The 288,358-nt window shown below is 36.3% G+C and overlaps 18 protein-coding genes, 5 long non-coding RNA genes and 1 other non-coding gene across 31 annotated transcripts; 13 read left to right on the top strand and 11 right to left on the bottom strand.

Moving 5' to 3' along the window:
• Window positions 1–5,834: 5,834 nt before the first annotated feature.
• LOC106089221 (uncharacterized) lies at window positions 5,835–20,847 on the bottom strand. Its single transcript, XR_009397338.1, has 3 exons — window positions 20,725–20,847; window positions 6,027–6,211; window positions 5,835–5,924 (listed from the first exon to the last, which is right to left on the bottom strand). It is a non-coding gene; the product is annotated as an uncharacterized LOC106089221 (long non-coding RNA).
• Window positions 20,848–20,977: 130 nt separating this feature from the next.
• On the top strand, window positions 20,978–22,589 carry LOC106089218 (CCA tRNA nucleotidyltransferase 1, mitochondrial). Its single transcript, XM_013255028.2, has 2 exons — window positions 20,978–22,160; window positions 22,222–22,589. Exons 1-2 carry the CDS (start codon window positions 21,090–21,092, stop codon window positions 22,573–22,575), a joined length of 1,425 nt encoding a protein of 474 aa, XP_013110482.2. The 5' UTR covers window positions 20,978–21,089; the 3' UTR covers window positions 22,576–22,589.
• Window positions 22,573–24,683, bottom strand: LOC106089220 (probable RNA methyltransferase CG1239). The gene is made up of 2 exons (XM_013255030.2): window positions 22,854–24,683; window positions 22,573–22,777 (listed from the first exon to the last, which is right to left on the bottom strand). The coding sequence occupies exons 1-2, from the start codon at window positions 23,751–23,753 to the stop codon at window positions 22,613–22,615; spliced, it is 1,065 nt and encodes a 354-aa protein (XP_013110484.2). The 5' UTR covers window positions 23,754–24,683; the 3' UTR covers window positions 22,573–22,612.
• A 360-nt stretch (window positions 24,684–25,043) lies between these two features.
• Window positions 25,044–26,406, top strand: LOC106089219 (glyoxylate reductase/hydroxypyruvate reductase). The gene is made up of 2 exons (XM_013255029.2): window positions 25,044–25,318; window positions 25,390–26,406. The coding sequence occupies exons 1-2, from the start codon at window positions 25,149–25,151 to the stop codon at window positions 26,291–26,293; spliced, it is 1,074 nt and encodes a 357-aa protein (XP_013110483.2). The 5' UTR covers window positions 25,044–25,148; the 3' UTR covers window positions 26,294–26,406.
• LOC106089217 (symplekin) lies at window positions 26,316–30,210 on the bottom strand. The gene is made up of 4 exons (XM_013255027.2): window positions 30,043–30,210; window positions 29,767–29,960; window positions 26,656–29,701; window positions 26,316–26,597 (listed from the first exon to the last, which is right to left on the bottom strand). Exons 1-4 carry the CDS (start codon window positions 30,127–30,129, stop codon window positions 26,406–26,408), a joined length of 3,519 nt encoding a protein of 1,172 aa, XP_013110481.2. The 5' UTR covers window positions 30,130–30,210; the 3' UTR covers window positions 26,316–26,405.
• Window positions 30,211–32,716: 2,506 nt separating this feature from the next.
• Window positions 32,717–44,956, bottom strand: LOC106089222 (nuclear receptor-binding protein homolog). The gene is made up of 2 exons (XM_013255031.2): window positions 43,158–44,956; window positions 32,717–36,254 (listed from the first exon to the last, which is right to left on the bottom strand). Exons 1-2 carry the CDS (start codon window positions 44,277–44,279, stop codon window positions 34,620–34,622), a joined length of 2,757 nt encoding a protein of 918 aa, XP_013110485.2. The 5' UTR covers window positions 44,280–44,956; the 3' UTR covers window positions 32,717–34,619.
• A 4,747-nt stretch (window positions 44,957–49,703) lies between these two features.
• LOC106089212 (exocyst complex component 4) lies at window positions 49,704–119,266 on the bottom strand. Its single transcript, XM_059361774.1, has 20 exons — window positions 118,876–119,266; window positions 76,208–76,258; window positions 75,617–75,680; window positions 72,525–72,642; window positions 72,249–72,459; window positions 72,077–72,148; window positions 67,280–67,392; window positions 66,966–67,128; window positions 62,336–62,550; window positions 57,266–57,353; window positions 56,551–56,888; window positions 55,730–56,483; window positions 55,544–55,668; window positions 55,430–55,462; window positions 54,999–55,292; window positions 54,535–54,936; window positions 50,951–51,380; window positions 50,705–50,881; window positions 50,431–50,637; window positions 49,704–50,369 (listed from the first exon to the last, which is right to left on the bottom strand). The coding sequence occupies exons 1-20, from the start codon at window positions 118,963–118,965 to the stop codon at window positions 50,193–50,195; spliced, it is 4,122 nt and encodes a 1,373-aa protein (XP_059217757.1). The 5' UTR covers window positions 118,966–119,266; the 3' UTR covers window positions 49,704–50,192.
• On the top strand, window positions 100,051–107,449 carry LOC131995029 (uncharacterized). The gene is made up of 2 exons (XM_059362606.1): window positions 100,051–100,616; window positions 106,373–107,449. Exon 2 carries the CDS (start codon window positions 106,374–106,376, stop codon window positions 107,235–107,237), a length of 864 nt encoding a protein of 287 aa, XP_059218589.1. The 5' UTR covers window positions 100,051–100,616; window position 106,373; the 3' UTR covers window positions 107,238–107,449.
• Window positions 119,267–164,186: 44,920 nt separating the features above from the next.
• LOC106089224 (uncharacterized) lies at window positions 164,187–165,971 on the top strand. Its single transcript, XM_013255032.2, has 2 exons — window positions 164,187–164,897; window positions 165,353–165,971. The coding sequence occupies exons 1-2, from the start codon at window positions 164,283–164,285 to the stop codon at window positions 165,542–165,544; spliced, it is 807 nt and encodes a 268-aa protein (XP_013110486.2). The 5' UTR covers window positions 164,187–164,282; the 3' UTR covers window positions 165,545–165,971.
• LOC106089226 (uncharacterized) lies at window positions 165,368–167,269 on the bottom strand. Of its 2 annotated transcripts, XR_001221574.2 has the most exons (4): window positions 167,175–167,269; window positions 166,725–167,101; window positions 166,422–166,649; window positions 165,368–165,509 (listed from the first exon to the last, which is right to left on the bottom strand). It is a non-coding gene; the product is annotated as an uncharacterized LOC106089226 (long non-coding RNA). The 2 variants fall into 2 exon arrangements; XR_001221573.2 differs by having other exon boundaries at window positions 166,422–167,101.
• Trnar-ucg (transfer RNA arginine (anticodon UCG)) lies at window positions 165,580–165,652 on the bottom strand. Its single transcript has one exon. It is a non-coding gene; the product is annotated as a tRNA-Arg (tRNA).
• Window positions 167,270–169,663: 2,394 nt separating the features above from the next.
• Window positions 169,664–178,570, top strand: LOC106096402 (protein jagunal). Its single transcript, XM_013264142.2, has 3 exons — window positions 169,664–169,992; window positions 175,951–176,323; window positions 177,632–178,570. The coding sequence occupies exons 1-3, from the start codon at window positions 169,901–169,903 to the stop codon at window positions 177,758–177,760; spliced, it is 594 nt and encodes a 197-aa protein (XP_013119596.2). The 5' UTR covers window positions 169,664–169,900; the 3' UTR covers window positions 177,761–178,570.
• A 4,255-nt stretch (window positions 178,571–182,825) lies between these two features.
• On the top strand, window positions 182,826–210,302 carry LOC106096399 (katanin p60 ATPase-containing subunit A1). 2 transcript variants are annotated; one of them, XM_013264139.2, is made up of 4 exons: window positions 182,826–183,219; window positions 208,098–208,336; window positions 208,400–209,485; window positions 209,562–210,302. In XM_013264139.2, exons 1-4 carry the CDS (start codon window positions 183,107–183,109, stop codon window positions 209,885–209,887), a joined length of 1,764 nt encoding a protein of 587 aa, XP_013119593.2. In that variant the 5' UTR covers window positions 182,826–183,106; the 3' UTR covers window positions 209,888–210,302. The 2 variants fall into 2 exon arrangements, with proteins under 2 accessions (XP_013119593.2, XP_013119592.2); XM_013264138.2 differs by lacking the exon at window positions 182,826–183,219 and adding an exon at window positions 190,832–191,817.
• Window positions 210,303–222,032: 11,730 nt separating this feature from the next.
• Window positions 222,033–224,073, bottom strand: LOC106096351 (histone acetyltransferase type B catalytic subunit). The gene is made up of 4 exons (XM_059362602.1): window positions 223,778–224,073; window positions 222,997–223,498; window positions 222,579–222,936; window positions 222,033–222,518 (listed from the first exon to the last, which is right to left on the bottom strand). Exons 1-4 carry the CDS (start codon window positions 223,842–223,844, stop codon window positions 222,228–222,230), a joined length of 1,218 nt encoding a protein of 405 aa, XP_059218585.1. The 5' UTR covers window positions 223,845–224,073; the 3' UTR covers window positions 222,033–222,227.
• A 1,620-nt stretch (window positions 224,074–225,693) lies between these two features.
• LOC106096354 (m7GpppX diphosphatase) lies at window positions 225,694–227,165 on the bottom strand. The gene is made up of 3 exons (XM_013264058.2): window positions 226,643–227,165; window positions 226,438–226,583; window positions 225,694–226,370 (listed from the first exon to the last, which is right to left on the bottom strand). The coding sequence occupies exons 1-3, from the start codon at window positions 227,073–227,075 to the stop codon at window positions 225,747–225,749; spliced, it is 1,203 nt and encodes a 400-aa protein (XP_013119512.2). The 5' UTR covers window positions 227,076–227,165; the 3' UTR covers window positions 225,694–225,746.
• A 1,378-nt stretch (window positions 227,166–228,543) lies between these two features.
• LOC106096344 (26S proteasome non-ATPase regulatory subunit 12) lies at window positions 228,544–230,674 on the top strand. The gene is made up of 5 exons (XM_013264045.2): window positions 228,544–228,684; window positions 228,753–229,307; window positions 229,368–229,846; window positions 229,913–230,069; window positions 230,131–230,674. Exons 2-5 carry the CDS (start codon window positions 228,762–228,764, stop codon window positions 230,434–230,436), a joined length of 1,488 nt encoding a protein of 495 aa, XP_013119499.1. The 5' UTR covers window positions 228,544–228,684; window positions 228,753–228,761; the 3' UTR covers window positions 230,437–230,674.
• Window positions 230,675–230,794: 120 nt separating this feature from the next.
• LOC131995030 (uncharacterized) lies at window positions 230,795–232,156 on the top strand. Its single transcript, XR_009397076.1, has 3 exons — window positions 230,795–231,561; window positions 231,655–231,804; window positions 231,869–232,156. It is a non-coding gene; the product is annotated as an uncharacterized LOC131995030 (long non-coding RNA).
• Window positions 232,157–247,146: 14,990 nt separating this feature from the next.
• LOC106096404 (uncharacterized) lies at window positions 247,147–248,303 on the top strand. Its single transcript, XM_013264145.2, has 3 exons — window positions 247,147–247,345; window positions 247,401–247,825; window positions 247,887–248,303. Exons 1-3 carry the CDS (start codon window positions 247,245–247,247, stop codon window positions 248,063–248,065), a joined length of 705 nt encoding a protein of 234 aa, XP_013119599.2. The 5' UTR covers window positions 247,147–247,244; the 3' UTR covers window positions 248,066–248,303.
• On the bottom strand, window positions 248,120–249,653 carry LOC106096403 (histone PARylation factor 1-like). Its single transcript, XM_013264143.2, has one exon. The coding sequence runs from the start codon at window positions 249,461–249,463 to the stop codon at window positions 248,183–248,185; it is 1,281 nt and encodes a 426-aa protein (XP_013119597.2). The 5' UTR covers window positions 249,464–249,653; the 3' UTR covers window positions 248,120–248,182.
• A 1,489-nt stretch (window positions 249,654–251,142) lies between these two features.
• LOC106096343 (another transcription unit protein) lies at window positions 251,143–253,431 on the top strand. The gene is made up of 3 exons (XM_013264044.2): window positions 251,143–251,250; window positions 251,317–251,404; window positions 251,462–253,431. The coding sequence occupies exons 1-3, from the start codon at window positions 251,220–251,222 to the stop codon at window positions 253,365–253,367; spliced, it is 2,025 nt and encodes a 674-aa protein (XP_013119498.2). The 5' UTR covers window positions 251,143–251,219; the 3' UTR covers window positions 253,368–253,431.
• A 7,774-nt stretch (window positions 253,432–261,205) lies between these two features.
• LOC106096365 (CDC42 small effector protein homolog) lies at window positions 261,206–281,730 on the bottom strand. Of its 4 annotated transcripts, none has more exons than XM_013264072.2 (3): window positions 281,512–281,730; window positions 265,678–266,119; window positions 261,206–261,554 (listed from the first exon to the last, which is right to left on the bottom strand). In XM_013264072.2, exons 2-3 carry the CDS (start codon window positions 265,921–265,923, stop codon window positions 261,546–261,548), a joined length of 255 nt encoding a protein of 84 aa, XP_013119526.1. In that variant the 5' UTR covers window positions 265,924–266,119; window positions 281,512–281,730; the 3' UTR covers window positions 261,206–261,545. The 4 variants fall into 4 exon arrangements, with proteins under 4 accessions (XP_013119526.1, XP_013119527.1, XP_059218587.1 ...); XM_013264073.2 differs by lacking the exon at window positions 281,512–281,730 and adding an exon at window positions 266,431–266,519; XM_059362604.1 differs by lacking the exons at window positions 261,206–261,554; window positions 265,678–266,119 and adding an exon at window positions 275,641–276,771.
• Window positions 271,632–272,694, top strand: LOC131995032 (uncharacterized). The gene is made up of 2 exons (XR_009397079.1): window positions 271,632–272,067; window positions 272,185–272,694. It is a non-coding gene; the product is annotated as an uncharacterized LOC131995032 (long non-coding RNA).
• On the top strand, window positions 280,419–281,520 carry LOC131995031 (uncharacterized). Of its 2 annotated transcripts, XR_009397078.1 has the most exons (4): window positions 280,419–280,537; window positions 280,636–280,828; window positions 280,883–280,962; window positions 281,019–281,520. It is a non-coding gene; the product is annotated as an uncharacterized LOC131995031 (long non-coding RNA). The 2 variants fall into 2 exon arrangements; XR_009397077.1 differs by lacking the exon at window positions 281,019–281,520 and having other exon boundaries at window positions 280,883–280,963.
• Window positions 281,731–282,720: 990 nt separating the features above from the next.
• LOC106096362 (DNA repair protein RAD51 homolog 3) lies at window positions 282,721–287,779 on the top strand. Of its 2 annotated transcripts, none has more exons than XM_059362607.1 (6): window positions 282,721–282,945; window positions 283,014–283,120; window positions 286,746–287,053; window positions 287,113–287,301; window positions 287,369–287,430; window positions 287,672–287,779. In XM_059362607.1, exons 1-5 carry the CDS (start codon window positions 282,785–282,787, stop codon window positions 287,414–287,416), a joined length of 813 nt encoding a protein of 270 aa, XP_059218590.1. In that variant the 5' UTR covers window positions 282,721–282,784; the 3' UTR covers window positions 287,417–287,430; window positions 287,672–287,779. The 2 variants fall into 2 exon arrangements, with proteins under 2 accessions (XP_059218590.1, XP_013119520.2); XM_013264066.2 differs by having other exon boundaries at window positions 287,369–287,434.
• Window positions 287,780–288,358: the final 579 nt, after the last annotated feature.

Genomic DNA, 288,358 nt, shown 5'->3' with positions numbered 1-288,358 from the left:
TATATACCGATCCAGGATCTTGACTTCTTGAGCCAATAGAGGGCGCAGTTCTCACCCGATTTAGATGAAATTTTGCATAAAGTTGTTTGTTATGACTTTCAAGAACTGTGCGATCGGTTGAAACCTGATATAGCTGCTATATAAACCGATCTTGGATCTTTACTTCTTGAACCCCTGGAGGGCGCAATTCTTATCCGATTTGGCTGGAAATTTGCATGAAGTATTTTGTAATGACTTTCAACAACTGTGATAATTATGGTTCAAATCAACGACTTCTCCCATGAGAGCTGCCGCATCAGTATACAACACACTGCTACAACAACAACGATATCCCTTGAATTAGTAGTTACATAGACTTCTAGAAAACGTATTTCTGAATACAAAAACCACTCTCGATTGTCGCTAATCTCTCGCCGAGATGGCTGAACAGTTCGAATTTGACCTGTTCTGGGTGCCGGGCCACAGAGATATCCCAGGTAATTGTAAAGTGGACTAGCTTGCGTGACTATTAACTACCTTACACATTCCTGTGAAACTGGAATCTGTGGATATGCCTCTAGCGACATGTAAGCAAAGTTTTCAAAATCAGGCCCGAAGGGCAACAAATGATATATGGTCACAAAAAGAGGGGTCTGGGAGCATTCCAAAACTATGTGGCCTAATCTAGACTTGAAGAAGTCTACTGCTTTGCTGTCACTGGCTAGAACAGACGTCTCAGTCATTGTGTCCGTCATGACAGGTCATTGTCTAATCGGAAAACATGCCGACAGCAACGACTTTTGCAGAAGCTGTAAGAACATCAAAGAAGAAGAGACTATAAAACACCTTCTGTGTGTGTGTTCTGCACTGGCATTTAGAAGGAGTTCCACTTTAGGTTCTCATTTCTTTGAGAACCTGTCTGATTAAGCGGATGTAAAAGAAGAAGAAGCATAAACCCAGCAAATTGTTGTTGGTTTTTTTCTAAAGCATTCATTATAGTTGGGAATGCAAAGCTATAGGTCGGAGTATCAGTGGTGAGAGTAAGAGAAAGAAATGGCGCGAGAGAAAGAGTATCACTATTTATGATAGGTGTGGGTGTGTGGGTGTGGGTGTGTGGGTGTGGGTGTGTGGGTGTGGGTGTGTGGGTGTGGGTGTGTGGGTGTGGGTGTGTGGGTGTGGGTGTGTGGGTGTGGGTGTGTGGGTGTGGGTGTGTGGGTGTGGGTGTGTGGGTGTGGGTGTGGGTGTGGGTGTGTGGGTGTGGGTGTGGGTGTGGCACTACTCGGTATATTCAGCTAATTTCCAAAGATTCGGCTCTGTGTGGTATTTGCAATTTTGTTTTTGTTTGTATTTGTATCTATTGGGAGCCTACACAAAATGATAAACAATTTTGTAATTACGGTACAGGTCGTATGCAGTAGGGTGCCATTTAAACATAGACATGCAAATTAAAAATATAGCCGGTTGTTAATGATTCTGCTTAGTCAATATAACTAACTGTGGGCCTATACTATGTACTCAATGAACGAAATATTTGGTGGATAGATTAAAGAAGTAGTGGAGAGTATGCTGTATTTTGTAATATGTGATGGGCTCATAACTTTATTATGTTAAACAAAAAATTTTTTTTTTTGTTTTTATGTTTATATAGACGACGTAATCTATTTTTTTCTTTTTTTCTTGAAATGTTCGCAGTGTATAGTGTATTCGGTGATGAAAAAAAGGGATATATGCTAGGTCGCTTTTCACGAACATACCCAAAAAGTACATGTCCGCTTTGGGGTTTTTAGAGGTAATGCGACGAAAAGCGTGATCATTGCAATATGGTCTCTCAAATGGAAGGTATAGCGAATCTGACAAAGAAATATGGCGTGATGTGCCTAGGGGTCATCGCAGCCTCTAAAACCAACGATCATTATAAGGTAGAACTCAATGGCGAGGGTTTTAGAATTATGGTATCAACTAAACGTTAAAATATGGATTCATCTTTCAGAGAGCCCTAACCCCAAAAGGGCTTAAGGGCAGTGTACGAATTTAATATCCAACTGTTTGGCCCAAGTTTTTCAAAGGCCGTCAATTTTGGTATCAAATAAAAAGGTTTTGGCGGAGCGTGCCTGGGTTGGCTAGTAGAGTCTAAAGCAAGAAAAACATGCTGATTTCATGCAGTAGAACATTACCTCATTACTTACGATAAAATTTTTAAAAAATTGTAATATTATCATTGATATAAAATGGGATAAAATGGGGTTTCAAAGGTAAAAAAAACGAATATTGTACCAGCTTTAATTGTGGAAATTTTGAAATTTTCTACAGTTCATAATATATAACCCTTATGGTTGTTAACAAAATGGCTGACCCTTTTGCCCCCTTGCGTTCAGTGCAACCACTACTACTTTACAACAGAAATACCAAATTACATTCAAGCAATTGGTCACAAAAATAATGATGGCATGACCATTATGGGGCATTTGCATAAGGGCAAGGGATGTGGGTTGGCGGTAAGAAGTGTGGCCTTTGGTCATGCGCACAAAATAAAACCCCTTTTTGTCTCAATCAACAGTCCACTATGGTAACAACAAAAACAACAACAACAGTGTGTGCTTGAACTCACAGGGTATGCCATATCATTTTTTTCCAAATTAAAAATTCCCTTAATGGGCTATAAGGGATATCCCAGACGGGCATATACTAAACTGGATACATATATACATATTCAGTATATAAGGATGTATGTATGTACATAAGCTTGTATTTCATATTTCTTAGATTACTTAAAATGCAAATCATCATAGTTTCAGGCCGCTGCCATCTCCATCAATGACCAGCCGCCAAACAGTTGATGACGCTGAATTTGCCACGTATCCTTTTTCTTCCCCTTTATCCCACCATATGGCCTTGCCATAAAACAAAGGTTGGACAAAAATAGGATTTCAAATCGCCCATCTAATGTTTAGAGATTTTTTTATGCAAAGCTTTGGTTGAAAATTAATGTTTGTTATGTCCAAACCGGTTTTTTTCTTCTCTGCTACTCATTGTTCTTGACAGATCGCCGCACGGTTAGAGAAAATTTTTCACAGCTATGCTATGTGGATGCTTGAAAGGGTTACTGCCAAGTCCGGTTAAGAGGTTTCCTCCCTTTGTTATGCTAAATAGCTAATAGCGCATAGCTTCTTCCCTTTGTCCATGGGTCTTGCAGTCTTGCAGATAATTTTAAGGAAGATTTCTTCTAAAAATGAAAAAAAAAATGTTGTAAGATCATCTTCTCCAAAAGGGAAAGGAGACAATAAAAGGGTGTTTTGTCTATTTTTGGTTTTGGTGTTTTTTGTCAATGTTTTGGGCAAAGATCCTATAGCAAAAAGCCGTTATTGAGTATGGCATTTTCTCACGCAATGACCAAGGTTTTGTTTTAGAGAAATAAAAATCCTTTTATGGAAATTCTTTCAGCACTACCATATATAAAATTTTAGAATAAAGAAAGATTTTATTTTTAAAAAAAAATTATAACTAAATTTTTTCCAAATACAAGAAGAAGAAAATGTAAAAATTAATGTTTTTCATTTATAACAAGCCCACCCAAGCACGCTCCGCTGTTTCTTCTACAATACGCAGAATAAAAATGAATTGGGTTGCCCAAAAAGTAATTGCGGATTTTTCATATAGTCGGCGTTGACAAATTTTTTCACAGCTTGTGACACTGTAATTGCATTCTTTCTTCTGTCAGTTATCAGCTGTTACTTTTAGCTTGCTTTAGAAAAAAAGTGTAAAAAAGTATATTTGATTAAAGTTCATTCTAAGTTTTATTAAAAATGCATTTACTTTCTTTTAAAAAATCCGCAATTACTTTTTGGGCAACCCAATACTTATATTTATAATCTAAACTTCTAGGTCCAATAAGTGTATCAGGCACTTAGCCCAAAATGTTATATTTTTAGTTTTCATTTATTTTTTGTAGAATTCGTACCCTTCTTTTTTAATTTACGCCCCATATGGGCTGAACAAATATTTACCATACTGCCATATATTCTTTATTTGAATATTATATGGCCATTATTGGGCTAAATGTCAACTAAGGTAGAAGGCGGAGTCTCAGCCACTTGTTGAATGTTACGTTCGTACTCCACTTCTAAAACCCTTTCATTTAGATCCAGATTTTGTTAAATCGGCAACATGTCCTTTCGAGCCCTTTAGATTATTGGCCCTATGTTAAACATCTACTCTATTCTCAAATACCTTGAATTTGAGCACCATATTGTCATAGTAAGGATACATGTCCGTTGATGCATTTTGGGGTAAAACTCTCTGAAAGTTGAATCCATCAAAGTAAGGTTCGCACACTACTTGTAAAACCAACACTGTCATGATATGTGGTTTAAGGATAAAGGATGACCCCCAAACACATGACGTCAGATTTGTTCGGCCTTCCATTTGATATCCCCAAATCGCGCTACCTGCCGTTTTGAATTTGTCCATGCAAGCATATGTACTGCACCCCTTTTTCTTTAGTTGTTTCTCCACCAATTTTCTCGTTCATTTAGTGAATAGTGTGGCCACACAATTAGTAACCCTGAGTCCTTTTAATGTTTACTTCAATGTTTAAAAAGGTGCGCTGCCAACATATTAAACCACAAACGTCATTGTCCATAGCCGCAGCTTAAGCTACTGAATAACCTCCATACCTCTTTTAGCATACTCTCTCTCTCTCTCTCTCTCTCTGGAACATACCAGACACTCTCGCATTCTCACCACTTAAACACCCACCTATATCTTTGTGTTCCCACAAATAATGGATGCTTAAGTGAAAAGCAACAGCAATTTACTGTGTTTCTGCTTCTTCTTTTATTGAAAAGTAATTCCTCAGTTTCAAGGATTTTCTTTTCGGAAAATTTATGTTCATTTATATTCTGCACATCTCTGGAAAAATATCTTTCGACTGATGCCATTCCATTCAAATCCATCCAGCCGTTTGGCCGTAATATGTACCACCAATTAGACCCACACATCACCACACACCCGCACCACAATAGTGACTTCTTTTAGCATACTCTCTCTCTCCCATATACCAAATACCTCTCGCACCCTCACCACTAAAACACCCACCTATATCTTTGTATTTCCACAAATAATGGATGCTTAAGTGAAAAGCAACAACAATTTGCTATGTTTCTGCTTCTTCTTTTATAGAAAAGTAATTCCTCAGTTTCATGGATTTTGTTTTCGGAAAATTAATGTTCATTTATATTCTACACATTTTTGGAAAAATATCTTTCGACTTATGCCAATTTCATTCAAATCCATCTTGCCATTTGGCCGTTATATGAACCACCAACTCGCCTTTATAAAACCCACCTACTGCATATGAATTGTGATTATTAAATTATTTGTTTTGTTGTGCAGCTTCGCAAAAACATATGCATGCAACGAACATGCAAATGCCTCGCACGCCAAAGCCGAGCGTTAAGTAATTAGCTGATCTACATGCCAAGTAGGGCCACAAAATTTTTTGTCTTGTGTGTAGGCTCATAATAGATACAAATACAAACAAAAACAAAATTGCAAATACCCCACAAAGCAGAATCTTTAGAAATTGGCTGACCAACATGCTAAGTAGGGTCACACACATTACACCCCCACAAACCTCTCACCTACTATAAATAATGATACTCTTTCTCTTGCACATCTACCAGCTATTTCTCTTACTCTCACCATTAATACTCCCACCTATGGCTTTGCATTCACACCCACAACGAATGCTTAAAAAAAAACTGTTGTTGGTTTTTATGCTTCTTCTTCTATTATTGCAAATAAATTCCTCATTTTCAGGGCTTTTCTTTTCGTAATATTAATTTTCATATATATTCGTCGCTTCTCTGGAAAAATATCTTACGATTGATGCCCAATTCATTAAAATCCATTCAGCCTTTTGCCCGTAATATGTACCAAAAAATCGCCTTCATAAAAATGTGTATTATACATTATTGAAAATATTTTTTTATAATTAAATTTTATTTAAAATATTTTTTTTATAATTAAATTTTATTACTCTTACTTACCATTAGTGGGCGGTTGGTTAATGTCAACCCTTTTGGCAAAGTCGACGAAGACTTAAGTAAATCCCAAAGAAATTGCAATATCGTCACCCGTCCTATTGTATATACACCAAAATATGTTAATTTTCCCTTTTAACATCTCTGTCTTTGGAATACTCACTAAAAGTGAGTAACTCTAACATGGGCAACTGTAACGAAAATAACAATATTAGCTGTGTTTTATTATTTTAGTACTATGTAGTGCAGTGTGATGAAATTTGTATGACAATGACATCCATCCAGGACAACGAAGCTCTGAATAAATTACCAGTGCAGGCTTATGCAGAACATCGTTCGTCAGGATTGCCATGATATGTTTTTCACAAATAAGTGTGGCCACCTGCAAAAATACCTGAAATACTGCGTTACCACCTCCTGGAAAGCAAATAGACTTGCACTGCAAACATTTTTTGAGTTGTATTTTTAAACCTACCACACCATAGGATGGGGGTCTACAAATCTAGTCATTTCGTTTGTAACATCTCGAAATATTGATCTGCGATCTCTTAAAGTATATATATATTCTGGATTGTCTCGACATTCTGAGTCGATCTAGCCATGTCCGTTCGTGGAAATCGCGATAGCGGTCAAACGCGTAAAGCTAGCCGCTTGAAATTTTGCAAAGATACTTCTTATTGATGTAGTACGTTGGGGGACTGTAAACAAGTCACATAGGTTCAGATGTGGATATAGGTCCCATATCCGATTTGAATTCTTGAGCCCTTAGAAGCCTCAATTTTCATCCGATTTGGCTAAAATTTGGAATGAAGACTTGTGTTATGACTTCCAACATTCGCACCAAATACGATCCTAGTCGGTCTATAAACTGACATAGCCCCCATATAAACCGATCCCCGGATTTGAATTCTTGAGCCCTTAGAAGCCTTTATTTTCATCCAATTTGGCTGAAATTTGAAATGAAGACTGGAGTTATGACTTCCAAAATACTTGCCAAGTATGATCCGAATCGGTCTATAAACAGATATAGCCCCATATAAACCGCTCCCCGGATTAGACTTCTTGAGCCCTTAGAAGGCTCAATTTTCATCAGATTTGGCTAAAATTTGGAACAATGACTTGAGTTATGACTTCCAACATACATGCCGTCCATACGATCTTAGACAGTCTATAAACTGAGATAACCCCCATATAAACCGATCCCCGGGTTAGACTTATTGAGCCCCTAGAAGCCTCAATTTTCATCCGATTTGGCTAAAATTTGGAACAATGACTTGAGTTATGACTTCCAACATCCATGCCGTCCATACGATCTTAGACAGTCTATAAACTGAGATAACCCCCATATAAACCGATCCCCGGATTTGAATTCTTGAGCCCTTAGAAGCCTTTATTTTCATCCGATTTGGCTAAAATTTTAACCAAAGACTTGAGTTATGACTTCAAACATACATGCCGAGTATGCTACGAATCGGTCTATAAAAAGATATAGCCCCATATATACCGATCCCCTGATTTGAATTCTTGAGCACTTAGAAGCCTCAATTTTCATCCGATTTGGCTGGAATTTGGAACAAAGACTTCTGTTTTGACTTTCAACATCCATGCGAAGTATGCTACGAATCGGTCTATAAAAAGATTTAGCCCCCATCTAAACCGATCCCCGGATTTGAATTCTTATGCCCTTAGAAGCCCCAATTTTCATCCGATTTTAACCAAAGACTTGAATTATGACTTCCAACATCCATGCCAAGTATGCTACGAATCGGTCTATAAACAGATATAGCCCCCATCTAAACCGATCCCCGGATTTGAATTCTTGAGCCCTTAGAAGCCCCAATTTTCATCCGATTTTAACCAAAGACTTGAATTATGACTTTCAACATCCATGCCAAGTATGCTACGAATCGGTCTATAAACAGATATAGCCCCCATATAGTCCGATTCCCGGATTTACCTTTTTAGCCCTCAGAAGCCTCAATTTTCACTTCGCACCATACTTGGCTGGATGTTGGGGTTTATAGTAGATGTCACTGTGCAAAATTTCAAAGAATTGTGCCCTATAGGGCTCAAGTAGTAAAATCGGGAGATGGGTTTATATGGGAGCTATATCAGGTTATGAACCGACTCACACCATAATTGGCACGTATTTTGAAGGTCATAGAAAACTGTGCAAAACTGCATCGAAATCCGACAAGAATGGCGCCCTCTAGAGGCTCAAGAAATGAAATCGGGAGATCGGTTTATGTGGGAGCTATAATAGGTTATGCACCGATTCGAGCCATACTTGGAACGTATATTAGAGGACATAAAAAAGTCACTGTTAAAAATTTCAGCCAAGTGGAGGAAAATTACGCCTCTAGAGACTCAAGAAGTATAATCGAAAGATCGGTTTATATGGGAGCTATGTCAGATCATGAACCGATTCAGACAATAGTTCGGTTTATATGACAGCTACATATATAAGGTTATTAACCGATTTGGACCATACTTAGCCCAGTACATATGCACCCTTTAACTAAGTTCTTTTGTGGACATTTGTAATAGAATCCATGGTGGTGGACTTCCTATATTCAACCGGGCCGAACTTGGCAATTTTTATACCTGCTACAACTATTGGGTTGCCCAAAAAATAATTGCGGATTTTTTAAAAGAAAGTAAATGCATTTTTAATAAAACTTAGAACGAACTTTAATCAAATATACTTTTTTTACAGTTTTTTTCTAAAGCAAGCTAAAAGTAACAGCTGATAACTGACAGAAGAAAGAATGCAATTACAGAGTCACAAGCTGTGAAAAAATTTGTCAACGCCGACTATATGAAAAATCCGCAATTACTTTTTGGGCAACCCAATAATTTGTTTCACTACCGCCATTGAACTTTTTCAACTCCTAATAAACTCTTCACATTAATTTCCTCTCATGTACAGGTCTGTCCATCCCATCCTATTAGCTTGAAGCGTGCCAACTATTTAACCCCCTTTATCACAAAATCACACCGACCATTGTCCATACTACTGACTGACTGGCTGATTGACCACCATGAAAATGTGTTTATTTCATTGCTTAACAAATTAACCCCTTTGGATAGCTGTGAAAATGATCAAACCGGATTTTCAACTTGACCAGTGGCCATATTGTCGCGTGCCTTATTTACCCTTTAAATCTTCAAATTTCATGTGTGGTCAGTGTTGGCTGTAAGCCGAGGGGGTAATTGATAATGCAACTAAATATTCAATTAAATTTTATACGAAAAAGAGGATTTTTTTTCAATTCAGATAGATATCAAGCAGTCAGAGGCTCTTGATGTTCTGGGCCTGAAGATTCAATGTGATGTCCGTTGGTCAAAACATGTGTTCGAAGTGTCGAAAGAAGCATTCAAGTGCTTGGACTTTCTTAAGTGGTGTAAGAAATATTTCACTCCCGCTGACCTTCTTAATATCTACACTACGTACATCAGGCCGAAGATGGAATATAACTCGCATATATGGACCGGAGCTCCAAAATCATCCTTGGAGCTGTCCAGAGTCGGGCGTTGGTGTTGATTGGAGATGGTAGGGTATCCAACTCTTAAGTGTCCCTTGAACATCGTCGAAATGTGGGTTCTGTGGCTCGGTTCTATCGATTCTTCCACGGTGTGTGTTCTTCGGAAACCAGTCTTCTGATTCCTGACTTCAGGTTATTTGTCAGAAATACAAGATTTTCCAGAAGCCCGCATCGGTTAGTAATCGACTACCGAGAGAATTCTTTTTTCGCAAGGACGGTTCGTATGTGGAGTCGACTTCCGGCGGAAGTGTTTCCCGTAATGTCAATAAACACTACTCCCTCTTCCCCCCCTCCTATCCATAACTATTTGCTCCAACGCAATGCACTGCATATATAGGGGAGCTCCCCTTGTTTGATAAAAAAAAATGACAAAGTCTTCAAGTATTGGGATGCCCAAAAAGTAATTGCGGATTTTTCATATAGTCGGCGTTGACAAATTTTTTCACAGCTTGTGACTCTGTAATTGCATTCTTTCTTCTATCAGTTATCAGCTGTTACTTTTAGCTTGCTTTAGAAAAAAAGTGTAAAAAAAGTATATTTGATTAAAGTTCATTCTAAGTCTTATTAAAAATGCATTTACTTTCTTTTAAAAAATCCGATCTAGTCGATCTAGCCATGTCCGTCCGTCCGTCTGTCAAAATCACGATTGCGGTCGAACGCGTAAAGCTAGCCACTTGAAATTTTGCACAGATACTTAATATCGATGTAGGTCGTTGGGGATTGCAAATGAGCCATTTCGGTTCAGATTTGGATATATCTCCCATATAAACCGATCTCCCGAGTTGACTTCTTGAGCCCCAGGAAGCCACAATTTTTGTCCGATTTGGCTGAAATCAAGCATGTAGTGTTTTGCTAAGACTTAAAATAACTATGTTGAATACCGTCCGTATCGGTCCATAACCTGATATAGCTCCCATATAAACCGATCTCCCGATTTGACTTCTTGAGCCCTTACAAGCTGCAAGTTTTTGTCCGATTTGGCTGAAATTTTGCATATAGTGCTCTGTTAAGACTTTAAACGACTATGCTAAATACGGTCCGAATCGGTCTAGAATCTGCTCCCAACAACTAAGTACGGTCCAAATCGGTCTATAACCTGATATAGCTCCCGATCTCCCGATTTGACTTCTTGAGCCCTAACAAGTTCCAATTTTTGTCCGATTTGGCTGAAATTTTGCATATAGATTTCTGTTACTACGTCCAACAACTATGCCAAGTACGGTCCGAATCGATCTATAACCTGATATAGGTCCCATATAAACCGATCTCCCGATTTGAATTCTTGAGTCTTTACAATCCGCAATTTTGTCCGATTTGGTTGAAATTTTGCATGCGGTGTTCTGTTACGACTTTCAATAACTTTGTTGAATACAGTCCAAATCGGTCAAGAACCTCATATAGCTCCCACATAAACCGATCTCCCGCAATTTTAGTCCGATTTGGCTGAAATCGAGCATGCGGTATTCTGTTACGACTTTCAACAACTTTGTTAAATACTGTCCAAATCGGTCAAGAACCTGGTATAGCTCCTATATAAACCGATCTCCCGATTTGACTTCTTGAGCCCTTACAAGCCGCAATTTTTGTCCGATTTGGCTGAAATCGAGCATGCGGTGTTCTGTTACGACTTTCAACAACTGTGTCAAGTACAGTCCGAATCGGTCTTTAACCTGATACAGCTCCCATGTAAACCAATCTCCCGATTTGACTTCTTGAGCCCTTACAAGCCGCAATTTTTGTCCGATTTGGCAGAAATTTTGCATACGGTTTTCTGTTACGACTTTCAACAACTGTGTCAAGTACAGTCCAAATCGGTTAATAACCTGATATAGCTCCCATGTAAACCAATCTCCCGATATGACTTCTTTAGCCCTTACAAGACGCAATTTTTGTCTGATTTGGCTGAAAATTTGAATGTGGGGTTCTGTTACGACTTTCAACAACTGTGTCAAGTACAGTCCAAATCGGTTTATAACCTGATATAGCTCCCATGTAAACCGGTCTCACGTTTATCCTTGTTTGGTTCCTAGAAGCTTAAATTTTTGCTGTTTTGGCAGGAGTTTGGTATGTAGCAAAAATTATGCCCTACAACTAAATTAATTTTGTATAAATTTTTAGCAGAATCCATGGTGATGGGTTCCCAAGATTCGCCCCGGCCGAACTTACCACGCATTTACTTGTTTTTTAATAAAAGTTTTTTTACTAAAAAAATTAAAAATTTGGTAATAAAATAAAGTTTTGCTTCAATTTTTTTAAATAAAAATTTTGTAAAAAAATTTTTTAAATTTTGTTATAATTTTTTTTAAATAAAAATTTTGTAAAAAATTTTTTTAAATAAAAATTTTGTAAAAATTTTTTTTAAATAAAAATTTTGTTAAAATTTTTTTAAATAGAAATTTTGTTTAAATTTTTATAAACAAAAATTGGTTTACTTTTTTTTATATTTTTTTACATATTTTTAACTTTTTGGAAAATGTTGTCAAAATTTTAATTTTTTCAAAAAATATTTAAATATCAAAAGTTTAATTTTATTTAAAACGTTGTCAATATTTCCATTAAAAAGTAACTCCAAATCAAATTTTCTTCTATGCAAAATATATGGGTTGCCCAAAAAGTAATTGCGGATTTTTCATATAGTCGGTGTTGACAAATTTTTTCACAGCTTGTGACTCTGTAATTGCATTCTTTCTTCTGTCAGTTGTCAGCTGTTACTTTTAGCTTGCTTTAGAAAAAAAGTGAAAAAAGTGTATTTGATTAAAGTTCATTCTAAGCTTTATTAAAAAAGCATTCACTTTCTTTTAAAAAATCCGCAATTACTTTTTGGGCAACCCAATAATTTCTAAAGAAAATGTTGTCATTTGTTGACAATGTAAAAAACACAAAAACTCTTTCATTTCTATTTTTAATTTTTCTTAAAAACCCAATATAAAAAATTGATAAAATAATACCCAACATTTTTTTTTTAATTTCCCTCAAATTTCCAACCAATAAAACCACCTAAAACCACCTTAAATTGCATAACACAAGTCTTCTTGAACAGGTTTCACATACACCCCTAAACACCAGAATTCCTACACTCTCGTTGGCTAAACAGTTGGAATTTTTAGCAAAAAACATGTTTTTTTGTATAAATATTAGCATTTTGCTGCACCATCATTGGCCACCATCATCATCTACCTTCCCAAAAAGAAAAAAAGAACACAAAAGTCCCACAAAGGAATATTTTTTTCCCAATTGAAAGCAGACCAAAAATACGCAAACCTTTTTATGACATAAAATATAAGGGTTGAAAAAAAAGACCCAAGCAAAAACAAAAACACATTGTCTGGGCAAATTTATAATAAGGAAAAATTGCGTTACGAAAGGGACTTTTTTGATGAGGGCGAAACGACAACGAAACAACAACCCCAGTTTTTGCACACAAAACAAAAGCGAACTCTGGTGCTGTCAGCAAGCAAAGAGAGTAGCAGAGCTCCTACTCTTATGCAAGCAAGGGGGAGGCAGTATTGTGTTTTATTATAAAAGAGAGTGGTTCTTAAGAGAGAGTTCTTAAGAGAATCCGTTTAAACTCTTAGGAGTCTAAAATTCTTAATTCCATATGATCTAACGGTACATGAACTTGCATATCATAACTGTTTTTTTACAAAGTAGTGAGGGACAGTAGAAATTTTATTGGGTTGCCCAAAAAGTAATTGCGGATTGTTTAAGAGAAAGTAAATGCATTTTTAATAAAACTTAGAATGAACTTTAATCAAATATACTTTTTTTACAATTTTTTTCTAAAGCAAGCTAAAAGCAACAGCTGATAACTGACAGAAGAAAGAATGCAATTACAGAGTCACAAGCTGTGAAAAAATTTGTCAACGCCGACTATATGAAAAATCCGAAATTACTTTTTGGGCAACCCAATACATATTTTTACACCCCTCGGCCAAGAAGTGGGATATACTAACTATTGTTGTTGTTGTTGTTATTGTTGTTGTTGTAGTAACAGTGTGTGGTACACTGAGGCGGCAGTCCTTGCCGATGAAGTTATTCATCGGGTCAATCCGGTACATACAACCGGCTGCCATGGGATTGATTGTTGTTGTTGTTGTAGCAGTGCGTTGTTTTCTATCTTTCGTCTGCTTGAATATGAATGAATGTCCAGATCCAGAAACTCTGCGACTAAGATGGTGTACGTCCAGAGGGATCTGTGTCTGTGACGTGACGTGTGTGTTGAGTGGCCTCTGGTCACTATCGAGACATACATCCTGCAAGTCGGCATCAATCCTTGCTCTGTAGGAATGGAGGCTGCTGCATCTTCCGGATCGTAATTGAGCCCGAACTGCTCTGGTTAGGAGGCCACCGACGCTGAATGCCTGGGTTCGAATCCTGGCGAGAACATTAGAGAAAATTGTTAGCGGTAGTTTTCCCCTCCCAATGCTGGCAACATTTGTGAGGTAAAACTTCTCTCCAAAGAGGTGTCTCACTGGGGCAATCCGTTCGGACTTCGGCTATAAGAAGGAGGTCCCTTATATTTGAGCTTAAACTTGAATCGGACTGCACTCATTGATATGTGAGAAGTTTGCCCCTGTTCCTTAGTGGAATGTTCATGGGCAAAATTTGCATTTGCATACTCTGGATTGTTGTGTCAAGGACCACATTCATCCGGTAGCTATTCACCGCATCTGCTAGTGTCTGCATGAATGTTGTCTAGGCCCGCTTGATACGCCGCTTGATTCAGAGGTTCTCTCTTGTAGCGCTAGATCATGTAGATCTACCTTAAAACTTCTGGGCGGTAAATACCTATCCACAATCAACCAACACCCAGGGGATGTCCCCTATATATGCAGTGCATTGCGTTGGAGAGGATAGTAAAGGATAGGATGGCGAAAGAGGGAGTAGGGTTTATTGACACTTGCTTTGAATGTCTTCGCACTGGTAGAATCTTCGTCTCCTGATGTAGGTGGTCCACATAACAACTGAGAAGATAACCCGTCGCAGTTCGAAGTGCGCCATTCTGACGGATCTGAATGTTATTCCACTGCGTGGCGGGACCACAGTGGCACTGCATAACATACCACAGACCGGCCAATTGCTTTGTACATGGCCAACAACGTTTCTTTGTCAGCACCCCCAAATGCTGCCGGCAAGTGACTCGAGGACCTTGTTTCTGCTTTTGACTTTATCGCAAGTTGCTGTGGCATGAGGAGGAGAATTCGCAAGAGCCGTCAAATGTGGCACCAAGTATTTTGGTACACTTGATGGTGGGAATTGTCACTCGGTCGACCATCACTTTCAGCTCCCAACGCACCTCATGCGTGTATGTAGTGATCAATTTGGCTGAAGATTTGGTGGCAGATATCTTCAGATTTCTTGCAGCGAAATATGAGGCAAGTTCGTTGAGGTAGATGTTTAACCTATCGCAGATGTCATCAATGGGTGGGGGGCCTGATGTCATGATCATACAAACGTCTGCATATGATGTGATCTCTATGCCGTTTAGAGGTGTGGAAAAGGAGGATAGGTAGAGGTTTAACAGTGCCGGAGATATCACCCCGCCTTGGGGAATTCCCTGTTTCACTCTACGGCGTGTCGATGTTTTATGTCCGATTTCATGATCGTACAATCGTCTGCATATGATGCGATCTCTATGCCGTCTAGAGGGGTTGAAATGGAGGATAGGTAGAGGTTTAACAGTGCCGGAGATATCTCCCCGCCTTGGGGAATTCCCTGTTTCACTCTACGGCGTGTCTATGTCTTATAGCTAAAATCCACATATGACTGGCGACCATACAGATAATTCGCGACCCAGCGTTTAAGGCCTGGCTGAAGGGAGGTATTGGCGATGTCCTGAAAGAGTTTGGCATGGCTGACCCATTCGAATACCTTCAATAGGTTCAATGCCACTGGGACCATCCTATCACATGGCCTGGGCTAATTGAAGCCACGGCAAATGTGTGCGGTGGTGGCTTGCAGAGCAGTTGTTGCGCTATGCAGTCTTCTAAATGCTTATGCTCGGCGAATGGAAATTCTTCGTCTTTGCCACGGGTTAGAGTAGAGAGATCTGTCCGTACGACTTCCCCAAACTCGAGTCCTTTCCAGGCTTCAGTAGCGGGAACACTCTGCCCATTTTCCAGACATCATGAGCTATAATAGTGTTCAAAGATAGGTTGAGGACAGTAGTAAGGTACTCAACTCCAGGTAAATCCAGATTCTTCAGCATCAGTGAGACGATTCCGACGGCTTTGGCTTTCCTCCTTGCCCTGTCACTCTCGGGATGCACAATAAATTGACTGTTACGTCGCGAATTACTCTACGGCGAATGGCTCTCCTCCTTACCCTGTTACTCTTAGGATGCACAATAAATTGACAGTTGAACAACCTGGCGCATCTCTTCGGATCAGTCACGGTTATGTCGCCAAAAGTGACTGAGGTCCTGTCAACCCATCTACCGGTGTTCGAGATTGACTTAACAGTAGACCACAGCTTGTCTATACCACTGCCTAAGTTACATTGCTCCAAGTGTTCCAGCCACAAATTCCGCCTATGTTCGTTGACTACCCTGTTTATTTCCAGATTCAGCTCAGAGGTTATGAAGTCGGGTGGTCGGTCGATGGTGAGAATTATGGGGAGGTGGTCTGACCCCAAAGAGATGATGGCTTGCCAGGATACGTCACTCGGGAGATCAGGGGACGCAATGGAGATGTCTGGCGAGCTGCTGCACCTCTCGTAATCCTAGTGGGGGCATCCTCATTCACCGCGCAAAACGTGGAGCTTTCAATCTGCTCTGCCAAAGCTATGCCACGTTGGTCGTTACCTAGGGGAGAATGCCGTGAAGTGTGATGCGCATTAAAGTTCCCTAGAACCAGAAGATTATGGCCAGATAGTGAACCGACGACGAGGTCGCAGAAGGCGATGACGAGGTCGCAGAAGGCGACGACGAGGTCGCAGAAGGCGACGACGAGGTCGCAGAAGGCGACGACAAGGTCGCAGAAGGCGACGACGAGGTCGCAGAAAGCGACGATGAGGTCGCAGAAGGCGACGACGAGGTCGCAGAAGGCGACGACGACGACACCTTGCGACATAACCAGTATGACTATACTCCCGTAGTGAAGTGAAGCCAGAGCAAGATCGGAAATGTACCCACTCCATGCACCTGTTATACCTCACCGACACCGACCGATGATAGAGGCTGTTCTGGCAAACCGAACAGAATCAGGGTCCAAGGTTCTTTTCAATCCCGGCACGGACCAGAAGCGTGCGGAGAAGGCTTTCCGGGATGTGCCTCTCCCATGACGAAAAACGACGAAAACGTATACTGAGGCGGCAGCCCTTGCCGGTGGAGGTTCCATCGGGTCAATCCGGTGCGTACAACCGGCTGCCATAGGATTGTTGGACTAAAGATTGTGGTCTTAACCGGCCAATGCAATGGCAGGACTTTCGCATGGCATTGGCCAGATAAAGAGGTAAACTTCTTAGAATTTGTGCGGATGAGACGATAGAGCTCTGATTGTGCCACTATCCTGCAATTTCAGGAAGATGGCACAGGATTATGGTGGCACAGGATTCTATCTGAATTCAGCCACGTTCTTGTGGAGGCTTGATATGGCAGATAAGAGGGAATTAAGCCAGTCTGATTGGCTCTCATTATCTTTATAGGCATTGCATAGCGATTGCGGTTGCTAGAGGCGTGTCATTGAATAAAAAAACATAATTTTAACCACCTTAGGTTATTGTAAGGCGAATTCAAAATTGTGTTGACATTTGTATTTTCATCAGCTGAGCTGATGCGGCCACCTTATTAAATACGCATTAACAGCCACTTTAAAAGTCTAAACAAAATTCACATAAACTAATTGCTAAAAAATTACAGAAATGAATTACAATCAGTAAGTCGCTTAGGTCGCCATACCCATCTCCGAGATCTGGTGTTTTCGAAAATTAGGATAATGGGAAGGTTCAAATAACACCGCAAACAACCGCAACGAAATTCCTATATTTTATTTTTCTTTATTCAAAGGACCGTTAGGTTGTCAGAATAAAGATAAATGCTGTATGATCAATTTTGACCAATCTGCCCTCTACTGGCTGTTTTCTGAATACAATTGAAAACATCCAGTAGATAGCGCTAATTTAAATATAAATGCTACTCGCTTGGAGTGGCTAAACGCCTATAACATTGGTCATCATGTGGTAGGTGTCTATGAAAGACTATATGTTCTGTGCGATGGCGACAGTTCTTAGTAGTAACACTTTAAACCAGACAAAACTTTGAACAAAAAAGTTTTGCCCAGCAGCACATCATTTGGACTTGTCTGGGAAAAGAAGGTCCCTTATCAATGAACACCCTGAACGTCATAATTTTGGGTTATGGCGGCCTGCAATTATTTGTGTCCGCAATCTAAATAAATCACACGGTGACCTGTTAGGTCATTATGATTGATCGATTGTTTTGGGGCGAGGTGTCCGCTAGATATATGAGCAGGATAAAGATATCAGATTAGCAGTCCACAACCTTATACCCTCTCATTGAACCACACATTGTCATGATTGGTTTATACAGCCGTTTGGTGGAGGGCGTCCATAGGAGGATTGTGCACCACACCCCATCTGCCACTTGAGCACTCGAGCATCTGCCACTTGAGCACTGACGCACTTCTCTCAAAAATATCTATCACTTAATCCCCATTGTTTTAATGGGTCAAATAACCTATTGGAGGCAGTCCACAACTTTATACCTTTTATTTGAACCCTACATTGTCGTGATTGGCCGTTTGGTGGACGGCATCCATAGGAGTATTGTGCACCACACTCCATCTGCCACTTGAGCACAAATTTGAATTACCCACTCCACTCAAAAATATCTATCACTTAATCCCCCATTGTTTTAGTGGGCCAAATAACCTATCGGAGGCAGTCCACAACCTTATACCTTTTATTTGAACCCTACATTGTCATGATTGGCCGTTTGGTGGGGGGCGTCCATAGGAGTGTTGTGCACCACACCCCATCTGCCACTTGATCACAAATTTGAATGACGCACTCCACTCAAAAATATCTATCACTTGATGCCCCATTGTTTTGATGGGTCAAACAACCTAATGGAGGCGATTGTGTGATGTGTCATTTAATGTCATATTAGTAGTCGGCTCCCAAATACCATCCATTCGAGTCTCATATAGCTATGATCGAGTAAAATTCCCATTTGGGCGGCTTTTTGGGGGTGGGCTTATAACCCATTCACTTATAACCACACACTTGAACCCAATTTATAATACCATATTCGTATTGGATAGTAGTCCAATATCTTTCATTTGATACCCATATTGTCCCTATCGGTCCACTTTTGATTTTGGCTGAAGTGTTTGGGGTAACGGGGGAGGGTCCGCCCCCTTCCAATATGAACAAATTATATAGCCTATACCTCCTTCCTGACCAAATTCGTAATTTACTCCCGAATACCTTTCATTCGAGCCCCATATTGCCATTATCGTCCAATAAACCTATTTTAGACGTTTTTGAGGTTGGGCGGCCTCCCAGTTACTTGGACCCGACTTTTAATATCAAATTCGTAGTCTACTCTTGAATACCTTTCATTTGAGTCCCACATTATTCCGATCGGTTTACTTTTAGATATTAAAAAATTATTTGGCCTATTGCTCATTCCGGACCACTCCCCACAATCTGTGAAAATTTTAAAGAAATCGGTTCAGCCGTTTTTGAGTCTTTACGAAACAAATTTTATATATAGATTGAGCCCTTTATTTTATAAGTTCGTTTGATGGTAATTCCCCGTTTACATTGCTCATTAAATCCAGATTTAAGGCTCTCGTCAGCTGATTTTATAAACATGAACATTCCACTAAGGAACAGGGGCAAACTTCTCACATATCAATGAGTGCAGTCCGATTCAAGTTTAAGCTCAATGATAAGGGGCCTCCTTTTTATAGCCGAGTCCGAACGGCGTGCCGCAGCGCGACACCTCTTTGGAGAGAAGTTTTACATGGCATAGTACCTCACAAATGTTGCCAGCATTAGGAGGGGAAAACCACCGCTGAAAGTTTTTTCTGATGGTCTCGCCAGGATTCGAACCCAGGCATTCAGCGTCATAGGCGGACATGCTAACCTCTGCGCTACGGGGTTTAACAGCCTGATCGTATTGAATTTTTTCGCACTTTGGCGCTTTACCGTTACATATTTGAACAGCTGATATACCAAGGCTCGTTTGTTGTTATAAATTTTTTTAATGTTGTTGTTGTAATAGATTTGGCTATCCTTGTTCAATATGTAGCCAAATATGTGTTTACAACAAAAAACAACAACTTCAAAGGGCAATATGGGCCTAAAAATTGTTGTTGTTGTAGCCACATATTTGCATGTGGAGGTAGCGAACCTTGTCAAGGTCCATAGGTGAGCCATCTTATTCCAGGCCATATGACCAATCGCTGCGGGTACGTGATGACCATTGGTTTTTTAAAGAGGCCAATAACTATCCTCGTCATATCGAGTATCACAGATACACAGTATCCTACTAAAACACTCCACTCACTCCCGCTGATTGTCCGCGACTGCAGTTGCAGTATACTTACAGAGCACTTCACTATCCACAACCTGTAGGTGCTCCCGTTAACTCTCAGCTGAGCTTGATGATGACGAACACTACACAAATGGGAGCTCAGAGTTCAAGCCCGTGTGGTGCTCATAGTCATCCTCCAGTGCCGGGATATCGTGGTCGATAGATGCAAATCGTCGAATAACAACTGAACAGAAAGGATACGTCCACAATTTGCCGATAGTGGAATGCTCAACGGTAGTAGCTACAACTGCAGTCACGGATAGTCAGCGATTTCCAATGAAGGGTCCCAGTGAGAGACCTTGCGGCACTGGCTTAAATACTGAGTGCCTGTGATGTTCAAGATGCGAATTAACGGCACCTTTAAATAACCAAGGGCCATCATGTGTTCTCAGCGATCGGTCCTATGGACCGGAACGAGCTTGCTAACCTATTGGAGCTTGACACATGCAAATATGTACTCACAAGCAACAACACATGGCGATATTTACCACAAAATTGCAAATTGAATAGTTGGTTGTTCGACAACAACTAAACTTTCCGGCCCTTATAAAATGGTATGCATAAATTAAGAAAATGTTTTAATAAAATTCTTGCTTACCTCCTAGACCACTAAATTTGTATACACTTCAAAAATAAAACACACGCTTATAAAACAACTGAAACAAACAATCTAAATATGAGTTAAAATAAAACTATGAAGCTTTTATATGTGATTTGAAAAAATAAATACAAGTAGCCATTCACTTTAAAGGGTATTTTCATTTGTAGTGTAATCACGACCAAGCTAAAATAAAACATATGATGCAACTTGAAAAATTCGTCATCTGAAATTTTTATGCTATCAATTCACCTGATAAAATTTCAAAACAAAACAAATCCGAACAGGATAGTAGAGAAGAACTCCCAATATATTTTATTTCCACAAAATTCTTCACAAATGTCTGTGTTGCTGGCCTAAAAGTTATGTTTATTAAACCCAACTTGGTGAGCAATTTTAGTCGGCATTTGGTGAGAGTCTGTGTGGTGCAACAACGCCACATGGCACAGCAGCAAACGAAGGAGTTTAAAGCAAAAATTCAAGGCGTTCCGGAAAAAATGCGCGACAATCCAATATTAAAGAAAATCGATTCTCCTGAATTTAAAAGCATATTCTCCGAAGAGCTATTGACACTGGTGGATATCTTCAAGAAGTACAATTATGAGTTACGTATTGCTGGTGGAGCGGTGCGTGATATTTTAATGAATATCAAGCCCAAAGATATTGATTTCGCAACCACAGCTACTCCCGACGAAATGAAGGAAATGTTTACGGCAGAACAGGTACGCATGATCAACCCAAAAGGTGAAAAACATGGCACCATTACTCCGCGCATTGCTAATAAAGAGAATTTTGAAGTAACCACTTTGAGAATAGATGTGCGCACCGATGGCCGGCATGCTGAGGTGCAATTCACTACAGACTGGCAGCTGGATGCCAATCGTCGAGACTTGACCATAAACTCTATGTTTTTGGGCTTTGATGGCACTGTTTACGATTATTTCTTTGGTTATGAGGATCTTCAACAGCGCCGTGTGGTGTTTGTCGGTGATGCTGCTGTTCGCATACAAGAGGATTATCTGAGAATTTTGAGATATTTTCGTTTTTATGGCCGCATAGCACGAGAAGCTAATTGTCATGATGCCCCCACATTGGAAGCAATTCGGGCAAATGTTGAAGGATTGGCCAAAATAAGCGGCGAACGAATATGGTCCGAATTACAAAAGATTGTGGTGGGTAACTTTGCCGAAGAACTTGTATTGGAAATGATAAATTGTGGCATGGCGCCCTATTGTGGTTTACCCCAAGAACCCAACACAGCAGAGTTCAAAAGACTTTGCACAGCTTTAAAGGAGTTCGAGCGGCCCCATCACCCCATTTTGTTGCTGATATCTTTGCTGAATTCTGTAGAGGATGCCATGAGGTTGCACGAACGACTTAAATTATCCGTTTTTGAAAGGGATTTGGCTTTGTTTATAACACAACAAAGGGATAGAGTATGGTTTGCATAGCCGTCGGTTTAAAAATTTGCCATTAATTATTGATTTTCTTTTTTAGGTTGATGTTGATTTTCATACCCTGACAGACTACCAAAAATTGTGCCTGCATCCTTATATTAATAAGGATTACGTGGAACAACTATTGAAATACAAAAATAAAACAGAGTTGTATAAATCGCTGAAGGCCTGGAATATGCCCAGATTTCCCGTCAATGGCAATCATTTAAAAGAACGTGGCTGTCCAAAATCTAAGAAAATGGGCCTTGTAATAGACCAGCTGAAGATTATTTGGGCCGAAAGTAATTTTAAAATTAGTGCTGATGATTTGCTGGATAAGCACTTGCCAAGTATTTTAGAAAGTTTAAATTCTCCCCCCTTGACGCCCAAAAAGAAAATGAAGACCACAGAATAAAACATTAAATTCAATATATTTGTTTTTTTTTTCTATTCTACTCTTTGTAGAATATTTGTATGGGTCTTTTAAATCCTTTTTTACAATGATCAGGTACTCCCATTAGATCAACTTTGGCAAATCCAATCTCTGGGGATAACAAAAATTCCTCAAAATGTTTGGGAAAGAATTTCATGTTTTTGTAATTTGTATGTATTGTCTCCTGCAAAAGGATTCAGAAATAAGACAAAAATTTAATACGGATTTAATACAAGTTATATATACCTATGTATACTTACAGTCATTTTCTTCCGCCTACCATAATTATCAAAGGGTTGAGCCTCCAATACCAAAATACCCTTTGAACGCAATTGAAGAAACATACGTTTGAAAGCCATCTTTAGTCCTTCGTCTCCAAAATTTAAATGTATCCATTTTGTTATTGACAAACATAGTATCACATCAAACTGTGGTCTCTCAATTTCCAATAGTACAGCGTCTCTTAGAACATAATTTCCATGCACAAAAGTCACATTGAATGGAAACTTATTGCTACGCTTCAGTTCACTATTCAAGGGCAAGGCTTTTTTGTGGCGAATTATGGATTTTATGGCCTGATTAATGAGATGTTTGTCAATGTCTAAACCTACTATTGACTTTACCTCAAACTTTTTGGCCACTTCCATGGTTATGAAGCCACTATTACAGCCGATGTCCAAAATTTGTTTCTCTTTAAACAAATCTTTGTACTCTTCAAACATATCCAGTCGTATATCATGGAAATCTTTATCCTTATTTCGATAACCGTAATATTGGTTGTAGTTGCCATAGATGAATTTTTCTTTGCTTTTGTTTTGTTGTTTACCCGAATCTGCAGCAAACTCCAGACGTTTTTTAGGACTCTGAGGGAAAAAACATCCAGAGGTTTTAGAGATTTTATCTGGGCTGGTCTCTGATTTCTTGTTGGGACTGTTAATTTCTGTGTGTGCACTGTGCTCAGCTGGTGTGATTGCTAGCTCCTTTTTGTTGTTAATAGGACTTTGTGGATAATCGGACAACGCCGCCAAAGCAATGATTTCCGGTGAATTTTTGCCATCTCTTGCGATTTTCTTTTTTGGTTGTTCAAAATTATATTCACATTTCCTTTTATTAGGGATTTCTATGTGTTCTTCTCGTTCCTTTAAGTGTGATATTTCCATAATTCTTCTCAAGATTTAGGCAGCAACTTATTTCAAAAGCCGCATTTTTTGTTGTCACATTGGGGCAAGTAAACGTTTTGTTGATAAACATAAATGAACACCTGTTGTTAGGGTTGCCAGTGTTATTTATTTCGCGTTTACGGAAGAAGGCTAGGTCCAATGAACTAAGGAATTGTACCAAGGGGTATTTATAAAGGTGGTTTCGCGCTGTTTACAATCAGCCTGGTTTGACGGTATTAAGATGTTAGATTTTTGTTTGCATTCTCTTTGTTGTCATCTTCTTTTTCGCATATTCTCTGCTCATGTACGCTCACGCACACAAATTTCTTTGTTGGTAAAACGTCGATAAGCTTGATGGCAAGATGGTGGATTGCACCATATTATTTGTGGTTGTTGTACAAATGAGACCATCTTTAATTATTTCACCATGGAATTGTTCGTGGTTCATACGTGTGTAAACTGCTGTTTTTACTTTCGGTATGTTTTTATGCGGTATCCAAATCCCACTAGAACGTCAAATGATTGGCTTGAATTTTAAAATTTTTTCACATTTTAATTATTTAATTTATAATTTACACGTTTATAATCATTAATCTTTTGATCTTGTGGCTGCTGTACATGATAATGCAAATAAAACCTAGAATGTCAATTAGGAAGCGTCCAGAAATTTGACAGCCTTGTGTGAATATGGGCCACCATCCCCACAGGGTTGTATCGTTGATTTCGTTGTTGTTGGACAATTGACTCAACTTTCTTAATTCAACCATGCCACCTCCCAGCCAAGAGAACCCTTGTTGTTAAGAAAGTTTTATAGGTAATCCAAACGAAAACAAATTCTAAACAATACTCCATTTAGAAAACATGGAAAGTTCTTAAAATCCCTTACTGAATTCTACTTTCCGTTACGGTCGACGGACGTTTGGTAAGCGTTTGCATGTGTTTTCATAAGGCAAAACAAAACAGCTGACATATTGCTCTACATTAACGGTACATTTACGAGAGCATTACCTGGACGAACCTGTACCATAACTGGACGATGTTTCTACCTCCACATGCAAATTTGGCTACAACAACAACGTCATTAACCGAATTGTTCGGGCAACAGCGACTGAGAAAGTTTCCTTTAATCTGTGACAACCTTTGAACCTCAATTGATTGGCAGCTTTTCAGCTTTAACATGTTATTGGTGTTTTTGTTACAAATACTCATTAATTTTACATCAATTGTGCACAGATAATAGAACCGCTATAGTAGTCCTATCTCTATATGGCTTCTTCTTGATCTCTATATGGCATTATGAAACAATGGCTACTCTAAAAATATATCAGCTGTGCGGTTAGCAACACACACTCATACACCCGCAACAGGTTTGGTCACTCCAGCTAGCTAAAAAAAATGCTAGTTACACGACATCTGATAAAACTGCAAAGCTGTATACGGCTCAATACCACTGATACTTTTACACATAGATTACGAAAGGCTTATTCCAGCATGGAATCTCCAAAAAGTGTCTATGTAACAAGGCCGGATGTTGCCTCTGTAGGATTGGATTTGTTGAAAAAGGAGTAAATATAACATAGTAATTAAAAAAGGAAAGAAATCTAATAAACTTTCTCTTTATAACACTCTCTTGCAGATGCAATGTAACCCACTGGTCTGAAGCAAAGCCAGTGCCAAGGGAGGAACTGCTTAGAAATGTACAAGGCAAAGATGCTCTATTCTGTGCTTTGACTGATAAAATCGATGCCGAAATCATAGAAAGGGCTGGGCCCCAATTGAAATGCATTGCCACCATATCTGTGGGCTATGAACATATAGATCTTAATGAATGCAAAAAGCGAGGTATACGTGTCGGCTACACTCCTGATGTACTTACAGATGCCACCGCTGAGTTAACGCTGGCTTTAATTCTGGCAACCAATCGACGTTTGATTGAAGCCAACAAGGAGGTGTACAATGGAGGCTGGAAATCATGGGCACCCAGTTGGATGTGTGGTCAGGGACTGAAGGGCTCACGTGTAGGTCTATTTGGATTTGGACGCATAGGCCAGGAAATTGCCAGTCGTTTATTGCCTTTCAAACCGGCTCTTATCACCTACACTACACGCACCGAACGACCGGAGGAGGCCAAAAGGGTTTCCGCCTCCTATGTCTCATTCGATGAGATGCTAGGAGAGTCGGATTTTATTATCGCATGTTGCGCTCTAACACCGGAGACCAAGGAAATTTTCAATAGCTCCGCCTTTGGCAAAATGAAAAGTAATTGCATTTTTGTTAATATATCACGGGGAGGTGTGGTGGAGCAAACTGCCCTCTACAATGCCTTGAAGGAGAAGCGTATAATGGCAGCAGGCTTAGATGTAACTACACCCGAACCCTTGCCCTTGGATGATCCCTTATTGACTTTGGATAACATAGTTATTTTACCTCATATTGGCAGTGCAGAAATTAATACACGCACTGAAATGTCCAGAATCACTGCCATGAATATTTTGGCTGGTTTGAAAGGAACTCAAATGATATCTGAAGTGGAACTATAAAGTGATAGAAACATTAAGCATCTACATAATCTAAGACTACATATATTGTGATTAGAAACAGAAGGGTCTTTTTATAGACTCAAATACAAATTATAAAGACATTAAAAACAAATTATTCCTCCCCGGGAGGCAAAGGTTGGTTGGCGTCAGGAAGCATAGCTGTAGCTGAAGCGGGCGGTTGGGCTACTGGCACTACGGTGCTTATAACGGGTACAGTGGAAACGGTGGAAATTGTCGATATTTCCATGGGCTCCTCGATTTCCTTCTTGATGTTTTCCACGGATATAAAACCACCAGAATCGTCCTATAGGATACAAAAAAAATGTAAAAAAAAAACCTCAACATTTTAGCAAACCACTTACGGTAATAAACACATCCACCGCATTGCCTGTTATTATATCCATAATCTGTGGCGTTACTCCCGACATGGGCTCATCCTCTATGCTTTGGGCATATTCCAAAAGCGGTTGTCTCAGATCGGGACATTGTTCTAGTGCCGAATTCAACTGGGGCGCAGGCAAGTGCAACAACACCGGCAAGGAAGTGGGCTTTAAACGCTGCACACATTTCAAGAAACCCTCCCATATGACTTTATGTCGCCACACCTGTTTGTGTATTAGTCTTTGCAAGAGATTCAATACAAAATTACCCAGGCGAGGGTACAAGGTCAAACTTTGTATAATTGTACGCATCAACAGTGTGGGTATTGGTACTATTTCAACCAATTGTTGCAGCACACCAATCAAAACATCCTGAGTGAAAACCTCCTTTTCTGCCAGACACATTGAGGTGGCTTTGACAATAAACTTTAGGTCACACTCGTTAACATCTATGGTGTGCAGAGCCACCAAGACATCGGCGGGACTAGTTGCCATCATTTGATTGGAAAATTCTGGTCCTATGCCCAGCAAGCGATTAAAAATCTCCTTAACCACCACTTGATTGAGTTTGATTAACTTGGGCAAAGCTTTTATTATCTCCGGCTTGGTGAGGCCGGCCAAAATGGGTATCAAAACACGCACATCTTTAATCTTATTGGCATAAAGTTCGCGTACTCTAAGTACCAATTCCAACTGTGGTACCGGCTGCCTTTCAGTCAATATATAGATAATGCGTATAATCAATGTCTCGCAGCCCTTGGGGCAGTCTTCGATAAGCTTTAAAAGCAGCACATTCTCAGGTCCCAGTGCTTTGATGGCCCCATCTATGGATCTCAACATAGTTCTTTTCAAATCGGCCGATGTGTTGGTATAAATGTGCACAAGCTTGTCCAAGAACAATTCTGGTTTGTGTGGCATCAGGGCCAGCATTACCGTTAGACATATTTTGGCAATCTCTTCTCTCCAGCCGGTCTCTACAACAGGTCTGCCATACTCTTCGCCGAAGATGACGGCTGGAGGTATTTCCTTCTTTAAAAATGTGCACCACTCCAAGGCGAATTCCTCAATGCGTGGTGGTAGTAATTTTTGTGTATTATACAAGTCCACAATATGCTCCAAAGCCTTGTCCCTTATATCGTCTCTCTCATGGACAGAAAAGTGTAGCAAATACCTCAAAGTTTTTGCTTTTCTTGGTGGTCTTAATATGCACAAATCTTTTAGCAATTCCAGACCATGAGCCGCGTAATCCTCCTTCAGCACCTCACTCAATAATATCTTCAATGCCTCATCGGGCAACAAAGGAGCTTCCATAAATACTCTTCTCAATAATATAACTTTGTCGCGAAATTCACATTTGCCTATAATGCCTTCTACTAGTTTGGTCAAGAGTTCATTGTATGCATGATCGGGACGATTTTCGGACTTCACATAGGAATGTCTAGTGAAACCTTGCAGCAAGCAATATTCCTCGTACAGCCAAGAGAAGGCCAAATCTATTCTCTGCTTTATATCCAGCATAATGAAGTCGAATATGAAATATCTCACATTGTCAGGAAAGGTGGCAGCCATAATGGTGAGCAACTTTCTTCTCTTTGCCGAGACGCCACCAGCAATACATTGCCTTTCGGCACTCAGCACCCGTTTGACGGAATCCATAAGGAACTTCTCTTTAGTAGCTCGGGAGAAGGGTTTGGTTACCTCTTGCAGTTTCAAAGCTTTGGCCTTTTGTTTCATGCGTTCAATGAGCTCCTGCTCTCCCTTGACGCGCTCCATATTTTCCCTTAGCTTTTTGGTGGCCTCCTCCTTACGCAATTGTTCTTCATCCACCGAGGCAGGGGTTGCATCGACATCCATGGCCTCTTCGGCTGAGGCTTCTACCACCTTTACTTTCATGGGAGGTTCTTTGGTGAAGGCCGCCGATCCTGGTCCAATCTTCTGCTCGGTCATTTGTTGCCCCAATAAATTGGATATTTTTGAAACCTGTTGTGGTATAGATAGATCTTTAATGGGCACATATTCACTGAGAAATGCTTCGGGGGCGCTTTCCGGCAATTTTGGCAAGAAATCTACCACAAAATTTACAGCAACCTCTGTGGATCTAATATTTTCCGCTATATATTTCTCATTAACTTTGTTTGATTTTTGTCTCTGTTTTTCCAATTCCTCCTCATCGATTACCATTTCTTGTTCCTTAGATTTTTCAGCATCGTCCAAACGGTCGTGCTGCGGCCCTAAACGCATTTTCTTGGACAAATTACTTGTTGCATTCTCCAAAATCCTTTTTTGTCTTCGCAATTGTTCCTGTTTGTCCATCTTGGGTACGGAACGTTGTATTTCCCCCTGCGAAGCTCCCAAATCCAAAAGCATATGTTTAATGGCCGATTGGTATTCATAGGAACCTTTATTCTTCAACAATGCTATCAATTGCATTTTTAAACTTTTCCTCACCGAACTGACTTGCGAATCGGTCAATGTTGGCGGCAAGTTGGAGTTCAGGTGTTTAAAGGCCTCCACCACAGGAGCCATAAGACTAGGACGCATTTTAGCTATGGTGCATAAACTACTGGTGCATGCTATTAAATTAACCGAAGAAATGTGTGTTGCTCCATGAAATCTTAACAAAATATCGAAAATATTTAAAGCCTCCTCTTCCAGTTTTTGTCTTTTAATGATTTTTAATGTTTCTGGTATGTTCTCCAGAGAGAAGTCATTTTCCTTCTTTTGGCTATCCTCATCGGGAAAACTTTGTAGTACAACAACGCCTTCCAAGAACTTAATGGCATTTGTGCGTATGCCGTCATTGTCGTTGTCAATTAAATCCAATATTTGTGCCTTTATCAGGCTAAGGACATTCCAAGCTTTCTCGCCGCTGTCAGTCAATTCTTGTTGTGCACAAATCCATTGTAGGCCATTTTTATAAATGCTGCCACAGGCTTGTATGACACGTTTTATTACTTGTGGTGAACGATCTCTCAACAACATGGATACTAAATTTATGATTTGCGCCAAACACTCCACCTTCACCTTGCTGCAATCAAGGGAAATTTGTTAGATCATTTCTATAATGCTGGGGTATGGGGCTTGGGGATTTACCAGATTTGCTCCATAAATGCCACAACTTGTTTGCGCACTTCCATGTTGGTGTCATGTACCAACGATAGAATAGATTCCAAAAACTCTTCCAACAACTCAACGCAAGATCCAATTATGGTTTCCTGTATCTTCACCAGTAATTCACATTTTACTTGGGCATCACCTGTGGCCATTTCATTAAACCATTCCACAACCTTCATGCATGCGTTAAAAATATTGAAATATTAATTATATTGCGAAAAGTACGGTGGAATACCCTTTAGCCGGGTGACTTACTCTAGCTCTTGCCGCTGCGGTTTTCTCATCCGTAAACAAATTAACAGTTTCGCTTAGGAATTGCGGCCTTCCCAGTATGGAATCCATTTTAGTAATTTTCAAAGAATCGCTTACAACTTAAATTAGGACTACTAAAATTCAACAAATTAAAAACTGTCAGCGATTGTCTCCAATTTGTAAAAAAAACGTTGGGGTCGACTTTTAGAGGGTAAAAAAATCGATTATAAAATGAAGTCATCGACTTTTTTCGATTTCTTTCCCAGATGGTTGCATGACATAATTAACAGCTGAGTACAATTTTTTCTCGCGAAGCGCACTATCTGTCAACAAGTTTTGGTTGTTTGTGGGTATCATAGTTAAGAACCACAACACACACAAACAACGAAAAGTGGCGCGAACTAGTAACATACACAAAATCAGAGTTGCAGTTATCACTGATTTTGACAGATAATGCACTCAATATTTTGTTGTTGGGCAACTGCCACTACCTGCAAATAAAATACTTCATTCCTGTATTATTATGTGGCGCGCACATTTTTGTTTACTTTTGATATTTGACAAACGTCAAAATTTGTCAGTGTTAGAAAAAATGGTCGATTGGCACAGCAAAATTAATTTTTTTTCTCACCATTGTTAAAATAGTTGTTATCTTCAAAGGCCGGAACTACATTCGGGTTTCGCGTTGAAACTCCATAAAAAAACAAACGGAAAAATTTGCCGAAATGTGTTGGTTTCGTCATAAATTGTTTTTTCATATAGGGAAAATTTACATTTTGGGACACCCATTGAGAGCACAACCACAGTCGCTATGCAACAAGCCATTTTCTTACGCAAAATAAACGCGATCGTGTTGCATTGCGGCACGCTGTTCGGATTCGGCTATAAAAAAAACGCCCCTTGAGCTTAAACTTGAATCGGACAGCACTCATTGATATGTGAGAAGTTTGCCACTGTTCCTAAATGGAATGTTCATGGGCAAGTTTGTATTTTTTTTTGTACCCCATAAAATACAGTTTTGCCCATTATTTGAAAAAAAAAAAAAAATTACCCAAAAACGTTTTTTTGAAACAATATATTTTTTTCAACTGTGGAACTCTTGTGTTCTTGTACAGTAACGGTTTTACGTAACGAAACGATCCAGCCATCCCACCTAGATTTATGTACAAATATTATCTTAATAAATTTAAATAAATATACAAGCTTAAAGCTAGCCGCTTGAAATTTTGCACAAATACTTTTTATTAGTGTAGGTTGGTTGGAACTGTAAATGGATCAAATCGGTCCATGTTTTGATATAGCAGCCATATAAACCGATCTTGGGTCTTGATTTCTTGAGCCTCTAGAGGGCGCAATTCTCGCCGATTTGACTGAAATTTTGCACGTTGTATTTTGGTATCACTTCCAACAAATGCGCTAAGTATAGTTCAAATCGGCTCATAACCTGATATAGCTGCCATATAAACCGATCTTGGATCTTGACTTCTTGAGCCAATAGAGCACGCAATTCTCATCCCATTTGGCTAAAATTTTGCATGAGGTGTTTTGTTATGACTTCCAATAACTGCGCTAAGTATGGCGCAAATAGGTACATAACCTGTTATAGCTGGCATATAAACCGATCTGGGATCTTGACTTCTTGAGCCTCTAGATTGTGCAATTCTTATGCGATTTGGCACAAATTTTGTACCACGGCTTCTCTCATGACCTTCAACATACGTGTCTAATATGGTCTGGATCGATCAATAGCTTGATACAGCTCCCATATAAACCGATCTCCCGATTTTGCTTCTTGAGCCCCTACTAGGCGCAATTCTTATCCGAATGAACTGAAATATTACACAAGGACTTCTGCAATGTTCAGCGGTCATTTGTTGTCCGAATCGGACTATAACTTGATATAGCTCCAATAGCATAACAGTTCTTATTCAATATTCTTTGTTTGCCTAAAAAGAGATACTGCGCATAGAACTCGACAAATACGATCCATGGAGGAGCGTATATAAGAATCGGCCCGGCCGAACTTAGCACGCACGATAAATGTATTTTTTCTCAAAACTCATAAAAAATTCTCATTAATGTTATGAAAGTTTTTCATAAATTTTATGATAATTTTTTTTTAAACTATACGTTTGGCTTTCATAAATATTATGACATGTTTCCTTGAAATGAGATTTATGAAACGTTCTCATAAATTTTATAAAAAGTTTCGTTGGGACGTATTTAAACATTATTTTCATAATTGTTATGACAAAAACATAATATCATAAACACTTTTCTTTCGGTGTAGATGGCGGTAGTGGTATAAAAAATACTTTAACGCCAGACTGTCTACTTCGAATGCCCTTTTACGTAAGCATACTGTTTGTGTTTATGCAATTTGACGGGTATCCAACTCCTAAGGATTGTATCCCTTTTACGCTACAGGGTTTTGAGGCTCATTGGTCTGTAAGCCGCTTAACTCACCTTGCCAGTTTGCCGCCTGCCAGGGGTTTAAAGTAAAAGCGACTCCCAGGCACGCTGTGAATAAAACACAATTTTTTTTTTATTTTTTTGGTTTTTTGTCTTCATTATATGAATTTTGTTTTTATTTTTGTAATGAGTTTTTTTTTCTTTCTATGAAATATATGAATTTCGTATTACTCTCTAATTTTTCCCAGTAATACTTTAGTTTAAATATTTTATTGATGACTTTATTTTATGCTACTGCAAAATAGAATTATTATTTTTATTATATATAGTATTTAGAAATGGCGTTTGTTTTTCTTAAAAAAACAAAAAATGTTTTGCTTTTTTTGTCAATATCTTGTGTAAGCATGTTTTTGCTTGATGTATGTATGTATGTTGTCTTGGATATTATGTATGAATTACAATAAATACATTTAAATAAGCTATGATTTGTTTTTGTTTGTTTTTTTTTTAATATTTTGTTGTTGTTGATTTTGTTTTTATCATCATCATCTATTTAGTTTGTTATGTGTGTGTGTGTGTGAGTAGTTTGGGGTTTTGTTTTCATATTATGTTTGTTTTGTGTTTCTTGTTTATAGATCGTTTTATTTTCGAGCAGCAGATCTTTATTTTCTAGCATATTTGCAATCAATCAAGAGCATCATCATCATCATCAACATCATCATCATTATGTTTGATCGAAATGTCGATTAGTTTTTATCTTTGTTTAATTTATCATTATTAAGAGCTTGCTTCTTGTTTGTTTTTTTTTTAATGTAAAGATTTATTTACTGATCATAATCAATAATAATAATAATAATAGTAATAATAATAATAACTTTTAGTAATAATAAAGCGCACAATTGTTTTTCTTTTTTTTTCAATGATGTAGGGGGTAGGGTTATGTGTGGGAAGATGAGGAGAAGGAGGAACAGGCATTGGGGGGCAGGGTGGATCTTCTCTCTCTCTTTATATGTATGTAGTCCAAATGGATTTTATGTGTATGCTTAGAAATGAATAGTATGTTTTAATGTATGTATGCATTGTTTGTATATATGAGTAGTCACAGTCATTTAAATATATTTATATGTATATTTTTTGTTTTTGTTTGAATTTGTTTTTGTTTTTTTTTTGTTTCAAATTTTAGTTTACACAGCGTAAATTGAAAAATGTTAATATTTATTTGGATTTATTTATCAAGCAAATTATGGAGGTTTATGGGGTATTTGGTTTTCTCTTAATGGGTTGTCGTCGTCGTCGTAGTCATTGTTGCCGTCACTGTCCTAGTCATGGTCTTGTCATTGTTTAAATAATGAGATAATGGATTTGCGTTTATTTTTGTTTTTTGTGGTTTTGCTATTTTAAGTTTTAGTTTTCTTCTTTTTGGAAGCCATTTTCTTGTCTTGTGTGTTTTCTTTAATTTCATAGATTTTCTAAAAAGTACCAAAGAGTTACTTTAGTCCGTAGGGGTTTGGTTTTTTTTCTTTATTTTCTAAAAAACTCTCAAAGGATTTTTGGGTTTTTTTTTTTGTTTAAACAAATTTTGTTTTTAACTTTATTTCTTGCATTGTTTTATGTTTTTTTGAATTAATATTAAAGTAAAAATAACATATTTTTAACCAAAAAAAAAAAAAACTAATAAAATTAATAATTATACTCGTTCACAGTCTCTTTTCACATTTTTTGTTTTGTTTTTTCATAATGTTTAGGACTCTCTCCGCTAGGCTATAACAGTGTCTTGGTGTGTGTGTGTGTGTGTATGTGTTCGAATTATAATGTGGGCGCCACTATTAATTAAACCTCTTGCTAAGCTTAATGGTTAGGACAAACAATGGAAGGAGTTGGAGCTAGCAGAGTTGTTGGTGCCTTAAACTGTCTGACTGTAATACTCTCTATACAATCTAGAAGAAGGATTGCTGTTTTCTTACTCTTACAAGAGACGACTAATTGAAATGAGTTAGTTTTTCTTATTACTCTTCTGTGTTGGCCTTTTTCTTTGTGTGTATTTTTTTTGTATAGCAAAAACTTGTAAAAAAAAAAGGTTTGAGGAAGAGGAGAAAGAGAATTGATTTGTTTTTAAAACATTCAGTTTGGGGCATAACTACCTTAAGGTAAATTAAAAATACTATTTATTAATTAATAGTGGTTGAGGGAGACGCATAGGTGACGGCGGTGGTGTTGGTGTTGGCGGCATTCGGCGGTTGAGGGTTAGGATTAACGGAAATGTTGGTAAGATGTGGATACATTGCAGTGTTGCTAGTGTTGCTGCTGCTGGAGACCGGGGCATTGTTGGCACCACTTAGGGGATTCATGTACTGTAGATGGCCAACTCCACCAAGCGTTGTAGCCATGCTCTGATCTGTCACATCCATTGACATCATGGAAGGATCTATGTGTTGTAGTTGCTGCTGCTGCTGCTGTTGCATATGCTGTTGCTGTTGCTGCATCACATGTTGCTGTGGAGGTGACATCTGTTGTGAGGGATGCTGTTGTGGTGCTGGTTGCTGTGTGGGCGGGGGATGCTGATGTTGATGAATTTGCTGCATTTGCTCATGGGGCACATACATGACATGGCCGGCTAGCGGGTCTGAGGCAACCATGGGCACCGTTACTGTGCCCGCTAAGCCCAAGGCTGTTGCTGCAGCTGCATTGGGGGGCAGGGGTGAGGCTATTGCTGAACTCATTTGCGTAGGATTCTGGGCGCGCATCATTAATGAGGCCGCCGCAACAGCATCAGTGTCAGCCACCGACCAATTCCTTTCCATTTGATTTAATGTTGTCATTATATTTGCAGATGGCCCCACCGCTGCTGCTGCTGCCCCAGTTGCCGCTGTTAGGTTGTTTGCTGCTGTGGATGGTAATGTGCTGCTGCTTGCTGCTGCTGTTGGCAATGTCTTTGTTGTCATCATTATGGCATTATTATTGTTGTTGTTGTTATTACCGTTGTTGTTGTTGTTGCTATTGCTAGTATTGCTTGTTGTACCGGATATTGTGGTGGTACTCTGTTGCTCATTAATCGTAGCACTAAATGTTCTCTCCTGTGCCCCATACTCACCAAAGGCCGCTCCCCCCTCTGAGAAGGTGCTGCGTAAGGTCTCCTCCAGCAGGGCCTGTATCTTGTCTTGATCCTCAGTATGTACAAAACCTAAGCGCACTAGTTCTTGGGTTAAATCCGCTGCGGTATCACTTTCAGTGACATCACATGATAATTGTCGATTCATCTTATCGTCCATACGCAATAATATGGTCATCAGAATATCACTGCTGCCCTCCTTTAATTTTTTTACACTACACATCATATTGACAATACGACGTGACTCAATATCTACAGGTTCTGGGGTGGCCGACTTCACAGAATCGGCCCGTTCGGGTGAGGCTGCTCTGGAGCGAAAATGCGGTGGTTTCTTGCCGCTAAAGGCCGTCAAGGGATAAACACCATATTTAACATCTTCTACGAATTTTTCCAGTTTATCAGCCGTGGGTACATCGGCCAGACGATACTCTCTGATATAGGTCTTAGGACCACTGGCCAATTGCTGCTGTTGCGACTCATCTCCGCCCGCTGTTGGCGATTCGACATTCGCTGGACTTGATTCTGGCTGATCTTCTTCACTGACAGCATTTTGAGTAAATTTCACATAGGCCATTATCACCTCGGGCCGATTGTAACGTTGCATCATGCCATCAATGACCGTCTCTGAGAACATTGTACGATTCGAGGAAGAAAATATCAGGCAATGGGCAGTCAGTAGTTTAAGCGAGTGCACCTGTTTATGGTTTTTGTTTTGATTTTGGGGAAAAAAAAAACACGGGAGGAAAACAGACATCAATATTAACATTCATATCTAGAAATGAGCACCTAACAAAAACAATTTCCCTTATGTCAAAGACGACAGAAGGCACGAATTGAGGGATTTAAAAGTGTACATTCATGTGTATCTAACTACTATCATCATGTACAATAAAATGATGATGATGATGATGGTGATTATCTTAAATGCTGGCTGGGACATGTGTAAAACTTTTACAAGCAACCAACCAACAGACCCGCCGCCTTTGAAATTGTCATTTTGCTTTGTGTGTGTCGTTTAATTCAATTACTAATGAAGGTTAAATCAGTTGATTTCTTTGCACACAAAAAGAGGCAGGAGAGTAAGAGATCCAACTATCCGTCCGTCCGTCCATCCATCCATCTACATACAGTTCACATTAGAGGTCGTAATATTAAAAAGTTCAATGGCAAAACTATTTGCCACAAATATGTATGGTAACCACAATATCACACTTGTAAAAATATGTTCCCATGCCACCAACAGTGTGGAAAATTACGATAGGCCCGACCATGCGATAGGCAACATATGAAGAGGTTCATTAAAAAAAAAACAGATATAATAAGAAAATTTCCAAATTATATTTTTATACCCTCCGCCGTAGGATGGGGGTATACGAATTTTTTCATTAAGTTTGTAACACATTGAAATATTGATGTAAGACCCAACAAAGTATATATATTCATGATCGTCTTTACATTCTTAGTGGATTTAGCCATGTGCGCCAGCCCATCTGCCTGTGTGTCGAAAGCGCCCTAACTTTCGAAGGAGCAAAGCAAAGCGCTTGAAATTTTGCATTAATACTACCAATTAATTGGGATTGTAAATGGGGGCCAAATCTATGTTTTGGTATAGCTGCTATATAAACCAATTTCGGATTATAGATTCTAGAGCCGCAATCATTATCCGACTTGCCTGAAATTTAGTATGAAGTGTTTTGTTCTAACTTCTAATAACTGCGCCAGGTATGGTTCAAATCGATTCATAACCTGATATAGCTCCCATATGGACCGATTTTGGATCATGACTTCGTGAGCCTCCAGAGGGCGCTATTATTTTCCGATTTGGATGAAATTTTGCATGAAATATTTTGGTTTGACCATCAACAACTGCGCCAAGTATGGCCAAAATCGGTTCACAACCTGATATAGCTCCAATATAAACCGATCTCCCGATTCTACTTTTTAAACCTCTAAAGGGCAATTATTATCCGATGTGGCTGAAATTTTGCACAACGACTTCTTGTAAAACCTTTAACTTACGTGTTAAATATGACCTGAATCCCAATCGTATTTCTTGACTATATTGGGGGGAGTTCTTATGCGATTTTGCTGAAATTTTGCACAATGAATTCCACTCTGTTTTTGTCCTAATCGGTTCATAAATTGGTATTTCTGAAATGGCATAGGAATTCTTATCCATTATGCTTTGTTTGTCTATAAAGAGACATCGGCTAAAGAACTTGAAAAATGCGATGGAGGGTATATAAGATTCGGCCCGGCCAAACTTAGGATACTTTTACTTGTTGAAATTAAGATTAGATTGGGTTAAACAAGTGAGAACATTCAACTACTCATAGTTCCTAAAAATCACTTTTTTTAACAGACGTTTTAACCTTACGTTAATATGTAGGCGGCAATTGTGATGCCTAAAAACTTCTCTACTCGGGCTAAAATCTATGGAAAATTCAAAAGTTTTGTCCTGAAAACCATGGGTCTATAACAGTGATGGGCAAATACACACATACTGTTCTCCATTATTGTGTAAGTGCATAAAAACATAAGCCAATAGGCTTGTAAATAATATGCACATGGCTTAGTGCGCCCTCTACTGGTCTATAATCAACAAATAAAAGCGTGCAAAGTTCGACCGAAGTTCATAATAAAACAAAGGATAAAAGAAAAGAATTGATTTAATATTGGTGCTATATCAATTGAATTGAATGTTGGACACCATAGTAGTAGTGGAAGTCATTGTGTAAAATTTCAGCCAATTCGAGTAAGAATTGCGGCCGGCTCAGTAGAGTAAAATAGAGAGAGAGGTTTTTATGGGAGCTGTATCTGGCTATAGACCGATTCGGAACACATTTAACACGTATGTTGAAGGTCATAGGAGAGGCCATTGTACAAAATTTCAGCCAAATCGATCAAGAAGTCAAGGTCCCAGATCGGTTTGACACTGTTGTTAGAAGTCATAACAAAACACCTCATGTAAAATTTCAGCCAAATTGGATAAGAATAGTGCCACATAGTGGCTCAAGAAGTCAAGATTCAAGATCGGTTTATATGGCAGCGATATCAGGTTATGAACCGATTTAAAGCATACTTAGCACAGTTGTTGGAAGTCATATCCTAACACCTCGTTCAAAATTTCAGCCAAATCGGAAAGGAATTGCGCCCTATAGACGCTCAAGAATTCAAGACCCCAGATAGGTTTATATGACAGCTATATCGGGTTATAGACCGATTTCAACCATACTCAGCATAGTTTTTTGGAAGACGTAATAAAAATAAAATCAAAGCATGGACCGATATGGCCCATTTACAATCCCAACCGACCTACACTAATTAGAAGTATTTCAAGCGGCTAGCTTTACTCTTTTGAAAGTTAGCGTGATGGACGTGAGGACAGACGGACGGACCTGGCTAAATCGACTTAAAATGTCATGACTATCAAGAATACAAAAACTTTATGGGGTCTTTGACGAATATTTCGAGGAGTTACAAACAAAATGACCAAATAGTATATCCCCATCTTATGGTGGAGGGTATAAAAACTCGGGGTTTTAAAAAAAAAAAAATTTTTAATACAGGACCAAAAACAGAAGTTCTTGTTATGGGGTCTATCTCTCTTCATTGTACGACAGTAGTGATGTTACCCGTTATTTGAATAAGCTCAGTTTTCGAACAGTGTGAAAGTCTGTACACTTGGTAGATTGGTAGGCTGACCTCAATTTTTGATTTTTCAACTTTTTTGGTTTTCCAACTTATAAATATCATGTTTATTACCGCAAAAATCCCCGTGGATACCTCAAAATTATTTCACTTCCTTTAAGTGCACTCGTTAATAGTGCAGAATAAAACCATGAATGTCGGGTGAGTGTTACAAGGGGTCTGACTGCTTCAAATTTCATGAAAAATGTCGAAAGTGACATTGGCTGTAACTGAAACGAGTGTAAAGGGAGATCTTTCAAATTTCGTACATTTGGGTAAAAATGCGGCTTTTGTGCGCTCAGCTGCGTACACATATGGTTTGATCTGATCCCTACTCAGATGTTGAGGCGTCCATGTAACTAACTATAGCGGCGAAAATAGGTAGCAAAAGGGCATTTCTGGGCTCAAACTTAAATCGGGAGATCACTTTTTCCATACTCGGCACGATTGTTCATTGAAATCGAGGCAAAAATAATACTTTTATAATCTCAAAAATTTTCTTCTCGGGAGATCGGTACAAAGGGTTTCATATCAAGATATAGACTATCTTTGAACTTTAGGCTGAAGAGTAACTTCAACAAACAGAGGGACAGGCTATATGTCTAAATCGTCAATATATACACTTTGTTGGGTTGAAAATGTATAATTTTATGTGCTCCAAATAGAATTGCAAAATGGTCAACTCTTCGGTGGTGGGTATTAAAACAGATACCGCATTCTTGGATTGTAGAACATTTGGTAGGTTTTGAACGGGTTTTGGCAGGATTTCTTATAAATGATGGTAGGAATTAAAAATCTTGAGTGGCAGCACTCATCGTGATTTTGGCTATCTGTTGAACGGATGGACGAATATGGGTAGACTAACTTAACCCATTAACGACGAATCGGTAGAAAAATATCCAAGAATAAAATTGTCTCGGAAAAATTCTACCTCGAGTTAGGACAGAGGTAATCCATTGGTTTGGCGTAAAGTGGACGAATGATACTAGTTAAAAAAATGTTTCCCCGTCATATAAGTTCATGTTTTGGGAAAAAAAATGGCTTTGCGATTTTCGGCAATTTTTATAGCTCAAAAAATCAAAAAAAAAAAATTTTTTTTTAATATTAAAGTATATTGGCTTAGAAAATAAAATATATACTTTTTTTATAACCACCACTATAGGATGGGGGCATACTAAGCTAGTCATTCCGTTTGTAACACCTCGAAATATTGATCTGTGGCCTTATAAAGTATATATATATATATATATATATATTTTGGATCGTCTCGACATTCTGATTCGATCTAGCCATGTCCATTCGCCCGTCTGTCGAAATCACTATAGCGGTCGAACGCGTAAAGCTAGCCGCTTAAAATTTTGCACAGATACTTAGTATTGATGTAGTTCATTGGGGATTGCAAATGGGCCATATCGGTTTAGATTTGAATATAGCTGCCATATAAACCGATCCACGATTTGACTTCTTGAGCCCCTTCAAGCCGCAATTTTAAACAGATTTGGCTGAATTTTAGCATGTATTATTCTGTTATGACTTCCAACCGCTGTGCCAAACACGGTCCAAATCGGTCCATAACCTAATATACCTTCCATATAAACCGATGTCCCGATTTGACTTCTTGAGCCCTTGCAACCCACAATTTTTGTAACATTTTGCTACAAATATTGCACATAGTGTATGACATCCATCGGGTCTTTCGACTACACTTGTCGAAGCAAGTATAGTTCCTAGAAGCATTATTTTTTGCTGGTTTGACAGAAGTTTAGTATGTCTTTCAACTAAATTTAGTTTGTATATATTTTTAGAAGAAACCATGGTGATGGGTTCCAAAGATTCGGCTCGGACAAACTTAGCACACTTTTACTTGATACCGCTGATTGTCCGCAACTGCAGTTGTAACTGCTACGTATGCAACATTTTACTATTCGAAAACAACAACAGCACCACGCTCAAAGTTCCAGGCTATATGTTGCTCATAGTTATCCCATGTCACATGTAATGTTTAGATAATACCCAAAATCAATCATTCAGCAATCCTTCCTCCATCGGGTCAATCCGGTCCTTACAATCGGATGCCATGGAATTGATTAGTATAGGTCGGTTTGGATTGCAAATTGGCCAAATCGATCCATGTATAACACACTGCTACAACAACAATATACTTATCAATATCAAATTCAAATTTGCCCACGAACATTCCATTAAGTAACAGGGCGCAAACTTCTTACATATTAATGAGTGCTGTCCGACTTAAGTTAAAGCTCAATGATAAGAGGTCCTCTTTGTTTAGAAGTTTTTACATGGCTGCTATGCCATTTGAACATAGCGAACACAAATGTCGCCGGCATTACAAATACAAACTTTGCCCACTTCACTTTGCGGACATGCTAACATCTGCGCTGCGATGGCTCCTAGTAATAACTATCATGCCTAAATTGGAAATATTTTTTTTTTAAATCGGAGCATAAAAGCAATAAAGAAATGCTATAGAGCTGCTGTCGTGTTTGGATAGGCATCTTATCAAGGACCTTATTATAAACGCCACACCCTTTCCAGGCAATCAGAAGTTAACATTGTTCTGAAAACCAAAGCTTGCTTAGAATTGCTGGGATGATTGAAAAGACATTGCTTTTAATTTATACATTTGTCTTTGTTCTAAAGTTTTTGTAATAAACTGGAACTAGTTTTGGGGTTGACGACCCCTTCTCATCATAACTTTATGAGTAAAATTGATTTGAAATTTGAATCGTCACAAACAGCAGCGCTAAGCACGCAGTTAGTAAATTTGAGAGATGCCAATACCTCTTTAGTTATCAAAACATCAAATCCATGGATAAAATAAGTCTGCACCTCAAGTAAATGAATCAGAGAAAACCCACAAAAAAATAAGTTATGCATGCCAAGTTACTCTATCATGTACTCTAGCACTGTGTACTGTGATATATGCTGCTTTTTATATGCGACAGGCGACAAGAATCTGTTCGATAGCAGCATATTACTGTGTGGCGCTGTGCTGCAGTGTATGAATCACACTTGCCTTGTAAACTATAAGGCAGCGCCACAACACACTTGTAACATACTTTAAGGGATCAATAAAATACGACGTGTAAAGCTTGCTGAAACAATCAATTTATTGCAGATGGATGGATGGGTACATACAAACAAACGAACAAACAAACAAAAAGGTCATTAAATGTTGGCCCTGCCAATAAGAAGTTTCTATAAGCAGTATAATCGTTATAGTATTTGTCTGCAATAAACAAAATTCTGAATAAATTACGGAAATATATTATGCAAATACACATTTCAGGGTCGACGTGGAGTGCGATAGAGAGTATGAATCAGCGAATTAAGCAAGACCTATGTGAAATTTGACAAAACTTCGACAAAGACAATGTATCCACCTATAATGTGATCCTTCAGCTTTAATGTGGATGCCACAGCCTATACATAAATATGTATGTGCGTGTGTGCGTGGTGTGTGTGTGTGGTGTAAGTGTTAATGAACCTAACTTCAATTTTTCTGCAAAGCCTAAAGCTGCACCCCAGCACGGTTGCAATTGTAATTTGGCTATAGTGTTATTAGTCAGCCAGTCCGTCAATGTCCTACTTTAAAAATTTTAGTTTGTATTCAAGCTGGTGTGGTTGTTGTTGTTATAGCTTCTTGTTGTTTAACGCTGTAGCCATAGTCTACGTCTCTTTCTTCGTCACATATGAATGAAGCACAGACAGGGGCACACACAACAACAACATAAAGACACGATCAAAATGCACAAAGCATACCAGCCAACTACTGCAACAACCACATCAGATGCGACAGGCCAATGGCTGGTTGGGCGGAGGGCGGACGGTTGGATGGATAAACGGACAGACAAAATTAAAAAAAAATCGTTAAACAATTACTCACCTCAAATAGTAGTGGATGAAAAAGTAAATCACTGGCTTTGGGTCGTTCGGAACGATTCCTTCGCAAGCATTTATAGATTAAATCACGTTGCAAATCATTTTCCAGACTATTTATGGTCCTTAATATTGTCTTTTCGTGGATGGCTGTATTGGGTTCACTATTTTGTATCTCCAGAGCGGCCATCTCGAGAGCACACATGCCAAAGGCGTAAATATCGACGGCGGCGGTGAGCTGACGAACTTCACCATATTCGGGAGCCATGAAATGTAGGGCACCATGTTCAACGGCTTTGTGCTGTTGCTGTTGGCGAATGCTATGATGGACTGCATCGGGCACAACGGTGCCAATTTTGACAAGACCGTTGTGCTGGATGAAAATGCTATCACAGGTTAGATTGCCATGGATGATGGGCGGTACGCAGGAATGCAAATAGTTAAGCGCTGAAAGAATTTGTGTGCACCAACGACGCCATGCCTCCAAAGGGAGGCGCTTGGAGTTGCGCTTGGTGCGCTTAAGGAACTGTTTTAAAGAACCGGACGACATGTATTCCGTTATAAAAATCACTCGCGGCCGTTCGGGGTTTTGAATGTCTGTCCAATATCGATGGAACTTGACTATATTCTGGTGATCCAGCTGCAGGAGATTATCAAAGACCTGACGCATCTTATCCTCCTGCGATTTAAGTTCCTGTATACTGGTATATTGCAACTCGTTCCAGACGACTTCCACACCCTCTTCCGTGTCCATAGCCAGATGGACACAATCAATACCGGGTATATCACGTTGATCGACCTCCTCCCGTCGCTTCAACCATCTCCCACAAGGAGACTCTTCGAGAATTTCACTTTCATCCTCCGAGTCGTCGCCAGATTCGCGCGGCGATGAATCAGCTGCCATGTTATTTACAGCATCTGCTGATGAACTAGAGGTTGCTGTCGCACCAGCAGCTATTATCTGGGGTGGTGTTGTGTTGTGCTGTGCCTGTGGTATGTTGTGGTGTACATATTGTGAACTGCCTCCACTACTACCAGCACTACCCCCACCGCCGCCGCCACCATTGCCACCACCTCCAGCACCAGCACCGACATTAGTGCCGATCTGAGCTTGATTATTACCGGACATTGACAGCTAAGTGGTTGCGGCAAACGCCTCCACTAGCCTCGGATTTGCGTTCTAAGCCGGTCTCTTCCTCTCCGCTGGATGTGCCTGTGTATGTGTTTGCCTATCTCTCTCTTTTTGTATGTTTGTGTATTTACACCTATTGTTGGTTGGTTGGCTGGCTGGTTAGTTGGTTTGCCTACTTCGTACTTGTTTAAAATTTCAATTAATGTCGGCTAGTTTTGTTTAATTTTCTTTCCGATGGCCTTGATGGAGTCTTTGTTATCTATTTTCGCTTTTTGCCGTCGCCTGATGGCCCGTGTTTATTTTTTATTTGGCTTATATCGTTTTCTATTTGTTTTTCCACAAAAAAGATTCAGATGTCGTTTACTCGATCGGTCGTTTCTTAATCTCTTTCCAAGATGTATGTGAGTGTGCTGTGCTTTTTAAGGCGTATGAATAGTGTTTTTTTTTTTCTCGTACTTTTCACTTGTCGTCGTTGTTTCGTCGTAGTTTTAATGCAAATAATTAATTAGCCATTACACTTGGTTACTGGGTCGTTACACACTTGAATAGTCTTTGCTCATTGGAATCATTAAATTATTTATTAAAATTAATTAACAAATCTTTAAATATTCCCAAATTACAGAAAAGAAAATCTCATTATTAGTTAGTGTATCCGTGCAAAAACTTAGCATTTTGACAGAACTATGACTTATAAACCAAATACTGGCGAACGCGGAACGTTAGACGTGTTGTAACGTACGATAACGAGATTAGTAAAATAGAGGCACACCACCTTATATCCTAGTATTGCCTTCGACTTTTCAAACGAACAACTGTCAAAACGCACTATAAAAAAATGGTGACGGAGATAATGCCAACACATTCGGTACAAGTGTTACTAAGTTCTATGAGCAAAATAGTAGCGACATGTCGCTGCATCAGAATAAATTTCGCGAAATTTCAATTGCAAATGTAATGAAATGGTCACGAAATGGACCAAATCAACTCTGCTTCAATAATTATCTTTCTTCGCTGAGAATGAAGATATCTTTGTTGCGTGTTGTTGTTTGACTTTTGTTTGTGTTCTGACCATGGCGAAACAATCAAAGGTGGTCTCATTTGTACTACAACCACAAGCCACAAATCATATGGTGCAATCTGCCATCTTGTTATCAAGCTGATCGTACTTTTGCCACCACACGCAAAGAAATTTGTGTGCGTACATAAGCAGAGTATATGCGAGAAGAAGATGCCTACAAAGAGAAAGCAAACAAAAATCTGTCATCATATTACCGTCAAACCTGGCCACCTGTTAACGGCTGTTCGCTTGAGACCACCTTTTTAAATCCACCTTGTGTTCTGACAAAGAAAAGAATCCGTCGGATTTCGCAATAATTTAATAGGCATTTTCGCTGAGAATAAGGTCTGTACTAGGCTTTAAGCTTAGTACAATAGCCAATAAATAAATATAAAGTAGAATAAAGTGGTCTTTAAGCCCAGTACTGACTTCGACTTTTCGCCCAAAAAACTGTCATAACGCATATATAAAAATGGTGACAAAGAAAATATTAACACATTCCGCAGAAGTAGTACTGAGTTCTATGAGCAAAATAGTAGCGACATGTCGCTGCGCCAAAGGAAATTTCGCTTCAATTAATTGGAAATGTAATTAAATGCTCACGAAATGAGTCCAATCAACTCTGTTTCCTCATAGTTGCTCTTGTTGGATGACTTTGTTCGACTTTTGTTTGTTATATGTTGTCTAATAGAATGCGGAATATATCTCAACAATTAATAAACAATTTTCGTGCGAGTGAAGTTAGTGCTAGGTTTTAAGTGGATTTTCTTGATTAAGGGTTGGTATTCTATTATGTTCCGTAAGAAGAATTTGACAGTTATGTTTTGTTTTTGTTTTCATACCAAAAGACGTTTCTTATCTGTACTTATTGTTTTATTAATTTTTTTTTTCGCAAATAAAAAAATAACAAAAAGAAAAAACGAACAATTGAAACCAACAAAACAATAATAATGCCGACAATGATGTCAAGCGGCAAGCCACTAAAATTTCTTTCCAGCAATTGTCAAAACAGATTTAAAAAAAATAGTGACGAAAAAACTCGAACACATTCCGTAGAAGTGGCATTGAGTTCTATCAGGATGCACTTATAAGGTATGACCTCACCTCATAAGTGCGAACAGATGAGTACAATTCTTTTGTTTTGATTCTGCAGTAAATCTAAATGTCATAGACTTGATATCCTTCAAATAAATCAGGAATTAAATACTACTCAAAACTTAGTTAATTTGCATTAAATGTGCGACTAATTGAAGCGAAATTTATGCTAAGGTAACGACATGTCGCTACTGTTTTGCTAATAGAACTCGGTACCACTTGTACGGATTCGTGTAGTGATTCGTGTGAAAAGTCGAAGTCAAAACTAGGCTTTAGAACTCTACCGAATGTTTTCGCATTTTCTCTGCCACAATTTTTTAAAACGCGTTTTGATAGTTTTTAAGCCTAGTACTAATTTCATTTGCACGAAAATTGTCTATTAATTAGTTGCGAAATATGCCGCATTCTATTGGACGACAAAACACCAACAAAAGTCATACAAAGCCACACAACAAAAGCAAATGCGTTGAAACGGAGTTACTTGCGATCTAGTTCGTGAGCAATTAATTGTAGCGAAATTTTTATTGGCGCAGCGACATGTCGCTGTTATTTTACTCAAAGAACTCAGTAACACTTCTATGGAATTTGCTCCCACAGGGCGGATTTAATAAGGTGGTGTCACGCGAACGGCAATTAACAGCCGGCCAGGTTGTATTATGATGTCAGATTTTGTTTGCATTCGCTTTGTTGTCATCTTCTTTCTCGCACATTCTCTACTCATGTACGCACACAAACTTCTTTGTGTGTGTTGGCAAACCGTCGATCAGCTTGATGGCAAAATGGCGGATTGCACCATATGACTTGTGGTTGTTGTATAAATGAGACCACCTTTAATTGTTTCGCCATGGTGCTCCCATTTTATTTGTCACATTTTTTAAAGTTCGTTTTGACAGTTGTTCGGGCGAAAAGTCAAAGTCATTACTAGGCTTATTTTTTTTTTTTTTTTTTTTGGACTTTAAACGAAATGGCAGAGTACGACTCTATATGCCAGGTTGTACTTCCGAAGTTGGTGTCCCCACCAACTGTAAATTAAAACACGTGTATTAAAAATACAGAATTAAAACCAATGTACAGTTATAACTGTACTGTGTATAACGATGACTAAGCATCGAATCCCGAAGCGTCCGCTTCAGACGAATTCTAAATGCAAAGTGTTACTAGGCTTAAGGCCAAGTATTTGCGCGAAAGGCAGGTAATGACATTTAGAGCCTAGTTCTGACTTCATTCAAAGGAAAAATGCCTATCTAATTATTGCGAAATCCGAAGGACTCTTCTTTGTCAAAACACAAACAAAAACACACAACAAAGACAACAGTATAGAATCAGAGTTGCTTCGGCCCAAAATGTATTTAACAAAGTGGCCGCATAAGCACAGCTGATGGAACTTGATATGTGAAGTCATTTTTGAATTCGCCTTATATAAAATTTTAAACTTCAAAATAAATATTTTATAAATTGATTTTTGAGTTTTCTGCTGTTTTGATTCCTAAATTAGGTTATAAATGGTGTGTGTATAACAATTTTAATCGCTATCAGCTTCACTTAGGAAACGTAGGTTTATTGCGTCGCCCCCGAAATAAATTCAAAAAGCGCTGAAAAACAAAAACAAAATTTACGGCGGTACAATGTCAGATATTAGAATGAAGAAGATAAGGTGTCAACATGCATGGCAATAATGGGGATCAGACGGGCAGAAAAATTTCCCTCCTATCTGCCATTTCAAGCCCCTATTGCATTAAAAATTGCCAAAGGACTTAGTGCCTGAAAATAATTTAGACAAGAAAAAGTTTTAATATAGCCAAAATCCTGAATCAATTCAGTCAGTGCCACAATAGGTGCACAATCGCCAACCAGCTCGATTTCAAAGTCCTTGCAGTTGCTTGTTAGAAGTCCTATCAGCAGTGAGAGTGATAGTTCCACCCCATCTGGGAGAGATCCCCTAAACATACCAAATTACTTTATATTGGTGGATAGCACCAACTTTATCTTTCGGTGGTTTAAGTCAAGCCTATTGGCCAATCATAACAGCATACGACCACACTCTGAGATGAAAACGTCATCTTCGTAGCCAACAAGCTTTAGTCCCCTCCTTTTCAAATGACCTACAAATCCCACAATTATCCTAGAGCCCCAAAAAGGATTACAAAAACCGTCATTGAGCTCTTGTCACAACATTCCTATTGGAGCCCTTTGCTAGTGGTACGCTAACTAGCAGGACTATGGCTAGATGAACACCATTTTTCCTGTCTAAGTTATTTCCAGAACATAGTCCTCTCGCCACTCTTAAGTGCAATAGGGTTAAAAATGGCAGCTAGGAGGCAACTTTTCCAGCCCGACTGGCTTCCATTATTCTCATGCATGTTGGTTCCTTATTTTCTTTTTTCTAATATCTGGCATTGTACTGTCGTAAATTTTGTCTGTGTTCTTTGGCGCCTTTTGAATCTTTTTCGGGGGCGACACAATGCACCTAGTTCCCTAAGTGAAGCTTCTAGCAATTAAGGTTGTAAGACGCGCACCATTATATAACCTAATTTTAAGAACCATAACAGCAGCAAGCACCAAATTCAATTTAGAGAATATTTATTTTGAAGTCTATATTTTTATAAGGCGAAATCAAAAGTTAAGTTCCATTAGCTGTGCTGATGTGGCCACCTTATTAAATACATCTTGGATTGGTGTAAGCAAATTTGCCGAACATTTCAAATGTCACGGCGAATTGAATTTTCTTCGCTCTGTTTACAAATTTTGAAAAATCAAGTTCCCATGCTTTGTTGTAGCAATTCGCCGATGCGGCCACTTTATAAATACGCCTTGATTCGGCCAAATTACATTTGTGAGCATTTAATTACATTTGTAATTAAATTGGGCGAAATTTATCCTGCTGCAGCAACATGTCGCTACTATTTTGCTCATAAAACTCAGTAAGACTTGTACGGAATGGGTTCGCATTATTTCGTCACAAGTGTTGGCATCATTAAAAGGGACTCTAGAGTTTATCTTTGCGCCACGGTGGCCTCCATCCCCTTTACGTTAGGTTTGCGATATATCTCCTATTGTATATTACCGACAATTACTTTTTGGGCAACCCAATATATGAGAGGAATTCATTGAATTTCATTGGATGACACATAAAGCGCATTTTTTTTAAATTCGTTTAAATTTGGACTAAAGTTATATATCCTAGAATTCGCTTGTCCCCAACATCATGTAGATGGGTAAAAATTTACGTAATAAACCATCATTACTTGTTATAAAAACATTTGTACAAATTGTAAATAAACAAAACAGACACTTTCTTTAATTGATGCTGTCATGCCTCGATTTCTATTCAGTTTTATCTATTGCCAATTCATTACAAGTATTATTTTATTGTTACAATGATATACAGCATTTTCCATTTTATTTCTATAATATATAGTTAATAATAATGAACAATATATAGTTATATGTATATTGTATGTATAGTTAAGCAAATTATTTGAACATCACCTATTGAATTGAACGCTGATACTCGTTTCTAATATGAGTTAAAACCACCAACCAACTCATATGCATGCATTTTCTATTGAACTATTGCAAAAAACTTCAACACAAAAAAGCTCGCAGGAAAACAGTCTTAGAAACTACCAAAAATTAAAAGTGTATGTGTTTTTGGGGAGGCGTTTTTAATATTTCACATTCTAAATGTGAATATGCCAATGAAATGTGTTTGAAGTTAGTGTCTGATTTTAGGTTTATGCCGTTATTATTATCCTGCATTATACGACGATACCAGTTGAAGGCTTAGCTCCCAAAATATCTGATAACTTTTGTTGATAATTTGCCAGGGTATTTGAATCTGTTATGCCTCGTGTTTTACACGACAATTGCAATGCATTCAAATATTGCATTTCTGTGAACTGCAAACCTTGTTCCACAAGGGTTGTGAGTATAACCTGAAAGACACAACAAATCTTGTATTTAATAACATAACAAACTGATTTTTGAATAGTTTACATCAGGTTCCATGCATAATAGTTCATAAAATTGTTTGGCTTGATCAAGAGCCACTTCCCGCGACGCTGTTATATTACTTAGGGTTTGTTGCAGTGCCAAAGCATTGCGACATATGCGTTGCACAGTAATTTGATCAATATTCTCTATATAATTAGAAGCTTGTATCAAAATTAAAGCGGCCAAATGAGCCAGACCTTCAAATATATACTGAAAGATAATTAAAAAGGTCATGTTAGCTTTAAATATAACAATTTTTTAGATGTACAAAACCTACTCTGGTCTTTCTGGGATGTAATGTGGTGCTAAACGCTTCATCCATTTCCGATAAACGTTTGGTTAGAATTTGAACTTGTCTATCTGGCTCCAAAATGTCATCTTTGGAATCTATGTAATTATCAGCTCTGGTCCTTTGTGGCTTTGAGCGTAAATAATGGAAACATTGCACGCGCACCTTTTTTTTTGAAGATAAAAAACGTATTGGCTTAACTTATTTTAATACCTAGCAGTTCCAAGTACTTACCTCCAAGTGTAATACCAGCAAACACGTGTTGGCCAATTCATCAAATTCCAAAGCCAAATTCGTTAATACTTTAATTGTGCCATCTTTAACGGCAACATAGGACGCACAATCGGGTGTTACGGTATTTAAACCATTTACCAAAGGTCTTCTTAATTCATTAGCAAATTCTGAAATTCGCCCCGAAAACCATTCCATACTTTCTTGCAGTATTGCCAACTCTTTGAGTACAGCAACATCACCCAGTATTTCCTGTTGAGATATACCACCCTCACCTAAATTACTGGTCAGCATTTCGGCTTCTCTTATATTGCGCTGTTGCACCTGTAATGGACTTTCTTCTTCGGAGGCATCAAAAGTGTTTTGTTGTAAGCGTTTACCATGTTTTGGGCGTTGACTGGAGTTCTTTAAATCCGTCCAATTAGGTAAGGTCCTAAAGTAAAATGGATATAAATATAAATAATTATAAAAAACTTTTTGAAGCCTTAAAATAGGTTTATTTGACAGTTCAATAAAGGAAATGTGTTAAATAAACCCAAACCCCAAATCTACATAAAGTTTTGTGAATAAAGCCTAGTACTGACTTCGAGTTTTCGTTCGAACAACTGTCAAACGCACTATTAAAAATAGTGACGAATGCTATGCGAACACATGCATTGACATCGAGGGGGCTTTTAACAATGTGCGGACCGACACACTGATCCAATCTTTGGACCAGCATCAAGTGGACCCGGTCCTTAGAGACTGGATAAACCATATGCTAAGGAACAGGTGGATACATTGTGTGTCCCATGACATAAATATAAGGGAGAAAGTGGGGCAAGACTGTATTTTACGGGGTATTTCGCAAAAAATCTGATTTTTTGCATACCCTCTAATTTTAACCACAGGAATCCGAATATGAAGTCCGTTTTTGGGGCCTAGGTTGGACTACTTCCAACCTATTGGTATCAAATGAAAGTAATTGATTACTAGATTACGGATATTCAATCAAATGTCCAAAATTTTGACCCGGGAAGGACCTATGGGGTCCTGAGAATTTTGACTCCTATTTGGAAAATTTACGAAATCGTTATACATAGTTATTTTAAATAAAACTCTTTTTGGGTACCAAAATAAATTTGCCGGCATTTGGCCTAGTTTGAGATTTTCTCTTCCTTCATATGTCCAATAGTGGGAAATAGCAAAAGTATTTAAAATAAAACTATTTGCCTTCCAAAGTTTTTGTAAAAAAAGGGCGATTTTTTTGAAAATTTTATTTTTTTTGTATTTTGGAGTCCTTTTGGAGCTTAATCATATTCATAATCTACTCGTTTATACATTTAATTTGATACCCATATTGCCTAGGTTTAAGAGGGTTCCAAATTCTCAAGAACCTGTAGGTCCTTCCGGGTCAAATTTTTGGACCTTTGTTTGCATATTTGTACAATTCTATTAACCAATACATTTCATTTGATGCCCATATTGCTTAGGTTGGACTACTTCCCACCAATGGGGATTTTTGGCCCCTAGGGACGTCCACGGGCCCGGGCCCCAAAAATGGACTTCATATTCGGATTTCTGGGGTCAAAATTAGGGGGCATACAAAAATTAGACTTTTTGCGAACTACCCCGTAAAATACAGTTCAGCCGAAAGTGGCACAAAGCACGCACAGGGGGGGGGGGGGAGCATTTTATCGCCACTCCTATGAGTGACCACCATAAATGACCTATTATGGATGCTGATTGAGGAGGGATTTGAACCCATCTGCTACGCAGACGATATTATGATACTACTAAGGGGCAAGGATCCGAACCAGCAATGCAACTGGACCGAAAGCGTCTTGCAAACGGCATACGTCTGGTCTAGCCCTAGGGGTCTCAATGTTAACCCAGAGAAAACTAAAATCTGCTTCTTCATGAGGAAGATGAAGGTGGGCAAATTTGACGCACCACGTTTCCTCAATATCTGACAAGTGTGATGACAAATACTTAGGTGTGATCTTAGACAGGAAGCTGAATTGGAAGTGTTACATTCAGGAGCGTACCGAGAAGGCTCATAGATTTTGAGCACTATGTAGAAGTGCCGTAGGCTCGAAATGGGGCCTAAATCGGAAGATAGTCCACTGGCTCTACAGGAGCGTGATTAGACCAATACTTACTTATGCCTCAGTAGTTTGTTGTACTGCTATGGAAAAAAAGTGCAACGTAAGGACAATACCTTAGAACATATTGTCTTGGCATAGGCGGAACGATGAGAGCACCACGCCCACTAGGGTACTAGAGATTGTTCTAGATATCCAATCTATAGACATACAGATTAAGTGCGATGCAGTTACTGCGACTATAAGGCTTAAGGCGATGGGAGAATGGATAGAGGATATGAGCAGCTCGTACCATCGCGGTATAATCGAGGGGACGATAGGAAACCTGGAAGGAATGCATTCCTGAGACGACACTTGAGGTCGAGGCACTGCTGCCAGCGGCACAGTCTTCGATTGACGGAACAGATGACAATACTAGGTCATCTGAAAGATCATGTTACACGGATGGATCAAAACTAGAGGACAGAGTGCGGCTGGGGGTGTACATTGAGAACCCAGGGACTGAGATCTGTTTTAGACTGCCTGACCATAATACGGTCCTGCAGGCGTAGATCCGGGCGATCACGGAATGGGTGAGGTGGTGTAGTATTAACCCGAGGACGGCCCTAAGGGCAATAACAACCAGGAAGGTAAGATCACGAACATTCTTGCCGGGCCATAGCGGAGTAACTGGGATTGAGAAAGCAGACGATTTGGCAGTTAAGACCAGAGAACTGCCGTCAATAAACTTGGTTAACCCGAAGCCTTTCGGGTCGACGCAGCCCGAGTTAAGGGCGTGGACGACGAATTTAACCCTGTGGAGCAGCGTAACGGTCGGTAGGACAGCGAAAATCCTATGGGGAGATCCAGATCATGAGAAGACGAGACTACTACTGAAAGGAAGTAAGAAGGAGGTCAGTATAGCTTTCGGTATAGTAACGGGACATATAGGGCTACGAGCATACTTATGCCCGGCACGGGATAGCTGTGAGCACCACACAGGCTGGAACATTGAGGTCCGATCTGCGTGGTGTTCATTGATGTCACGAGAAGCTTTACTGCGAGCTACCGGGCGCGTCCACAGGTAGCGGATATTGGAATGCTACATACGGAGTAGCTGCAACGGCTGTCGCGGACAATGAGCGGTATCGAGTGGAGAGTCTCAGTGAGAGGTCGGGCAGCAACGGCTCTTGCTCGATGCTCGATGTGACAAGGCGAGTTATTGGCGCCTTTAAATAACCAATGGCCAACTTGTTTCCGCGGCGATCGGTCCTTTGGACCGGAATGATCTTGCTCACCTACAGGAACTTGACGAGGATCGCTACCTCAACATGCAAAGTGGTTACAACAACAATGAACACCACACAAATCGAAGCACAGAGCACCAAACCGCATGGTGCTCATAGTCATCCCATGCTCAACTTTCGTCTCCTGATCTAGCTCCAGACATTTGCAATTTGCAATGCAAGATTTGCATAGCAACCCTGATAACATTGTTGTGTTATGAAAGTTTCTTACACTCACTTTAAAAATCGGCTTATATCTTCGTCATTTAACCATGTCACACTGTAGATACGTCTATCCTCGGCATCTGGCTGCACTATACCCAAATAGGCATCGTTACATATGCCTCGGTAATCCTTTAATACCGCACATACTGTTTTCAACAATTCTTCGGAATAACATGGCAAATCTTGTATTAGGGTTTTAGTCTCTGCCAAACATTGCTCAACGCGAGCGGTCGATTGTAGTATGGGACGTGTTAAATTCAAAGCAGTCATTTCTTCGGGCGTTATAATGGTGCGCCAAACATCTTGATTTTTCGACAATGTTTCGATGGTCAATTTCAAATGAGAATTATGGCCTTTGGATAAGAAGGTGTCCTTGATATAGTTATCAATAAAGTCATGAAGACTGCAGGGTTGTCTGTAAAACAAAAAAAAAACGAAATTTAAAAAGAGAGAAGGGCTTTACTGACGACCACTTACCCTGGTTTGCATTTCATAAAGCTTTCGATTTCCTGAATATAAGACATCAGAGGTAAATAGACTTTCGTTATAACCGTTTGATCTGGTGTGCATATTAAAAGTTTTTCTTTTTGTTTCTCATATGGAAGATTATAGTTGGCAACACCTCCTTTGCCACCACTGGCATTTAAGCTGGCATTTAAATTATCCACCGAGGTATCGGAAATATTGCGGCGATGTTCTTTGGGGCCTTCGGAACTATTCAATGAATTTTTCGTTGCTGACTTGTCAAATTTGAATATAGACTTTTTTGCACTATAAACAGAGGGGGGGATGAAAAAATACTAAATTAATAAATGATTTAAAGACTGGATTTCTGAGGTTATAAAGGGAATGTGCTTAGCGATGGCTATAGTTAGGCAGCAGTAAAAAATGCAATTCTTTATCATTACCACTGTTTATATAAAAACAAACGTTTTCTTTGCCTTCCCCCATTAAAGAAAAATATATTAGTTTGAATTATCTATCTATGATATTCTTTTAGGATGAAACTCCTTCATACACACCTTGGAACTTTGCGCCTAAGGAAATATGCATTTATGTTATTAGTTGGCTCTGAGAATGACGATTTTGAAGCATCATCTGCGGAAGCATTTTGTATATCTAAGTAATCGGTTAGCAATAATTGCAACTACAAAAAGAACAATAAAAAGGTAAGCATAACAAAATGACCAGAAATGTATTTAACTTACCACCGACTGAGCTTGTGACCAGAAGTCAGTTAAACTGTAATGCTGGGGTCCCACAACCTGATATTTCTGCACCACGGCCAAATAGTTTTTCAGTACGGAGGCATGAGTCCGAGCAATGGATTTGAATTGTTTAAAGATTACATCGAGCAGTGTCAGCAGTGGGTAGCTCTCATTACTTATCAAGGGTGAGTCGATTAGCTGACGCGTTGTATTGCGCACAATTTCCAGCAATTCGTTTTGTATGCCCACCCTTAGTTTCTCCACAGAGTCTGGTACTTTGCCCAGCATGCCAAAACATTCCACAATTATGGCAATAAAATAGGTCATGCTCAGTTCAGGATCCAGTAAATCTGCATCCTCAATAATTTCGGTTTTTGTTAAATCCACGCCTTGTGCCATTTCTTGTAGGGCTTTGCGTATGCGAGCATTTGCTTCTATGCGATCGGTAGAACGGCGAGCTGTTATGTTCCTAGAAAAGCCTTGATTCAGGCGATTCGAATTGGAACGCTGAAATGCGGACAAAACACCTTGGGCTGAGTTATGATAGATTTGCGTAACCAACTCCTCATGCAGTCGTTGATATAGATGTTGCCTACGGCTCATTAAGTCACTGCGTATGTCTGCCAAGCCTTCGACCTCTTTGAGAGGTCCATTTATAAGAGTCAAGGCATCAGTTAGTACTTTACTGGCATGCAAATACTGGCGCTTAGATGTATAACTGACAACACTTTGAGGCACTTTGCGCAAATCATTGCTGTGAAATAAAGACATCATTAGACAACTTTGGTAATCCCCATGGCATTCTTATATATTTTACTTACATTTGCTCTAGCATGGCCAGCACATGTTTGTGCTGCACAGCATCCGTCCACATTTTCTTCAGCTCTTCCCTGCGACATTGTAGCAAACGCTTACAGGCGCTTAGATTTTCCTTTACTGTATGGATCTTTTCCCTACTGCTGTTGATCTCGCTGGACACCTTTGTGAAGAGCGGTATAACTTGGGACAATTGTTGATCATGTTTGGATACCAAATCATTGAGACGTTGATCGGATTTTTTAGATTCCTTTTCGATTTTAAGCTTCTCCTTTTGTCGTTCCTCGTTGGTTTCACTTAGACCTAGAGATTTGATGACATTGACAATAAGACCGCAACCAGCCTGGATTGGGATTTAACAAAGAAAAACAAAACATGATTTTTATTAATCACTTGCCAAGCAACGCCCATCAAAGGTAATGTTATTGTTTATACTGTTTAAAATCTCTGCAGATTGAATTTTGTTATTTATAAATACAATATAAATGTATAAAGGGCGGCGTTAGTTGGGGGGTGGTGATAGTGAAAGCTTGACAGCTGTCACCCAAGATAATTCTGTGCAAAATGTCATCATCACTGCTTACAATGACGATGACCACTTTTAGAATCAATTTTCCTACATTTTCACTGGCACCTATGACTATATTTCAATTGTTTCACATTGAGCCGGTATTAATTGACATTATTCACAACTTTGTAATGAAATTCACTTGATTTTACCTCATCTTTTCCATATTTAACGCCTCTTCTTGGTGGTTTAGTTGGTGGTGGTGTCTCCATATCTGGTGTATAATTTATACGGCCAGATCTTATTCAATAACGTAAAACGTCCAAATTGGTTTGTCAATCATTTAGAGATGATAACATAAAATCTCACCATATGGTGTTATCATTCCTATTAGGTAAGGTGAATTATAAAAATAATGAACGTTTAATATTGAATGGGTTTAAAATATATTGGGTTGCCCAAAAAGTAATTGCGGATTTTTCATATAGTCGGTGTTGACAAATTTTTTCACAGCTTGTGACTCTGTAATTGCATTCTTTCTTCTGTCAGTTATCAGCTGTTACTTTTAGCTTGCTTTAGAAAAAAAGTGTAAAAAAGTATATTTGATTAAAGTTCATTCTAAGTATTATTAAAAATGCATTTACTTTCTTTTAAAAAATCCGCAATTACTTTTTGGGCAATCCCACTGGCTATCTTTAACCAATACTTACTTACGTCTGAATACTTTGGTGGACTACGATAGAAAAAAGTACAACATAAGGATAATACAATAGGTTTAGAGAACATTTGTCTTGGCATAGGGAGAGCGATGAGGACCACGCCCACTAGGGCACAGGACACTATTATAATTCTAGATATCCGACCCATTGACATACAGAGTGTGAGGCAGCCACTGCGGCTATGAGACTAAAGACGATGGCAGAATGGTTAGAGGATAGAAGCAGGTCATACCATTGCGGTATAATTTAGGCGACGATAGGAAACTCGATTGGATTAGAAGAGGTTTTCGATCGGATACCTGAGATGACGCTTTTGGTCGAGTGCGAGACATTTGGATTGACGAAATTCTGATATTGCTTTCCGAGAGATCATGCTATACAGATGGATCGAAGCAAGAATAAAGAGTGAGCCTGAGAACCCAAGTACTGAGATCTGTTATCGATCGGACCATAAAACGATCCTGCAGGCAGAGATTCGTGCGGTCAGGAAATACGTGAGTTAATGTGGTGTTCACCCGAGGATGTGAAGTGTGAACATCTTAACGGACAGCAAACTGGCTATCAGGCAAATTACAACTAGGTCGTTAAGGTCACGAACATTCTTGGAGTGTAAGGAGAATTTAGAATTTAATTGATCACTTTGAATATTTTTAGTTCTAGCAGTGCGAAAAATATGTATTTGGTACATTTCTTGTCGAAATGCCCCGCTTCTTTGTTTACATTCTGTTAAAAATCATAATTTTGGTTAATTTCCCATTCGATTTATTTTAATTTTTCGATTTATTTTCATTTCGGGCGATTTTCCGCTTATTTTGAATATTTTTAGTTTTTTTAGTGAGTACCCCTAGTTTTTTTGGGCGAAATTACGAAAATCTCAAAATTCACTAAAATACCAGGCGCCCAGAATTCAGTAGCAAGCAAACTGTAACAACTTGGCCCCCGAAAGTATGCTTTATTTTTTTCTGTGAACACAGGGTGACCCATATGTGCAAAAATAAGTTTCTCAAAATTTATAGCATACTTTTAGGCACTATTTGTTTTTAGCTCGAAGGGAGCTTAGATATATAAAACCAAACTCAGTAAAACAATTTCAAATGGGTTTTAATTAATTTTTATTGATTTTGATAAATGGTTTACAGAAAAAATATCTTAAATTAAATAAATTCTCTTTTCAATATTCCGTTTACTTTGAATGATTAAAAATAGACCATGAAGAATGAAAAGGATACTAAATGATTATTTCTTCCCTATGGGGTACCAAACATTCCTTTGGGTTTTTTCATGAATGAGGCGCAATAACTTTCATCGCTTTAAGATTTGTTTACGATTTTTGCTGGATAGGAGAACAAAAAGGATTCCATTTCTAGCGTTTGGTCTATAAAAAAGGTCCCGAATCAAAGCAGAAAAAATAATAATAATGGGCAAATGATAGACATTTTGCTAAGCCTTAAAAGGAATACTTACTTTTTCTGAAAATGGCACAATTCGCATCGTTTTGTTGCCGGGTCATAGCGAAGCAAGGGGGAATAAAAGAGCAGACGATTTGGCAGTGGAGCCCAGAGGACGGGCTAACCCGAAGCCTTTCGGGTCAACGCAGTCCGAGTTAAGGACGTAGTCGGCGAAAGTGCATGCCGGACAATTGCATAGGTTAGGGAAGTAGGTTGTTCTAACCCATATAAGTGGTGATAAAATGGGGGCATTTGGCACTTACTCCCTTATATTTATAACATGGGAACCACAATTTATCCACCTGTTCCTTAGCATGGGGTTTATACAGTCTCTAAGAATCCGATTCACCCGGTACTGCTGTAAGGAGTGGATCAGTGTGTCGGTTCGCAGTTTGCTGGAAGTCATACTTTTTATCATGGTATCCACAATGCGTTCCAAGGTTTAGAGTAGAAAGGACATAAGGCTTATAGGTCTGTAGGCCTTTTGTGTCGCATAACTTGTTATGCTGGGCTTGGGTATAAATACAAACCCTGCCTCCTGCTACGCTTCCGAAGTATATGCAAGTCCTAGGCACGCTGTGAAAATAATGGCCGGATGGGGTGCCAGATATTTGGCCTCTTCTGTAGGAACGCCGACAATATTCCATCAGATTCGGGGAATTAAATGGTTGGAAGCTCATTAAGGTTTCCTTTTCCATAAATTTTATAATGCCAAGCCTTCGATCAGCCTCATGATTCCAAGATTCCGATGTCTCCGTGAGTCCCGTCGTATCCTGCGGAAAATGAATTTTCATCAAAAGCCTCAGCATGTCCTTCGTTGTCTCTGCTATCACTTCAATATCATAAACTAATGTTTCAGTTTGGACATGAGTTTCTGAGGTTAATTTCTTCATCTTCGCAGCGTCATTAACGCTTCTGATCTGTTCGCCGAAAAGCTTGCAGGAAGTACGTTTTGCCATCTGATGATGTTATTTAAATTATCTTGCCCAAGTCTTCTTCTGATAAGTTTTGCGAATTTTGTCCTGTTGGCTTTCAAATTATTACGGAAGCTCATCGGATTCGTCGCCGTTTTATTCTAAACTTAATGTAGCGATGGTCAGAGAAGGAGTGTTCCATGGAGACTCTCCAATCCTGCACCTCATCGGTTAGATTTCTTGAACATATTGTCAGTCGGCTCCCTGTTCGTTAGGCTGTTACTGCACTGCCGGATGGTTTAGGTCAATCATTTGACTAAGAGCTCAAGAAATCGCAAGTTTTTTGCCTGTTAAGCCTAGTACTGACATCGTTTGTTGGGAAAATGTTGCTAAACATCAATTAAATCTTGTGAAATCGCACAATGTTTCCAACAGTGTTACTAATTTGTTTAATTGTAATTAAACTTTTTATTTGGCGTGTAAAGCGTTGTTTTGGTAGAAAACAGTTGTATGTTGACATCATTGTTTTCATATGACTGTCATTGCAGAGCGGCATTCAAGCGTGTCTAGACAACATTCATGCAGACACGGTGGCAGATGTGGTGAAAAGCTACCTGGTGCATCTAGTCCTTGGAAAGCGACTTCACCTATTGCACCAGAATAAACTTACTCCCCCGGCAAACCAGAGTAGCTTTCTTCAAGTGCGTGCAAAGATCATTAAATTTAACAACTTTTGTTTGTTTCTCTTTTGAGACGAGTTCAATGACCGGAGAGGAAAAGGAAAGCCAGAGATTTTTCTTCTAAGAGATTTTGTTGTTTTTATTGAAATACATACGCTTTGAAAGTACATTGTTGTTGTTGTTCGTAAAGCATTGTTTTCTTTTTTTTAAACATACAAATTCTTGTTATATGTAACTGCTTTGGGTTATCGGCTTTGCACAAATATTTTTATTCTCTTCAAAACTCGATCGTCTTTTTTTAAGTTTAAGAAAACTACATACAAATATTTATGCTTTATTTATTTTTTTTTTTGGTTTTTGTTGTTGTCGTTTTGTATGGTGCATTTGGTTAAAGGTGTTTAAAGCCAACATATAAAATGTGAAGGCATACTAAATTTCATTAAGATTTATGTATTTTTAATTTGTTGATAATGTTGTTTGTTTGGTTTCTTCTTAGTTGTTTTTTTTTTTAATATTCGTAATGTGCTCTTCAAAATAGACAATAAAATTTTATGGCATCCGTCAGAGGGGCGGTGGTTAAGGATTTTGGGGGTTCTTGTTAAAAAATTTAAATTTTATTGTAAACATTTCAAAAAGTTGATGGTGATGATGACCTAAATGGTTTTTTTCTTTCAAAAAATCTTTGGATCAAAAAAATCGTTTTGGTTGTGGCAATTTTGGAATTTTGCTTGGTTTTACTTTTTTTGTTGTTATAAAAATCGGAGGTATTTTTTTTTTTTAATTTCTAATGATTGTTTTCTACGAAATGTTAGAAAATAAATTCAGTTTTGTTTGTATGGTGTGGATGTTGTTTGAATCAGAATAACGGAAGTTAGTTTGCATTAGGAAACGGAAGTACTAGAATTTGATTATGTTTCTTCTCCATATGTTTGTAGGTGGGCTAAATAATTAGTACATGTTCTGTGTGGTGTGATGTGTTATGAGTGTGTGTGGGGTGGCGGGGTGGTGATTTTGGTGTTCTAGTTTTATATATAAAAATTATTATAAATTAATTTAAACAAAATTAATACGATTAATAACAATTATAATAATCATAATAATAATTCTCTAACATTACAATTACTTGCTTGTAGTATGTATGTGATGTGTGTGTGTGTGTCTGTGATTTTTTTTCTCTTTTGTATGCTAGTATGTTTCATACAAATACATATGTATATTGTTGCTAACATTTGTTTTTGTTTATGTTTTTTTTTTTATAATATTAACTTAGTTTTTTTTCTAATATATGTATGTGTGTTAATTTTGTAGTGTTGCTTTTTTGTTGTTGATGCGGTTTTTATCTTGGTATTTAGAATTAGAAACTAATTTCTTTAATATTTGCGTTGTTTAAAATTTGTCTGTTATATATATATATATTTTTTTTTTTTGAGTTTTGTGTTTTGAGGCCAAGCAACAAAAATAACCAAAGCAAGAACCACAACACCTAGCGGTTTTGCTTTGGTTTTTTTTGTTTATTTTTTAATTTCGTTGTTGATGATGCTCAAACGACGAATATTGGGCTTATCATAGTCCTCCATGGAAATCCCTCTGGATAGTTTGCGTGAACCATTGCTGCCATCGAATGAGCCAGAGCTGGTGGAAAAGGCACGACCACGATCAACGCCCGGCATGACCACAGATGTCAATAGACCTTGACCTTTGCAGAACAGCAAAATCGATTGGGCCACCTTAGCCGGCTGAAAAAATAATAAGAAAAATATCAAATCAATAAAACATTTCTTAGTATAATGTTTAGGTTGAAGGTAGGTTCACTTGGAACTTGAGTTAGGGCCATTTGACTCTAGGAATAAAGTGACTGTTGAAAAGAGGGAGCGGCAATAAATCCGACCTTTGTCACTGTGGAGCCTCAAGAAATCAAAAATTTGTTTATGCCCATGGGAAAGGGTACTAAAACTTACCCAAGAAAAAGGGTACTAAAACTACCCCTACCCAAGGGAAAGGGTATTAAAACTATTCTTACCTACGGGAAAGGGTACTTAACTTAACTTTAACCAAGGGAAAGGGTACTAAAATTATCCTTAGCTAAGGGAAGGGGAGCTAAAACTTCCCTAATGCAAGGAAAAGGTACTAAAACTATAATTACCCAAGGGAAACGGCACTAAAAATACCTCTACCCAAGGGCAAGGGTACTAAAGCTAACATTAACCAAGGAAAAGGGTACTAAAACTATCCTTACACAAAGGAAAGGGTACTAAAACTACCCTTACCTAATGGAAAGCGTACTAAAACTAACCTTACCCAAGACAAGGGGTACTAAAACTACCCTTACACAAGGGAAAGGGTACTAAAACTGAACCTTACCCAAGGGAAAGGGTACTAAAATTACCCTTAGCTAAGGAAAAGAGTGCTAAAACTACACTTTTCCAAGGGAAAGGGTACTAAAACTACTCTTACCTAAGGTAAGGGTAGTTTTAGTTTCCCTTGGGCAAGGAAAATAAACCTTCCCAAAGGGAAAGGGAACTAAAACTAACCTTGCCCAAGGTAATGGGGACTTAAACTAACCTTGACCTAGAGAAAGGGTACTAAAACTACCCTTCTCCAAAAGAAAGGGTTAAGTACCCTTACCCAAAGGAAAGGGTACTAAAACTATCCTTACCCAAGGGAAAGGATACTAAAATTTCCCTTACGAAAGAAAACAATGTACTCAAATTACCATTACCCAAGGGAAAGGGTACACAAATTACCAAAGGAAAGAGCACTGAAATTACACTTACCCAAGGGAAAGGATATTAAAATCACTCTAACCCAAGGGAAAGGGTATTAGTGTAACCCATACCCAAGGGAAATGGTACTAAAATTACCCTTACCCAAGGGAAAGGATACTAAAATTACTCTTACCCAAGGCAAAAGCAACTAAAATTACCCTTACCCAAGGGAAAGATATTTAAATTACCCTTACACAAGGGAAATGATACTAAAATTACCCTTACCCAGGGGAAAGGGTACTGAAATTACACTTACCCAATGGAAAGGGTACTAAAATTACCCTAACCCAAGAGAAGAGGTATTAATGCAACCCATATCAAAGGGAAAGGGTACTAAACTCACCCTTACCCAAGGGAAAGGGCACTAAAATTACCCTTACCCAAGGGAAAGGGTAATTAAATTACCCTTATCAACGTGGAAGGGTACTATAACTGCCTTTACCCAAGGGAAAAGGTACTAATATTACCCTTCCCCAAGGGAAAGGGTAATAAATCTACCCTTGACCCAGGGAAGGGGTATTAAAACTATCCTTCCCCAAGGGAAAGGTTATTAAACCTACCCTTGCCCTTGTAAGCTACACATACTCAAGGAAACGGGTACTTAAACTACCCTTACCTGAGGGAAAGGGTACCTAAGCAACCCTTACCCAGGAAAAACGGAACTTAAACTTCCCTTACCCAAGAAAAAGGGTACTAAAACTACCTTACACCAGGGAAAGGATACTAAAACTAACATTCCCCAAGGAAGAGGGTACTAAAACTAACCTTACCTATGGGAAAGGGTACTAAACCTATCCTTATCCAAGGAAAAGGGTACTAAAATTACCCTTACCCAAGGGAAAGGATTCTAAAATTAACATTATTTAAGGGAAAGTTTTCTGAAATTACCCTTACCCAAGAAAAAAGCTACCGAATAACACATCCCCAAGGAAAAGGGTACTAAAACTACCATTACCCAAGGGAAAGGGTGCAACAATTACCCTTACCCAAGGGAAAGGGTACTACATTTATCCTTAACCAAGGGAAAGGGTGCAACAATTACCCTTACCCAAGGGAAAGGGGTACTAAAATTATCCTCACCCAAAGGAAAAGGTACTAATATTACCCTTAACCAAGCGAAAGGGTACTTAAATTACCCTTACCCAAGGAAAAGGGTACTAAAATTACACTTAACCAAGGGAAAGGGTTCTACAATTACCCTTTCCCAAGGGAAAGGGTACTACATTTACCCTTAACCAAGGAAAAGGGTACAACAATTACCCTTAACCAAGGGAAAGGGTACAACAATTACCCTTACACAAGGGAAAAGGTACTAAATTAACCAATACCCATGGAAAAGGGTACTAAAATTATCTTTACCCAAGGGAAGGGAAAGGGTACTAATATTACCCTAAACCAAGCGAAAGGGTACAACAATTACCCTTACCCAAGGAAAAGGGTACTGAAATTAAACTTAACCAAGGGAAAGGGTACTACAATTACCCTTACCCAAGGGAAACATCCCTTACCCAAGGGAAAGGTTACTAAAATTACCCTAACCCATGGAAAGGGTACATAAATTAACATTACCCAAAGGAAATGGTATTAAAACCAGCCTTACCTAAGGGAAAGGGTACTAAAGTGACCCTTCTCCAAGGGAAATGGGTAATAAAATTACCCTTATCCAAGGGAAAGGGTACTAATATTACCTTAATTACCCATACCCAAGGGAAAGGGTACTAAAAATTATACTTAACCAAAGGAAAGGGTACTACAATTACATTTACCCAAGGGAAAGGGTGCTACATTTACCCTTAATTAAGGGAAAGGGTGCAACAATTACCCTTACCCAAGGGAAAGGGGTACTAACCCAAGGGTAAGGGTACTACATATACCCTTAACCAAGGGAAAGGGTACAACAATTACCCTTACCCAAGGAAAAGGATACAACAATTACCCTTACACAAGGGAAAAGGTACTAAATTAACCAATACCCATGGAAAAGGGTACTAAACTTACCTTTAACCAAGGGAAAGGGTACTAAAATTACCCTTACACAAAGGAAGGGGTATTGAAATTACCCTTACCCAAGGGCAAGGGTACTAAAACTACCCTTACCCGAAGCAAAGGGTACTAAAATTACCCTTACCCAAGGCAATGGGTACTCAAATTACCCTTCCCCAAGGGAAGGGGTATTAAAATTACTTTTCCCCAAAGGAAAGGGTGCTAAAATTAGCCTTCCTTAAGGAAAGGGTACTAAAATTACCCTTAACCAAGGGAAAGAGTACTAAAATTAACCTTTACCAAGGGAAAGGGTACTAAAATAAACCTTCCGAACGGGAAAGGGCACTACAATTACCTTTACCCAAGAAAAGGGTACTACAATTAGCCTTACCAAAGAAAAGGGTTCCTAAAACTACCCATACCCAAGGGAAAAGGTACTTAAACTACCCTTACCTATGGGAAAGGGTACTAAAACTAACCTTGCCCAAGAGAAATGGTTCTAAAACTACTTTTTGGTATGGGAAAGGGTGCTAAAACTACCCTTTCTCAAGGAAAAGGGCTCTAAAACTACAACTACCCAAGGTAAAGGGCACTAAAACTAACTTTACCCAAGGGAAAAGATACTGAAACTACGCTTACCCAAGGGAAAGGGTACTAAAGCTCCCCTTCTCCAAGAGAAAGGGTACTTAAACTACGTTTTCCCAATGGAAAGGGTTTTAAAACTAACCTTACCCAATGGAAATCGTTTAAAACTACCCTTAGCTAAGGGAAAGGGTGCCAAAACTACCCTTACTCAAGGAAAAGGGTACTAAAACTACAATTACCCATGGGAAAGGGCATTGAAACTACCTTTACCTAAGTGAAACGAACACTAAAGCTACCCTACCGCAAGGGAAAGTGTATTTAAACTACCCTTAGCTAAGGGAAAGGGTGGTAAAACTGCCTTACTCCTCAAGGAAAGGATGCTAAAAGTGCAATTACCCAAGGGAAAGGGCACTAAAACTACCCTTAACCAAGGGAAAGTGTACTAAAACTATCCTTACCCAAGAAAAAGGGTACTAGAACTACCCTTAGCTAAGGAAAAGGGTACTAAAACTACGCTTGGCTAAGGAAAAGGGTATTAAAGCTACCTCTCTCCAAGGGAGAGGGTACTAAAACTACCCTTACCCAAGGAAAAGGGTACTAAAACTACCCTTGCCCAAGGGAAAGGGTACTAAAGCTACCCTTCTCCAAGGGAAAAATTAAAAATACCCCACTCTGGAAGGTGCAAAGTTTATAGTTGATGAATGTAGTACAAGTGGTTTTCAGTGCATCATAAAGGAAAACCATGACGATTGCCGAGAACACCTTCGGTCTGAATGCTTTATTACTTTTAATTAATATATTAATTAATGAAAACTTACCGCATCAGCTAAAACATCGCCGGCTCTTTCGATTTTCAACATGGTCACCTTTTCCTTTTCAATATCACGATGTAGCTTTTCCACCATTGAGGCATAGGGAGACAACATGCCAGTTATCAGTATAACATCCACCTTACAGCCCTTCAAAGTTAAATCCTTGCGACTGAAATGGCAGGACAGTACAAAATACAACAAGGAAAATCATTTAAAATTCATAAATTCATTTTATTCATGCAGCATATCTGCGTTCTGTTATACGGCTATTTTTTTATTTTTTTTCGGGTAGAGGGTAAAAATTGCCATTCATCACTTACTTCATAAATGCTTTGACATAAAGACCCACATTTTTGCTGTTCAAGGAGCCTCTCAAGCGTTTTTGATATTCCGTAACGATTTTCTCTTTGTCCGGATTATCACCAACCAATTGCTATTCTCGGATAAAAATAGGTGGTTGTTGTTTGGTTTGTGTATAGTCGAAAGTTTTTTTGTTTGTTTTGGTTTCCAGGGAAAGCAGTGGGATTTTCGCAAGACGCCGGGTAGATTGATGGGAGGGTTTTTTTGTGATTAAAAAGGAGAATATAAAAAATTTTTAATTTTTGTTTTTTTTTCTCGTTTTAAAGGATAAAATGGTTTTATATAAAAAACATATTTACATTGAATATATGTGCAGATGTGTTTATGGGCAAACAATTAAATTTTAATACAAAAATAAATTAAAAAAAATCACGTGCTTATCTGAAAAAACTACGTTGTCTGTATAAAAATTTACATGAACTACAAATGTGTGTGGCTTCAAATAAAGAAAGTTTTAGGTTTTCGGAAAATTACTAGACTTTGGAATAAAAAATATTTAAAATGTTCTATTTATGACAGCTGAACCAATCCCATAGACCTACAGGCCATGGAGCGTGCCAGGCTCTACGCCGCGATGTGCAATACCCAGAGTGGAGAGAGTGAGACCCAAACGGATCACACACGGGCCATACGAAAGGAGAATATCGAGGGATGTCTCCTCTCGTAGGTGGATGATGAAAGTCGGGGCAGGTGGATGCGGCGACTCATCCCCGATATACAGATGTGAAGAGATAGGAAACATGGTGATGTTGATGGGCCATGGTTACTTCGGGAAATATCTTCATAGAATGGCAAGTGTATTTATAAGGAGCTAAAAATTGCAAACGATGTAGAGTATACATTCTGACAATCCAGCCCTGGGTCGTAAGGTGCAGGGAACTTCAAACAGCGATTGACAACGTTTCGCCTGGAACAATAGTCCAGAGGATGTTGGAGAACGAGAGGAACTGCAAGAATGTGACGAGATACGCCGAAAAAATACTGCACAAGAAGAAGATGGACTTGGGTGCAGCGGGGTAGAATATGAAAGTGCAGGTCTGAAGGAGATACGCCGAAAAAATACTGCACAAGAAGAAGATGGACTTGGATGTAGCGGAGTAGAATAAGAAAGTGCAGGTCTGAACGCAGACTAATACAGACGAGGTTGATAATCACTAGAAATGGGGTCCACCTCGCAGTAAAGCTAAAGCGGTTCCGACATAGAATTAGTCCCCCGGGGTGAAACAGGGTGTGTTTCTAGCCGGTACTGTTGATAACAACAGAATCCAGTATAATACGAGAGACGTACTCATCGCATGAGTAAAATAATTCAGCGTGAGAGAGAAACAAAGTCAATATCAAATCAACACATTCCTTTGGGATCAGACCACCTCTAAAAAGTACTCACCATTGAGCGTCCACCCTATTTCATAACCTGACAGAGCTGACACCGCCCCCTCAAAAAGGTGATACTTGCTGAGCAAAAATTAAAGCAGCAGTTGAATATCACAAGTGTGGCCCAACTTCCGTGCGCAGGCAGTGGTACTTGCAGACAAGCGTGATGGGATTCGTTACATTGACCCCATTCTAGAAACAGGGAGCTTAAACTGGAAATTAAGAGGACAGTCAACGAACATAAGCAGAATATGTGGCTGGAATACTTGAAGCAATATTCCTTAGGTACTGGTTTAGTAAGCTATTAAGTTACTGTTAAGCCACTCTTGAATCTCGAAAGAAGGGATGACAGGACGTGACTCACTATTAGTGCCGTTACTGTGACTTTCCCAAAGAGATGCGCCAGGTTATTCAAACGTTAATTTATTGGGTATAACGAGAGTAACAGGGTAGGCGGACAGCCATCCGTTGTCTTCTTCACAATTTTCCATGGAAGAAGTTACCAATGTCATCCAAAGCGTCGGGTCCCGAAAGAATCTCTACACTGTTGCTGAAGAATCTGGCACCGGCACGGGATAGCTGTGAGCACCACACAAGCTGGAACATTGAGGTCCGATCTGTGTGGCATTCAATGCTGTCACGAGAAGCTTAGCTGCCTGCTATCGGGCGCGTCCACAGGTTGAGGATAGTGGAATGCTCCATCCGGAGTAGCCTGTAACTGCAGTCGCAGACAATCAGCAGTATCGAGCGGAGAGTCTCAGTGAGAGGTCGGGTTGCAGCAGCTCTTGCACAAATACTGGGTGCCTACAGTGCTCGAAATGAGAAATGAGGCGAGTTATTGGTGCCTTAAAATAAGCAATGGCCACCCTGTTCCCGAAAGGTCCTTTGGACCCGACCGAGCTTTCTCACCTTCAGGAGATTGACGAGGATTCCACCTCCACATGAAAATGTGGCTACGATAACAGTAACAAATACTAGCTCTGAACTCACCTCGTTTGTTTTGAGCATAGGTTAAAGCGCTTTAGTTTTGAATTTAACACACCACCCTTTGAAAATACAAAGCAAAAAAAAAACAAAAAAAACGTTACGGGTTATATACTCTCACCACGAAACCTCTCACCACGACACCTCTCACCACGACACCTCTCACCACGACACCTCTCACCACGACACCTCTCACAACGACACCTCTCACCACGACACCTCTCACCACGACACCTCTCACAACGACACCTCTCACCACGACACATTTTCACCCAAACCCAACAGCACGATTCCTTTTATTTCTGTAATGAGAGAACATAGTTCATGCGAGAGCACATTTAGAGCAAGAGCATAACCCGGACTTTACATTAGACGTAGCTGTGAGAATATTCACCACAAAGGCTTTAAATCAATTTAAACTACTTTATCTTCGTCTATAGTAAAGCTGTTTTTCATGTGAAATGAATATGAATATCTTAAAAATATAAAAATCCATTTTCATTTTTGGTAAGAAGACTTTTCAATATTTATTGCGAAAACGCCTCTATGATATAAATACCACATTACCCACGCTCGATAGCTGTCTCTCTAACTGGTTTTCCCAATGCATGTTTTTGTGTAATGGCAGATATTAGGCCATTAAACACGCTTGACCTTGGCACTTGTAGTCAAAGATTCCGGCCAAAAATACAACTAGCGGAACGAGCTTGTTTACCTTCAGGAGCTTGACGAGGATCGCCACCTCCACATGAAAATGTGGCTACGATAACAGTAACAAATACTAGCTCTGATCTCACCTAGTTGTTTTGAGTATAGGTGAAAGCGCTTTAGTGTTTAATTTTAACACACCACCCTTAGAAAATACAAAAACAACTAAAAAAAACAACGTTACGGTTTACGGATATCTCTCGCCACGACACTTCTCGCCACGACACCTCTCGCCACGACACCTGTCGCCACGACAACTCCTTACACGACAACTTCCACCACGACAACTCTCACCACGACACCTTTCACCACGACACCTCTCACCACGACACCTCTGACCACAACACCTCTCACCACGACACCTTCTCGCCCAAATCCAACAGCACGATTTCTTTTATTTCTGTAATGAGAGAGCATAGTTCATGCGAGAGCACATTTCGAGCGAGAGCATAATCCGAACTCTACATTAGCAATGAGAATTTTCACCATAAAGGCTTTAAGTCAATTACAACTACTTCGTCTACGTTCGCAGTTTTATTATAAATTGCTTTTTGTATGAAATGAATATGAATATCTTAAAAACATAAAAATCCAATAACGGAACTATTTTCTCGATGAATTTGAAATGAAATTAATGACTTATATTTCATTGTAATTACAATAGTGGGGGGGATAATGCATAATAACCTATAGGAATTTTTGACTTGAAATAATTAGAATTTAATAAAAATAGAGGAATGCTGATTGTATGATAATGTAAAAGTATCTATAAAAAATGTTAAATGGATAAAATGTTTTCTATCAAAATAGCGTTGAGGTAAACCAAGGCCAAAATGGAATAAAAAATATTTTAGGAGGAAAAAAATGGAAAACAGGAAACTAAGCATAAGAAATGGTAAACAGGAAAATGCATTACTTTGCTTTTTTGGGGAAAATATTTAAAAAAAATTACAATACCTCCATAACCTGAATGTTGTATTATTATGTGCAGGGATTTGCATATAAAGTTTTTTTTTTTTAATTTTAAAATTTGGATAGTTTTTTGTGTGATATTTTTTTGTGGGGTTAATTGAAAATTATAAAACCCCCAAAACCAATTATAATACAAATTACAAAAAAATAAGAAAGAGATAAAAAAAGAAAAAATAACACAGTTATACACATAGAAAACACACTTAAATAGTTATTCAATATATGTATATGTAAACATAAATCTTTGAAATTAAAGGTTTTTATAAACTTTAAATTTATAAAAAAAATTGTTCAAAATTTTTAAATTAATAAAAAAAAAATATTTAAATAATTAAATTTAAAATTTATAAAAAAGTGATTTTTAAACATAAAATTTTTAAAATATACGATTTATAAATTTTTAATTTATTTCCAAAATTTTTTAAATAATAAAATAAAGTATTTAAAATTTTATAAATATTTGTTCCATCGACACAGCTACTAAAAACAGTATTAACACTTAATAATTTTCATTGTACACGTCTTAGATAAGTTCTTTTTTGTAGGAAATTAAAGTTTAAATTTCTTTGTGTATTTTTGTTTTTTTTGAGATTTTTTTTTTTAACTTGGGTTGACACAATTTACTAAAAACAACATTAAAACACATTTATATTTTCTTTTTGATTTTTTCTCTTTAAATATACCCCCCTTAAGTTAGCCTCCACAAAAATGTTACTTACATGACCAAATTTGTGATACATCAGAAAACTTTCAGCCGATTGGGCGATATCATCATTGTTCCATTGAATAAACTTTAGCCAGAAAAAAAAGAGAAAAAAAAACCCATCAAAAATTTTCTCAATGCAATTTTTTACACAGAAACACAATCACACACACTCAACGACAACTTACCTTCGTTTTGAAGGATTGCAATACTGAGGCCGCACTGCCGGTGGCATTAATCAAAATCAATCCCAATACTCGAGTGGGATGTGCCAAACCGAAACGGGCCAATACATTAGCTCCAGCTCCCTCGCCTAAGCCCATCACATATTTGACATGCAAAAAGTCCAAAACAGTGACAAGATCCTCGCCCAGCATTTGCAATGAAGGAAAGGGGAAGCTAAAGGAGAGCCATGACAAAATTAGACTTTCCTTGAAAGCCTTTTTTGTGAATTATGAACATACTTATCGGCTAAAGCATCCGCATTATCAGCATGTCCTGGCACATCAATGTGTATGAAGCAAGAACGTTCCTTAATTTCAGTCATGCAAGGACTATTGACGAATTCCTGGAAGGAATTATCTGGAAGGAGAAAAAAAACATACAAAATAAATGGAAACAAGTAAGAGTCTGCTAAGTTCGCCTGGGCTGAATCTTGTATTGCCTCCACCATGAATCGCATTTGTCAAATTCTTTGCCTCAAATCTCTTTTTAGGCAAACAAAGGATAATGGATAAGTATTGCTGTGTTATTGGAGCTATATCTTGTATGAAACGATTAGGGCATACTTGGTTTAGATGTTGGAGAGGTAAAATCGGAAAAGCGGTTTTTATGGGCGCTATATCAGGTTTAAGACCGTTTGAGACCATATATTGGATGTCGTAGGAAAACCCATTGTGCAAAATTTCAGCCAAATCGGGTAAGAAGTGCGCTTTCTAGAGGCTGAAGAAGTAAAATCGGATAAGAATTGCGCCCCAAAGAGTCTCAAGAAGTAAAATCGGGAAATGGATTTATATGGAAGCTATATCAGGTTATCAGCCGATTCAGACCATATTTGGCACGTATGTTGATGGTCACAGGAGAAGTCAATGTTCAAAATTTCCGCCAAATCAGATAAGAAGTGCATGCTCTAGAGGCTCAATAAGTAAAATAGGGAAATCGGTTTAAATGGGAGTTATATCAGGTTTTAGACCGAAACCAAACTTGACACATATATTGGAGGTTGTAGGAAACCCATTGCGCCAAATTTTAGCCAAATCGGATAAGAATTGCGCCACAAAAAGTCTCAAGAAGTAAAATCGGGAAATCGGTTAATATGGAAGCTATGTGCGGTTATCAGCCGATTCAGAAAATATTTGGCACGTATGTTGAAGGTCACAGGAGAAGTCATTGTGCAATTTCAGCCAAATCGGATAAGAAGTCTAGAATCTAAAGAAGTAAAATCAGGAAATCAGTTTATATGGGCGCTATTTCAGGTTTTAGACTGATTGAGACCATACTTGGCACTTATGTTGAAAGTCACAGGAAAATCCATTGTGCAAAATTTCGGCCAATGCGATATCGGATTATATGGAAGCTATATCAGGTTTTAGACCGATTGAAACCATACTTGGCACATATGTTGGAGATTGTAGGAGAAGTTATTGTGCAAAATTTCACCCAAACCGCATAAGAATTGCGCCCTAAAGGGGCTCAAGAAGTAAAATCGGGAAATCGGTTTATATGGGAGCTATATCAGGTTTTAGGTGAAAGTGGAGTGGAAAGGTGGAGGTGTGAAAACTCATTGTGCAAATTTTCAGCCAAATCGTATGAGAATTGCGCCCTAAAGAGTCTTAAGAAGTAAAATTGGGAATCAGCCGATTCAGACCGTATTTGGCACGTATGTTGATGGTCACAGGAGAAGTCAATGTTCAAATTTCCGCCAAATCAGATAAGAAGTGCACTTTCTAGAGGCTCAAGAAGTAAAATCGAAAGTTATCGAGCTTTCGACAGAAAAACACATTGACGGACGTTTCTAGATCGGCTTAAAATGTCAAGAATATATATACTTTATGGGGTCTTAAACCAAGATTTCGATGTGTAACAAGAGGAATGACGAATATAGTATGCCCCCATCCTATGGTGGAGGATATAACAATGTAAAATAAGTAAAAACGTGTTAAGTTCGGCCGTGGCGAACTTTGGATACCCACCACCATGGATAAATTAACCATCCTCTTTTATAACAACTCCACTACCACTACCAAAACTTTAATTTAGCCTGGCTGAATATGTTTTTCCATAGGAAAACTTTAATTCAGCCTGGCTGAATATGTTTTTCCATAGGAAAACTTTAATTCAGCCTGGCTGAATATGTTTTTCCATAGGAAAACTTTAATTCAGCCTGGCTGAATATGTTTTTCCATAGGAAAACTTTAATTCAGCCTGGCTGAATATGTTTTTCCATAGGAAAACTTTAATTCAGCCTGGCTGAATATGTTTTTCCATAAGAAAACTTTAATTCAGCCTGGCTGAATAGGGTTTTCCTTAGGAAAAATTTAATTCAGCCTGGCTGAATAAGTTTTTCCACAGGAAAACTTTAATTCAGTTTGGCTAAATTGGGTTTTCCATATTCAGCCATATTCGGCCAAGCTTTAATTCAGTTTGACTGAATCGGGTTTTCCATAGGAAAACTTTAATTCAGCCTGGCTGAATATGTTTTTTCATAAGAAAACTTTAATTCAGCTTGGCTGAATAGGGTTTTCCTTAGGAAAACTTTAATTCAGCCTGGCTGAATAAGTTTTTCCACAGGAAAACTTTAATTCAGTTTGGCTGAATTGGGTTTTCCATATTCAGCCAAATTCAGCCATATTCGGCCAAGCTTTAATTCAGTTTGACTGAATTGGGTTTTCCATAAGAAAACTTTAATTCAGCCTGGCTGAATAGGGGTTTCCATAGGAAAAATTTGATGTAGCCTTGCTGAATAGGATTTTCCATAGGAACTGACTTTTATTTTTAATATTTTTGAATTTCGTTATTCTCTAACTAATGCAAAGTTTCACCTTTAAAATAATTGCATGTAACTCATCTACTATTTGCCTTGGTATTTTGTGTAGTATAGCGTTACAAAAAAAGGGCTGGCTATACATTTCATATTTTATGCTCCTCGACCACAACCAATTTAATGTTAATAACCCTTATGATACTATCCAATAATGGCCACTCTCACTAACACACTCTACCTTTTTCTCTAGCCACCTTCAACAATTAGTCCCTGCAATGTAGAATGCCATGCATTTCAAGTCACGTTTCAGTTTCAGCAAGACACTGAAGGCAGAGTGAGAGAGATAGGGTGGTAGAGAATAAATAATCGAGGCCACCCATCTCTCCCACCCATTATAACTCTCCCATCTATTATATCTCTCCCACTCACAACCATGTTGAAAATAAGGCAAAGAGGTTGAAAGCACCCAATGTTAATAAATTCGCATTTATGTTAAGAACAACAAAGTACGAGTATGATGGTAGATGACACCAAATGTGTATGAAAAATGTATAAGAATTTAAAAATACTCACGATTGCATCCTAAATCATGGACCGTAATGAAAACAGCACGCTTTTCCTGTTGCGTTAAATCGCCCTGTATATTGTGTCATAAGCAAAATGGAGAAGAAAACGAAACAAAGAAAAGAAATAATTTAATGGGGTAATATTTTAATATTTAATATAAATTGCTAAGAGGTAAAAATGGCAACATTATAGAAATTTAATACATAAAGGAAGCATTGCCGATGAAATCGTGGAGAATAAGTAATTAGAATATTCTTATATCATGTAAAATAATTTGATAATGTCAATTTTATAATTAACATGGATGATTTTATAAATGGATGAATATTTTAAAAGTGTTGCCATATCTTCAAAATATATGACAACACTCTAGGAATGTTAAAGTTCATTGCAGATGTTTCTTTGCTCTCTCTCTCAATATGAAAGAGCAAATGTGAAAGTTTAAGATCAACTTTTTTTTCAGATCCATTTGAGTTCAATAAAAATTTCCTAAGTGTTTCAAATTCTCGCCACCTTCATACAATTCTTTGTTACAAATCGACCTTTGCACTCTTATGTACATACCAAACAAAAGAATTTTAATGCATTTCTACATACCTGCACGGTAACGGTAAGCTCTCCACTCTTGTCCGTATTAACGATGTATTTCTGTGAATAAAGAATCGTTACAATAAATAAATGTTGGTGCGTTTGTAAGCCTGATAAATGCTATAAAGGTTCAAAAAGGACGTTACGGCATGGTAGACAAAAAGGTGAGACACACACAGACCCAGCTAAGGGCGGCCATATGGGAGTCATAGCTTATTTGCAAGGATAATAACTTTGAACTTTCAACCAAGCCAAAAGTAAACATAAAATATATGAGAAAATACAATACAATAAAGAAAGACAAAATAAAAATAATATCTAAGAGTATGACACATAAGAGGCTATGAAATGACCAAAGATGTTTTTCTGAATAATTTATAATGCAAAGTTGTTGAGAGTAGTATATTTAGAAAGGACGGCATTCCAATTTGTTTAGGAGTTTATCATAAACTTAGTACAATCAGTAATGGATGGTATGCACCATGGGATAGTAGGCAAAGTTAGACCGTGTGTTGTTGACCAAATAGAATAACTTTAATTCAGCCTGGCTGTATGAGGTTACCTAAGGGAAAAGTGCAATGTAGTCGGGCTTAATAAGGTCTTCCGTAGGAAAACTTTAATTAAGCCTGGCTATGGAAAAACCAATTCAGCCAAACTTAATTAAAGTTTTTCTATGGAAAACCCAATTCAGCAAAACTGAATTATAGTTTTCCTATGGAAAAACCAATTCAGTCAAACTTAATTAAAGTTTTCCTATGGGAAACCCAACCTGGCTGAATTAAGGCTTTCCTATAGGAAACCCAATTCAGCCAGGCTGAATTAAGGCTTTCCTATAGGAAACCCAATTCAGCCAGGCTGAATTAAGGCTTTCCTAGAGGAAACCCAATTCAGCCAGGCTGAATTAAGGCTTTCCTATAGGAAACCCAATTCAGCCAGGCTGAATTAAAGTTTTCCTATGGAAAACCCAATTCAGCCAAACTGAATTAAAGTTTTCCTATGGAAAACCCAATTCAGCCAGGCTGAATTATGGTTTTCCTATGGGAAACCCAATTCAGCCAGGCTGAATTATGGTTTTCCTATGGAAAACCCAATTCAGCCAGGCTGAATTATGGTTTTCCTATGGAAAACCCAATTCAGCCAGGCTGAATTATGGTTTTCCTATGGAAAACCCAATTCAGCCAGGCTGAATTATGGTTTTCCTATGGAAAACCCAATACAGCCAGGCTGAATTAAAGTTTTCCTATGGAAAACCCAATTCAGCCAGGCTGAATTAAAGTTTTCCTATGGAAAACCCAATTCAGCCAGGCTGCATTAAAGTTTTCCTATGGAAAACCCAATTCAGCCAGGCTGAATTAAAGTTTTCCTATGGAAAACCCAATTCAGCCAGGCTGAATTAAAGTTTTCCTATGGAAAACCCAATTCAGCCAGGCTGAATTAAAGTTTTCCTATGGAAAACCCAATTCAGCCAGGCTGAATTAAAGTTTTCCTATGGAAAACCCAATTCAGCCAGGCTGAATTAAAGTTTTCCTATGGAAAACCCAATTCAGCCAGGCTGAATTAAAGTTTTCCTATGGAAAACCCAATTCAACCAGACTGAATTAAAGTTTTCCTGTGGAAAACCCAATTCAGCCAGGCTGAATTAAAGTTTTCCTATGGAAAACCCAATTCAGCCAGGCTGAATTAAAGTTTTCCTATGGAAAACCCAATTCAGCCAGGCTGAATTAAAGTTTCCGTATGGAAAACCCAATTCAGCCAGGCTGAATTAAAGTTTTCCTATGGAAAACCCAATTCAGCCAGGCTGAATTAAAGTTTTCCTATGGAAAACCCTATGGAAAACCCAATTCAGCCAGGCTGAATTAAAGTTTTCCTATGGAAAACCCAATTCAGCCAGGCTGAATTAAAGTTTTCCTATGGAAAACCCAATTCAGCCAGGCTGAATTAAAGTTTTCCTATGGAAAACCCAATTCAGCCAGGCTGAATTAAAGTTTTCCTATGGAAAACCCAATTCAACCAGGGTGAATTAAAGTTTTCCTACGGAAAACCCAATTCAGCCAGGCTGAATTAAAGTTTTCCTATGGAAAACCCAATACAGCCTGGCTGAATTAAAGTTTTTCTATGGAAAACCCAATTCAGCCTGGCTGAATGAAAGTTTTCCTATGGAAAACCCAATTCAGCCTGGCTGAATGAAAGTTTTCATATGGAAAACCCAATTCAGCCTGGCATATATATATATATATTTACCTCAAAATTTAGTTTGTTTTTTGGTATGTCTATTATTTTTCTTCATTAGTTGTATAGCACTTAAACTAAAAGGTTCCTCCCCTTCATATGATATAAGCGTTCAATTATTCTTTGCTGATTTCCCCTTTTTTAAAACTTTTAAAAGCTATCCGATGTAAATGTCAATCCCTTTGTTTTCATTTTTCCCAGCAACACTCATCAAGTCAGTGGAGTAATAACCCAACTCTTCTTCGTTTTACCATTAAAAATTTTCAGCTTTTGTATATACGAGTGTGTACAAAAGTTCCCTTGTATTTGGCTTTCCAAATGATGCTGGTATATACCACCATTACCATTGACCAGTCAGTAAATTGACGAGGACATTATTATTAGTAAGGGGAAGAGGTTTATTTCAATAAATATTTTCATTTCAAGTTTTCAAGTTTTATTTTAGGAATGGTGGATGTTATAAAAATAGTGGGTGTTGTTAAAAAGAGAAAAAAAAATCAAAAATTTGTTGAGCATTCTTCTTGTTTGAGGCTACTTAAGGCAGAATTTATTCGCAGCAAAAATGCCTATTAAATTATTGCGAATGACGGACTTTATTCTTTGCCAGACCATAAACAAAAATTAAACAAGTTTTTTTGTTAGTGGATTGGTGCCCATTTTGTGAGCATTTATTTACATTTGCAATTAATTGAATCGAAATTGATATTGACGCAGCGACATGTCGCTACAATTTTGCTTATAGAACTCAGTACCACTTCTACGGAATGGGTTCGCATTTTCTTCCTCATAATCGATGTTAGTACTAGGCTTTAGATAAAAATCAAACAAAATTTATTTAATATGTATTTGATTACGAAGTCCCCTATAATGCCTAACACAATTTGAATTTGTCTCTCATTATCTAAAATGTCTGAATGTTCATTCAACTCCACCGCCTGGCTAAAGCAAAAACATATCTCTCACTCTTTCTCAACATTTCACTGATTCACTTCGTAAAACAAAAACAACAACTCTCATCTAGGCTCTCCCACTCAATCTACCACGTTCAGTTAATGCACAACACTTTTACACCACATTTGCAGTCATATGTCTACATATACATTTGACAACCATCGTATGCTCACATGCTCATTTCAATCATATGGTCACAGGCTGTCAATCATTGACTCAAATGATGGCATAACATTTGCATTTCATTATTCGACACTTATTAAGCAATCAACTGACCTCCTTGTAGAACATCATTATAAACAGTAAATAAGTATAAGGAGTTTATGCCAAAAATACAAAGAGAGCGAGAGAGAATGTGCTTTGTAACATTACAATTAAAGATCAAAGTTTTCATGGATGGTAGAACATGGTGGTGAACATGGAGGTGAGTATTGTGTTTAGTCATTTTACATGGAGGTCAGTTGAGGTTAAGAGTATGATAAAAGACCATAGTTATCATGGTGTATTACGAAAAGGTGAGTTGTGTGCATAAAGTTTTATGACGGTATTTTACAAGGATTGAAATTTTGAATAATCATGGTGCGATTTTCGTAAAACACACTCCCTTTCCAACTCTCTATTTATGATTTTGCCAGTATACATACACATTAAACCTGCAATAGATATTGTGAAATAGTACAATTTACTTAAAAAGGACGTTCAACTCAAACTTAAAAAATGGTGTGTAAAAGATATCAGGTGATAGCAGTATCAGCTCATGATGCTTTGTTTTTCTCCAAATTTATTATTGGTGTTTCAATCCTAGGCTATGAATTATTTTGGGCCTACCTCGGTACTTTAAGTAAACTGCAGTGATAATTTGAACATTTTTATATTAATATATAGTATTAGTTTTTAGCAATTTCTATGACACTTTGAAACAATTTTTCGGTGCACTCTCATATACTTCAGTGAATGAATTTTCGAATATGCAAAAGTACAAAAACAGACATATATTTCAATTTATGTCACACTGACAGTTTAATCTCCTAAATGTAATGGAAACAATGAACTGCACCACACCATATGTCGTTAAGACAATGACATCCATGCCCGAAGGCACAATGAGCTTCTTTTCCTTTTTGTTCAACCTGAAAGAAAATCGATGTTAAGTTTCTTATGTGCAGAGACAAAAACCATATACATATGTAGGTCGAGTACGAGTATATTTGGGATTATTTTAAGGTTTTTATCTTTAAAAGTATTTTGAAGAGAAACAAGTAAAAGCGTGCTAAGTTCCGCCAGGCGGAATCTTTGGAACCCACCACCATGGATTCTCCTAAAAATGTATACAAAATAAATTTAGTTGATGGGCATAATTTTATTCTACATGCCAAACTTCTATCAAACCAGCAAAAATTAAAGCTTCTAGGAACCGAATAAGAATAATCGAGAGACCGGTTTATATGGAAGCTATATGAGGTTATAGACTGATTTGAACTGTACTTGAAAGTCGTAACAGAACACAATGTGCAAAATTTCAGCCAAATCGGACAAAAATTGCGGCTTGTAATGGCTCAAGAAGTCAAAACAGGAGATTGGTTTATATGGGCGCTATATCAAGTTATAGACCGATTTGGACCGTACTTGACACAGTTGTTGGAAGTCATAACAGAACACCGCATGCAAAATATCAGCTAAATCGGACAAAAACTACGGCTTGTAAGGGCTCAAGAAGTCAAATCGGTAGATCGGTTTCTATGAAACCTATATCAGGTTATAGACCGATTTGGACTGTACTTGGCACAGTTGTTGGAAGTCGTATCCGAACACTACGTACAAAATTTTCGCCAAATCAGATGAAAAGTGTGGCTTCCAGGGGATGAAGAAGTCAAATCGGGAGATCGGTTTCTATGGAAGCTATATCAGGTTATGGATCAATTTGTACCATACTAGGTACAGTTGTTGGAAGTTATAATCATGGAAAATTTCAGTCAGCACAAAAATTGCGGCTTCCAGGGGCTCAAGAAGCCAAATCGGGAGATCGGTTTATATGGGAGCTATATCCAAATCTGAACCGATATGACCCATTCATCCATCCATTTCTTTTCATTCCATTCCATTTTATTTCATTTCATTTTATTTCATTTTATTTCATTTTATTTCATTTTATTTCATTTTATTTCATTTCATTCCATTCCATTTCATTTGTTTTCATTTTATTTCATTTCACTTCATTTCAATTTATTTTATTTTATTTTATTTTATTTTATTTTATTTTATTTTATTTTATTTTATTTTATTTTATTTCATTTTATTTTATTTTGTTTTATTTTATTTTTCCATTTATTTTATTTTATTTTATTTTATTTTATTTTAATTTTATTTCCACTTCTCATTACATTCTGTCAACGCTGCCTCTCATGTGTGACGTCAAAGTTCCCCTACTGATACCAATGTAAGTTTTCTCCCTTTATACTTATTCTCTTCCTTTCTCTCTCTCTCTCTCTCTCTTCCCATTGCATAGTTGACACATAATCAAAGATTAAAATAATATGTGGTCTAGGCCTTCTAATACCAATTTAAGATGCTACCACAACAATAACAACAAATTTAATAGGACCTCCCATATTAAAAGAGAAAGACCAAAAGGATTAGAAGATATGAACAATAAGAAAAAGCAATTAACAACATTCGAATGGATTAATTAAAAAGATGTGGCCTTGAGCTGTGGCCAAATTAAACGAAACCAAAATTAAGAGAGTAGGATAGCCTTAAATATCTGTGGCAAAATTCTAAGGCAGACAATATTACTTTGCCACGGCAGCAAAATACTTTTGTTTTTTGTCCACAATAGTACTTTAAGATTTTACGTAGGCAGACACTTGAAGGTGCTAAACTGGTAGATATCTAATAGTACCTAAATCGAATGACATGGAGGATGATGGGAACCAGCCCAAAAACAAGCAATGTGTGCACTAGCATGCCACAGTTAAGCAATTTCAAATGTGGCTACGTACACTCACACATTCACATAGTCACACACTCTTACAAACACTTAACATTATTGGCATTTCAATTGATTAGTTTTCCGTTATTTGTTCTTTGTCTTTACCTTCCGCATGAGAAGAAGGCGTCAGGAAGGCAGGCAGTCAAGTGGAAGACAATTTTTTTACCTTAAAGGGAAATTTATTGTTAAATTATTGGATGAAATATTTACCATCAATAGAGACAATTTATTTAAAAAGAGAGTGTGTAATAAACAATTAAGTAAAAACACACACACACAACATAAATGTGTGTACCCTACACAGGTGAACACCAACAAGTTACGAAATTAATACTTGAGGGGACATGTCCATGTCCGTCCGTCTGTCGAAATCAAGATAGCGGTCGAACGCGTAGACCAAGTTGCTTGAAATTTTGCACAGATACTTAATATTGATGTAGGTCGTTAGGGATTGTAAATGGGCCATATCGGTTCAGATTTGGATATGGTTCCCATATAAACCGATCTCCCGATTTGACTTCTTAAACCTCTGGAAGTAGCAATTTTCGTCTGATTTGGCTGAAATTTTGCATATGGTGTTCTGTTATCCAAATCGGTCTATAACCTGATATAGCTCCCATATAAACCGATCTCCCGATTTGACTTCTTAAACCTCTGGAAGCACCAATTTTTGTCCGATTTGGCTGAAATTTTGTACAAAGTTTTCCATTACGACTTCCAACAACTGTGCCAAGTACAGTCTAAATCGGTCTATAACCTAATATAGCTCCCATATAAACTGAGCCTCTAAAGCCGCAATTTCTGTCCGATTTGGCCGAAATTTTGCATGCGGTGTTCTGTTACGACTTCTATTAACTGTGCCAAATACGGTTCAAATCAGTCTTCAACCTCATATAGCTCCCATGTAAACCGGTCTCTCGATCATCCTTGTTCGGTTCCTAGATTTTTACTTGTTTGACAGAAGTTTGGTATGTAGAATAAAATTATGCCTTTCAACTAAATTTCGATGGAAATAAAATGATGAAAAAAATCGTTTTAGAAATAAAATTTAATAGAAATAAAATTCTAAAAAATTTTGTATGGAAATTAAATTTTAAACAAAATTTTGTAGAAATATAATTTTTAAATTTTTTTTTCCCAAAATTAAATTTTTTTTTTCATTTTTGGAAAAAAAAAATAAACATAATTTTGTAGAAACGTAATTTTTAAAATTAAATTATACTAAATTAATTAAAAAAATAATTTTAAAATTTTTTTGTAGAAAAAATATTTGGAAAAATTTCTTTGTATATTATTTACTTCTTTGTATTTATTTCTGAATAAAATTTTGATTGAATTTTCTATAAATTCTTCTAAGTTAAATTTCTCCTATGAAATTTTTTTTTAAAGAACTTTCGACTTTCATTTATTTTTGAGGGTATCTTAAATTCACTCCGACCCAACTTGTGCCCTTTTATTTGTTTTGATTTCTTCTGGTAACCTTGTTGTTGGTATGTACACATATGTACATCTGTTTATATGTAAAGCAATGTCATTTCAAAAATACTATAAAATGACCCTCAATTTGTAATGTACAATAGTCATAAAAATATTCTATAAACCATTGAACATTAATTGAGCCGTTGAAAAAGAGATTATTGAGTGAAAAACAAAGCTGTGTTCAACAATAGCAGAGTGGGGAAACGATAAATGATCTGTGAATGATATTAATATGTACCAGCCAACAGAAATATTAACAATTTCCGGAATTTTAAATTTTTTATTTTTTAAAGTAACACAAAATTTAAATTTTTATAAAAAAAAACTTTACCAAATTGCTTTAAAAGAAATTTTGTTGAAATAGTTGATTTTTGATAATGTCAGTTATTGCAATATACGTAACGTAACGCAATTATGCTTTAGCAGAATGTCCAAGTAAGTGAGAGAGAGAGAGTAAGAGAGATAACGTTAGGGTTGGTGTTCTGTTTCTCATTTCATGCAGAAATCGGTCAAACTTCATACAAAAAAGCCATTTTTACGTCAATGACTTAAAAGGGGCACTTAAAAACAATTAATTCAAGTGTAATATTAAGATAAGATTGTGCTATTCCAAAAAAAAAATACATGTCATTAAGTTTAAAATAATTATGTTATTTTGTTTTCGCAACTATTTGAAAAACTGAACAGAATATCCTGTTTTATGCAGAACCAAGTGAAAACGTGCTAAGGTTGGCCAGGTCGAATCTAAGAAACCTACTACCATGGATTTCGCTAAAAACTGACATATGAACTTAGTTGAAGAGCACATGTGGACTTTACGTACCAAATTGCCAATTCTGTCAATTCAGGCAAAAATTTAAACTTTTGGGGACCGAAGAAATCTAATTCGGAGATCAGTTTATGTGAGAGCTACAATATATCAGGTTATAAACAGTATTGCCGTTTTTGGTAGGTTCCTATGAAAATTGATAGGTTTTTATTCTCTTGGTAGGTTGGTAGGCTGACCTCAATTTTTGGTAGGTTTGTTTATTAATAGTGCAGAATAAAACCATGGATGCGAGGGGCCAATTACTGTTATAAGGTGGCTCACTGCTTCTCTGAAATTGGTCTGAAATTGATTGTTTTTGTTGTAGCAGTGTGAACACTGAGGCGGTAACCCTTGCACGGTTGTTCGTTGCCCGATTTCAACGAACAACCGTGCAAGGGTTGTTAAAATTGGAAAATCAGTGCTATATCAATAAATCGGCCATATTTGAGCTTAAGGCTATGGAGTGATTCCAACAAACAGACAGACGGACATATCTACATTTTCTTTGAATATAACGGCGATCTAGTTTATTTACTGCTTTGTAGAGTTGAAGATATTTAATTTGATGTGTTGCAAATAGAATGGCAAAATACCAATTCTTTGGTATAAAAACATATACGGCATTTTTGGTTTGTAGAAAATTTGATAGGTTTTGGTCGAGTTTGGTAGAATTTTTCCTTAATTTTGGTAGGAAATAATTTTCTTGAGTGGCAACACTGGTTATAAACCGATTTGGACTCTACTTAACACGGTTGCTGGAAGTTTTAACGGAACACCATGTGTGTGTTTATATGGGAGATATATCAGGTTATAGGCGGATATACGAGTACAGAACATAACGAGCAAAATTTTAGACAAATCGAACAACAATTGCGGATTCTATTGACTCAAGATGTCAAATCGGGAGATCGGTTTATATGGGTGCTATATCATGTCAATGCCCGATTCGCACAGTACTTGGCACAGTTGTTGGAAGTTATTACAGAACGCAATGTGCAAAATTTCAGCCAAATCGGAAAAAAAATTCGGCTTCCAGGGGCTAAAAATTTCAAATCGTGAGATCGGTTTATATGGGAGCTATATCTAAATCTGAACCGATATGGCCCATTTGCAATCCCCAACGACCTACATCAATATTAAGCAATTGTCCAAAATTTCAAGTGCATAGCTTTACGCGTTCGACCGCTATCGTGATTTCGACAGACGGATGGACATATGTAGATCGATTCAGAACATCGAGACGATCAAGAATATATACACTTTATGTGGTCTTAGGCTTTCGAGGTGTTACAAACGGAATGAATAGATTGGTATGGTGGTGGGTATAAAAACCATAAGGAAAGTTTCCAAGCATTGTTTTTGTATGCCCAGAGGTTTTCAATAAGGTTTAGGTCCCATGACTACGAAAGGCCTTCCAAACTCGGTACAGAAAGCTCTTGGAACAAGAATGCCGCTAATCAGAACGAGTGCTTTAAGTCGTTAACTTATATGAACTGTAACTTAAGGCCATCTATTCCTCGCCAAATGGAAGCATTTTATTCCTTAAAGTATCCTTCTGATGCACAACACACATTTTGTCCCCAATTCGGAAAGTGGGATACGGACCAGATACAGAAAAAAACCCTTAAAACATCAATGAAGCGCCACCATGTATCAAGGCTTTCTAGGGTTGCTCTCATATACTGCAATCCGCCATCAAGCCGATCAAAGTTTTACCAACACACACAAAGAGAATATGTGTGTACGCACACGCGTGGTTATACGTGTGCGTACATGAGCAGAGAATATGAGAGAAAGAAGATAATATCAAAGAGAATGCAAACAAAAATATGACATCTTAATACCGTCAAACATTGCCGCTGTCAAACATTGCTGTTAACAGTTGTTTGCGTGACACCGCCTTTTTAAATCCTCCTTGGGTTGCTCTATTGGAATAAACCATTTGTTTTTCTCTCCTTTTAGATTTTAAGTAACAAGAAGGAGACAAAACATAAGTAACTACAACGTTTTGATAAGTGCTCCTATTATTTTTTTCAATTGAATTTACTGAAAATCACATAACGAGTATCCGTGAATTATATGAGATATAATATCGAATTTAAGTTCACCGTTCAAAGTCCAACATGTCTACGAATATTCAGGTCCAGCCTTATACAGAGGTAATCATGTTTTCTTAGTCTTTTTGTGCAATACTATTTTAAGTTGTGCAATACTATTTTAAGTTGTTTAAGTTGATATGGTTGTCCCTATCATTTTTTCCTCCACTGTATGTATATCAGGTTACAAACACATTTGAACCGTATTTGGCAAGGTTGCTAGAAGCCGTTACATAAGCCGGAGACTTCAATGCTTAATGCGAAACAGAGAGATAACTATGCTCTTTATGTTAATGTTCTTTATGTTCTCACCATCTAATGATGATCGAGAGATTAAAGCTCTTCAACATAATCGATAACAGATTAACTGTTAATCTCTTATCGTTGATAGCAACATATAAATATCTTTTCAATATTATTTCAGCTGTTAATTGTTTCTTTGAAAATTTTCACTTGAAATGGAAAGCTGAAAGAAAAAACTTTCTCATACCTAAACAATAAAGAATATAATTGTTCTACAACATTGTGCTTGTGGTAAATAAAGTTGAAAACTTAGTTTTTAAGTGCCCAGAAAAAACAAAACTAAGAAGGCAAGCAAGCAACAACCATTTCACCATGCATTCTAAGAGTTCTTGTTGTTGTTGTTGTACGACTATTGAGAATGGTAAGCAAATCATTCGATTTGTTTCCATTCGATTCAATTGTTTGTTATTTGTTTACGTGGCCGGTTGGCTGTTTGTTTTTATATTCGATTTTTTTTTTCATTTCAATAAAAGAATTTATATGCGAGTGAATGAAAGTTAAATGATTTTCAATAAAGCAAAGAGACCAGGCATATTGGCTGAAGCATCCCCCAGATAGTAATGAAATACAAAAAAAAAAAAAAATAAAATACGAAAAGTTATCGAATGAATGTCTCTATTTTTGTTGTGTCAATTTAAATGCATTGATATCACAGCAGGGTTAGTTTGGTTTGTTACGTTTTGTTTTGTTTTTTTTTGGGTTTTTTTTTTTTTGAGTGGTCATCGTAACATTGACGTATGAGAGTATGCATGTATTTCCCCTGAAAGAACACGTTTGATGCCTCTAACAAGGTTGTCTTCATGCTGGTGATGGGGGTTATAAACTTTATTTTCTCAATCAAAATTCGATTGAGAACTTGCAAACAAATTTGTTTTCATTCATGTGAATACCAGGCAATAAGTTCACACGTGTGAAGGGTTTGGTATGCATATTGAATAATTTAACTTTAGCAATAAGAAGAGGATTATTGTTTTAAAGGTCTCAAAACTGGATTATTTTTTCAGGAAAATATAAAAAAAAAAACAAAATTAAACTGATACACAAAAATTTATTAAAAATAATTTTTTAAAAAAATTTTCAGCATTTTATTTCTGCAGAAAAACAAAGAAAAAATTCTATAGAAAAATCTTGCTTCTTAAAAAAATTGTAATTTTGTTTTTTTAGAAAACTTTTCTAAGTTATTTTACATAGAACTTTTTTATGATTTTTGTTTTTATTTTTTATAGAAAATTTTGCCAACATTTTTTTTCAATAGCAAAATTTTTCAGAATTTTGGTTTCAAACAATTTTTTAACTTTTATGTCTGTAGAAGAATTTTCAACATTTATCTCTCTTGGCCCCTTTTATGGGGCCAAGACTTTAAATTGAGATATCGGTCTACATGGCAGCTATATCAAAATCTGGACAGATTTTGGTCAAGTTGCAGAAAAATGTCGAAGAGCCTAACACAACGCACTGTCCCAAATTTCGGCGAAATCGGACAATAAATGCTCCTTTTATGGGCCCAAAACCTTAAATCAAGATATCGGTCTATATGGCAGCTATATTCAAATCTGGACAAATCTGGGCCAAATAGAGGAAAGACGTCGAAGAGCCTAACACAACTCACTGGCCCAAATTTCAGCGATTTCGGACAATAAATGCGCCTTTTATGGCTCAAAAACCTATATCGAGAGATCGGTCCATATGGCAGCTATATTCAAATCTGAACTGATCAGGGCAAAATTAAAGAAAGGCGTCGAAGGGTCTAAGACAACTCACTGTCTCAAATTTTAGCGATATTGGACAATAAATGCGCCTTTTATGGCCTCAAAACCTAAAACCGAGAGATCGGTCTATATGACAGCTATATCCAAATCTGAAATGATCTGGGCCAAATTGATGAATGAGGTCGAAGGGCCTAACGCAACTCACTGTCCCAAATTTCAGCATAATCGGATAATAAATATGGCTTTTATGGGCCTAGAACCCTAAATCGGCGGATCGGTCTATATGGGGGCTATATCAAGATATAGTCCGATATAGCCCATCTTCAAACTTATGGACAAAAAAAGAATCTGTGCAAAGTTTCAGCTCAATATCTCTATTTTTAAAGACTGTAGCGTGATTTGAACAGACAGACGGACGGACATGCCTAGATCGTCTTAGATTTTTACGCTGATCAAGAATATATATACTTTATACGGTCGGAAATGGATATTTCGATGTGTTGCAAATGGAATGACAAAATGAATATACCCCCATCCTTCGGTGGTGGGTATAAAAATTATTTAGTGTTTGTTTGTCTGTATGTTTGTTCCTTATAGACTCAAAAACGGAAGAACCGATTTTCATGAAATTTTCACAGATCCTTTGGTGAATATGCACAATGATCCTGTGGTGAATATAGGGTACCATATTTTTTGATATCTGAAGGGGGGCGGACCCTCCCGATCAGAAACGTCAGATCTCGATGATGGTTGGTGCAATTTAAGCGAAATTTTGTGTGCTCTCTTATAGTACCCTAAAAACAATAATTTGGCATCCAAATTTTGGCGAAGGGGGCCGCCCCACCCTAAAACCTACAAAATTTATATTAAGACCAATCACGACAATATGGGACTCAAAGAAAGGTATTTAGAATAAGAAAACGTATCTGATAACCTATTGACGCACCAGGAATTTGGGGGACCACCCCAACCCCCAAAACACCGATAAATCGAACATATTTAACGACCATGGCAATATGGGACTCAAATGAAAGGTATTTGCGAGTAGAATTCGCAAATGTTGAGTGTAGAACACCAACTCTTAAACCCCCCCCCCCCCCCCCCCCTATATTGTCCGATCTTCCGATTTAAACCTAAGGTTCTTAGAAGCCGCATTTATCGCCTAATTGCGCTGAAATTTGGCGCAGTAAATTATCTTAAGACTCTCGACATCCATATGGAATATGGTTCAGATTAGACAACATCTTAACATAGACCGATCTTCCGATTTATCGTCTAAGGCCCATAGAAGCCGCATTTTTTACCCGATTTTGCTGAAATTTGACACAGTAAGTTGTCTTAGGACCCTCGATATGTACATCGAATATGGTTTATATAAGACAATAAATTATATAACCCCTCTATTAACTGATTATCCAATTTATGGTATAAGGCCTATAGATGCCAGATTATTTACCCGATTTTGCTGAAATTTTGCCCAGTCAATTGTCTTAGGTTCCTCGATAGGAATATCGATTATGGTTCAGATTGGACGACATCTTTATATAGCCCCCTTATTGATCAATCTTCCGATTTAAGGTATAAGGCCCATATGGCATATGGTCCAGATCAGACAATATTTTGAGATAGCCCCCATATAGACAGATCTCGCGATTTACAGTCTAAGACCCATAGAAGCCGCAGTGACTGACCGATTTCGCTGCAATTCGGCCCCTTTGAGTTATCTTAGAATCCTCGATAGTCGTTTCGAATATGGTCTAGATCGGACAATATTTTGAGATAGCCCCCATATAGACCCACAGACTCCCGATTTAAGATCTAAGGCACATAGAAGCTGCATTCATTACCCGATTTCGTTGAAATTCAGCACATTGGGTTGTGCTAGGCTCCTCGATCTCCGTACCAAGTATCGGATATCGGACTATAGTTGGGTAGACCTGCCATATACACCGATTTCCAGATTTAGGGTCTATGGCGCATTTATTACCCGACTTCAATGAAATTTTATACAGTAAGTTGTGTTAGGCCCCTCGCCATCTGCACCAAGTATTGTTCAGATCGGACCAAATTTGGATATATCTGCTATGTCTATATAAAAGTTTCTAAATTTTTTTTCTATAAAAAATTTATTCAAAATTTATTAAAATTTTTTTCTATAAAAATTTTTTGAATTTTTTTTCTATAAAAAATTACTGAATTTTTTTTTTAAAAAATTATTAAAAATTTTTACTCCAATTAATAAAATATTGTAAAACAATTTTTATACAGAACTAGCTGGCTCAGTGTGCTTCGCTACACCCTAAAGCGTTTGCGCCACTCTTTGCACATGGTCCAAATTTTAAAATTAATTAAATCGATGCAACCATCTCCAAGTACTGGCGTTTTTTGTAAATTGGGGTTAGGGGGGGAGTCCGCCGCCTCGCGGATATCACAAAATGAAGTACCCTATTTTCACCAGGGAGGCCAAACTCTACCATTTAAGAAAATTTCATGCAAATCGTTTCATCCGTTTTTGAGTCTATTCCAATGAAACAAACAAACACTTTCATTTTTATATAATAGATTTTGTAAACATTTTATTTTTTAAACTTTTTAGTTACCTTAATAAAATTAAATTTTTTAAAGAGTTTTTATAATTTTTTTTTTTATGAAAATTTTTTTATAAATTTGTTTTTTTATGAAAATTTTGTCAAAATTGTATTTTTTGTTAAAATTTTATTTTTACAGAAAATTTTTTTTCATAGAAAAATTTGCAAACTTTAGTTTTTATAGATATCTTTATCAAATTTTTTTTTTATAGAAAATGTCAAATTTTACAGAAAATTATCAAATTATTATTAAAACTAACATCAAAATGTTGTAAAATTTTATTTACTTTATTTCATATATATTTTCTTTCTTTAGAATAGCTCTATTTTTCAATTTACAGCTTTTGACTTATGGCAACTCTGCCTAAAAAGTTTAAGGAACTATACTTTCCCCAAATGCTGTAGCAGGCCTGAATTACTCCCCAAAATGTGAATAGTTTGTTATGTTTTTTTACTCATTCTGACACTCTCCCTTCCTCTTTATAAGCATTATAAATTTCTATAAACACCCACACACTGTACACGAGTTATGTGTATGAGTGTGGGTATGGTGAAGGGGCGAATAGTATGGTAGTTAGCATGTGTGAAATAATGACACCCTTGTTTGAGGCTTCTATTTACTTTGTGCGCAGTTTTGTAGCTTTATGTGGAAAACGTTATGGCTTACCATTTACACAAAAGGCTAATTGTGCCTGGAATCAAGACACACTATTTGTCAGGATATTAACAATGAAATATGATAGTGCTTATGTATGTATGTAGGCTTCAAATGCATCCTTTTGTTATACATATGTGGTTGGAAGATACTTTTTTTAATGGTTTGCTTTGTTATCTAGAAATGCCAAATGTCCTTACAATTAGTTAAGGTTAATTGCTTTCTTTGGGCGGTAGGTTGTTCATGAGAAATTCGAAAAAGTTAATGAACAAATGTTGGAACTTTACCTAATGCATAACAAGAGGGTTTCGTATTTCAAAATATTCGAATACATATTTTCATCAGATAACTATGATGTGGTCTCTAAAAGCTACCTTAAATTCGAATCGAGAATGGCCCAAAGACATTTCATTGTTTTAGAACAGTGACGGGCAAATACACATACACTATTGCACATATTTGTGTACGTGTACAAGAGCTTAAGCCCATGGGCTTGGCAAGATTACGCACACTATGCTGCTTTAAGAATATATCTGCCAATCTAACTCATAAACTTTAAGATTTCTTTACAATCCGATTTCTTTTTTGCTACGTCAATGTTTTACAAATTAAACTTTTCCTCATCAATGCTTCCTTGTTTCCCTTTTTCTTTTCACAATCAAAGTAACAAAAAAGACTAACTAAGATTACTTGTGTCTGTCATAATGAGCACATGTGTGCTTCGACAAGTAGGTTATGGTTGTATTAAAGGGAAACTAAAACCCAAATAACCTCTAACTGAAATTAAAAGTGCTCTCAGACACATATGTGTGCATTGAATCAATATAAACCGTATGTGTGCAGCATGCCCACGTGTATGCAAATGTATGTATGTTTGTATGGTGGTGTTGTCAAGTATTATGAAGTTTGAGATTAAATCTCATCACTATGACAAAATGTTCACAACGCCATGGTAAGATTGAGAAACAGAGAGAGTGGAAGAAGGGTAAAGTGATGTATATAAAGAAATTTTTGTTACTAGAGATGTAGTTAATTAGAGATGCCAACTTAGAAAATAGAAATAAAAGAAATAAAGGTAATAGTTGGAAAGGACAAAGAAATGTCAATTTAAACAAAATAATAAAAAATAAATAAAAATACAAAACATAATTAAAATGGAAAAATAAATGATTAAAAAATAAATAAAAAGCAGAAAAAAACATTTATAAAAATTTTTTATACAGAATGTAGTTACAAGAGATGTAGTTAATTAGAGATGCCAACTTCGAAAATAGAAATAAAGCCTTCGGCAATAGTTAGAAAGGAAAAAGGAATGTCTATTTAATGATAAAATAGAATAAAAAAATAAAATAACAAAAAATCAAAACACATAGACATATTTAAAATAGAAAAAAAAATTATTAAAAAATAAATTTAAAACAGAAAAAAAAAATGAAAAAAATATAAACTGTTTTTACAGAGATGTAGTTAATAAGAGATGCCAAATTAGAAAATAAAAATAAAGCCTTTGGTAATAGTTGAAAAGGACAAAAGAGTGTCTATTTAATGATAAAATAGAATAAAAAAAATAAAATAAAAAAATCAAAACACATAGACATATTTAAAATAGAAAAAATTATTAAAAAATAAATTAAAAACAGAAAACAATAAAAAATATATAAGCTGTTTTTACAGAGATGTAGTTAATTAGAGATGCAAAATTAGAAAATAAAAATAAAGCCTTTGGTAATAGTTGGAAAGGACAAAGGAATATCTATTTAAATGATAAAATAGAATAAAAAAACAAAAATATTAACAAATTAAAACACATAGACATATTTATAATAGAAAAAAATTATTAAAAAATAAATTAAAAACAGAAAACAATAAAAAATGTTTTTACAGAGATGAAGTTAATTAGAGATGCCAAATTAGAAAATAGAAATAAAGTCTTTAGTAATAGTTGGAAAGGACAAAGGAATATCTATTTAAAGTACAAAAATGAATAAATAAAAAATAAATAATAACACCAAAAATATTTTGAATACAAAAAAACCAGACAAAAAAAAATAGGAAGAATATAATAAATAAAAAAAAATTAATAATAACTAAAGCAAAATTAAAGAAATGAGAAAAGAAAATCAAAAAGGAAAACTTAAAAAAGAAACAAATTTAAACCACTAAGGAAAGGCAAAAGTCGGGCGATGCCGACTGTATAATACCCTACACGAACCCTATTAGTACAAAGTAGCAGATATATTCAATTCGGAATCCATTTTTATGGATCTCGGTGCATCTTTTTATATGGGTTGTTAAACAACCCGCATCAAATTTCGAGCAAAGCAAATATGTTCAAACTTTAATAACTACGGTTAACAAATGACAACATTATTGCATATTACCCAAAATCTGACGAATTTATATATGTGGGAGCTACATCTTTATCTGAACCGGTTTTAATCAAACTTCTTAGACATTATTGTAGACATCAAGGAAAGCGTTGTGCACAATTTTGGCAAGATTAGTAAAAAAAAACGCTTGCAGTGGCTCCAGAAGTAAAAATCGAGTGTTATACATACATGACAGCCATATATTAATCTGAACCGATTTTTATGAAATTCACCTGTAATATTAAGAGTCATAAGAAAATCCTCCCTGCCAAATTTCCAAAGAATTGTTAATCGATTCTTTGGAAATTTGGCACTTTTTTGCAATATTTCTCAAAATCGGACGAACATATATATGGGCGCTATATCTAGATCTGAACCGATTTTGAGCAAACTTCTCGGATATTGTGGTAGTTGTCGAGGAAATCATTGTACAAAATTTTGGCAATGTTGGTCAATAAATGGGCTTGCTTTGGCTCCAGGAGTGAAAATCGGCGGTATATATATATATGAGAGCTATATCTAAATCTGAACCGATTTCTATGAAAATCACCAGTAATGTCGAGAGTCGAGAGAAAATCCTTACCGCCAAATTTCGAGAGAATTGGTTAACAAGTAACCATTTTATTGCATTATTACTGCAATATGGACAAACATATTGTATATATATATATCCAAATCTGAACCGATTTTTTCCAATTTCAATAGAAATAAAAACAAATTAAAAATGTAAAAAAATAATAAAGAAAAAGCAAAAAAAAAAAATAGAATATATTAAAAAAATATATAAAAATATTTACTTATTAAAATAAAAATAAATTTACTATATAATAAAATTTCAATTAAGGAGCTAAAGAAGTTATATGTATATGGGGCAAGGCTTATAAGGCAGTTATATCTATTTATGGGTTTATATAAATCGTATTTGGCATATTTCCCCCAACCCAATGTGATGGGTTTTGTAAATAAAAAAATCTCATTACGACATCTCTGTTATGAAATGTTAGAGCATAGCCCTGTTCATAGATTTCGTTTTTCTAGAACAATGTCCTTTACATGAACTTTGTCTATGTAACCTCTGTGCATATTACAAAATAAATCAACAAACTCATATACATGGATACATACATGAACATATACACGCCTACACTTATAAAAGATTTTGCAACATGCATCAGAAAATATGGTTTTGTTTAAAATACAGAATGCATTCATATTTTTGCACGTAGCATATAAAAGCGAAATAGGCATCACGAACCAATGCCTTGCTTCCTTGATAAAGACTATAAGAGAGCATGCAATAACCTAGCATTGAATGTAGTGAACAATGAAATATAAGATGCAATTTTAAAGTGTAAAGCTTTTGGCTTTACTGACCATAGCTATTGTTTATGTTTTGTTTCAACATTGAATAGAAATAACCTTTACCTTACATGGTGTGACTACAAAATAAAACAGCTTAAAGGGCAAAAATATAAACTATGGAACTTGAATATATGAATTTATTTAAACACATTTAACTAAACAACAACAAGCCGATTACTGGCTAAGGTTTATGTCCATAGCGGCATGGGGCGGATTAATATCCGCAACCTATTTTGAACCTAACCTAAGCTATATACATGTATTTACGACCTTGTTTGACATATATATTTCCTTTATATAATTGTCAAATAAACCTATATTAAGGCTTTACAAAGTTTTTTGAATAAGGCTGTTATAATTTTATTTTTTTAATGTCAATATGTATTTAACTTTTTTATATCGGGTCCTTACCACCCAAAACAAGTAAGCGAGAAAGTGGTTGAATTCTTGTTTTTTTACATACCCAACTTCCCTATAAACTCTACACCGATATTGCAAACCGTTATTATTTTATACCACTTGCAAATTTAGCATTTCTTTTGTATTTATGTTAAAGTGAATTTATTAAAAGGCTTCTACTGTAAAGTTTGATTTTCGTTACTTTCCTCTTTTTGGTGGTAAGGATAACGGTTATGTTGATCACACATTTACAGATTTTATGTTAACTTTATTTAGGTTAAATGTTTGCAACGCTGTTAACTTTAGTTGATATGGGACGATAGAGTTCTCCTTACTCCAAATTACTGCTGTTAACATTTTTAAACTCTCTACTACTCTCTCTCTCTACTTTCAATGAAGTCATTATTATTTCAGCAATGTTAAAATACACACACACACACACTTAATCAACAGCGTTGTAACTGTTATTATGATACCCATAACACAGTACTGAAAACCTCTGTTAAGAAGCTCATTTTCTCATCTTACTACATTATAATGCAAACACATAGATCTATGTTATTGATAATGTTAGCGTTAGTCTTCTCAACATGCGAGAGACCATGATGTAATGCTCATGCTCTTTATCTTACACAATACAGTGCTAACAAAGTGTTAACATGCTCTATCTCACTACATTGTACTACAGATACAGTGATATCATATTAATATGTATGTTCTCATCAAGCGAGCGATCATGGTATTGGTGGTTCATTAAGCTGAAAAGCTTAATGTTTTGATGCTTGGTCAGTGGGTATGCTCTGTACTCTTGTTACGGTGGTTAAATAGTGTTGGCCTATCTTATATTTAATAAAAAAGCGCCATTTGCTCTTGCTGTCACTTGAATTTTAACATAAGGCGAACAGTCAGTGATGGCGAGGTTACGTAGATGATATATCGAGTATAAATGCATCACTGGGCTTAGGGTCTATTTAGAAAGAAGAAAAGCGGAACTGACATGTTCTCGGAAATAATTTTTAATATTGTGAGACAAAATCCAAATTTTTAATTTTAATCGAATTTTCACATAAAAATTGGTTTTCATCGAATTTTTATCAAAAATTTGATATATATTTTATATTTTGATATATTTTTGATTTTTATTGATTTTTTGTGGAAAATTTGATTTTCTACCGATTTTCTAAAATATTTTGATTTTTATCTAAAAATTTTGCTATTTTTTTTGTGAAAAATTTGTTGTTCATCTAATTTTCAGAAAAATTTTATATTTAAAGAAAATTTGATATTTATCGAATTTTTATAAAAAATTGGTAATTAGTAAAATATCATAAAAAATTTGATTTTTATCTTTGAAGTAATCGACTGATTTTAATCGAATTTGTGTAGGAAATTGTTTTAATCGAATTTTTGTGGAAAATTTTTACAGAAAATAAAATTGTTATCGAATTTTCACAGAAAACTCGATTTAAATCAATTTTTATAGATTAGCTTTTTATCGAATTTTTATAGCAATTTTTTTTTAACGAATTTTTATAAAAAGTTAGATTTATAGAAAATTTGATTTTATCGAATTTTCATAGACAATTTGATATTTATCGAATTTTCATAGACAATTTGATATTTATCGAATTTTAATAGATAATTTGATATATATCGATTTTCGTAGAAAATTTGATTTTTATCGAATTTTCATAAAAAATTGATATTTATCGAATTTTCATAGACAATTTGATATTTATCGAATTTTCATAAAAAATATGATATATTGGGTTGCCCAAAAAGTAATTGCGGATTTTTTAAAAGAAAGTAAATGCATTTTTAATAAAACTTAGAATGAACTTTAATCAAATATACTTTTTTTACACTTTTTTTCTAAAGCAAGCTAAAAGTAACAGCTGATAACTGACAAAAGAAAGAATGCAATTACAGAGTCACAAGCAGTGAAAAATTTTGTCAACGCCGACTATATGAAAAATCCGCAATTACTTTTTGGGCAACCCAATATATCGATTTTCGTAGAAAATTTGACTTTTATCGAATTTTCGTAAAATTTTGATTTTTATCGAATTTTTTTAGAAAATTTGATATTTATCCAATTTTCATAAAAAATTTGATATATATCGATTTTCGTAGAAAATTTGATTTTATTCGAATTTTTATAAAAAATTTATATTTATCGAATTTTCATAAAAAATTTGATATTTATCAAAGATTTGATATTTATCAAATTTTCATAGAAAATTTGATTTTTTATCGAATTTTCATAGAAAATTTGATATTTATCGAATTTACAGAGAAAAACTGATATTTATCAAATTTTCATAGAAAATTTGTTTTTAATCGAATTTGTATAGAAAATTTGATATTTATCGAATGTTCATACAAAATTCAATATTTATCGAATTTTCATAGAAAATTTGTTATTTACCGAATTTTCATAGAAAATTTGTTATTTACCGAATTTTCATAGAAAATTGACATTTATCGAATTTTCATAGAAAATTTGATATTTGCTGATATATCATAGAAAATTTAATATTTGCTGACTCAATTTTTATAGACAATTACATTTTAGAATTTACATAGAAAATTTGATATTTATCGAATTTTCATAGAAATTTTATATTTATCGAATTTTCATAGAAAATTTGATATTTATCGAATTGTCATAGAAAATTTGATGTTTATCGAATTTTCATAGAAAATTTGATATTTATCGAATTTTCATAGAAAATTATATTTTTATCGAATTTTCAAAGAAAATTAGATTTTTATCAAATTTTCAAAGAAAATTAGATTTTTATCGAATTTTCAAAGAAAATTAGATATTTATTGAAATTCATAGAAAATTTGATATTTATCGAATTTTCATAGTGTTTATGCCGCATACCTTCGCCGTTTAGTGTTAAGTCAAATGAATTTTCATATCCAGATGTCACTTTTCATCTTAGATAAGGCTAAAAAGTAGTTGCGTTAAGTTTACTACTTGTTCTTTGGTATTAGCTCACCGAGTGATTTCTCGTTCATTCAATTTGTTACCATCGAATAATAAAGTTAAAAGTCATCGTCTACTTAACCATAAATTTCTACGTTTTCTTAAAGAGGAACCATTTTGGTAAGGCTAAGCAACCGAACTCTCCCTCGTGGCTTACTGAAACCTGATTTCGTTTGTTTTTCGTATTTCTTTCTGCTTTTTAATTCCATATCACCGACATTGAATGGATATATTTCCGAGATTTAACCAAATCTACCATCTTTTAGGAAATCCAAATTTTTGCCAGTTTCTAATTCCTAAGTTCAGCCAAATATTCTACATGGTCCTTCGAGCCGGATTTGGAAAGCCTAAAAGAAATTTTTCATCCACAATTGCAATTTCGTTTAAGCAGAAATAAAATCGAATCCAGGTATGTTCGGCTAATGAGAAACTATTTTCGTATAAAAGTAGAGGGACAGAAGTTACGTAACGTGTTTTTCCTCACAAAGTTCCTTTTCTGCGGAGACAGGTGTTAAATGGTGCATTTAACATAGAAGTCCAAAAAAGAAAAAAAAAAAAAAAATCTAAATGAGACTACATATGTGCTCTTAGATAGCAACAACATTTATATTCCAATAATTTGGTACAATTGCTCGTACATTGTGTAAGGCGAAAATAAACTTCCAATCTCTTTGTTGGGCATCGATTTAACATACCCAGTGGTGAGAATCCCATTCCTCTTCAATCTATTTGATTCGGCACTTTAATTGGGAATATCAATGCTAATTTTTGCCTGTTTTGTTGACATACGCGTCAATCGTTGGTCAAGATCTGCTACAGCACTGCTCCATAATAGATAGCAACAGCGAATTGATATAGCAGTCGTGAGCAGCGGTAGCACAGTTTCGTTTTTGTTTTGATTCAGCTGACTATTAAAACAGGTTCCCTTCCATAGGGATTTATAACACTCCATTATGGGTACCGTTTATGTATTCATGATAATCAGATCATAAAATTGAAGGAGAAGTAAAATATCAAAAGGGCAGTGTGTTGTCGGAAGCCATATCCACTTACATCGTTTTTATACTGTCATTATTTTGCCTTTGTTCGCCCTATTTGTCATTACTGATATTGTTGATCAAAGCAACGTGTGTGAATTAAATATAGAAAAGTTAGAAAGTGCTACTTGCTACATTTATCGATTTTTGAAACTGCGGACTATAAAGAGTAAATTTCATTGCTGAACGAGATACGTCAGAGGACCTTAGTTTTTGTGTTTATTTTTGGTTGAACACAACATAGAGACAAAAGTATTTTGGCGATATATACTTTGGGAAGAATTCCAAAAGAGGCTGGATCATAAAGACACCATCAGTTAGAAGACGGCATTAAGGGCAGTGAAGAAGCCTTAACCTCTATAATCCTACACCAAGTTCATGGCCCAGAAGGAGAAAAGAACATCAAGGAAGAATACCAAATTTGAACCAAATTCTGGGGATTAATGCAGGTATTTTGTGAGATAATAAAAGTGAAGTCGAGCTAAACTATATTAGATCAGATTCGTGAATGGTCTTTAGTTTTTGTTGTTCCTACGATAATTTTTTTGGATTTCCGATACGAGTTGCATCATTTGTAGACTATTTTTTTCGTTCATTTTTTCTTAAAAATTATTAAATTTACCATTGAATTACCCTGCCATAAACGAAATTTTCCTTCTAGTCCATTGTACGGATACAACTTATGTGAGAATATTCCACATGGCTGCATTTGTGGTCTTCGATTTTCAATCCAATTGCGTTTGCCCACATATGAAATGTTTTTCTAATTGAGGTTAAATTTTGGAGTATATTTTGAATTTTGTTTTTGCTCCAAAAGGGCAGGAAGTTGATTGGATCGAAGTTTTGAATTCATTCGTTTTACATTTAATTTTCTTATACTCTTTTTGAACGGGGTTTACAGATATTTTTCTAATATTGATATATATGTTCGTTGAGATTCTGAGGTTTGGACTATTGTGTGGTCAGAATGTCCGCTTTGACAAGGTTTACGCAAATATCTGACGCTTTGATTATTTTCAACGCCGATATTTGCGGAGAATCTCTCAACAATTCTTCAGTCTACTCTTTGGAGGTACATAAGGAAGAACTGCGAGATATTTGGCAGAGAATGAAACCCACGTATGAGGAAAGTGTTCAGGAACTAATGGCTTCTGCGGACGAGAATAGCAAAGCTGATCTTGAGACTATTCGAGCCCGGTACCACAGCACTTACACTACATATGTCGATTCTGTAGCTAAGATAAGTGCCTGTATAGAATCCAAACGGGCGTCGATATCCAATCCAATTCCGATGAATACATCTTCCGTCCGAGATGAATATCCGTCAGTTCATTTACCACCGTGTGACACAGAGCTCTTTCACGGAGATTATCTAGCTTGGCCGACCTTCCGAGACTTGTTTACGGCCATCTATATAAAGAATTCGAGGCTTTCACCGGTGGAAAAGCTTTTCCATTTGAATAATAAAACGCGAGATGAAGCCAGGGATATTGTCCGCAAAGCCCCATTGACCAATGAGGGCTTTGATATTGCCTGGAAAGCTCTGCAAGTTCGGTATGAAAACAGGAGGTTGCTTATAAATAGCCAACTGAAGGTTTTGTTTAGCCTTCAAAGAATATCTGTCGAATCCGGAGACTCCATAAAGGAGATTCAAAATTCCATCAACAGCATACTATCTGCTCTGAAACTCTACCAGATCGAGATACAAAGTTGGGACCCTATTTTCGTCTACCTATGTAGCACTCGACTTCCCGAAAATACCCTTTCATTATGGGAGCAGTCTGTCAATAACAAGACAGAATGTCCGTCCTGGAAGGACCTTGATTCCTTCCTCACTAGCCGATACCAAACGTTGGAGACGGTTCGAAATTTAAGTGATCAGCCTTCCACTTCTAAATCGAGCGAACCTCCCAAAGTTAATGTCAAACTATCCGGTCAGAAACGGGTTAATTCTTATCAGAACAGCTTAGCTCTTCCTCCTTGTAAACTTTGTCCAGACGTATCACATACAATCCGAGTGTGCCCAAAGTTTATAAGCATGTGCTACAACGACAAGTTGGCTTTTATAAAGAAGATAAAGCTATGCTTGAATTGCTTTTCGAAGGGACATGTGGTAAAAGATTGCAAAAGTGCATTTAATTGTTCGAAATGTCAACGAAGACATAATACCTTGCTTTGCAATACAGGAACTGAATCGGGTAACCAATGTATCACCGCTCCAAATACACCAGTTCTACAGTCCACATCCGAAGATACGCCCCAAATTTCTAGCGGTGTGACAATTCAGTCTTGTGCTGCTACCACATCCAGAAAGGTTCTCCTTGGTACAGCAATTATTCACATCCTTCATAGAGGTGAGATATTTAAAGCAAGGGCTGTATTCGATTCTGGTTCAGAAGCTTCGTTCATTTCTGAACACCTTTTCAACCTTCTTCGACTTAATAGCAAAAGGATATCCGCCCAGATCTCCGGGCTGAATGGGTGTGTGTCCGCATGTTCACAGAAAATATGCGACTTATGTTTAAGTTCACCCATAGACTCCGGAATTTTCATAAATGCTTCCGCAATCGTTCTTCCCCGACTGACATCTTCATTGCCCACCTTTACGGCTGATAGCGACATGTTTTCCCGTTTACCGGACATTCGTCTGGCGGATCCTGATTTCTTTCGAACATCATACATTGATATTCTGATCGGGGCAGACTTAATTCCTCAGGTAATGCTTGGTGGGGTAAGACACAAGGTTTGTGGAACACTGATGGCTCAAGAGACAGTGTTCGGATGGATTTTGACAGGGCCTGTTGCTTCTGATAATATTTCCTCCTTTCGAACAACGGTCTCCTACTTTAACGAGTTAGCGCTCGATGAGAGGATATCCAAATTTTTTGAGATGGAAGATATTCCTAAACGAAAACACATGTCGGATGATGACAAATACTGTGAAGAGTACTTTGCTGAGTCCACGCGAAGGGGCCCAACGGGCCGATATGTTGTATCATTGCCATTCAAGAAAGAGTTTGGAAATACTTTGAGACTAGGTCCGTCGAAGAGGAATGTAACGGCCCAATATTTTCGGAACGAGAATCGTTTGATTAGAACACCAGATCTGAAGGTACAATATGACAAAGTGCTCAAGGAATACTTGGAACTTGGCCATATGAAAGAGGTTCCGTCAAATCCTTCCCAAGATGATTCCAGATATTTCCTTCCACATCATGCTGTGGTTCGCCCTGACAGCGTGACTACGAAGGTCCGCGTCGTCTTCAATGCTTCGAATCCAACTTCGAATGGTGTAAGCTTGAACGACGTCCTTTACTGCGGACCGTCCCTCCAACTTGACCTGACTAGTTTGCTTCTCCAATGGCGCTTTTACAAAATCGTCTTTAACAGCGATATTGAAAAGATGTACCGCCAGATTTCCGTTAATCCTAGCCACACACCCTTCCAGCGTATAATCTTTAGGGATGATCCAAACGACAACCTCCACGAATATGAGCTCCAAACGGTTACGTTTGGATTGAATTGCGCCCCATATCTCGCACTTCGTACAATTCAACAGCTAGCCACTGACATTAAGGATGTTTATCCGCTAGCTAGTCATGTTTTAATGTCGTGTATGTACGTAGATGATGTTATGGCAGGAGGCCATGACGTGTCATCAGCCATTAAGGTCCAGACAGAACTGACTGCTGCCCTGGAATCCGCTGGATTCGCATTGAGGAAATGGACCTCCAATTCATCCGAATTCCTTGCTTCCATTCCTAGGGAACATTTACTCAATGAAGATTTCCTACAGTTTAATGACAATAGCACGGCTAAAACTTTGGGCGTAAGGTGGAACGCCAGATATGATTATTTCTATTTTTCTGCCAAAGCCATCAGGCCTAATGAGAGGCCTACTAAGAGGTTCATTTTATCCGAGATATCTAAACTGTTTGATCCCGCTGGCTGGCTTTGTCCATATATTGTACTAGCCAAACTATTAATGCGAGATATATGGGCCTCCAATACCGACTGGGACAGCCCAGTTCCGACACATTTATTGACTAATTGGTTAGATTTCTTGGCCAATTATTCTGATATAAATGACCTCCGTATTTCCCGTTGGGTACAATACACACCCGACTGCGAGGTGCAACTGCATGGCTTCTGTGACGCCTCCGAGAAGGCATATGCCGCTACCATTTATTCACGCACCATCGATTCCAATGGCAATATAAATACCTATTTACTCGTGGCAAAGTCCAGGGTATCTCCTTTGAAAACCGTTTCGATCCCAAGGCTAGAACTTTGCGCCGCACTTTTACTTGCCGAGACGATTGAGGCATTGATGCAGGTTTTCCCTATTCCGAATACGAAAATCTTTTGCTGGTCGGATTCCATGATTGTCCTAGCATGGTTGAAGAAACCTGCATTCCTTTGGAAAACGTTCATAGCCAATCGGGTTTCCAAAATTTCCGAGATTATCAGTGGGGACAATTGGTCCCATGTGGAATCTAGACACAATCCTGCAGACATTGCCTCTCGGGGTGCTTATCCGAAAGAGCTTTCCGGTAATTGTACATGGTGGTGTGGACCGCCATGGTTGCAACTTCCTCCAAGTTTGTGGCCAATACCAAGTTCGGTCCAGATTGACGAAACTCTAATGGAGGTTCGCCAAGTTCAAAATAATTTCGCGTACTTTCCGAATTTCGAAGACCTTCTTGACCGATTTTCTTGCCTAGGAAGGGCGCTCCGAGTAATGTCATACGTGTACCGATTTATTGCCAGTCTGAAGGGCAGTAGGGCTTCAAATGACAGTATTCATTCTGAGGGAGATGTCATCGAGACGACTAGAAATTCGATAATTAAGTTGGCGCAAATGCACCAATATCCAAACGAATATCGCAAACTTTCTCAGAAGGAGCTAATACCCACCTCTAGTTCACTTTCTAATCTCAATCCCTTTATAGACAAGAATGGTCTCATGCGGGTTTGTAGCCGTATCGCTGGGTCAGAAAGCTTAACTTATGACGAAAAATATCCGATTATACTTCCATACCACAGTACGTTTTCCAGGCTTTTACTACGTTTCATTCATACCATAACATTACATGGCGGAAACAATCTGATGCTTCGTATGCTACGGCTCCAATTCTGGATGCCTAGAGCTAAGAATCTCATCAAATCTACCGTTCACAATTGCAAGATTTGCGTTATTGCTAAGCATAAGTTGCAAAAGCAATTGATGGGAACCCTTCCTCCAGAGCGGACAACACTATCCCGCCCCTTTACGAATACGGGGTTAGACTTTGCAGGCCCCTTCGAGATAAAGGCATATACAGGGCGTTCTTGCAAAACTACAAAGGGATATGTGTGTATCTTTGTCTGCTTCGCCACGAGAGCAATCCATCTCGAGTTCACTACTTCCCTTTCCACTGCAGCATTTCTAGCTTCCTTTCACAGATTCGTGTCACGACGAGGGTGTCCACGTAATCTATATTCAGACAATGGTACCACCTTCGTGGGCGCTTCTAAAGAAATCTCTCAGAATTTTCTTCGCTGTTCCCGCGATTCAATATCCGCAAATTTTTCGTACCAGAGTATAACATGGCACTTTATACCCCCGGGAGCTCCTCACATGGGAGGACTCTGGGAAGCCGGGGTAAAAAGTTTTAAGCTACATTTCCGTAAAATGGCTGGCAATCATAAATTTACTCTGGAAGAGTTCGCTACAATTCTAGCCCGAATTGAAGCCTGCTTAAATTCCAGGCCAATTTCTCCGGTATCTGAGGATCCAAATGACCTATTGGCATTGACGCCTGGTCACTTTCTTACCGGTGGTCCGATCCTCTCCATTGCCGAACCATCGGAGTCCGATGGCAATCTTTCCGTTTTAAACCGTTGGCGTCGAGTAAGGGCTCTATGCCAACAATTTAGCATCCGATGGAAACATGAATATATCAAAGAAATTCATAAACGTATGAAATGGCAAACCCCTCAGAAGAACTTAGAAGTTGGCTCTATGGTCGTTATTCGAGATGATTGTTTACCCCCAAATGAGTGGAGACTGGGTAGAGTTTCTAAAATTTATACTGGGAAAGACCATTTGGTAAGAGTGGCCGATATTGTCACGACAAGGGGTATAATCACTCGTCCGATAGTGAAAATTGTTCTCCTCCCTCCTTGCTAAATTTTATTACAATATATCCTTATTTAATTTCAGTATGCCTTCGATAAAATGTAAAGTGTCCAAAGGACGTCGCACCAAGTTCAGCTTTAATTGCAGATTGTGTAAGGGCAACCATGGGCTGCGAAAATGCCAGAAATTTCTCTGCATGACCGTCGATAAACGTTTGCATGCAGTTATAGCTAATAACTACTGTCCCAATTGCTTGGCCCATACGCATTCATCCGGAAAATGTTTTTCTAGCTTAGGATGCAAACATTGTGGAGGCAGTCATCATTCCTATTTGCATATCCACTCCGAGAAACACGACAACCAAAAAACAGAAGCCAAGGATAACTATCAAAAACCCAAACGTTCAACAACAACCCAACATAAACGTCCAACAACAACAACCATATCTCAAGCCGTGAGCCTTGAAACACTTACCAGTCCCCATACAACTAATCTTTTCCCAACGGCCGTGGTAGATGTACTCCATGGCAAGAAAAAGCACTCGGTCAGAGCCGTAATAGATCCATGCACATCTATTAGCAAAATTTCACAGCGATTGATAGAGAAAATTGGGCTAACTACTACTACTCTTGGCAGCGAAACTATCTGCCCTGTCGCGATCCATTCCAAATGTATCACCAACAGGTTATTAGAAACCATGATGACTGTGAACCATCGCATATCTATGGACACCCCAAAAAGATCAATTCCAGCAACAACTGCAGACAAGTTCCCAAACATGAAGTTGGCGGATCCCCATTTTTATCAAAGTGGACCATTCGACATCGTTTTTGGATCCGACTTATACGCCAAGATAATTCTACCAGGTCTTCTACCAAGCAATGCCGGGCTTCCCGTTGCAACTAATACTATATTTGGATGGGTTTTGTCTGGATCGTGCTCAGCTTAGTAGCCTATTTTATTATAAACATTTGAAATATCAAATATGAATTATACAATTTATTATGAATTCCTTTAGAAAATAAGGCAACTTTTTAATATTTGCATTACTGCAAGAGGGGCCGGAATGTTTATGCCGCATACCTTCGCCGTTTAGTGTTAAGTCAAATGAATTTTCATATCCAGATGTCACTTTTCATCTTAGATAAGGCTAAAAAGTAGTTGCGTTAAGTTTACTACTTGTTCTTTGGTATTAGCTCACCGAGTGATTTCTCGTTCATTCAATTTGTTACCATCGAATAATAAAGTTAAAAGTCATCGTCTACTTAACCATAAATTTCTACGTTTTCTTAAAGAGGAACCATTTTGGTAAGGCTAAGCAACCGAACTCTCCCTCGTGGCTTACTGAAACCTGATTTCGTTTGTTTTTCGTATTTCTTTCTGCTTTTTAATTCCATATCACCGACATTGAATGGATATATTTCCGAGATTTAACCAAATCTACCATCTTTTAGGAAATCCAAATTTTTGCCAGTTTCTAATTCCTAAGTTCAGCCAAAAATTCTACACATAGAAATTTTGATTATTATCGAGTTTTTAAAGCAAATTTTTGTTTGATATTTATCGAATTTTCAGAGAAAATTTGATTTTTATGGAATTTTCAAATTGTCATAGAAAATTTGATAATTTTGTATGAACACTTTTTTTGAAGTTTCTTGTAACACGGTGGTGTTGTTGTTGTAGCCACATTTTCATGTGGAGGTTATTTAAAGGTGCCAATAACTAGCCTTGTCATATCAAGCATCATAGGATCTCAGTAATTGTGCAAGAGCCGGTGCCGCCCGGCCTCTCACTGAGACTCTCCGCTCGATATCGCTGATTGTCCGCGTCTGCCGTTGCAGCTATCCCTTATAAAATTTAAACTCCTCAAAACTCCCTACGAACAACTTTTACAAGTTTTGCTATTTTTAAGTGTTTTCTCTTAAATTCACTCAAATTTAAAATTCGATCCATAAATCATAATACCTATATTAAATACAATTAAGAAGCAAACATACTGACTAAAAAAACTATTTAAACGCTAGCAGGAGGAAACCTGCTGCTGGCTAAAATCCCGTAATGAACTGGCCCATTTGTACTCATTACACACAGCTTTGAAAAGTAAAACTTTTGTACTTGCCACATTCAACGATAAATGGGAAAGAAACATTATACTCGCACTACTGACAACAAAAACAACAACAACAAAACACCCCCTTCCAACCAACCAACAATGAGGTCAGTCGCATAAGAGTGGCAGCATAATTTTTAATACACTGTGCAGCAGTGAAGGCATGAATGAAGCGCAACGACCGAGCGAACAAACAAACAAAAAAAATGAATGATGGAATTTATGTATGACCACATAGATGAGAGTGTGGGAGAGGGAGAGCCAGAGTAAGTAAAAAAAGGCTGCCGCCAACGTCATTGTTGGCAAGAACGTTATCAACCGCATTTTCTAGAGCACTAGAGCGGCAAGGCAAAAAAAAACAACAACACAATCTTTCAAAAGTACTCTACGGCTCTTCTTAATACTGTGCTCAACCCAAAAACCCCATAATCGAAGAAGAAGAAGAGTAACAAAAAATGCACAACTACAACCAACATGGTGTTGTGCGCGGGTGGGTGTTAAGACGACAACGACATTGTGACCAATTTTTTGCAGGCTCAACGACAGTGACAGCGACAGCGACATAATCACCAACAGAAACAGCATCGTCATCATCACATCATTATCCTTGCCTGTGGCGGCATCACCTAAACCAATAAAATACAAAATAAAGGCAGATTCAATGGCCAAAAAAGGAACGAGGACAAAGTTTTGTGGCATTAACTGTAAACATTTCTCGGTTAAAGAGAATTTAGAATTTTTGTGGAGTTTTAATTTTGTAAAGTATTTGCTTGAAATCCTCTTCAGGTGGATACCATGGGCAAATTGGGGTTACATGGGATGTAAAGAATAAAAAGATGACAGATAAAAGTTAATGAATTATGAAAAAGAAGGCAAAAGTAGTAGAAACCTCAACCTAAAAATATTTATTTGATATACATGGAGAAACGGGAATGGCAAATTTTCTGTGAAGGCTCGATTACATGACAATTTTCAATAAAATAAAATAAAAATTATGAAAATTCTAATAACATTTTCAAGAAAATTCGACAAAAATCTAAATTTTTATGAAAATTCGATAAAGAATTATTTTTTTGAAGAAAATTCCGATAAAAATCAAAATTTCTATGAAAATTGGATAACAATAAAATTGTCCATGAAAATTCAATATAAATCATATTTGTTAGGAAAATTCCATAAAAATTAAACTTTTACGATATTTTATAGAAAAATCGATAAAAATTAAACTTGAAATTAAAACTCGATGAAAATTAAATTTTTTATGAACATTCGATAAACATCGTATTTCATAAAAATGAATTTTTTACGATATTTTATAGAAAATTTATTAAAACTTGATGAAAATCAAATATTTTATTAGAATTCAATAAAATTCAAATTTGCTATGAAAATTCGATAAAAAAACCATTTTTGCTTTGAAAATTCTATAAAAATCAAATTTTAACGATATTTTAGAGAAATCGATAAAAAAAAAAAACAAATTTTCTATAAACATTCGATACAAATCAAAATTTCTTTGAACATTCGATAAAAATCAGAATTTCTAACCAAATTTTCTATAAAAATTCTGTAAAGATCAATATTTCTATAAAAACTTAATAAAAATCTCATTTTCTATGAAACTTCGATGAAAAACAAATTGTCCACGAAAATTCGATTAAAACCAATCAATGAGGTCCCTCATCATTGAGCTTAAAATTGAATCGGACAGCACTCATTGATTTGTGAGAAGTTTCCCCCAGTTCCTTAATGGGAAAATTTGCAATTTGCATACGATACAAGATTAACATGAAATTTTCAGTGAAAATTGGTTTAAAATCAAATGAGCCATGAAAATTCGATTAAAATAAAATTTTCTATGAAAATTTGAAAAAAATTAAAATTTTAATACAAATAGAATTTTCTACAAAAGTCTTTAGATCTAAGTTCCGTAAATAAAAAATTCCTTTTTATTTCATTTGTTGAGACAAATTTAATAAAATCAATTTATCAAAAAATTCGTTTAGAGTTTTATTCTCTATTAATCTATAAAATTTCGATAAAAATCTAATTTTCTGAAAAAATTCAATAGAAATATTATTTTCTTCAAAAATTCGATTACAATTAAATTTTCTATGAAAATTCGATTCGATTAAAAATCGATTAAAATAATAAACGATAAAAAAACATTTTGTATGAAATATCGATACGAATTTAGATTTTTTATAAAAATTCGATAAAAGAGAAATTCTTTAAAAAATAATCGATACAAATCAAATTTTCTATGAAAATTCCACAAACATTAATTTCTTATGAAAGTTGGATAAAATTAAAATTTTATTGCTAGAGATCAATAAAAAATCAAATTTTCTTAAAAACTTGATAAATACCAAATTTTCTTTTAAAATTCGATAAACACCAAATTTTCTTAAAAAATTCGATAGAAATAAATTTTTTTAATCGATTTTTTCTAAATTCGATAAATACCAAAGTTTTTTTAAAAATCCATAAGAAAATCAATTCGTCCTTAAAACTTCGTTTAAAAGCAAATTTTCTATAAAAATTCCATAAAAAATCAATTTTTTAAAATTCGATAAATACCAAATTTTCTTTAAAAATCCGATAGCAAACCAATTCTTCCTTAAAACTTCGTTAAAATACAATTTTCTACAAAAATTTGATAAAAATCATATTTGCTATGACAATTCGATTAAAATCGAATTAATGTATCTATAAATAAAAGCCAAATTTTAATTTTCATTGGAAATTCCACAAAAATTGATTTTTTTATGAAATTTTGATAAAATTTAAATTTTATTAAAGTTCGATAAAAATCGTTTTCTTTTTTAATTCGATAAATACGAAATTTTTTAAAAAATTCGATGGAAAACAAATTCTCTATAAAACTTCGTTAAAAATAAAATTTTCAACAAAAATTCGATAAAATCATATTTTCTATGAAAATTCGATTAAAGTCGAATTTATTTGTTTATGAGTAATAGACAAAAAGCTTAATTTTCCATTAAAATTCCACAAAAATTGATATTTTACGAATATTTGATTAAACTAAAGTCATATTGTTAAATTTCGATAAAAAAAATCGATTTTTATACCCTCCACCATAAGATGGGGGGTATACTAATTTCGTCATTCTGTTTGTAACTACTCGAAATATTCGTCTGAGACCCCATAAAGTATATATATTCTTGATCGTCGTGACATTTTATGTCGATCTAGCCATGTCCGTCCGTCTGTCCGTCCGTAAGTCCGTCTGTCTGTCGAAAGCACGCTAACTTCCGAAGGAGTAAAGCTAGCCGCTTGAAATTTTGCACAAATACTTCTTATTAGTGTAGGTCGGTTGGTATTGTAAATGGGCCATATCGGTCCATGTTTTGATATAGCTGTCATATAAACCGATCTTGGGTCTTGACGTCTTGAGCCTCTAGAGGGCGCAATTCTTATCCGATTTGAATGAATTTTGGCACGACGTGTTTTGTTATAATATCCAACAACTGTGCCAAGTATGGTTCAAATCGGTTCATAACCTGATATAGCTGCCATATAAACCGATTTTGGGTCTTGACTTCTTGAGCCTCTGGAGGGCGCAATTCTTATCCGATTTGAATGAATTTTGGCCCGACGTGTTTTGTTATGATATCCAACAACTGCGCCAAGTATGGTTCAAATCGGTCCATAACCTTATATAGCTGACATATAAACTGATCTTGGGTCTTGACTTCTTGAGCCTCTAGAGTGCGCAATTCTTAAACGATTTGAATGAAATTTCGCACGACGTATTTTGCCATGATATCCAACATCTGTGCCAAGAATGGTTTAAATCGGTTCATAACCTGATATAGCTGTCATATAAACCGATCTGGGATCTTGACCTATAGAGGTCGCAATTATTATACGATTTGCCTGAAATATTGTACGACGGATTCTCTCATGACCGTCAACATACGTGTTTATTATGGTCTGAATCGGTCTATAGCCCGATACAGCTCCCATATAAATCGATCTCTCTATTTTACTTCTTGAGCCCCCAAAGGGCGCAATTCTTATTCGAATTGACTGACATTTTACACAGGTCTCCAACATATAATTTAATTGTGGTCCAAACCGGACCATTTCTTGATATCGCTCTAATAGCAAAGCAAATCTTTTCTTATATCCTTTTTTGCCTAAGAAGAGATGCCGTGAAAAGAACTCGACAAATGCGATCCATGGTGGAGGGTATATAAGATTCGGCCCGGCCGAACTTAGCACGCTTTTACTTGTTTTTAGTTCGATAAATACCAAATTTTCTTTAAAATCCGATAGAAAACAATTCGTCCTTAAAACTTCGTTTAAAATCAAAATTTCTACAAAAAAATTTTATGAAAATTTGATCAAATTAAAATTTTATTGTTAAAGTTCGATAAATAAGAAATTTTTTTAATTCGATAAATACGAAATTTTTTTTAATTCGATAAATACGAATTTTTTTTAATTCGATAAATACGAAATTTTTTTAAAAAATTCAATGGAAAAAAATTCTCCATAAAACTTACAATTTTTTACCAAAATTCAATAAAATCATATTTTCTATGAAAATTCGATAAATCATATTTTCTATGAAAATTCGATAAATCATATTTTCTATGAAAATTCGATAAATCACATTTTCTATGAAAATTCGATAAAATCATATTTTCTATGAAAATTAAAAAGAAATCATATTTTCTATGAAAATTAAAAAAAAATAATATTTTCTATGAAAATTTTAAAAATTTTTAAACTATATAAAAAATTCGATTAAAATCGAATTTATATTGAAATTCAATTTAATCAGCTGAAAACATTTTTTTAAACGACTAAAATATTTTTATTTTAATTTTTCTTATTTTGTTACTTTTCGCTCATGTTAACCTTTGCAGTATTTTTATCCTTCCAAGAATTTCCTTTATTAACTGAGCTATTTGACACACATATTTTTATTCATAACGAAATTCCAAGCTATTTGAATTTCCTTTTAAAGTATTATAGTCTTGCTGCTCTGACTTTGTGACACTTTGAGGCGAAACTTTATGCTTATATGAATTTATTGAACCAACATACCACCATTGGCTGTCTGCAAAAGTCCTGACAAGTTAGGTCAGGTTCATATTTGCATACAGTTGGGCAAACATTGAATTCATGAAAAATTCATATGAAGCAAGCGAAAACTTTGTAGCATAAGGAACAAACAACAATGTCTTGCTTTTGCTATTCGATAGAAATGTAGCCAGGGGAGCAGTACAGGATATGGAGCCATTCAGTTGTTTTATCATATTTCTTGACTTGTTTCCCTTTCTTTGTTGTTTTTGGTAGCATTTTCCGCCGGTTTTTTTTTTGCTTCAAAAGTTACTAGGAAAAAAACTTTTGCGTAAGTTCTCTTGTTTTGTAACTTTTTATGTTTTTAGATGCCGAAAACAAGTAAATGATGAACAAGAAGATGAAGGGTTCTTTGCTACATTTTGTTATTTGGCAAACAAACAATAAATTATACCCCTAGGATATGTGAAGGATAAAATACGCATTCGTCTCTTGAAAGGCAATCTTTAATTAAATTGCCCAACAATTGTTGAAAGGCCAATGCAAGCCACTAAGCCCCCACACTCCTCTAGGCTGACTCTTTCGTGGCGGTTGCTGGCTCAATTCCCTCTTTTTCCTAAGGCATGTGTCAAAATCAAGTCAAGCAAATCTGAGCAGCATAAAATGCCCGCTCATAAACTGGAAATGGAAATTGAAACTTTGGGGAAATAAAGAACATTTTCTTAGTGTGTGTGTGTGTGTGTGGGCCACATGTTTTCAGCAATAAGGCCACTGAGGCAGGAAAACAAAACATCTAAAAGTTCTTGGGTAAGTACCGCTGGAATTTATTCCAAGTTAGACAAAGTGTTAATAGCATCAACAATCCTTGATTGGGATATATGGTTAAGCAAAATTTTATTTTATTTTCCATGTTGGCCTCTAACTGCAAATGACAATGCCAATGGCTATGACGGTAATGGATTTGGTCTTTTGGAAACATTTTTTTAAGGGAAATAATGTAACATTTTTTCCGGCATCTGTATAGAATTAGGATTACTGCTTAATAATCAACATGTATGTACTATTGTACATGTTACTGTTATACATTCAAATGCTTGGCCATGGATGCGTATGAACAACATTTTTAAATAATAATGCCCATACGCCTAGTGGAACATTGAAGCTATTCGCTAGGTTAGGTTGGTTTAACTTTTGTACATGTACATCGTAGAATGAAGAGGTTCACAAAAAGGGGTTTGGTGAAGAAACACTATGTTTAAAAAAGTTATTGAAAATAAAATATTTTATTAAATTAAATTAAATATAAATTAATAATAAATGCGCTTGCTGTGACTCCAGAAATTAAAATCGGGCGATATATATATATATGAGAGCTATATCTAAAACTGAACCGATTTCCATGAAATTCACCAGTAATGTCGAGAGTCAAAAGAAACTCCTTAATGCCAAATTTTGAAAGAATCGGTTAACAAAAGACCATTATATTGCAATATTACTGCAAATCGGACGAACATATATATGGGAGCTATATTTAAATCTGAACTGATTTCGAGCAAACTTCTCACATACTGTGACAGTCGTCGAGCAAAGCGTTGTACGAAGTTTAAGGAAGATTGGTCAATAAATGCGCTTGCAGTGGCTCTAGGATTGAAAATCGGGCGATATATGCATATGAGAGCTATATCGAAATCTGAACCGATTTCCATGAAATTCACCAGTAATGTCGAGAGTCATAAAAAAATCCTTCCTGTCAAATTTCGAGAGAATCGGTTAACAAATGACCATTTTATTGCATTATTACCGCAAATCGGACGAACACATATATGGAAGCTAGATCCAAATCTGAACCGATTTTTTCCAATTTCAATAGGCTTCGTCTCTAGGTCGAAAAACATGCCTGTACCAAATTTTAAGACGATCGGATGAAAACTGCGACCTGTACTTTGTGCACAAATAAACATGGACAGACGGACAGACAGACAGACAAACAAACAGACAGGCAGACATAGCTAAATCGAATCAGAAAGTGATTCAACTTATCAATGGGTATACTTATCAATGGGTCTATCTCACTTCCTTCTGGGTGTTGCAAACAATTAATCGATTTTAATCAAAAATTTGATTCCAATCGAATTCCTCTGGAAAATTAGATTGTAAAAGATTTTTTTTATAGAAAACTTGATTGTAATCGAATTAACATAATTTTCATAGAAAAAATTGATTATGATTATTACTTTCCAAATTTAGTTATTAGCCAACCTTCATAAAAAAAATTGATTGTAATCGAATTTTCATAAAAAACAAATCTAATTTTAATCGAATTTTCATAAAAAGTTGATTTTAATTGAATTTTCATAAAAATTGTAATGGAATCGAATTTTTATAGAATATGTGATTGTAAGATTGAGTTTTCAATTTTATTTAATTTCCATTGATTTGTTATCGATAATTTTATTGTTATCGATAATTTTATTGTTATCAATCATTTTTATTGTTATCGATAATTTTAATGTTATCGAAATTTTAAAAATGAATGACTATTATTTCAAAGTTCATAAAAATCTTCTAAGATTTTTCTCGGAGATAACATTTTCCAAATTTCTTTAGAAATACATTTTGTCTAAATTATCTATTGGAGAAAAATTTCTAAAAATAAAAAAAATATTAAAAAAGTAACATTAGATTGATTTGGAAGCACACTTCAACAAAGGTGAGTTCACTCAGAGGCTTATCTCCAAGATTTTTCTTGGAGATAACATTTTCCAAATTTCTTTAGAAATACATTTTGTCTAATTTATATATTGGAGAAAATTTTCTAAAAAAAAATATTAAAAAAGTAAGATTAGATTGAGTTGGAAGCACACTTCAACCAAGGTGAGTTCACTCAGAGGCCAGTCTGACCCATTGTGATCCACAAGTGAGAAAAATAAGATAGGGGAAAAGAAATAAACCATTAATTACAATTATTTGACAAAATTTTCTCAAGACATAAAATTTTGAATAATTTCTATAGAAAGAAAAATTTGACTAAATTTTACATATAAATAAAATTTTAAGGAATTGTTCTATACCACCCAAACTTTTGACATTTCTTTAGAGAAATAATGTTTGCAAAAGCAAATCTGCCCGTGAACATTCCATTAAGGAACAGGGGCAAACTTCTCTCAAAAATGTTAAGTGCAAATTAAATTTTAACAATATTTTTACAGACATAAAAATTAGAAAAAAATTTTATAAAATTAAATTTTGAAAAAAAAAAATTATAACATTAAATATTCTCAAAATTTCTACAGAACTAAAATTTTGTCTATTTCTATGGAAATAAAACGTGGAATTTTTTCTATAAAAATAAGATTTTGTCCAAATTTAGATAGATAGAAATTAAATTTTGAGAAATTTTTTTATATCAACCCAAAGTTTTTACAAATTTTCTATAGGCAAATTTTAGGAATTTTTTTTAAAGTTTTAAAAAAACTTTCTCAAGAAATAAGAATAACAAAACTTTCCATAGGAATACAAATTTGACAGCACTTTCTAAAGAAAAATAATTTTGACAAAATTTTCAATAAAAAAAAAATAGAAAAAATGTTCCATAGCAATGAAGTGTTGAAAAAAAAATAATCTTTTGAAATTAATTGGTTTACAAAAAATAGAAAAGAAATATTTAATTTCTTATTATTCTTCAGAAATAATGATAAAATCATAAAAAATAACTCTTAGTTGATTTTTTTAATTAATCCAAAATTTTGTTGAACTTTTGAAGATTTGTCAAAGGTTGCGTATGAGTAGCAATAATGAAATAATAATGCTTATACGCACAGTGGAACATTATTATTCAACTATTGTTACTCATACGCAACCTTTGACAAAAGTTCAACAAAATTTTGGATTAATAAAAAAATCAACTTCAGAGTTATTTTTTTATAAATTTTCTATTGAAATAAAATTTTTACAACATTTTCTTTTGAAATAAAATTTTGAAAATATTAAAAAAATTAAAAGTTTTTCTTAGAAATAAAATTTGGACAATATTAAAAATATTAAAAGTTTTGTTTAGAAATAAAAATAAAATAATATTCTCTTTTAAAATAAAATAAAAAAAAAAAACAGAAATAAAATTTTTAAATAAAATGTTTAAAAATTGCATGTTAGCAAAATTTACTTCTAGAATAAAACTGGATAGTGAAACTGGAAACTGATTTTTTTTTAACATTTGAAGATTTATCCAAGGTTACGTATGTACAACAATAATTAAATGATAATGCTCATACGCACAATGGGACATACAAATTACACCCAAAATAACTTTTTGTGAATGAATTAACCGAATATTATTTCGAATTTGCAAACAATTTAAATAAAAGATTGTAGTCGAATTTTGAGAATTTTGACGTTGTCCCATTTGTGTAAAAATGTTTTATTATTAAAATTTTCAAAAAAAAATGATTTTCATAAACTATAGAAAAATTATCATTATTATTTGTTATTTGCCTTTTTACGACTCATTTATCTCCTAAAATATATTTTTCTTCCATTTTATAAAAAAAAATCTTTGAATTAGTTTTAAATTCAACATTTAAAAAATTCAAAATTTGCTACAGTTTTTAAGAATTCTGCTCCCTAAATGTATTTCTATGTAAACTTCCCAGAATCCATAATTAGCATTTCCCTGAATTCACACTTAATTAAGAAAAGTACTTTACGACTGAAAGACCCCTTTGGAATAATAAGATATAAATTTTATCTGCACTCAACCTTAGCTGGCGTCAAAAGTTGGTGATGAGGGTAAATATGAAAAACTTTGAACAAAGGCTATAAATAGACGGGTTTCCAAGCATCACACACTATTGAATAAATGAAAAATTGGCTTGACAGGTACATAATGGGAAAAATGGAACATTTCAATGGCACTTAACAGCGTAAACAATTTAAATTTTTAAGCAATAATGAAAAGTTAAAATATAACAAGCTTTTGGATATTCACATATTTTTATTGCCAATACTTTGTTTGAAAATAAAAACCCCCCCAAAAAAAGGTCAACATTTATGAATGTTGGTATATTCCAAGTCCCTAGACCTTTGTTAGAGCAGCTTTGATTAACTGTACTTTCAATATGATGATGATGGTGGTGGTGGTGATGGTGATGTGCAAAAGGGCATTACAAATATTTTGAAATGCCTAGAATATCTTTGTGTATCTCCTACTTCTGCTTAGGCAAAACAAAACACCCGCACTGTTACTCACATGAACAAATGCACACACTAGCACACCCACTCTTCAAAACGAGAGTGCCAATAATGATGATGCCTTTATAGTTTAATGGCCTCTGTGTGTGTCGTCTGTCTTATGGTCCGAGCGAGCCTTTTTGCCCATATAGAGAAAAGAACAGCAGCAAATTGCGCCTTAAAATACTGAACTTACATTTGTCTTATCATGGGCATTGGGACTGGATGCAGTCACCGGAGTCTGGTTGGGAGTTGGGGATTTACTTCCTTGTTCTTGATTCTCCATAACGGTTAATTCGAATTCGAATCCAATTAAATTTTCAAACTTTTTTTTTTTTAAACAAAACTCTCAATTTTGTTGAAAGTCAAACTTCTTTAGTTCTATCCGTATATTCACACAAGAAACACTACTTGATGTTGCTGCTGTTGGAAATAGTAATTCGATGGTGTTGATAATACTATGAACGACGACGTCTAACGAGTAACTGACACCGTTTGTCGAATGGTTATGTTTTTCCCTTGCATAGAATAGGACCCCAAAAAGTATGGAGAAGCATCGCAGTAGCAAAATGCGAAAAACTGTGCCACAAAACAAAAACAAACATTCACTTCAAAACACAAACACACACGCTCACTCACTTGCCTAGAAATGGCCATTCGGCACTTATACCCATACCTCAGTGTTAAGGTAGCAGCGACAGAGGCTGTCACAGCAATAGCAACAACAGCAGCAGCAGCACAGCATGAGAAGAATCAAAACGAATTCTACCGCACTCCATTGGGTTAACATGAAAACATTAACTTTTGCCTTCTATGTTTTGTTTCCGCTTTTCGCATTTGCAAAATAAAAACAACAACACAGAGAGTGAGTTAGAGAGAGAGAGAGAGAAAGAGAGAGGAGCAATGAGAGCTTTGGCTTCGCTTTGCCAAAGCCAAAGTTTAGGAGAGAAGAGCTTTAGCAAATGTTGTTGCGCTTACAGTTAACAGTAAAGGGTTGCCAAACAGACAAAAAAATATATATATAAAAAAGGGAAAAATAAAATAAAAAATATATTTAACCTTTAAATCAAATTCTTACAACATTTGATTCTAATCGATTTTTCATAAAAAATTTTATGTAAATCGAATTTTTTATAAAAAAATTTAGACTCATTGTGAATATTTTCACAAAAAAATAGATTTTTATTTAATTTTTATGAAAAATATGAGTCTTCGAATTTCCATAGAAAATTTGATTCCAATGGAATTTTTTATTAATAATTTTGTTGTTATCGAATTTTCAAAAAAGGGGGACTAATAATATTTTATTTCATACACCATCCATTTTAGAGTATATTTAATAAAACCTCGATTGAAATCGAATTTTAATATAAAATTTGGTTGTAATTGGATTTTTATAGAAATTTGATTGCAATCGATTATTTATAAACAATTTTATTTCACCGAATTTTAATTTAATTTCCGACACGGGATAGCTATGTGCACCACACAGGCTAGAACAATGAGGTTCGGTCTGTGTGGTGTTCACTGTTGTCACGAGAAGCTTAGCAGCGAGTCCACAGGTTGCGGATAGTGGAATGCTTCATATGGAGTAGCTGCAATGGCAGTCGGGAACAATCAGCGGTATCGAGCGGAGAGTCTCAGTGAAAGCCCGGGCGGCACCGGCTCTTCCACAAATACTGAGTGCCTATGATGCTCGATATGACAAGGCGAGTTATTTGCGACTTTAAATAACCAATGGCCAACCTGTTCCCGCAGCGATTGGTCCTTTGGACCGGAACAAGCTTGCTCACCTACAGGATCTTGACAAGGATCGCCATCACCACATGAAAATGTGGCTACGACAACAACCAAACTTTAATTAAAAATTTCATTACAATAGAAATTTTTTATTAAAATTTTCATAAAACAAAAAATGATTATAATAGATTGTTATAGAAAAATTTATTCTTATCGCATGTTCAGAAATTTCATAATGCAATTTGATTTTAAAAGAATTTTCATAGAAAATTTCATTGCATCTCCTTTTTATAGAAATGTTTATTGTCATCGAATTTAGATAAAAGATTTGATTGCAATCGTATTGTGATTATTATCGAATTTTCATAGAAAGTTTGATGCTAATCAGATTTTTTTATAAAAGTTTTACTGCATTCGAACTTTTAGGAAAATTTTACTGTAATCGAATTTTTATAAACATTTTACTGTAATCGAAATTTTACAAAAATTTTACAGAAATGGAATTTTTATAAAATTTTTAATGCAAACAAAATTTTGATAAAAAATTTAATAGCAATCCAATTTTCAAAGAAAATTTAGTTGCTATCGAAATTTTATAGAAAATTTAATAGTAATCGAATTTTCGTAGAAAATTCAATGAAAAATTAATTTTCATCGAAAATGGATTGTCGAACATTATTCAAAAATTGGTTTTAATCTATACCTATTACTACAAAAAATTTTATTGTTATTGAAATTCCATAAAAAATGATTGTTATCGAAATTTCATAAAATATAATTGTTATCAAAATTTCATAAAATATGATTGTTATTAAAATGTCATAAAATATGATTGTTAACGAAATTCCATAAAATATAATTATTATCGAAATTTAATAAAATATGATTGTTATCGAAATTTCATAAAATATTATCAAATTTCGAAAAAAATATATAAATATTGTTACCGAATTTTATAAATATTATTCTTATCGAATCTTCATAAAAATTTAATTGTTGTCGAATTTTCATAAAAATTGGATTGTTATCGAATTTTCATAAAAATTGGATTGTTATTGAATTTTCATACAAATTGGATTGTTATCGAATTTTCATAAAAATTGGATTGTTATCGAATTGTTAGAGAATTTTGTTTAATCGAATTTTCATGCAAAATTTGACCGCAATCGAATTTTCATTAAAAAGTTTATGATAACCGAATTAGCATAGCAGATTTTGCTATAATCGAATCTGTATGAATCTGTAATAGAATTTTTATAAAAAATTTAGGCAAACAAATAAAGGGTGATTTTTTTGAGGTTAGGATTTTCATGCATTAGTATTTGACAGATCACGTGGGATTTCAGACATGGTGTCAAAGAGAAAGATGCTCAGTATGCTTTGACATTTCATCATGAATAGACTTACTAACGAGCAACGCTTGCAAATCATTGAATTTTATTACCAAAATCAGTGTTCGGTTCGAAATGTGTTCATTCACCGTAACGTTGCGTCCAACAGCATCTTTGAAAAAATACGGTCCAATGATTCCACCAGCGTACAAACCACACCAAACAGTGCATTTTTCGGGATGCATGGGCAGTTCTTGAACGGCTTCTGGTTGCTCTTCACTCCAAATGCGGCAATTTTGCTTATTTACGTAGCCATTCAACCAGAAATGAGCCTCATCGCTGAACGGTGAATGAACACATTTCGAACCGAACACTGATTTTGGTAATAAAATTCAATGATTTGCAAGCGTTGCTCGTTAGTAAGTCTATTCGTGATGAAATGTCAAAGCATACTGAGCATCTTTCTCTTTGACACCATGTCTGAAATCCCACGTGATCTGTCAAATACTAATGCATGAAAATCCTAACCTCAAAAAAATCACCCTTTATTTATAGAACATGTTTATGTAATCAAACTTTCATAGAAAATAAAAGTGTAAACGAATTTTCATAGGAAATTTTACTGTTAATGCAAAATTAGATTGTAATTGATTTTTCATAGAAGAATTTTCCGAAAAAATTTGATTGCAAGCAAATTTTCAAAAAAAAAATTAATTGTAATCGAATTTTCATGAAAAATTTTATTGTTTTATTGTTATCGAATTTCCATTAAAAAAATTATTTTAACCGAATTTTCGTTAAGAAATTTATTCTTACCGATTTTTTTGGATATTTATCAAATTTTCACAAAAAATTTGATTTTTATCGAATTTTTACAGAAAATTGGATTTTTATATAATTTTCACAGAAATGTAGTGTAATAAAAAAGTACGCAACACTGACGCAGAGGTTAGTATGTCCGTCTATGACGCCGAACGCTTGGGTTGAAATCTCGGCGTGTACATCAGAAACATTTTCAGCGTCGGTTATACCCTTATTAATGCTGCCTACATTTGTGTAGTATCCGCCATTTTAAAAAAAATGAGGCCCTTATCATTATTTTATATATTATTTTTGGTTCGGCTTGAGCTCACTTAAAAAACAAGAGGTCAACTGTACCCCAAAAACAAATTAAAATGTTTCTATAGAAAAAAAATATTGTTAATATTGAAATTTTCAGCCTATGGCAACTCTTTTTTTAACTAATATTGAAGCTTTCAAACGACTAACATTGCCATGAATGCTATACTTTTATATACGCCTTTGCCATAACCACATTTTATTAACATTGGAAAAAAGCTTTTTTAAGTTTGGCTTTCATTCTCAAAACATCTGCATTTTAATGAGTATGAGTTAATAGATTCTCTCACTTCCTCTCTCGTCCGGCGTAGTTTATGGTTTTGAATGTTTATTTATGCTAAAGTATATACTTGATGCTAAGTCTCATTGTCCCCTTTTACTCTCACTGTCGCTGACTTTCATATTATTAGTATCTCTTACCTACTCTCTATCTCTTTCTCTTGCATTGTTTTCATCATAGCAGTGCAACGACATCTATGTACGTCGTAATTATGCTCTGGCCATATCCATAGGTTGTTTAGAATGAGATGAAGCAAAATAGGAATAAGAAGCAGCAAAATACTGTTACACATTATAAAAGCCAGTGCCCTAGGTCAGAGATAACGCCGTTATTACAGTTTTTTCGGGAGATTTGTTTATACCAAAGAGTAAGAGAGAGAGAGAGAGCAATCAACAAAAACACAGAGGATGTTGTGGGGTTATCGAAGAATTTGCGTAGTTAAATTCCCTAACAAAAAAACCTAAGGGAAGAAGAAAATACAACAGATTTTTCTTAAACGAACTCAAGCTTATAAATTATTAACGAATGATTAAACCAAAATTTGCAAGAATGTGTAAACATGACATGCTCAAAAAAATGTTGTTTTCTATGTCACCAAATGACAGCGGATGGTGTTTAACACAGTGAATGGTATCTATAAATTATGTAGTTGTTGTATATTTAAGGGGGAAGGGAAGCATTTTGCATGCTTAAAGACTTTAAGAAGTTTGAGTTGAATAATTTTGCCACAACTTTCTTCAAACGAATATAACGTTCAATAAATTTTTAAATTTTAAGCAAGCAGGGTTATCGTTTTGAAGTTCTTTTTTATGAATTAAACAATGGGAGCATGTTTTTGGTAAAAGAAAATTAAATAAAAAACTAATTAAAAATCCTAACGTTTTAGTTAAAATTGTTGCAAATGCAATTTTAACCATCAACATTTCATTAAGGGACAGGGTCAACTTCTGACATATCAATGAGTGCTGTCCGATTCAAATTAAGGCTCAATGATAAGGATCCTCCCTTTTTTTGACGAGTACGAACTGCGCGCCACAGGTCGAAACCTCTTTGGGTAGAAGTTTTTATATGGCTGCCATACCAAATGGTACAGTTCCTCACAAATGTCGCAAGCATTAGGAGGAGAAAATAACCACCCCTGAAAGTTTGTTCTGATGTTCTCGCCAGAATTCGAAGCCAGATGTTCTGCGTAATAGGCGTACATGCTAACATCTGGGTTACAGTGGACTTAAATCATTAGTCTTATAAAATTTTGGTTTTAATTTCTGTTATAACAAACATTTTATTGTTATCGAAAATTCATGAAAATATAACTTTTATTGAATTTTCATAAAAATTTTGAATTTGATCGAATTTTTATAAAAAATTTAATTCTCGAATTTTTAAATAATTTGATTGTTATCGAATTTTTATAAAAGAATGTAATTCTTATCAAATTTTCATTGAAAAATTTTGGTTTTTTATCGAACTTTTTTATAAATTTATTTTATATTGAATTTTTATAAAAGTTTTATTGTTATCGAATTTTCATAAGAAATTTTGTTGTTATCGAATTTTTATTAAAAATATATTTTTAATTTCTGTTATTACAAAAATTTTATTATTATCGAAAGTTCATGAAAATATAATTGTTATCGAATTTTTATAAAAATTTTGAATTTGATCGAATTTTTATAAAAATTTTGAATTTGATCGAATTTTTATAAAACAATTTAATTTTAATCGCATTTTTAAATAATATGATAGTTAACGAGTTTTTATAAAAAAATATATATTTTTATCAAATTTTCATAAAAAAATTTTGGTTTTTTTATCGATTTTTTTTTAAATTTATTTGTTATCGAAATTTTATTGTTATCGAATTTTCATAAGAAATTTTGTTGTTATCGAATTTTTATTAAAAATATATTTTTAATTTCTGTTATTACAAAAATTTTATTATTATCGAAAGTTCCTGAAAATATAATTGTTATCGAATTATTATAAAAATTTTGAATTTGATCGAATTTTTAAAAAAAATTTAATTTTTAATCAAATTTTTAAATAATTTGATTGTTATCGAATTTTCATAAGAAATTTTATTGTTATCAAATTTTCATAAGAAATTTTATTGTTATCGAATTTTCATAGAAAATTTTGGTTTTTTATCAAATTTTCATTGACATTTATGGAATTTTCATTAATATTTTATTATATTGAATTTTCATAGAATATTGGATTGATGGATTCGAAGCCTGATGTTCAACGTCATAGGTGGACATGCCAACCTCTGGGCTACGTTGGACTTAAATCATTAGTCTTATAAAATCTTGGTTTTAAATTCTGTTATTACAAAAATTTTATTGTTATCGAAAGTTCATGAAAATATAATTGTTATCGAATTTTCATAAAAATGTTGAATTTGATCGAATTTTTACAAAAAATTTAATTCTTATCGAATTGTTAAAAATTTGATTGTTATCGAATTTTCATAAAAAGTATATTTTTATTGATTTTTTTGTTAAATTTATTTGTTGTCGAATTTTTGATAAAAATTTAATTGTTATAGAATTTTCATTAAAATTTTTATTGTTATAGAATTTTTATATTTTTATCGAATTTTCTTAGAAAATTTTGGTTTTTTTTTATCAAATTTTCATTGAAATTTACGGAATTTTCATTAATATTTTATTTTATTGAATTTTCATAGCATATTGGATTGATGGATTCGAAGGATGGATTCAAAGGTGGACCTGCTAATCTCTGGGCTACGGTGGACTTAAATGTTAGTCTTCTAAAATTTTGCGTTGTACGAATCCCTTCCCAATGGCAACACTGTTGCAAATTTAAAGATCTGTATTTAAGAATTTATATAACTATACAACAGTAACCGTAAAATAATTCCACTTTACATTTTCTCTCTCCCTCTCTTTCTATGCGATTAAATAGAATCCTGTATGTTTTGCAGTTTGCCATATGTTGCCATTTTTTTTGTGCGATTAAATAGAATCCTGTATGTTTTGCAGTTTGCCATATGTTGCCATTTTTTTTGTGCGAAAATAATAATACCCAGAAAAATGGGGTAATTGCACTTGCATTTTATTTTCTGGCATTAACATCATCTCCTGTGTTTCGAGGGTGTGTGGGTGTCTGCTAAGCTTTGGTTTAAACTCATTTGAGATGACAATGGGACAATTTACTCTACTCTATCTCTCTCTCTCTCTCTCTTTCACACTCTTCATCTCATTCCATGATAATGCAATAGTGAAGTCTCTATTATTTTACCTGGAGAAATGAAACAAACCACATGCCAAATGAAAATGTTATAGTGGCATATGTGAATTGCTTGTCTAATAGCATCCACTATTAGTGGCGTTGTGAGATTGCAAGATAAAGAAAAACTGTAGTTTTTTTGTATAAAGAACTTGGCAGCGAATTCAACTCGAATGGAAAAGTTGAAACTAAGTCAAAGAAGCAATAAATTATAAATTGTAGAATTTTATTTGTAAGCCAAGATAGGTTAAAAGAAACATGGAAATGTAAATGTTGAGAAAATTTTATTACTAAATTTCCCATGAACATTCCACTAAGGAACAGGGGATACTTATCTGATATCGACGAGTGCTGTCCGATTCAAATTTAAGTTCAATGATTAGGGACTCCTTTTGTATGCTAAGTCTGTGCAAATTTTCAAGCATCTAGCTTCACTCCTTCAAAAGTTAGCGTGCTTTCGTCATGACAATTTGGAATATTTATACTTTATGGGGTCTTAGACGCATATTTCGAGGTGTTACAAGCAGAATAATGAAATTGGTACACCTCCATCCTCAAGAAGTAAAACTGGTAGATCGGTTTATATGGGGGCTATATCAGGTTATCGACCGATTTGAACCGTACTTGACACAGTTGATGGAAGTCATAAGAGAACACTATGTGCAAAATTTTAGCCAAATCGGACTAAATTTATGGCTTCCAGGGGCTCAAGAAGTCAAACCGAGAGATCGGTTAACATGGGAGCTATATATAAATCTGAACTGATATGGCTCATTTGCAATTCCCAACGACCTACATCAATATTAAGTATCTGTGCAAAATTTCAAGCGGCTAATTTTACGCGTTCGAACGCTATTGAGATTTCGACAGACGGACGGAGGGACATGGCTAGATCGATTCACAATGTCGAGACGATACAAAATATATATACTTTATGGGGTCGCAGATCAATATTTCGAAGTGTTACAAACGGAATGACGGAACGGAATGGTTAGTATATCCCCATCCTATGGTGGTGGGTATAAAAATTTCGTTTTTTAATATAAAAGTCTAAAATTACCCAATAAAGTCACTCGCCGTTAACTTTGACAGGGGTCATTACTCTCATTATGTTAAATGCTTTCCCTAGATTTAAGATTTCATTCATTCCCCTTGTTGTTTTACCTGTTACTTCTAATCATTGCTAATTTATGCTCTCTCTCTCACTCTCTCTCTCTTTTTTTCACTCACTCACTCTCTCAGAAAGTCCCACCTTAGTCGGGCAACATATCATGCCAAAAGACCCAGCTCATCAATTGCTTAATTTAGTCATTAGGACAAAACAAAACAAAATTTCAAACAATCAAAATGTAGACGAAAAAATAAATGAAGGACTTTAATGAAGCCAAGAAAAAGAGAAACAAAACCTGATAAACCCTACATCAGACACAGCAATGACTGTGATTTGTTCATGTTGGCTGAATTCTGTTGATTTGGTTATGAGAGGAATGTTGTTGTCACTCATGTCAGGCTCCATAAAGTCTAAATTGAATTTAAAGAAGAAAGCTAAAAGGAAACCAAATAAACGTTTTTTTTTGTTTCGGTTAGAAGGTGTATAACAATAACTACTACAATCAGCTTACAAAAGACATAATGGAACTGATGGCTTTTTAAGGGTCTTTGCGTTTGCTCGGTCAGCCGGTGGACCCTTTAGTGGCCTATAAATTAATGCCATCAGCATTTGAATTTGAATCATTTGTTTGTAATTTTCTTTGGCATTGCCACAGACAGGCAGGGAAGAAAACAAAAAACGAATTTCTTAAAAAAAACTGTTTTGCTTTTCATCAGGGTGCAGAAGGTTGGCTGGCCTTAATGTACTCTCATATTAAAGTGATGACGAGAAATTTTAGAGCTAAAATTGTAGCACAGTTTTAGGGGAGAAATGGTAAATATTTAACAAGTATGGCAGAATAACTACGAAGACCTAACAAAATTTGCATAGCCACCACCATAGGATGGGGGCATACTAATCAAGTCATTCCGTTTGTAACACCTCGAAATATTCCTCTAAGACCCCATAAAGTATATATATATAGTCTTGACCGACTCGACGTTCTGAGTCATACTAGCCATGCCCGTCTGTCCGTCCGTCCGTCTGTCGAAATCATGAGAACGGTCGAACGCGTAAAGTTAGCCGCTTGAAATTTTGCACAGATACTAAATATTGATGTTAGTTGTTGTTGTTGTAGCAGTGTGTTAAACACTGAGGAGGCAGCCCTTGCCGATGAAGAAATCCATCGGGTCAATCCGGTACGTACAACCGGCTGCCATGGGATTTATTGATGTTAGTCGTTGGGGATTGCAAATAAGTCATATTGGTTCAAATTTGAATATAGCTCTCATATAAACCGATCTCCCGATTTGACTTCTTGAGCCCCTGGAAGCCACAATTTTTGTTCGATTTGGCCGAAATTTTGTACATAGTGTTCTATTATGACTTCCAATAACTGTGACAAGTACGGTCCAAATCGGTCTTTAACATGATATAGCTCCCATATTAACCGATCTCGCTATTTGATTTCTTGAGCCCTTACAAGCCGCAATTTTTGTCCGATTTGGTTGAAATTTTGCAGATATAGTTCTGTTATGACTCTAAGTAACTGTTCCAATAACTGTGACAAGTACGGTCCGAATCGGTCTATAACCTGATATAGCTCCCATATAAACCGATCTCCCGATTTGACTTCTTGAGCCCTAAAAGCCGCAATTTTTGTCTGATTTGGCTGAAATTTTTCACTTTGTGTTCTTATATGACTTTCAACAACTGTGCCAAGTACGGTCCAAATCGTTCTATAACCTGATATAGCTCCCATATAAACCGATCTTCCGATTCGGCTTCTTGAGCCCTTACAAGCCGCAATTTTTGCCCGATTTGGCTGCATAGTGTTCCGTTATGACTTCCAACAACTGTGCTAAGTACCATCCAAATCGGTCTATCACTAGATATAGCTCCCATATAAACCGATCTCCCGATTTGACTTCTTGAGCCCTTGGAAGCCACAATTTTTGTCCGACTTGGCTGAAATGTTCTGCTGTAACTTCCATAAGCTCCCATGTAAACCAGCCTCTCGATCATCGATGTTCGGTTCCTAGAAGCTTAATTTTTACTGGTTTGACAGAAGTTTGGTATGTAGAATAAAGTAATGCCCTACAACTAAGTTTATTTTGTATAAATTTATAGCAGAATCCATGGTGGTGGGTTTCCAAGATTCGGCCCGGCCGAACTTAGCACGCTTTACTTTTTAAGCTTTCGTTATATAGATAACTAACTTTGTGACCTTTTAGAACTTTTTTAAACTATTTTTGGGTATTTAACAAATTTAAGTCTACTACCAATTTAAGAATATCAAATTGTCTTTTGCCTACTTCTGCTTTCGATGTTTACTATCTTAGAGCAAATAATCAAACAATAAGTACAAACAGGCATGTTAGCACAGTTGGTGGACAATAATATTGTATGTTTGCTATGTGTGTACACAAACATTTATACAGTGAACAAAAATTTGCAATATCTTGAAGGCTTTAAGTACTATAATACCTACCTCAAATTTTGATAAGTAAAAATGTTGTTGTGTTCGTGCGTGTGTGTGAACTTTGAATACCCACCACCATGGTAGTCATTACTATGTTTACCCTTATACAAGGTAGCTAAGGTGAATAAAAGCTACTCTCAGTTATGGTGATTTTTAGGGAACTCCTAAAACGTTAGGCAGGAGTGTGGTGTGATTAAAACCAAATTCTCACACACTTTGAATATCCACCACGATGACTACCATTACTAAGCTAACGGTATACAAGGTAGCTAAGGCGAATAACAGCTGCTCTCTCAGTTATGGTGATTTTTAAAAAACTACTAAAACGTTAAGAAAGAGTATGGTGTGATTAAATCAAAATTCTCACACACTTTAAATACCCACCACCTTGACTACCATTACTAGGCTAATGGTATACAAGGTAGCTAAGGTGAATAACAGCTACTCTCAGTTATGGTGATTTTTAGAAAACTCCTAAAACGTTGGGCAAGAGTGTGGTGTAATTTAATCAAAATTCCCTCACACTTTGAATACCCACCACTATGACTACCATTACTAGGCTTTCCCTTATACAAGATAGCTAAGGCGAATAACAGTTACTCTCAGTTATGGTGATTTTTAAAGAACTCCTAAAATCGTTAGACAAGAGTGTGGTGCGATTAAATCAAATTTCACACACTTTAAATACTCACCACCATTACTACCATTACCAGGCTAACGGTGTACAAGGTAGCTAAGGTGAATAGCAGCTACTCTCTCAGTTATGGTGATTTTTAAAAAACTGTTAAAACGTTAAGCAAGAGTGTTGTGTGATTAAATCAAAATTCTCACACACATTACTCACTACTCATAGGTTGTAGAGCACATTAATCCATTTGACAAGTCTGATGGAAATTTTCGTGACAAAGAAGAAATCGCGATACAAGTAGCTTTAACAACAGCACACTTTTCCCTAACTTTAAAGAGCTCTAAACTTCGAATTTTCTGAAATTCCATAAAATGGGTACCAAAAATATCTCCAAGTGTAGCAAAAAGATGCTATAATGGACTATTTCAATACATATATAATTTTTTAATCATTTCTATGCTTCAGTTGTATGCAGTAATCTTTGCCAGACGTTTGCTAGTAAATCATGATGTTTTAATTTTTGGCACTTTTAAGTGCAAATGCATGAATTTATTTTCATTTTAAAAACAAAACACAAAAAAAAAATTTAATTTATTTATCTTGATTCCGTTTCGAATAAATAAAAAAATCTATTTGTTCGTCTGGGCGGTAAACAAAATTGGTATTATATCGTTTCTGCTTCTGTTGCTTTATATGTGCGTTGTTTTTTTTTTTTAATTTTCATTTGTTGTGTATGTCATTCACACTCCATTATTTTTGCGTACTTTTTTTTGGTAATTGAAACGTTTTAGGGCAAATAATTTTTACATAGACGAAGGAACTGTGAGAAAATTTATGTTTTAGCTTTATAATCTAGATTTTAGAAAGAACTTTTTTTTTATAGCTAGAAAACCTTGAACATTTTTCCGAAAGAATTGAAATTTATAAAACAAAAATTTTACAAACAAATCAAATTTTGACAAAATTTTGTAATGAAAAGAATTTTGAAAAAAATATCCAAAGATATTAAATTTTTAGAAAATTATCCAAAAATGAAATTTTAACAAAATTTCCCAAGAAATGAAATTTTGACAAGATGTCGTATAGAAATGAAATTTTTTGTCAAATTTCCCATAAAATGGAATTTTGTGAAAAAATTTCCATGGAATGCAATTTTGAGAAAGTTTCTCGGACATAAATTAATTTTTAAGAGAATAAATTCCAAAAGAAATTTTGAAAAAATCCCCTAAACAGTAAATTTAGAAAAACATTTCCTATGAAAAAAAAATAGAAATGAAATTTTAAAAAAGTTTTTTTATAGAATTTTGACAAAATGTGACCAAAGAAAACAAATTAAAAAATTCCCATAGAAAGGCGATTTAAAAAAAATCCCTAGAAAGGATATTTTGAAACAAATTTTGCATAGAAAGGAAATAAAAAATCGATTTCTATGCGATTTTTTTTTTAATATCTTTTTTATGGGATTTTTTTCTTAAATTACCATTCTATGTGACTTTTTTTCCATTGGCAATTTATGCAACTTTTTTTTTATATATCATTTCCATCGGAAATGTTGTCCAAATTTCATTTTTATTGGATAAATTTGTCAAAATTTCATATCTATAGGAAATTTTTATCAAAATTTAATTTTTTTATTTTTTTTTAAATTTTTTTTAAAAATTCCCTTGGAAAGAAAATTTTGGCAAAATTCTCTTCATAAGGAAAATTTTAAGAAATTAATGTCATGTAAGTTGTAACACAATTCTTTTGTGGGACATGTAAAAGTAATTTATTTTTGTTTATCTGAAATTTTGCCAAAAAATCTCTTGTCTTAAAAAAACACTCTTAATAATGATATAATATATGTTGTCTGAAAAGCAAATGACAAAAGGCAAAAAAAAAACAAAAATAAAATGCGTTTTGCTGTCTGCATTCTCATTATATATAAGTCGCCATATGTCAATAGACTGAAAAAGTAATATTTGCAAATAATTTTTTCACTCGTATGTATATGCGAAATAGTATACAAATAGACATAAATATATGAAAGGGGGTAAAAGGAATTATAACTATGGGATATTTTGTTAAAATTTCTTAATTAAATTTTGTCAAAATTCCTAAATTATGGGAAATTTTGTCAAAATTCCTAAATTATGGGAAATTTTGTCAAAAATTTTTAATTATGGGAAATTTTTTCAAAATTTCATAATTATGGGAAATTTTGTCAAAATTTCTTAATTATGGAAATTTTGTCAAAATTTCTTAATTATGGGAAATTTTATCAAAATTTCTTAATTATGGGAAATTTTGTCAAAATTTCTTAATTATGGGAAATTTTCTGAAATGTTTCTTAATAGTGGAAATTTTGTCAAACTTTCCTAATTATGGGAATTTGTGTTAAGTTTTGTCAAAATTCCTTAATTATGGGAAGTTTTGTCAAAATTTCTTAATTATGGGAAATTTCGTCAAAATTTCTTAATTATGGAAATTTTGTCAAAATTTCTTAATTATGGGAAATTTTGTCAAAATTTCTTAATTATGGGAAATTTTGTCAAAATTTCTTAATTATGGGAAATTTTGTCAAAATTTCTTAATTATGGGAAATTTTGTCAAAAATCTTAATTATGGTATGTTTTGTCATAATTGACTTAATTATAGCAAATTTTCTGAAATGTATCTTTATAGTAGAAATTTTGTCAAACTTTCCTAATAACAGGAATTTTTGTTAAAATTTCTTAATTATGGGAAATTGTGTCAAAATTTCTTAATAGGGGAAATTTTGTCAATATTTCTTAATTTTGGGAAATTTTGTGAAAATTTCTTAATTATGGGAAATTTTGTAAAAATACCTTAATTATGGGAAATATTGTCAAAATACCTTAATAAGGGGAAATTTGTCAAAATTCCTTAATTATGGGAAATTTTGTCAAAAAATCTTAATAATGGGAAATATTGTCAAAATTGCTTATTATGGGAAATTTTGTCAAAAAATCTTAATTATGAGAAATTTTCTGCAATGTTTCTTGATAGTGGAAATTTTGTCAAACTTTCCTAATTATGGGAATTTTTGTTAAGGAGTTTTGTCAAAATTCCTTAATTATGGGAAATTTTGTCAAAATTTCTTATTTATGGGAAATTTTGTCAAAATTTTTTACTTATGGGAAATTTTGTCAAAATTACTTAATTATAAGAAATTTTTTAAAAATTTTTAACTGTGGGAAATTTGGTTAAAGTGTTTGTATTAAAAAAGTTTTCTCATCAAATTGTTTTAATTTTTGACATTTTTTTCAAAATTTTCTTTAATATTTCCCAATTATAGCAAATTTTGACAAAATGTCTTAATCATGGAAAATTTTAATAATACGTTATAATTTATAGCAAGTGTCGGTTGAGCAAAGCCCAAATACATTTCAACATTTTTATTTTAATTTTATGACTCAGTCAGACCAGTGGTCACATTCCACCCCATTGTGCCATAGATTACAAAAATGCGTTGAACAAAAATTTACAAAAATTGCCTTTATTTACTTTACTTTCGTTTTCTGGCTGGGTAATAAAAAATGAATTATGCTAAAAATAGAAACGTTCTAAAAGAGCACATCTGCGACAATAATCGCTCCATTAACAATGAAATAAATGCGTCTTTAAAAATAATCGCAACAGAATATTCCATTGAGTAGATAGACAGACGGACCGACAGACTGATGGTCGAGTGGATGGAGGAATGGACAGACAAATAGATGTGTTTTTAAGCACTCAACACTAGGCGTTGAAATGAAGCAAAAAAAAATCAGAGAGCGAAAAAATACCAACAAAACAGAAACCTTTAGAATAATTATCAATTAAACGCATAAAAATGCATGCCATACTGCTGGGTTCGCTCTTCCAAGACAAACGGCCGGCAGGCAATGTGGTTGGTTCGTTAAGCTCTGTGTGTTTGTAATGCAATGCATTCAATTTTAATTTATGGTGCCATATCTAAACGCGCTACGCTGCGCTTTTAGCGTCAGACGAAAATAATTGAACAAAATAAACAAGTGGTTGTTTGGTTGGTTGCTTGGTTGGTTGTTTGGTCATCATCGTTTGTTTGTTCAGTTCAGTTCGAGACCACTTGTTGTCCTCCCCCAGCAAAATTGTGTAAAGAGAGGAGATTGTGTAGATCAATGTTAAGTTACCTTTAATGGTAACGGCTAAATAATACAATTTTTGATTATTTTTAATCGGGAAAGTAAAATGTTATTAAAAAGATTTTATATTGACTTAGAATGACTTCATTCACCACACTTGTCTGGCTGTATAATACATACAAGAAATTTCGTCGTATTTTAATATTATACCCTCCACCATAGGATGGATTACACGATTTACATGAAAATTTGGAGGTGGTGTTTTTCTATGACTGGTGTTTTTCTATTTGAAAAGTCATTCCAAGAACTTGACAAATGCGATCCATGGTGAAAGCTATATAGGATTCGCCGAACCCGAACTTACACAATTTTACTTGTCTTTTTATTTTTCTGTTTTATATTATTTCGTCTTTTTCTGCTTTAATTTTTTTTATCAATGAATTTATTTATTTTAATTCTTTTATTATCTAATTTGGATTCTTTTGTTATTTATTTACTTATCTTATTATATTTTTTTATTTTGCTTTACCTCATTTCATTCCAATCCATTTTTTTTATGTTAACTCATTTCATTCCAATCCATTTTATTTTATTTTATTTTATTTTATTTTATTTTATTTTATTTTATTATATTTTATTTTATTTTAATTTATATTATTTTATTTTATTTTTATTTGATTTTATTTCATTTTATTTTTAATTTTATTTTTTTTTTTTTTGTACTTCAATCCTGCTTTATTTATTTTTAAATTATTATTGTTTTTTTTTTGTTTAAAATAATTAAAAATACTCAATCTTCGCACTATTGCTAGTTTTGCTGCAGTATAACCAAACAGTCAAACATACTCACACTATCACACACCCTACGGCAAAATGCGAATTACATTCACAAAGCTATGTTACGACTATGCAAAACGCAATAATCGCCAGCACACATACCCACATACATATGTATTACCAATGGAGAAGACAGCATTTCATTAAAATCCACTTTTAGTGGACACGCACGCACACGGTATGCAATCGCTCTTTACACCCACATACATACATACAGACATGAAGGTAACGAATGTAAGCGCAGTTGATTGTCCTATTTCTGTTCTCTGTCACATTATGCGAGTTAAAAATAAACCAACGATGTGGTCCATGCATATTTTTGTTCTCTTTAACGATTAACAAAAGCAGCAACAATTTTGTACATTCCAATAAAACACACACCCACTTTACTTTATCAAATAAACTAAAACAAGTAAAAGCATGTTAAGTTCGGCCGGGCCGAATCTTTGGTACCCACCACCATGGATTCCGCTAAAAATTTACCTTATTAAATGAGTTTGTATTTGATTTATTTTGGTCTCAAGAAGTCATATCGGGATATTGTTACTTAGGGGAGGCCTATGTCACCATATGACTGATTCGGATAAAACTCGACATGGAGGTTGTAAGTCTTAAGATATGTTTTAGGGCCAAGTATCAGCCAAATCAGGTGAAAATTCTTAAGGCTGAAGAAGTCAAATTCTGGGAATCGGGTTATATAGGGGTTACATCTGTTGATAGACCGAATCGGATGATACTTGGCATGGATGTTGGAAGTTATAACTGAAGTCTTTGGTCCAAATCGCTTTGAGGATGACAGCCAATTTGGATGACAATTGAGGCTTCTAAAGGCTCAAGAAATCAAATCTGGGGATCGATTTATATGGGGGCTATATCTGTTTATATACCGATTCGGATCATATTTGTCACGAATATTGGAAGTCAGAAGACAGAACACGTATTTTACAAAATTTTTTTCTTGCTATTTTTCACAAAATTTTCAATTTTCTACACAAATGCGAAATTCTAATATTTTCAGTGTACCAAAAAAATTATTCGTTATGACATCTCTGTGTAAAACAACTCTTAACATAGTAAAGATTTTATTAAAAAAATTCAAATTCTAATAAAAATTCTCTCATTTTTTCTTGCAAATTTTTTTCACAAAATTCAAAAATATTTACACAAATACGAAATTCCAATATTTTCAGTGTACCAAAAAAATGTATTCGTTATGACATCTCTGTGCAAAACAACTCTTAAGACAATAAGAAAACAAAAATGTATCAATTTTCGCAAATACACTGACAAACCACACCCCAACAAAAAGTAACCATAAATATTAATAGAAAATAATATCTTATCGACGACCCCTCAATGAACTTGACCTCCACCACTAACTGTTGCGAGCTTATATACAAGTGAGTGTTTGCATGTCTGTACAAAAACAAAAACCCCATCTAACATTGATAACCACGCTACAGCACCCACATTGGGTATCATATTTATGGTGGTTGTATTATTTTCTTCTTACTTGACGAGAGGGGCAGAGAGAAGTAGAAAGAGAGAGAGAGCGATTAAAATTTATTCATGAAAAATTGTTGCATTGAGTATGGTCGCTTTGGGTGCTGTCAATACACACAAATGATTAAATGATTTGTTATTGTTTTTCAATGATATTTGTTGTAGCATCTACTTGTCGTTCTCTAGCACACCTCATCTCTTCTCTATACCAAAACCAACAAAAAAAAAAACGAAAACAATTACTTAATGCAGTTATAGTACTAGCTGTAGTAGATGTAGTACTCCTATAAATTGGCAACACTCAAGTGCATTGCACTGCATTTGTACTCTACAACTTGACGTCAACGTTGCCATAGTTAAAGTTGTTTTGTTTTCTTTTTTGTCGCCGTTGCCGCTCCATTTTTTTGTTACCCCTTTCATTAATTTAAGAAAACAACACATAAACTGAAAGTAATTGTGTAGTAGAGTACTTAAGAAAAATACAAAAACAAAAACAACAAAATGAACGAGTTGAATTCTTATTAAGGTTTATGGGTTCAATTAATTAAGTTTGAATTGAATGGGAGAGAGCACAATCAACAACAAGTTAGGCAAGACTAAGGCAATGTAGACATTTCACCACACAAAGTAAAGCAGAGAATATTTCAGCATTTTGATAAAATCGTCTATAGATTTAAAATTTTGACAAAATTTTCTATAGAAATAAAATTTTTGCAAAATTTTCTGTAGAAATAAAATTTTGACAAAATTTTCTATAGAAATAAAATTTTGACAAAATTTTCTATAGAAATAAAATTTTGACAAAATTTTCTATAGAAATAAAATTTTGACAAAATTTTCTACAGAAATAAAATTTTTACAAAATTTTCTGTAGAAATAAAATTTTGACAAAATTTTCTATAGAAATAAAATTTTGACAAAATTTTCTATAGAAATAAAATTTTGACAAAATTTTCTATAGAAATAAAATTTTGACAAAATTTTCTATAGAAATAAAATTTTGACAAAATTTTCTATAGAAATAAAATTTTGACAAAATTTTCTATAGAAATAAAATTTTGACAAAATTTTCTATAGAAATAAAATTTTGACAAAATTTTCTATAGAAATAAAATTTTGACAAAATTTTCTATAGAAATAAAATTTTGACAAAATTTTCTATAGAAATAAAATTTTGACAAAATTTTCTATAGAAATAAAATTTTGACAAAATTTTCTATAGAAATAAAATTTTGACAAAATTTTCTATAGAAATAAAATTTTGACAAAATTTTCTATAGAAATAAAATTTTGACAAAATTTTCTATAGAAATAAAATTTTGACAAAATTTTCTATAGAAATAAAATTTTGACAAAATTTTCTATAGAAATAAAATTTTGACAAAATTTTCTATAGAAATAAAATTTTGACAAAATTTTCTATAGAAATAAAATTTTGACAAAATTTTCTATAGAAATAAAATTTTGACAAAATTTTCTATAGAAATAAAATTTTGACAAAATTTTCTATAGAAATAAAATTTTGACAAAATTTTCTATAGAAATAAAATTTTGACAAAATTTTCTATAAAAATAAAATTTTGACAAAATTTTCTATAAAAATAAAATTTTGACAAAATTTTCTATAGAAATAAAATTTTGACAAAATTTTCTATAGAAATAAAATTTTGACAAAATTTTCTATAGAAATAAAATTTTGATAAAATTTTCTATAGAAATAAAATTTTGACAAAATTTTCTATAGAAATAAAATTTTGACAAAATTTTCTATAGATAATAAATTTTGACAAAATTTTTTATAGAAATAAAATTTTGACAAAATTTTCTATAGAAATAAAATTTTTGCAAAATTTTCTGTAGAAATAAAATTTTGACAAAATTTTTTATAGATAATAAATGTTGACAAAATTTTCTATAGATAATAAATTTAGACAAAATTTTCTATAGATAATAAATTTTGACAAAATTTTCTATAGATAATAAATTTTCTTGTAATTTTGTTGTATTGTATCGGCTATAGGTCCATTAAAACACAAATATTTAAGGTTTTTTTCTTTTATTTTTCTCCAATATTTCGGTAGACTCCGTCTACCATTTTCAAGGCTAGTTGTATTTAAATAAAAAAACAGAAAAACACAAATTTTAGTAAAAACGAATCACACAATAAAAACAGAAAAACAATAATTTTTAAGAAACTTTAATTCCTATTACATTTAATGAGTTGTTACACGAACTATTGTCTGTTGGCAACTAAATGTTCTCTTCTGCTGTGCTTGTTGACTGTGTGGCGGTATACCTTCGCGCAGCTTTCTATATCTTTCTTGAAATTCATTCTCTCGTCAGGCGGTAAGTCGATGATATGCAACATCTCGAGAGTGAATCTTCGTCTGTAATTGTTCTCTTGAGCTAAGATGTCCACATCGTTGAGGTTTGGCTTATGACCAGTCAATGCACAGTGGGCTGCTAGTGCAGTTTTCTGCTCGATTGGTCTATTATTGGCTTTTTGGTCAGATTTATGTGCAGATAACCTAGTTTTCAATTTCGTCATGGTAGTGCCAATATATGCCATCGGGCATATATTGGACTTGTCGCCGTTACATCTAATTTTATATACCACGTTTGATTTCTCCTCATTTTTAATTTTACATTTTGTCTTGCTGAATAATTCATTCACAGTTTTGCCTGTTTTTAATGCGAGATGGTATTTGTCCTTGTCGTATAGATTTGATTTGCCAAATCTTTCGGAGAATCCTTGTATGTATGTTAGCGATTTATAAATTTTTCCTTTTGTAGGCTGCTCTCCGTCTATGATTTTTCCAAGACGTTCCTTGGCCTTGCCTAATAGTGAATTAATTGTCCAATTAGGGAAGTCGTTGGCTCTAAGAATTGCCTTTATTTTCCTCTCATTGTCAGGATGAAAGTCTGGATCACTAATGCTAAATACTCTTCTTATAAAATTCGTTGCTGTGTTTGTTATTACTCTCTTGTGGTGTTTAGACACCACAACGATGTGGACATCTTAGCTCAAGAGAACAATTACAGACGAAGATTCACTCTCGAGATGTTGCATATCATCGACTTACCGCCTGACGAGAGAATGAATTTCAAGAAAGATATAGAAAGCTGCGCGAAGGTATACCGCCACACAGTCAACAAGCACAGCAGAAGAGAACATTTAGTTGCCAACAGACAATAGTTCGTGTAACAACTCATTAAATGTAATAGGAATTAAAGTTTCTTAAAAATTATTGTTTTTCTGTTTTTATTGTGTGATTCGTTTTTACTAAAATTTGTGTTTTTCTGTTTTTTTATTTAAATACAACTAGCCTTGAAAATGGTAGACGGAGTCTACCGAAATATTGGAGAAAAATAAAAGAAAAAAACCTTAAATATTTGTGTTTTAATGGACCTATAGCCGATACAATACAACAAAATTACAAGAATTTTAAACCAGGTCAACAATACCCTAACAGATAATAAATTTTGACAAAATTTTCTATAGAAATAAAATTTTGACAAAATTTTCTATAGAAATAAAATTTTGACAAAATTTTCTATAGAAATAAAATTTTGACAAAATTTTCTATAGAAATAAAATTTTGACAAAATTTTCTATAGAAATAAAATTTTGACAAAATTTTCTATAGAAATAAAATTTTGAAAAAATTTTCTTTAGAAAATGTTCTAAATTAACAAAAAATTAAAAAAAAATCTGAAGAGTAATTATTTATGAAACCCAGTTAATGGTCACCTTCAACATTTCCTCTCTGCTATTTCTTTAATAGCTCTATTTCAACAAGTTGTTTTGTATATTATGCAAATTATGAGTGTGCATATGTGATTTCATTGGAATGAACTTACTCTGACTGATTCAATCGAGCAGCAACTGAATAGAAACCAAAAAACAAAACATTTCTAGAATTTGGAAAGCAAAACAGCCCAAAATGAAAGACAACAAAAAAAATCAAAAGAGATTCAACTATGTGTTGTGATTGCCAAATTAAAGCAACATCGTACTGGAGGAGAGTAACAAGAAGCTGCATAATTAGGCCAATACGTTTCATGTTGTTGTTGTTGGTAGCAAACAAACTAAACTTTGCATTCGTTTTTTTGTGTGGAGATAATATAAGAAAAACTTGGTCATTTGATACCTCATAGATGGTGTTCATTATTCTCACCCTCTCCACAAGGCTTTCGGCTCGGCGGGCAAATGAGGCACGTCTGGCTTCAGCGGATGACATGATGGTGTTTTCGTGAGTGTTTTGTTTAATTTTATTTATCAATTTTTATATTAAACAAAAATTCTGAAAATAAAACAAAAAAAAAATACGCAATTAAAACATTTGTCTTTAAATAAAATAAAAAAATGTTTTTAAAAATAAGATAATAAAATGTTCACAGAAAATTAAATTTTTAAATATATATATATATATGTATGTATACGAGTATATATAGATTTAAGTTTGGCAAATATTACGCAAAAATAAAAAACACACAAAATGATGGCAGGAAACCAGATGCAAATATTTGAAAAGTCAATGAATTTAACTTTTCTTAAAAAAAATTATTTTACCAGAGAAATTCGTTGGTAATCTAAAAATTTATATTTATGTAGATACAAAATAAAACCAGTAAAAGAGTGCTAAGTGCTTATTAACGGAGTTTGTATTTGAATTATTTTGGTCTCAAGAAGTCATATCGGTAATTAGGGGGCCTATATCACCAAATTGACCGATTCGAATAAAACTTGGCACTGATGTAAGTCATAAGATAGGGGTTTGGGTCAAATTTCAGCCATATCGGATGAAAATTGAGGCTTCTAAGGGCCCAAAAAGTCAAATCCAGGGAACGGTTTGTATGGGGGCTATATCTGTGTAAAGACCGATTCGGATCATACTTGGCATGGATGTTGAAAGCCATAACACAAGTCTTCATTCCAAATTTCAACCAAATCAGATAAAAATTCAGGCTTGTAAGGGCTGGAGAAGTCAAATCCGGGGATCGGTTTATATGGGTGCTATTTCTGTTTATAGACCGATTCGGATTATACTTGGCGTAAATGTTGAAAGTCATACCACAAGTCATTGTTCCAAATTTCAGCCAAATCGGATGAAAATTGTGGCTTCTAAGTGCCGAAGAAGTCAAATCCGAGGATCGGTTTATATGGGCGCTACATCTGTTTATACATCGATTCGTATTATACATGGCATGAAAGTTGAAAGTCATAACTCAACTCTTTTTTCCAAATTTTAGCCAAATCGGATGAAAATTAAGGCTTCTAAGAGCTCAAGAAGTTAAATCCGGGTATCGAATTATATGGGAGCTATATCTGTTTATACACCGAATCAGATCATACTTGACATGGATGTTGGAAGTCATAACTCAAGTCTTTGTTCCAAATTTCAGCCAAATCGGATGAAAATTGAGGCTTCAAAGAGCTCAAGAAGTCAAATCCGGGGATCGCTTTATATGGAGGCTACATCTGTTTTTTGACCGATTCGGATCATACTTGGCAAGGATGTTGAAAATTTCAAGCGGCTAGCTTTGTGCGTTCGACCGCTCTCGTAATTTCAACAGACAGACGGACGGACATGGCTAGATCGACTCAGAGTATCGAGACGATCAAGAATATTTATGGGGTCTTAGATCAATATTTCGAGAGACAACGGAATGACTAGATAAGTATACCCCCATTCTATGGTGGTAGGTATTGCTGGCATCACTAGTTTCAACCTAGAATACATTTTTTTTTTTGACAAATCCTGATGTCGAGTTTGGTGGTACCAAACGAAATCGCGATCTAGAAAACCAGTCAAATGCTTATACAAAGCAAAAACACATTTTGTGCCTTACTTTAAAAAAGGGGTGTTTTGTACTTCTATTTGTAATAGAAACAGATTTCTCTACTGTCTGCAGCCGGAATATATCCGATTGTATGACAAATATTTTTGGTTGAAAATATGTAATGGTATTCCATCTACATTTCGCTTAAGGAATTATCATCCAAAAACAAAATTACGAAATTGGGACTAGCACTACAAAGTAGATGGGGACAGTATGAATCGCAAAAGTTCTAACACATTACAAGAAATGATTTTAACTTAAATAAACACTCAATAAATACAAAAGCAACAAGTACCACATGCGTCATAGTCTAACATATGACCGAACCTTAACAAAAGCTAACATACATGTCAAGTAGATTCAAGCACATCACACCCTCACTCTCTTTCTGTCCCACATCTATCAGTCAACTCTTTCACTCTCACCACTAATACTCCCAACACTAATACTCTCACCGCTAATACTCTCACCACTAATACTCTCACCTATGGCTTTGCTTTCACACAAATAACGGATGCTTAAGAAAAAACCAACAACAATTTGCTGTGTTTCTGATTATTCTTCATTTATTGAAAATAAATTCCTGATTTTCAAGGCATTTCTTTTCGAAAAATTAATTTCAATGCATATTCTTCACATCTCTAGAAAAATATATTTCAATTGATGGCAATTTTATTAAAATCCTTTCAGTCTCCTGGCAGTAATATTTACCACAAACTCGCCTTTATAAAACCCTTGACCGTTTAAACTTGAATAATATTTATTTCTCTCGAAAATAATGTTAGAATTTATTTTTCTGGAAATTTTTTTTCTCTTCATAACTTTGCCCAAATTTTATTTCTCTTAAAAAACTTGTCAAAATTTTACTCCCATAGAAAATTTTATCGAAATTTAATTTCAACTTTTTCAAAATTTAATATATGTATATTTTGTTTTGCACTTCATTTTCTTTGGGTCTTAAAATAGTTTCATGATTTGTCGTTTCTTGATTTAGTTGATATCTGATTGATTTAAATTACTTATCTGATTGATTAATTTATGGTTTTCATTTGTTTTGTTCAATAAATCCAAGTAAATGACGTTCCATTCCAATAAATCTTTGTGCAATGGTAAATTTCCGATACTTCAAAGTCAAGTGGATCTACTTCTCTGATACAGTCAATGTCTTGGTCATTGACAGCGCAGAAAAAACTGCAACTTGCGGAGATTGCATTATCTTCTAAAATATCATGTCTATTATTATTATTGACAAAATGCGATAAGTTATATTTAAAGGAAATAAATTTTTGATTTTACACACCATTGTCACTAATGTTCGATAAACAGTTATCAATAATAAAAAAAAAATAAATATTCTAGAAATAAATTAAACTAAAAATAAAAACATGGAAAAACAAAAATTTTTAATATCATATCATCATCATATAAATTATTAAACGGGTTTGTATAGGCGATTTTGTGGTACATATTAGGGCCAAACGGTTGGCTGGATTTTAATGAATTTGGCATCAATCGAAAGATAATTTCTCAGAGAAGCGAAAAATATATACGAAAATTGATTTAGCTAAAATAAAAACCTTGAAGGAGGAATTAAATTTCAATAAACGAAGAAGAAGCATAAACACAGCAAGTTGTTGTTGTTTTTTTTTTCTAAAGCACTCGTAATGGGTGTGAGTGCATAGCTATAGGTGGGAGTATTAGTGGTGAGAGTAAGAGAAGCTATGGGTGCGAGAGGAAGAGTATCACTATTTAGGTGAGGGTGTTGTGGGGTTGCGATGTGCGTGGCCCGACTTGGCTTTTAGGTGAGCCAATTCCTTAAAGCACGGCTTTGGAGTGCGAGGCATTTGCATTTTTGTTGTTTGTATATATTTTGCGAGGAGGAATTAAATTTCAATAAACGAAGAAGAAGCATAAACACAGCAAGTTGTTGTTGGTTTTTTTCTAAAGCACTCGTAATGGGTGTGAGTGCATAGCTATAGGTGGGAGTATTAGTGGTGAGAGTAAGAGAAGCTATTGGTGCGAGAGAAAGAGTATCACTATGTAGGTGAAGGTGTTGTGGGGTTGCGATGTGCATGGCCCTACTTGGCATTAAGGTGAGCTAATTCCTTAAGGTTCGGCTTTGGCGTGCAAGGCATGAATCAAAAGAAATTTTTTGCAATATTTTTGCAAGTCTACACAATAAGATAAATAATTTTATAACAGCAGGTCATATGCAGTAGATGGGTTTTATAAAAGCGAGTTTGTGGTACATATTACGGCCAAATGAATTTTAAAGAAATTTACATTAATCGAAATATATTTTTCCAGAGATTTGAATATATATATTATAAAACGGAAGATATTTTGCCAAATATAGGCAGAATGTATATGAAAGTTAATATTCTGAAAGAAAATCCATAAAAATGAGGAATGAATTTTCAATAAGAAAGGAAGACAGACACACAGCAAATTGTTGTTGCTTTTTACTTAAGCATCCTTTATTTGTGTGAGTGCAAAGCCATATGTGGGAGTTTTAGTTGTGAGAGTGCGAATGGTGACTGGTGTGTGTGAGAGAAAAGGTATGCCAAAAGAGGCCACTATTGAGTTGCCGGTGTGTGGTGGTGTGATGCGTATGGCCCTACCTGGTGTTCATTCGCATCAAGGTCAGTCAGTAGCTCAAGCTGCGGCTATGGACAATGACAATTGCGGTTTAATATGTTGGCAGTGGTTAAATAAAACCTTGGCAACGCACTTATTTAAAAAAAGAAGTAAACATTAAAAAAGTGCAAGCAACTAATTGCACTAATTGGCTATGCACTATGCACTTAATGAATAAAACAGTTGGCGGAGAGTTAAAACAAGTAAAGGAAAAAGTTTGCAGTATTTTTGATTACACTATAAGGTGGCTCTTATACGTTTTAAGGTAAAAAATCAATATATTTTTGTATGTTTCAATGTTCGTATAGACTTAGATTTACTTACAATATTCAGATATTTTAAAATGATCATGTGAAGAAAATAGTCCACTTTATATGCTAATATCAGAAGGGGGTTTTGTGAGAGACTGCCCTGCCACTGAACAACCCGAAACCAACGTGTAGTGCGATCTGGTAATATGGGGGTTAAGAAAAGGCGAAAGTCGGACGGAGCCGACTATATATTACCCTACACCTACCCTATAATTATAAATTCGTGCAATAGATATATGTATATTAGAGCTATAACTAAATTCGAACCGATTTTTTTTCGTTTCCGTCTTTTTCGTTTAACCTTTGTTGTTACTACGCCCACATAAGTGCAAATCGGGCGATACATATATATGGGAGCTATATCTAAATCTGGACCAATATTGATGAAATCACGCAGATATATTAAGATCAGTAACAAAACAATCCGTGCCAAGTTTTGTGCAGATCGGTTGAAAATTTTAGTTAGTACGGCCATTTGAGTGGAAATCGGACGATACATATATTTGGGAGCTATATCCAAATCTGAACCGATTTTTAACAAAATCAATAGCTTTCGTCCTTGAACCAAAAAAGTGATATGTGCAAAATTCCGTTACGATTAGACAACAAATACGACCTATACCTTGATTACAAGAATACATGGAGTCACAGACGGACATGGCTAAATCGAATCAGAAAGTGATTTCGAGTCGATCCGTATGCTTATCAATGGGTCTAACTCTCCTCTTTCTTAGCGTTGCAAACAAATGCACAAACTTATAATACCATGTACCACAGTGGTGGTGTACGGAGTAAAAATGACATCAAATGTTTGGGGGTACTCTTTTTTTTACCCACCACCACTATTCATTCCGTTTGTAACACCTCGAAATATTCTTCTAAGATCCCAAAAAGTATATTTATTCTTGACCGTCTCGTCATTCTGAATAGATCTAGCCATTTCCGTCCGTCTGTTAAAAACACGATAGAGGTCGGACGCGTAAAGCTAGCCGCTTGAAATTTTACACAGTTACTTAATATTTATGTAGAACGTTGGGGATTGCAAATGGACCATATAGGTTCAGATTCAGATATAGCTCCCATATAGACCGATCTCCAGATTTGACTGCTTGAGCCCCTGGAAGCCGCAATTTTCATCCGATTTGGCTGAAATTTTGACCGTTATAACTTCCAACAACTGTGCTAAGTACGGTCCAAATCGGTCTATAACCTGATATAGCTCCCATATAAACCGATCTTCTGATTTTACTTCTTGAGCCCCTGGGAAGCCGCAATTTTTGTCCGATTTGGCTGAAATTTTGTATGTATATTCCGTTATGACTTCCAACAACTGTTTTAAGTACGGTCTCTCGATCATCCTTGATCGGTTCCCAGAAGCTTCACAATCTTAACTTTTTGAAATATTCACTGGGGCCGAATTATCGCATACGTGATCGATTGCTTTTTCGTATCGAATGAAATTTCATTTCGAATTTAATGGATGTTATACCACTTGTATACCCACTGTAACATTGAATTTTTTATTAACTAGCATCGATTAAAACATTTGCATTCTTACATTTCAAAAACTAACGTTCAATAAAGAAATGCATAATTCACAATAGAGAGATTTCGAACGATTCCTACTATAGTTACCAAACATTACCACTGACGCTGGATGAACTGAGATTGGGTTAGTGAACAAATCGTCAAATAACTGACGTCCCAACAACAATTCATAATGTTGTTGTTGTAGCAGTGTGTTGTATACTGAGGCGGCAGCCCTTGCCGATGAAGGGCTTCGTCGGGTCAATCCGTGGGATCATAATGTGTTAGTATATTAATAAGAGAAACCCGTTATGCCACCGAGTTACAATGCTGAGATAAGTCGGAAGAAGAGAGAATGAGGGAGAGATTGTGAAAGAGAGTGAGCGATTTCAGTAAACCGTACAGACCGTATGTAAACTCGAGAACGCTTTTAAGAGTAACAATTCAATTACAACAGAAAATCAGAATATATGTAACACATACAATGTAAGTGAGATATAGCCAGCCACACTTGGATGAGTTAAAATGAGAGTAGATTAAAAGATCTCAAGCATGGTGAGGGGAAGGTTTTTTGATATATGACAGGGAAGAAAAGTGAAGTGTTTAGACTTTCATTGTTGTATTTTTTTTAGGGAAGTTTAATGCTTTAACATGAGGTTTATATTGTGTGAGAGAGGGGGTCGTGTGGCATATGAAATGCCGATTGGTGATAAATAGTGTCTCCCTGAGATTAACAGTTTAGGTCTTTATTTCTAGCTTATTACATTACAAAGTGAAAATAATGCGTTTGTGGCAAACGATGTATATTTGTATGTATGTAGGAGTTATGAGTTAGTATAACGCACACAATGAAGTTGGTAAAACGGAAAGGATAGTTTAATCAAATTTATCAACTGTTATAGCAAATATAAAGAGGAACACCAATCGTTTAAAAAGAAAGTGAGTGTCATGCTTTTTCAGCGAACAGAGAAGAAAACACGTAGGCAAGAAGCAAAATGTGAGTTTACATTTTGTAGATTATAAGTGGCACTCGAATTTCGCGTGCTATGATTTACTAGTTATTATTAAATACTAAATGTTAATATCAACAAATTTCCTCCTATATTTTTGACCCAGTAACAACATTGGCCTTATTTTCAGAATGTGCGATTATTGCCATTTCGTTTCGAGACTAAATAAACAATCGCAGTCTGTGGTATATTTTGGATTTCATTTCTCCCGGCATGAGCCAAATGCGCTCATTAATTTCCAAATTTAATTTCATTGTTGCAAGTGTTTCGAGGCTAAACTAAAAACCAAAAACATGAAAATAAAAGTGCATTGAAGCAATGCCAATGAACACATACAATATAATAATATAAATATAGTTTTGTTCTTGATTTTAGTTCTAAAATAAAAATGAAAAACAACATCATTTCAAAAAAAAAAAATATCCCAAATATAAGTTTTTCCACCATTCATTCCATTGCCGGACATACTATATCTTTATTATTAATTGTTGCTGTTATTCATACATTTTATTAGAATTTTTAAAGCAGTTCATAGATTCTTAAATCTCATTGTATATGGCAAAGCTTATAATAAATTGTAAAAATAATTACCTAAAATATAAAATTGTAGTTCCTGTTTATAAAACTTGTGGTTTATGCATGGATATGGATAGTAACATTAAGAAGACCAAATAGTTGTAACGGAAAAAATATTTTTTTATGTACAAAATGTAGTTTTTGTTTCGAAAAAATTGCAACAAAATTTTATTACTGTTGTAAATAGCAAATAAATACTTATAGATTTAACTCGTTTTGAAATACTCATATGTATGTTAACATAGTAGGCTTTGCCCATAGCATGCTTTGTTTATATTCATCATAGTAGCCTTTGCTTATAAGTAACATAGTAGCCTTTGCTTTTAAGTAACATAGAAGCCTTTGCTTTGATGTGTTTGTATTCTGTTGCGAGGAATATTTGAATTTTGTCTTCTCATTTTAGTCTTAATAAAACTTTCATTCTATTCACATTAAACATTTGTGCGTGCACATTATTTTGGAAGGCTATCAATTTCTCACAGGTTATGGGCCCAGCACGCTTCCACTGCGCGAATTAAAAAGTTAAAAACTAAATAGTGTGCAAAAATGAGTTATACGAATGTGAAAATCGAGCCTCTTGGAAAAGACAATTTTGATACGTGGAAAATTCAGATTGAGGCATTGCTAATAAAGAATAATGCATGGAAATATGTGGATGGAAGTTTTCCGAAGCCAACGGAACCAGCAGACAAAGTAGCTGAATGGGTAGCTGAGGACAGCAAGGCAAAATCGGATTTGATTTTGTCGATAGCTCCAGCGGAATTGAAGCAGATCAAAAACTGCAAGACATCCAAAGATGTTTGGGATAAATTACATGGAATTTATCAATCAAAAGGTCCGGCTCGTAAGGCAATGTTGCTGAAATCTTTAATTTTGTTGAAAATGAAGAATGGAGAGGACGTCAGGGACCACATAAGAAAGTTTTTCGATATTGTGGACAAAATTAATGAAATGGAGCTGAATATTATCGACGACTTGCTGACAATTTTGCTTTTGTACAGCATACCGGATGAATATGAAACATTCAGGATAGCCATTGAGACTCAAAATAATCTGCCAGATCCAGAAACGTTAAAGGTAAAACTTCTGGAAGAATTCGAGGCCCGGAAAATGAACGAAAACGAAGAGCAGACAGACGCAATGTTTGTGAAGAAACCGGCGAAGAATTTGAAGAAGAAAAATGAAAGTACAAGGCCAAAAGGTGAGACGTTTAAATTTTCCTGTTATTCGTGTGGAAAAGTTGGACACATGGCCAAAGATTGCAAGCGGAAGAATGGAAATAAGAATGCCAATGGAGAAGGTAAGAAACATGAATCATCCAACAGTGCTCAAGTGGCGATGCTTGCAAGGAGTGGGAGAACCCAATGGTGTTTGGATTCGGGCGCATCATCACATATGTGCTCTGACGAAGATAAATTTGCGAAAATTTATAAATCAACAAATAACACCGTACATCTAGCCAACAACGAGTCTACGAGAATTGAAGGAAGCGGCAATGTTATCATGAAGTCCAAAGGTGGTTGCACTGCAAGATTGGAAGAGACCTTGTATGTTCCTGATTTACGTTCGAATTTGTTGTCCGTGGCAAAAATGACGGACCATGGATTTGAAGTAAAGTTTTCGAAGAATGCAGCTGTGGTTATAGATCCAAAGACGAATGTGCAATACATGAAAGCGAAAAGGGACAAAAATTTATATTACGTCGAAGAATTATGCGAAGAAAATTGCCGTAGTGCTGAAGCAAATAATCTGTTGGAATGGCATGAACGTTTTGGTCACCTTAACGAAAATGACTTGAAGGAAATCATCAGAAAGGAAAAGGTAATTGGCACAAATTGGAAAAATGCCATGAAGTGTGAGTATCAAGCACTTCGAAAGAATAAAACTTGGACAGTGGTAGATCTCCCGAAAGGACAGAAAGTAGTCGATTGCAAATGGGTATTGAGAAAGAAGTACACGGCAGAAGGAAATGTTGAGCGCTATAAAGCTAGACTGGTAGCTAAAGGTTTTACTCAAATGCCAGGTGTGGATTTTAACGAAACATTCGCACCCGTTGCTAGAATTGGGTCCATCCGTTTAATAATGGCCTTAGCTGCAGAATTGAAGCTCGACATATACCAACTTGATTTTGTAACGGCGTATCTTAATGGTGAAATCGAAGAGACCATTTACATGAAGCTGCCAGAAGAACTCACATATATTCTGTGCGAGAAAGAAATGCACGAGTATAGAGGTGAAAAAGTGTGTTTGTTACGAAAAGCACTTTATGGTCTAAAGCAATCTGGCCGACAGTGGTACAAGAAACTGGATGAGAAACTTCGGAATCTGAACTTGAAACCATTGGACTGTGATCCGTGTGTCTATATATCAAAGCAAGGGGAAGACATCACTCTTGTAGCAATTTATGTAGACGACTTGATAATTGCAACCAATAGCGAAAGGAAATGGATTCATATGAAATCGGAATTAGCAAAATCTTTTGAAATGAAGGACTTGGGTAGACTGAACATGTGTTTGGGAATAGAATTTCGCCAAAATCCAGAAACCAAAGAAATAACAATGTCACAAAAGAAATTTGTTCAGACTGTGCTGAAAAGATTCAACATGATGAATTCCAACCCAGTTAGTACTCCTTTAAATAGTAGTTTAAAACTATCCAAAGACATGTGCCCTAAAACCGAAGAAGAGAAAGCTGAAGTGAAAAATTTGCCATACCAAAATCTAGTTGGATCACTAATGTATCTCGCAACGTCAACAAGACCGGATATTGCACATGCAGTAAGTGTTTTAAGTCAATACAACACGAATTATGGTAAACAGCATTGGATAGCTGCGAAACGGGTACTACGCTATTTAAAAGGAACTGAGAATTGCGGCTTAGTATTCAAGAAGACCGGGAAGCCACTAATAGGATTTGCCGATGCAGATTGGGGTTCAAATATTGATGACCGAAGATCATATACAGGTTATGCATTCAAGTTGGCAAATACAGCTATTTGTTGGGAATCCAGAAAGCAAAGAACTGTCGCAATGTCAAGTACTGAAGCCGAATACATGTCAATTGCGGATTCAACAAAAGAAGCAATTTATCTCCGCATGTTTCTGAAAGAAGTAATGGGTCAACAAGATACCATAACAATTCACAACGACAATCAAGGTGCAAGATTGTTGAGCAAAAATCCAATTTTTCACAACAGAACGAAACATATGGACGTTCGTCACCATTTCGTGAGAGAAAACGTCAAGGGAAAGATAATAAGAATTGAGTATCTCCCAACCACAGAGATGCCAGCAGATGTTTTAACGAAGAGTTTGTCTAAGTTAAATCACGATAAATGTATTAGAAATTTAGGTTTATTTAACATTAATAATTAAATCTATGTAGTATTTTTTGAGGGGAAGTGTTGTAAATAGCAAATAAATACTTATAGATTTAACTCGTTTTGAAATACTCATATGTATGTTAACATAGTAGGCTTTGCCCATAGCATGCTTTGTTTATATTCATCATAGTAGCCTTTGCTTATAAGTAACATAGTAGCCTTTGCTTTTAAGTAACATAGAAGCCTTTGCTTTGATGTGTTTGTATTCTGTTGCGAGGAATATTTGAATTTTGTCTTCTCATTTTAGTCTTAATAAAACTTTCATTCTATTCACATTAAACATTTGTGCGTGCACATTATTTTGGAAGGCTATCAATTTCTCACAATTACTATGCGAAATTATTGTCGAAATTTGTTTCTTTTAGAAAATGTTATCAAAATTTTATTTCTGTCAAAGACTTTTTAAAATTTTTATTTAAAAATTCTGTTGAAATGTCAAAATTTTATTTCTATGGAAATTTTTTTCAAAATTTTATTTTCATATATATTTTTATGGAAAATTTTTTGCTTTTCTATTTGAAATAAAGGGTGATTTTTTAGCTATTATCTTTTTAGCAACACTGGCTTAAACAGCTCACGCACATTACGTGTTTTGTTTCACTGTCAAACGTCTTCAGTTTGGTCCATAATTTAAACACAAACCGTCTTACAAACGAGCAACGCTTCCAAATTATTGAATTTTATTATGAAAATGCGTGCTCTGTTAAGAGTTTTTGACTCAATGGGTACGTACATTAGCAGAATTGTCGATTTTTGGGTGAAGATCAACCAGAAGCATTGCAAGAGTTACCAGTGACAGTTTGGAGCGATTTATGGGCTGGAGGCATAATTGGACCGTACTTCCTCAAAGATGATGCGAATCGTAACGTAACTGTGAATGGTGAGCGCTACCTCTAGATGATATCCAACTTTCTTTTTTTATCCAAAATGCAATAGATTGACTTGCATGACATGCGATTGCAACAAGACGATGCCACACAGCTCGCATAACAATGGACTTATTGAGAGGCGAGTTCGGTGAACACCTTATTTCATGTTCGGGACCGGCCAATTGGCCGCCTAGATAGTGCGATTTAACGCCTTTGGACTATTTTTTGTGGGAGTATGTTGAAGCTCATGACTATATAGACAAGCCCGCTTCAATTGATGCATTGGAAGACATCATTGAAGCATTTATTCGTGAGATACCGGCCGAAATGTTGGAAAGAATATGCCAATATTGGATTAAGCGGATAGACCATTTAAGGCGCATTGACAGTCAACATTTGCATGAAATAATCTACAAACTTCAAACATTTGACGGTACGATCGATTCAAATAAGGATTTCATACATTTTTCTGAATGTTAAGGGTTTTTTATAGTTCTTAAAAAATCACCCTATATATAATAAAAAAAAATTATTTCTATAAATTTATTTTTTGTAGTATATGTGGTTTACCCTATTCAAATGCTCTTCAGTTTTCTATTTTGTTACAGATTTAGTTTCAATTGTGTTTTGAAATTATTACTTCCATAATTATAGGTGTATAACGGTTTATGTAAGGCGTTTAATAAATACAATAAAATATTCACAATGACGTATTGTGGTTTTGCAATTCACAACCAGCATTTTGCACACTCGCACACACATGCAGGGAGGCGTAAAAACCTCAACGCGTGTTTAAATCAAAAAGGGAAAATTGAGATGCCTCTATGTATGGTAATCAAATAAATATTGGAGACACATATTTTTCCATTTGCTATATTATGCCCCCACCAAGTTGTCTCCCTTCCGAAACTCATCATTCTAAGCATCCTCCCCTTGTGTCTAATGAGGGCCATTGTTAATAAAATTCCCATATTCAAAATTTTATGTGAAATTTCCCTTTCAGTTTTGTTTTTTGTATCAAAAGTCTATGGACCCAAAATAAACCCCTTGGTCTCTTTTAGGTCATTTACATTGAGCTTTTTTGGTGGGGGAGCAAAAAATTGAAAATTCCTAACGAAAATAGCGTCATTTTTGTGTTGTTGTTGTTTTTTTGAGGAAACCACACATAAAAATAGATACATGGGCAGCAGACTAAGAAACTTAGGCCTGTTGTCGACACAATGCATTTTTTATATTTTAGATATGTTTTTCTTCTAATTTTTGTCATATTACCACATCACATTGGTGATGATGGTGGTGGTGGTGGTGGTGGTGGTGGTGGGGAGACGGTTCGGTGACAAAAATCCACCATCTAAACAACGTCTAAGAGACCAATAGCCATGGTAGCCTGCTTGGCATGGCATAGGTGTTGTGTCTTCCTATACCCCACTATGGGGGATGGATGTCGGTCATTCAGTTTGTGTGTCCATATTTATGGATGTATTTGCATACATAGAAATGCACACACATAAACATATCCACAAAAATGTATATATGTATAAACAAATGTTTACATATACAAAGTATGTTTCAACACATGTTTGCTTTTATTGTTAAAAAATTTAAAATATGATTAGGGCATTGGACATGGGGGATTTTTAAACACACTTTAGCGGATTTTTTTTCGTTTATAAGCTGCAAAACCATTTGTTGCAATTTATTTTTTTTTGCTAATTTTTACGTAAACTGAATTTTTTACTGAATAGAAAAAATACATAAGACACTTTCTGAGATTTTTTTTGATTTTATTTATTTTTTTTATTTATAGGTGTCTAAGCGATAAACAGCAATATGAGCCATACTTTTAAACCAGCTGTTGAAAGTATCAAGAAATGCTCTATTGTGAATAGTTTCTGAACAGCTGTTATGGTGTGTGAGTATAGAGTTTATAGTGAGTATAGAGTATATAGTATAGCTGTTTTATTTTAGTAATTTGTATGAAAATGACGGTAGGATGGAGATATACTAACCTAGTCATTACGTTTGTAACGCCTCGTTCTACAACCTGATATAGCTCCCATGTAAACCGATTTCCCAATTTGACTTCTTGAGCCCCTGGAATTTTCAACCGATTTGGATGAAATTTTGCACATATAGTTCTTTTATGACTTCCAACAACTGTGCCAGGTACGGTCCAAATCGGTCAAGAACCTGATATAGCTCCCAAATAAACCGATCTCCCGACTTGACATCTTGAGCCCTTACAAGCCGCAATTTTTGTCCGATCGGGCTGAAATTTTCCATGTGGTGTTCTGTTATGACTTTTAACAAACGTGCCAAGTACAGTCCAAATCGGTCTATAACCTGATATAGCTCCCATATCTTTTACCAATTTCGGAACAGCTGTTTTGTGTGTGACAATAAGTGTATTTGTGTACACAAAAATTTGTGAAATTTTACACAAATTGTTACTGGATGTCATTTTTTATTTGTCAGCAGAAGAGAGCGGGAGAGTGCTTGAGAGCAAGCACAATTTTGAGAGTTTGGTAAATGAGAGCTTGCAAATTTCTGCTGGGAGTTTTTTCCCTGCAGAAATTTGCAGCATCGAACGGCTTCTTAATGAAAACCAACTGTTTAATTCAAATGAATTGCAAAAGAGAGTAAAGGCTGTGCTTACTCTCCTGCAAATGTTTACTGGAAAGATACGGGAACAGACTTTATAGCTTGTTTTAACACCCATGCATTGCCCATACATGCGAGTTGCATTCCATCTTCAGCCTGATGTAGGTAGTATAGATATTAAGATTAGATGAACTGAAGTTTAGTATGCACCGCTTAAGAAAGCTCAAGCACTTGGACGTCTCCTTCGATACTTCGAAGACATGTTGTGCCCAGCGGGCAACACATTGTATTCTCATACCCAGAACGTCAGGGGCTTTTGATTGCCCATCATCTACGGGGTCAGTGAATATCTGATCATCTTTGACGAGAGTCGGGATAGCCGATGAGTTGCCCTTAACTCTTTTCACAAATGACCAAAAGCTCTTGCTTCCCCTTGGAGAAGCAATAAGTCTGATACTTTGACGTTGTTGGTGAAGACATTTCTCGCGTCTAAGTACCCCGGCACACGAAATTTTTGCCTGTTTGCCCAGCAGTTCAGTATTGGCATTCTTATTCGAAGGCCAATTTCTGAGTCACCTCTTTGGATCTGACAGCATTTCTGCATGTCTGGTTAAACCTAGTTTTGTCGTTAGACTTAAGACTTAGACCGATATCATCTAAGTAGGAATAAATGCCTTTTTTAAAAAACTCGTTATAAGTAGATAGGAACAGTAGGAATTTTTGCAAAAACTAGAGTCCAATTTTTAGTAATTGTTTATTTAATTTGAGTAGATAGGAACAAGAGGAATGACATCATACTTTATCATTTTTTTTTTAAATTATTTAGAATCTACTTTTTTAGGATAATTGTTTATCACCATAGAGTTACTAATAATATATTAAAGTTATATTATTTAAACTGCTCTATTGCTGGTTATTTAGACAATTTAGAAAATAGTCGAAAGCTAAACAATTTTAACATTTTTACAACTGCTACATTTTTCATATTAATTTGTTTTATTTTCTAAGCTTCTCACACACAATAAAAATGGTTTAGAACAACAGAAACAAAACTTTAAACTGAACTAGTGGTCACAAAACGCCCAATACTGCACGTACTCCCAATTAGCCTATGCAACAATTTTGTTTTTTTTTTTCAGTTTGACCACCAAACCTTCTAATGGCCATACACTAACAATTATTACACACACGAGTAAACAGCACCGTCTTAACTTTCTTCGACACAAAAATGCAACGAAGTAGCACTGATTGTTGTATAACCTTGGCATAATAATTTTAGCCCACTGACCGTTACTACGAGTATGGTTGTATTTAAATAAGTCATAAATAAGCTAATGGCTTTAAACAGTAATTTTTGAAAAATAATCAAATCAAATAAATTAAAAAAAAAAAACATTTTTATGGAATATTTTAGTAAAATATTTAAGTGTTAATATTCCTACTGTCCCTTACTACTTGATGCTTAAGGGAGTCTACAAATTCTAGACACAATTTTTATTTTATTTTGTCAAAATTTTATTTTTATATAAAATTTTATCAAAATTTTATAGAAAATATTGTCAAAATTTTATTTCTATAGAAAATTTTGTCAAAATTTTATTTCTATAGAAAATTTTGTCAAAATTTTATTTCTATAGAAAATTTTGTCAAAATTTTATTTTTATAGAAAATTTTGTCAAAATTTTATTTCTATAGAAAATTTTGTCAAAATTTTATTTCTATAGAAAATTTTGTCAAAATTTTATTTCTATAGAAAATTTTGTCAAAATTTTATTTCTATAGAAAATTTTGTCAAAATTTTATTTCTATAGAAAATTTTGTCAAAATTTTATTTCTATAGAAAATTTTGTCAAAATTTTATTTCTATAGAAAATTTTGTCAAAATTTTATTTCTGTAGAAAATTTTGTCAAAATTTTATTTCTATAGTAAATTTTGTCAAAATTTTTTTCTATAAAAAATTTTGTCAAAATTTTATTTCTATAGAAAATTTTGTCAAAATTTTATTTCTATAGAAAATTTTGTCAAAATTTTATTTCTATAGAAAATTTTGTCAAAATTTTATTTCTATAGAAAATTTTGTCAAAATTTTATTTCTATAGAAAATTTTGTCAAAATTTTATTTCTATAGAAAATTTTGTCAAAATTTTATTTCTATAAAAAATTTTGTCAAAATTTTATTTCTATAGAAAATTTTGTCAAAATTTTATTTCTATAGTAAATTTTGTCAAAATTTTATTTCTATAAAAAATTTTTTCAAAATTTTATTTTTATAGAAAATTTTGTCAAAATTTTATTTCTATAGAAAATTTTGTCAAAATTTTATTTCTATAGAAAATTTTGTCAAAATTTTATTTCTATAGAAAATTTTGTCAAAATTTTATTTCTGTAGAAAATTTTGTCAAAATTTTATTTCTATAGTAAATTTTGTCAAAATTTTTTTCTATAAAAAATTTTGTCAAAATTTTATTTCTATAGAAAATTTTGTCAAAATTTTATTTCTATAGAAAATTTTGTCAAAATTTTATTTCTATAGAAAATTTTGTCAAAATTTTATTTCTATAGAAAATTTTGTCAAAATTTTATTTCTATAGAAAATTTTGTCAAAATTTTATTTCTATAGAAAATTTTGTCAAAATTTTATTTCTATAGAAAACTTTGTCAAAATTTTATTTCTATAGAAAATTTTGTCAAAATTTTATTTCTATAGAAAATTTTGTCAAAATTTTATTTCTATAGAAAACTTTGTCAACATTTTATTTCTATAGAAAATTTTGTCAAAATTTTATTTCTATAGAAAACTTTGTCAAAATTTTATTTCTATAGAAAATTTTGTCAAAATTTTATTTCTATAGAAAATTTTCTCAAAATTTTATTTCTATAGAAAATTTTCTCAAAATTTTATTTCTATAGAAAATTTTCTCAAAATTTTATTTCTATAGAAAATTTTGTCAAAATTTTATTTCTATAGAAAATTTTGTCAAAATTTTATTTCTATAGAAAATTTTGTCAAAATTTTATTTCTATAAAAAATTTTGTCAAAATTTTATTTCTATAGAAAATTTTGTCAAAATTTTATTTCTATAGTAAATTTTGTCAAAATTTTATTTCTATAAAAAATTTTTTCAAAATTTTATTTCTATAGAAAATTTTGTCAACATTTTATTTCCATAGAAAATTTTGTCAACATTTTATTTCCATAAAAAATTTGTCAGAATTTTTTTTCCATAGAGAATTTTATCAAAAAAAATTTTTTTTCAGTGGAAAAAATTTGTTGCTGTGGAAAATTTTGGCCAATAATGTAGCACACTTCATTAAAAAAAAATCTCTTAGCAGCTAGGGACGGTAGCAATCGCCTCTGCTACACATCAAATCTTACAAAATTATGCTTCACATTTTTTCCAAACCATTTGGACTTTATGTAGGGGATTCTAATGCAGCAACCCACCACCACCACACCGCTGCAAGGCCTAACACCCCAAAAGATGTTCACACACTCAAATATTCTTGCCATGTGTGTGAGTGTTTGTGTTATAGGTCTGCTGCTGCAGGCCTGTTGTGTGATGATATTTGGTCGGTCAGTGTAGATATTTATTTTTGAAAAATAGACGACACCAGAAATTATTTGTTGTCAACAAAAGAACATGTGAAGGCAAACAAACACAAAAGAAGAAACAACAGCAATAAGATTTTTTTCTTTAAATTTAATTAATTTACACTTTGATTTTTTATATTCATTTTTTAGTCACTGCTTTCGTTTTTTCTTACTTTGCTTTCTTTTGAAGAAATCAAAGAAACACTAGCAGCACTTGACTATGGTACCAAAGTAAATGCTTGATATGTTGTTGTCGTTTTTGTTTTTTTTTTTGTTATTCTATAAGCTAAAAATACATATATAAATGCATTTAATTAAACTCTTGTCTCTTGCCATAGACTTATGTATATATAGAGCTTTGTTATTATATGCTTTAACTTAAATATTCCCATTGCTCTCTACTACTAACCTTGCTGGCGAAATTTCTTAATTTTTTTATATTTTTTTGATATGTTTTTTTAAATTTATTTTTTGTATCCTTTTTTAAATTCCTATTTAAATATTTTTGGCCCGTTACGTTCTATTTACTTTCGTTTTTTTTACTAAAAGTAAATCGTTTTTCTTTTCGTTTTTATGCACAACACGATTATATTCAAAATTCAGTTTTATTTCAACGATCACCGCGCGCTACTCTGAGAGACTAAAAACACTTTCCACTGACAAACCAAACCTGCTACGTTGCGCTGTTTTGTATTTGCCAACGGGTAAGAGGAAGAGACGTGCGTTCATAAACCATATGTTCTTAAGTCGTCAATGAGTAAACACCCAGTAGGAACAAATACTAAGGAAGTAAAAATATATTCTTGCTAGGAAATTTCAAAAAATTGATAAAATATTTTTTGTATAGAAAATTTAATCAATTTTTTATATAAATAAAATTGTAAACAAATTTTCTTTAAAAACAAATTTAAAAATAATCTTTTTTAAAAAAATCTAAAAAATTGAATTTTGACAAAATTTTCTTAAGAAATAAAATTTTGACAAAATTTTCTTAAGAAATAAAATTTTGACAAAATTTTCGTAAGAAATTAAATTTTGACGAAATTTTCTTAAGAATTTTCAGTTAATTTCATTTAAAACTAAAATTTTCTATAAAACCAATTTTTTATAAAACTAAAATTTTCTATGAAAATAAAACTTTCTTTAAAAAAAATTTGTACAAAATTTTCTTAAAAAAATAAAATTTTTACAAAATTTTCTTCAAAAATAACATTTTTACAAATTTTTCAGAAAACTTTGTTCCGTATAGACTCAAAAACGGCTGAACCGATTATCTTAAAATTTTCACAGATTGTGTAGGTTGGTCTGGAAGGAAGCATAGGCTATATAATTTTTTGATATCGCGAGGGGGGCGGACCCTCCCCCCTACCCCAAAAGGACCATCCAAAAATAAAAGTGGACCTATCGAGACAATATGGGACTTAAATGAAAGGTGTTCAAGAGTAGAGTACGAATTTCATATTAAAAATTGAGTCCAAGTATTTGGGGGCCGCCTCGAACCCAAAACCCCCCAAAATAGGTTTATTGGACGATAATCGCAATATGGGGCTCGAATGAAAGGTATTCGGGAGTAGATTACGGATATGGTCAGGAATTTTTCATAATTTAATGATATTGGGAGGGGCGGACCCTCCCCCTTTACTCCAAAAACACCACCCAAAATCAAAAGTAGACAGATGAAGACAATATAGGTATCAAATGAAAAGTATGCGGGAGTAAAAAACGAATCTGACATACAAATTCAAAACGAAGTATAGGGGGTCACCCCACCCCGCCAAAAACGCTCCACATGGGCACATTAGCCAACACGGCTATAAGGGACTCGGCTTGTTTGTTTGTTCCGTATAGACTCCAAAATTGTGTAGGTTGGTCCGGAAGGTAACATAAGCTGTATAATTCTTCGATACCGGAAGGGGGCGCATTCTCGCCCTTACCCCAAAAACACCACCCATAATCAAAAATTGACCGATCGGGATAATATAAGTATCAAATGAAAGGTATTGAAGAGTAGAACACGAATATGGCATTAAAAATTGGGTCTAAGTACCCATCGGGCCGCCCAAACGCCCGAAAGAAATTTGGAAGTAGATTAGGAAAATGAAATTAAAATTAATTTTAAAGTACCTTGGTGGCGCTTAACCTCCTCAAAACACCTCAAATATTTTATATGACCCATCATGACAAGATGGGTCTCAAATGAAAGCTATTTGAGAGTAGAATAGGAATCTAGTTTTGAGGCCAAGTGGTTGTGGGTAGGCCCAAAACTGAACTTATTTCCCTAACATATCAATATGTGGTTCAAATGGAAGGTTTTTGAGAGTAAAGAACGAATTTGATAGTTATTTTTAGGGCAAAGTGCCCAGGCACCAGCCCCAAAACACCCTACAAACCGTACATATTTCTCGACCATGGCAATTTTGGTCTTAAATGAAAGGTATTTTGGAGTAGAGCGCGAATTTGACATCCATATTTGGGCAAAATGTCAGAAGTATCGTTTCAACCCCAAAAAGCACTCCCCGTCGAATCAATATAACGACCAATAACGACAATAACTCAAATAAAACAGGACTTATTTACCTAAAATAAAAAAGGACTTATTGACTATGGTTGTTGTTGTTGCCACCAGCCTCTCACTGAGACTCTCCACTCGATACTGCTGATTGTCCGCGACTTCCGTTCCATATTCGGGGCGAAACGTCCCCATCTAAAAACTCTACTAAAACAGGACTTATATATCGACCATTGCAATTTAGAGCTTAAGTAAAAGGTATAGGAGCGTTAAAGAAGAAGCTGCAGAGCGGACCCGGTTCGGCTAGTTTTATATAAAAAAAAAACATTTTAATAAAATTTTCTAAATTTAAAACAAATTTTGTGAAAATTTATTTTAAAATAAAATTTTAACATATGTTTCTACACAGCATTTATAGAAAATTGTCAAAACTTTAAAGATTTATAGAAATCTTTGTCAAAATTTTATTTTTATAAACATTTTTGTTAAAATTTTATTTTTATATAAATTTTTGTCAAAATTTTATTTTTATAGAAATTTTTGTCAAAATTTTATTTTTGTAGAAATTTTTGTCAAAATTTTATTTTTATTGAAATTTTTTCACACTATATTTTTATTGAAAGTTTTTTAAAGTTTTATTTTTATAAAAAATTTTGTCAAAATTTTATTCTTATAAAAAATTTTGTAAAAGTTTTATTTCTATAGAAAATTTTGTAGTTTTAGCACCTTTTTCCATAAAAAAGTGTGCTTAAACTACCCTTTCCCAACGAAAAAGCCAATTAAAATACATTTCCCAGGGAAAAGGGTACAAAAACTACCTCTTCCCAAGGAAAAGAGTTCTAAAACTACCCTTTCCCAAGGATAAGGGTACTAAAACTACCTTTTCCCAGGGAAAAGTGTACTAAAATCAGTCTTTCTCACTGAGAATGGCACTAAAACAACCCCTTCCCAAGGAAGAGGTTACTAAAACTATCCTTTCCCAAAGATAAGAGTGCTAAAACTACTATTTCTCAAGGATAAGGGTACTAAAATTACCCTCTCCTAAGGATAAGTGTACTAAAATTGACTTTCCCAAGGATAAAGTTACTAAAACTACTCTTTTGTAAGGAAAAGGGTACTAAAACTACACTTTTCAAAGAATAAGGATACTAAAACTAAACTTTCCCAAGAAAAAGGTTACTAAAAATACCCTCTTTCAAGGATAAGGTACTAACACTACACTTTTCAAAGAATAAGGATACTAAAGCTAACCTTTCCCAAGAAAAAGGTCACTAAAACTATCCTTTCCCAAGGATAAGGGTACTAAAACAACCATTTCCCAAGGTTAAGGCTACTAAAACTACCCTTTCCCAAGGATAAGTGTACTAAAACTACTTTTCCCAAGGATAAGGGTACTAAAACTACCCTTTTCCAAAGATAAGTTTACTTAAACTTCCTTTTCCCGACGATAAGTGTGGTAAAAATACCCTCTCTAAAGGATAAGGGTACTAAAATTACTCTTTCCCAAAAATAAGGGTGCCTAAGCTACCCTTTCCCAAGGAAAAGGGTACTAAAACCACACTTTCCCAAGGATATGGGTACTAAAGCTACCATTTCCCAAGGTTAAGGCTACTAAAACTACTATTTCCCAAGGATAAGTGTACTAAAACTACTTTTCCCAAGGATAAGGGTACTAAAACTACCCTTTTCCAAGGATAAGTTTACTACAACTAGCCTTTCCCAAGGAAAAGGATACTAAAACTAAACTTTCCCAAGGAAGGATGATCTTTCTTAATGAAAAGGGTACTAAAACTATCCTTTCCCAAGGAAAGGGGTATTAAAACTACACTTTTCCTTGGGAAGGGATAGTTTAAGTAGCCTTTCCTAAAGAAAAGTGTACTTCAACTATCTTTTCTTAAAGAAAATGGCACTAAAACTACCCTTTGATAAAGAAAATGGTACTAAAGCTACCGTTTCCTAAGAAGAAGGATACCAAAACTTTTCTTTCCCAAGGAAAAGGAAACTAATACTACTCTTTGCAAAAAAAAAAAAAAGATTTTTAATTTACCTTTCCCAAGGCATCATAATAAAAAATTTTACTTTTTGAAAATTTTGTCCATATTTTATTTTTAAAGAAACTCCAAATTTCGACTTGGGCCCTGCCGCATATTTACTTGTTGAAATTCTCTTATGTCACTGAAAGCGATATGTTTGATAGCTTTTTTGTTATCAAAATAATACGACCTTATCTAATGTCAAACAGCTAAATTGGCGCTATGCCAAACACGATCAGATGTTTTCGTTGGCTTAAGCACTTGAAACTTGACACAGCGATAAAAAGAATAAAAAAACACCAACGATTTAGTTTCAGTCTATAACAGAAAACCATCAACACAATGGCCACAACTCAACCATGGTGTGGCAAAAACTTTAAGCCTCGAGTATTTGAAAAACATCCTCCCACCTTGTGCTATGATAAACCCGCAGCGGCTCAAGTAGCCAAATCACAATATGATGATATGCGTTATCAGGCCATAATGGGTGAGATGATTGAATCCGTGGTGGTGCCCAAACGTTCAGCTCGTACTTGGACCATGCAAGAGGGCGATTTGTGCCGTATAACCGTCTGTGAAGGTTCCCAGGTGGGTGATTTGAATTTTTGGAATTTGGAAAATACCCAAGAACGCTTCTATTCGGGCAAAACACGTCAACTACACAGTACCCATCTGAGAGTGTATGATCGTCTATGGAGTTGTATGCCCTATCTTAGGCCCATGGCCACATTTGTTTTTGATTCATTGGCTGCCTATGGCATAGATGAGGATGGAGGGGCTTTACATGATGTCATAGGGACACGATGTGATGATTATACCTATAAACTGATAACCGGAAAAGATCGCATTGGTAGCTGTCACAGTAGCTTGGTGCAAGCTGTGGTCAATGAGCGTGCAATGTGTGAGGCTGATGTTCATGATGTGTGGAATATTTTCATGTGCACTGGTTTTACCAGAGTAAGTATGAAGTCTTATAGGAAGAAGAAAGAAAGCCAGTTTAGTTTTAAGATTGAATCCTATCCCTGAAAACCACAAACGGCTCTGACTCTGCAATTCTGGCCTGGCTGGAGGGAACTGTTGACGAAGTCCCCAATGAGTTTGGCATGGCTGACCGTGTCGAATGCTTTCGACAGTTTCAGTGGCAAGAGGACCGTCCTATAATATGGCCTGGAATGATCTAAGCCATGGCGAATATGTGCGGCCTTGGCATGTTAAGCACTTGTTGTGCTATGCAGTGGTCGAAATCCATGCCGTTGCTTGACGAATGGAACTTCATCCCAAAGAATTTTCGACCCTAAAAAAGCCGTTGGGAGTTGGCTGTAAAAACACTGTATTCTCATTTTATGCCTCTTAATGAAAAATGTTCAATTAATTATTTTACTTTCAATTGTTGCTTTTTTTTATTGCCATAGGATACTCACCAATATTTCTGCAAACCAAGTCCGGCCCGTAAAGGTGATTACATTGAGTTTATAGCTGACATGAATCTATTGGTTGCTCTAAGTGCTTGTCCCCAAGGTGATGTCTCCATACCAGTTGGCCAAGAAGTTCCCGATGCGAAATGTCATCCTTTAAAAGTGGAAATATTTAGAAAGAAAAATTAAGAAAAAAAAAAAAAAAACAAAAAAAAATTTTTCTTCGACCGTGACAGGACTCGAACCTGCAATCTTCGGATTCGAAGTCCGACGCCTTATCCATTAGGCCACACGGTCATGTTGTAAACCCTTAGATATAAATGAATGTAAACGACACAAAATATCCTTGTTCAAGGACATTACAGCACAAAGCAAAGCCTTTAAGGGTGGTTTTTCTGCCCGTGGTTTGTTATTTCTTTAGTCATACGGGGATGGTATAACACAACACGTTCGCATTATTGTAGCATGTTATCAAAATAGATATAAGCTAAAAGTGTTATATAGTATATGTTTACATGTAAGTAAGAATACATTTATATTGCGAGTATTTATAAGGCTTGGATAAAACCGGTTCGATGGGAATATTGTAAAATATATTAAAATTTGCCATTTACAATTTGATTTTAGAGGGAGAAAACTGCTTAATAAGCGAAAACTGACAAGTCGTTCAAAATCTTAATGGCTATGGTCTTTACTGTTAAATATGTAGATTGGTGAAACTTATATAAATCACTCACAAAAAGGATAAAAATGTGATTTGGCTACCACAGCTCTGGAAGATATATAGCGGAGCTGTATATGGGAATACTCGGTTGCACTTGGTAACGGTATGTCGTTGGGATTGTCGGAGAAGTGGTTGGTCTTTTAGGCAGAGAATCTACCACTCTCAAATCTCGAGATCAATGTGAATAACGTCCTCATTCAAAGTCTGGAACTCAAGGACAATGAAAAAGAAGTGACTGATACAATATGAAGAAACCCCAAATAAAGTATAGACCCCTAGTTTTTAAGAATTGAGGGGTTACATATGTCGAAAATTAGTCAAGTCAAAACTACTCTGGCTTACCGGGGGAGGTTAACTTCTTCAGCTGCATTGGGCAGCGGATGGTCTCGCTCAGCTGCTAAGTTGTTGCTTTTGCTGTAGAAGTGTGTTATACACTGAGGCGACAGCCCTTGCCCGACGAAGGACTCCATAGGATCAATCCGGTACGTATAGACCTCTGCCATGGAAATGGTAAATTGTTGTTGTAGTAGCCACATATTTGCTTGTGGAAATGGCTTTATTTTTAAGTTTCTAAAGGTGAGCAAGTTCATTCAGGTCCCCAGAAATTTGATGGTCATTCATTATTTAGAGGTGCCTATGACTCACCTTGTCATATCGAGTATTATAGGCACTCGACTCTACTACACAGCTGAATGTCCGCGACTGCAGTTGCAATAGCCACGATGTTGTAGTAGCCACATATTTGCTTGTGGAAATAGTTTTTTTTTCGAGTTCCTAAAGATGAAAGGTGCCTATAACTCTCGTTGTCATATCGAGTATTATAGGCGCTCGACTCTATGCCGCTGAATGCCCGCTACTGCACTTGCAGTTACCCTTATGGAGAATTCCACTATCCGCAACCGTTGGACGCACCGATAGCTCACAGCTGAGCTTGTGAGATTTTAATGAGAACGATGTACACCACATAAATCAGAACTCAAAGTTCGGAATTTGATGCCTGTCCTATAGTTGCGAACGAATCGCTGTGGAAAATAACAAAGACTCTCATTTTTGCATAGAAAAAAAGGTAAAACCTTTTCACACATCCATACTTACATTGGCGTATTACTTTACAACATAGTTTTCTGTTTGTGTGAAATAAATTTTCCCGCAAATATTATTTTTTGTCATTTTTGAACAACAGCAAGATAGATAATTAGTTTTAGCTGTAACGTTAGGTACAAAATTAAAGCACTTATCGATTATCGCATGTTATCGATACATTGTAACCAACGATAAACTAGGTGTAATATATAGCATAGTTTTAGGCAGTACTTTGGTACAATAAGAATGTTAAGTCATAAGCCTAGCTAATCAAATTTTCCAATTGCAGAGTGGTATTGAAATACCACTAGAACGTCAAATGCTTTGGTTGGATTTTGAAGGTTTTTTACTTTTTGTTTCTTTTTCATATTTTTATCGTTTGAATTTAGAATTTACACGTTATAACTCTTTTGATCTTGTGGCTGCTACACTTATCATTAAAGATATAAAATCTGCCCATTGAAAATGTGATCAAATAGGAGAAAACTTAAACAAAGAATGAATGTAAAAAGAGAACAAGTTAACATACTCAATGCCAAGTACTGCCAAATATTAAAAAAAGGCATGTCGGTTGATCGCTTGGCTTAACCTAAGGGTTGGTTGTTGTAGCAGTTTATTGTGTTCTATCTTTCGTCTGCTTGATTCTGTTGAGTGTCAAGACCCAGGAACTCTGCGAAGATGGAGTGCGTCCACAAAGATCTAGGTCTGAGTCGAGTGGGTCTGGCTGGGCAGTTAAACAGGTGACGTGTATCGTGCAGTCCCTGGTTACAATCAGGACATAAATCGTGCACATCGGCATCAATCCTTGCTCTGTAGGAGTTGATGAGGATGCATCTGCCAGAACTACTCTGGTTTGCTGGGGGGTGTCAATTTCTTAAGGTGCAATGGGAGACAGTCGTTCTCCAAGGACTACATTCACCCGGTAGCCATTTACCGCATCTGCTACCGTGTCTGCATGAATGTTGTCTAGACCTGCTTGATATGCCGCTTGATCTAGAGGTTCTCTCTTGTAGCGCTGAACCTCAGGCTCTACATCATGTGATGATTTTTGATCCACAAGATGGTTATTTGGATGGTCTCTGCGATAGCAGCCCTAAGGGTATTGCTTAGACAGCATTTAGTTATGTTTATGGTCCACATGAGAACTGAGGAGACAGCCTGTCACAGTTCGGAGTGCGGTATTGTGACATATCTGAATATTATTCCACTGCGTGTCACAAAGTTGACGAGACCACATTGGCGCTGCATAATTTTACCACGGCCGTCCAATTGCTTTGTAAATGGTCAACAAGGTTTCTTTGTCTGCACCCTAAGTGCTGCCAGCAAGTGACTTGAGGACCTTGTTTCTACTTTTGACTTTATCGCAAATTGCAGTGGCATGTGGGGAGAATGTGTAAGAGCTGCCAAATATGACGCTAAGTATTTTGGCAAACTTGATGGTCGGAATAATTTTTCCATCGACCATCACAATCAGCTTTGTATTCACCACACGCGTACTTGTAATGAACAATGTGGCTGATTTGGTGGCAGATATCTTCAAATTTCTTGCATCGAAATATGAGGCAAGTTCGTTGAGGTAGACGTTCATCCTATCGCAGATGTCAACAATGGGTGGGGCCTGATGCCATGATCGTACAATCGTCGGCATATGATACGATCTCTATGCCGCCTGAGGTGGGGGGAATGGATGGTAGGTAGAAGTTAAACAGTGCCGATGATATCACCCCACCTTGGGTAACTCCCTGTTTCACTTGACTTCTTATCCCTAAATTCCACAAATGACTGGCGACCACACAGATAATTCGCGACCCAGCGTTTCAGGCCTGGCTGGAGGGACGTGTTGGCGATGTCCTCAAATAATTTGGCATGGCTGACCGTGTCGAATGCCTTCGATAGGTCCAGTGCCATGAGGACCGTCCTATCACATGGCCTGGGCTGATTGAAGCCACGGCAAATGTGTGCGGTGATGGTATGCAAAGCTGTGCAATGCAGTCTTCGAAATCCATGTTAATGCTCGGCGAATGAAAATTCTCCTACGAGGCTCGGGAGGAGTAATGCCTCAAGCGTCTTTGCTTGATGTAGAGATTCCGTCGGGGCCCAACGCCTTAGATGATTTGGCGCCACGGATAACATTCGTAACTTGACTTATCCCCATCTATAACAGCTTCATCATGGCTTAACAAACTGCTTTCAGGCAAACACCAAATATCCAAGTTTTGTTTTGTTTGATTTTTTAACAGAGGTAATCACGGATAATCGAGGCAATTAAATAATACTAAAATATTTTTTCTATCCCAAATAATGGAGCTTACCGAATAATCCATTCCAGATAATCGAGATTCGACTGGAATATCATTTTAGGTTCACAATTTATAATCTTCTGTTGCGAAGGGCCCTTTAGATTTAAAAACTGCTCCACTTATGACAGACGCTCTATGATTTCATTTAGTTGTTTGCCTCACTGAAAGCAAATGTTGACAATGTCAACGTCACTTCTCATTTTTTTGACGTTTTGAGTTTTTGTATAACCACTACACCACCGATATACGCGAACTATTTATAAATTTTTATTTTGTACGAATTCGACCGTTTCTTTTATTTTCTAAGTGCAATGTTTAAAAACTTTTGAATCATATATATAACGAAAAAGCAGAGTGCTAAACAAGATTTGGTGGTTTGGTAAAGGAACCCAAAAATAAAAATAGGAAACGATTCCCCAAATTCCATAAAAGAAAGAAATGGCAACGCGTGGCGGAGGTCCGACGGTAACAGGCACCGATGGCAATGATTTCGAATATAGACAACGAGTGGCTGCACCACATCAAATTAGGTTAATATATACATTTAGTGTAGATATATGCTTATGTTAAAAGTATTTAATAATGTATTATTTTTTTACTAACTTTGTATTCACATATGTTTTTGTTCTGCTGCCCAACTGTTGGTCTTATTTATAGTTTTGCATAATTGTCTCATACCGCCCGCCACATCAGCAGCAACGGCAGCGAGCGCATACCTTTGCGGGTCCAAAGTAATCCCCGAAAATCCATACAATTCGTCCGTCACCGGGAGACAGATGACAATCCATTTTGATGTTGTTTTATTATTTTGTTGTAGGGCTCGATTTTTTCGCTTGTGCTTTTATTTTTTGAGCTGTTTGTGTTTTGATTTTTTTTTTCTCCCTCTCTCTCTCTCACACTTAGGCAAATTGTTGTTGCTCTGGGCAATGTGCCAGATTTGTTTACATTTGTTTTTATAGTTATTTTGCTTTTTGCCTTGTATGTTATGTTTTCCCCATTATTTTATTACTGCAAAAGGAGGTGGCTGCTATCTGGCCTGGCAGTGTGCCTGCTTGCTGACGGCTGCCTGTTTGTTGTGGTGGGTGACATTTTTCGCCCAATAAATTTTGGTTTATTGAACTAATGCATTTTTATCCTTAGTACATAACTCTTGATGTGCCAGTTTTAGATCTTAGATGTTCGCTTTTTAGTGACCAACCCCAAGAGCTATCAAAAAAAGAGTTTCAGGAAATAGGTGATGGGTAGAGGCTAAACAATATCTAAGATATCACCATTTTGGGAAATTCCCAGTTTTAGTTTACTCGCCTTGGACATTACTATCCCTACTATCCCATACTACTGGAAGACGGTTGTGCGTGCCGGATTGTCTCGATGAAGTCCCTCATCGGCAAGTGCTGCTGCCTCAGTGTATAATACACTGCCTATACAACAAAAACTGTTGCCGTTTCGACAACTCGTTTGTTCTAAATCAAGATAGAAGTCCTGCAATGTTGTTTACGAAAGGAATGCTCATGGCCGCCAATTTAAATATTTCCAAAAAAAAAACTTCAGTAGGGGTTGTGACTTGGCTATTGGCGTGAACGGAAAAATAGCCGTATATGATTCATTCAAAGATCAGGTGGCCCAATAAAGATATTTGATGTGCTGCTACCACCACCTGGACTATGTGGCTACTCCCTTGAGATATGTGCATAAGCACGTCCTTACAACGAATTTAGGCGTGCCACTGCCGAGAAATTCGTCAATTGCAATGGTTTGTGACAAAAAGTTGGGCAAATTGTGGGCTTTGTGAGTCGGAAGAATGTAATGGTCGCGAAAACCACTTGCACAGTTGTCACGGCTACACTGTGCTGCGAAAGGATCAAACATGAAGAAATGAGGCCTGGCTTACTTGTTACATCATATTGTGGATTATTGACATATCTCGCCTGCGCTTGACGTTAGTCATCCCTGCATGGAATGTATGGGGTAGTAGTTGCTGTTGTAGCCACATATTTGCATGTGGAGGTAGCGATCCTCATCAACTTCCATAGGTGAGCAATCTTGCTCCGGTCCATAGAAAAGATCGCCGCTGTATGGCCATCGGTTAATTAAAGGTGGCATACGCCTAATAATATAGAGTATCGGAGACACTAAGTATTTAAGCAAGTTCCGATGATCGTCCGCGACTGCAGTTGCAGCTTCTGCGTAAACTGAGAAGTCTACTATCCGCTACCGGGCATGCCCCTTAATTCGAAACTGAGATTATCTTCATGGCAATGAACACAACAATCCCATGGTAGACGGTTATACGTACCGGATTGACTCGATGGAGTCCCTCATCGACAAGGGCTGCCGTCTCAGTGTACAACACACTGCTACGGGTTCGGAACTCAGAGTCCGAACCCGTGTGGTCCTTACAGTTATCGCGTAGCAGTCTAGCCGATATAAAGTTGAACAACTTGTTTATAACACAGGTTGGTTGTTGTGCCCCGGGTTATATGCCTCACTATGAGTTAGACTGTGCTAACGGCAGCAAAGAGATGGATCTCTTCAAGTATTGCTTGACAAACAAAGCATTAAAGTCGTAGTCTCTGTTTTGTCATTTTTGCATGTGGTGGTAACGATGCTAGTCAAGCTCTTATGGGTGAGTAAGCTCGTTCCGGTCCATAGGACATATTGTCGCAGGACTGGTTATTTAAAGCCGCCAATAACATGTTTTGTCATATTGAGCATCATAAGCACTCAGTATTTATGAATGAGTCGTTGTCACCCGTCTTCTCATTGAGACACTTCTCGATATCGCTGATTGCCCGTAACTGCAAAAATACCTACTCCGTATGAAGCATTCTACTATCCGCAACCTGTGGATGCGCCCTGTAGCTCCCAAAGTTCCAACCCATAGTTATCCCGTGAACTTCAAATCCAAAATTTTGGAAAGGGCAAGCAAGGCAACTCTTGCCCTATACACCTACAAGAGGGCCATTGGCAAAAGTTGTGGGTTTAGTCCGCGTGTCATGCAGTTGTCAGACCTATAATGCTATATGGTTTTTGTTGTAGCAGTGTGTTGTATACTGAGGCGGCAGCCCTTGCCGATGGAGAACTCCATCGGGTCAATCCGGTACGTACAACCGGCTGCTATGGGATTGATGCTATATGGTGTTGTGGTCTGGTGGACGGCGCTTCCAAAGTAAACCTATTGCTCTATACTTAACCGGATTCAAAGGATGGCTTGTTTGTGCATCATAGCCGCACTGAGGACGACACCATCTGATGCACTGAATTTAATGCTACATCTTATGCCTCTGGACATTGTGGCTACTCAAATTGCAGCGACCACTGTCGTGAGATTAAGGGAGCTTTCTCATTGTACATGTGTCGGCTACGGACACTGTGTTATCCTTGATACAATACCCGATGTTCCAGGCAGTGTGGATTACACCCTACCTGAGCCGCTTTTTGATAGAAAGTACTGTACCACTATTCCCGATAGGACCGATTAGAACTACGATATTCCTAGTAACAGAAGTTACTAAACGACCAGATGGGCTTTGGGTTGTACTCTAAAGATCTAGAACTGGTCATATCAAAAAGGTCACCCGATCACTGCAGTGTTTATCAAGTGGAGATCCTTGCAATAAAGGAATTAGTGGAATAGCTAAAATATAATGTCATTACGACGATTGGCATTAATATCTTCCCAGGCAGCCATTAAATCCCTGGAAAACATATTTCTGAACACAAAAACCTCCCTCGACTGTCGCAGATCTCTCAACGAGATGGCTGAACATTTCAAAATTCACCTGTTTTGGGTGCCGGGCCACAGAGATATTCCTATCCCTACCCTAGTCTCGCAAGCTCAGCATCCAGGGATGCTGGAATCTGTGGGTATGCCTCTAGCGACATGTAAGCTAAGTTTTCAGGACCAGGCCCGAAGGACAACGAATGATAGATGGTCACAAAGAGGGGGCTGTGAGCATTCCAAAACCATGTGGCCGAATCTAGACTCCATCAGCTAGAACAGACGTCTCAGTCATTGTGTCCATCATGACAGGTCACTGTCTAATCGGAAAACACACTGACTGACTAAAGGTTGCCTGCCACGACTTTTGCAGAAGCTGTGAGGACATCGAAGAAGAAGAGGCAATAGAACAACTTCTGTGTGTGTGTCCCGCACTAGCAGTCAGGAGTTCCTCTTAAGGTTCACATTTCTTTGAAAACCTGTCTGATTTAGTGGATGTGAACATTCGCAAGTTATTGGGCTTGTTAAAACAATCTGGACGATTCACCGGAAGGAACTAGAAGACATCTTCCTTCTTCTGTTCCTGTGGTATCACATTGGACGAAAACGTCTAAGTTAGTCCGATGGCAGACTGCCACCTGAACCTAATCTAAACTATCCCGTGTCGGGATATGCAATGACATAATTATCTTCCTTGTTGATTTGCATCTTATTTCGCTGCATGAAATTTGAAGATACATGTCACCAATTGTTAGGGCGAGAGCTGAAATACTTGATATCACATTTGAGACCATTAACAGGTTCTCTGCGCATGCTTATGTGGAATGCTACGGAGTATATGTAACGGCAGTCGCGGACAATCAGCGATATCGAGCGGGGATTCTCAGTGAGAGGCCGGGGGGCACCGGGTCTTGCACAAATACTGAGTGCCTATGATGCTCGATATGACAAGGTGATTTTTTGGCGCCTTTAAATAACCAATGGCCACACTGTTCCTGCGGCGATCGGTCCTTTGAACCGAAACGAGCTTGCTCACCTACACGCATAAAATGTGGATACAACAACAAAGATCTATAAATATCGCATCAGCCCTCGAAATCCTCTGGATAGACAAACACCTCTCGGAGGCGTTAGTTTGGTTCTTCAGGGCCGCAAAAAAACTTCTAGAGCACAAAAGATTATGATCCGATTTGAATCATACTTAGCACAGTTGTTGGAAATGATAACACGACGTGCAAAATTTCAGTCAAATCGGACAAGAATTGCGCCCTCTAGAGGGTCAAGATGTCAAGACCCTAGATCGGGATATATGTGGCAGCTATATCAAAACATAGACCGATTTGGCCCATTTACAATCCCAACCGACCCACATATAATAAATGGTATTTGTGCAAAATTTCAAGCGCATAGCTTTATTCCTTCGAAATTTGGCGTGCTTTCGGCAGACAGACGGACGGAATGGCTAGATCGACTTAAAATAACATGACAATCAAGAATATATGTACTTTATGGGGTCTTAGACGCATATTTCGAGGTATTACAAACAGAATGACGAAATTAGTAGACCCCTATCCTATGGTGGAGGCTATAAAAATAATGTGTGGTTGTGCATAGGATGTGCGTGGATGCATTTGCCGATTACAGATTTTATAAATCCAGATGATGTTCATGGGGCCTATACACTTTATGTTTACGCAAGTAACCTACCCATATAAAGAGTGACTTTTTAGCTATTATCTTTTTGATAACACTGGTTTAAACAACCCACGCACGTTTCGTGTTTTGTTTCACTACCAAACATATTCAGTTTGGTTTATAATTTAACCATGAATCGTCTTACAAACGAACAACGATTTCAAGTTATTTAATTTTGTTATCAAAATGCGTGCCCTGTTAAGAAAGTTCATAGCGCGCTTCTTCCATTTTACGATGAAGTTCATTTTTGCCTCAATGGGTACGTAAATAAGCAGAATTGTCGATTTTGGAGTGAAGATCAGTCAGAAGCATTGCAAGAGCTACCAATGCATACAGAAACAGTCACAGTTTGGTGCGGTTTATGGGCTGGTGTCATCATTGGGCCGTACTTCTCCAAAGGCGATGCAAATCGTAACGTAACTGTGAATAGTGAGCACTACCGTAAGATGATATCCAACTTTTTTGCCCAAAATGCAAGAGCTCGACTTGCAAGACGATGCTACATGCCACACAACACGCGTAACAATGGACTTATTGAAAGGCGAGTTCAGTGAACATTTTATTTTACGTTCGGGACCGTTCAGCTGTCCGCCTAGATCGTGGGATTTAACACCTTTTGATAATTTTTTTTTGGGATTATGTTAAAGCTCATGTCTATACAAACAAGCCTGCTTCAATTAACGCATTGGAAGACAACATTGAAGCATTTATTCGGTACCGGCCGAAATGTTGGAAAGAGTATGCCAAAATTGGATTAAGCGGATGGACCATTTGAGGTGAAATAATATGAAATAATCTTCAAACATTGAATTATATAGACCGTACTATCGATTCAAATAAAGATTTCATGAATTTTATGTGTATTTTTTGAAAAACTTTCCTATAATTTTAAAAAATCCCACTTTATTAGTAGATGGTGGGTAAATGACAACAAAAATGAAATTTTGTAAAAATTTCCATGAAACTCGTCTAAATTTCTACAGATTTTTCTATGGAACTTATATTTTGACCGTTTAACTACTATCAACAATTTTTTTTATCAATAATTATTCTTCTATTTATTTCTTTGCAGCTTGCTAAACAAATCTCGACTGAAATACTGCATTTTCTTCCATGCCCTGCTATTTTTTGTTATGTTAGCCAAGCTAACCTCAGACATATTGGATCGTTTGGATATCTTTGTATTGGAAATTGAAGAGCTCGAGGTGCCAGCACCGCTATGGTGGGAATACATATGGTTGGCATCATTGCTGACATCATTTGTGGGCCTATCGGCGGCACGTGGCAATAGAATACGTGATATGCAAAAATATATGATTGTGCTGGGACTGTTTGGTGTGCTGCCCCTGATGTATTGTTTTATCTATTACATTGGTGATGTAATTGAATATTTGACGCTGGACGATGAAACGGATTTGGAGGATACCGATATATTCCTATGGAGAGTGAGTTAATAAATAATGTTGAGAGATTAACCATATTTTTATGCTCTCCACCATAGGATGGGGCTATACTAATTTCGTCATTTTGTTTGTAACACCTCGAAATATGCGTCTGAGACCCCATAGAGTATATATATTCTTGGTCGTCATGCCATTTTAAGTCGATCTAGCCATGTCCGTCCGTCTGTCTGTCGAAAGCACGCTAACTTTCGAAGGAGTAAAGCTAAACGCGTTCAACAGATACCGGTACTTAAGTGGAGACACAATATCAGACATGAACCAACTTAGGGAAATGGTATTGAAAACAATTAAGGATTTTGTAAGTAGCACGGAATTCCTAACTTACAAATTTCTTTTTAGAGGTTACTTTATGGTTTTTAGAGCGCATAACAAGCCGATTACTGGCTTAGGTGCGGATTAGTATCTGCCCCCTTTTTTTCAACCTGACCTAAAGCTAGCTGTTTGAAATTTTGCACAAATACTTTTTATTAGTGTAGGTCGGTTAAGATTGTAAATGGGCCAAATCATTCCATGTTTTGATATAGCTGCCATATAAACCGATCTTGGGTCTGGACTTCTTGAGCCTCTAGAGGGCACGATTCTCGTCCGATTTGACTGAAATTTTGCACGTAGTGTTCTGGTTTCACTTCCAACAACTGAGCTAAGTATGATTAAATTGGTTCATAATATGGTATAGCTGTCATATAAACCGATCTTGGATCTTGACTTCTTGAGCCAATGGAGCGCGCAATTCTCATCAGATTTGGCTGAAATTTTGCATGAGGTATTTTGTTATGACTTCCAATAACTGTGCTAAATTATAGCACAAATCGGTACATAACCTGATATAGCTGCCATATAAACCGGTCTGGTATCTTTACTTCTCTAGAGCCTATAGAGGGCGCAATTCTTATCCGATTTGGCAGAAATTTTGTACAACGGCTTCTCTCATGACCTTCAACATACGTGTCTTATGTGGTCTGAATCGATCAATAGCTTGATACAGCTCCCATATAGACCTATCTCCCAAGTTTGCTTCTTGAGTCCCCACAAGGCGCAATTATTATCCGAATGAACTGAAATATTACACAATGACTTCTACAATGTTCAGCATTCATTTATAGTCCGAATCGGACTATAACTTGATATAGCTCCTATAGCATAACAGTTCTTATTCAATATTCTTTGTTTGCCTAAAGAGAGATACCGCGCATAGAACTCGACAAATGCGATCCATGGTGGAGGGTATGTAAGATTCGGCCCGGCCGAACTTAGCACGATTTTACTTGTTTTTAAATCTCTTTCTTTCAGGGTCTACCCTATGGTCTGTTGTGGCATGCCTTCTGTTTTGTGGGTTTCCAAATACATGGTTTCACTTTGTATTTCTCCTATAATTTGATTAAGGCCTGGAAGGCACGCTCTGCCAGAAAATATCAATAGATTTCTAGCTTCAAGTCTTACTTTGTTACTATTGAAAAAAAAACTCTTGTTGTAAAAAAATGAAACGAAACGAAAAGCATGAAGAGGAAATAACAACAAACAAACATGAATGACCTGGTTAAACTATTTTTGATGTTTCTATATACCTACAAACAAAAAAAAATTGTATAAATACTATAGAGTTAGAACAAAATATCAAAGTTAGCATTGACTTGAATTAGTCCAAATAAAAAAGGCATGTGTACGCTGTACATGTTGTAAATTATATATATAAAAAAATGGTCATAAACTGCACATTTATCATTGCAAGCACAAAAATGGATGTTTTTTTAAAATCATTTTAACAAAAGCAGAAAGAATTTGAATTATGCATATGGGTATATCAATAAAATTGAAAATTTTAAAATACTCTAATACTTGATACTCCTCCATAAATAAACACAAAAAACACTTGCAATACCGTTTCCTAGATGTTTGTGCGTGATGTTTGTTAAAAGTCAATTTATAGTTAAAACAAAAAGTTGTACGAATATACATACATACATATATATTTTTAAGTACTTAAACGGGTACTCTATTATGTTTTATAAGCTGTGCCTAAGTCTATGATTCTTGACATGACAAAAAAATAATGAAAGTCCTTTATGGGAAAAAGGAGAAAGATAGATATGTTAACTAATTATTTCAACTGCCTTTTATGATTTCAAACAACTGTTGGTGTCTTTGTTTAAACTCCCTTTTAGCATTATTGTCTTTTTTAGTTTTATTTATCTACCAAAAATGAAAGAAGCGGTATCCTATAAAACAATATTTTAAGAAATTTGCCTTGTGATCTTTTTCATTTTATGTGAAATTTTCACTCATTTTGTTTTCTCAATTAGTCAACAAAATAACACTCACATAAAATTTTTTTTATCAATAGCAAATGGAAATTATTTAAATGTTAATAAATTATTGCGCTCTCAGTGGTTTAGAAATGCATTGCGTTTTTTTTTTCTATTAGCTAGATTAGGTGATAACCAAGATATATTAATTTACTGGTAGTAGCAGTTGCCCAAAAACAAAATATTGAGTGCAAAATCTGTCTGAATTTGTGTTTATTTCTCGTTCCCGCCGTTTTCGTTGTTTGTATGTATTAGGTTCTTAACTATAATGCACACACACACAACGAGAACATGTTGACAGATAATGCACTTGTACTCAGCTGTACACTACCTGTGTAAATATATCTTGGTGATAACCAGTGTTGCCGTTGTTAGTAGGTTCCTACTAAAATTGGTAGGCTTTCTTTCTCTTGGTTGGTTGGTAGGCTGACCTCAAATTTTTGTAGGTTTTTCCAATATGTCAATACCAAGTTAATTATTGAAAAAATGCAACTGCAGAGACAAAGAAGGAAATCTGGTAACTGACACAGATAACATGCTGAGGATATGGAAATAACATTTGACCAAACTGCTAGTGTCCGACGTTGGCGGCGAAGAGGATACCGCAGAACCAATTAATGATGATGGTATAGAATGTTTACCTCATAGTCAGAATGAGGTCCAGGTAGCAGTGACCCGACTGAAGAACAACGAGGCAGCAGGAGCCGACGGATTACCCTCTGAACTATTTAAGACTGGAGACGACACGACGATAAGACGGATGCATCACCTTATCTGCGCAATCTGGCTAGAAGAAAGCATACCCCATGATTGGAACCTTAGCATACTATGTCCCCTACACAATAAAGGAGACAAGACGGAATATGCCAACTACATAGGAATACAGATTAAGTGTGAGGCAGCCACTGCGACTATGAGACTTAAGGCGATGGGAGAACAGATTGAGGATGGAAGCAGCTCATATCATCGCGGTATAATCGAGGCGACGATAGAAAACCTGGAAGGAAGGGAAGAGGTTTCCGATCGGATACCAGAGATGAACCTTGAGTGCGAGGCACTGTTGCCATCGGCACAGTCTTGGATTGACGGAACCCTAGTACTGCCATTTGGATGGATCAAAGCTAGAGGACAGAGTGGGCCTGGGGGTTTACATTGAGAACCCAGGGACTGAGATCTGTTTTAGACTGACTGACCATAATACGGTCCTGCAGGCGGAGCTTCGGGCGATCACGGAATGCGTGAAGTGGTGTGGTGCTAACGCGAGGACGTCGAGTGTGAACATCTTTACCGGCAGTAAAATTGCCATAAGCGCAATAACAACCAGGACAGTAAGGTCACGAGCAGTGTTGGAATGTAAGAAGGAGATTAACGCCTTCTCTGACGATGGCAGGATCCGCATCGTAAGGGTGCCGAGCCATAGCGGAGTAAGTGGGAATGAGAAAGCAGACGACTTAGCAGTGAAGGCCAGAGAACAGCCGTCAATAAACTTGATTAACCCGAAACCTTTCCGGTCAACGCAGTCCCTGTGAAACAGCGAAACGGTTGGCAGGACGGCGAAAATCGTGTGGGGAGATCCAGATCGTGAGAAGACGTGGCTATTTTTGAAAGAAAGTAATAAGGAGGCCAGTATGTAAAACTTATGTAAAATCGATGTGGCAAATGATAGCATATGTAGGGCATGCGGGGAAGATGATGAGACGTTGGAGCATTTCCTATTTCATTGCACGGCTTTCGCGTTTTACAGATACCGGCACTTAGGAGGGGACACAATACCAGACATGAACCAACTTAGGGCCGTGGCATGGAAACAATTAAGGATTTGGTAAGTAGCACGGAATTCCTAACTTAGATTTTCTTTTTCGAGTTTATTTTTTTTAGTATTTAGAGCGCACAACAAGCCGATTACTGGCTTAGGTGTATGTCCATAGTGGCATGGCGGGGATTAATATCTGCACCCTCTTTTCACCCGAACCTAAATCCAGCTGAGTACGAACAGTACGTGATTGTTGAAATGCCGTCCACCAAACTACAATACCATACATAGCGTTATAGATTTTCTGGAACCCTAAGACCAAGCAGTTCTGCCCTTCAGACCAGACAAAAACTTTGGATCACAAATAATTTGTTCGGTCGGCAATCGCTAGTTTTGACACCAACCCCAGTAAGATTGTGCCAAACTAACGAATAGCTTTCAATTTCTATCCATCTCATAACCGACATAAATTAGTTAGCATTTTCTTGCCATCAACGCAGCGCATGTGTAATTAATACATTATAATATATGTATGACAAATTCTAAAGTTTGTCATGTTTACACGTAGACCACCTAATGTTTGAACATATGGACAGCAAAACAAATACGCCCCCACATTTCTACCTGTTTTGGCAAGCTATCGACATTTAACATCTCACTTTTTATAAGCGAATCCGTTGAAACAACCCCTAACAAAACTAAGAGCTGCAGCAGCAACAAAAACAATAAATCTAAAAAAAATGCCGCATTAGGAAATTGACCGCAATACCTGTGTGTGGGAAACTAGGGTGGATCAGTCGAAATGAGAAAGCAGCAATCTAGCAGTGAATCGGTATTTGGTCTCACATGTATAGAGAAAGAATCGCCGATAGTGAGACTTTCCCACCTAATGTGGTCACCATAACAGATCAGATCAGGCGGCTGTGAGTTGGAAATTATGGTGTTGTCTCATGTGGTAGCCCAAGAAGAAACAATTTAAGGTATTCTCATTTGTACAACAATCACAAATCATATTTTGCAATCAGCAATCTCATCATTAAGATGTCATTTCAAAAACGACATTGTTCTCAACACAACCCAAGAAACTTCTGCTCGTGTGTGTGCGTGTGCAGCTAAAATCAGAGAAAGAGAAACACAAACTAAGAGAACATGCAAAAAATTAATACTGTCAAACTGGCCGGCTGTTTGCGTGAGATCAACTTGGTGATAGCCATTAGTTTTTTTTTTTGGAAGAAGGTACGCCAGGAATATCAGAGCTACTAAAGCACAGAACAAACCCGCGAAAATACACGGGGATTGTAAGTGTAAATAATTCGAGGAAGGGAGATATAAAATCAATGGATTTGTGCAAATAGGACCATGAACATTCCACTAAGGAAAGGGGACAAACTTCTCAATGAGTGCTGTCCAATTCAAGTTAAAGCTCAATGATGGTGGACCTTTTTTTATAGCCGAGACCGAACGGCGTGTCGCAGTGCGACACCTCTTTGGGTACAGTACCGCACAAACGTCGCCAGCATTAGGAGGGTAAACAAACACTGAAAAATTTTTTTCTGATGTTCTCGCTACACCCACAGAAAGAATCAAGCCTGGCGTTGACAAAGTGACCACATTCGTTCATAAAAGTGATTCAACACACAGATGTTATTAGATCAACCACAAATATTCATAAACCAAAAACAGTTGTGTTGAAAGAAATGTTCACAGCCGTTCACGTTCTGACAAGCTCTAGGGCGCAGTTTTTTTGGAATTGAGTACCTCATAACTGACCTCAACCTGTCTTTAAACACTCTTATAGTAGCCGATGTTTTGGAAAATGGACAAGCGTGATCCCGCTACTGAAGCCTGGTAAGGATCTGAATAAGGGGGAATCGTACAGACCGATCTCTCTACTCTCACCAGTAGCCAAGACGCTTGAGGAACTAGGAAATCCAATCAGAAAGTGATTGTGAGTTGATCGGTATGCTCATCAATGGGTCTATCATCTTCTTCCTTCTGGGTGTTACAAACAAATTCGCTAAGTTATAATACCCTGAACCACAGTAGTGGTGTAGGGTATAAAAATGACAAGACAGCCATGTAAAAACTGTTCCCCAAAGGATACTCTTATCATTGAGCTTAAGCTTGAATTGGACAGCACTCAATGATATGTGAGAAGTATTCCCCTGTTCTGACTTGAACCCGACTGTAGAAAATAATTCTGAAAAACATTTGCAAAATTCAATTCTTATTAAATTACTGCCCTATTTATGTTAATCCACCCTAATATACCGCAGACAATTCTAATGGTCAGACTTCAACTACGACAACAATAGACACACGACACATGACACCGCCAGCAACGACCGACCATATGGAGAACAATGCAAAAATATCCTTGGTTGAATGCAGTTGTGTAATAAAACTTGCACTTTTTTCCAATTTCAATAATTAACTAAAAAATAAATAAAAATAAACCAAAAATATTTTAAAAGAGAAATCTGAAACCTGCGCATTAGCAAAGCTTAAAAAAGCATCCCTTCCACAGCATTATACACAGCATCCAAGTGCTGCTAAGACGCCATGACAAGGAATCTCAAACAAAAAATTACAGTCCAAATATTAACCGTAAGAAAGCGGATGTAAAACAAAAGTCACAGTGAAAACAAATTTTTTGGAAAATCAAAAACATTTATATTTGACCCGGGTGTTTTTTAAAACGTTTCGAAAATGCGTCAGGAGGAAACATTTCGTCGCGTTACACGTGAAAAGTTGGTTGTACGGGGCAATACCACCATAAGGACATTGGATTCTACCACCTCATATTTGCCAATAATGCCTGGGTAAGTGAAGTGAATGGCAAAAAGGAAAAAATGCGCCGCGTTTGCTTTGGCTTCAAGTGCCCATAGCATAAATTTCTGCGAAAAATCGATGCCAGTTGTCTAAAATTTTTCTCAAAAAGAAGTCCCTGATAAGGGTTAGAGTGTAATGAATTTTTATGTTTTCCCCCCTTTTTCTATGTCTCAGGGTTTTTTGTAATGACCTTGTATTTTGTAGTTTAAATATAAAGATTTAAAGGTCATTTTCAGAGCCGCTACTTAAATGACTGACAACACGTGTTATCATGCCATTAAAGAAATGCTCTAGGGATATCACATTTTTAAATATTCAATTAACTACAATACATATGTATGTATGTATGTTTGTGAGGGTGTATTTTGCCTATGCTGCGAGAGCTTTCATCTCATACAGGTGAGTGAGGCCTAAGTCCCTAATGACAACACTCTCTCTCTCTTTTTTAACTACTCTCAATTCAACATTCTACAAGTGGACCAACACATAAGAAATACTCATTCGCAAAAGTACGAGTATGACACTTACTGTCATAATAACATGGGCCTTTAAATTGAAGATGAGAAAATTTAAATTTATACATTTTTGTGTGCTTCTCATTCGAGAAGAGCTCAATGATCGGACAAAAAAACACATGCATTGGGAAAAGTACCGTTAACAGACAGTGAAGAAAAGTGGGCGATCATTCAGTGTGCAGAGATGGGAGCCACCAAATGCAGAATAGGTTTTTTTGTTGTTATTGGAAGTTATTATTTCTCAATAGAGAGAAATTATAACGTCGTTGCAGCAGTTGCCAAAAATGATAAGACAAAAAAACAATAGCCGTAGGTAGGAATTCAGCGTTATAAATTTTATTCAAAGGAGTGAAGACCAGAAAACAGAAGAGATGTCAACTTTTCGTGGTTGTGCCAGAAGTGAAGTAAAATACCTTCACATATGAAAGGGAGATCTTTAAGAACTTAAAACATAAGTGCTTATTCTATTACCACTTAGCATATGTGGAAGGGAAATTCAAGCAAATCTTTTAGTTAATTCACAACAAGAGACGTTGGGAAATTTAGTTAATGTAAATATTGTAGTTAAGGACAAAACTTAAATTTTCCAGATCGGGTATAAGTACAACATGCTAAAGTACGGTTATTGAAGCCTTTACACTTTATATGGCCGATGAGTTATTCTAACCAAATGACGAAACGCGTCCCATAGTGGTTGGTTTGTGTTGCGATCTTTGGCTTTCCTTTTCTATTTGCAAAGAAAATCTCCGATCATTGAGCTCGTCTCGAAAGTGAAACAAAAAAAAATTAAAATTAAATTATCTCCGCCCTAAAGCTTAGTACAGGGGCAGAGTTACCGCATACGTGAACGAGTAAAATCGTTCGAAATCTCTCTATTGTGAATGATGTATCTCTTTATTGATAGGGAATATTTGAAATGAACGCGAATGTTTAAATCTAGATTTCTTTATAAAAATTTATATGTGGTATATGACCCATTAAATACAAGATTAAATTTCATTCGATAGGAAAGCGCACTCGATCACGTATGCGGGTATTCGGCCCCTGACTTTGACTTTTCACACAAAAAACTGTCAAATCGCACTTTAAAAAATTGGTGACGAAAGTAATAATAATCAAAATAGTAGCAGTAAATAATATTAATAGGAATGAGATCGTTCATTCCGTCTAAGAATTTATTGGTTAAATCAAAGGATAAAATTTGGTTTAACCGGGCAAGCAGAGATGCTGTCAGATCAAAAGAGGATGTATTGAGGACTTGGCGTCTGAACAAAAATGTCAATACCGAAATGCTGCGCAAACAGGCAAGAACTTCGTGTGCCAGAGTACTAAAGACACGAAAAGTTTCTTTACGAACAGCGTCTTCGTGCCAAAGTTATTGCTTCTCCAAGGGGAAACAAGAGCTTTTGGTCATTCGTAAAAAGAGTAAAGGGCAACCCATCAGGTATTCACTGACTCGGTTGATAAGGCTAATCTACTGGCTGAAATGTTTGCAGGAAATTCTTCTTTGTCGTTTACCAATCAACCACTCCCCGTGATTGGTAGTGTACCTAGTCCGATGTCACAGAAATTCTTTCGAACACGTGGAGTTAAAAGGGTCCTTGCGGATCTCGACTTTAATAAATCTCCGGGCCCGAAAGGTATATCAACACTTGTCCTTTGCTCTTCGACGCTTTCCCGGGAGTTTTCACGGCACGTTGGAAGGTTGCGAACATCCCCGTCCCCATCCCCAAAAAGGGTGAGGCGGACAACCCTGCGAATTACCGGCCAATTGCGATATGCTCCGCGCTCTCCAAGGTTATGGAGAGTATGGTTAACCACCATCTTGTAAGATACTTAGAGTCCAATGGCCTTCTTAGCGACAGACAGTATGGGTTCCGCAGAAATCGCTCTACGGGAGACCTAATGCCATTTTTGTCGGAACGATGGAGTCGCTCTATCCACCAGTTTGATGAGAGTAAGGTCGTGGCTCTGGATATCTCCAAGACATTTGATAGAGTCTGGCACGGTGCACTTTTATCAAGTATTTGAATCTCGACGATATGATGGGTCAACCATATCAACAGCTGGACGGTCAAAAGAAAAACATTCAGTGGGGACCCCATTATTTTGTGCCAATTTGTTCACTTGTTGTGATTTACTCGCCAGGCTTCGAACTCAGGCTTTCAGTGTCAAAGGCGGATACGGTGGCCTCCTTAGGATGGGGGTATACTAATATTGTCATTCCGTTCGTTTGTAACACATCGAAATATTGGTCTTAGATCCCATAAAGTATGTATGTTTATTCTGGAGTCGAGCTAGACATAACCGTCCGTCTATCTGTCTGTAGAAAGCACGCTTACTGTCGATGGAGTAATGCTAGGCGCTTGATAATTATGCACAAATACTTCCTATTAGTGTAGGTCGGCTGGGATTGTAAATGGGTCATATCGGTCCATGTTTAGATGTAGCTGCCATATAAACCAATCTTGGATCCTGACTTCTTCAGCCTCTAGAGAGCGCAATTCTTATCCGATTTGGCTGAAATCTTGTACTATGACGTTTCTATGACAATTAACAGATGTGCCAAGTATGGTCCGAATCGTTCGAAACCTTGATATAGCTCCCATATAATAACCGATCTACCGATTATACTTTTTTATCCTCTAGAAGGTATAATTCTTATCCGATTTGGCTGAAATTATGCACGGTGACTTTTTCTATGACCCCTAACATACGTGCCAAGTATGGCTTGTATCGGCCTAAAACCTAATATAGCTCCCATATAAACTTATCTCCCGCTTGCGCTTCTTTAGCCCCTAGAGGGCGCAGTTAACAGATGTACCAAGTATGGTCCAAATCGGTCTAAAACTTGATATAGCTCGCATATAACTCGATGTCCCGATTATATTTCTTGAGCCTCTAGAGGGTTATGAAGTTTTCTACGTCATTTAACAGATGTACCAAATATGGTTCGAATCGTCCAAAACCTTGATATAGCTCCCATATAACCTGATCTCTCGATCATATATTTTGATTCTCTAGAGGATGTAATTCTTATCCGATTTGACTGAAATTATGCATGATGACTATTTCTATGACCCCTAACATACGTGTCAAGTGTGGCTTGAATCGGCCTAAAACCTAATATAGCTCCTATATAAACTTATCTCCCGCTTGCACTTCGTTAGCCCCTAGAGGGCGCAGTTCTTCTCCTTCAATATACGTGCTAAGTATGGTCGAAATTGGTCCATAACTTGATATAGCTACCATATAAACCAATCTCCCGAATGAATGACTTGACTGAAATTTTGCACAAAGGCTTTTTATGAATTCCAACATATCTGCCATGTTTAGTCCGAATCGGTCTAAAAACTGATATAGCTCCCATATATATACCGATCCTCCGATTATACTTCAAGAGCCTATAGAGAAATTTTGCACAATGGAATCTACTATGATCTCCAATATCCAAGCCAAGTACCGCCCCAACCCGATTCATAATCCGGTATAGCACCAATTAGAGATGTGCGTGTGAGTGATTTTCCACTCACATGAACGCATGCTCACGAGTAAAAATTTTACTCACGCACGACTTTTTAATGTTGACTTACGTTCACGCACGCTCGCGAGACGAAAATTTTACTCGCACACGACTTACGAGAGACATTTACGACTCACGAGAGACATTCACGACTCATGAGAAAATCACGACTCACGAGGCATTCACGACTAGAGGTGTGCGCGTAAGTAGTCCTGTCACGCGTGATTGCATTAAATTTCTTCGTGTGTGAGTTTGAGTGAAAAATCACTAACGTGCACGTCTCTACTCACGTGACACGTACGAGACGCTCACGGCTCTCGAGGCACTCACGAAAAAATCACGACTCGCGAGAAAATCACGACTCACGAGACACTTACGACACGAAAAATGTTTTTTTTCATGCGTCTCAAATCATACAGCATTTGAACGTACGAAAATTAACATATAAATGTATCAGCTCCGCATAACCAGTTATTTGATCTTTCTATCTTTAGCATCTGTGATCAGATTCGTACATTAAAATACCGTATAATCTGAGGATATACAAAAAAATAGTTTTTCGTTATTTTTTTAAACTGTAGTTGTGATTTTCTCTTGAGTCGTGAGTGTCTCGTGAGTCGTGGGTGTCTCGTGAGTCATGAGTGTCTCGTGGGTATCGCATGAGTGTCTCGTGAGTCGTGAGTATCTCGTGACTTGTGAGTGTCTTGTGAGTCGTGAGTGTCTCGCGATTCGTTATTTTCTGGTGAGTCGTGATTAGTGTCGCGAGCATGATTTCACTCACTCACGCTCACGAACGAAGAATTTTAACACAATCATAGTCAAGCATGATCACGTGATTGGATTTGGATTTCACTCATGAATCACGTGACTCACGTGTAACACGACAACTCACCACTCACTTGCACATCTCTAGCACCAATAGCTAGCAATTTTTATTCATTATCCTTTTTTGCCTATAAGGAGATGTCGGCTAAAGAATTTGACAAATGCGATCCAAGGTGGAGGGTATATAAGATTCGGCGTGGCTGAACTTAGCACGCTTTTACTTGTCTTTTCTTTTAATTTTCAAATGAAATGAATTTTCGACTAAATTTCAATGGCACTATTGGCTATAATAAAATTTTTTAGAAATTTTGTTTAAAATTTTTGTTTTAAAAATTAAAATTTAAAAAAAAATTCTATGCCAGCTAAAATTTAGCAATGCTTTATTTAAGTTTCAAAAACAAAAGTTGTGTCCTGATTTCTTCTGCCACTTACGAATAAGGCATTTAATTTATTGTCGATTATTGGTTATGGTGGTAAGTGCACCACATAAAGTGCGGTTCGTTTATTGTCATTACCCTCAATTTATTTGGTTAAATAAAAAGACGTTGTGTTATAACAATCGATTTATGCTTAAGATGGCGTGCCATGCCATGCGTTCGTTTAACCAAAACCCACAAAAATAAAAATTCGTTTCACGAAACTTAGGCTTCAGGAGAAAAACCAGCAAGCCATAAGGAACAATTGGCCTTGTCAGGGTGAATAACGAATTGAAAATGAGCTACAAAAACAAATAAATAAGAAATATATTTCTTTTAAAACAAATTTGTTTTTCAAAAATGTAAGTTCAAATGGTTTATTTAAGATTTTTCACTAGAAGTAGTAGGGGACAGTAGGAATCAACACATTGCTTAACCAAAAGGTACACAGTGAAAAGCCAAGGTGAACAATGAATTTAGTTAAGCTACATAAACATAAATGTAAGAAATCATTTGGTTTTTTTTTAAGTTTTTGAAAACTTTAAAAATTTTATAGTTGGATATTTTTCACCGTGATAGCAGTAGCAGGCAGTAGGAATCAACACCTTATTTTTTATGTTATTTATGAAATGTTACCTTCATAAACAAGTGACAAATTTACCTATCACCCTATAATATTGGCTATTTGAAAAAAAAAAACAAAATATAAAAAAATGGTATGATGAAAAAAATCCCCGGCATGCCACTTCAAATTGCCATGTGTAATAGGAGCACAATACGAAACCAACTTCCTTTAACCTCATTTCATATTAATGATGATGAAGAACAAGAACAACAACACCACGCAAGTAGCCAGCCAACTACAAAACAATCAAATGAAAACAAGTGGTTTGTCTCAAACTAAAATACCTGACCGCCACAGCAAACAATCGGCGGGGTTGCCATCGTTTACAATTTTTACATAGATGAAAATTGGCAGAAAAAAAATGTTTTCGAAAATTTCTAAAAGAATCAAATATTATCAAATGTATAATAAAAATCAACATTTGATGTAATTTTCCAAAAAATTTTATATCGAAAAAATTTTCGTTGAAATTCAAGTTTACAGGAAATGTTCTTTATGTGTGACAATGAAATTTGAAAGAGTGAAAACCAAACATTAATTTCTATAAAAATCATATTTTCAAGACATTTTTCAGAAATATATTAAATTTTTAGGAATTTTTCAATAAAAATACAATTTCCATAAAACTTTCTATGAGAATCAAATATTTGGAAAATTTCTATAAAAATTTCTAAAAAAATAAAAAAAATCCAAACTCCAGGAGTTTTTCCGTCAAAACATAATTTTTGAAAAATGTTCCATATAAATCGAAATACCAAAAAATTAAAAAAACGTTGAATTTTGATAAATTTTTTCAAAAAAAATATTATATCTATGATTTTATTTTTATGATCATAAAATTAAAATAAAAAAACTGCATATGGCCAATGATTTTCTTTACATTGTTCTTATATTTGCTATAAGTTTAATTTCATAATAAATAAAAAAAAAATCAAAACTTGACTAAATTTTTTAAAAAAATCTATTTTTCGAAAAATTTGTATGCAATTTTCTATAAAATCCAATTTGAAGGCATTTTTCTAAAAATCAAATTTTCATAAAACTTGATTTCTCGTGAGTCATGAGCGAAATCAAAAAATGAAAGATTGGATAACATTCAAAAAGTATTAAAAAAAACATTTTGAAAATTTTGCAAATATTTTTTTAAACAAATTTGAAGTTTTTTAAAGAAAATAATAAGTTTCGAAAATTTGTTTGCTAAATTAAAATTTTACAAAGTTTTTGTAAAATTTTAAAAAAGTTCAAAATTTTTAGAAATTTCATTTTAGAAAATCAATTTCTTTTCTAAATATTTTAACTCGATGGCAACACTGACACGCCGTTGACCCGTATTTAAATAGAGCTCTAGATTAAGGACGCAAACGTCGCCTTCGATGTAATTTTTCACAAACTGATGAAAGACACAAATATCGATAAAGGAAGGGCCTCCCCTTCCACAATTTTCTCAAATTTTTAAGATATATTTTCTTAAAATCAAATTTTGAAGAATTTTCTCTGAAAATCTAACTTTAATGAAATTTTCTTTGAAATATAAAGTTTTATGAACTTTTCCTTTAGAATCAATTTTTCAAATTTTTTTTTCATTTTAAAGTTCAAATTTTCATAAAAATAAAACAAAACATTTTTTCAAAATTAATTTTATTTATTTTTTTTTTTTTTGAGAAAATAAATTTTTTTCTCTTGATGGCAACACTGACACCCAGGATTTCATTCATTCCCTTGTTCCAAAAACGCCGTTGACCAGGTCCTAAACAGAGCGCTTGCCTGCAGCAGCAAGCTATCGTGCATGTTCCAAATGATGGACGCGAACGTCGTCTTCGATGTCGTTATTCAAAAGCTGATGACCGCCACCAACGGGGAGGACATAGAAAACCATAGCGATAAAACGTATGGGGCCGCCCCATCCACCATACACAAACAGCCGGCATTGGTGTTCTAAGCGAGCAGTAAGTAATAAAAAACCGCCTCAAAACAAAATAACAAGAAGAAAAAAAAAAACAAGTGGAAACAGAAACTACGAAAAAATATAAATCCTAGACACTTATGCGTTTGCCCGAATCGTCATCGGTGGTCAGTTGTGAAACAACCCTTAATAGTAACGGACGCTTATATTCAATTCGAGAATGGACTGCAATGAGGTGTAACTCAAACAAAAGAATTAAAAATAAAAAAAGCAAATAATTATTGAAAAACATATAAAAGTGATGGTGATAGTTTTTAAAATTTTTTTTTCATAGAAATATTTTGAAAAGAAAAATGTTCAATGCCAATGCCCAAAATTGGTTCGGCCTAAATCACCACGACAGCGCGCTGATTAATCATGGCTCAAATATGAATACTACAACAACTACAACCACCGCAGCCATTAATCCCAATAATTTACATCAACTGAATGGCAATCACGCTCATGCTCTCCCCCACCACCACTATCAACTCCATCCACATCATCAGCAGCAGCAGCCGCTGAGTACAAATCACAATGGTCCTTCAGCGGCAGCTAACGCAGCGGCAAATATGTTTTTACGCAAACGCTCGGTTTCGAATTCAAATCCTGCCTTGGATCGAGCTGCTCCTCCCCCAAACAATGCTGCATCCGATATACACGTGGAGTATGAGGTGGCCGTGCCTTTGGTCTCGGCATATCGGCATACCCCTTATCACTCATTGTGGGATTTACATGAATGGTAAGGTAATTAGCGTGTGAAGTCAGCATTATACAATACATTTTTATTACACTTGGAGGGAAATTGGCGGCCCCCATCTACTCTCCATAAAAAAAACCCGCATTCTTTTGCCATAGCTATAGATGTTAGTTTGTATGTTGATAACTACTTCGACATTGCCTTGAGCCACCATGCCATTACTTCTTGAAGAAATCCAAAGGTAAATTTACAAATGGAGGTATATTTTTTTTCTTATTTGAGCTTTGTATTATAAATAATGCACAGCTCCCCCTCCCCCCTCTCTCTCACTCTCGTTTCCGAAGAACAATACTTTCATTCGTAATGTTGCCTATAGACAAAGAGAATCAAACAAAGTTGGGGGAAAAACAGTTATAAAAGGGAACGCCTTCCAGTTGATCAACATGGATAAGTGCACTCAGACTTTACAATGACTTGTAGAACAAATTCTTAATAAACCCCTTCCCATAACACAAATAATGCAGTCATATGTCAAAAAAATACTACAAATTTTGCGAAATAAGTTATGAAAATTTTTCCTAGTGTTTTGTTAGTTTCCAAGGTTTTCTAACAAACTCAAAAAATTATGTAAAAATTAAATTTCATTTAGTTTGTAGATAAGATTCCGTTTGGTTTAAGACCAGGATTCACTTATTGAAGATTAAAACGCTTGCGAAAACACAAAGTGGATAGGCCCCATGTACATTATAAAGATTGTCGAAATCTGCCTATTGTGAATGTTTACAAATGTCGGTTAAAGTGGTTTTTCTCTGACAAAATGCACGCAGGCATTATTTTATCTTTTTATTTCAAAACAAGTTAAAGGAAGCTAAGTTCTGTCGGGCCGAATCTTGGGTACCCACCACCATGGATTCCGCTTAAAATGTGCCCTTATTTACTGAGTTTGCATTTGAATTATGTTGGTCTCAAGAATTCTTATAGGGATATCGATACATAGGAGGGCCTATATCACCATATTGACCGATTCGGATAAAACTTTCAGCCAAACCGGATAAAAGTTGAGGCTTCTAAGGGCTCAAGAAATCAAATCCGGAGATCGGTTTATATGGGTATATACCGATTCGGATCATACTTGTCATGTGTATTAAAAGTCATAATACAAGTCTTCATTTTAAATTTCAGCCCAATCCGATGAAAATTGAGGTTTGTAGGGGCTCAAGAAGTCAAATCCGGAGATCGGTATATATGGGGACTATATCTATTTATAAACCGACTAAGATCATACTTGGCATGAATATTGTCATAACCCAAGTTTTTGTTCTAAATTTCAGCCAAATAGGATGCAAATTGAGGCTTCTAGGGCTCGAGAAGTCAACTCGGGAGTTCGGTTTTAATGGAGGCTATATCCAAATCTGAACCGATATGGCCCATTTGCAATCCTCAATGAAGTATCTGTGCAAAATGTCAAGCGGCTAGCTTTGCGCGTTCGACCGCTATAGTGATTTCGACAGACGGACATTGCTAGATCGAAGCAGAATGTCGAGAGGATAAAAAATATATATACTTTATTATGAGGTGGTGAGTCATAGCGAAACTATTAAAGGTGGTCTCATTTGTACAACAACCACAAATCATATGGTGCAATCCGCCATCTTGCCATCAAGCTGATCGACGTTTTGACAACACACACAAAGAAATTTGTGTGCGTGTGTGTATACGTTTGCGTACATGAGCCAAGAATATGCAAGAGAGATGACAATAAAGATAATGCGTCAAACCTGGCCGGCCTTTTTAAATTCGCCTTGGTGGTGGTTATAAAAATACTGACGTTTGTTAACATTCACAATAGGCCAATTTCGACAATCCTAATAATGTTTATGGAGCCTATCCACTTTATGTTTTCACAAGTGATTTAACCTTCTATAAGTGAATCCTTTTTGACAATATTAAAGACGAAAATTCTTTCTTCTCTGATCGCTTAGGGTAACCTTGTTAGGTGAATCCTGGCTTAATAGTACTTAGCTTATCCAAAACAACTTTGATCCTAACTTTAAACTAACTAATTATTATATTATACTGGTCTTTATGGGAGCTATTTCCAAATATACACCGATCCAAGCCATATATGGCACGGATTTCGAAAAGTCTTACATAGGTACTATGTAAAATTTCAGCGAAATCGGATAATACATGAGCCTATTTTGGGCTCAAGGCCTTAAATCGGATGATAGGTCTCTATAGCAGCTATATCAAAATATCGACCGATGTTGGCAATATTTAACGCGGATGTCGAAGAGCCTAACACATCTCACTATGCAAAATTTTAGCGAAATAGGATAATAAACGCTGCTTTTATGGCCCAAATCGGGAGATCGGTTTACATGGCAGCTACGTCCAAATATGAGCCGATCGGAACCATATAGGGCACGGATGTCGGGAAGCCTAACATAGCGAACTGTGTGAAAATTCAGCGAAATCGGATAATAAATGCGTCTTTTATGAGCAAAAGACCACAAATCGGCATATCGGACAGCTATGTTCAAATAAGGAAAGATCTGTGGAGGAGGAGCCATACATGTCCAATATGGCACAGATTGGCTAAAATTTTGCACGAAGAGTTTTGTAATGATTATAACGTGATATACCTCCCATATAAACCGATCTAGAGTCTTGACTTCTTGAGCCTCTACAGGATGCAATTCCTATCTGTTTTGGCTGAAATGTTGCATAACTTTTTTCGCTATGAAAGTATGGTGCAAATCGGTCCATAAAATTATATAGCTGCCATATAACACGATCTTGAATCTTGACTTGTTGAGCCACTAGAGGATGCAATTCTTATCCTATTTAGCTGAAATTTTGCATGAAATGTTTTGTTTCGACTTCCAACAACTTTGCTAAGTATGGTTTAAATCGGTTCATAACCTAATATAGCTGCCAGATAAACTCATCTTGGATCTTGACTTCCTGAGCCACAAGAGGGCGCAGTTCTCATCCGATTTGGCTGATATATTGCATGAAATGTTTTGTTACGACCTCCAACAACTGTGCTAAGTATGGTTCAAATCGGTTCATAGCCAGATATTGCTGCCATATAAACCGATCTTGGATCTTGACTTCTCGAGGCACTAGAGGGCGCAGTTCTCATCTGATTTGGATGAAATTTTGTACAACGGCTTCTCCCATGGTCTTCAGGATACGTGTCAAATATGGTCTGATTCGGTTTATTGCCTGATAAAGCTCCTCTATAAACCGATCCCTTGATTTTATTTCTTGAGCCCCTAAAGGGCCCAATTCTTATTCGATTTGCCTGAAATTTTACACAATGACTTCTACTTTGGTTTCAAACATTTTATTTAATTGTGTCCATAACTCTACACATAACTTGATATAGCTCCAATAGCATATCCATTTTTTTTTCTTTTTTCCTTTGTTTGTCTAAAAAGAGATACCTGCAAAAGAACTCGACGAGCGCGATCCATGGCCCGAACTTACCATGGTTTTACTTGTTTATTATTTTTATCATGCAAAATATGTGTTTGCCGGCATTTATGCGAATTCACACAAATATAACAGCTGTAAAGAAACAATTCACAATAGATTATTTCGTAATACATTGAACAGTTGTACCGAGTTACCGCATACGTGAACGAGTAAAATCGTTCAAAATCCCTCTTTTGTGAATTATGAATTTCTTTATTAAACCAAAAACATTTGAAATTTAGGAACGCGAATGCATTCAAAATCCATTACAGCAAATAAGCAAACAAATTACTGCTGTCCCATTTTCGGCAGACTCTCCGCTGTTTCAGCAAACATCTTTGCTGTTTTTACTAACAAATTTCAATGAGTGCACTTGATCACTTATCCGGTAATTCGGCCGCTGAATTAAGTATAGCACATCTTGCAGTTGCGACGTTTAAACAACCGTTTCAAAAAAATCCCATAGATCAACCTTAAAACTATAAATTGTCCACGCACGTTGAGGGTACATAAGATTGGACACAGCCAAAACTAACGCTAAAAATTGTTTTGTTTAAAAGAATACAGTTTATTAATGAATAATTTTTTTATATTTTTCTTGTTCTTCTTTTAACCATTATTTTGGTTGAAGATTCAATTTGGAACTTTCAAGTTTTATATATAAAACTTAAACCACGTACATTTTATTTATTCTTTATAATTTTCTTGTATTATTTTAATAATTTCCCCCCTCCATGGCATACCTATATGGGTTTAACCCACTGATACTATTGCACACACACTTAATATCTATGCCATTCGTTTGCTAAGAGACATCCTTTTGAGGCAAAACCCATTCGAGTTGAACAAAAAAAAAAAAATGCATACGTATGCCTTTCTATCTATTATTGCAATTTATATACATGTATGTACACGGGTATGTGTACATGCATACTTATGAATAAACCCCCTATTCACAGGAAGGATGTTATTGTTCTTTATATGCTGTCATTGTTGCTGTTGTTGATATGTTGGCTGTAGCTGCTTCTCTGCTATATTTCTGTGCAGAGGTTTATGGCATGTATCGTCGATTATTATAGAAAAAGTAGAGTATTCGTACATTCTTGCACATTGTGCTAAGAATAAATTAAAGTCAAGTCTAGAAAACAAAAACCGCCTTAAGTAGGAGACGAACATACAAAATAATAACACCATCCAATGTAGGACACATTGAATGATGAACTAGATTCAAGTTGTTATAAATCACTATTCTTGGGTACTTTAATTTTTTATAATAGAGAGTATAGGCAAACAAGAAATGTGACCAAGGCATACTGGTAAGTGAACAAATGCAGGCTAGATACCCAAAAGCTGATGATGATGGCGACCATGAAACCGAAAAATTTTGGAGTGCCCACCAATTGACTAATTAACCCAAATGAAAGGTACAATTTCGATTTTGATGAGGAAAAAACCAAGGCTATGCATTTATTTACCATTGAAATGCCAGATAGGAGGAGGGTATAAAGATATGTACATTAAAGTGGTTAACATTTTTGATAAATACCAAACGAAGTTTTTATGCCCTCCACCATAGGATGGGGGTATACTAATTTCGTCATTCCGTTTGTAACACCTCAAAATACTCGTCTAAGACTCCATAAATTATATATATATTGTTGATCGTCATGACATTTTAAGTGGATCTAGCCGTGTCCGTCCGTCTGTCTGTCAAAAGCACGCTAGCTTTCGAAGGAGTAAAGCTAGGCACTTGAAATATGGCGCAAATACTTCTCGTTAGTGTAGGTCGGTTGGGATTGCAAATTGACCATATCGGTCAATGTTTTGATATATTTATATATAAACCGAGCTTGGGTCTTGACTTCTTGAGCCATTAGAAATATGCCTTTAGAAATATATCGGGCAAAGAACTTGACAAATACGATCCATGATCCATAAGATTCGACCCTGCCGAACTTAGCTCGCTTTTATTTGTTACTATCAAATTTACTGTAAAAATTCAACAAAAAATTAATTTTTCTTTTCAAAAAAAAAAATAACAATCCTTATTAAAATACTTCAAAAATAAGTTTAAAATCTACATATTGACGAAAAATTGGAATATTTTTTTATATACTAACACCCCTGTTCACAAAACTTAAAACAGCTCTATGGTATGTTTATTTGACAGTTTTATAAAGAAAATCTGTCAAATAAGCCTACTACATATTCCTACATAAATATTCCATTAGAAATCTAATGCTTTCATACATTTGAATGGGGTTGCGTATACGTAATGTTTGGTTTAATTATAATTTTCAACACTTATACGCAATGGAGGGCAATGTACTCTATTGACTTAAATAATCTAGAGGTTGTTTGTCTTTCAACGAGTTCATTTTGTGCTTTTTTTTATTTTTTTTAATACTTACAATATTTTTATCAATATTTAAAGCATTTTTATTGCCACATATAATTCCCAACTGACTTATACCGTTTTTAAGACCCACGCTATGTTAATATCGTGTTAAGCATGATTGAACTCTAATTTTTGTAGGTGCAACAATCGCAATGCCCTTTCGACCTTGATTGGCTTAACATTGACCTACATACATAAGTATTTGTTTATAGTTTGGGATAAAAACCAATTACTCATTGCATACCAAATAAAGTCAATGTCATATATAAAGGTGAAGGACAAAGATTAAGCATTCAAAATAACCTACTCGATTCATATAATTTTTATACCCTCCACCATAAGATGGGGGGTATACTAATTTCGTCATTCTGTTTGTAACTACTCGAAATATTCGTCTGAGACCCCATAAAGTATATATATTCTTGATCGTCGTGAAATTTTATGTCGATCTAGCCATGTCCGTCCGTCTGTCCGTCCGTCCGTCCGTCTGTCTGTCGAAAGCACGCTAACTTCCGAAGGAGTAAAGCTAGCCGCTTGAAATTTTGCACAAATACTTCTTATTAGTGTAGGTCGGTTGGTATTGTAAATGGGCCATATCGGTCCATGTTTTGATATAGCTGCCATATAAACCGATCTTGGGTCTTGACTTCTTGAGCCTCTAGAGTGCGCAATTCTTATCCGATTGGAATGAAATTTTGCATGACGTGTTTTCTTATGATATCCAACAACTTTCTCAAGTATGGTTGAAATCGGTCCATAACCTGATATAGCTGCCATATAAACCGATCTTGGGTCTTGACTTCTTGAGCCTCTAGAGTGCGCAATTCTTATCCGATTGGAATGAAATTTATCATGACGTGGTTTCTTATGATATCCAATAACTGTGCCAAGTATGGTTCAAATCGGTTTATAACCTGATATAGCTGTCATATAAACCGATCTTGGGTCTTGACTTCTTGAGCCTCTAGCGTGCGCAATTCTTATCCGATTGGGATGCAATTTTGCACGACGTGTTTTCTTATGATATCCAACAACTGTGCCAAGTATGGTTGAAATCGGTCCATAACCTGATATAGCTGCCATATAAACCGATCTTGGGTCTTGACTTCTTGAGCCTCTAGAGTGCGCAATTCTTATCCGATTTGGCTGAAAATGTGCACGACGTGTTTTTTTATTATATCCAACAAATGTGCCAAGTATGGTTCAAATCGGTCCATAACCTGATATAGCTGCCATATAAACCGATCTGGGATCTTGACTTCTTCAGCCTCTAGAGGGCGCAATTCCTATCCAATTTGAATAAATTTTGGCACGACGTGTTTTGTTATGATATCCAACAACTGTGCCAAGTATGGTTCAAATCGGTTCATAACCTGATATAGCTGCCATATAAACCGATCTGGGATCTTGACTTCTTGAGCCTCTAGAGGTCGCAATTATTATCCGATTTGCCTGAAATTTTGTACGACGGATTCTCTCATGACCATTAACATACGTGTTTATTATGGTCTGAATCGGTATATAGCCCGATACAGCTCCCATATAAATCGATCTCTCTATTTTACTTCTTGAGCTCACAAAGGGCGCAATTCTTATTCGAATTGGCTGACATTTTACACAGGTCTCCAACATATAATTTAATTGTGGTCCAAACCGGACCATATCTTGATATCGCTCTAATAGCAGAGCAAATCTTTTCTTATATCCTTTTTTGCCTAAGAAGAGATGCCGGGAAAAGAACTCGACAAATGCGATCCATGGTGGAGGGTATATAAGATTCGGCCCGGCCGAACTTAGCACGCTTTTACTTGTTTTTATAAAAATATTATTAAAATTATTTAGGACATTATTCAAAATTCCAACATTCACAAGAAAACTTATTGAAATAGAATTTTCATGGAAATAAAATTCGATAAAACCAAAATAAAAATTCGATAAATATATTTTTATGAAAATTCGATAAACATAAAATTTTCTATGAAAATTCAATAAAATCAAAATTTCTATGTAACTTCAACAAAAATCTAAATTTATATGAAAATTGGTTAAAAAACAAATTTTCTATGAAAATTCGATAAAAAATCTAATATCCTCATTTTCTATGAAAATTCGATTAAATCTATTTTTCTATGAAAATACGATAAAAATCAATTTTTCTATGAAAATTCGATAAAAATCAAATTTTCTATGAAAATTCGATAAAAATCAAACATTATATGAAAATTCGATAAAAATCAAACTTTATATGAAAATTCGATAAAAATCAAATTTTCTATAAAAATTCGATAAAAATCAATTTTTTTATGGGAATTGTATAAAAGTCAAATTAAATCAAAAAATCAAAGATTCGATAAAAATCAAAATTTCCGTGAAAATTCGATAAAAATCAAATTCTCTATAAAAATTTAATCCAAATCAAACTTTATATGAAAATTCGATAAAAATCTAATTTTCTATTCAAATTCGATACAAAATCTATTTTTCTATTATAATTCGGTAAATAATCAAATTTTCTATGAAAGTTCGATAAAAATTAAATTTTCTATGAAAATTCGATAAAAATCAAATTTTCTATAAAAATTCAATCCAAATCAAACTTTATATGAAAATTTGATCAAAAAAATATTTTCCATTAAAATTGGATGAAAATCGAATTTTCTATGAGAATTGAATAAAAATCAAAATTTGATAAAAATCAAATTTTCTATGAAAATTTGATAAATATCAAATTTTCTATGAAAATTAGATAAATATCAAATTTTCTATGAAAATTAGATAAATATCAAATTTTCTATGAAAATTCGATAAATATCAAATTTTCTATGAAAATCCGAAAAAAATCTAACTTCCTATGAAAATTCAATAAAAATCATATTTGATGATTCGATAAATTTCAAATTGTCTATAAAAATTCGATATATATTAAATTTTTTATGAAATTTCGATAAAAACCAATTTTCTACGAAGATTCGATAAATATCAAAATGTCTATAAAAATTTGATGTATCGAATTTTCTATGAGAATTGGATAAAAATCCAATTTTCTATGAGAATTCGATAAAAATCAAATTTTTTATGAGAATTCGATAAAAAACTAAAATTTCTATAAAAATTTGATAAAAATCAAATTTTTTATAAAAATTCGTTGAAAATCAAATTTTCTATAAAAAATTGATAAAAATAAAATTTTACATGAAAATTCGATAAAAGCGAAATTAAAAAGTAAAAAATAGAATTATCTCTGAAAATTCGGTTAATCAAATTTTCAATGACAATTCGGTATAATCAAATTTCGGTGAAAATTTGGTATATCAAATTTTCAATAAAAATTTGGTATAATCAAATTTCGAAAAAATGCGCTATAATCAAATCAAATTTTCTATAAAAATTCAATAAACATCAATTTTTTTCAAAAATTCTATAAAAACAAAATTTTCATAGAAATTCTATGAAAACAAAATTTCTATAGAAATTCGATAAAATTGCAATTTCTCTATAAAAGAAATGGTAGCTGGGGCGGCCACCGGCACTTTGCCCTGAAACTAGATATCAAATTCATTCTTTACTCCCAAATACAGTTGATTTGAGCTCCATATTGCTATAGTCGGAAATGAAGTTAAGTTTAGGGGGTGATTTAGGGCATACCGCCAAACACTTGGCTCCAAAATTGGATATCAAATTTGTTTTCTACTCTCAAATACCTTTCATTTGAGTCAAATTTTAATATGATATTCGCTTACAAGTCTCCAATACCTTTTATTTCATACCCATAATGTGTCCATCGGTCAACTTTTGGTTTTTGGTGGCATGTTTGGTGTAAGGGAGAGGGTCCGCCCCCTTCGATATCTAAAAATTTCCTTCCAGAAAAACCTACGCAATCTGTGAAAATTTTAAGAAAATCGGTTCAGTCGTTTTAGATTCTACGGAACAAGTAAACAAACCGAGTCCCATTTAGTCATGATGGGCCATGTGCCCGATAAACAAACAAACAAACACAAATTGATTCAATATCAAAAACCTGACGCACTTTGATACGAAATTATTGTGAATTTTGAAAATCATGTGAGGTTTTTTTATCGAATCGCCCTATATGTAAGATTTTATCTAATCATAAATAAAAACTAATCAAAACATAATACAGCGAAACGAGGATGTATAAAAGTCAACCTCGTTTCACATGCATATTGAAAATGTCGAAACTCATGTAGGGATATAAAGGGTGATTTTTAACTATTATCTTTTTGGCAACAATGGTTTAAACTTCTCACGCACGTTTCGTGTTTTATTTCGCAGTTAAACGATTTCCGTTTGGAAATTATTCAATTTTGTTTGCAAATTATTCAATTTTGTTATCAAAATGTGTGCTCTGTTAAGAAAGTTCATCGCGCGCTTCTTCCATTTTATGGACGAAGCTCATTTTTGGCTCAATGGGTACGTAAATAAGCAGAATTGCCGATCTTGGAGTGAAAATTAGCCAGAAGCATTGCAAGAGCTACTAACGCATCCAGAGAAAGTCTCAGTTTGGTGCGGTTTATGGACTGTTGGCATCATTGGACCATATATTCTTGAAAGATGTTGCGTATCGTAGTGTTACTGTGAATGGTGAGTGCTACCATGAGATGATATCCAACTTTTTTTTTGCCCAAAATGCAAGAGATTGACTTGCATGACATGTGGTTTCAACAAGACGGTGCCACATGCCACACAGAACGCGTAACAATTGACTTATCGAGAGGCGAGTTCGATGAACATTTTATTTCACGTTCGTAACGCCTTTAGACTATTTTTTGTGGGGCTATGTTAAAGCTCATGTCTTTACAGACAAGCCCTCTTCAATTGACGCATTGGAAGACAAAATGTTGGAAAGAGTCTGCCAAAATTGGACTAAGCGGATTCACCGTTTGAGGCACAGTCACGGTCAACATTTCCACGAAATAGCCTTCGAACATTATACATATGAATCGATAGTACAGTTAACATAAATAACCGTACTATCGATTCAAATAAAGATTTCATGCATTTTTCTGAATTTTAAAGGTTTTTTTTAAATTTTCTTATGGCACTTAAAAACTCACCCTTTATAAAGGTCAATTTTATACAGCGGATTTTTTTGCGTTTCTTAAGAAATAGCTGTTTTTTATTCCATTAACTTGCCCTGGTTTTTTAAAGACTCGTTTTTCGAGCAGTTTGTTAGCCGCTTCTAGGAAAACCCCAGTTTATAGATCATCTTAGTAAGAAGCCGAATGTTTCTATTGAACAGGGGTTGCGTATACGTTATATTTTGGGTTAATTATAATTCCCAACACTCATACGCAATGTAGGTCAAATGTGCTCTATTGACTTAAAATGCCTGAAGGTTGTTTGCCCTTCCGTTGGCTCTTTAAATAAATTTATTTCGTGATTTTCATTAATACAAACGTTATTTTTGTCAAGGTTTAATAAAATTGTACTTTCATTTATAACTACGAGCACAGAGTTAACTAAAAATTATGCAAATATTGAATAAACTCTGAAGGAGACTACATAGAGTATATTTTGTTATGATTCCCATTGCTAAAACTTATGAGCTCTAAGGGCATCAAATCAAAGTTCTGTAATCTCATAAAAACAAAAACCATTTTCTTTACTATACACGCATTGGTTTGATAATAAATTACGCATTTCTAATGGTAGCTCATTAAAAGCTAATGGAGAGTATTTAAACCCTTCCCCGAGAATTAAGAAATGAAAATCAATGACCATGCATTATAAATCAATTACAAAAAAAAAACTTCATTACACCACCTTTATCAGCAAATGGTTAGTTGATAATTTCATAAACTTAATAAATTTACTAAGCCACAACGGTAATGTAACCCCTGCCAGCAGTTCATTGAACCTGTGTACAAAGCGGCCATAATTGCCAACATGTTTTTCAATAAAGCAAAATACAAACAGCTAAAATAAATTTAAAAACAAAAATGAAGTTCATACAATTTCAATTAATGTGTATACACACACTGGCATACAACATTTGAAAGCTATACACACACGTATACGTACATGCATGTGTACATGCATATGCATATGCATAGAGTTGGGAGTTCATTGTATATTTCACTCATATTTCATCGACATAGAAGGTGGCCTTTTCGTGTCGTGATGTCGTTGGCTTTGACTTTGTCTGTTAGGAAGTTGATTTTTTTTTTGTTTTCTTCTGGTTTTGTTAGGTCTTGTCTGCCTGCTCCACACACTGAACTGTGAACGGCAATAGGGCTATTTAGTATGATATTATTAGAAGATTGCAATAGGAGAAGTTGGAGTAGACTCCTGGGGGTGCCTGCCATATGCATATAATTTTTGCTTTTTTGTTTTTGTTGTCTGCTGAAATGATTTCTCTACATGCCACCAGCTGTCATGTAAAATGCCATAAGTTACAATTATTATTACTATGTGAAATTAAACACACAATCTTTATATCGATAAAAAAAAGAACGAGAATTAAGAGATTAATCAGCTAATGATTTTTAAAACAAATAGGAAAATATGTTTTCATAAAATATTGGTGTTTTGGGAAATTGTCTATGAAAAAGATGATTTTTTAATAAATTTCTCAACATGTCAATGAAATTTTATCTAAAGACAAAATGTCTTTTTTGCAAAAGACGTGGGAGCTTTATCAGGTTATATACTGGTTTGGACCGCATATGGCACAACCCCCTCCCACCCCCCCCACCCCAAAAAAAAAACGCCCCAAATGGACATATTAACCAATTATGACTATATGGGACTCGGTTTTCGTTGTCCGTAGTCTCAAAAACGGCTGAACCGATTTCTTAAAATTTTCACAGATTCTGTAGCTTGGTCTGGAAGGAAACATAGGCTATATTATTTTTTGATATCGGCTGAGGGCGGACCCTCCCCCTTACACCAAAAATACCATCCAAAATCAAAAGTGGACCGATAGGTATCAAATTAAAGATATTTAAGACTAGAAAACGAATATCGTATTAAAATTCGGGTTCAAATACCCAGCGGGCCGTCCCAACCCCAACACTCCTCTAAACAGATATAATCGACGTTCATTTCAATATGGAACTCAAATGAAAAATCTTCGGCAGTAGATTTCGAATATAGCATAAAAAATTTGTTCCAAGTAATGGGAGGACGCCCCACCTCCAAATACCCCCAAATGGTCGTATTAGCCGACCATGCCACATTCAGGACAAAGTATACTCACCTTAAAAAGATATAAGAGAGTTAAAGAAGGCGCAGCGGAGCGGGCCCGGTTCGGCTAGTTTTCTATAAAAATAACATTTCAATAAACTTCTCTCTAAAGACAAAATTTAAATTAAATTTTCTCTATGAAAAAATTTCAAAAAAAAATTTCCCTGCAGACAAAATTTTAATAAATTTCCCCAAAAAAAAAAAACAATTAAATAAATTTTCCCTTAAATTAAATATTTAATATAATTTTCCCCAAAGACAAAATTTACATGAAATTTCCTCTAGAGACAAAATATTAATGAAATTTTCCTAAAGACAAAATTTGAATAACCTTCTTCAGACTTACAGGCTTTCCATCTTGGGAAGGTTGTTTTTTCTTATTTGAATGATATTGAACGCGATGATATCCTGTAGGTATACGTAGACGCATAGGTCTACTAGTTGACACGCATCAAGTTTACACTTTGGTGAGTTTGGTATTTCTCCGATAAATGCACACATATAAGAATGTGACGGAGAGGTAATTGTTTCCTTCACTCTTCTTTTACCTTTTCATTCACTTATCGCACCTCTTGGCCTGATTTTGGACTCACACCTTGTTATTTATTTATCGCTAGGCTATGTGAATGACCATGTCTCCCAATGAACTCAATTTTATGGTAGGTAGGCTACCCATTTTTCATAAGCCAACCTAATATTCAAACCAAATTTTATTAGAAACAAGTAAAAGTTAAGTTTGGCCGGACCGAATCTTTTGTCATAATCCTGTGAAAAATGTATAATATATGCCCTCATAGCAGCTATATTGAAATAAGGTCCAGTTTGGACCACATTCGGCACGGACATTGAGTGGTCTAATAAGTACAAGTCATTGTTCAATTTTGTAGAACAAAATATTGATCTTTTTGGTAGCTATATCCAATATAGACCGATCTGAACCATATACGACGTGGATGTCGAAAAGTCTAACATAAGTCACTGTATCAAATTTCAGCGAAATCGGATAATAAATACACATTTTATGGGGCCAAGACTTTAAATCGAGACATCGGTCTATAATACAGCTATATCAAAATCTGAAGCGATCTGAGCCAAATTGAAGCGGGAAGTTGAAGGGAGTAACACAACTCACTGTCCCAAATTTCGGCGATATCGGACAATATATGCGTCTTTTTAGGGACCAAGACCTTAAACAGAGAGATAGGTCTATATGTCTAACACTACTCACTGTGCCAAATTTAAGGCAAATCGGGTTATAAATGGGCTTTTTATGGGCCCAAGACCTTAAATCGGCGGATGGGTCTTTATGGGGGTTATATCAAGATAAAGTTCAATATAGCCCATCTTCGAACCTGCCCATGGACAAAAAAAGAATCTGTGCAAAATTTCAGCTCAATATCTCTATTTTTAAAGACTGTAACGTGATTTCAACAGACAGTCGGACGGACATGGCTATATCGTCTTAGATTTTTACGACGATCAGGAATCGGAAGTAGATATTTCGATGCGTTGCAAACGGAATGACAAAATGAATATACTCTCATCCTTCGGTGGTGGGTATAAAATTTTTTTTATCGAATTTTCATAGACAATTTAATTTATTCCAATTTTCAGATACTTTGATATTTATCGATCCCGTTAGGATCATAGACCGATATAGACCCTTCCTATAAATCGACTTCTTGAGTGCCATAAAACGTTTTTTTTTAAAACTTTGGGTAATTTTGGTTTTTTTTTTCTTGTGTGTATTATTCCCTTATATTAACACAACTCGTTTTTTTGCTTCTTCAAGCACATTGACCTATCAATTGAAAAATTGTTATTTTCTCCCCACTTTCTAGTAAATATGTGTTCAGATGTTGAGGTCGTTAAAATTGTTCACATCACCCATTTGGCCGGCAGTGGTCATTACTTGAAGTTCGTGTTATAAAGTTCTTTGCTTATCTGATAATTTGTATAAAGCAATTTGTTTTTTTTTTTTCCTACCTAAAAGTCCTTTTGTATGTAGCACGGCCATATGCTAACAAGTTGGCATGCAATGTTACAAAAAAAAATGGTTCGAAATGGCTTTTCTGCTGGTCATTTATCCTAGCAAAGAATGGCAATGTAAAATGTCAACAAATGAGAATCCTGGAATTGTAAGACGAACTCTATTGTAGAGGTAGAGGGGTAGGGTCTTAGATCAATATTTCGAGGAGTAATTACAAAATGGCTTTGCTTCTCGAATATAGACATACAGGGTGGCTGATGAATATTGCTACAATGATGAATATTGCTACATTTTTTTTTCGGTGTATGGAATACATTTTTCTTTTATTCATGTTAAATTAAATTATTAAATTAATTATTAAATTATTATTAATTAAATTAATTAATTAATTAATTAAATTAATTATTAAATTATTATTATTAAATAGAAAAAAAGTTATTACATTTTTTTTTGGTAGCGGCTTTCATCAGCACATTCGTATTCTACTCCCTAATACCTTTAGTTTGAGTCCCATATTTGCCCCGTTCGGTGTACATGTCCATTTGTTGCATAGTGCATAATTTTCGGGTGGGGCGGCCCGCCTACGAATAGATCCCAAACTTTTATATAAGTTTTGTATTCCGTTTCGTATAGTTTCGTATTTCGTCCCGATCTGCCTTCATGTCAGTTTGGGGGTGATTTTTGGGTGGGGCGGTCCCCCTGGGAGTTTACTCCAAATTTCTATGTGAAATTCGTATTCTACTTCTAATTACCTTTAATTTGATACCCATATTTCACTAATCGGTAAACTTGTAATTTTTGGGCGGTTTTGGGGGGTGGGGCGGGCCCCGGCACTTGGGATCAAATTGTTATATGAAGTTCGTACTCTACTCTTAAATACCTTTCATTTGATACCCATATTGTCCCAATCGGCAAACAAGTCCGTTTGGGTGGGATTTGGGGTAGGGCATCCCCCACCCCAAAGTTTTATACCAATTATGTGTTTTTGGGTTACCGTAAGGTGCCACGCAAAATTTTATTGAAATCGATTCACCCATCTCTGAGATCTGGCTTTTTTGTAAAATATGGTAAGGGGGAGGGTCCGCCCCCTAGCGGATATCACCAAATTATGTACCCTATTTTTACCGGGGATCAAAATTCTGCCATTTGTGAAGTTTTCATGAAAATCGTTTGAGCCGTTTCTGAGTCTATTCCGAACAAACAAACAAAGCGCAACACTTTCATGCTTCTTACCTTCTTTTTCAGCGCCTCATCGGCACCGCCCACAGGTCTTTCACACATGGCACGCATGATGGACTCATTGATATTGGATCAATATCCTCCATTTGCCTTTACAAAAATCACCACCACACATAGGCCGACAAAAACGGGCAACATCAAGAAGACCGAAACAACGCGGACAACTTCAATGGGCGGTCTGGTGCCATCACAGTCCTCCACGAGTATTGGAGCGGTGCGTTTAAAGAGTCGCATACCAACACAAGGTAAAAAACAGGCAAACATCAAAAAAAGTAAAAAATTTGAAAAAAAAATCCTTTTGCTTTCAGAAGTTTCCCCACAGCCCAGACCGACTACAAACTTGCCACCGGCAGGTGGCAGCAATACCCATCCATTGCAACATGCAAATTCCGCCACTACATTCAACACACACAATGACAATAGATGGATTTCTTCTCTGAGGCGTCGAGATCCCGAGTTGCAGCCCACTTTGCCCTCAATAAATCTCAGCCATCATGGCAGCTCACACAATGTGGCCACAGCTGGCAGTGGTCTGACCGATCGCTCGGACAAAAGAAACTCCCGATCGCTAAAGACCTCCACAATGCCAAATCGCAAAAGTCGTTCCATGGAACGGGTAAGGGCACGTAAAATGGTCATCAGCTCTCAGATGAAGCCACCCAAGGATAAGGTCAAAAAGAATTCTATAGATGAAAATTCCAATTCCGATGATCAAGAAGCTACCTCATTAGAAGAGAACTCCACATCACAGAGTACTCCCAAGAATTCACCGAAAACTTCCACAAAATCGAAAACATTCTCACCTGCCGGCTTTGAGCCGCATCTGGTGGAGACCCTGGAAAAGGACATATTGCAAAAGAATCCTGGAGTCAAATGGACAGATGTTGCCGGTTTGAATGAGGCTAAATCTATACTTCAGGAGGCAGTGGTGCTGCCCATTATAATGCCGGACTTTTTCAAAGGTATACGAAGACCGTGGCGTGGGGTCTTAATGGTAGGGCCGCCTGGAACTGGCAAAACCATGTTGGCCAAGGCTGTGGCCACCGAATGTGGCACGACTTTCTTTAATGTCTCATCCTCCACCTTGACTTCCAAGTACAGGGGAGAAAGTGAAAAGCTGGTGCGTTTGCTATTCGAAATGGCCCGTTTTTATGCACCCAGCACCATATTCATTGATGAAATAGATGCTCTATGCTCGGCCAGGCGCAGTGATTCAGAGCATGAGGCCAGTAGGCGTTTTAAAGCTGAGCTGCTTATACAAATGGATGGTCTGAATGTCACCATGCAAGATGATAAAATCATTATGGTATTGGCGGCCACAAATCATCCCTGGGATATAGATGAAGCCTTCCGCAGGCGTTTTGAGAAGCGTATATACATAGCATTACCTAATGGTAAGATACGGACAACAACAGCCACCTTAAACCACTAACCTTATTAATGAATTTCCATGCCTTCTCCCATTTGCAGAGGACACCCGTTCGGCTCTATTGAAACTTTGCCTCAAAGATGTAAATCTCTGCACCTCTCTGGACACCAATGCCATCGGTGACCAAATGAAGGGATATTCCGGTTTTGACATTAGCAATGTATGTCGCGATGCCGCCATGATGCCCATGCGACGACAAATATTTGGCCGCAGTCCCGAAGAGATACGACAGATACGTCGTGAAGATGTCGATTTGCCCATAACGCTGCAAGATTTTCAAGATGCCATGCAGCGTACCAAGAAATCGGTATCCATCGATGATGTTAAGCGTTTCGAAAAGTGGATGGAGGAATATGGGTCTTGCTAGAAATAAATTATTTGTGTACATGTATGTGTATAAATGTATGTATATGTATGTGTACATGAGTACAAAAGCCCCCACAACACAAGGACCATTTTGAATTTGGAAATGACAAAATTTTTTAGGGAGGTATTGTTAGGAACAAAAATGGAAATATGAGATAGAACATGGCCCTGGCATGACCTTAGAGCATTCGCTGTTTATCGCACAATATATTAGATAATAATAATGATAAAGGGGGAGGATATATTCGCAACAGATTCCTTAGGATTTTCTACAATTATGGTTGAATTTTGTTTCAACTATTTTTACTAAATTTGTAGAGAAAAGGTTTTCCAACTTTTTTTTTACGGAAAATGTTGTCAACATTTTTCAACATTTTATTTCAACATTTTATTATTTCAACATTTTTTTATAGATAGTTTCGTCAACTTTTTTTTTGTAGAAAATTTTGTCAAAATTTTTTATAGAAAGTTTTGTCAACTTTTATTTTGTAGAAAATTTTGTCAAAATTTTTTTTTTACTAAAAATTTTGTTAAAATTATTTTAAAAAAAAATTCTCAAAATCTTTTTAAAGAAAATTTTGTCAAAATCTTTTTAAAGAAAATTTTGTCAACATTTTTTTATAGAAAATTTTGTCAAAAATTTTTATAAAGAAATTTTTTATAGAAAATTTGTTACATTTTTTTTAGAAAATGTTGACAAAATTTTATTTAAAAAAAAAAATTTATACAAAATTTTCTTGTAGAAAATTTATACAAAGTTTTCTTGTAGAAAATTTTGTCAACATTTTTTTATAGAAATTTTTTTTATACAAAATTTTTATAATTTTTTTGATGGAAATTTTTTAAAAAAAATTTTATTGAAAATTTTGTCAAAATTTTTTTATAGAAAATTTTGTTCAAATTTGTATAAAAAATTTTCTCAAAATTTCATTTTTATAGAAAATTTTTTCAAAAAATGTTTTCAACATTTTTTTATACAAAATTTTTTCAACTTTTTTTATAGAAAATTTTGTCAAAATTTAATTTTTATAGAAAATTTTGTCAAAATTTAATTATTACAAAAATTTTGTCTAAATTTAATTTTTATAGAAAATTTTTTCAATTTTTTTTTTAGAAAATTTTGTCAAAAATTTTTTTATAGAAAATTTTGTCAATATTTTTTATAGAAAATTTTGTCAACATTTTTTAATGGAAAATTTTGTGAAATTTTTTTTTAGAAAATTTTGTCAACATTTTTTTTATAGAAAATTTTGTCAACATATTATTTTTATAGAAAATTTTGTCAAAATTTTATTGTTCTAGAAAACTAACAACTATACCATGTACGCTTCAAATCGGTCGAGACCCTTAAAAGCCCCGATTTTTTTCTGATTTGGCTGAAATTTTGCTTATAGTGTTCTGTTACGACTCTCAACAACTGCGCCAAGTACGGTCCAATTCGGTCTATAACTAGATAAAGCTCCCATATTTTAGCAGAATCCATTGTGGTGGTTCCCAAGATTCGGCCCGGCCGAACTTAGCACGCTTTTACTTGTTTTACATTCATTCTTTGTTTACGTTTTCTCTCATTTGTGTTATTTTCAAACGTGCTATTTTGACATCCCTAATGTTCATGGTGCCTTTTCACTTTTTGTTTGCGGCAAGTGACTTAACCTTCTATTATTCAGCCATGCGCTGAACCTCTCGGCTCTAGGTCCAACCTGATGTCTCTGGACGGTGGTTGCCTATCCATATGAGAGCTGAGAAAACATCCCGTTGCAGTCACTGGAGAGCAACTTCCACCCTCTAAGATCAGCGTTTACATTTTCTTCAAATAACTTCAAGTACATGACATAAGGCTGACTTAAGAATCTGGACACGACTATATACAAGGAAATGAGAAAGCGGAGAATAAGCTTGATAGGGATCGTTCGCGGGTAATGAAGCACACGACCAAGTTTGCATACGTGCAAATTGTTGAATTACTGGCGCTCGTTGACGCTATGGGCGGTGTAAAGACGGGATGATCAAGGATGGAATCTACACATAAATCTCAGATTGTCTTAATCTCAAGCTGTCTTAATGAGTATAAGGATCGGCGAAAAATTCGACAACTTCTTTTGTCATAACCTAAACTACAGGAATGTGATTCTTTGTAGAGGCGGCTCTTCTATCCTACCCCGTACCTCTTGGTGGTCGCCTTAAATACATGGACAAAACAAAGGTTCCGACAGGGAACACTATTAAAATCCTCTTTGCATGCGCTCAGGGATTTTGGTTTTCACAAACACGTAGATACGCGTACAGGTGTATGCAGTTATGCTTGTAACCCCTGCTGTATTTTCTTCTGTCTTGATCTATGGATATACTTTATATAGATACTTTACCTTTTCTATCCATGCCCTCTTTACTTGTCTTTTGATCTATGATCTAGCAAATTAACTTAGTACACTAATTCATAGTACATTCATCCCTAGTATTTAAAATGTTATACCTCTTTTCTAGTACCCTTATCTACATATGATCTAGAGACTCCACCCTTTCTTTTTATAAACTCCTCTTCTTACCCATTTATCCTTATAACTTTTTCTCTTCATAACTTTTTTACTCAATATGTACAACTTTTCTTACCCAAAACCCAAGGCAGATTTAAAAAGGTGGTCTCACGCGAACAGCTGTTAACAGCCAGCCGGGTTTGATGGTATTAAAGGCGCTATTACACGGTATGTAGATGTCTTATGACATGTCACTTTTTGTATGCACATGTAATTGAAAATTACATTTTCGTTATCAAACCTGTATGTTATTTTCGTATGACATTACCTAAAAATTTTAACAAAAGCTCATTTTTTATGCGTAAAATTTTTTAAAGTTGGGAAAAAACTGGTTAAATCACAAATTTGTGAAAACAATTTAATTTGAGGCTGCTTTCATTCGACTGACAACAAAAACAGCTGATTTCTTTATGTTTTTGTCAGAATGAATAGAGAACGCTCTAATCGAAAAAAAATTATATACGCTATTTTGAAAAGTGATTTTCATATGTTAGTTTCGTTTGTATCACACAACATGTACAACGCTGCATGTGCTAAATTTAACATTTCATAAGACTACTAAATGTCGCGTAATAGAGCCTTAAGATGCCAGATTTTTGCTTAAATTCTCTTTGTTGTTATGTTCTTTCTCTAATATTCTCTGCTCATGTACGCACACATATACGCACCCGCACACAAATTTGTTTGCGTGTGTTGGCAAAACGGCGATCAGCTTGATGACGGATTGCACCATATGATTTGCGGTTGTTGTATAAATGAGACCACCTTTAATTGTTTCACCATGCCCTAAACAATAGATGGACAGCATACACATCCGCACATAAATTTTCTATTGCCGCGGGCATAGGAAAAACGAATAGAAACCCGCTGACAGTGTAAACAACTTCGTGTAAGTTCGTGCGGCTGCCTCTTTTCATAGTTGTTTCACTTGGTAGATGTTCAAAAGACAAACATAGTTTGGTCTTTTGAACAGTGTCAGTGTGCCCATCACTGCCCTAAACATTCGAGGCTCTAACTGAAGTGCCTCAATATGCCTCCGAGTGTACTCACTTTATCGGCTACCCATTTAACAATACCTATGCTAAAACGAAACTTTGTTACACCCTACAGGTTGGTCCACGATCCACGGTGCAAGTATGCAAACGATAGATGACCCATTTTTAAATAACCCTTCGACACCCTATATATATATATTCTTGATCGTCATGACATTTTAAGTCGATCTAGCCATGTCCGTCCGTCTGTCCGTCCTTCAGTCTGTCTGTCGAGAGCACACTAACTTTTGAAGGAGTAAAGCTAGCCGCTTGAAATTTTGCACAAATACTTCTTATTAGTGTAGGTCGGTTGGGAATGTAAATGGGCGATATCGGTCCATGTTTTGATACAGCTGCCATATAAACCGATCTTGGTTCTAGACTTCTTGAGCCACTAGAAGGCGCAATTCTTATCTGATTTGACTGAGATTTTACATGACGTGTTTTGTTATGACTTCCAACATCTGTGTTAAGAATGGTTCAAATCGGTCCATAACCTGATATAACTGCCATATAAACCGATCTGGGATTTGGACTTATTGAGCTACTATAGGGCGTAATTAAAGCTGATTTAGCTGAAATTTTGCATAAGGTGTTTTGTTATATTGGGTTGCCCAAAAAGTAATTGCGGATTTTTCATATAGTCAGCGTTGGCAAATTTTTTCACAGCTTGTGACTCTGTAATTGCATTCTTTCTTCTGTCAGTTATCAGCTGTAACTTTTAGCTTGCTTTAGAAAAAAAGTGTTAAAAAAACTATATTTGATTAAAGTTCATTCTAAGTTTTATTAAAAATGCATTTACTTTCTTTTAAAAAATCCGCAATTACTTTTTGGGCAACCCAATAACTTTCAACAACTGTGCTAAGTATGGTTCAAATCGGTCCATAACCTGATATAGCTGCCAAATAAACCGATATAGGATCCTGACTTCTTGATACTCTAAAGGGCGCATTATTATTATCCGATTTTGCTGAAATTTTACACAGTGACTTCTATTATGGTCGCCAATATTCAGTTCAATTATGGTCCGAAATGAACCACAACTTTATATTGTTCCAATAACATAGCAATTCTTTTCTTGTATCCTTTGTTTGCCTAAAGAGAGATATCGGGAAAAGAGCTCGACAAATGCGATCCATGGTGGAGGGTATAAAAGATTTGGCCCGGCTGAACTAAGCACGCTTTTACTTGTTTTATTTTATTTTTGTTACATTTTTTCTGTAGAAAATGTTGCCTTGGGTTATTTTAATAATATAAAGCAATGGTGGGCACACTAACCCATAATTTCCAAGCCCGCGGGATTGTGTGGTTTTGCCCACACATTTTTGTCATTTCCAAATTTCTGATGCTTTGTAGAACACATCCAAACAAGTAAAATTGCTCATATAAGTTAATTACACTCTCACTTAGTATCATTCTGCTCCCACTTGGTGTTTATTCTGCTTATGCTCTCTCATTCAAAATATGACAGCAGTGTAAATATGTGGTGGTGAATGTCCCCGCCTTGCAAAAATTATCTAAGAGAATATTTGTCTTCGGCTACACTACCTACCACATACATACACATTGTTGTTGCTCAACATAGCAGTAGCACTGCATTTCAAATTAACCGTTATAAATATGAAACACACAACTCGATATTTGCATTGCTCTCATTTTTTGAATAGCAGAGTATGAGTATAAATAAAAACAGAAATGGGAAAATAATAGTAATTGGGAGTGCCATTTTAACTTATACATAGAAAACTGGTCGCATGCGTATGTGTATCCAAAGAAATATGGTCGCATGCGTACATATGTATGTATATCACAAAACATATAGAAGAAAGTAGCTCTTTAACTTCTACTAGTTTTATACTTTTGATTTTAAGTCTCCTGTATATTTAAAATCAACTAAAGAGTACACTACAAACACGGCCCTCTTAAGCATAAAAAAAGAAAACCAAAATCACATTTTTCTTCGTTTTGATTTCATCTTCTAATACTACACACTTCAACACAAAATTTCTAATATAAGACTTCCATAGTGTTGTAAATCATGATAGTCTCTTTAGAAATTTACATACAAAAACAGAAATTTATATATATTTTGCACTTCATTTTATGATACTTTTTCAGACATATTCTGGATTTCAAAATCTACGCACTTTGATATTTCCTTATTTTGTTTGGTTCAATACGTAATGGTTGAGTTCAGTGTTAAATTAAGAGAGGGAGAGAGTAAGAGAGCGTTTAAGAAACAGAATTTGAAGTCCCGAATAGGTATATGGGTAAATATCAGCGTGAAATTCCTTTAATAATTGTAGTTGTAACAACAGCCTTTAATAAATAAAGCAAAATTATTTTATAATAAAAAACCCAAAATATATATCGTTTTATTGGTATATGCTGAAATGATTATTATAATACTTCAATCCCAAGGCAGCCGGATTGACCCGATGAACTCCTTCATCGATAAGGGTTGCCACCTCAGTGTGGAACACACTGCTACAACAACAACATTATAATACTCATAGAAAAATAATAAACAACCTTGTCGATCCACTCTGCAGTCAGGTTTACTTGCCGGAATCGATCCAGGACCAATCCTGGTCAATTACTGAAATACTGCTATCTCTTCGCAAATATGCGGCTATAACAATCCTCTCATATCATCCATGCTACCGAGGTTGCCTTCTGTTAATTCACTCTCGAATCCCGGTGAAAGAAATGATACGAGCTCGATCACTTTTGGTGGCTTGAGCATGGCGAGAGTGATAGGGCAAGGAGAGCCAAATTAACATGGGTAAATTTACAGACCTCACACGCAGGGTTTCCAAGTAACAAGTAAAAGCGTACTAAGTTCGTCCGGGTCGAATCTCGGGAACCCACCCTACAAACTAAATTAGTTGAAAGATATAATTTTATTCTACATCCCAAACTTCTGTCAAACCAGTAAAAATTAGAGCTTTCAAAAACCGAACAAGGATAATCGGGAGACGGAAAGCCAAATCGGGAGATCGGTTTATATGGGATCTGTATCTGGTTACAGACCGATTTGGACCGAAAACACTATGTCCACAATTTAAACCAAATCGGATGAAAATTGTGGCTTCCAGGGGCTAAGAAGCCAAATCGGAAGACCGGTTTATATGGGAGCTATATCAGGTTATAGACCGATTTGGACCGTACTTGGTTCAGATGTTGGAGCTCATAACAGAATACTATGTGCAAAATTTTAGTTGAATCGGATGAAAATTGTGACTTTCAGGAGCTCAAGAAGTCAAATCGGAAAATCGGTTTATATAAGAGCTATGCCAGGTTATAGATCGATTTGGACCTTACTTGACTCAGATGTTGGAGGTCATCACAGAATACAATGTGCAAAATTTAAGCCAAATCGGATGAGAATTTTGGTTTCCAGGGGTTCAAGAAGTCAAATCGGGAGATCGATTTATATGTGAGCTATATGCAAAACTGAACCGATACGGCCCATTTGCAATCGCTAACGACCTACATCAATGGGAAATGGGAAAATGTTTTAAACAATGAAATGCATAGCAAAGCAACATAACCTTAAATTCGCACAGAACTTAATAGGACTCCTGTGCCAATCCCATGGCAGCCGGTTGTACGTACAGGATTGACCCGATGGAGTCCTTCATTGGCAAGGGTTGCCACCTCAGTGTACAACACACTGCTATTCTCTTTGCATTTTCTTCGATGTTATCTTCTTTTTCGTATATTCTCTGCACTACACACACGCACACAAATTTCTTTGTTTATGTTGGTAAAATGTCGATCAGCTTGATAACATGATGGTGATTCCGCCATATGGCTCTTAAGTTGTTGTACAAATGAGACAACCTTTATAAAATCGGTCATGATATTGTACCATGGCGAAACAATTAAAGGTGGTCTCATATGTACAACAAACACAAATCATATGGTGCGATCCGCCATCTTGTCATCAAGCTGATCGATGTTTTGCCAACACGCACAAAGAAATTGGTGTGCGTGTGTGTATACGTGTGCGTGCATCGGCGGAGAATATGTGAGAAAAAGATAACAACAAAGAGAATGCAAACAACAATCTGACATCTTTATACTATCAAATCTGGCCGGCTGTCAACAGCTGCTCGCGTGAGACCACCTTATTAAATCCGCCTTGATACTTTACGATAAAAAGACTATTCGGATTAAACAGGGGATACTTCTCTCATATTAAAGAGTGCAGTCCGATTAAAGTTAAAGCTTAATTATTAGGGGCCTCCTTTTTCTTATACCGTCCGAACAGCCTGCGGCATGGCGAAACCGACACCATTTGGTACAAAAACTATATCATGGCAGTATACCTTGCATATGTAGCCAGCATTAGTAAGGGGATAACCACCGCAGAATATTTTGCTAATGTCCACGGCAGGATTTGAACCAGGCATGACCTGCGATGGAAAATATACCATATTATGAATATATTCCGATTTTGCCGTTGTTGTTGTAGCCACTTTTTCATGTGGAGGTGGCGATCATCGTCAACCTCTTGTAGGTGAGCAAGCTCGTTCAGGTCCAAAGAACCGATCGCCGCGGGAACAGTAGGCCATTTGTTATTTAAAGGCGCCAATAAATCGCCTTGTCATATCGAGCATCATAGGCACTCATTACTTGGGCAAGAGCCGGAGCTGGAGCCGCCCAGCCTCTCACTGAGTGTCTTCGCTAGATACCGCTGCAACCTGTGGAAGCGCCCGGTAGCTCGCAGCTAAGCTTTTCGTGACAGCAATGAACACCACACAATTCGGACTTTAATGATCCAGCCTATGTGTAGAGATGGGCGATGGGTCAATACCCAAAAGGTAAATTGGGTAAATACCCGGGTATTTACCCATTTATACCCAAAAGCTGGGTATTTATAATTTTGCAGATATCTTGGGTATAAAAACATATTGTATTCTTTATATATAAACCTGATCTTCTGATCTCATAAAATTGGATATTAGTTATACATAGCCGCTATATAGACCGATCTCCAGACTTAAAGTCTTGAGGCAATAAATTTGTCATTTTTAATCCGATTTCGATGAAATTTGGCAGTGAGTCTGGTACAACCCTACCCATTCCTGTGAAATGTGGTCCAGATTGGACCATATTTGGATATAGCTGCCATATAGACCGATCTCCGATATAGAATAATGAGCCAATAAAAAGAGCATTTTTCATCCTATTTCAATGAAATTTGGCACAGCGAGTTCTAGAACCCCTCTTAACCCTCTTTTTGAATATCCTCCAGATCGGACCATATTGAGATATAGCTGCCATATAGACCGATCTCCCGATATAGAGTATTGAGCCCATAAAATAAGCATTTTCCATCCGATTTTGATGGAATTTAAAGCAGTGCGTTGGGTATTTACCCGGTAGAAACTCTAACTACATGCTGCTCCCAGCTATCCCGTGCCAGGCCGATTTTGCCATGTTTGACATGAGTTTGGAGAGTATGATTCAAATACGCCTTTTAAAAGACTAAGATGTTTAATTGGAAGATCGGTTTATATGAGAGCTATGGAAATTTATGTGGATATACTCTGGATTGTAAAAAAACATCTGCGCCAATTTTCAGCTCAACATCTTCAATGCCGGGTTCAAATCCCTTCGTGAAAATCTGGATTTTCCCCATACTAATGCTGGCTACATGTTAAAACTTCTCTACCAAATGGTGTCGTTTTTCGGCACGCCGTTCGGACTTGGCAAAAAAAGAGGGCCCCTTATCATTGAGCTTTAACATTACTCGGACTGCACTCACTGATATGAGAGAAGTATCTCCTGTTCTTTAATGCAATGTTCATGGGAAATTTAGGGGTCGATTATGGATAGCAACCCAATTCAGTTGCGTTGCCAACGGGCAACTTTGTAATATTTTCCATTTCTGTTTTGAAGTGCATACTTTTTTACAATTTACTTAATAGCTGAATGTCCAAAACACTGTTATTGACTGCATTTAACAAAAACTTCCAAAGTTATACTAATTTTTATATCAACATTTTATCTCCTGGCCTGTGTTCTAATACTGGCGAGAACACCAGAAAAATTTTTTCAGGTGCAATGTAAAGACTTCTCCCCAAGAGGGGAGAAGTCTTTACGGCATCACGCCGTTCGAATTCAGCTATAAAAAGGAGGCCCCTATCATTGAGCTTAAATTGGAATCGGACAGCACGCATTTGCATTAATATGTGAAAAGCTTGCCCCCGTTCCTTAATGGAATGTTCATGGGCAAACTTGCTTTTGTTAAAAAGGAAATGCATTTTTTAAATTATCGACAAATCGTAATTTTGGAGTAAAAATTGGCAAATCGATACTTTGCTATTTTTGAAGCAAAAAAATCGGCAACTCTGGCAGCGCTGTTCACACGCATTAACGCACTCAACTCATTTGAAGATGCTTAAACAACTCTGGAGGTGATTAAACCACTCCCAGAAGCTTTTCTAAGCCTATGGTTATACGCAGCGGCATAATTTCGCCATAATCCGGTGAAAAATGCATAATTTATAGCCCCATGAAGCTTAATCGAAATATGGTCCGATTTGGACCGACACGGACATTGAGAGATCTAATAAGTATAAGTCATTGTTCAATTTTGTGGAACAAAATATTTGTCTTTTTGGTAGCCATATCTTAATATAGAGCGATTTGAACCATACACGACACGGAAACCAAAAAGCCTAACATAAGTCAATATGTCAAATTTCAGCGAAATCGGACCCAAAACCTTAAATCGAGATATCGGTCTATATGGCAGCTATATTCAAATCTGGACCGATCTAAGCCAAATTGAAGAAGAATGTTAAAGGGCCTAACACAACTCGCTGTTCCAAATTACGTCGGAATCGGACAATAAAAGCGCCTTTTATGGGCCCAAAACCTTAAATCGAGAGATCAGTCTATATGGCAGCTATATCCAAAGCTGGACCGATCTGAGCCATATTGCAGAAAGATGTCAAGGGTCCTAACTTAACTCACTGTCCCAAGTTTCGGCGACATCGGACAATAAATGCGCCTTTTATGGGCCCAAAACCTTAAATCGAGAGATCGGTCTATATGGCAGCTATATCCAAATCTGGACCGATCTGGGCCAAATTGAAGAAGCATGTCGAAGGGCCTAAAAAATTCACTGTCTCAAATTTTGGTAAAAACGGACAATAACGGCGCATTTTATGTGCCCAAGACATTAAATCGAAAGATCGGTCTATATGGCAGCTATATCCAAATCTGGACCGATCAGGGCCAATTTGAAGAAGAAAGTCGACGGTCCAAACACAACTCATTGTCGCAAGTCTCAGAAAATTCGGATAATAAATGTGGCTTTTATGGGCCTAAGACCCTAAATCGGCGGATCGGTCTATATGTCGGTCTTCGAACTTAACCTGATAATGAACAAAAAAAAAGAATCTGTGCAAAGATTCTGCTCAATATCTCTATTTTTAAAGACTGCCGCGTGATTTCCACATGCAGGCGGACGGACATGGCTAGATCATCTTTGATTTTGACAACGATCAAGAATTAGATACTTTACAGGGTCGAAAATGGATATTTCGATGTGTTGCAATCGGAATGACAAAATGAATATACCCCCATCCTTCGGTGGTGGGTATGAAAATGGGAAAAGTAATCACACTACTGGAACCAGGAAAGGAAGGAACCAAGGGAAAATAGTTCAGATTGTTTTTTTTTTCTCGGCAGCTGCTTGAGACACTACTCCCAAGCCTAGTTGGAGAGGTTTGCAGTCCATAATCGTGCATATTGGCAGAGGGTTTAACCAGTATCAAAATGTGTAGCCTGACCTATTAAAAGCTTGTGATATGGTCAGTCAAACTTTTTGAGGCCTTTGCCAATGCTCCCACAGCCGGATAGGGATTGATAGCACATGAAATATTTTTCCTGCATGATATAACGGACCACAAACACAACAAATCTGCTTGACAGTCCCGTACGTGTACGTACCGGAGTGACTCGATAGTCCTTCATCGGCAAGGGCTGCCGCCTCAGTGTACAATACACTGCTACAACAACGACAACACATCTGCTCAACCTCTCTGACAACCTCACTCGGCCTCCTCAGAACACTTTAGATACATCCTTACCATATATGTATATAACTTTTGGTGTGAAGACTCTTGTTGCAGGTCTATAGCATACAGTGGATACAAAGTGGACATTCCACACAATACGATTGCCAAAAGAGCGGCAATCCCATGGCAGCCGGTTGTACGTACCGGATTGACCCGATGAATTCCTTCATCGGCAAGGCCTCAGTGTAACACACACTGCTACTACAACAACAACAAAAAGAGCGTTTCATCAATATGATGGAAAGAAAATACTTACTTTGTTGATTCTCACCAAACGGATTCCAATGCAACTCCTACGATACGTTGTTACCATTTAATTCATTCATCAATGGATTAGAGGATGCCAACCAGTTTCTACAAAAGCAATAAGCGTTGAGGCATTTTGGAGTAAAGTTAAAAAAAAACTTTGTATGCACTTACGATGTTTAAATTTTTGCAGTTTCATGCACCAAGTCCTTTTCTCTTATAAGGTCTTATAATTGGATTTTGATATACAGACATTATTTGAGTTTAGCTAAAAGCCTACTCACTCACTCATCACCCTAAAGTAATGGTGATAATTTTAATTTTTTATTAAATAATTTATGAAAATAAGGAAAACAATAAAAATAGAAAATAAAACACAAATACATTTTAGAAACTATAGCATAACGTACGTAATAATACCAAGACAATTAAACATCACGCAGCTTTTGAATAATTTGTTTATAGTCTTTCTCCACCTGCTCGTACTCCTCTTGGAGTTGCTCAATTCTTTGTTTTAGATTTGGAAGACGTGCTCTTAGCCATTCCGTATCCATCTTGGCCTTTTCCATTTTCTTAATATCGCTCAACTGCTTATGGTAGACAGCATTTAAGCGTTTCTTAACATCCAAACGATAGGCAGTGTAGTCATCCTTATCGTGAATGTTGGTATGATAAAGTCGCAAAATTTCGTAAACCTTACGACATTGTCTTGGATTAAGCTATCAACAAAAAATTAACTATAAGAAATATAAAAAATATATACATTTCTTAACACTTGCCTTGTAGGTTTCCCTGGCCTCTTTTATCATTTCCTTATTGAAACCCTTTTTAATTTCATCCCTTTGGAAAGACTTAAGCTTCATGCAAAGCCGGGAATCAACAAAATTTCGCATTCGCTGAAAGTCATCGGAGGGGTCTTCTACCGTAATATCGATTACATTCTTTTGTGAATGATAGAACTTATAGATATTCTCCACCATTTTCGTGCCAATTCCCAGCTTTTGAAAAGGTGGCAATATCAACATTTGACTTATGCGTGGACGTATATGTTGGGGATAGGCATAATACTCATAGATGGTGGTATAACCTACAGTAGCAAAGAGCTCTTCACCATTTTCATTTTTGTACTTCTCATAGCTAAAGATATAGAAAGTAATTTTTAGAATTTTGCGATAATTTAGCATGCCCTCAACTCACCATATAAAGTATGACCATTGGGGATCATCCACATCTATGTAGGAGGCGGCATCGACAAACCACAGAACAAAGGTTTGCAAACGAGAAAAGAACTTTAAAAAGGAGGGATATTTGTAGTTGCAGTGATAAATTTCAAAATGTCTTTCATTGCCCTCGTCGTCGGTGTGTTTGCTTTCAGCCAGCTTTTCTCCAAATGGCTGGAATTTATCGGCTTTATCCAAAGTCTTAAGAAACTCATCCATATTGACGAAATAACAACCATCCGGCAGCTTTTCGGCAATGGTAGCCACAACATCATCAGCCTTAATTTCGCCCTTAGACAATTCATCGACTTTTCGATCATAATTCACACCCAAATATATGTGCAACGGTCCGGCCGTATACAATATGCTAACTTTAAGACCCTGATAGCCAAAAATACTTTCCGACTCACCAAATATCTGATGGGCCATCAACGGATGGAAGGCCAACTCCTCTTTTTCCAAGTCTGACTTGGAACGAACTGTAAAAACAAAAAAAGAGACAAAAGATAACCTCTTTAATATAATTTGCGAAATACGGGTTCTGTTTTTTATATCGACACATTAAAACCAATGGCATTATTAACAATACAAATAATAAGGTTGGAAACTTAAATGTGAGGCATAGGAGAAAAGCTTACGCCACATTTACAAAGTCAATATGCAGTGGAAATACACTCTGCTGCTATACAGAGATTGGACAAACATAATTCATATGAAAATGTTTATAAAGCAAAATGTTGTCTTGCTTTTATACTCACTTAGTTTAAATTCCACCACTTCTACTGCGTCCAGCACCAAATCCTGATATTCCTGAATATGAGCCATTGCTTCCCGCTTCAAGCTTTCTACAATGCCTTCTTGGCGCGCAAAATTTTGTTGTCTTTTGAAAAGCTTTAAATTGATGTTGCAGCCAGGTAATTTTTATATCTCTTGGATTGAGATGAGTGTTATTTCTTAACAAAAATATTCAACAGTTATAATTTGTTTATAAGACAACAATGTTTCAAGATTAATTTTATTACTAAAATTCGCGACAACAAATGAACTAATTTTTGCTTACATCAGTTCCAGTGAATGCCAGATTTATGTCAAAGTAGATCTGTGCAAGGTAAAATCCAAGGTAGATCTAGAGAAGGTATTAAGTAGCATACAGTTTGTACTGTCAAACTATCGATAATCGCAAGATTCGATATTTTCAATAGTTCTAATAATAAATATCGATAGTATCGAGACTATCCATTGCGAAACAATTAAAGGTGGTCTCATTTGTACAACAAACACAAATCATATGGTGCAATCCGCCATCTTGTCATCAAGCTGATCGACGTTTTGCCAACACCCAGAAACTAATTTGTGTGCGTGTGTATATACGTGTGTGTACATGAGCAGAGAATATGCGAGAAAGAAGATAACATAAATCTGACATCTTAATACTGTCAAATCTGGCCGGCTGTTAACAACTGCTCGCGTGAGACCACCTTTTTAAATACGCCTTGGAAAACTAACAAAGTAGGTCATTTTTATTTTAAATTAATGTTTCTCGGAGTTCATAAATGTGATTTTATTAAAATCCTAAGCAATTTTGCCACTTCAGAACGTTTAATCAGTGAATAAATATGTTGCGTTCTTGCTCTTGGGCAGTTACCCAACAACAAAATATTGAGTGCACTGTCGGCCTAAATCAGTGATTAGTCCAACTCTGATTTTGTGTATGTTACTAGTTCGCACCATTTTTCTTTGTTTGTGTGTGTGTGGTTCTTAACTGTAATAAACACACACAACCAAAACTCGTTGACAGATAGTGCACTTCGCGAGAAAAAAACATGCAACATTGTGGAACAGCGAAACGGTCGGTAGGACGGCGAAAATCCTATGGGGGGATCCAGATCGTAAGAAGACGAGACTATTACTGAAAGTAAGTAGGACTACGAGCTCAATTATGTAAAATCAGTGCGGCAAGTGATAGCATGTGTAGGGCATGCGGGGCAGATGATGAGACGTTGGAGCATTTCCTTTGTCATTGCCCCGGCTTTTGCGTTTAACAGATACCGGCACTTAGGTGGAGACACAATACCAGGCATGAACCAAATTAGGGGAGTGGTATTGAAAACAATTAAGGATTTTGTAAGTAGCACGGAATTTCAAACTTAAAATTTTCTTTTTAGAGGTTACTTTATAGTTTTTCAATCCGGTACGTACAACCGGCTGCCATGGGATTGAGCTCCGATTTGTGTACCTATGATGCTTGATATGGCAAGGCGAATTATTGGGACTTTTAAATAACCAACAGCCATAACGTTCTTGAGGCGATCGGTTCTGTGGACCGGAAAGAGCTTGCTCATCTATAGAGATTGACAAGGATCGCTACATCCAAATGCAAAAATCGCTGCAACAACAAAAATAAATAAAAAACGACATTTTTGAACAACTTGAGTTATACCCATTTTACATAAAGACGTCATTATATAAAAATCTATGTAGACCATTACAAATGCTTCCCATTGCTATGTACACATACCTGCTGAGTACATAATCGTCACTTTTAGGAGCAAAATGGTACTTCGCCACATCCAAACAAGAGCTGACTAAATCAAATTTACCTGAATGATAAGGCCGTAATTTTAATTTCCGAGTCCGTACTGAAACTCTCTATGAGAAAAAGTTAGAGAAATCATTTCTAGTATAATATAGCGAACTCTGTTTTATTAAAAAAAAAAAACATATCATTTATAATTCTCTAACAGCCTGTGATTCAGTGGACTCCTCAGGAACAATATTCACATTGTCACAATCATCCAGTATCATTTTTTCAGCCTTAGGTTCGACATCGTCTTCCGTTAATAAACGTTTCGCTGCTTTTCGCAGTACATTTTTACTCTCGTAAAGCTCAAGCAGTTTATTACCGTCATAAAGTACAAAAGGCAGCGAAGCCTTCTCATAATAGTCTGGCAAAAGTTCCAAATTATTGATAACCGTATCTAGCATATGAGATTTCTCACAATATATTCCTGGTGCATCATTACGCAAAGGATTAATGTGTACATGAAGATGGTAGAACGATGGTTGATAGTGGAAGTACATACGTAGCTGTGATGCCGTTAAACCATAACGTTTTTCAATTGCCTCTGCAGCCTTTGTACGTATATTATGTAGCAAAGGTAAATGGGATGAGTTGAGATCACGCAATGATTTTAAGCCATGCTTGTGAGTTATTACTAAAACGTATAAATTCTGCAAATTGTGACCATCCCATTTTAGATCTGGCAATAAAATAAAACCATTATCCGGATCGGGATCTTCAAAAATTATTCTCTCTGTTTCCTGTTTGTGTTCCAGAATATTATATACCCACTAAAAGTAAAAAAGGCCATAACAATTGAATATCTGGAAACTAAGCTTATTGCTTTTATATGAATACCTCCAATGAGAATTGCGATGATGTTATATAAGGTAATGTAATGTCTTTGTAATATTCTGGAGTTTCATTAATGACATACTTTTGGCAAATGGAATATTTTTCAACATGTTTGTCGGTGGCAGGATACACCACGGTAGCCTTTACACCTGCAGAAAATAGAGAGCAAATAGGTAAGTTAACTTTTATGGATTTACCCCGCACTTACCGTTTAGCTCGGATGGTGGTGAACAGCGATAATTGCCATAAATATTGTTAATAAACTCAGTTTGAACTTTCAAATCATTATTGAAGTAGGAAGCTGCTGCTAGATTAACAACTACATCTTCCTTTGCAACACCGTTGCTGTTGTCACTACTTGTAGCAACATCACTTTCCTGGAATGACTGCTTTTCCAAAACAATGATAGCTTGGTCGTTTTCTGACACATCTGGGAACCTACCTAGCAGGGCTATGCTTTTATTTCGTGTGTTATTATTTAGTATTCTGTGAAGTCGGAACTTGTTTAGATCATAGCTTGCCGTTGCTTGCTTCGTTGGGGTCTTCTCTTCAATGGAAGTTGTAATTTCCGAGTTTTCATTGCATTGTTTTTCTTCCAGCTTGCCATTTTTAGCAGTAGTTTGTTCGCTTATTTCGGACATTACAATTAATTAATAAATTTTTGCCGGATGCAGGAGGAACGTTTTTTCTTTGTGTATTGCCAACTTTTTTTCATTTGGAAATAAATGCTAATGGGAAGTTCACATTTAAAGATTTTTATACAGGTTTCAATGATACACTCAGGGTTTACTAAACAAGGCTAGGTCACTTGCCCAGCTGATGGATTTTTTTGACACTTTCTAATTGACATTATTGTTTTTATTTGCATTATTGTAAGAGTGTTCGTGTACTCAAAACTGTATTACTGGAACTCGGTCGCGTATTTAATTTTCCAGGATTCACTAAAAGAAGGTTATGTCACTTACCAACACATAAAGTTGATAGGCCCCATGAACATCATTAAGGAAGTCAAATCTACCGGTTGAAAATTTCAGCAATAGAAGAAAACGAAGACAACGAATGAATGTTAAAAGAGAACAATTTGAGATTTTCAATGCCAAGTACTGCCAAAAATTAAAAAAAAAAATTGTATGTCGGCTGATCGCTTGGCTTAACCTTATTCAGTGAATCCTGTTAATTTTCCAGCAGAAGGGTGGGGGAGAGTGCGTGAGAGCGAGCAAAGTTTGGAGAGTTTGGTTATTGAGAGCTTCAACAGAAACAGCTGTTAATAGCCGGCCAGGTTTAACGGTATTAAGAGGACTGATTTTTGGTTTTGTTATCTTCTTTCTCGCATATTCTCTGCTCATGTACGCAAACACCCAAAAATTTCTTTGTGTGTGTTAACAAAACATCGATCAGCTTGATGGCAAGATGATTTGTGATTGTTGTACAAATGAGACCACCTTTAATTGTCTCGCCATGCGTGTAAATCAAAGCGGATTTAATAGGGTGGTCTCATGCGAACAACTGTTAACAGCCGGCCGGGTTTGACGGTATTAAGGTTTCAGATTATACTTTGCATTCTCTTTGTTGTCATATTCTTTCTCGCATATTATGTGTTCATGTACGCACACGTTGGCAAAACATCGATCAACTTGATGACAAGTTGGCGGATTGCACCATATGATTTGTGGTTTTTGTACAAATGAGACCACCTTTAATTGTTTCGCCATGCGTGTAAATTATATATTAAAACAATTAAAATTTGATAAATGAAACAGAATCTTGACTTTGTAGTATATGAAATTGTGAAACAATGTTTAAATCCAAAAATAGCTTTTGACGTTCTAGTGGGATTTGGATACAACTCTGAAATTGGAAAATTTCATCAGCTGGACAAGTGGCATAGTCTTATTTTGTGAACCCTGGTTACAATGTAGAAGCACATTACTCAACAATAAGCTTGTCTCACGCGAATAGATTGTATCATCCGGCCAAATTTTTCGATATTAATATGTCACACATTTGCTTACGTTCTATTTGTCTTCTTCTTTAAGCAGCCATTAACAAAATCTGACAGAAATGATTGTTGCGCGTCACAAAGAAAGTAGCATATTTAATTACTGCTAAAATATACAACCGTGGCATGATTAAAGCAAAATTTGCTCGGAATAAACTCAAACGCCGCATTTGCAATTAAATAAATTAACAAAAATCATTGTTATTTAATAAAATTGGAGTGTTTTTAGTAAAAGTATATATTAGAAAAAGGTTTGCGTTCTTAATTTTCATGAAATAAAGTTTCGAATAGTTAAATTTTTTCCTGGAATATTTTACAGCCTACAATAATGGACACATACTTATTTGATGGTGGTCGTATCCAAAAAATGGAAGTAGATTATGCTCCAGCTTGCGATGAGAAAATACCAGTTGCTAAGGAGCTGGCAAAGAAAAATCCCGATTCATTTCACGAGGCCATTGAAATGCTTTTGTCCTTGGAGAAGCAAACGCGTTTGGGTGCAGATATGGTCTCATGCTCTCGTGTATTGGTGGCCATTTGCCAAGTATGCTTTGATGCTGGCAATTGGAATGCCCTAAATGAATATGTTACTTTATTGGTTCGTCGTCGTTCTCAGTTAAAACAAGCTGTTTCGAAAATGATACAAGAATGCTGCAGTTATGTCGATAAGACTCCGGATAAGGAGACCAAGCTTAAGTTAATTGACACACTGAGAGCAGTAACAGAGGGAAAGATCTATGTGGAAATCGAAAGAGCCAGACTGACAAAAATATTGGCTGATATAAAAGAGGCTGATGGCGATATTCCCGGTGCGGCAGCTGTAATGGAAGAACTGCAGGTAGAAACCTATGGTTCTATGGACAAAAGAGAGAAGGTAAGTTGGGTGTTCTCTTTAGTAGTTTCAAGCATAATTTGCTTTCGTTTTCCAACTTAGGTGGAGCTTATTCTGGAACAAATGCGTCTATGTCTATTAAAAGAAGATTTTGTTTCCACACAAATCATTGCTAAGAAAATTAGTATTAAATTCTTTGATGATCCCTTACAACATGACCTCAAATTAAAGTTCTACAATTTAATGATAAGTTTGGATCGTGATACCTCGTATTTGAAGACATCGCGGCATTATCAGGCCATAGCAGAACCTCCAAAACCAGTGGAACCTAAGCCAGAACCTATGGACGAGGACAAAAAGAAGGGTGACGAGGATAAAAAGAAGAAGGAAAAGGAGGAGGAAACAAAGAAACCAGAACCTCCAACCCCTGTCGAGCTAACACCAGAACAGGAAAAGGAGCTTAAAGATAAACTCATCTGCGCTGTGCTATATTGTATTTTGGCTCCCTACGACAATGAGCAGAGTGATATGATGGCCCATTTGTCTAAAAACAAAAAACTAGAAGATATACCTGTATACAAGTAAGATTGTTACCGAGAATGTAGTCTGGGATAGGATTAACTGAATTCGTTCACATATCTTTTCAGGGAAATATTACGCTTGTTCATGTCCAAGGAATTAATTAATTTCGATACCTTCAACAACGATTTTGGCACAGTCTTGGCCGAGAATGAGATGTTCCAGGAGAACACCAAACATGGTAAAAAATGCATAACTGAATTGAAAGATCGTTTAATAGAACATGTGAGTAACTTATTTACTATGGCCCAATGGTTTTTTTAATTCATTAAATTCATAATTTTAGAATATTCGTATTATTGCCATGTATTACTCCCGTTTGCATTTGACCCGCATGAGCGAATTACTAAATTTGCCCACAAATCGTTGTGAGGAATATTTATCGAAATTGGCAAACAGTGATACTATACGTGTTAAAATTGATCGTCCTGCCGAAATAATTTATTTCACCGTCAAGAAGAGTCCTTCGGATATCTTAAACGCCTGGTCAAATGATGTCAGCCAATTAATGTCACTGGTGAACAAGACCTGCCATTTGATAAACAAAGAAGAATGCATTCATTCCGTCAAGGGAATAACTGTGGAAGATTAAGTTTTATGTTGCATATTTCATCGATATTAGCATGCAAACCAAACTTTCACAACTGCTCCTAACGCTTAAGTAAACTTTAGTTCATATAACATACATACAACATACAAACAACAATTCTAGGTTTGAAAACTAACTAAAAATTGTAACTACCCATTTTTATTAAAACACGTTGCAATTGTCTACTTTTTGTATTCATTGAATGATATACAGTAGTAAAGTAACAACATTTTAAAATATATGAATGAAAAGGAAGTTTTCTTTATAATCAGTTATATGTAGTGTTAAAGAATAGAAAATAGAAATGACATGCGGTAAAGTCAATCTCACATTTGAGTCTGAAATAAAGTATCATGTCGTGGACCCCGGAGGGTCCGAACTGTCTCAGCGGAGAAAGGGGACATAGTGTGCTGGCGAGCGCTGGCTGTTGGCGTTAGAGCTCCGGCTGTGGCTCAGTCTGGGGCGCGGTTCTTGCCAACACACCATGTCCAGAGACAGGTGACCAAAAATTCAAATTTCAAACCAGCTCTGGATGGAAATGAAAAACACAGGGTCCCACTTATGTTAAGGCAGGCATGTCTTTCGCCTTCTTACTCGCACCTTCCGCTATGGATTCGCTCTTCAGGGGGCACTGAGACATCCTACAGTGCCCTGGACGGCCCACCCCAACCATGGTATCCGTTGTCCAACAGTTTTGGATACCCCAGAATCGGTCTCCCTTATCCCCCCTTACAGCTTGGTGCACTACCCCCTTCTTACCTTAAATAACTACTCCTCCATTGTGAAATGAAAACTAGGCAAAGGCGAATTTCATTTCAAACGTTATAAACGGTATGTATTTATTAAGCCAAATCAAAAATTCATTGCCAGACAAAGTTCAATCAAACGAAAAAGCAAAGAAAACAAAACAAGGAATTGCATAGTGGCAATTAAAAAAACTTCAATTATATAGACTCCTCTCCTTCAAAGAGAAAAATAGTAATAAAATTCTCCTTCCTCCACAGGTGTATTGGGTCTTCTCTTGGTGTCTGGCCTTCCTTCAGGGTCGTCTCTCCTAACTGGAGTCAGTGCTGGGGCGGCTGAGCAGTGCCCACGCTTTCCTCTTGTCTGTCCGTCCGTCTGGTTGTGGTAAGTATGTGTATTCCGGCTGTATTGTATTTCCCGTAAATAAAAGCTTTGGCTTTTTTTTTTTATGTCTTACATGTTTATTCCTTTTTAAAGGCCTAAGTTCGCAAAGCGAACACCAACAGCAGTAAGGGCTCCTTTCCGCCCCAAAGGTCTAGAATCTTTACCCCCTGGCCCTAGGTTGAGCTCGACCTAACAGCTGAGGACAGCGCCTATTTATTCTAGCGCTGTGTTACTTATAGAAAGGTAAGTGTCTGGTGTTTGCCTGCCTAGCCGCTTTATTAACAAATAACCTTCTTTTTATTCGTAGGAAATATGTGTGTCAAGGTCCTGTCCGTCCGTCTAAGTTCACGTATACGTCCCGCAATAGTGTTTGTGAGGAAAAGGGTACCTGCAGCACTGTCGGCTGACCAGTGCTTTTGATATAGAGCTTCCCACGATGGACAGAGGAGGTGGAGGTGTAGCTTTATGTTTTCGCGTTTGGCTTTTTGTTATTTTGTGATCAACTTTAGTGGTGTCTATTGTCTTTGATTTTCAAGTTTAGGATTTTTAACTATTGACTTTGATTTGGTTTTTAGTTTTTTTTTCTTTTCAGGTCTTTTATCTAGGTGAGATGATCGTTAATTATGCATTCAATGATGAGTGCTAATAGTAATAACAGGAGTTCCAGAGATAATTTGCATGCCATGATTAGAGTTTTGGCTAAAATGAAAAATGGTATGAATATAATACATTTGAATGCCCAGAGCCTACTAAAGAAGATTGATGAATTTCGCTTTATTTTTGTCGGATCCAATGTTGATTTTATATGCGTGACCGAGACATGGTTCAGAAGCGACATGCCTGACGAATTGGCTAAGCTTGATGGTTACTATTTATACCGGGTTGATAGACAAGGACATGCAGGGGGTGTGGCCATATATGTTAGGAATGGTATTGCTTCTAGGATACGACTTGTTTCAGACCCGCAGGATAATATGGAATATATATTTATTTCAGTCGGAAGAGACAATAAAACGCTTTTGATCGGTAATGTCTATAGGCCGAATAAATTGGTTCGCACGGATGAACTGATGGAGAAAATACATGAGGTTTCTATGTCGTTCAATGAAATTATCATCACAGGTGATTTCAACTCGAATTTGCTTTTAGATAATAACTTGATTAGTGACTTTAATACATATGGCTTACATTCTGTTAATTCGGATACTCCAACTCATTATACAAATACATCTGAGACTCTATTGGATCTTTTTCTTGTTGGGTCAGTGGATAAGGTGCTGCTTTATGACCAACTTTCTGCTAGTTGTTTCTCCAGGCATGACATTATTTTCTTAAATTATAATTTTACTATGGAATACGAGGATAAAACTATTTGGTATAGAGACTTTAGACATGTAGACAACGAGAACTTACTGACGGATCTGCTCTCAGTGGAATGGAGTGCGATATACCACTACGTGGATGTGAACGAGAAAGTAAGATTTCTTGAAGAGAATGTGATCCGCCTCTACGAGAGATACGTGCCTTTGAAACGTAGGGTTGTCAAATCAAGGCAGCAGCCCTGGATAACCGGACGAGTGACTGAATTGATTTCTAAAAGAAATCGGGCTTACAGTAGGTGGAAGAGGTTCAGGACTGAAAGACTCCATGACGAATATAGAACACTCAGGAATCAGGTTGTAAAGGAGATCCGGGAGAACAAGATGTCGTTCTATGGTGAAAGGTACAACTCTGCTGTCACTTGCAGGCAAAAATGGGGCGTGATCAGAGACATTGGTATCGGAATTGGAAAGAAGACTGGCGAAGATGCGAATCTTTCCAAACCCGAACTTGATGATATGAACCGGCAATTTTTGGCCATTAATGTACCGTTTGCGCAAGGTAATGTTTACTTGGGCGGATTGCAGACTGACGTGAATGGCATTGACGAGCAATTCAGATTTCGACTTGTTGATCAATGTGACGTTCTGGAGTCAATTTTGAGGATAAAATCCAATGCCACAGGTGTCGATGGTATTGACCCTAACTTTCTGAAACCAATATTACCGAATCTTTTACCATTTATTACACATATATTTAACTATATACTTCTGTCATCGATCTTTCCCAGTGGCTGGAAGAGGGCAAAGGTTATTCCGGTACCTAAGTCCAATAATGATTTTAGACCAATTGCGATCTTGCCATTCTTGTCTAAGGCATTTGAGAATATTGTGTATGATCAGATAAATACATTTTTAAACAGGAATTTCCTTTTATCAGATAGGCAATCTGGGTTTCGTAAACGCCGTAGTTGTACGACTGCACTTATTGATGTAGTCGAAAATATTAGACGCAATATTAATGATAACCACGTAAGCTTTCTTGTCCTATTAGACCACTCTAAGGCATTCGATTCCGTGGATCACACGATATTGGCATCTAAACTTACAACCTTGTTTAATTTTGACGACACAGCAGTTCGGTTTATTGCATCATATCTGGACAGGCGCACACAGGCTGTTTACTCTAACGGTATGATGTCTGATTTCTTGGAGCTTACTCGTGGTATTCCTCAGGGTTCTGTGCTGGGACCACTATTATTTTCATTATATGTCAATGATATTGCAAGCATACCTGATGGATATGACATGCACATATACGCTGATGATGTGCAATTGTGTTTCTCTTGCAGGACGAGTGATACAAGGTCATATGTGGCGTGGATTAATTTGCAGTTAATTGCCATCAGTGATTGGGCAACCAAGAATGGCTTGAAGTTGAATCCTGATAAGACGAAGTGCATTGTTATCTCGAGAAAGTCTATAGATACATTGTCTTTGCCTAGGCTTGCCTTAGGTGACAAGACCATAGAGTATGTGCAGACTGCAAGGAATTTAGGGGTATTATTTGACAATACTCTGTCCTGGAATAGGCATATTGAGTTGGCTATAGGACAGATTTATGGTATGTTACGGACTCTTTGGTCTATTCACCAATATATTCCATTCAGTGTGCGTCACGCAATTGCTCATGCCTATTTACTACCTAAACTTTTGTATTGTTGTGAGATATACGCAGAATGTGACTACGTCCATAAGCGTAAATTAAAAGTAGTTTCGAATGACATTACACGATTTGTTTATAGTATCAGACGTGCGGATAGTATATCATCGGCTTCTAGACAGTTTTATGGGATGGAATTTGAAAATTTTTTGAAATTTCGTGCACTGACTTTCATGCATCGCTTAATTTATACACATGAACCCAAATATCTTTACGACCGGTTAGAAATCTCACGATCTTCTCGAACCAATTGCATGGTTCCACTGCAAAGTAACTACTTGGTATGTGACAGACAATTTTTTGTTTACACCATTCGTCTCTGGAACGCCCTCCCAATCAATTTAAGAAATAGTCCTAATGAAAAGAACTTTAAACTTAAGCTAAAACATCATCTCACTTAGGAAGTAATTTAATTTTGACCCTTTAAATATTAGCTCACATTTATTAATATATACATCAAATTACACTAATAATTATTTATCTTCTGTATAATTCTTTAATCATTAATTTCTTTGTTTATACTTAAATACCTATGTAATAGTATTATTTTTGTGAAACTATTAGTTATTGACATATATCGGATAGTACTGTAATTTATAAGTAATGCTTGTTGTACTATCATTACATTTTTATCAAATAAATAAAAAAAAAAAAAAAATTATTACATTGGTATTTTCCTTTTTTTTCAGGTTCTTTGGCTTTGTTTCTAAACTTTTCCCTTTTCAGGTTCCTTTTTATTTAATTTGATAACATTTCTTTTTTTTTTTCCAGAGTTTTCATAGATTTTCTTTTTCAGCTTTTAATAACTTTCAGTTCGATTTATTTTAATCACCTTTTTTTTCATAATCTTCTTTTTCAGCTCTTTAGTTTTTTAATTTGTATTTATTTTCATTTATTTTGTTACAGCTTTTAAAACTTCTCAATAATTTATAGTTAATTTTTTTTCCTCTTTCAGCAAATGTGCTGAAAGTTCAATAAATCACTTTAAAACTTTGAATTTGGTCTTTTTCTTCGTTGTTGGGTAAAAGCCAGTTCCGCCTCCTTTTCTCTGCCGAATCCAAAACCAAAAAAAAGCCTTCTCTCTTTTTGAAAACACCACTTTCTACACTCCTGATGACACCACCTCTTACTGCTTGCACGGCTCCATCCAAAAAGACCTCGTCATCTTCCCTTTACTGTCCATCATGGTTCCCCCAAGCCATCATGTCCACCGAGGAACCATCATAAAATTTTGTTTTCCAAAATAGCAAAAACAAACAACATATGGTTTCCTCGATTTTCATTGTAGTAGTTACCTTTGTATGTGGAGGTAACATATGCTGGTATCGCAGGGTTGCATTCACCAGCTGCCATAAAAAAAACAGACTGTTCAAACCCAGATGTCGCTCTTCTCTAATCAGACATAGGGTGACACGCTACAAACCCAATCATCCTTTAGACGTCACCGTCATAGGATGGGAGGGAAAAACAAATTTTTGTCATGTATATAATAACATAACGTGTGAACGTAGCATTAGTCAAACCTATCTCAGTGGGTGTAGCCTCCTTAAGAAAAAGTAATTCTTCTCCAATAAATGTACCTTGGGCTATAAGTATACCTTGAGTCGAGTAGTACCTATCCGGTACTCGACTAACCAGTTATACCTTCCTTAGACATACCTTGATCAAATTAATTATATCACTAAAGCGGACGGACGGAAAAAATATGCTGAATAAGCATTTAAATTAAAAGGTAAGTAAAAGTGGTAAAAATAAATATTGTGAAATAAAAACGAAAAAAAAATAAAATAAAATAAGCATATAAAAATGCTTTGAATAAAAAAAATTACAAGGTGCGTCCAAAAAAAACCAAAAAAAGTGCGGTAAACTTTACGTGTGTGCGTGTGTGTGTGTATAGAAATGAATGGACGAGTAACTACGCCAAAAAAACTTAATAAAAAAACTCTACTTGCCTAACAAAACGCAATAAAAATGAAATGTAAATAAACAAAAGTGTAATGTATAGAAAATTATATGCCGGCCGTGGAGGAATTCCCATGAAAAAGTGAATTATAAGATAAAAATTGTTATACGGTGCTGTGTGTGTGTGAATGGAACCAAACGGCAGTAAACTAAAATAACAGGCACCGGCCAGTAAATAATGCCGGACAAAGAATTAATAGAAAAAAAAAAGGTAAAAACCTAAATTTTTAATAACCAACAGTGAAAATTGGCAGAAAAATAAATTTAAGTGGTTATGTACAAATCATATGTGGTTTGCAAAACGTAACCTACAAAAAAAACTAACTAAAAAAAATTCAACCAAAAAAAAAACGGTTTAATTTGATGTGCAAGTGTGTGTGACTTTAAGTGCGTATTACTTTACGGTATCCCTACCATCATCTGTAAACCACTCAAATCATGAATGGAGGTGGGGGTGCTAAACCCAAACTGAGTGCCAAGACAAATTACTCCGCACAAAGTGAAGTGTGAGAAACCAACAAAAACAATTGCGGAAAATGTGTGTGTGTCATGTGCCTAATGTAATGCAAACATAGAACAGGTGTTAACACTCTCTTCTTCTTGTGATTTAAACAGATCGAAAGAAACAGAACGATAATGAAATGCTGTGAATCATTTATAAGTTCAATGAACGCAAAGTGAAAGTGTTGTGAGAAAGTTAAAGTAAAATCAAGGTAAAATCTCAACTTGGAAAACGGGAAAAAAAAATAAAAGAAAATTTATAAAAATTGTGTAAACACAAAAAAATTAAAGGAAATGGAAAATTAGAAATTTTCGAAATAAAAATAAAAAAACTCTACCAAAGAAAATTTTCGGAACCAAAGCTAAAATGTTTGAATGAAATTAATGTGAAACAAAAGAATTATTTCAGTGAAAATACATACACCAAAGTTAAAAATGTTAAAAAAAACAATATAAACAAAATTAAAGTCTATTTTCATTTGGTCAAATAAGTGAAAATAACAAGCCGCTAATTTAAATCAGAAAAATTTTAAATGACAAAAAAAAACAAGAATCTAAAAAAAACTACGAAGCTCCCAAAGATAAAAATACAATGAGATTCAAAAGCAAAAATTCCTCAAAATTCTAAATTTCAAAAAAAATAAAAACAAAAATTCCTCTAAAAAATTAAAAATATCAAACCAAAGGAAAATCTTAAAATAATAAATAATTTTAGAAAAAAAATTGCATTTTGACTAAACAAACTTTCTTCTTGGTTCTCTTTCCAGATGCTGCAACGACACCAAACTCGCATCGGCCGCTTCGCTTGAGAGCACGGACCATACCAGACGTGGACCAGCGACATAATGTGCCCAGGGCAGATGAACTGGTAATTGTCAAATAAATAATACGCCACGGCGTATTCTTTATTACTCCTCTCAGCCCCCTACTTGCACTCACCACGGCATCCCTCGCCCCATGTCCAAGATGCCATAGCGATAGAAAGACGGGTCGGCCCGACATACACCGAGGTCGTCAAGAGGCTCTACCGTGGTTGAGTGATCTCCTGGGGCCGGCATCGAAAGATGACAATCTCTCGTCCGGACAAAACGCCTTCCGCCGCAACTCGCGCTCCATGTCCAAGATGCCATAGTGATAGAAAGACGGGTCACCCACTGCGAGGTTGACAGCGAGCTCTCCGGCGGTCGAGGCACCCCAGATAGGCAGAGAGAAATGGCACTACCTCGTTCTAACCCCTGTGCACATTACACCACTGGAACACTCCTGGCGGCCCCGCACTCGCGACTGCGTAAGACCACGAGTTTCGTCGCTCTCAGTTCCCGACGGATAATTCAGGTAAGTATAAGGTAAGTATAAAGTTCCAATCCTCTAGGTCCATTTACTCATCGTACACACACACACGTCCTTCACCGCCTGTTGACCATGGGATGTAACTTGCAAGGAATTTTATGGAAGCAATTCAAATGACCATCTATAGACGGTTTCGCCTAAACTGCCGCCCAAGGCGAACAAAAAAAAAAAATCTAAGTTTAACCCAGAAACTGCGTGCCTGCCAAAACTAAAGCTAAGTATCCTTAAATCTAAAATTAAAAGATAATTCAAATTCTAATTCATTTCAATACTTATCCTACAGCCTACTATTCTATTGCCTTACATCTACTATCCTTGGATTCCTAAGGAGGATTTGGAAAGTACCATAAACCAGGTAAGTGATTGCTACTTCCTCATCAAAGGTGTCGCCGTAGTATAGCGATCTATCATCGTTATGCCTATTGCTTAAGATCCTTCGCGTGGTATACCCCTATTGTCCTGCCTTTCAAGTCTTCAATCTCGTAAAGACATCTTCCCACCGGGCGTACAATCCGACATCTCAAATACTTTTTGTTGAGTTTGGCATTAACGCCCTTACTAAAATCGCTCAATTGGTGATTTCGACGGTATACCTCTTGACCCGGGAAGAATCGAACCGCTCTAGCCCTTATATTATACTTAACGGCCCTGCCTGTATAGGCCTTCGATATGTTCTTTCGAAGCCGTTCCCTTACGAGTTCCAATTGGGTAGCCTTAGGCAAAGCGGCATACTCCGGGTCCTTCATGACATCTAACTGGCGAGCCAACCTGTACACGCTTCCATGAGTTACCATATTTGTTCCAAATAGAGCAAAATATGGTGTCATACCCGTGGAAGCATGTACCGAAGATCGCAGGGCACATTCGATGGCCGAGATATTCTGGTCCCACTCCTTCTGATCTTCCTGCAAATAGGACCTTATTGCTGCCAGTATAGATTGGTTCACTCGCTCCGAAGCGTTAGCCTGGGGCGAGTAAAGACCTGTCCTGAAATGGGTGACCCCATAGGCTTCGAGGAAAGCAGTAAAATCCTTGCTCGTGAACTGCTTACCGTTATCAGACATCAGGGTCTCAGGCACGCCAAACTTATGGAAAACCTCTGTCGTCAAGAACCGGATTACGTTGCGCGATGTGGCCCTTCCCATGGGTTTGAGCAAAACAAACTTGGTGAGGTGGTCCAGAACGATAAATATGAACGAATTTCCGGTCTTCGACCGAACATAAGGCCCCAGAAAATCTACATAGACTTTTTGGAACGGCCTATCGATCTGGACTTCCTCACCCATGGGCTGCTGCATATTCTGGAAATTAGGCTTCGACTCCTTACATGTCTGGCATCTCTGCACGTAAGCTCGCACTTGAGCACCCATATTCGGCCAGTAAAACATCTCCTTCAAACGCCTCAAGGTCTTGTGAAAGCCTGAGTGGGCGGCCGTTGGTGGGTTATGTGCCTTGGCGATAGCCTCCGAGGTTACCTCCTCTGGTACCCATAGCTTCCAGGCGAACTCTTCGCTGGGTATATCTGTGGTCACCGGAACCGTCCTTTTATAGAGGCGACCATCCTTAACGCGAAGATCAGGCAACCTTTCTCCATTCTCCTCGACCACCCTTACCTTCTCGAGGTAGTTTTCGGCCCTGAACTCCGGTGCGTCCATGTCCAACAAGCGCCAGAAACCAAGCTCATCCATATTATACCGTGAGAGAGCGTCAGGCACCACATTCTGGCTTCCTCGCCGATGCTCAATCTCAAAGCTATACCCTTGAAGCAATAAGCTCCACCGGGCCAATCGTCCGCTTAACTCCTTGTTGGACATTAGCCATTTTAGGGACGAATGGTCGGTGATTACCGTGAAGGGCATAAGCTCAATATATGGCCTGAATTTCTTGAGTGCCACGACTACCGCCAGACACTCTCGCTCTGTTACGGAATAATTTTTCTGAGCTGCCGTTAACTTCTTTGAAACGTAGGCTATTGGGTGCTCTCCGCCGTCATCGTCCTTTTGAAAAAGAACTCCTCCCACACCCACATCCGAAGCGTCGCATTGGACATAAAAATGTCTTTCAAAATCGGGGTGCCTCAGGACGGGACTCCTCGTAAGAGCCTCTTTTAACTTTTCAAAAGCAGATTTCGCTGCCTCTCCAAATTCGAAGGTCTTCCCCTTTCTCAATGTATTAAAAATGGGCTCGGCAATTGTGGCATAATCTGCTATAAACCGGCGGTACCACCCAGTCATTCCCGTGAAGCTTCGTACTTGCTTCGCACTTTTGGGGAAGGCAAAATCCATTATGGCCGATACCTTACCAGGGTCTGGCTTCAACCGGCCTCCACCGACGATGTACCCCAGATAGCGCAATTCTCGGAAACAAAATTTTGACTTGGCCACATTAATTGTGAGGCCGGCCTGCGTGAGCAGAACAGCCACTTGTCTCAGCAGCTCTAGGTGCGTCCCGAAATCTGGAGCCACGATTAGCAAGTCGTCCAGGTAGACGAACACCCTCTCACGCAGATGTGCAGGGATGACTTTATCCATTAACCTACATAACCTTTGGGCCGCGTTACACAGCCCAAAAGGCATAACGGTAAAATGGTATAAAGGCCTCCCTGGAACGGTAAAAGCGGTCTTCTCCCGGCTTTTCATATCGAGCGGGATTTGCCAGAAAGCATCTTTCAAATCCACACTCGAAATGAAATGCGTATCTCCAAGCCGGCTGAGCAGGCCCTCTATGTTTGGGAGCGGATAAGCATCCTTAACCGTAAGGGCATTGAGCTTCCGGGCGTCCAGGCATAGTCGGTTTTTTTGTGCCCTTTCGGACTAAAGTCACCGGGTTATTCCATGGGCTTTGGCTTGGCTCAATGACCTTCATGTCAAGCATTCTGTCCAGCTCGGCAAACATTAAGCGCTGCACAGCTGGAGAGACGGGATAGTGCCTTTGTTTTACCGGTTCCGCATCTGCAGTGTCGATAATGTGCATCTCTAGAGAGGTCTTGCCCAAACCTCGATGCTCAAAGGATGGATAACGCTCAATTACCGTGGCCAATCTTCTCTCCTCATCTTCGTTTAAGGCGTGACGGGATGGGTCAACTGGTTCTTCATCCTCTTCAGCCCCCAGGGACAAACTCTCGACGCTGGCCACCAACTTAAAAGCCTTCATAAAATCGATGCCCAGGTATAGGGCCTTGCTCAAGGCTGGGACCAAAAAGAACTCAATCTGTTTCTCAAGTTTCTTAACTTTTACCTTCACTCGGATGCGGCCTACGACCTCTAGGGGTGTCTCGTCCGCTGTATGAACTACGGCTCTATATGCAAATATGGGAATCCTGGCCTTTTCGACCCTTTCAATGCAATCCTGGCCAAGGCAACTCACCGTGGCGCCACTGTCCAACAGTCCCTCGACCTCTTCCTCACCAATCTTTATCCGCATGTAAAGCCGGGAATCTTCACCCTCATACAATTTCGCAGAGGCTATTTCTTTTCTAAGGTCTTTCCTTTTCTTGTACCTGAGCCTGGCTTTCTCAATTCTTGTCTTATTCACCTTGAGGTTACCTTCGCTAAAAATTCTGTTTCTAACCTCTTGGTACTTCGCCCTCCTTATGGTCCAAGGCGTTATTTCCTTTAATCTCAATTCAGAATTTAATTCATTCTCCAATTCATTCTTAATCCTATCCTTATTCTCTAAAATAGTTACTCCAGCGGAGTCCTGCTCCACATGATCGGCTACTACTGGGGGTGCATCGGTTTCGGGCGCGTTTCCCCCTCTCTCGGGCCCGCTTGTCGGTTTCCCTGACACCGCGGACATTTGGGTTTCACCACGTTCTCCATCCCGCACCCATAGCAAAACAGTTTCCTTGTGGTGGATGGGCAGTCCACAAAACCGTGGCCCTTCTCCCGGCAGTTCCAACAGATATAATTGGACTGCCTACTGATGGCTTCTATTTCCAGTTCCGGCTCCTCTTGGTCATATTCCAGCTCATTTACTCTAGGGGCAAATTGCTGGCGGTGTGCCTGAGCGAACTGCCTTTGATTTGCTAGCAGCAACTCCGCCTTCCTACACTCCTCTCTGAAGTGCTGCAACCCATACATTCTTATCGGAAAGACCAGCGCCGCCATTGCCTGTTTGAGATTGCCTTTCATCATCTCCACCATCATCTCCTCCCTCATGGGCTCCCGTTGCTGGTGGCGAAGGCGCAGCATAGCGTTACAGAAGTCCTCGAACGACTCGTGGGACCCTTGCCTTCGGTCCATCATCCTCCTCTGTATATCGAAGTCGCTCTCGAACTTCCGAAACTGCGCCAGGAATGCCTGTTTCAATTCCGGATAACTGCGAATGTACCCCAACCTCCTCTGCATCCAGTACCACTCCTCCGCCGGTCCCTCCAGCAGCTGTGGGAACTACACCAGCACCTCATCCCACTCACACCGATAATCCTCCCGAAGCTGTTCTATACGGAACATAAAATCCTCGGCGCTCATCGACTTCGTGGTGCCATCAAACTTCACCCGCCATTTCTCCACATCTATTCTTCTAATGGCCTGACGATTCGGAATAGGCGAAACTTGCGGGTAATGTGGCGCCGGCGCGTTTACAGCATTCGGAAGATATGTGTTTCTGTCACCCAGGTGGTACTGCTCCGGTGGTGGATGAGGGGATGGCCACCCATCCGGTGGTCTCTGCGGGGCGTCTACGGCTGGAAAGGTTTGGTACTGATTCATTGTTGGCTCTCGGTACTCGCTGCCTCTCGGAATTCGATTCGATGGTGGTATCTGCTGGCCTACGGCCGTGTGTGGCTGCGCTGGTTGTGCGGTCGCTGTCTGTGGGACGCCTGTGCCCATCGGAACATTTAAGTGGGCCAAGCTCTGCTGTACAAGCTGGGGTACCAGCTGCCTCAACTTCTCATCGAGTAACCTGATGAGCTCTAACTGTCCCACACCAATGGCCGAATCTATGACCGCGTTTAGGGAACCTCCTTCTCGTGGAGCTTGGTAAAGCGCCTGGCGTGCAGCATTCGTCTCCCGGTTCTCTCTACGTTCTCTCTGGACCGTCTGAGCTGTCAAGCTGCTGAACTCCGGCGTGTCCGGAGTTATACGTACGTCCGACATATCCGATACCGACAAGGCTGGACTGGAAACCGCGGACGTGACCATCATGGGGGTGACTGTTGCTGTTGTTGTGGCCATTGCCATTGCCGAGGCTGCTGCTGTGGTCGTAATGGCTGTCGCCATGTTGGTTACTGTGGTTGTTGTTGTTGCCATAGCCGATGTGGTCGGATCAGGAACCTCACTAGTGTAACTATTTGCTCTGGTATTGACCATTAAACCTACTCCAACCTATAACCTATACTACTAATTAAACTTGATGACAATTCCAAATTACCAAATTCAGCCAACTCAAACTCTAAATACACTAATTATGTCTTCTTCTTTAAACGCAGATATGAAAACCAAAATTCACAAACAAGGTAGAAAGTGTAGTGCATATATCCTACTATAAGGTGGGGAACAAGTGAGAGAAGAGCAAATCTAAGCGGATAAGCGAAGCATTCTAAGTTTCCAAATAGGACTTCTCCAAACGTATCCGGAAACTGCTTTCTCTGCCGTAATGTATTGTATGACCCTGAGATGCTGTAGTATATTGGTATTACGTTTGCTACCTACGGACATAACCACACGGCTGTTGTTGAAAACATAAAGATAAACCCAACAACGTCTCATGTGCTTTGGCTCATGGGTATGATTGTATTAAGCGGACGGACAGGTAAGCAAAAGTAATTTGGGCTATTGCAGTTAACTATTGTATATAATGGCATCTCCTTCTCTCCTCAGGCCCGTCGCAAACGAAATGCGGATACCAAAATCCTTAAACTTCGTGACTTACGGGAGTTAAAGATTAGTAAAACACCGTGCCACATCCTGCATCTAACCAGCTTCCAGTCACCACCAGTTTGGCACGCGATCCAAGCTTTTGAAAACTTACGATCGGGACTCAATCCGGTAACCGAAATCCGATCAGTTGCTGGCTGTGGCGATAAAATGATGCGGTCAACCCGATAACTCGGGCCCCATGTTGCGGGCGCCATTCTTGTCGTGGACCCCGGAGGGTCCGAACTGTCTCAGCGGAGAAAGGGGACATAGTGTGCTGGCGAGCGCTGGCTGTTGGCGTTAGAGCTCCGGCTGTGGCTCAGTCTGGGGCGCGGTTCTTGCCAACACACCATGTCCAGAGACAGGTGACCAAAAATTCAAATTTCAAACCAGCTCTGGATGGAAATGAAAAACACAGGGTCCCACTTATGTTAAGGCAGGCATGTCTTTCGCCTTCTTACTCGCACCTTCCGCTATGGATTCGCTCTTCAGGGGGCACTGAGACATCCTACAGTGCCCTGGACGGCCCACCCCAACCATGGTATCCGTTGTCCAACAGTTTTGGATACCCCAGAATCGGTCTCCCTTATCCCCCCTTACAGCTTGGTGCACTACCCCCTTCTTACCTTAAATAACTACTCCTCCATTGTGAAATGAAAACTAGGCAAAGGCGAATTTCATTTCAAACGTTATAAACGGTATGTATTTATTAAGCCAAATCAAAAATTCATTGCCAGACAAAGTTCAATCAAACGAAAAAGCAAAGAAAACAAAACAAGGAATTGCATAGTGGCAATTAAAAAAACTTCAATTATATAGACTCCTCTCCTTCAAAGAGAAAAATAGTAATAAAATTCTCCTTCCTCCACAGGTGTATTGGGTCTTCTCTTGGTGTCTGGCCTTCCTTCAGGGTCGTCTCTCCTAACTGGAGTCAGTGCTGGGGCGGCTGAGCAGTGCCCACGCTTTCCTCTTGTCTGTCCGTCCGTCTGGTTGTGGTAAGTATGTGTATTCCGGCTGTATTGTATTTCCCGTAAATAAAAGCTTTGGCTTTTTTTTTTATGTCTTACATGTTTATTCCTTTTTAAAGGCCTAAGTTCGCAAAGCGAACACCAACAGCAGTAAGGGCTCCTTTCCGCCCCAAAGGTCTAGAATCTTTACCCCCTGGCCCTAGGTTGAGCTCGACCTAACAGCTGAGGACAGCGCCTATTTATTCTAGCGCTGTGTTACTTATAGAAAGGTAAGTGTCTGGTGTTTGCCTGCCTAGCCGCTTTATTAACAAATAACCTTCTTTTTATTCGTAGGAAATATGTGTGTCAAGGTCCTGTCCGTCCGTCTAAGTTCACGTATACGTCCCGCAATAGTGTTTGTGAGGAAAAGGGTACCTGCAGCACTGTCGGCTGACCAGTGCTTTTGATATAGAGCTTCCCACGATGGACAGAGGAGGTGGAGGTGTAGCTTTATGTTTTCGCGTTTGGCTTTTTGTTATTTTGTGATCAACTTTAGTGGTGTCTATTGTCTTTGATTTTCAAGTTTAGGATTTTTAACTATTGACTTTGATTTGGTTTTTAGTTTTTTTTTCTTTTCAGGTCTTTTATTATTACATTGGTATTTTCCTTTTTTTTCAGGTTCTTTGGCTTTGTTTCTAAACTTTTCCCTTTTCAGGTTCCTTTTTATTTAATTTGATAACATTTCTTTTTTTTTTTCCAGAGTTTTCATAGATTTTCTTTTTCAGCTTTTAATAACTTTCAGTTCGATTTATTTTAATCACCTTTTTTTTCATAATCTTCTTTTTCAGCTCTTTAGTTTTTTAATTTGTATTTATTTTCATTTATTTTGTTACAGCTTTTAAAACTTCTCAATAATTTATAGTTAATTTTTTTTCCTCTTTCAGCAAATGTGCTGAAAGTTCAATAAATCACTTTAAAACTTTGAATTTGGTCTTTTTCTTCGTTGTTGGGTAAAAGCCAGTTCCGCCTCCTTTTCTCTGCCGAATCCAAAACCAAAAAAAAGCCTTCTCTCTTTTTGAAAACACCACTTTCTACACTCCTGATGACACCACCTCTTACTGCTTGCACGGCTCCATCCAAAAAGACCTCGTCATCTTCCCTTTACTGTCCATCATGGTTCCCCCAAGCCATCATGTCCACCGAGGAACCATCATAAAATTTTGTTTTCCAAAATAGCAAAAACAAACAACATATGGTTTCCTCGATTTTCATTGTAGTAGTTACCTTTGTATGTGGAGGTAACATATGCTGGTATCGCAGGGTTGCATTCACCAGCTGCCATAAAAAAAACAGACTGTTCAAACCCAGATGTCGCTCTTCTCTAATCAGACATAGGGTGACACGCTACAATCACAACCAAAAGGTTGTGAGATAGGCTTTACATACAATAATGGGTCGATTATTGATTGAAACTTAACTATAGTTGATTTTCCCTAGAATGAAACGATGAAATAAAAATGAAGAAATTGTTGTCAGTTACAATCAATATCAGTGTTTTGAAGATTCAGCTACTGATAGCCTGTTTGTCCATATAGACGTATATAGATCGGAAAAGAATCCCAGACGAACGAAAAACAAGCGTTCGACATCGACAAACGGGCTATAAGTAAATTGTAAAAAACATGAATTTAATACAGAAATGGAAATTTCATAAAAAATTAGCTTTTAGGCACGCAATTGAAGTTGATCTGCAATCCATAATTATTTATTTAATTAACGCAGCAATATGGCCCAAAATTTGCTTTATATGGACGGCTGTCTAACAACTCCGTTTGCAGCGTTGATTGCTTATGTTTACGTTACTTGGGTCACTAACTAGCCAAATTAATAATTTAGTCAGCTGTTGACTAATGAGAAATGACTTGTGGTTTTATTTATATTTGCTCTCACTTTAGTATTAGGCTTAGCGGGTCAGTCAGTTTTACCATTCAGGTTTTTATTTGATTAACATTTTTTCACTGAAATGGGCTGTCCTATGGGTTTTGGAGAATTAAACATTCCCTCTTCAAGAGCTTTTTGGGATGACTGTGATGAGGATGAATGCCCCAAGACTGAAGCAGAAAAGTAAGGTAACTGGTTAAGACAAATCACAAATTCTAACGTCTTCATATTAACATAGGCTGCAATTGAAATATGAAAGCTGCCCCGATGGCGCTGATTGGAAAAATTGTAAACTCATGTTTGTACTTGAGGGTCCTAATATTGCAGATTTTGGCCAAGGCACATTGCTAATGAATGATAGTATAAAGATAGCCACAATACCTAGCAAGAAATCCACTTTGCATTTTTCTCCCAAAAAGCAAATGTTAATTGCCATAATAGACGAAGACTTGAACACAAGTGGTGAGATATGTGACCTCTTACTGGCACTATGTAAACCCCAGGAAGTAATCACATTGACAATAAAACCAAAAGTTGACTATAAAAGTGAAAACATAGCAGCTGTTAGAGAAGAGATAACATTTCTAAGATCCATGGAGGGAGAGTTGAAAGATATTGCGCCACTAGAAGCACCTAACTTTATAGCTGGTGTGGCAGCGGGAGGTTAGTATTGTCGTATGTTCTCTTAAGTCAAGCTAAAACATTTTTTACCGTTATTTTCTAGTATGTTCTTGGCGCAGCAATGAGAACTTGAAGAACCAAACCTATATAGCATACACCGATAATATAGCCTTAGACCCATTGGCCGCAAAACCCATATGGAAGCTTTTAAATGATTTAAACATTGAATGTTGCAGCTCATACAAACCTAAGAAGCGTGATGATTCCCATTTATACATGTAATTCGTCGCAAAGCCACATTGGTAATTTCAAAATAATTAAAATTTAACTTCAGGGTTACGGTACAATTTCTGGTATTTTATAAAAAAATTCAATTTTATTAAAAATAACAAAAACAGTTTATTTATCTAAATCAAAAATACTCAAATTTAGTCCCTTAGACCTTTGTTCCAAATGTGCTTTTAATATGGCAATAAACTGAGGGCGATGCAGCAAAGAGTAAGCCTGCACCAGCAATGTACTTAGCAACTTGTGCAATTGCGTATAGCCACTACAAAATAAATCAATGCCCAGTTCTAAAGCCGTTCCAAAATCGCACTCATCTACTGCTATACTGGCTGCTGTAGCTATAGGTTGCAATTTTTCCATAACTGCATTTTTAACGTCATCATTTGGATCATCCGCAGACGAACCACCCGCTTTAAACAAATCCAATATTTTTTTTAATTCTGCATCGCTTATTAAGAGTGGCCTATAACCCAACTCGGTTTTAGATTCATAGGGCACTACTATGCCACCACGATGGAACGTTTTGCAATTAACTTTAAGACTGCGACTTCGGCGTACCTTTTCCAGGGCTTCCAGCTGAAATTCACTTGTTTCAATAAACTTTTGCAAGGATTTTTTGGTGCTTGCCACTGCTGCAGCTGTGAAAGGAGATCCTTTGAAGTCTTTTTCCAAAAAGTGTAAAAAGCAATCAAAAGCATTGGCAGCTACAAATTCAAATTCACAGCTCTTGGTCGAGTCATTGCGAGCCAGCAACAAAGAATCTTTATCATGTGGATCATCACGCCAATAGCCATAGTGCACCCCAGTCCCCTTAAGCACAAAGACTGTTTGAAATTCTGGAGGATCGTAGTAGAATCGCCAGTGCCTCAGGTAATCACCAGGCTCATGAAGCTTTGCTTTGTTGAAACGTCCGGCCAAAAATTCAAATGGTCCAACGGCTAGAAGGTGGAAGGTTTTCTCAAGATACTCTAAAATCTCCACGCCCTTTAGATTGGGCTTTAGTTGCTCTAAAAACTTCCAAAAGGCATAGAAATCTGGCGGCATTTCCACCAAGAACTTATGGCGTATAAACTCGTGGCTCTTAAGTAAATTGTCATATTCTTGTTGTTCTGATAGCTTAATGCGTTTTTGCAAGATAGCCATATAATCCTTACCGCTGATATTTGCCAGCGCTTCTTTTCTCAGCTCCTCGGTTTCATATTTATCCTTTTCAGCCTGCTGTTCTTTATCCTGCGTTGGCGTAGTGGCCCTCTCCATTTCTGAAGATCTGCGTTTAGGTGGTCCATCTAGTTTTTGTGGTGATTTCTTATTCTCCGGATGATTATATTTTTGTAAATGCTGTTCATTTCTCTGATAGCACTTATCCCAATATTTGCAATCTTCCTTCGGCATAATGAGCTTTCTAGTAGATGATTTGTTTGGCTTGGTTTGGATAATGGGGATAATAATGGATGTATCGATGTTATTGCGAAATTTCCCGCTGACAGACGATTTCTAGTTTTGGGGGGCTTCTCAAGGTACATCTGTCGAGCTTCTCAAATAGAGCTAACAACGAAGGCGTCTGTCAAATAACGACATGTACGTGCAAGGCGGATTTAAAAAGGTTGTCTCACGCGGACAGCTGTTAAGAACCGGCTGGGTTTGACGGTATTAAGATGTCAAATTTTTGTTTGCATTCTCTTTTGTTATCTCCTTTCTCACATATGCTCCGCTCATGCACACACACACAGGATTCAAAAATAGAAGGTTAGGTCACATGCGAAAACACAAAGTGGATAGACCCCATGAACATAATTAAGGATGTCAAATCTGCCGACAAGGCGGATTTAAAAAGGAGGTCTCACGCGAATAGCCGGTCAGGCAAGACGGTATTAAGATGGCAGATTTTTGTTTGCATTCTCTTTATTGTTATCTTCTTTCTCGCGTATTCTCTGTCTGCCGATAGAAAATCTAATCATATAGGAGAAAACGTAAACAAAGAATCAATGTAAAAAGAGAACAAGTTGACATCCTCAATGCCAAGTACTGCCAAAAATTAAAAAAAAATTATGTTTGCTGATCGCTTGGCTTAACCTTATTGCAAGTGCACATGCATATACATACACGCACACAAATTTGTTTGCGTGTGTTGGCAAAACGATGATCAGTTTAATGCAAGATGGCGGCCATGATGTACGTGTTGGTTGAATCCTCGTAAAAGTTAAAAAGGTAAGTCACTAACCCAACATCAACGAAATCAATTAAACAATCCTGTTAGAATGCCTGAATGACATTCTAGTTTTTATTTGCATTAACATGTAGCAGCTACAGGATTAAAAGATTTATCATTATTAATGTTTAAATTATAAATTAGAACAATTAAAATGTAAAAAAGTACAAAATGTGAAAAAAATTTTCAATCCAAACAAAGCATTTGAAGTTCTAGTAGAATGTGCACACAACTCTGAAATTGGAAACTTCATCAGCTGGGCTAATGATTTATCTGTATAAATTTGCCTAATGTTAAATGCAGTAAATCAGCCATATTAATCATAGCTGTCCACGTTTTGATAAAAAGTTTTTATTTTATTTTTTTTATTTATTAATATTAATACAACAATATATTGTACTCCCAAATAAACGTCCAAAAATAAAGATATATAGCACATTGCACGTTTTATGAGCTGGTGTTAACTAAATCCAAAAAACAAATCGTGCCAGTTTACACTGAATTTTGCAAGCGTACATGCGTATACATGAATGTGCATGTAACACACATCCATACACAATACTTAAAAATAGTTGCTTATTTTGGTACTTTTATCTATTATTCAGCCACAATATCGGCTTTATTTGGGATTTAAAAATAAAACCTACAAAAATGGGAATTCTTTTTTATGGTAAAACCTACAAAAAACACAGGATTCAACACTTAAATCTCGAAAAGGCCATAAATCCGGATTTAGTGGCCAATGTAAACGTACTTTTAACAATAGCCTCTGGGCGACTGCGGTAAATTCGTTATTCGATATACGTTATGCGATACTCTATAATTGTGAAGTAATCTCGCTAGTCTTTGTGTTACGTTTGTATAACTAATATTGATTTAATTGACATTTTGTTGAGTGTTCGATATTATTTTCCGTATAATTGAGATATTATTGGGATAATGGGCTATAACAACGCAGAAAACGATAGCGGTAGGTGTTTAAACTTACAGAGTAGCGGATTAATAACATAGTAACATCTGTGTAATATTTTTTTAGGGTCTGGATCAGACTCAGACTCTAGTAGCAGTCGCAGTCGTAGCCGTAGTCGCAGCAATACACCAAATGCAAAAACTAGCAATGCCGAGTGAGTTTTTTTAAGATTGCTTTAAGTCCGTGCCATTAACGTTGTGTGCATTTTTAGGTCACCCGCCTCTCGTAAATCTCGTAGTGGCAGTGATAGATCTCGATCTGGCACTCCTGCCGGTTCGGCATCGGGTCGTTCACGTACTCCTTCAAGATCTAGGTCTCGATCACGCTCTCGTTCCAAATCTAGATCACGTTCTCGTTCTGGTAGCGCCAATAGTGGTCATAAGTCACGTTCACCAACTAGATCTCGTTCTGGCACACCACACAGTAAACGTTCCAATTCGGCAGGGAGCCATCATTCTAAAACTTCCAAACGCTCTCATAGGAGTCGTACACACAGTGGCTCTCCACGTCCCAGCAAAGATGCAACCAATGCAGAAAATGAAGAGGAATCCCGATCCCAGTCTCCCAATCTTCAAATTGATGACAGGCAATCGCGTAGTAGATCTCAAACCCCACGCTCTCGCAGTGGTTCCCGTAGTAGGTCCAGAACTCCACGAAGATCTCGTAGTGGCTCAGAGTCTGGCAGCGATTTTGGTGGCGATAAAATTAAAAAAAAGCGAAAAGCTGTATCAAGTGACTCAGAAGCAGAGAATGATGGCAAGGAGTCTCCTTCAAAGAATAAGAAATCTCGCATAATTGATTCCGATGACAGCGACAACGAAGATGATGCAAAAAAAATTGATGCCCAAGATATTTTCGGCGATGCTGATGATATAAGTATGTCTGAAGATGAGGAAGAGAAAGCAAAATCTGATAGTGGCTCTGAGAAAGGATCACGTAAATCAAGATCCAGATCAAGGTCAGGGTCCAGATCGTCCTCCAGAGGTTCCAGAGGTACCCGGTCAAGAACCAAATCTCGTTCCAGATCTCGTACCCCGCGTTCACGTTCTGGATCTCGTGCTAGATCACGATCCGCAGAACGAGTTGCCCAAACACAAAGAGAAGATGAACCCGAGCCCATACCTGAAACACGTATTGATGTTGAAATTCCACGCATAGTAACAGATTTAGGTCGGGAAATCCACTTTGTGAAATTGCCAAATTTCTTGTCTGTTGACACAAGGCCCTTTGATCCCGAAACATATGAGGATGAAATTGACGAAGAAGAAACCATGGATGAGGAAGGTCGTCAACGTATCAAATTGAAAGTTAGTAACACCATCAGATGGCGTGAGTATATGAACAATAATGGCGATATGGTTAAAGAATCGAATGCACGTTTTGTGCGTTGGTCCGACGGCAGTATGTCTCTTCATTTGGGCAATGAAATATTTGATGTCTATCGTCAACCATTGCATGGCGACCACAATCACATGTTTATTCGTCAGGGTACAGGTCTTCAGGGACAGGCAGTTTTTCGCACAAAACTGACATTCCGACCACATTCAACCGAATCGTTTACTCACAAAAAGATGACCATGTCATTGGCTGATCGATCACAAAAAGTATCTGGCATCAAGATACTCACGCAAGTTGGCAAAGATCCAACACAAGATCGTTTGTATAATCTAAAGAAAGAAGAGGAGAAATTGCGACAAGCTATGCGCACTCAGAATAAACCCCCACCGAAGAATAAAAAGAAAGGACAAGATGCTCATGGTGCTCCCGGCGGTGGTGGCTATCACCAAGATGAAGGCAGTGATGATGAAAATGTCATTTCTCTAAGTGCCATCAAGAACAAGTACAATAAGAAAACTAATCCGGCTGCTTCTTCTGGTCCTGGGGCCGACCAAAAGGCCTCCGCCATATATTCATCCGATGATGATGAAGGCTCAGACTTTGAGGGTAGGCGTAGCAAGAAGGTGGATAAAACAAAAGTTGTTAAGGCATTGCGTGATTCGGATAGTGAGTCCGATGTTGAACGTGGCAGTGAACATAGCGACAGTGGCGACGATGATGCTGGAAGTAAGAGTGGACGTTCGGGAAGCGGAAGTGGCAGCGGTAGCGGAAGTGAATAAAATTTATAGTAAATAGTATGGTCCCATAAATAGTTTCTAAATAAAAAATATTAAATGACATCTATATTTGTGTCTTTATCTACTAATAGTTAGATAAGGTTGTGTATAAAACCCAGATATAGAAACTGTAACTATGGTGGGTGGGTCCAAAGTGAACTGTTCGAAGTAAAGAAAGATTAGTTGGACAAACGAACAGGTGAGTTGTGTCGTGAGATTACTGCTTACTGGCAGGTTGCATGGTGACGTCAATTCTAGGCAGCGGATTCCTATATACTGAATGTATAAAACACCTGATGCAGATGCTTCACATGACAACTGAGGTGCTACCGGGTGAATGTAGGCCTTGGAGAATGACCGCCTCCCATTGCACCTGAAGAAACTGACCTCCCCCGAAACTCCTCAACTCCCACAGAGCAAGGATTGATGCCGACGTGCAAGATGTATGTCCCGATTGTACCGATGGTAGCTATAGACTTAACTATGGAACACAAGTCACCAATACCGGTCTCCTAGATTGATCAATTAGTTGTTGTTGTTGTTGTTGTAGCAGTGTGTTGTACACTGAGGCGGCAGCCCTTGCCGATGAAGGACTTCATCGGCTCAATCCGGTACGTACAACCGGCTGCCATGGGATTGTTGACCAATTAGTGGTTTCTATATGCATTACCAGCTGGCACGAGATAACTATCAGGTTGCGGATAGTGGAATGATCCATACGGAGTAGCTTGAATTGCAGTCGCGGAGAATCAGCGGTATGGAGCGGAGAGTCACAGTGATAGGCCGGGTGGCGCCGGCTCTTGCATAAATAATAAGTACCTATGATGCTCGATATGACAAGGCGAGTTGATGGCGCCTTTAAATTACCAATGGGCATTATGTTCGCGTAAACCATTTCCGCCTTTGCCTCTGATCTTACTCCAGTTTGAATATGGGTTTTTGACAGAAACTTTTCTATAGGCCTGTTTGCAGTAAAGCTTTCAGGAGGTACGTCCATCTTTTGATGGGGAGCGTCGCCTTTGTGAGCTGGGGGATGCCCATCTTTCTCACCTAGTCGAGTATTGCGCACTCCCAGGTAATGGGTATCCATTAAACTTTTTGAGAATATCAATACATTGTGCTGTCACGAACAGCAGCTTCAAGATGTCCCCGCTATACTCGCAGCTCATAATTTATAAGAGTGGACTCTCTCCAAGGTTCAACACATGTTCCAACATTCGCTGATTAACCACATCCTCCACTGATGATCTGGTGGACTGATGATCCGGTGGAAACTTACAAGATGCACCGCTACAACAACTTTTGTTGTTGCTGTAGCCTGCTTCTGCATGTGCACGTAGCTTTCCTTGTCAAGCTCCTATAGGTGACAAGTTCGTTCCGGTCCATAGGACCGATCGACTCAAAAATATGATGGCAATTGAATACTTAAAGGCGCCAATAACTAGCCTTTTTATATCGAATATAATAGGCAGTCAGTTTATAAGCAAGAGAATTTCCTTTGTCATTGCCCGGCTTTCGGTCTAACACCGGCACTTAGGTGGGGACACTATACCAGACATGAACCAATCTTGGGGAGTGGCATGGAAAACAATTAAGGATTTTGTAAATAGCACAGAATCCCTAATTTAGATTTTCTTTTTCGAGGTTACTTTTTTTGTATTAAGAGCGCAAAACAAGCCGATTACTGACTTAGGTGTTTGTCCATAGTGACATGGGGCGGATTAATATCTGCACCCTCTTTTCAACCTAACCTATAAGCAAGAGCCGATGCCACCCGTCCTCTCACTGAGACTCTCCACTCGATACCGCTGATTGTCCGCTGCTGCAGTTGCAGCTACAGCGTCTGCAGAATTTCACTATCCGCAATCTGTGGACGCACCCGATAGCTCCCAGCTAAGCTACTCGTGATAACGATTAACATCACACAGATCGGAACTGAAGGTTCCAGCCTCCCAGCTAAGCTACTCGTGATAACGATTAACATCACACAGATCGGAACTGAAGGTTCCAGCCTGTGTGGTTTTCATAGTTATCCCGTGCTGATATCGGTAACTGCATATGGCAGATCGTCTCTGTTGTGTCTCCTGGCTACTTTGCGTAAAAAGGCGACTCTTTGCCTTTATCAGCAACCATCTTATCCTTCTCAAATGGTTGTGGGGTAATTTTGGAAACCATAGTTATCCATGAAGACTAAGGGGTGCGCGATTCTTCACATCCCCCGGATGGCTGGCAATTTCTTTTAAGTAATCAACAAAAATCCTCCATTTCTTGTGATGTTCATGCCTTGGTTCAATTAGATCTTTCAACCTTTTCTGGATACTGTTTGGAGACTTCATAGAGCAAGGACCGACTTGGTCTTCCCAGAGTATTTGATAGCGGCGAGATCCTTTTCTTTTTCAGTGGTTTTGCAGTGTTTTGCTCTTGGGAGATCTGATGATCTATCCTGATTACAGATAGAGTTTCACCAAAGATCGGTGCAACACAGTATAATGAAAAAGAGGAGAAAGCTAGATGGACTGGAATAAAACCCTCATCGCACTGTGGTCGGACTTGCATGGAAAGAGCGGCAAAGAATACATAAAAGCCGCGTTTGTTACCCGATTTCGATGAAACTTGAAATAGTTACTTGCACTATGCATACCGATGTCCGAACCGAATTAGGACCAAATCGGACTTTATTTCCATATAGTTGCCATACAGACCGATCTGCCAATTTTGATTGCAGCATTTATTACCCAATTTCGCTGAAATTTGGTGAGTTGCAGGAGGCTCTCCCATATCTGAGTTGAAGATGGTTCATATCTGACCATATTTAGATATAGCTTCCATATAGACCGATCTCCCAAATTGACCTTTTATTAAGTTCCTGAAGGGCACAAATTTTATAGAATTTGGCAGTATTTTTCTACACAGTGTTTTGCTATGACCTCTAAACATATATGGGAAGTATGATCTAAAACGGACTATAAATTAATATAGCTTCCATATAAACGTATCTGCGGATTTAACTTTTAACAGAAGTTATTTATCGACCGTGGCAGTATAGGGCGCAAGTAAAAGGTATTAGAGAGTGAAAGGATACGCGGCGGAGCGTGACCGGCTCAGCTCTAGTAGCGTATATCACGGATACAAACGACTTCAAAAAAAGGATAAATGTACCATTAGTCTTTTTGGTCATAACTTCGAAGGTTGCAAAAAGTTGCAGCTGAAATTGTACATGCAGCATCTTAATACCGTCATTGAAGTAGAATATCAATGTGGAGTTCAAAGGGAACATAACTAAAACCTTACTTGAAGCTCAATTATACTGGCGAGATAACATTGTAAAATATAAACAAATAAAACACAAATTTTAAATAACCTACAGTTTAACATACACAAACCTACATAAAAATTAAGTTAATACCTTTCTTTTCAATATTCATTATAGATTTTGTCAATATAAATTTGAGTTTTCTTTTACTAATATGTTTTCACTTCACTTTTGCACTCCACTCACGTCTGAGACCAAGTATTGTACTTCTCTCTCTCTTGTTGATATACTTCAAGAATACCGTTAGAATGAATTAAACACATGTATACATTTTGATATGCTTAACCTCTTAAGAGTTTATGTAAACATATTTGGTACCAAACATTAGACTTTCAATTTTTGAATTTTGGCCAATGGCAGTCAGTCTATCAGGCATTATTTAAGCATTAAAGTTGTTTGTAAACTAAATTTTTGGTTTGAAGGAAAATTTGGACTAATTAAATCTAATGTTTAAGATGTGCTTTTAATGATTTTTTTTTTAATTTCTCGTTTTGTATCTATAAGCTTTTAATAAGGAAACACAGTTTTTTTTAATAATTTAAACTTTTATTTAAATTTATTTTCTATAAAGTCTATTTTTGTTATTGTTTAATTTTAACACTAACATTTATATTAAACATACTTTTTTAAGTGTTACATTTCGATTTCTTTTGATCTCACTTGAATTAGATGTATTAATGGGTGTACATATAACTTAAATTCAATCGTAATTGATAGAATAAAAAAAATATATATATTTTTTTATCATGGAAAAGAGTTTTGCACAGATGGGAAAATATGAATTTAATATGTACATATACGTATATGATGTTCTTTATTTCTATTAAAATTGAAAAATACCGGGCATTACTTTTGGCTTTAAATTTTTTTTTAAAAGACTTTTTTTACTTATACAGTGCTCGTCTGTATAAGCAGTTGTTGGGTAAAAAGAAAACAAATTCATTAAAAAAGGTTATTGAATTATTTTCTTAAGCCTAATTAGTTTTAAGATATAAATTATGCAATTGCTTTTCCGTTAGTTTTGTTAGATCAATTTTAACGCTTTTTATTTATTTAAACTTCATCAGACTATTTAAATTAAATGTATTGATTGTGCACGTTGATTAGTTGCTTGTTTTTATATTAAATGCAACAAAAAAAGTTATATTAAGTAAAAAAGTTCAGACTATGGTGTTGGTATGTACGTACATTCGGTTCAAAACATTTTGGGTTTTAAAAGAAAAAATCGATTTTAGATCTTAAATTGACATGTTGGTTTTTAATAGCACCTTTCAGATTCATAAAGAGAGACTTAAAAATTAAGTTTAAAATATTTGATCGAAAAGTAAAAAAAAAAATGAATTGCGGCTACATAATTACCAGGTAGTGTACCGTAAACAGCTGAGTAAAATTTTTTCTCGCGAAGTACACTATCTTTCAACGAGTTTTGGTTGTGTACGTGTATTATATTTAAGAACCATAAAATACACAAACAACGAAAAATGGCGCGAACTGGTAACATACTCAAAATCAGAGTTGTACTAATCACTGATTTTGACAGATAGTGCACTTTTGTTGTTGGGCAACTGCCACTACCTGTAAATGAATATATCATGCCTGCGTGCTATTTTCATGTGACATAATCTAAAAATTTGAGTAAAAGCTGATTTTTTACAAGTAAAAATGGTTAAAGTTTTGAGTCAGGTGGTTAAAGCATAAATTTGCGAAAACAATTTAATTTGGGATTACTTACATTCGACTGACAACAAAACAGCTGATTTCTTTATATTTTTGCCAGAAGGAATAGAGCACGCTCTAATCGAAAAAATTACATGTGCTATTTTGAAAAGTGATTTTCATATGCTAGTTTCGTTTGTATCACATCACATGTACAACTCTACACGTGATAATTTTGACATGTCATAAGACAACTAGATGCCGGGTAATAGAGCCTTTACAGTGTATATTTTACACAGATTTTCGCTTCTTATGTCTGATGTAAGGATTTTTGTTGGAAATACAACAAAGGGAGGATAATTCTTTTTTTGTCTTTACAGATCGAGGACTCATTGATATGAAGTATCGCACTGCGGCAATCCGTTCGGACTCGGCTAAAAAAAGGAGGTCTCATATCATTGAGTTTAAACTTGAATCGTACAGCACTCAACAATTTTATAGCTCGGATGTGAAAACGACTTCCAACTAATATCATTCCCGGCAATATATAAAATACATGTTTACAACCACTTCTTCCTCTTTGCTCCACTTATACATATCTAGCTACTCGCTAACACAAAGCACTACACACAAGGGAACATTTCATTCGCGTACAACACACTGCTACAACAACAACCTTCGTGTTTATTAAATGAAAAGAAGGCTTAGAGAAATTTACTTTGTTTGGTCATGGATTCATTGACAAACAATTGCCAGTAGTGACTTTATATAGAATTAAATACCAAATACTTTAAGAATTTTGGCCCTAAACTAACAAAAGATGAATTTTTTCATAAAAAAAAGGAATTCAATATTTAACTAGTAAAAAGGCGTTAAGTTCGGTAGTGCCAAACTCTGGGTACCCACCACCTCTTTTCGTCATAAAATGCATAATTTATGCCCCCTTAGGAGCTTTATCGAAATATGGTCCGATTTGGACCAAATTCGACACGGATATTGAGTGGTCTAATAAGTATAAGTCATTGTTCAATTTTGTAGGACAAAATATTGGTCTTTTTGGAAGCCATATCCAAATATTGACCGATCTGAACCATATACGACACGGATGTCGAAAAGCCTAACACAAGTAACAGTGTCAAATTTCAGCGAAATCGGATTATAAATGCGCCTTTTATGGGGCCAAGACTTTTAATCGAGAGATCGGTCTATATGGCAGCTGTATCAAAATCTGAAACCTAACACAAATCGCTGTCTCAATTTTCGGCGAAATTGGACAACAAATACGCTTTTTATGGGCCCAAAACCTTATATCGAGAGATCGGTCTATATGGCAGGTGTATCCAAATATGGACCGATTTAAGCCAAATTGAAGAAGAGTATCGAAGGGCGTAAGGCATTTCTCTGTCCCAAATTTCGGCGAAATCGGACAATAACTACGCCTTTTATGGACCTAAAACCTTAAATCGAGCGATCGGTCTATATGGCAGCTATATCCAAATCTGAACTGATCTGTACCATATTGCAGAAGGATGTCACTGTCCCAAATTTCGGCGACATCGGACAATAAATGCGCCTTTTATGGACCTAAAACCTTAAATCAAGCGATCGGTCTATATGGCAGCTATATTCAAATCTAGACAGATCTGGGCCAAATTGAAGAAGGATGTCGACTGGCCTAACACAACTCACTGTCCAAAATTTTAGCAACATCGGATAATAAATGTGGTTTTTATAGGCCTAAGACCCTAAATCGGCGAATCGGTTTATATGGGGGCTATATTAAGATATAGTCCGATATAGCCCATCTTCGAACGTAACCTGCTTATGGACAAAAAAAAAAGAGAATCTGTGCAAAGTTTCAGCTCAATATCTCTATTTTTAAAGAGAGTAGCGTGATTTCAACAGACAGGCGGACGGACATGGCTAGATTTTTTACGCTGATCAAGAATATAACACTTTCACAAAACTTAATGAAGTCTTAAAATAGGTTTATTTGGTATTTCTCTGAAGGAAATCTGTCAAATAAACCTATTTCAAATCTACATTAAGTACCTATTGTGAATACCGGTGTACATAAAACATATGTTTAATAGGATTGTAAATTGTTGCAAAAATTTACCGTTAAAATTGGTAGCATTTAATACAGAATTTCTCTTATTGAGTTAAACTTGAATCGGAGAGCACTCATTTATATGAAAGATGCTTTTATGTTCATCAAAGGAATGCTCGTGGGCTCATTTTCGGTTAGCTCTCTCTCTCTCTCTCTCTTTCTTTTCAGATTTCTTCGGCTGGCAGCTATGTTAAGGTACGGTTAGCTCTCTCTCTTTCTCCCTATGTTTTCTGTTTTCTTCTGCTGGCAACTATGTTAAGGTATGCAAGAATTTATACTAAAAACAGGTTTTAGTTCCAAATTTGAAAAATTTTACTTTTTTAAATTTTTAAACTTTTGAACAATAGTTGCTTCGTGTAAATTTAAACATTTTTAGTGACTTCCTTAAGAAGTCTCTCTAGAAAATACAAACTTTAGTGTTGCGCTATTCATTCATTGCCTAAATATTTGCTTTAAGGTAGATGTCTTGAACCTTGCATTGAACGTGGTTTTGTTGTTGCTATTATGTATAAAATGTGAAATTATTTTATTTAAGTCATACCTTACAAAATTGTTATTCTTTTTTTAATAATATTCTTTTCATTTTTCTTTAAGTATAATAATTTGTTTTGTTATTATTAATATTGACTAAAGCTATAAAGAAAATGTTTAAAACATTTTAATTTAGATTTTTAAATAAAGGCCAAATTGCTTTTCTTCCAATTTCTTTTTGTTTTCTATTTCTATTTTCAACACAACACTTTTGTTATTCATATATATATATATATATATATATAATAAACAATGTATAGGAGTATACATTTACTTACAAACACATACATACACACATATATATGTATGTTTATATATATTGATAGTATTTTTGCGCTAAAAGTAACTAAAAAAAAGTGTGCTGGTTTTATATTATTACCTAAAGATCAATCTTACACACAAGTATGGAGAGGGCGGGCAGGGCGGGCTCCTTAACAAGTACATAAAAAGCGAGAGATTGCACTGCAGAGCGAGTTGTTGAAAATTTTATTCGATAGAAATGCTCTGCGCTAATTAAACTTTAGGTCAACAGTCCAAATATGGGTGCATAAACTTAAATTATGATAAACTATCAGCAGGCCTGAAAAGAAAAGAAGGATATCGATGTACAAATTTATTTTATACAGTGCAATGTTTAAGAAACTTTAGTTTGTTTTTGGTTTTTTTTGTTCAGCTGAAACCAATAGGTTTAGTTTCTATTTAGAATAGAAAACAATATAAAAACTCTTTTAAAAGTTAATGCAAAATGTGGTGTGCTATAAATGCATTAGGCAGGCTTCAGAGATCGCGATTTCGAAACCGATCAAGGTTTCATCACAACCCCAAAAACAAAACCTATTAGTTTCAGAGAGACAAAGAAATCCAACAACTAAAATAAAAAGAAGCGCAAAGACATTTGAAATTTAAATGGTTTGATAAACAAAATCTATTGCTTGCGTTAATGATGCTGCCATCTACTAAATTTCCCATTTTTCTAATGATCGCGCCAGGATTTTAACTCAGGCACTTGGCGTCATAGGCGGACATGCTAACCTCTGCGCTACGGTGGCATTCACGGTAGAGCTGGCAAAATATCGACGGTACTATCGATATTTAAATCTTTTTGGCTAAATATCGATTGTTGTTTTCTTCTATCGGTATTTTGACAAAGTTCCGCCATTTGCAAAATAAAACACAAAATCAAAGCTGACAAAAGAACTTCAACAGGAAAACAGTGAACAACAACAAAAAAATTGTGCTTTTCAATTTTAATTTCAATTAAAAGACTTAAAAAAAATTTAAAAAAAAGTAAAAAGGCTTCAAGTTCGTCCGAGCCGAACTTTGGATACCCACCACCTCGGATACATACGTAAACCACCTTTCGTCAAAATCCGGTAAAAAATGCATACCTTATGCCCCATAGCAGCTATATCGAAATATGTTCCGATTTGGACCAACTACTAATAAGTACAAGTCTTTGCTCAATTATGTATAACAAAATATTGGTTTTTATAGTAGCTATATCTAAAAATAAACCAATCTGAACCATATACGACACCGATGTCGAAAAGGGGATTGGGATTGTAAATGGGCTATACCGGTCCATGTGTTGATACAGCTGCCATATAAACCGATTCTGGATCTTGACTTCTTGAGCCACTAGTTGCACAATCCTTATCAGATTTGGATGAAAATTTGCATGATCTATTTCCAAAAACTGTGCTAAATATGGTTAAAATCGGTCTATAACCTTATATAGCTGCCATATAAACCGATCTTGGATCTTGACTTCTTGAGCCACTAGAGGGCGCAATTCTCATCCGATTTGGCTGCAACTTTGCACATATCATTTTGGTATGACACCCAACAACTGCGCCAAGTATGGTTGAAATCATTCTATAACCTGAAATAGCTGCCATATAAACCGATCCTGGATCTTGAGCATCTGAAGGGCGCAATTCTTATCAGATTTGTCTAAAACTTTGCACATATCGTTTTGGTATGACTTCCAACAACTGTTTCAAGTATGGTCTAAATCAGTCCATATCCTAATATAGCTGCCATATAAACCGATCTCCCGATTAGAATTCTTGAGCCTCTAGAGTGAGCGATTGTTGCTTAGAAATTTTGTACATGTCGTTTTAGTAATACTTTCAAAAACTGTGCCAAATATCGTCTAAATCAGCCAATAACCTGATATAGTCGCCATATAAATCGATCACCTGATTTGACTTATTGGGTCCTAGACGGCGCAATTCTTATCCAATTTGGCTGAAATTGTGCTTATGTCGTTTTGGTTTGACTTCCAACAACTGTTCTAAGTATGGTCTAAATCGGTATACAACCTGATATAGCTGCCATATAAAAGTCAAACTGAGAGACTTTTCGCAATTATTACTCGATTTGCCTGAAATTTTAGAGGTGGTGTTTTTCTATGACCGGTGTTTTCCTATTTGAAATTCAAAGAACTTGACAAATGCGATCCATGGTGGAGGGTTTATAAGATTCGGCCCGGCCGAACTTACCACGTTTTTACGATACTTAAATTAACGATAGTATCGATAGTTATCGATATTTTTTTTGAAAAATATAAAAAATATCGAATGTTGCGAATATTTATATATTGCCAGCTCTACTTCACGGTGGCTGTCATCTACTTTTGCTTTACTCATTCGAGGGATCTACTTAGAAAGAAAGTTAGATGGGCCACAGTGAATGGACATGCCATAAATATTCCAAAAAGACAAACCTAGTAATATTCACCAGAGGTCGTAAGTTTGTCGATTTCAAAGGATGAGTCCTGGACAAATACCTAGGGTACGTTCTTAAGGAAAGATAGACGTGAAAAAGTAATATAGAGCAGAGAGTCAGAAAGGGCTTGCACGTACTCTACTCCTTTAGTAGCTTTATAGGGACTTAGTTCGGGAACTATATTTTCGATATGAGGATCAAGTTTTGCGGTTTTCAAAATATTAATATTGGCCAAAAATCGAGCTTTTGGTTTTACGAAAGATTCGTGGGCAAAGAAGGAGATTTACGCCTTCTTTGAGGATGGCAAAATCCGCATCGTTTGGGTGCCGGGCCATAACGGAGTAAGGAGGAATGAAAAGGCAGATGATTTGGCGGTGAAGGCCAGAGGACTGCCGTCAATAAGGTTGGTCAACCCCAAGCCTTTCGGGTCGACGCAGTCCGAGTTAAGGGCGTGGATGACGAATTCGCATGCAACACTGTGGAACAGCAAAACGGTCGGTAGGACGGCGAAAATCTTTTGGGGGGATGCAGATCGTGAGAAGATTATTACTGAAAGGAAGTAAGAAGGAGATCTGTATAGCTATTGGTATCATAACGGGATACTTAGGACTACGAGGTCACTTATGTAAAATCGGTGCGGCATGTGATAGCATGTGTAGGGCATGCGGGGAAGATGATGAGATGTTAGAGCGTTACCTTTGTCATTGCCCTGCTTTCGCGTCTAACAGATCTAAACGGCACTTAGATGGGGAGACTATACCAGACATGAACCAACTTAGGGGAGTGGCATGGAAAACAATTAAGGAATTTGTAAGTAAGGCGGAATTCCTAATTTCAAATTTTCTTTTTAGAAGTTACTTTATAGTTTTTAGAGCGCACAACAAGCCGATTACTGACTTAGTTGTATGTCCATAGTGACATGGGGCGGATTAATATCTGCACCCTCTTTTCAACCTAACCTAATGTGAATTACTAGCAATTGTATAGCGCATAACAGATCTCACCTTTTTGCCACCCGGAATAGATTGTAAGACTATTGTGAATCATTTGTTGTAAACTCTTTAGTACTTCAGCTTTCTTGCCTTTTCTCGAATATTTAAAAACTTACTTACTCTACAACCGCAGCAAGATGAGCACACACTTCTCTTCTCTCATAATAAAACCTTTGTACACATCACAACCAGTGTTGCCACTCAAGAAAATTAGAACCCACCAAAGTTCTTCAAGCCAAAATTGGGGTATAAGTTTTTATACCCACCAAGAAGTGGCCATTTGCAACACAATAAATTACACATTTTAACCCTACAACATATACATCATGACATAATTACCAGGTACTGTAAACAGTTGAGGATAATTTTTTTCTCACGAAGTGCACTATTTGTCAACGAGTTTTGGCTGTGTGTGTGTGTGTATTATACAATAGTTAAAAACCATACACGCAAACAACGAAAAATTGCGCGATCTGGTAACATGCTCAAAATCAGAGCTGGACAAATCACGATTTTTTACAGATAAAACTCTCAATATTTTGTTGTTGGGCAACTGCCACTACCTGCAAATGAATATATCACGGTTATATTCATAGACGATTTAGACATGTCAGTCTGTCTGTTTCTTGAAATATGGCCTATATCTTGATATAGCATCCTTTATTCGTTTCTCCCGGTAAAACTCGTATTTTCCCGATTTCAATGAACGACCGTGTCGAGTTTGGATAAAGCGAGCCCACGATTTAAGGGTTTGTGCCCAGAAATGCGCTTTTACAAGCCATTTTCGCCTTTACAGTGAGTACGGACCAGATCTGACCAAATTTTTCTGCAGCTGCTTTATAGACCTGTTTTTCAATTCACTATATGCTCAGTTTTGTAAACTTGTTCTATCTAGAAAAAGTACAAAGGGCATATGATCTCCTCAAGAAGCGGTTAGAAACCGCGTTGAGTAACCTCAAACATTCTATAAGAACATCTTACCTGAAGTTGTATTGAATTCATTTCATAGCCCCCTTTACTTTGCATTTGTGTTTGTATTGCATTTAAATGATTGGTAGATAGTTCCACATCAGCCGAACCAATATGACCGGTGTGTACAAAATTTGTGGGATTTCCTATCATGGAACGATCTATATGCAATCGTTGATGTCTCCGTCTTGAGGGTGATTGAGGTTGATGAAAACAGCAGGAAAACCATTGTAACCATATATCGCCGGTATTGGCCATTTTGTTTCGTCTATTCGATTTACTTGTGTTCGCCACGGTTACAAATTATGATACCAACGGTGTTCGAGAGGTAAATTTCCAAATGATTATGTTAGGTTAGTTATATTGGATAAGGTAGGTATGTATTTAGGTGATATTTATTGTCTTCGATGGAGGGAGAATGGATGTGTATTTGCTTCATACACAGCAATTGGCACTAAAAAGAAGAAAATAAATTTTATTAAAATATTTGTTAAAGCTTCAAAAAATGCATAGAATTAATGTAAAACAAAGTTATATCGATGATGAAAGTTATTTGAAAATAGAACTCTGAATAAAACACCGAGTATCTAGTTTTGATACAAAATAAGTTCTTTAATATGTAAATCTTGCCTACAGCCTTCAGAGTGGCCTACATATGTAGATGTATGACGATTGCCCTATTCAAGAGAATGCATAGACAAACAGTTAGGCAAATTGCTCCTCATTCATTATGTTTTTAGCAACCTATTAATAAACTTTGCTCACCTTAACCCCAAAGATTTTGTATTTTTATGTGAGATAAATATAAGAGGTAAAAATAGCAATGTTTATTACAGTGATAACAAGCAAACTGTTTACTCGATCAACTGCATGGCTAACATTCACAGCATCAACGACTGAAAGTCGCTTTTGTATTTTTCAAAGACGAAGAAATAATCATGGGGTCTGTAGTAAAACCATTCAATGTTGGTTTTTTTGCATTCGGGAACAGTAGCGAACAAAATTATAATATCAATAGCCAGCAAAGACGAGTCGAAAGCATTGTTAATATTGGAAAAAATATAGCTACAATGACACAAATACTTCTTATTACGGTAGGTCGGTTGGGATTGTAAATAGTCCAAATTGGACCATGTTTAGATATAAAGGGTGATTTTTTTGAGGTTAGGATTTTCATGCATTAGTATTTGACAGATCACGTGGGATTTCAGACATGGTGTCAAAGAGAAAGATGCTCAGTATGCTTTGACATTTCATCATGAATAGACTTACTAACGAGCAACGCTTGCAAATCATTGAATTTTATTACCAAAATCAGTGTTCGGTTCGAAATGTGTTCAAATTTTGACAAATTTTGTTCAGCGATGAGGCTCATTTCTGGTTGAATGGCTACGTAAATAAGCAAAATTGCCGCATTTGGAGTGAAGAGCAACCAGAAGCCGTTCAAGAACTGCCCATGCATCCCGAAAAATGCACTGTTTGGTGTGGTTTGTACGCTGGTGGAATCATTGGACCGTATTTTTTCAAAGATGCTGTTGGACGCAACCTTACGGTGAATGAACACATTTCGAACCGAACACTGATTTTGGTAATAAAATTCAATGATTTGCAAGCGTTGCTCGTTAGTAAGTCTATTGATGATGAAATGTCAAAGCATACTGAGCATCTTTCTCTTTGACACCATGTCTGAAATCCCACGTGATCTGTCAAATACTAATGCATCACCCTTTACATATCTTCCATCATCCGCGTCCACAGGATGCGGATGGTGGAAATCTCAGTTTTTATGCGGAATAGCTGCAAATGCGGCCGCGAGTCAGCGATTTTCGAGAAGAGAGTCTCAGTGAGGAGTCAGGTGGCACAGGCTCTTAATTAAATACTGAGTGCCAATGATACTCCAGATGACAAGGTGAGTTATCGGCGTCTGTTCCCACGTTAGGGGCGGCTGGAGGCGTCGGATCTCGGAGCAAGCGGCTCGCCACAACGAGAGATACATACATGTGCAATCCTACAAAACCAATGCGGTTTGGGCGCTGGGCCAAAGGAATAGTAAAAACGGGCCCCACAACGTTGACGACCCACGCAAACAAAAAAAGGACCATGATTTGCGGAACTGCACCTGAAATGTCCGCACTCTTTATAGAGAAGATGCTGTATACGCTTTGGCGGATGTATTAGAGAAGTACAATGCAGATATTACCGCCTTATAGGAAATGCGATGGACTGGGAATGGCGTCACTACAACACCAAACGGTGACGAACTATAATATAGCTGCCATAACACGAGGCATGAATTTGGCTGTGGGTTTGTGGTTAGTCGTAGTCTGAAACACCTTGTCTTCAGCTTTACTCCGGTGGATGAGAGACTAGCCACAATTACCATAAAAGGCAAATTCTTCAACATTAGCCTTATGGGCACAAATAATGCCCCGACGGAAGACAAGGACGAGCAGACCAAGGGTATTTTCTATAAGCGCCTAGAGAAAGAATATGACAATGCTTTTGACGAAATGGATGAAGGCAAACGATGTTACACGACGAATCATTCAAACGAACAAACATTCAAAGTGCAAATGAGTGTCATGACTTTTTTCATATACCTCATGAGAGTGTATAGAGGGCTGTTGCTCAGTTGATTTCAGTTTACGTTATGTGTTGACATCCATTTTTTTTAGACTACAACGCAAAACAAAAAAATTACACCGCTTGCAGTTCTCTGATCTTGACCATAGTAGAGAGATGGATGCAAACGGATAGGATTGGAATGCGAACGATTTGTCTTAAGATGTGAACGAATCCCATTAATATGCGAACGGATCGTGTTACAGACATTATCTTATAAAACCCCGAGGAGAGTGGGTAAGATAGGGTATTTTAAGAGTCGTTAGTACTCGGATAGTTCCTCCATTTTAAGACATATTAAACTAGATCTAGTTCCGAGCTAATAGTTGCTAGGAGTGAATAGGTGATTGGTGGAACTGAAACCTATTTTGAGGACATAGAAACTTTATTGATCAATAAGGTAAAGTTTTGCCTAAAAATATTATTTATTAGTTATTCTACGGATGTTTGGCTACTATTTGATCAATAGTAGCAGAAGTGTAGAAGCACGCTCATTTGTCTATTAGTTTTCGCTACCTTAATTTTGACTTTCCTTACGTGTTTTCAATTATATTCGAGAAAACTTTTTTTCTTTCTCAATGGCAAGAAAATCTTTGTTCGCCAACGGTTACGTTTAGCGAAAATTTCTATCTTTTCGACCACAGCTGTTAGAATGTGTATTTTTCGTTATTTCTTTTGTATCAAACTTTGCATTGTCAACATGGTTTCTTTATTTAAATATCGTATTGTAAATTGTTTCTTTTTTTCAAACTTTGTATAAATAAACACTTCATGACAATGATGGCTTGGCTATTGGTTTTATTATTGTAATCGCTTTTAATAACAAAAAAAGGGGAAGGAACCTTCCATCGTTCATCACCACCATCTATCTGTATTATGACACATTTGTGGAAAAAGTTCTTGAATATGTTAATAAAGTGGTCTAACTACTTTCATTTTTATTTTCATCTTACACTGCCATTTTAAGGTGTTGCAAACAAAAGAAGAAATGGTTTCATTATGCCAAATAATAAACCCACATAAAAAACTATGTACATATGTTTATGTGTGTGTGTGCGCGCGTAATAAATAAACAACCAATTTGCAACTGGAGCAGAATTATTTGGCACGAATGTGGTTGCGTGCTCTAATGACAAGGCGACTACTCAAAACAATTAAATATCACTCAGTAAATGACAAACTGGAGATGTTTAGAAGATTTATTGTGGACAAATTAAAAGACTAATAAATAGGTGGCTACCGAAGCATTTCGATATACCTACGCCAATAATGTGAATAAATTTTGTGGTTGTGTTATTTGATAGCAAAATACATCCGAAGAGAGGGAGAACAAGTTCGAAAGTTCAAACTGCTCTCATTTTTTTTTTCATTTAAACAAACAGTTAAAAAAGCATTGAAAACCCAAACTATTGATTGGCAAGTTCAAAAAAAATGTATTTTTGAAATGTTAAAAAAGGCATTATTTTATTTAAGTTTTTTTTTTTTAATTTCAAAAAGTACCTACAGCGGTCAAAAAAAGTATTCATCATTCAATGTTTTTTTTTTAATAAGTCTACAAAAGACAATTGGAATAAAAACATATTAAACTAATGATGCAGTAGTGCTTGTGTGATATATATGTACACAATTTCATTGTTTTTAAAGAAAAAAATAGTATTTATTGGAACAAAAAGGGCCATTTTACAGCTGAACACAAAAAATTAAACAAAAAAAGTATTCATCATTGCAAAAAAACAAAAAAATAAATAACATAATTTAAAAAAATTAATACTTTGTTATTCGACCACCGCGTCTTATAACTTCTTTTAAACGGTTTGACATCGATTGGACTAATTTAGCGGTTATATTTTGGTCTATATTAGTCCATTCCTCCATTATCACCTGTTGCATTTGACTCTTGCTCGAAAAATTGCGCGTTCTCAATTTGCGTTCGAGATGTTCCCAAAGATGTTCAATTGGGTTCAAGTCGGGACTTTGAGGAGGAGTTTTAATGACTTTGGGGCAGTTATACAGCATCCACATCTTGGTATTTAAAGCAGAATGTTTGGGGTCATTATATTGATAATATTGAAAGTTATTACCAAGCCCAAGTTTTACAGCACTATCTTTTAAATTCCTCTTTAAAATGTCAATGTAATACTTATGATCCATTACTCCATTAATAATTTCAAGATTTCCCGCTCCTGAAGCCGCCATACACCCCCAAACCATTAAACCACCTCCACCATGTTTTACAGTAGCAACTGTGATTCGTTCTTCAAGCTCTCTATTTGGTTTTCTGTACACTATGACCTTTCCATCGCACCCAAAAAGATTAAACTTGCTCTCGTCTGCAAAAATGACTGTTTTCCAAAATGATTCGGGCTGTTTTACATACATTTTTGCGAAGTTTAGCCTTTTCACTCGGTTTATTTTATTTATAAAGGGCTTCTTACGTGCAGTTCTTCCTCTGTAACTATGCCTTTTGAGTGTATTTCGAATTGTTTGTGTAGTAACTTCCTTCCCTAAATATTCCATAGTGTTTTTACGAAGAATGGTCGCATTTGTCTTCGGAGTTTTCTGAACTTGCCGCACTAGCCAACGCACATCTCCAACTGAAAGTGCTTTTGGTCGACCAGATCTTGGTTTATTGTCAACAGTTTTCGTTTCTGTCCACTTTCTGGTGATGGATTGTATAGTAGATCGTGGTCTATTTAATATTTCACTGATAGTTTTTTGAGTTAAACCATTCCTGTGGTGTTTTATTATCAAAACTTTTACCTCATCAGAAACCTCGTTTTGCTTACGACCCATTTTGACAAAAACTATATTTTCAATGAAATTAAATATTTGCTGTCAAGGGCAAAGCCTCCTTTACTAAATAAAACAGAAAAGGGGGATTCCCAAATAATATTTGAATTTGACTTTGATGATAGCACATCAATGATGAATACTTTTTTTGTTCTGTTTTTGGTGTTATTATATAAAATTGCATTTTTTGCGCTAATTAAATTTATTTTTTGAATTTATTTTAAAACATATTACGAAAAATAAACTATTGCATAAAACTGCATTATTTGTTTACTTTAAATTTTCTTCAATTACCCAAAATAAGTGAATTTATTATCAATTTTGCTAATGATGAATACTTTTTTTGACCGCTGTATATTATTTTTGCAATTCCCTTGTTGTTGTCTTAAGTTGAGTACCAATAGGGACACCTGATTGTAGAAAATGCCCTCAAATGTCCACAGACTTAACACTGGTAGACCTTTGGATCGTTGTTGAGGTTTCTGAGTTTTCATAATTAAATGTAGTATAATTACAAATAAATAATACATATTATTTATTATAGTGTTCGAAATATAATCAGTTACTTCTTTCTTAATGATTTCCCTTGGAATTTATGTCTAAACACGTCCCTGACATTACACCATGTTTTAGATGCGCTCTGTAATTATCACGTTCATTTTTTCGTATTGCCGCAATTAGTGCTCTATTATCCATGGAGGAATATGCTGATTGGTCATACAAGTGCATTTGCATCCATTGATCGACATGGCACGCAATCGCTTCACACTTTACATATGAACTCGCAGTGTGTAATTTCATACTTGGAGTATTGGAGATACAAGCTGCACATACATACACTCTCATACAAACATAGTATAAACAATAATGTATGCAAAGCTGCGTCTTTGAAACGTTTAACCTCATATTATTACTAAATTGTACCTTATTGTGGTTGATTACTGTAGCTTTAACCCTAATATCGAATTGAAGTGAATGGGGGGTTTTAATGTTAGTATAAATAGCATAGACTAAGTCATAGAGTAATTAAATAAAAATTATGTAAACCTCAAAGCTGGCATAGAAGGAATTATTGAACTAAATTTTTTACTAAACTTTATGTTGCAGATATAATGTTGGTGAGAATGCAGCTGAGTACAATTTTTTTCGCGAAGTGCACTATCTGTCGACGAGTTTTGGTTGTGTGCGTATTATAGTAATAACTATAAATTTGTATATTATAGTGTATATACACATTCCCTTATAAGAACCATAGCACACAAACAACGAAAAATGCCGCGAACTAGTAACATACACAAAAGCTGTGTTCGGGAATTCAAAAATTTTTGCAAATTTGCACAAATTTTTACTGGAAGTCGTTCGCGTACTTTATTTGTCAGGAGAAGAGAGCACGAGAGAGAGCAAATTTTGACAGTTAGAAAATAGAGATACTGCAAATTTCTACTGGGACTTTATTTGCCAGCAGAAATTTGCATCTTTGAACAGATGTTTTGTAAAGGTCAGCTGTTTTATGAAAAGTAGCAGTTACATGAAAATACAAAAGCTAACGGAAAAATGGATCAAAAAGGCAGAGATAAGAAAAAAATATAAATATTATCTATTGGTAATTACAAAATATGTTTCATTTTTATTTACTTTTAATGAAAATTCATGGCAGCAGCTAGTCAGTTAAGTTATAGAAAACTCGCCGAAACAAGTTGTAATTTTCCTCAAGTCGGTTGTTCTACCTAAGAAGATAAGTCAAAAATTTACGGAATTATTTGGAAAATCTTGAAAAATTGCAACCTTCCAAACACCAAGAAAAGAGCAGTTATCGGTTTTTTAAGTGTTTTGATGGAATCATCCTTCATCGGAGCGCTGCGATGAAACCAACACTGTTCCTTTGAATTTGTTAAGGAGGGAAGATGCTGCCTGGGATTGAGTGGGTCTGGCTGGGCAGTTAAACAAGTGACGCAGAGTGGGATTAGAAAAAATAGTGTAAATTAGTCTGACAATTGTGAACGAGTACAGATATCTGCAATGATAACAAAGTGTCCGTAGCCGCCACATGATCAAATAGAAAGCTCCCTTAGTCTCACATCCGTGGTCGTAGCAATTTATCTAGCCACAATGTCCAAAAGCATTAGATGGTTAGTCCAAGGTATCTTTGTCAGCACAACAAGTGTACTTTTGTATACGGTGATGCCATGTAAAGCAATTGTAGTCCTATGCAGCCTTCGAAATGCATACGGATGCTTGGAGAATTGAAATTGTCCAACAAGAGGAACGGGAGGAGTAGTCCTACTGGCTACTGATAAGAGAAGGGAGATGGGTCTGTACGACTCCCCCTTGCTCGTTTCCTTTTTAGGTTTCAGTAGCGGAATCAGACTGCCCATCTTCCAAATATCTGGTACTATAATAATGTTCAGATAGGATGAGGACAGTTGTAAGGTAATCGTTTCCAGGCAGATCCAGATTATTCAGCATCAGGGTAGAGATTCTTGTTGTTGTTGTTGTAACCACATTTTCATGTGGAGGTGGCGATCCGGTCCAAAGGACCGCGGGAAAAGGTGGCATTGGTTATTTAAAGGCGCCAATAACTTGCCTTGTCAGCATCACAGGCACTCAGTATTTGTGCAAGAGCCGGTGCCGCCCGGCCTCTTACTGAGACTCTCCACTCGCTACCGCTGATTGTCCGCAATTGCCGTTGCAATTACTCCATACAGAGCATTCCACTATCCGCAACCTGTGGACGCGCCCGGTAGCTCGCAGCTAAGCTTCTAGTGACAGCAATGAATCCCACACAGATTGGACCTCAATTTTCAAGACTGCGTGGTGCTCACAGCTATCCCGTGTAGAGATTCTGTCTGGGACCAGCGACTTGGCGTCACGGATAACATTCGTAGATTCGTGCACGGTTATTGAAGCAGTGTGTTGTACACTGAGGCGGTAGCCCTTTCCGATAAGAGACTCCATCGGGCCAATGCGGTACGTACAACCTGCTGCCATGGGATTGCAGGGTAATTTGTGATGGCTCTCCAGCGGCACGAAGATCACGCATACGACACATGGCTCCCCCTTCTAGCCTTGTCACTCTCGGGCTTATAAATTGACATTAATCAAAGGAAAATACCTCGCAAGTATCAATAGCATTTTTTATTTAAAAACAATTGTTTTCCTAAACAAGCAAATAAAAAACCAACCAAAACAAAAATCAGCTGTTTTTGTGCAAATTTTCACTGGAATTCGTCCGGGTACTTTTGCTTGCAATTTTTTTAAAGAAAATAAAATGACTTTTACTCTAATGCAAATTTTTACTGGAAAAGTACGCGAACAGACCTAGGATCTGTTCATATTTGTCATTTGCATTGCGTACTCAAAAATTTGTGCAAATTTGCAAAAATTGTTACTGAAAGCCGTTCGCGTACTTTATTTGCCAGCAGAAGAGAGCGGGAGAGTGCGTGAGAGCGTGCACAATTTTGAGTATTTGCTAATTGAGAGCTTGCAAATTTCTACTGGAGGTTTTTTTCCCCCAACAGAAACTTGCAGCATCGAACAGCTGTTTTATGAAGTTCAGCTGTTTTTAATTCGAACAAATGGCAAAAGAGAGTAAAGGCTGTTCTGACGGTCCTGCAAATTTTTACTGCAAAAGTAAGTGAACATACCTATAAACTAACAACCAACGGGTTTCTGTTACCAATACTAGAGAATACTTGAGCTTAGCTGCTAAAGCATTTCGACATTTTTTTATTTCATAAAAAAAAGTCTTTCATACAAATTTGTAACAATCAATTTGCATGTACTCGCATGCACAAGCAGCCTTCATTCCATTTTAGGCAATTCAAATGAACGATGTGATATTGCAAATTTCAAATGTTACATGAAATACAGATTCCATAACTCAGGTTGAACACTTGTTGGAATAAACAATAACAAAATTGGCCTATAATACAGCTAACGAACAGGGTGTGCTGTGATTATTAAACGCTAAAACCAAGAAAAGATGCAGGCAGAAATTGTCAGCGGTGGCGGTGGAGGCGGTGTTGATGATGAATCAGGAAGGCCAGACGGCCACAGTGAATTTCCTATAGATATTCGAAATAAGAAATAAATAAGAAGAGGCAAAAGAAAAAAATACACAATTTGTAAACAAGACCTGCATATTTAATTCCTTACACACTACATATGAATGGAAACTAAGCAGAAATGTCTGTCTGTCTGTTTGTTTGTCTGCACTTTAGACCAAAGATGGCGCGCAAACACAGCAGAGATAACTTTAAAATATAACAATACCACATACATATGGTCATATATAGAAAAAACAGTTTACGTGTCTTTTTATGAGTATTTACACATACATACATATGTATGTATATCTTACAAAACGGAAGTAATCAAATTACATTGAAAAAAAGTAGTCATAATAATAATAATAAGAAAGAAAAAATTAAATATTAAAAATCAACCATCAACACACTTTGAAGAAGTGAAGTGATGCCGAACCCAAGTGATAACAATGTCTGCAGTCGTGGACCACCATCATCATCATCACCAGTAGCCACTATAAAGTGTAAACAACAATAATAATAATGTCAGATTTGTTTTTGCTTTTTTTATTTAAAAACAATACAAAATTGCTCAAGTTTTATTGTTCTGATGTTTTGTTGATTGTTTTGTTATGGGAAAACAAACAAAAAAGACAAATTATGAAATGTTTCAGATTTTTTTCTGTTTTCTTTGCGGTTGCTGGCTGGTGTTTTCGTTGCTGTTGTTGTTGTTGCTGCTGCTGCTGCTATTTCAGCTATTTAATATAATCACCAAAGAACATTCACTGCACTCAACAATCAAATCGCTGTCACCGTCGTCGCTGCCTTCTTCCTCTTCTAGATATTTACTTGAAGCAAAACCTCCCCCACCATGACCATGGTCACCGCCTCCATCAAGCGTATGATCAACATGAGCACCCATGCTTACACCAGCAGTACCAGTACAAGCGGTCTTGGGATTTTTATTGTTTGGGCTGATGTCTGCGTCATCATCAGCACCAGCACCAGCCACAGTAGATGCGGCGTTTGTTTTACTCCTATTGACTTTGCGGCAATATTGTTCAGCTGACTCATCAACAATATATTGACCGCCACAACGGCAGTCATATGTATAAATATACGATTCAGCGTTCGCATCACTGCCACCGCAGTCGTTTTTCATTCTTGCTTGGTCTTCTTTGTGATTTTCAACTCCCCCTGCTGCTGGCTGTGTGACTACTACTGCTGGGGCCTGTCCATAGCTGAGTTCGGGTTCGAGTTCAATTTCAGTGATGGTACACTTTTTCATTTCATTCAATTGTATGTGGGCATAGACATTGCTGTGCGTATGGAATTTATTTAGCAATAGCTCAGCATCATAGCGTTTGCGCTTCAAAGGGTCTCTAAGACAATTCCATGCCTCTGTTAAGCCAACGAATTCTTGATTATTAAGGTCATTTTCTAATTTATCTGTGGCGTTGATAGCAGCAGTGGTGGTGTTGGTGTCATTTTGTAGTTGCTGTTGTAATTTATCCGGATGACATTGTAAAATCAATTGTTTATAGTTTGATTTGAGCTCTTCAAATGTGGCATTGGGTGTTGCATTCAAGATTTCATAGAAATTTCTCTTGGCTGTGGACATATTTTCTCTATGAATGGTTGTCTATCTTTCCCGTCTTCCCTTTATGATCTGCAAAATAAAAAATTATAATAATAAATTCGTATACTGTAATTAAGGTTAAAAGGTACTTACATTAGCAAATGAGCTCTATTACAAAGATTTAATGAATCGTTTTTTTTTTGTTGTGGTATGATTAATCGATATATGACTTAAGGTTTCGTGTCTGTTTTTTTTTCATCTTCTTTGCTTAATGTTTCCCTATTGATTTGACTGCTTACCGTATACCGTATACCGTGTATGTCGATATGAATTCACAATGTTGCGTGTAACACACCTTGATTACCACAATAAAAAGGTGAGGCTTTTCCTTTAAAACTATGTCATTTTGTGTATTTTTATTATATGATAAATAAGGATAGCATTGCTATCTGTTGGGTATGATGGACAATGACCAACCAGCAAGGGAAAATAGAATGAAATTCAAGCAAACTAAGGAATTTAGAGGAAGTGGAAAGAAAGAGGGTTTCCGAAAAAAGTTGAATTTATATATAAAATTTTTGTTTGAAGAGATATTGCTCGGCGAAAAAGCTTACAGCGAACAGTCTGTTAGTAGTAGTTGAGATTTCACATAGGATTTGTGCTTATGAATCTCAACTAAAGGTACTACGAAAAATAGGCTGTGAACTGTAGGCCGGTCAGACGGACGGACATAGTTCACGATGGTGCCAATGAGATGAGGAAACCCAAATATCGAAACGCGTCCACCAGTGGGGTGACATGTGTACTCTGTTCTCTGAGAACTGGCAATTTCCTTTCTTCAATACTCATTTAACAATCTCTGCTTTGGGTGTTGCATTCGCTTGGTCATTAAGATCGACTTGAAAAACAATGAAACAGAAATTAACTCGCATGACCGGCTGATAAAAAGCCAAACAGATGAAAAAGATGATAAAATTTTACAATAACTCGACTTTAATTGATAATTTGCTTAACATTTGGTTGCCAAAGAGAAATTTTTTTAAAATTTTAAATCTGAATAGAGGAAGAGGTCGAAAAAGGTGTGGGCAATAGCTTGCAAGGAAACAATAGAACTACTTATGAAAAAATATAACTACTAGTGAAACACTGAAACTACTTGCGAAATTAGACCGCAGTAGATCGCAAGCGTCGTAATCGTCGCTTTTGGCGTTCCCGTCGTCGGACTATGTAAACCTGCGATCTCTATCGTGCGGCAATATACACAACAGCAGCACCCCAGCCTAGAACTGGAAGAATTAAACATCAAACCGAAGGCTTTGGTGCAGACACATCTTTCTGCAGAGACAAAGAACGAAATCTGGTAACTAACACAGATAGCATGCTGAGGATATGGAAACAACATTTTACCCAACTGCTAGTGCCCGACGTTGGCGGCGAAGAGTATACCGCAGAACCAATCAATGATGATGGTATATAATGTTTTCCTCCTAGTCAGAATGTTATTTGTAGTGAACAATGTGGGTGATGATTTGGTGGCAGATATCTTCAGATTTCTTGCAGCAAAATATGAGGCAAGTTCGTTGAGGTAGACGTTCAACCTATCGCACATGTCAACAATGGGTGGGGGGCCTGATGCCATGATCATACTATCGTCCGCATATGATGCGATCTCTAAGCCGTCTGGAAGAGGTGGAATGGAGGATAGGTAGACGTTAAACAGTGCCGGAGATATCACCCCACCTTGGGGGTCTCCCTTTTTCACTCTACAGTGCTTTGACTTCATATCGCTAAATTCCACGAAATGACTGACGACCATACAGATAATTCGAGTTTGGCATGGCTGACCGTGTCGAATGCCTTCGATAGGTCCAGTGCCGCGAGGACCGTCCTATCACATGGCCTGTGCTCATTGAAGCCACGGCAAATGTGTGCGGTAATGGCATGCAAAGCTGTCTTCGAAATCCATATTGATGCTCAGCGAATGGAAATTCTCCTACGAAGCTCGGGAGGAGTAATGCCTCAAGCGTCTTTGCTACTGGTGAGAGAAGGGAGATCGGTCTGTACGACTCCCCCAAACTTAGGTCCTTTCCAGGGTTCAGTAGCGGGATCACTCTGCCTATTTTCCAGACATCGGGAACTATAAGAGTGTTCAAAGACAGAACAAAGATTGAGGACAGTAGTAAAGTACTCAACTCCATGTAAATCCAGATTCTTCAACATCAATGTAGAGTTTCGCTCGGGGCCCAACGCCTTGCTTGATTTGGCGCCACGGATGACATTCGTAACTTCGGCCACGGTAAATTGTGATCGGCCATCGGCTCGGAGACCACGGATGCGGCGAATAGCTCTCCTCCTTGCCCTGTGAATGAGGTCCTGTCATCCCGTCTACCGGGGTTCGAGACTGACTTAACAGTAGACCACAGCTTGGCTAAACCGGTGCTCAAAATACATTGCTCCAAGTATTCCAGCAATAAATTCCGCTTATGTTCGTTGACTACCCTGTTTTTTTCCAGATTCAGCTTGCTGATTCTGGGGTTAGTGGGGTCCATACAACGATCCCCATTAATGATTTCCTCTCGGCAACTAGCACATCCCAGGGGGTTGGCAGTTTACTGAAGCGGCGATTGATATACTCTCTGAAGCCAGCACAATCAGCCTTCTTCTTGATTGATAAACGTCCGGCGCTTAGTGGTTATGAAATCGGGTTATCACAGGACCTCAGTCCTCAGTTACGGTGAATGACCCGAAGAGATGTGCCATGTAGTTCAACCGTCAACTTATTGAGCATGACAATGCTAGTTGTGTAGGATACAAGATAACGACAAACATCGATTTATAATTTTAACCGTTTTGGCTAACAAAGTACATCCACTGGCTCACAAAAGTTAGTATGCGCCCATGTTGTTGTTGTAGCCACATCTTCATGTGGAGGTGGCGATCCTCGTCAAGCTCCTGTATGAGCAAGCTCGTTCCTGTCCAAAGGACCGATCGATGCCAGAACAAGGTGGCCATTGGCTATTTAAAGGCGTCAATAACTCGCCTTTTCATATCGTGCCTCATAGGTACTCAGTATTTGTGTAAGAGCCGGTGCCGTCCGGTCTCTCACTAAGACTCTCCGCTCGATACCGCTGATTGTCCGCGACTGCCGTCGCAGCTACTCCGTATGGAGCATTCCACTATCCGCAACCTGTGAATGCGCCCAATAGATCGCAGCTAAGCTTCTCGGGACAGCAATGAACACCACACAGATCGGACCTCAATGTTTCAGCCTGTGTGGTGCTCACAGCTATCACGTGCCGGGAGGATGCACCCATGTTTCCTAAATGTCTTTATGAATAAACATCTAGCAGTTCATTGAAATATCTAAATTAAATATTTTATCGATAAAAATAAAAGCAATTTTTATTATGAACTACCAAAATTAATTATTATCACAATATTTTTTTATTCGGTATGCTCATAATATCAGTATGAATTTATAATTTACACGTTTATAATCATAAATCTTTTGGTCTTGTGGCTGCTACACATGATAATGCAAATAAAAACTAGAATGTCAATTAGAAAGTGTCCAGTAATTTGACAGCCTAATGACTTTACCTTGCATAAATTTGCCTAGTCAGTCTTATTACTATTTTGAGTGACTGTCAAAAGCACAAATATTTTATCATTCTTTAGTTCGCTATTTCTTCGAAATTAGTAGATTTTGTAAGATTTTATTTTCATATATTTTATTTTTAGGAGGAAATTAGTAAGGAAGTTCAAAATGTCGACCATTTTTTCCTAACTGTATACAATCATTCTCATTCTTTAGTATAAAGAAAATATTCCTGGAATCAGTATGAAAAGTGTCGAAGTAAGCAATAATCAATAAATAATTAAATGAGGGCAAATGCCAATCAATAAAATTGATTGTGGGGTGGCAGATTTTAAAATATATACCTACTTATGTAGGGAAAGGTGATGGGATTAATAGAAAGACAGGCAGACATCTAATCCACATTAAGCCAATTAAAATACAAACTAAGGCTGTATTGAAGTGTATGACGACATAAGTGTGACAAAAAAAGACCACGGCGGCGACCGGTAGTAATAGTAACGGTACATATGAACAGCGCAAAAGCAAAAGAAAGTTGTAATAGTTGTAGTAAGTAAACAACAACAAAAGCGAAGGAGAATGATTTTTTCCTTCTTCCTCTAGAACTGAATCGTTGCATGTGCCTTATGTTGGCCGGGTCAGCTGGATGCACAAACTCTCTTTTCTCAAATGGTAAATAAAAGGTTAGATACTACCAGCAGCTAACAATGCAATGACCTAATTTTACAAAGAAATGCAGGAAAAACTGGATGAGAAAACCGAAAACTGTATGAGACAACTGCAAAATGGAAAAGGCAATGCAATGAATTTTGTCAAGGTGAAAGGAGGTAGGTGGGATCCAATGGGCACCACATCACATCACATAGATTAAAATACACATTTTTTGGCTACTTTTGGCAAAAAACAACAATAACTAACATCAATGGAAAAAAAGACACAAATCTCACCATTATAAATATGAATAGAACTCAATTTATGCAAATCATAAAAGAAATCAATTCAGTAAGTTGTGTCTTGCATATTTTTCTTCCAAAAAAAAACCAAACCCATACACACATATATATTGCTGAATAATTAAGATTTTCCTCGAGAGCAAAAATCCCACATTAATTATTATTTACTTAATACAAGTTATTTATTTTTCATATGCGCCTGCTGGTTGCCTTTATGTGTATTATACATACACACATACGTATATAAATAATAAACAGCAGACCGTATTATTTACTTACCTTTTTGGGAAAATAGAAGATCAAATAGTAACAAGTATAGATCAAGAAATAAGTCTTATTTTAGCATTCGGTCTTTCTATGGCAGTGTAACAATATGAAAAGTATATTTTATAACACCACTTATGATTAATTTTAATAAATCTTAGCAAAAATCACAAAAATCTACGCGAAATTCACGCGAAAGTTTTTCTAACCACCACTAACCACTTTAAAGAAGAAGAGACAATTATTACTTGGGGACACAGATGATTAACAAAGTACGTTTTGCAGTTTCATGGTTGTTTTATTTTTAGATTAAATTAGTAGTATCATTTTCGCAACGTGTGGTGACGCTTTGACTCAGAGATGGACAAATACTTGAGAAATCATTCATGAACGTAATGCTATGTTTACATTGACTCGTTTAGCTTATGTCGTTTTGAAAAAAAATCTCAACCGTTCGCACTAGTTGAAATTTCACTTTTTAACACTTCAACTTTAATGTTATGATGCACTGTTGTTAAGATTTATTTCTTCTTGCTTGATCTTTTAAAAAATCCACAATTACTTTTTGGGCAACCCATAGTACCGGCCTTAATGTGGCATACACCAGCATAGATACGTATACACGAATGTGTATATCATGCACATCCATTCGCAATTCTTGACAACAGTTGCATATTTTGGTACTTTTATCGATTATTCAGCCATGAAATCGGGTTATTTGCGATTTAAAAATCCTGCAAAAATGTGATTTATTATTGTATGGTAAAACCTGGCAATAAACAAAGGACTTAGCTCTTACATCTCGAAAAGGCCATAAATCCGGATTTAGTGGCCAATGTAAAATTACTTTTAATCTACAAATATTTATCATATAGGTATGACGATTTGAATTGTAAGTAGGCCAAATACGTCCGGATCTTCCTTTTTGAAATAATTTAAAAACTTCGTCACAATCGAAAGAAATTTTGTCTAATTATTCCCCAAATAGTCGAAAAAATTCAGACAAATGACATAATTCATATATTTATAAGTGTTTTTACCTTCTAATTAATTAATCGATTAGCCGTCCTAAATTATGCGATTATTTGCTTATTTGAAAATGTGTCATTTTCAATTTTTCGATTATTTGAAAGGCCACGAATAATCGAATAACCATTAATAGAGTGTACTCCCTAGTTCTAACGTAAACTCAAAATTGTTACGTTACGTTCTATTCTATTTTGAATGAAGAATTGGTCATTGGCGGAATTATAAAATTTTATAAAAATTATTTTTATTGTTCTTGGCAATGTTCCAGACATCTGCATTCACTTATTGGCGTAAGGAAGAGGAGTCTAAGAAAATTATCTCTTTGATAAAGGACCTTGATGAAAATTTATTAGGTGGTATATCCTTGAGACTCATTACAGAGTTGTGTGGAGGTTCTGGTTCTGGAAAAACTCAACTATGGTAATGTTAACAATAAACTTCAATATATTATATTTGTTTTAATCAATAAAATACTTCAACATTTACAGTTTACAATTTTGCATAAACGTTCAACTACCGGAAGAAGCTGGTGGCCTGGGATCCAAGGCCTACTATGTGGACACTAATCAAGGATTTTCTCCTTATCGTTTAAAAGGTATGAGGGAATTGACTTGTGTAGATAATTTTCATTTATCAGCGATAATTTAAGACATTGTTTACGAGCCCCCAAACCATAGGGGGAGATATTTGTCCTTTCTAGGCCCTTTGGTTCGTAAACTTAAAACTAAACTGGTGGGCACAGTGATAGCCTGTCCGGCTATGACGCTGCACACCTGGATTTGAATCCAGGCGAAAATTGCCAATTATGCTGGCCACCTTTGAGGCCTTCAACTAATTTAGCAAAGAGGCGTCACTGGCCCGACTGACCCAATCCCATGGCTGCCGGTTTTACGTACCGGATTGACCCGATGGAATAATTTATAGACAAGAGTTGCCGCCTCAGTGTGCAACACACTGCTACAAAAACAACAACAACTGGTCCGGCGTCCCGGCACGGTATAGCTGTGAGCACCACACAGGCTGGAACATTGAGGTCCAATCTGTGTGGTGCTGTCACGAGAAGCTTAGCAGCGAGCTATCAGGCGCGTCCACAGTTTGCGTATAGTCGAATGCTCCATACTGAGTAGCTGCAACGGCAGTCGCGGACAATCAGCGGTATCGAGCGGAGAGTCTCAGTAAGAGTCCGGGCGGCACCGGCTCTTGCACAAATACTGAGTGCCGATGATGCTCGATATGACAAGGTGGGTTATTGGCGCCTTTAAATAACCAATGCCCAACCTGTTCCCACGGCGATCGGTCCTTTGGGCCGGAACAACAGCAGCAACTGTTCCTATAGAAGGCTCAAGGTAGGGTCGGCCTCCCACGCTTTGTTGTGATATCGCACAAGTTGTTTGTAATCGTCAGCCGTTTGTGAAATTGGGGATATGAAGTGGACTGCACTTCTTAATTTTACGTATCCTCTTTTTCGCACACCTCAAAAGGGCATTGACTTCGTATCATACGCAGAAGATTGTAAGGCCATGCACCACCCACAACACCTGATGAAGTAACATCCCTCGGGTTCTGTCTTAACTATGTTCTGAAAAATGCAAATTTACCCGTGATCATACCCGTAAGGAGCAGAGCAAACTTTTCACATATCAAAGAGCGCTGTCCGATTCAAGTCCAAGGTAAATGTTAAGCGGCCGAGTCCGAACGGAGAGCCGCAGAGCAACACTTCTCTGTGGAGAAATTTTTACATAGCATAGTACCTCGCAAATGTCACCAGCGTTCAGAGGAAATAACTACCGTGAACATTTTTTTCTGATGTTCTCGCCCGGATTCGAACCCACGCTTCGGTATCATTGGCGAACATTCGCCTCCTACTGACAAATGCAGCTGCCTCATTTTCCGCTAGGCTAGGATTGAAATCAACGTGCTAGAGATATGTCGCGACATGACTCGCGTCCCCTTTCATTTGCCCAGCCAATACTACTCGATTTACTGCCAGACCAATCTGAACGCACAGCACCCTGCAAGCATATAAAGGGTGCAGATACCATACACTGTTGCAACAACCGCAAATTCAGCTATGCCCACATGCATGTGCATCCTTAGAAGAAGTGTTATGCGGCGCTCAAGTAAATGTCCAATCTGTGTCTGTGTGTCCACACCCCAAATTACGCATTGAGGAACTTGTCACTGTCCTTTTTGGTACCATGCCTTTCTGTTGATATATTAGAACTCTCAGAGATACGTTTTCAACATCGCCTAGATGGGAGAATAATCGCCCCACCCAAATGATTGCAATTCTTAGTAGGCCAGAAGTCATGGGCTTTTTGCCCTTTTTATATCCATCACAATAGGATATCGAAATATTTATCTGTCACCCCTTAAGGTATATATTCTTGGTTGTCTCAACATTCTGTCCTATGCTATGTCCGTTGGTCTGTCCGTCAAAATCTCATTAGCTTTTAGCTGAACCGGTAAGTATTGTCCAAATCCACATCCTATGCTTCTGGACATTGTGGCTACCCAAATTGCAACAACTTCTGCCGTAGAGTTAAGGGAGCTTTCTCATTGGTCATGTGGCGGCTACCTGATTGAACCGATTGGAACTACGATGTCCCTGCGAAGTTGCATAGACTTCTATACGGATGATTCCAAACAAAACGACCAGGTGGACTTTGGGGTGTATTCTAAAGATCTAGAACTGGTCATATCGAAAGGGTTACGAGACCATTGCAGTGTGTATCAAGCGGAGATCCTTGCGATTAAGGAAATGATGGTATGGCTAAGATATAATGTCATTACGACGATTGGCATAAATATCCATTTAATTCCTGGAGAATGTATTTCTGAACACAAAAACCGCCCTCGACTGTCGCAGATCTCTCGACGAGATGGCTGAACAGTTCAAAGTTCATCTGTTCTGAGTGCCTGAGTGACTAGGAACTACCCTACACATTCCAGGGATGCTGAAATCTGTGGGTATGCCTCTAGCGACATGTAATCTAAGTTTTCAGGACCAGGCTCGAAGGACAACAAATAATAGATGGTCACAAAGAGAGGGAGCATTCCAAAACTATGTGGCTTAATCTAGACTTGAAGAGGTCTACTGCTTTGCCGTCGTAGGCTAAAACAGACGTCTCAGTAACTGTGTCCCTCATGATGGGTCACTGTCTAATCGCAAAACATGCTGACAGACTGAAGGTTGCCAGCAACGACTAATGCAGAAGCAGTAAGGCAGTGTGTGTGTGTTCATTTTTATCCGAATCTATGGTGCTGGGTTCCCAAGATTCCTCCCGGTCGAACATAGCAATTTTTAACTGGTTTAGATGCACTTATGAGAAATCCCATTGTGGATTTTGGCGTTGGATCATTGATCGTTGCTCTATCTGTAACATTTTAATGTTTCCCATTCAATAAGGTTTTTGTTAGGGGGCTCTGAATAGAGATGTGCGCGTGAGTGCTTTTCCACTCACGAGAAAAAATTTTACTCACGCACGACTTTTTATATCGACTCACGCTCACGAGACAAACATTTTACTCACGCACGACTCACGAGGAAATTACGACTAGCGAGCCACTCACGACTCACGAGAAAATCACGACTCACAAGCCACTCACGAGACACGAGAAAATCATGACTTATGAGACACTCACGAGAAAATCATGACTCACATGAATCACGACACCCACGAAAAACTCACGAGTCACAATTTAAGAAATATTTTTTCATGAACCAAATAAAAAATTTTCTTCCATACGACTCTAATCATACACCATTTGAACGTACGAATATTAATGTATAAAATGTTGCTCCTTTATTTTTTTGCATCTGTAGACAGATTCATACGTTGAAATACCATATGGTTTGAGAGCATGCAACAAATTTTGTTTTTCGTTATTTTTTTACCGTTGGTCGTGATTCGTGAGCGTCTCGTGAGTGCCTCCAAAGTCATGATTTTCTCGTGAGTCGTGATTAGTATCATGAGCATTATTTCACTCACTCCCGCTCACGCACGAAGAACTTTAATACAATTTGATTTAATTTGGTTCTCACGTGTGACACGACAACTTAAGACTCACGTGCGCATCTCTATCTCTGAGTTACCCATTCCTTCTTACCCGTTTCATGGGTGTTTCAAATATCCAGTCACTTTTTGTTTGCTGATCATTTCATTAAACCTACCAATCTTCTGAAAATTAAAATATTTTGAAGCATTATTCCTTTGCAGAAATCGCTAAACACATGGAGACAAGATGTCATCAAACCTTTCAAAAATTCCATAAGCAATGCACAGATTTTAAACTAGAAAATATACTTCAAAATATTTCCTATGTCTATTGTAACAACTATAAAGATCTAATGGCGATTGTTCTTAATTTGCGTAACATTTTAAACGAGGATAAAAAACTGAAGTTGATAGTTATCGATTCATTTTCGTTCATTTTAAGACAATTGGAAGATGTCTCTTTAAGGACACGAGTAAATTATGAGATTTTAACGGATTTGCAAAACTTAGCTTTGGAATTTGACATAGCGGTAATATGAAACAGAAAATTTTTGCTAATATATATTGAAGACAATCTTCATCGTTACAGATAATTATTACAAATGAATTGACCACTCGTTGCATTGGCAACAATTGGTTGGTGTGTCCAGCTTTGGGTGAATCTCATGCTCACAAAATCAATACACGCTTACTATTGAGTAGAGATCCAAATGAAGACTACCACATTGTGTTAATTGAGAAGTCGGTGTTGTGTGACAAACTAGCTTTTCGCTTTAAGGTAACTCCCAATACCCCGTACATAGAAAATGTGTTCAACTTCTGATTTCAACTTTGTCTGTTCTTAGATTAAACCCGGTGGCATTCGAAGTGTGTTACATAGAGCAACAGAATAGCTATTCTAAAAAATGTAGGTAAGATGGTTAGCATTATGTTAACATCCAATTTTATATTATTCGTCATTGATTACACGTTATACAATTGTATTTTTGTTTCACTGAAAATTTGTCTCACGTGATTCATTATGGCCTAGAAATTCTTTAGATCGTGGTTTCTTCTTCTCTCATACTGCAACGTCTCGTTCTTGTGTGTTGAGAATATTAATTTAAGCTGTTCAAACGTTTCTTCTCTTCTTTTGCTCAACTCTTTAGGTTTTAAATGATGCTTGTATGAAAGCTTCACTAACGATGACGAGCTATGAGTTATATTTACTTATGTCAATATAAATGAATCATTATTTTTCTCCTAGAGATGTCTGTCATTCGGTAAGAACCCTTAATTGACTTGTATTTCATAATTGTGATTCAATGCATATTAAAATTTTTTCCAAGCTTATTACCTAATAATAGAAACAAAACATTTTGAGGAAGCTTTCAATCACAGTTGATCTGAAAATAACAAAAAAAGGTTGATGTAAGAGGGTTTAATGGAAATTGGATTGTATTGGTGATCAATTTAAGTTTCAAGTTTTATTTTTTTAAACAATGTTTTCAGTTATTTATTTTTTTCTGCAGACAATATCGACTAAGTTTTGTTTTTTATAAAAATGTTCTACAAATTTTTATATTTGAAGAAAATTTTCTGAAAATTTTATTTCTGTAGAAAATTTTCTGAAAATTTTATTTCTATAGAAAATTTTCTGAAAATTTTATTTCTATAGAAAATTTTCTGAAAATTTTTTATTTCTATAGAAAATTTTCTGAAAATTTTTTATTTCTATAGAAAATTTTCTGAAAATTTTTTATTTCTATAGAAAATTTTCTGAAAATTTTTTATTTCTATAGAAAATTTTCTGAAAATTTTTTATTTCTATAGAAAATTTTCTGAAAATTTTTTAT

This window comes from Stomoxys calcitrans, chromosome 2, assembly GCF_963082655.1.
Source record: "Stomoxys calcitrans chromosome 2, idStoCalc2.1, whole genome shotgun sequence".
Classification (NCBI taxonomy): Eukaryota; Metazoa; Arthropoda; class Insecta; order Diptera; family Muscidae; genus Stomoxys; species Stomoxys calcitrans.
This window is presented reverse-complemented; position numbering and strand designations above follow the sequence as displayed.

Excerpts from the sequence above, each read along its gene's own strand:
- LOC106089218 (XM_013255028.2), top strand. The coding sequence starts at position 21,090 with ATGTTTATTAAACCCAACTTGGTGAGCAATTTTAGTCGGCATTTGGTG. Across the intron at positions 22,161-22,221 it reads TAACACAACAAAGGGATAGA|GTTGATGTTGATTTTCATAC; the intron begins GTATGGTTTGCA and ends TTTCTTTTTTAG.
- LOC106089220 (XM_013255030.2), bottom strand. The coding sequence starts at position 23,753 with ATGGAAATATCACACTTAAAGGAACGAGAAGAACACATAGAAATCCCT. Across the intron at positions 22,778-22,853 it reads GTAGGCGGAAGAAAATGACT|GAGACAATACATACAAATTA; the intron begins GTAAGTATACAT and ends ATCCTTTTGCAG.
- LOC106089219 (XM_013255029.2), top strand. The coding sequence starts at position 25,149 with ATGCTAGTTACACGACATCTGATAAAACTGCAAAGCTGTATACGGCTC. Across the intron at positions 25,319-25,389 it reads TTGGATTTGTTGAAAAAGGA|ATGCAATGTAACCCACTGGT; the intron begins GTAAATATAACA and ends ACTCTCTTGCAG.
- LOC106089217 (XM_013255027.2), bottom strand. The coding sequence starts at position 30,129 with ATGGATTCCATACTGGGAAGGCCGCAATTCCTAAGCGAAACTGTTAAT. Across the intron at positions 29,702-29,766 it reads GCATTTATGGAGCAAATCTG|CAAGGTGAAGGTGGAGTGTT; the intron begins GTAAATCCCCAA and ends CCTTGATTGCAG. Across the intron at positions 26,598-26,655 it reads CGGTGGATGTGTTTATTACC|GACGATTCTGGTGGTTTTAT; the intron begins GTAAGTGGTTTG and ends TGTATCCTATAG.
- LOC106089222 (XM_013255031.2), bottom strand. The coding sequence starts at position 44,279 with ATGTCCGGTAATAATCAAGCTCAGATCGGCACTAATGTCGGTGCTGGT. Across the intron at positions 36,255-43,157 it reads TTCATCCACTACTATTTGAG|GTGCACTCGCTTAAACTACT; the intron begins GTGAGTAATTGT and ends AACCATAAACAG.
- LOC131995029 (XM_059362606.1), top strand. The coding sequence starts at position 106,374 with ATGCCTTCGATAAAATGTAAAGTGTCCAAAGGACGTCGCACCAAGTTC.
- LOC106089212 (XM_059361774.1), bottom strand. The coding sequence starts at position 118,965 with ATGGAGAATCAAGAACAAGGAAGTAAATCCCCAACTCCCAACCAGACT. Across the intron at positions 67,129-67,279 it reads TATGTCAAAGCATTTATGAA|TCGCAAGGATTTAACTTTGA; the intron begins GTAAGTGATGAA and ends CTGCCATTTCAG. Across the intron at positions 51,381-54,534 it reads GATATAAGCCGATTTTTAAA|GACCTTACCTAATTGGACGG; the intron begins GTGAGTGTAAGA and ends ATTTTACTTTAG.
- LOC106089224 (XM_013255032.2), top strand. The coding sequence starts at position 164,283 with ATGGCCACAACTCAACCATGGTGTGGCAAAAACTTTAAGCCTCGAGTA. Across the intron at positions 164,898-165,352 it reads TGTGCACTGGTTTTACCAGA|GATACTCACCAATATTTCTG; the intron begins GTAAGTATGAAG and ends TTATTGCCATAG.
- LOC106096402 (XM_013264142.2), top strand. The coding sequence starts at position 169,901 with ATGGCAACGCGTGGCGGAGGTCCGACGGTAACAGGCACCGATGGCAAT. Across the intron at positions 169,993-175,950 it reads GCTGCACCACATCAAATTAG|CTTGCTAAACAAATCTCGAC; the intron begins GTTAATATATAC and ends ATTTCTTTGCAG. Across the intron at positions 176,324-177,631 it reads CCGATATATTCCTATGGAGA|GGTCTACCCTATGGTCTGTT; the intron begins GTGAGTTAATAA and ends TCTTTCTTTCAG.
- LOC106096399 (XM_013264138.2), top strand. The coding sequence starts at position 191,390 with ATGTTCAATGCCAATGCCCAAAATTGGTTCGGCCTAAATCACCACGAC. Across the intron at positions 208,337-208,399 it reads GAGTCGCATACCAACACAAG|AAGTTTCCCCACAGCCCAGA; the intron begins GTAAAAAACAGG and ends TTTTGCTTTCAG. Across the intron at positions 209,486-209,561 it reads ATACATAGCATTACCTAATG|AGGACACCCGTTCGGCTCTA; the intron begins GTAAGATACGGA and ends TCCCATTTGCAG.
- LOC106096351 (XM_059362602.1), bottom strand. The coding sequence starts at position 223,844 with ATGGCTCATATTCAGGAATATCAGGATTTGGTGCTGGACGCAGTAGAA. Across the intron at positions 222,937-222,996 it reads CAATGGTCATACTTTATATG|CTATGAGAAGTACAAAAATG; the intron begins GTGAGTTGAGGG and ends CTATATCTTTAG. Across the intron at positions 222,519-222,578 it reads AGGCCAGGGAAACCTACAAG|CTTAATCCAAGACAATGTCG; the intron begins GCAAGTGTTAAG and ends TTTTGTTGATAG.
- LOC106096354 (XM_013264058.2), bottom strand. The coding sequence starts at position 227,075 with ATGTCCGAAATAAGCGAACAAACTACTGCTAAAAATGGCAAGCTGGAA. Across the intron at positions 226,584-226,642 it reads ACCACCATCCGAGCTAAACG|GTGTAAAGGCTACCGTGGTG; the intron begins GTAAGTGCGGGG and ends TATTTTCTGCAG. Across the intron at positions 226,371-226,437 it reads CATCGCAATTCTCATTGGAG|TGGGTATATAATATTCTGGA; the intron begins GTATTCATATAA and ends TTTTACTTTTAG.
- LOC106096344 (XM_013264045.2), top strand. The coding sequence starts at position 228,762 with ATGGACACATACTTATTTGATGGTGGTCGTATCCAAAAAATGGAAGTA. Across the intron at positions 229,308-229,367 it reads CTATGGACAAAAGAGAGAAG|GTGGAGCTTATTCTGGAACA; the intron begins GTAAGTTGGGTG and ends TTTCCAACTTAG. Across the intron at positions 229,847-229,912 it reads GAAGATATACCTGTATACAA|GGAAATATTACGCTTGTTCA; the intron begins GTAAGATTGTTA and ends ATATCTTTTCAG.
- LOC106096404 (XM_013264145.2), top strand. The coding sequence starts at position 247,245 with ATGGGCTGTCCTATGGGTTTTGGAGAATTAAACATTCCCTCTTCAAGA. Across the intron at positions 247,346-247,400 it reads CCCAAGACTGAAGCAGAAAA|GCTGCAATTGAAATATGAAA; the intron begins GTAAGGTAACTG and ends ATATTAACATAG. Across the intron at positions 247,826-247,886 it reads AGCTGGTGTGGCAGCGGGAG|TATGTTCTTGGCGCAGCAAT; the intron begins GTTAGTATTGTC and ends GTTATTTTCTAG.
- LOC106096403 (XM_013264143.2), bottom strand. The coding sequence starts at position 249,463 with ATGCCGAAGGAAGATTGCAAATATTGGGATAAGTGCTATCAGAGAAAT.
- LOC106096343 (XM_013264044.2), top strand. The coding sequence starts at position 251,220 with ATGGGCTATAACAACGCAGAAAACGATAGCG. Across the intron at positions 251,251-251,316 it reads CAACGCAGAAAACGATAGCG|GGTCTGGATCAGACTCAGAC; the intron begins GTAGGTGTTTAA and ends ATATTTTTTTAG. Across the intron at positions 251,405-251,461 it reads GCAAAAACTAGCAATGCCGA|GTCACCCGCCTCTCGTAAAT; the intron begins GTGAGTTTTTTT and ends GTGCATTTTTAG.
- LOC106096365 (XM_059362604.1), bottom strand. The coding sequence starts at position 276,723 with ATGTCCACAGCCAAGAGAAATTTCTATGAAATCTTGAATGCAACACCC.
- LOC106096362 (XM_059362607.1), top strand. The coding sequence starts at position 282,785 with ATGTTCCAGACATCTGCATTCACTTATTGGCGTAAGGAAGAGGAGTCT. Across the intron at positions 282,946-283,013 it reads TCTGGAAAAACTCAACTATG|TTTACAATTTTGCATAAACG; the intron begins GTAATGTTAACA and ends CAACATTTACAG. Across the intron at positions 287,302-287,368 it reads AACTAGCTTTTCGCTTTAAG|ATTAAACCCGGTGGCATTCG; the intron begins GTAACTCCCAAT and ends GTCTGTTCTTAG.